This window comes from Caloenas nicobarica, chromosome 12 (assembly GCF_036013445.1).
Source record: "Caloenas nicobarica isolate bCalNic1 chromosome 12, bCalNic1.hap1, whole genome shotgun sequence".
Taxonomy (NCBI): domain Eukaryota; kingdom Metazoa; phylum Chordata; class Aves; order Columbiformes; family Columbidae; genus Caloenas; species Caloenas nicobarica.
In genome coordinates this window covers 21,624,866-21,907,137 of record NC_088256.1, presented here as the reverse complement: position 1 = coordinate 21,907,137, position 282,272 = coordinate 21,624,866, and the positions used below count along the sequence as shown (strand labels likewise).

Sequence of the window (282,272 nt, the reverse complement as noted above, 5' to 3'; positions counted from 1 at the left end):
TCCGAGTGCTTCGTCCAGCCCCATCCCGCGGGGAGCGCGCGGGGACGGGTCAGAGCGCTCCGCAGGGAGCCAGCCCGGCTGTCGCTGGGAGCTGCACCTCGCTCCCAGCTAATTGCTGGTGACGAAGCAGCGCGCAGGGCGACAGGATGGTGCTGCAAAAATCGACGGATTGCTCAGCTCCTCGGGAACACGGAGATGCAGAGTCAACCCGCGCCCCTGGGCACCTGCCCGGGACAGTCCTGAAGCAGGAGGAGAAGCCAGATTCGCTGGTGACGGATGCACTCGGATGATTTTGCTCGTTCTGCCTCACACTCTGCAGCCCTCCGGGTCTCATCTGTTAGCTCTCCTACCATCCATCCGCATGCTCTGTGTCCTCCCTGTGCCTGTTAACCTTGTGCATATTTTTAAATGATGCCATTTCCTTTGGCTTGCACAGCATTTTATTTGTTCTTTATAGCATCGGTCTCACACAGGGTTGGATGTTTCTTGGAGAGAAATAGCTGCTGCTGGCGGCAGGGCGGAGAGGACGGGCTGGCTCCAGAGGCGATAACCCTCCTCGCTTTGACATTGAGCCACCACAGGCCAAGTGCCCCCTCTCTGCCTGGAAAATGGGGACGATAAAATTCACCTGGCTGCTGGAGGAGGTGAGAGGGTGCATTAGCCGTTTGAGACAAAAAGCGCTTTTTTACAAGGTGGCACTGCAAGTGCAGCGGCTGGGGAAAGAGGTGCATTGTACAGCGTTTTTCAAAAAGATGGACCCTATTTCAAAGCAAAATTATTTCAAATTTGGTCCAGTTTTTTGAAACACCCTGTAAATGCTCATATTATGAGCACGTCTGGGGTGGGCAATGTTCCCATGCCTTCGGACCACCTCCAGTCGGTGTTACAGACACCAGCTGTGATGCCCAAGGCAGAAGGGAGACTTTTCCACTTTCAGGGGCCTTGGGCATTTATTTGGCTAAATTCAGCCTAAATTCAATTTACACATCTGTTCCCTGCACCCTGCAGGAGTCACAGCACTGCTCCCATGCCAGCGAGGACAAGGAGGTGACAAAATACCCCGGCACTCACTCTTTTCCCTTCAAAGAAGGTTGCAAGAGGTGATGGACGCTGCTTTTTCATGCTCGGTGATAAAGAGGTGAGGAGAGCTGGGTTCAGCTCCTTCCCACCTCCCACAGCAAAGGAGGGAGCGTGCAGCACACCGAGGTGTTTCCAGCAGAGATTGCTCTACTTGAGATTTCTTTTTCTCCCATGCAACATGCCATCCCATCTGCAGAGAACCGCTGGGCAGCCGCGTTTCTGCTTGGTGACCTGCCCGGGATGAACTTTCTCCAAGCCATGGGGCTGGCGAGGGATGGGGGAGCTCCCCTGCATCCGTCCAGCACCCCCGAGCCCCCAGAAGAGCTGCTGTGGTTAATTAAGAAGCGATCGCCAGCCAGACAGCTCTTTGCTGTCCAGGACAAGCTGTGAGCTCAGCCCCAACTCTTGTAAAGCCTCTTGCCCCTTGAGCCTTGTTTTGCATTATGGCACTAGCTAGGAGGCAGCTTTTTACTAGATTATAGATGATATTTCTGTATAAAGCTTTACATCTCTGCCTGCAACTTGCTGTGTTGTGAAACACCATAAGGCTTTTGTGATTGTGTCCTGGCAGTTCCCTTTGTGCCTCCCTCTCCAGCAAAAAAACCCTGGGTTATGGATCGGTCAGGATGCAGCAAATGCAGCATAAGTCCCAAGCAAAATTTCTCCAGATTTCTCCACGGTGGCAGACCCCAAAATATGTACCTGGAGCTGGCCCGAGCCAGCTGGGCAGCCGGGGGAGGAAGAGCAGTTAATGGATCCCACCAGCTCTCACTCAGCAACAAACACCAGTGAAGTGCGAGAGACTAATTGGACATTTAACCTAACGCTGGCACAGGAGGCCTCGTGCTGTAGCTGGAGAGAGGGAAGAAAGATTCACTCCTCAGCTGCAGCTCCTCTAATAAGCCCTTTGCTGTAACCGGAGACGCCCCGTGTGCCCCGCGTCTTCCTACAGACAGTTCTCACCCAGGGGGACGCTCGCTGGGTGGAGGAAGAGGAGGAGAGAGGAGCTTTATGAGAGTTGACAGGAATAAAAACATTGCCCAGTCTGGTTCCGTTTGTCTTTTTTTGTTAGCTTTTCTCCCGATTTTTTTTTTTTTTTAATTCTCAGAGAAAAACAGGTTTTCAAAGATTTCAGCTTTCCCTGCAGCACTCAAAACGCAAATGTAGTAGCATCAACCGTCTCCATGCAAATGAGCAGAAAGCAAATGCCACCGCTATTTCTCACATGCCCACGGTGTGGCCGGGTGATGCACGGGTGTGCCCAGGAGCAAACCTTGCTCACCCTGAGCCCGGCATCGCGGCAGCACCCACAGCCTCAGCCACCCCACCGCCTCCACGGGAGCTTAGCCCAGGTAAATACTCGAGGTTGTAATTAGAAAGGCATCACAGTTGAAAATACTACGCTTACTCTCCCAAATATATATGTTTCGTTCAGCAGACAGTTCATCCTGTGAATATAGTGCTTTTGGCTGTGCCTAAATTATCTGCAAACTACTTGATTTTATGCCATTGCCCATTATTCAGAGTGAGTCAGCGGCTGCAAACACAGGAAATCCATAGAAGCTATAGGGCCAGGGCAGCTCTTCCCATGGTAATCGCACCAAATGCCATATGAGCAGTCGCATGAGCCCTTCGGTCTCGGGCTGGATCATTCCCAAATCCACAGTACTCTCTGGATAACCACTCCATCATTCCCATCGTAAATAAGCATTCGGGAGAGCAGCGTTTGTGTCCTTTACTGTCAATCAGTGCTGACTGATGAATTTCTATTATATTAGGGCAAATGTCCCCGAAGTTCATCTCCCCATGGGCTTTTCCCTCCCCGTTGGCCGCAAAGCATCCCTTTCCACATGCTGTCTCCACAGCCCTTCCCCTGCTCCTGTAAACGCGAGCTGGGCTCTGCCCGCTGCGGCCAAGCCCTTGCCCATGCCGGCGGCAGGACGGAGGGTCCTAGACAAGCTCCATCATACGCGGCGGTTTCCAGGGATTTTTTGGCAAAACCTCCCAGGAGCCGAAGGCAGCGGTGCCGGCACATCTCCCACCTGCCAGCCAGGTGTCAAACAGCCCTCCAGCCGCATCCATGGGCTACACAAGTCTCGGTCTCGACCTCCCTCGCAGAGCGAGACCTGGATTTTCTTCCAACTCAGTCTCAGCTCAAACCACAGGGTGAGAGCAGCCTGTACACGGGGCCAGGTACGTCAGGGGTTGGTAGCATTTGCTGTTTCAGGCTTCCAGATGAGCAGACAGGACTGAAAGCCAGAGCCAACCCTCAGCTCCAGCACTGGGAATTGCTCTCCCGACAGGTTACTCCAGTGCCTTGGGCTCCTAGGGGCGATATCTGCTCAGGCTTCCTCACTTTGAGAGCCTCCACTCCAGGTGGGTTCCCCTTTGCTTCTGCTGATCATCTCAGTAGCCAGCTCCAACTACAGCCTGGGACTGATTAAATAAAAAATACCAAGTGGTTCAGGGCAGCGCTAAAAACTTGCAGACAACAAACAGAAGGGCCAGAAGGAGAATCCAGCCCGCCCTTGTCCAGATAAGGTGCTGGCACAGCAGGGAGCCTCAGCTGTCCCAGGTATGGAGTCAGGATTTCTTAATGCTTCGCAGACTTCGTGGGTCCATATATCAGCACGCCTTGCCAAGGGAGCTCGGCTAATGAGGGTGATTTATGCAGCGGTCACTAATGGCTGACCTGGGCTTCCATCAATCTCTCCCGGAGGTTTCTGAGGATCGAGGGAGATTACAGCTTTATTGCCATAAAGATGGGAAATGGTGCCGTGCCAGCATCCCCGCTCCGGGGAGGGGAGAGCAGAGGGAGAGGAGCCATGCGATGCCTCGGCAGGCAGCAGACGAGCTGCAGGCAGGAGCACCGAGCCCTGCACCCGTCTCAGCAGTAGCCGTGGTGCCTCCACACAGCGCCCGGCTCTGTGCTGCCAAAGCCAGGGCAGGAGAGCAGGACCCACCTCAAGCAGCATCAAAACCCACCCCCTGAAGAGGTCCCAGGGCACCTCTGGGGGTTGCTTTGACGTGGTGCCATGATGCACAGCAGGTATCTCACCCTGTTTCTGCGCTCAGACCCCTTCATCCTCTCTGCAGAGAGGTAAATCCCCAGGAGTGAAGAAGGAAGCGAAACTTCAGGGCCGGGATGTCCCATGTCACCCTCCCATGGGCACCCTGCAGCGGGGCTCCTGGCAGACTTGGCACTGTTTAAGCTGCCCAGCGTACAGGGGGGTTGCTTTTAAAATAAAACATACTGAGCCAGCTTTTTTTTTTTTTTTTTTACAAATGGCAAACAGCAAAGGAAGGGTTAACCCAACCACAGCTAAAAAAAAAAAAGAGGTGGAAATGGAGATACAGAAGGATAAAAGGGCTCTCAGGAGGGGTCAACTTGAGAGGAAGAGAAACAGAGGAGAGAAAAAGGAATGTGCTTCTACAGAAACCCCAAAGGGTTGAAAGAATTTGTGAACCAAAGGGCCAAAAGGAAGGGGCACAACCTGACCGAGGTGGCACGTCCCCAGGAGGTACAGTGCTTGTGCCACCCAGACACAGCCCAGGTGGGTGGGTGAGCCTGTTTGCTGGGGAAAGATGCTTAAACAGGAGGAGGAGGAGGAGGAGGAGGAGGCGGCCATCAGCCTCAGCGATGGGGCAGGGCAGGAGACGCAAGTCTCCAGTGACACGTGAGCGACAGCAGCAGCTTTCTCCTTGGCCTGTGATCATTACTCAGTGTATTGGCTCAAAAATGAAACTGGGGGGGGCATTTAGGATGCTCCCAACTCCTGCCTTTTCCTCCCCACTTAAGGCTGACTCCTCAGCTTGTTGCTGCGGGGAGGAAGCAAAGGGTGCCCTAGAAGGATGGGGAGGAGATGTGTCCTGCTCTGGGACCGCTGCTCCTCACAGCAAGGCTAAATTTGGCCTGATGGACTGGGGACAGATGGGACTCCAGGGACGCAGAGCGCTGCTTTCGAGGTGATGCCTCTACCCTTGAACACAACAGTTGCTAGAAATATCCTGCTAGGACAGAGGCTGCGGATGAGGGACCAGGTCCCGGCCCACCGCATCATTTAGGGCATGGGCGAGAAATAGTGAGAACAAACGGGAGCGGAACCCACCAGCAGCGTGGGCGGCTGCGGCTCCTCCGGCCAAGCATCTCTGCAGCTGAGCACCGCGGGCACGGGCCATGGGCTGTTCTGGCACCGCTCTCTCCTCTTGGCATCCTCACCCTCCCTATGAAACACATTAAACATTTAGCGGAGCGCTGAAGCTGTCCGCCTCCACGGCAGGCAGGAGTTTGAGCTGTTGGGAAGCGATCCCTTCCTGGCAGCGAGGAGGGTGAAATATGGATTGGGGAGGGGAACGGCTCCAAAAGGAAAGACAGAGAGAGACAACTTTGTTGTCCCAGCCAGATTCTAGCCTGCCAAATTCCACTTCTCTAAAATGCTGCCTGCATTTTCAATAAATAACAAAAAAAAAAAAAAATCAAAACAAACCCCAATCTCTCCCGTTCCTGCCTGAACTGCCTTTGCAGGGGCTGCAGACACCTGCCGCATCCACCCCGGCAGCGCCTGCCTGGCATTGTTGGGCGAATTGATCTTTGCGTATAGCTTGCACATTTGTCTGTAAAGCTCATTAAGATCCGGCAAGATGAAAGGCTGTACAGAAATGTAAGATCATTATCGTTATCAAAAGAAACACAGAAAACTGCTGCTGTAGAGGCAGTTTTGTTTCCATATAGAAAGCTGTTCAAAGTTCTCTGAGAAGCTCTTTAATAAGATGGCTGTTATATGAATAAACTTCAAGAGCTTCTCTCACGCTGGGGAAAACTTCCAAGGACTCCTTTGCCTTTCACGTCTGTCGCACAAATTTACCGTGCCATTTCTGACATATCAAAGATCATTTCGGTCCGGGGAAGGGAATCCTGTCTCCCAGCCCTCTCAACTTGTGTGCTGCTGAAGTTGTAACGCACAATGGTGATGCTCCAGCTAGGGATGGGATAAGATAAAATGAGATGGGATGGGATGGGATGCCCCAGTGTGCATCGCCATTATCCATGGGGGACAGGTTTAGCCCCAGACAGGCAACTCCACCATCTCACACCTCCCACCAGTGCATCCCAGTCATAATGCTGGAGACCTTCACGTGGGAGCCCTGCTTGCCATGGGTGCTCCAGGAGGGGCTTCACCGAGAATCGCAGCCCCCTGCGCCTGCAGCCTGCAAACACAAGCTCATTATTTTAAAATAGACTTCAGTTCCTGCACTGGGAGGTTGCCGGTGCCAAGGCTCAGGCTCAGAGCTGGCTGTCGGGAACTCGGATGTGGCAAATCTGCTCCTGCCTGGAGGAAGCAGAAGAGTTAAACTCGCTCAAGGCACCATATTTTTCCAAGAAGAATCAGTTCTTCCCACACAGGGTCATTTCTTTTTTGAAAACCAGCCTCCCTTTTATCCACAAGAAAATCTGCTCGTAATTACAAACCAAGGAAGGAGAGGTTTCTGGAAATATTCCTTTGCAGCTGAGCCATTCTCACCCTGGCACAGGCAGAGCCAGCCTTCCCCGCTCCCATCTGTCGCGTTCGCGCCGCACGATGCCAGCCCGGCTCTGCCACCCAGCGCGGCATGCTCAGCCGGGAGAACACGACACCGCGCCGGGATGGGGACGGGGGGGTCCGCTGCAAAACCGGGCAGGATTGGAGCTGTCGTCCTGCCCAAGATGTTCGCCTTACACATGAACAGCTTGGCACCACAAGGGGCAGGGGGGAGGAGGAGGAGGAGCAGCACAGGCTTCGGCTGAGCTCCGTTGGGGAAGAGATGAAGGGGAGAAGCCTCACAGTGCTGAGTTTGATGGGGTTTGCAGGGCCAGGGCACAGACCACCCCCACAGGCAATGTCTGCAGCCAAAACAGCAGCAAACTGGAGCACAAGGTGCCACTCGGGCCAAATGTGGGCAGCAAATGCTCCCCCTGCCCACTCGGTACCTCGTCCGGGCACCAAGCCTGGGCGATGGGTCCTGCTCCTGCTGCAGGGAAACGTCTGCAGCTTCTCCCCATCATGTCTCTGAGCCTCTTCCTTAGCTGCATCCCATTTACATTGCCACGAATAAATCAATCTGCTTCTTGGTGCCTACACCTTCAAATATTTATAGACTGTTATTATACTTTTCACTCCCTCCCTATACACACATGCCCTTTCCTTTAAACGTCTCTCCACCAAACTACATATATTTAGTTCTTTTAATCCCTCCCCATAAATCAACCCTGATCCACTCCCTGCCCCATATCCATTTATTTCTGTTAATGAGAGGAGCAGCAGAGTGCACCGCGGTGGACGGTGACAGCAGAGGTGTCCAGGAAGGGGCTGTTGTCACCTCCCTCCATGGCACGGTGCTTGGGGACCACAGCTCAGAAGTGCACAAGGCTGCTCAGAGCCTCTCCTGGGCACTCACTGCGATACACAGCTCTGAGCACCAGCCAGACTTCTGCTTTCTGCCCTCTTCAGATTTTGCGTTTTCTTCTTCTCTATTTTTTTTTTTCTCTCCCTTCCCTCAAATGCAAATGACAAAATTGTGAGCAGCTCCCAGACAACTTGCAAACCCAGAAATGAGCTATTTCTGGTGAGTGAATTTAAACTGCTTTCTTATTTGCAAATTGCCTATGAGCAGCTTGCAAGTATCAGGAAAGCAGAAGTTTGGGAAGGTTGCGAGTTCAGATTTGGATGCACGCACCACGTGGGATCCTTCCTCGCTCTGGCAAGCCCAGGAGCAGCAGCCTCGTTCCCCAGGCCTCTGTGCTCAACATCTCCTTTTGGCAACTGTTCACCATCTTCTCCTCGAGCCCCGCGGTTGCCGAGGACGTGCCAAGGTGGTGCAGAGCGAGCACCCGCAGTGTGGACACCCGGGTGGGGGGAGGACCGGCTGGCAGCTCCTGCTCTCCACCTCTCCCTGCAAAAAGGAAGAAACGAGCCTCCAGCCCCTTTGTTCCTGAGGCACCTTCTGCTCCCATCCAGCCTCCCAGGACTTGGCCCCTTCTCCAGTTCCCACCCAGCAGGTGCTGCTTTGTGTGGCTGAGCAAAACCTCACTCAGCTGGAAGTCCTTACGAGATTAAAGCAACTTCACTCCCAGGACGGTAGTTCCTGTGATCCTCTGCAAATCCTGAGGCTCACAGCCGCACAAGCAGAGCCCACGTCTGACACTCTTTGTTCCCCTTCGGGGCACTGGAGAACAAGTGCCACATATCTGACCTTGGCTGCTGAACGGGGATCTCTCGGAGCTGTGTCCCAGTCCGGGGCAGGTGAGACGCACTGGTGTCCTCAAGCAAGGGGTACATCTCCATCAGGACACGAGCTGCTCCCTGGGTTTCCAACCTCTGAACAACAGGGGCTGTAATTATCTTCTGGCCCTCGTGCAAACTGCTCATTTGACTTTGAGCACTGAGTGCTGACTTGCTGGCTCCGTTTGGAATTGGGGCTTAAATCAAAGAGTTTCCCTCAGGGGATCTGGGGGAGATGGAGACAATTAGATTTGAGCCCTGAAGTTTTACAAGTCTAATAAATTTCCTGGTAGCCTCCGGCTGCCAGGCTACCGTGCGAGAGCCAGGCGAGCGGCTCGGTGGCTGAAAATGAGCATTTCTCAAGGCAGGAAGGCACCGGCACAACAAGGGTCTGTCTGCAGGGGGACGGGCTGGTCTGATCCCCGTCCTGCTGCCACGGGCTGATCTGTGTCTGGGCTGGGCGGTGGAGATGGAGCCACTGCATCCCTCCTGCCACACCGTTGATAGGACAGTGCGCAGCCCTGCTTGTCCCGTGTCCTGTCCTGCCCATCTGCGGTGGCCTCAGGGCGGGTGGGTGGCAGAGGAGATGGGGAAGGTCAGAGTCAGCGGTGTGGCGGGGAGCAGCTGGCTGCTCGCTGCTGGAGACAGTGAGAAAAGAGCATCTTCTTAATTGTGCTTCATGCAGCGCTGCTAGAAAAAGGGTCACGGCAGAGAGGTTATGAAGGTGGTGGCACTTGGAGGGGGACAGGACAAAGCAGCCCAAGGAGGGGAAGTTTCCCCCCACCAGCAGGATCACCCCCAAGCTCCTACATGCCTTGGAAGGCACAGCCTCACCTGTGGCTGATCGCCGTCCTGCCAGAGCTGCTTCTCTCCTAACCAGGGACCCAAACACACCCCATGTCTGCTTTAGCACTGCTGATGGAGAAGAGGAAGGAGAAGGAAGTTCTCTTTCTCCAGGAAACCCAGCTCTGAGAGTCCCTGCAGCAAACCCACTGCTGCTGCCAAGCCTGGTCCCCAGCTGCAGGTTTGTATCTCCTCCCGTGGGTGGGTGGGATGGGATCAGCTGCGTGAGATGCTGTGGGCTGTCCCTGCAGGGAGCACGTACCCCGGCACTGCGACCTGCCCGTGCTTGCCAGGGATCTGCAAGAGGTCCCCTGGGGTGTTGTGTCCTTTGTACCCAGCTGTGACGGCGCAGGAGGGGCCAGGACAGAGACATGAGGTCCAGGTCCCCCAAGCTCTGGCTCCTTTGCTGGGCAAGAACGGCAAAGTCATGCAGGAAGGTAAAAATGAAGAAAAGCTTCTGGTTCCCTGGGAAATCTCCTCTGCTGCCTTGCCACAGGTGTGGTGGCACTGGCTGTCCCCTGTCCCTGCCCTGGCATGGTCCCAGTGCCAGCCCTCCCCCTCCATCCCTCTGCCAGCATCAGTGTGACCACTGGAGAAAAACCCTTTTGCTACTCAAAGAGAAGCTCCTCTGCTGCGTCCCCCACTTTTCAGGCTGCCTCTGGTGTTTGTTTAACATCATGTTGCTGTTAAGTTACATATCCCTCTGACATAATGTAAAATATGTTTTATGCTCCTATTTTCCCCCGTCTTCCCACTAAACCTTCTTTCTTTTCCAATTTGAGCTGGATACACTATGCCAGGGATCAGCAGAGACTTATATAAGCAGCCGGTCAGCTCTAAACCATCACTCGTAAAACCTGGAGGTCTCTGCGAGTCCTTTGCACTTGTCACTGGTGACCGTAAAGCCCCATTTCCCAGGGGCCTTTCTCTCCTGCTGGGGCTGCAGGTTTTGGGGGGCCTGGCACAGCCTGCAAGCACCACAGCATTGCAGAGGTGCTGCCGAGGGGGAGGGAGCACGCAGTGGGGGGGACACGCAGCAGGCCGGTCACCCCCTCTGTTCCCTGTGCCACGTGCCAGCAGCAGCATGCAGGCCACTGGGCACAGGCTGGTCATGGTGGTGGCAATGGGGAGGAGACAGCTGGGCTTTGGGGGTTTGATGTCCCCCTTTAAAACCAACATTTCCTTGCAGGGACTTTGCAAACCTCTCGCCCCAACAGGCTGCATTCCTGCATTTCTGATGTGCAAGGAAAGCTGCAAGCGGAGGTGTCACTCTGGAGGACCTGGTGGCACCGCCACCAGTGCCAGGCTGCGGGACAGTCTGCGCTGTCCCCCGGGTGTGCGCTTAGTCTTGTGTGTTTGGATGGAAACTGAAGTGTTTGGAGCATTGGCAAAGAACAGAATATCCTGAATACCCTGGGTCGTACCCCCCTGACTCAAGCTGGGGTGAAGCAGCACCCTGGGCTGCACCCTGTGAAGGTTCTGGGTGCTGCCCAGGCGTGGGGTGTCTGTGGGCAGGGGATGCATGTTCACCTCTAAGGACCACGGGCATTTTTGAGACGTGACTAAAATCTTTCCAGCGGAAAGCTGTCGTCTGGAAATGTTGTTCCACATACTAGAAGGACTTTGTGGAAATATATATATGTCATCATCGTGTTTTGTGAATTGTTATGCAGACATACTGCAAGGTCTCATTTCAATTTTAGCATTTTTCCTGTTATTTGAAACATCGAAATCAACCCAAAACATTCTGATTGCTAAAAAAAAAAAAAAAAAACAAAAACAAAAAAACAAAACACCACACTTCCAAACTTTGCAAGAGGAATTTTTTTTTAAGATAATGCCTTTATTCATTAGATGACAAATTTTTAAATTTTATGTTCAGGTGCAATTTCAAGATTTGAACTTTTTCTTCTCCCAGGGAGTGAATAAAGAGGCGTCAGGGCTCCCCGAATTCGACTTTGCTGTGAACCTGACCTTCAGCCCAGCTTGAGGTGGGGATGCGAGGGGGGACTTGTGGCCTGAGGTATGTCTGAGCAGCAGCTGTGCCGGGGTCTGGGGTGTCGCGTCCTGTGTTCGTTGTCCTGTCCCCGCCCCGGGACGGCCCTGGCCCTCTTGGCAGGGACATCCCGCCGTGCTGCCGACCGGGAAGGGGTTTTCCCGGGGGGACCGTGACCTGCTGTGGCAGCGGCAGTTTGGTGGCCTTTTCCCACCTGTCACAGCAATTAGACGCCTGCTCGTTTCCCAGCAAGCAGCTCGGGAGCAGCAGCGAGCGGGGCTGTAACTTTGGGCCCGTTCAATTAGCATTTTGCTCTCCTGCGCTAACGGGCTATTAGAGGTGTGCCTAACTGGCACTCAGGGGCCCTCCCAGCCCATCTGAAAAACCATTTCCATTTCTGACCGGAGTAATTGATGGCCTATTTTCCCTTCATTCACATGCAGGTGGCACGGGAAGACGGGAGGGGCTGGAGCAGGGGAATGCCCCCAACCCCTCGCTGGTGGCCACCAAGCTGAGCCCACTACACCAGCTTAACTGGAGTCAGACTTTGCCCCAATAAAACCCACAGACATGGGGGTCTGCGGTGCCGGGGGGGCAGGCCAGCAGCTCCCCAACCCCGGAGGAATGTCTGCTTTAAACGTTCAGCTCACACGCAGTGAGGAAAAGCTGTCTGCCATCCACCGTGCTCCCTGGATCGCTGAGGGGACAGAGGTGGTGGGGGCAGGATCTCCCGCAGCACGGCAACAGGGCTTGGCTGCCCGGGGGTCCCAGCCCCGCGCCGCAGCAGCCCTGCCAGGTGACCCGTCCCTCGCAGAGGTCCCCGGGGGTTTTCCGAGCCTTCCTCCCCCCGCCGCCCGTGGCAGGGAGCCCAGCCAGGCTGCGCGGAGCAGGGACGAGCCGCAGCGCTGCAGCATGGGAGGGCAGGGTCCGCAGAGCCCCCTCCGCTCCCAGGGGACCGTGGCTGATGGTTGTATGAGGTCTGAAAGAGAGACGGTGACAACGGGGAAGCCCCTAGACAGCTGCAGCTCAGTGGCACGAGATGGGAACACTGATTATTACACTGGTTAAGCCCCAAAGCAGACACATGGCACGGCAGCAATGGAGACGGGGAGGATGAGCAGCACCGATGGCGCAGGCTCCCGGTGCCATCGCCAATCTCCACGCGTGGGGGTGTATCACCATGAACTTTATTTCTCCTTGGTTCTTGTCTGCAGACGTGCACCGGGGCTGGCTCGGCAGCGGGCGTGTGTGTGCCTGCCCGGGTGCAGCAGGTCTGTCCAGCCCCTGGGCTCCTGCCGCCTCTTGCTGCACTGAGTCACAGGCAGCAGCGGAGCAGGAAGGGCAAGGCTTGGTGTTCTCCGCTTCCCCTCCAACAAAAAAAAGCTTTGCCAGTCGCTGGGGAATGGAGGCGTTTGCTTGGGAGGTGCCAGGGCAGGCGCGGGAAGTGTTGCAGTGTTTGCATGGCCTCGGACGAGCGTGCTCAGCGTCATGCATGTGCTGGCACATGGAGCAAAGCGTGTCTGCCGTGCCGCCTGGAAAACACCCCAAGAAGGCTGTCCTGTGTCGTTCTCCTTCCCTCATCTCTCAGGAGACAAAGGGTTTCCTTCACACTGACCTTCTCTGGCCAGCACCCCCTCCTCACCCCAGCACAAGGAACAGAGATGGGATGCTCAGGAGGTGCAGAAAATGGAAAAGAAATGCTGAGACTCCTGCTCACCTCCTGCCAAAGACCGCGGAGCATCTCAGAGTCATGGTCTGCATTCCTTCTGAATTTCCTGCAGCCACACAGCTTCTTGGGGCTCTCCTGGGAGCATGAATTTATTTGAGGTAATTTCATTTTGGGGTGGTTTTTAGGCAATTAAAAGAGATGAAGGAAGAAAAGGCAAAAAAATAAAGGAAGGATTACCAGGGCTACAAGGGAATTCCCCAGGAAGAACATAGCCTCAGTGCAAGAGGCTTAAAATCTGCTCTACACAGAAGTGGTTTTTACACTGGTCTGCATAACCAGAGGCTGAAACACAAGAATTTGTCCAAGATACCAGGCGCAAGGCATTGCCAGAGCTCCATGTGCACTGAGAGAGGCAGCAAATCCTGCCGGCAGGAAAGCAGCCAGGACTTGCTCCCTGTCCTCCCTCTGGAGCTGAGGAGCGGGGATGGGTGCTGAGCCAGCGACCCCGGTGGGCAGCAGACCCCCGTGCATGGTCAGGCTGGCTGCTTGGGTGGAATTCAGCAGGGCTGCCCGGGAACAGGGAATTTGCCCCACTTGGACAAGTGTCTGAGACGTGTCTTGATGAAAATCAGTGCCAGGATCGCTCAGACAAGTTGTGCTGCTGGGGTCATTGCACAGTCTATGGCCCATCTCTTGCCTGGGGACATCTGCTGAGGAAGCAGAAGTCTCTGGCTGCACTCCAGGAATAGATAAGCTGTTTGGTTATAGGATAACTAGATTAACCAGGCTGTGTGGGGACAACAGATCACAACTGCTAAGCCAGAGATGTGGGTCTGATATGCCCCTTGGCCTGTTATGATAAAGAAGCAGGTTCGACTTAGAGCAGAAAGAAAAGTGGAAAACCTGGTTGCAGTGGCAGGAGGAGCATGTGTACCCGGGGACCCAACTGACACCTTCTGTGACAGCTTGCAAAGACAGAGAGATACTGGCTACATAAGCTATGCCATGCCAAACCATGCCACCCCACCCCATCCCATTTCCTTGGCAAGCTGGTGGCTGTAGCGTGGATCTCCTGAAGGTCAGTGACAACAGCCATTTCTGTCCTTCAGACTATGAGATGGAGAAAAATGGACTTGTGGAGATGCAAGAGGTGTGAAGGGATGGGCAGAGACATGATGCTGGCTCGGCTGGTTCCTGGTCCACCATGTCCTACTCGGTTTTCTGGGCAGGTCCCCCCCTTGCAGCCACCCGGCGCTGTGGGTTGTTTTCTTTGCACCAAAGATGTCTCCACTTTCCCCACGACACGTAATAAGGCAACCACACGAACCAGAGGATGTGAGTCGGAGCGGCTCCGAGCACATTGGGCAAATTTGATCCTGCCAGATTAGGGAAGGCATTAAGGAGGCTTTGAGCCCTTGCCTGGGTCTCGGGTTTATATATGGCCACGGTCACTGCTCGGAGAGTGACATTGCAATACATCACGCCTGCCAGCCGCAGCCCGCGGCTCCCTGGCACCCGGCCAGGCAAAGGTAATTTTGTGCTGAGTGATATCAGAAGTCGAAACGAGCCCCACATACTTTGTGTAATTCCCAGAGGCTGTAAAACACCTCGGCCGTCTCCCATCCAACATTTATGTGTTTTGCATTAAACTTCCCCAAATTAGTGCTAAGTGCATTAAAGTTGTAAAAACAGCCTGCGTAAAACCCCCATTAAATGCTTAAATATACGGATGCGGTGTACGGGGATCTATAATTTAGGTTAAAATTCAGGAGCCCCATAAGCCCAGATCCTGTGCCGGGAGCAGCTTGGGGAGCACCGGAGCCCTCCGCTGCTGTGGGAGGGATGTGCCAGCCCCCGCCAGCCCCCGGAGCAGCTTTTATTTCCCAACAGGGGATTCCTTTGAGACGTCAGACATTGCAACTCTATTAATACTCGCTGGAGCATCGGATGCAGACAAGACAGGCCGGGGGGACGGGAGGAGGGAGGCAGGGAGGAAACATCCAGGCTGGGATTCATGTCCCAGCACCCCGGCGTGTCTGGGGGACAGCGGGTAGAAGAATGCTCCGGGCGATGCGGGCTGGCCCCGGTTTGGCTATTGTCGAGCAGCAGAAATCTCGGTCCTGCTCAGGACGAGGCTGCTGCCGCGTTTCTGAGGGAGCCCGGAGCGCTGTCAGCACGTCGGCAGGAAACTTTGCAGGGATCCCCCCCAAAGCATTCACCGCTCGGCTTGGAGGGGGTGATGGAGACCCCCTCAGCAAGGCAGTAGAAGCTGGGGGGTCTGGGTGACCCAGAGCACACTCCCCAGCTAGACCCGAACACCCTGTGCCACTGCGTACCTGGCCCCGAGCCTGCGCTTTTCATTTCATCCCATCTCCTCTGGCAACCCTGTGTGTGTTTGGTGTTTACATCCCGGGATGCCTGGAGACTGTCCCTCCTCGACCACACTCGTGGTGCTTCCCAGCGCCTCCCATCATCGGCTGATGTCTTTCTCATGATGCTGTTGCCACCGTGTCCTCTTCCCTGCAGCTCTCCCAGGAGACGCTTCTGCAGTCCATGCCCAGCCTCAGGGCCAGAGGAAGCTGTTGCTGGCCCCCTTGGCCACCGCTAGCCCCATTGCCAGCCTGGGCAAGCCCACGGGACTCCCCCATGCCAGGCACAAGCAGCTGGCACATGGCTCAGGGTGGGCACAGGGCTCGGGGCACATTTCCCTGCTCACCCTGGAGCGGCTTCCTGAGCTGCTGGGCTGGCTGCTGCAGTTTTGGGGCTGCAGGGAACTGTCTGTGTGAACCCAGTGATGGAAAAGACAAGCCTGGGCAGCGAAATGTCCAGCAAAATGCCTACAGATGGGTGGATGGGGATTGAAGGCAGGTGAACTTGCAGGCAGGAGCTGCCCATGGAGCAAGGAAAAAATTTCCTTGTGTTTGCTGTTGCCACGTGTTCCCGGGAAGCAAAAATATTTCTGCCTCCCTGGTGTCTTTTCATAAGGGAACAAGCTATCAGCTCAGCCTGCAGCTCCAGGAAAGCAGTCGGAGGGCCAGGGTTGGAGGTTTGGCCTCTTTGATCTGGCTGGTCAAACTTCAAAGGTTCCGTCCCGTTCCCTGCACCGTGATCCTGCCCCCACCACACATCCCACACCTCCCACCATTTCCACAGGCCCACCCAGAACTCAGCCTGCTGCAGAAGAGGCTTTCCATGCCATCCCACCCAGTTCCATCCCACCCCATCCCACCCAATTCCATCCCATCCCATGCTTATTATTGTTATTATTATTATCATCATCACCATTATTATTATCATCATTATTATTATTATTATTTCACCCTGTGGCATCTCCCCCTTGCTCTGCTCCTGGCACAAGAGGAGGAGCCCACCAGCGATGCTCAGGGTGGGCGCACGGTCAGGTCTAGGTGGGCTCGTGGCTGCTAGATCCTGCGCTCGCTCTCAAAGGTACCTGTCTGGTTCTATTACTGTCACTTCCCAGCCCTTTGGATACCTTCCCGAGATGTACTTATGGAATTACTGTTCCCACTCTGAAGAGAAAACAGCTAAAGCCTTGTTATAACTCCTTAATGTTAACATCTGAATGGAGGGATTAGCCGCCCTTACAAAAGGCTACATGTTTGTTTAACGCTGTTTTCACTTGTTTGAAAGTGAAGTTTTAGTCAGCTTCACTCCCTATGTCTCCTCCTGCCTCCGGCCCTTCGGGTTCCCACAAGGGACAGGACAAGCCCCGGTCACCTGTAGTTTTTCTTGCTGGAAACACTAGTCTCAAAATCACACTGAGATCAGGAATTTGGTTTGGTTTTGTGCAAGGTTCCCAGTTCCTCTGGATCCCCCCAGCCCTTTGCTGGTGGCACTGGAAGGTGCTGGGGTGAGCACGGTATGGAGGTGGCTGCCGCTGTCAGCGCTGCTGATCCAGCAGAAAAGAAATCCAGCATGGGCAAGAGAAGAATTTGTCGGATGTCCAGGTCAGGGTCAGAGGACTGATCCCTGCAGAAACATCTGGCGGTGCCCTCGCCATCTCCCGTGCCAAGCGCCGTGCCCGTCCCCGCGGTGCCGGCAGGATCCAGATTCCCCCACAGCCGGGAGCAGCTGCAACACAGTTTTCTCCACATTCAGCTCCAGAAAACAGAGAAATCAGGGAGAAACGCGAAAAAAAAAAAAACCCTCCTCCAGACCTGAAAACCCTCCAGTGAATCCGAGAGGTCGCTGTCATCTCCCCACCGATCGCTCCATCCTGCTGGACCACGGCTCAGCTCACACCGAGCACGAAGCCTCTGAAGCTTTTTGACCAACTGTGTTGTATTTTTTAGCAGCCACGATATTTATAAATGGTTGGTAAAATATTTATGCTACAAGCCAGTTTGCCTTGTTGGTTTAAAAAATTAATATAACATTAACTCGGCTCAGAACGTTTAGGTTTTTAAAAATTGAGCTGAAAATTAAACAATCGTTGAATTTGTGGCGGGAGTAACGTGGCAGCAGGAGTATTTATCACATGCAAAACAAATGGGACTGCTGCTTCTCTGCCAAAGACATCAGAATTTGGGGGAATTTTTATGCCCTGAGTAAATATTCTCATTTTTTTTGGAATAGTTTAAAAAAATAATGATAATAAAACCTGGGAGTTAAGGACAATCAAAACAAAGCCAAAGACATTGATGTCATATTTAAAAAATACAGGAGACTTAAAGATAAACTTTTATATTGGTCAAATATAGAAACTAATTATACCACCGGAGCCCCTACAAGGATTTATCTGTAAAGTCCCTCTGGTTTTGTCCTCTTTAAAGAACTGCTGATGCCTAGTGGAAAATACTGATAAACAATTGGTTCTCAAGCACAACCCGGCTCCTCTTTCTTTCTCTTTTGTTCCCCGTTACTGAGCTCTGTGAATAGCAACAGAGGCCAAACCCATTTTTGGTGTGGTGGCACACGAGGGGCTGGTGGTCCCACCACGGCCACCCCCAGGCAGCTCCTCCGTGCCCTCCTCTGCCACCATCCCCAGGCAGCACTCAGGCCAGGGACTCTATAAAACTTGAGGAAACGTTACTTTTTGCTTTCTTTTCTAGGACCTTTCCAAGCCACAGGAGTGTGGTGGTGCCCGAGGTCCACAGTCAGGTGGAGAAAGGGCAGAGTCAGAGGAGGAAGAGGAGGAGGTGGCTTTTGGATGGTTTCCTCCTGCCCTAGAGACAAAACTTTCTCTTCAAGATGGTACACGCTGGAACCTGAAATAAGCCCTGCAGTTTGCTTTGACAAAAGAGACAGAAAAGGGTGAGTGAGGAGGAAGAGCTCTTCTCATGAGGATAACTATCTAGTTGGGTAACTCTAGTTTGAGTAACCCTGCCTTAATAGCACTCTTCCATTAATGCTTAGTGTTAGTTGAGTCATGGGCAGAGTAATAGCCGACGTTTTCAAGAACAACCGGTGATTTTGTGAGCCCAACTTGATGGCACTTAGAAAGCAATCATTTCTGTACGCTTATCCTCCCGATGTCAGGCGGCTTCAAAAGGTCTTGAGATGGGCACCAAAAAAAATCCCCCCTGTTTTTCAACTGCCAGGCGAACACTCATTGCCAACCCAAGAAATGTTTTCATGGAGTAATTGTGCAAGAGCGGGCTTGTCCATTAAACTGTTAGCCCTACCCATGATTATAAAACCAGAGGTGAAATGGCTGAGATGGAGCAGCCGGTTTAGGAAGGGGGGGGATAATAAACCTTGCAGAACACCACAGAGGAGAAATGCTGCCCAAAGTATTAGATCAGGCTTGATAAGCTGAACTACCAAGGGAATAAACCAATTACTTGTAGAAAAAGGATATAATGTAGAAGGTGGGAGTGGATTGTCACACCAGGGGATGTGCTAAGGTCAAGGAGAAGGAGAAACAAGCCTAAGCAAGGCGTGGTGGCAGGGAAGGAGTCACCTGCCTCCACTGCTCCTCACATTCTTCAAATAGCTAAAACAATAGCAATAACAAAATCCACACTAAACTGAAGACACTGATGTCATCTTAGAAAATATTTTAAAGACCTGCATTTTTTATACTGGTAAAATAAAGGCAGCAATTCATTAAATCCCAGCATGCCTTGGAAGGCATTTCTCTCGATGACGTGTCTCCGTTCCATGAGGTGCTTTCTGTGCAATGGTGATGACACACCAGCGCGGGAACAGGCTATTCCTGAACGAGAAAGAAGGTCATGGAGCTGAGGAGGGACGAGCTCTGAGAAAGGGAGGTGAGAAACCCAGAGACGTGTGTCGCGGAGGAGGAAGGGTGATGGCAGGCGGGAGGGGAGCGGAGCATCAGCCGTGCATGACCCCACCAGCACAGGGAGACAACAATCCGCAGAGACCGAGACACCAAAGTAAACTGGGAAAAAATTGTAGAATCGCAGAATAGTCTGGGTTGAAGGGCCCTTCCCGGGTCCCCCCGTGCCCCCCCTGCCATGGGCAGGGACATCTGCACCAGCTCAGGTTGCTCAGAGCCCCGTCCAGCCTGGCCTGGGATGTCTCCAGGGATGGTTCAGCCACCACCTCTCTGGGCAGCCTGGGCCAGGCTCTCACCACCCTCAGTGTAAAAAATTAGCAAGGAAGGCCTCATACTCCAGGTCTGCAATGGACAGTGGCCACATTAGGCAGTGATGGTGGCTTTGGTAGTCCTTCCAACCATCCAGCACCAGTCATGGTCAGAGAGAAAAGCTGAGCCTAGGTAGGCCAGCTCTCTGCTAGCCCAGGCCACGCAAGGAAGCCGAGGAGGAGCATGCTGGGGCCACCAGCAGTGCAAGGACCTCTCCTGTCCCTGCAAAGGTGGCTCTCGACGTGGGCAGCACCGACGTCCCCCCGCGTCTGCTCTCCAGCCCGGCGGAGGAGCAGCCCCATGGGCCGGGCAACAGCAGAGAAGCCTCTGTCTAAATTGCTTCATTTAATCTATTGTTCAGCTGACTACATTGAAAATGGAGCATGTAATTGTTTCCCCGAATAGAGTCGAACACCATTAAACGTTGGTCTGAAGCTTTGCCATCCAGCAAATATTCCAGCTGGCTGGGGATCCTCTGGGATTGGCTCCGCGTCGCCATGGTTACGGACTGTCCACGGCTTTATTCCTACGGTTAATTAAAAAGCCTGTTTTACGAGGCGGCTCTGCCCGGGGGCACACTGGTGTGCCGGCCCTTCTGATGCCCGGCCAGGACCGGGCACCCGCGGCCAGCGGGAGATGCTGCCGGCAGCGGGCATCCCATGCACAAGGCTGTGGGCTTTCGGGAGGTATTTTGGGGTTGCAAAGAAAAGGGCCAACCCCAGGTGAGGGCTTGCACAGGGTCTGTCTTGCTCCCTGGTCACTCGTCCATCTCCCATGGACGTGCTGGAGGTGGTTCTCCAGCAGAGGTGGGTTCTCTCTCCCACCAGTGAGGGCTGCATGGTGGGATGCAGATGGCGGGAGCTGGATGTGGGACAGCATGGAACATCACCCATCCCATCCCACCTTCCCCAGCAGCCCTGGGGACCCCCCAGCAGACCCGGTGCTACCGGACGGGGAGCGGGAGCAAGGGGGAGGCAGCCAAGTTATGTGGGAAATTACCTAATTAGTGCACAAAATGAGTGAGCCGCAGGGAAATGCAAATAAACAAGGCTCCAAAATGGCCGGGCGCGAATTATTGGAATCAGCCCAATTAGGAGAGATAAGCCTGGTCCAAGCACTGCTCACAAACCACTCCGGCAGCAGGAGGCTCTGGCTTTCCTCATGGCCAGGACTCGCTGCCTTTTGTCTCCAAGAGCTGTGGCTGATTGCAGTGACACCAGGAGCCCCTCGGGGGGGACAGACCCCTGCACCCCGAGCCAGGGCCACCCCTGCACCAGCAGCACCCCCCGTCTTCTGCAAGGGCAGGATCCGTCCCTGCAGCCGCGTGTGGGGCAACCGTCATGCCCACCTCGCCCTGTGCCTGCCGCTGGGGGCAGGGTCCTGGGGGAGAACCGAGGAAAGGAAGAAAACCAGAAAGAAAAAAGGAAGAAAGGAAGAAAGAAAGGAGGAAGGGAAGAAAAAAAAATAAAGAAGAAGGAAATGAAAGGAAAGGAAAGGAAAGGAAAGGAAAGGAAAGGAAAGGAAAGGAAAGGAAAGGAAAGGAAAGGAAAGGAAAGGAAAGGAAAGGAAAGGAAAGGAAAGGAAAGGGGAAAGGAAAGGAAAGAGGAAAGGAAAGGAAAGAGGAAAGGAAAGGAAAGAGGAAAGGAAAGGAAACGAAAGGAAAGGAAACGAAAGGAAAGAGGAAAGGAAAGGAAAGGAAAGGAAAGGAAAGGAAAGGAAAGGAAAGGAAAGGAAAGGAAAGGAAAGGAAAGGAAAGGGGAAAGGAAAGGAAAGAGGAAAGGAAAGAGGAAAGGAAAGGAAACGAAAGGAAAGGAAACGAAAGGAAAGAGGAAAGGAAAGGAAAGGAAAGGAAAGGAAAGGAAAGGAAAGGAAAGGAAAGGGGAAAGGAAAGGGGAAAGGAAAGGGGAAAGGAAAGGCAAGGCTTAATTATAATAATGGTATGTAGCTGATTATCAAAGCTGACATTTAGGGCTGGGTACCAGATACCATCTGGTGCTTTGCAGCAGGGTGGGCAGGGCCAGGGCAGAACAAACTGGGGTTCAGCCACAGAGCACTGGGTGCCGGGGCGGTGCTGGGGGTTCAGCGTTCTCTGGGCCAGCGCAGCGTGTCCCCTGCCCCCTTGTCTTCAAAAACCAGCCCTCTGGGGCCGGACCCCTCCAGGGGTGAGCCCCCCCAGCTCCCCCCGAACCACCCACGGCTCTAGGGGCTGCGTTTCATACTCAGGTTGTTCCAGAAACAAAATCTGCGTTGCCTGAGAAATTCAGTGCTCGGGATTCATGCTGCTGAGAGAACCGGCTGCTTTATGAAAGAGAATTTTTGAATCCTTTTGTCAACAGCTAAATGTTTCAGTTGACAAAGTCAATGCATGATGCGATATTATAAATATTAGATTAATTGTATTGTATAGGAATTATATCACAGGAAGATCCAAGGAGTTATTTTTACCTCTGTGAAAAATAAAGCAAGAAAGTTAAAGTGATTTGTTCAGATGCATTTCCCTCAAAAACTTTGTCAAAATCCACTCATTCCCCGGGAACACTTTGATTTCGATAAAACTGCATTTCTCAGTAGAAAACCCAACCTGTCAACAATTTCAGCCAGCTCTGCTGAACATAACCTGAGCACTCATAAAGAAAGAAACTGGCTCCAGAGCGGCACCTCCCTAATTGCAGGGGCTGGTTGCCTTGTGAGGGGCCACAGGAGCCTGGCAGGTTGACCCTGTCCCCCCTGGGGGTCACACACCGTGTCCCTCGAACACCTGGGAGGGTTGATTGAGCGATGCCATGTCCATCCCATCCCTGTGCGGATGGAGCCCCAGGGATGCTCTCACCGCTGGGCACAGCTCCCACTGCGATGGGACCAGCGGCAGCTGGGGACTGGTCCAGCATCCCCAGGGCCATGTGAGCCCCAGCCCTGCTCGGTCACTGCCCCCCCGAGCCCCCCAGGACCCTGTGCACACACCATGGATGGCTGTAGGACGGCGGTGAGACAGTCTGTGAGTTCCTCCCTGCATTGAATGGGCAGAATCTGTCAGTGTGGCTCTATCTGGTTAGCTTTGCTTCCCTAGCAATAAAAACTAGTTAATCTGCCATCAGCCGCATTGGGGAATTAACTCCAGCCTGGAGATGCCCACGGCCGGGGATTCACAGCATCCCAGGATGCTCAGGAGGGTTGTGCCAGGCAGTGCCGAGCATCCAGCCCAGCAGCAGCACAGGCGGGATGTGACGTCCTGGGCAGGCAGCATCCCTGCCCGTGAGCTGCTCCTGTGACCTCCCGCGTGTCTCCAGCCTCCACTTCAACCCCCTTCCAAGTAATGGACCTCAACCGTTTCAGCCGCCTCCTTCTGTCCCTGGTGATCTCAACCAGCTTGTCACCTCTGGAGGAGCACATGTCCCTGCCTGTGTCCAGAGCATCTCCTGCTGCTGAAGGCTGCAGTTTGGAGCACAGATGATTGCGTGTTTGTTTGCTCTATATCTGAGCAACCACTTTGCTTCCCGTGCCGAGGCAGCGCTGCGGGACACGTGCCCGAGTGTGGGGCTGGCGTCACCAGCAGCAGAGGGGACACCAGCCCCACCACAAGCCCCAGATTTGCTCTGCTTCCCCCTTGTCCCTGTTTCCCGCAGCCACTCCCTGGGGCCACCTCTGCTGCTTCCCCCCTGGTCCCGGCTCCAGTGCCCGCTGCTAAAATTAGTGAGGAGCTTCTGTCCATTCTAATACTAATAGGCCCATTTTTAATAATGATGTTTTCGCAGCAATTTCAACCCATCATGGTGTCACAGGGGTACTGACGAAAAAAAGCATCTAATCCCTTTTAATAGATTCCATTTGACAGCGAACGTGTCTCAGTGTTCATTCCCAAAGGGCCCGGCGGTTTCAGTGTCACTTATGGCTGACCTTGGAGAGAAACAAGACCTTCGCCAGAAGAATGGCCCAGTGTCCATCTGGGACTGGGCTCCCAGCCCCCCTGCTCCTCTTCCCCACTTCTCAGATGGCGGAGATTTCTCCGGCCCAGGGAAGGTCTATTTTGGGAGGTCCCACGGGGCTAGTGCTTTATTTGCCCTTTCTTCCCTCCTGGACATAAGCTGGGTGCAAGGGTGGGTGCTCCTTCCTTCGCAGCTCGGGAGATTTGGATTTTCTCTCCAGTCCTGCTGCTGGGAAGAGGAAAATCCTCCTTCTCCGTGCCTGGGAGATGGGGAGAGAAGAGACGAGGGCGAGCAGCTGTTTGCAGAGTGGTGACTGCTCTGGGGAGCCAGGGGGAGCATCCAGCTGCCGGTCCCCACGGTCCCTCTCGGTGGGCACCAGGAGGACGGTGATGCCGAGCGGAGCAGCCCGAAGCCTCGCAGCCTCTCCAGAGCCAGCCTGCCCGATCCGTGTACATAAATATCCCAGCAAGCACCTGCTGAAAGGTGCCAGACAGCACGTAACGAAGCTGCAGGTCCAGAAATCATTAAACGGGGATGAATAATTGGCAGCTCTTCCCCAGCATCAGAATCCCCCACCAGTTGGAATCGCGTCCTGCCCACCGTCCCGCTGCAGGATCTGTCCCCGGCACCTTGTGGGATGGGACAAACCAGGGGTAAAATGTGCGATGGAAGTGCAGACACCTCCCTGCCCGGGCTCTGCTGAGCCACAACCAGCTGGGAAGGTGCAAGAGCCACCCCCACACCCCAGCTCTGCGCCCCCCAAGGCTCCCCAAGCCCAGAGATGCTCTGGAAATGGGCAGGTCACCCCGCCTGGCTGCCCCCCGTGACCCCCCAGCCCCTCACCCCTGGTCCCCCTCGCTCTCAGCTTCCCCCCCACGCCTGCCCCTCGCTCCCTCCTGTTTCTTCCCCTCCTGTCCCCTCCTTTCGTCTGCCCGGGTGGAGAAGGGAGCTCTGTGTGCGCAGGGGGATGGAGCAGAGAGTCGTGGCGGGGGGCCGGGTGGGGGGTCCCTGGCAGGGGGCTGGGGGGCAGGAAGAAGGGCAGAGCCCTGCTGTAGCTCACTGCTAAATGCTGCCTTTCACTCCAGCATTCCCAGGGAAAGTAATGAGAATAATTAAAGGTAATTTCGTTTATTTCAGCTTCAGCGTGTCAAGCAGACGGGGATGGGGGGTTTCCAGCTCCTGGGTGAAGGAGGGAAGGGGGAAGCAGAGCTCCGGAGCCGAGCTGCCCGCGGGCAGCAGGACCCGCCAGCAGCCCCTGTCACCTCCTGGGGCCACGTCCCGCTGTCCGGACCCGGCTGTTTGTGGGGCTCACCTGGGAGATGGGGTCCCACAGTGGCGTGGGGCCACTCGGGGAGTGGTTCTGGAGGGGAGAGGTGGTTCCTGGGGGAGACTTTCCCTTTGAGACCCCTGTGCTGGCAACGCCTGAGCATCCCGCACCAGAATTACCTTGTTTCGCAGGTGAAGAAAGGTGCAGAGCAGGGAGAGTATCCCAGAGCTGTGCTGTGCCCCCATCCCTTGCAAAAAGAACATAGAGTGAAGCTCTCGGAAACAGTGCCAGCTCGGACCAGCCCATCCATGGGGTGTCACGAGAGTGGGGACCATAGTCCTGGGGAGTGAGCCCCCCCAAAGCAACGACAAGAGCTCATCAGGCACAGCCCCCACCCTGCGCCACTGCCTGACTCCAAGGAAAGCAGCCCCGGGGAGCTGGGGCCTTAATCGGTGGTTAATTACACAAATACCCCGGACTGAAGGAACCTAATTGGATGGCGACGATGCCGAGCTGGGTAATTAGGATCCCATAAACCACACAGGTCACAGCTCCTCCAGCAGAACATTCAGTCACTGCTCCCGGAGCCCTCCTGCTTCAGTGTCACATGCAGAGGCTTCTTGGGGCTGAAGGAACTCCTCCTTCAGCCCGAGACTTCATCTCCATCCTCAGCATCACAACAGCAGCCCTGGGGGGCTGCCTGGTGATGGGGGAGCTGAGAAGATCCTGTTTTCCAAAATTTGGTCATTTTCTAACTCCTTTGAGTGCTGGGGACCGTGTCGCAGAGCGTCCCAGAGCACCTTGCAACAGGGGGACAGGTGGGGACAGGGTGGCAGTGCTGCTGGGAGGTGACTGAGCAGAGAAACCCGTGTCCCACGAGTGCTTGTTCTAACGTGGGGACCGCTTCGTTCCACCTGTGCTCCTGACCCCATTGTGTCTCCTCTGCATGAAAAATGCCAGCGCTCAAACTTTCCCAGCACACGCACTCATTAAATATAAATTTCGTACTCAAGTATTCAACAGCAGCATTTCGGATGGCGTGTCTGGGTACATTTGGGTGCATTTCTGCCAGTGAGCCATCCAGCTGTGGGAGAGCAGGATCTCGCAGTGCTGCCCGCAGCCAACACCAGCGGGACGTGCGGGATGAGCTGCTGAGCCTGTGGGCTACAGGCGCGTTCACCAACAGGAGTGAATGTCAGGGAGAAATTTGTAAATCGTTCCTCACAGTAAGGTATCTCAGAAGGAATGCTTTCACCACGTTTCTTCCCATCGCCAAAACCACCTCGGTGTTTTTCTGGCCTGAACGCATCTGAACGGTCATCCAACACAAAAAAAGGAGTCTTGCTGCTGCCCGATACCTGTCGGTGCTTGTCCCAGGGACTGTGAAGGTGCCCTGAAAGCTCAGAGCTGCATGTGTGAGGGCACCACCTCACCCGCCAGCCCTGGTCCCCATGGGGCTGCCCGCCCACCCTTCTCTCTGCTCCCAGCTCCCAACAAAGTTCTGTGGATGTGCTGCCCCTTCCCAGTGCCCCCAGCCCAAGGGGACGGTCAGCGGGGGACGAGGGCTGGCAGGGAGCCCGCGGGTCCCCTCTGTCCCCATCAGCTGTGATGGAACGCAGCCCCCGGCCCCTGGTTCCTCGGCACGTTTGACGACGAGCATCCGTGGAATCTGCAAGCCATTAGCTCTCTGTTATCTTTCTGGAGATGCTGAGGTGAGCCATATGGAAGCACTTACTCGTCAACAGCCTGGGACAGAGTTTGGTGGGGTGGCCAGGACTCAGCCCTTTGTGAACTGCAGAGAAGCTGGAACGCGTCCATTGACCCATTTAATGAGCTCCGGCAAGGGGAATTTCACACTGTGCCTGGAGCGGCAGTAACCTTATATGTAGAGAGAGGGGGAGATAATTTCTAATCTTGTCAATCACGCCGTTGTGAAACCCGCAGCAGGGTTCCTTATAGCGTGAGGGCCAAGGAGAAGGCGGAGGGCCTGATCCAGGTTCTTGCAGAGCAGGACTGCACAAGAAAGGCCTTTCATTATTTTTCTTTGCAGTCTCCTCATTTCCTCACTGTAAAAAAAACAACAATATATTTATTAACTAGGCAAATATTTGACTGGGACAACATGCTGAAATGACCTGCGAACGCCTCCTCGTTCCCACCAAGAGGGGCTCCTGCTCCCACCCGCAGCCACGTTCACACACCGCCTTAGAGATGGGCTCCCCAAACCCCGCTGGGCCTCCAGCAGCTCCGTCCACCCCCTCCTCCTCCTCCGAAGGAGAAGGAGGAGAGGAAAATATCTCTCCCAGGTACCCCACTGGCTCAGTTCTGCTTGCCTGCACGCCAGAGCTACTTGGATGGACTTGCAGACACTGCTGCAGGGCCACCGACAGCTCTGACCTGGAGGTACATCCTCGCCATGGGGAGCAGGGATGGTCCAGGCATCGTGGCACGAGGGAGAAGGAGGGGGGAAGCAAGGGCGGGCTGCATTTCTGTAAAAAGCCTATTTAAAACCTAAACACAGCCATGGGCTTTTTTGGCCCCGCGTCTCTGAAGACCCATGTCCCACCAGGCTGGGAAAGCTCTTTCTGCTGCGCTGTGTCCCTGCGAGGCTGGCCGCGTTCGGGGGACGGCAGGGTTACCCAAGCCAGCCCTCTGCACGTTGGCGGGACCCTCTGATGCCTCAGTGCTGCTCCGCCATGGGGAGCCACTCCGAGCTCCAGCTCCAAGCTAAAGAAACAAACACAGCCTTTTTTCCCTGTTGTTTTTCCTGTTTGCCTAAGAAACATAATCTTCCCCCGAAATGAAAAAAATAATAATAACTTACAGGAAGGCCCCAAGCATGAGCCGATTTATGTGTGATTTCAATCAAAACAGGCTTTAAATAACAAATTCCTTCGATATTCGTCACATGTGTAAAACACATTAAAGGGGGACAGGCGGTGGACGGGGCCGGAGGAGCAGAGCCCTCTGCTCCTGCCCGTGCTCAGCCTCAGCCAGAGCTTCTCCCTCCTGGGGAGAGCCCGTGTCCCCAGCGGGGACGGGAGAGGACAGGGCGCCCTCGCCGGGCAGGGACCCAGAGCAAGTGTTCCAAAAACTTGCCCCGGTTTGATAGCGAAGCCAATAGGAACGATGATCAACAGCATCTTTCTGATCGCCGCCTCTCACCCCATCAGACGCCGCAGCTGAGCAAGTTTCGCCTCTGCGGTGCAAAGCGGGACAAACTCCTCGCACCCTGCGTGTCCGCAGAGAGCAGGAGGGATCTGGGTTTTCCAGGTCTACCTCGAGCCTCTGAAATGGAAGATTTTGATTCTGCATGTTTGAGTTCGCGTTATGGAGTCAGTTTCCTAACCCTCACCTTATATTCTCCATTGAATCCCTGACATCCCACACCCTCGCAGTACCGAGGATTGCCATATTCCCGGGTTTGGCCCTGGCAGTGAGGGCAGAGGGGCCAGAAGCCGCGGTGATGGGCTCTCCTTGGTACAGAACCACCAGCAGCAAAGCCTTTGCAGAGCGCAGCCCTGCGGACACCGCGCCACAGCCCGCCCGTCAGCTCACACCTCTGTCGCGTGTCCCCCAGCCACCGGGGCATGTTTGCAAATCTGCTATTGCTTTTATTTTTCTCTTTCCCCTCTCTCATTATGGTGGATTACTACTCACTTTCTCATATGCCAGCGCAGAGTGACTGACACAGAAACAGGTCACACTTTCCCTGGCAGGGTCCCCGCTCTCTGCTGGAGCCGCAGCCCTCGCTGCACCGTGCCGTGATCATTATCTTCGGTGTAACACAGCCCGTTTTCTGTGGGTTCCTCCTTTTTATGAGGTGTGATGGGGAAGGAATGCTGTGTACAGTTTAATTAGGGACTAAGTGCCTTGGAGGGGAGTGGGAAGTGGCAGATACCCCGGGCACCAGCCCCCAACACTCAATCCCCCATTAAAGCCCCTTTGATGTCTGGCTGCTGCACAGCCCTGGTGTCTCACCGCGTACGGACAAGGCCAAGGGCAGGAATCAGCAGCCAGTGAGGACACGGGAGGCTGCACGGCCAGGGAGCATCTTGTCCTGGTGCCCGGGCACCCCCGGGGCAGCCCCGGCACGGCTGGAGACGGACACCTCTGTGCTTGGGGTTCTGGCAAACCCAGGGGTGCAGGTGGGTGATGGGAATGAAGTAGGAAAAATCATCAGCAAAGGGGAAGAAATCAGGGCTGTGGGTTTCTGAGGGCTGAGCTGAGCTTGGTCAAAGCTCCCGAGCAAACCCTCTGACAGGGGAGCCTTGGGGGACCTGCCCCTGCGCAGCCGTGGTGGGGACAGGACCATGGGGCTGCACTTTGGGTTTGGTCCGTTCCCTGGGGGATGAAGCTCCAGTTATCCCCAGCTCCTCTTTCTGCCTTCCCATTCTGTCCAAACACCTCTGGGAGTGGGAACCAAGGAGGAGAGTGGCCAAGCTGGGGGACAGTGAGGATAAAATGATGTCCCAGCCGGAGGCTTCACCTTCACGGCCAGGGCACAGGCATGGAGGCTGCTGGGCTCTGCTCTTCCCTGTCCGATGCTACACAGAAATGGGATTTAGCTTCACACGAAGTCTATGGCAGAAAGCGCAACTAAACCAAAGAATGTGCCTTTGCTTGGCAGCACCAGCATCTCTCCTCTTCCTCCTCCTCCGCAGGGCACAGCCTCCATAGCAGTCCCCATTTACAGATATCTCCAGGGTTGCAAAACATGGGGTTTTGATGGGATTTTAATTCCCAACACGTTCCACAGCAGCTGGCTGCTCCAGACAAGGAGGCCACAGGCTAAACCGTCCGGCCCGGGGGGTGCCCAGTAGCCCAGCACGGCTGCAGTGGGTGCCGGGTCCCCAGCTGGGATCGGAGCCCCGCACCCAAGCGCTGGGGCGGGTGCGAGCTCCTCGCCCCATGACTCACGGCACAGCCAGGCACACGGTCCTGGGAGGCTGAATCAGCCCCCCCAGGGCAGGAGGGGGCCCTTCCCTCCCCCTGCACCCAGGAAGCCATCGTGACCTGCCCTTGCTCCGGCTCCCGACTTGTTGCGGGCTGCAGGTACATGTTGTGGGATTTAGCAGTGTTGTGTCAGCATTTGCTCATCCTGCCCGTCGCACGACAACCGCAGGGGCTGGGTGCCCGGGTGACACAGGGGGCAGCACATCGCCGGCACCACGGAGCCCGTGCTGGCAGCACCCACTTACCTGCCCCATCAGAGCATAGATGCACAGACGCCCGTGGCAGCGCTTGGGGATCCGGGTGTTCCTGAGGCTGAGGACACATGTGGGGACAGGATGGAGGTGACCTTTGCTGCCCAGCAAGCTGAGACCCCCGCTCACCCCAGTGTGGCTTTGCCCTGGCAGATGGGCAGGATGCTCTGCAGAGCTGCTTCCCAGGCTGGGCACGGGTTCGGGGGCACAGAGCAGCCCCGGCAGCATCCTCCTCACCACCAGCCCTTTCCCTCTCAGGACTGGTTTGAATTACAGCAGCGAAGCCTCGTTTCTCTTTCTCCTGGGCTGGCGGGGCGCCGGGAGTGCACGGGGAAGGGACGGGGTGTTTCTGCTGGCAGCGTTGCCAACCATCGGAGTTACAGACACTTCATAAATATCCAGTGTTAAGAGCTCGCAGGCTGCAGATGGCCTCGGCAGAGGAGGGCAGGGAAATTCAGCTGCTCCCTGCCAGCGCTGCAAGGGGAGCCTGCAGGGTGCTGCGGGGTGCTGCGGGGTGCTGCGGGGTGCTGCGGCCAACCTGGGGACACTGACCTGGGACCTGTGACCATGCAGCAAGGTGAAGGTCCAGTGGGTTCTGCTATCGATGTCCCCGGGTGCATCAGCCCTACTGGGCGTTGCTCCTCGTGCAGCCCCAGCAGGACTGGGAGCCCCCGGTTATCGGTGGGAGCAGCACCCCTGTCATCCCACGTGAAATCTGTGGCACAAAAGGCAATTAAACCCGAGAACATGATTTGCCGGGCAGCACCAACATCCCTCCTCCTCCTCCTCTTCTGCAGCATGCAGCCTCCATCGCAGCACCCACTTACAGATGTCTCTGGTGTTGCAAAACTTGGGTCAGCAATAATTGGGGGCTGCTCTCAAGGCTGGATGAGACATCCTTCCCCATCCTTGTTGCTTCTTGTCCCCACGGGGCTGTCACCATGCAGGACAGGACGGCTCCTGCTTCCTTAGCTGCCGCAATATGACTCCTCTGTTCTGTAAATAATTTCCATTTTCATTTCTTAGCACCAGGGTGACACATGGAAGGGGAGACGTGAACTCAGCACACACACACACACACAGATGCCTCCCCTGATTAGGACAACTTTTAAGTAGGTCAGAGCCTGGATTTAAGCTGCTTGACAGTTCCCCTATAAAACATACCTAGTTTAATGCCCTGTATATTTTTTGCAATGTGAAACAGGAGCAGTTTATAGGGGCAATGTTGGGTAGCAGATGTTATTCCCATGCTGGGGGAGGGCAGCAGTGGGGAAAGTGACTGCTGTAAATGAACTGGTGATTAAGGTCATTAAAGAACCTTAACCCAGGGGCACTGGGGGGACGGGAAGGGGATGGTTGGACTCCACCAGCACCGCTGCCAGCCACCCCCCATGGTCACAGCTTCCCAAGAGTGCTGGACAAGTCTCTCCACACACCTCAGTTTAAGCAGCTTAATGATACCAGCGGGCACCTTCTCACTGTATTTACATACTACCTTAAATCTCCAGTTCCTCGAGTCCTGTGATTATAGCAAAAAGGTCACTTTTGGCATCACCTTTCCCTTTTTTCTTTTGTTTTTTGAGTAAAAATAGCTGGTCACCCATGTTAGTGACTGTGGGAGAAAAAAACGTTTCAAAACAAGATCCCTGCAGATCTGGACGCCACAAGGTGAGCGCAAGATAAAGCACAATCTCCTGGTGCTCCAAAACAAAGCTCTGCTATGGCACCGCCGACACTGCCCGTGACCAGGACACACCTGGATCCCCATCGGGACAGTTTGGGGACATCATGGCAAAGACCTTTGAATCTGCTGTGACCCCCTGCACCTCCTGGGCTCCCTCTGGCCACAGAGCACCCATGAGCTCCCATGGTTTGGGGTGTTCGTGGTGCTGTGCTGCCTGGAGAAGCTGCTGCCCTTTCCGGGGCTCCCCTTTAGCTGCTTGGGGGCTCATTCCCGACCCCCCTCCTCCCTCACACCTCCAGCCCCTCAGCGACACGCTTTCTGATGAGAAAGGAAAAAAGGCATGATTTAAACCTGACCTCTCACCCCAAGCTGTGTCTGTAATCAGACGAGCGAACGTTAATAGCCCGAGCCAGGCAGCGGAGCCCAAAGCCCAGATAAAACCCAGCCCCGACGACAATTCAATTTCCTTCCATGAGATCAACTTGCAGCTTTAGCAAAGCCACTTGTGCGGTCGCTGGGCTGAAACAATCCGGGCTGGCAGGCACGGCCGCGCTGCCTGCAGCTGGCATCGCCCGATCTGCTCCTGCGTGCCCCCCCCGACCAGCACCCTGCTGGGGGCTGCCCATCACCCCAGCACCCTCTCAGGGACTGCCCATTGACCCAGCACCCTCCTAGGGGGCTGAGCATCACCCCAGCACCCAGCACAGCCCAAGGACACTGATCTCCTGCATCCCCTTGGACCAGGGGTCGGGAGCATGTGGGACTTGGCGCTTTGCAGGGGGATATTTTATTTCTGGGGGGGCTCTTCCACGCACATATAACCCAGAGGGTCTTGAGGGCTGCCCCGGGGGACCAGCCTCACCCTTGTCCCCAGAGCATCCGTGGGCATCGTGAGCTGGGCTGGCCAAGCGTGGTCCCAGGGCTGGGACAGTCCTGCCTCCAGGCTGGCCATGCTGAGCCCTGCACTGGCACACAACCCTCCTCCTCCTCCTCCTCCTCCTGCTCAGACCCGGTGTGCACAGAGATGGGGAAGGCTGGAGGCGGAAGCACAAGCGGGATGTGTTTTCCATTGTGAACAGCAAATAATGTCCGCATGAAAGGCACGATGCTGGCTTTTGCTTGCTTTCTTTTTTTTCTTTTTTTTTTTTTTTTATTGCTCTTGCTAATCTTTGACCTAGATAGCAAGGGAACTGGATGGGAGAGGAGGGGCTGGGGCACAGGCCAGGGCTGCAGCGGCAGCTCCTGCCAGGGCACGGCACAGGGGTAGGAAAGGGACGGCTCCCAAAACAGAGCCCTTCATGGGAGCAGTAACAGCAGTTTTCAAGCAAAAGCAAATTAAAAAACAATCAACCCCCATTTTCTTGAAGAGCATTCAAATGGATGGAGTCCATGTTGTATTGTTGTGTTGTATCATTATAATGCCAAGTTTTCAGCGAGGTTTGGAGTTTCTTAATGTCTCTGTGTGTATACATTGATGTAAGCACACATATATGTTTACTTCTATTTCATATTTCCATGCAGGCAGGGAGGCAAACCCCTCTCCCAGGAGCCAAACCCCCACATCAGGTCAAGGGCAGGAGACGGGAGCATCGCCCACTGCTCCTTTCCCAGCCCATCCACTCCCAGTTCCCCCAGTGCCGAGCAGGAATTGCTTTTATTACTGGCATATGAGCCTTACTAGATGCCTCCAGTTTACAACCCGCTGCCACCGATTTCCAACCCACTGTCACCAATTTGTAACCTATTTCTCTCGGTTGAGCACATACAGGGTTCTTTTATTAAAAAAAGCAAATCTGCAGAAGGAGGCTTTTACTTTCAACACGCACCTCAGTAACCACAGAAAGACCAAATGTAAAAATAATCATCTGAAGTCTCAGCCCTGCATCTCCTGCATTGGCACTCGCTGGCTTTACTCGGGGATCACAAACTCCCTCGTGTGCTGCGTGCACGACTCCAGCAATCCCAGTCTCAGGGAAAAGATTAGCTCTTAATTCCCCAAAGCCAAATCAGGACACGACACAGCCCATGTTGTTCCAATTTACACCTCCTTATGAGTTTCCTCAGCTCCCTTTATAGTCTCAGTCTCTGCACTGTGAATCTTCCCCATTTCCAGTCGCTCCAGTCTGGGGGCCCTGGGGTCCCACGGCCCCGCACCCCGCAGTGGGTGATGGATCTGGAGCCTGAGAGATTCTTCTGCATGGACGGGACCCCCCAACAGCTCCCAGCCACCTCCCGCCTGTCCCAGGCTGCTCCTGTCCCCTCGCATGAGAATGTGAGCAGCGTTAACCACCGCGGCGGGGACGTGGGGGCGACAGTGGCTGTGCCACAGCCCCCACGGGGGACACGGCTGCACCGGTGTGGGACCCACTGCCCCTCGGGTGTCTCTCTGTGATTCAGCACCCAGGGCCATGCAGCTGAGCACCTCGGGTAAGAGCCAGGATTTCAGCCTTGCACAGGGGTTTTTTATAAGAAGTTACAGGCTGTTGTTATTTTGATCTGGAGGATATTTTTGTTTTCTTTTAATGAAACATGAGGATCTGATGAACAAGACAGCAGCCTCAAATAACCTCTAGCTTGGCGTGAAGGCAAGTCCCGGCTGTTTGGGATAAACATGAGCCATGATGAAGCTGCCCTTTCCCAAGCCCAAAGCAGGGATGCTCTGGGAGGGGATGCAGGGACGGTTGCAAGGGGATGCAGGGATGCTTGCAAGGGGATAAGGAGATGCTCTGGGTGGGGATGCAGGGATGCTTGCAAGGACACCCATCCTGCTGCAGGCTGGGGAGCCCTGAACACCCATGTTTGCCCTCACGCCACTTTCCTACCTCCATACCCATCAGGAGGTGAAGTCTCCTCTTCCTTGCACTTCCCTGGTCCCCAGACATGGTGCTGACGCTGCTGCGGGTGCTCTGTGCTCGGAGTGAGGTGCAGCTCCAGCACTAGCCCTCTGCGCTGGGGACTCTCCCAGTCAAACCAGCAAACCCCACCGGCGGAGAGCCACACGTGCAGGCGTGCCGAAACCCCCTCTTTGCGAGCAGCAATTTATTCTCAGACTCAATCCGCTGGCTTAAGGGATCTGATCCGGTATTTTCTGCTGTTAAACAATAGCTCTTGCCATGGGAAGAGAGCAGAGAAATGCAGAAAAGCTTCGGCGACTTTGGTGAACCCGGATTGGGGTGCCAAGGGCTGTTCTGGGGACAAAGCCTGGCACACACAGGGCACCGGTCCTGGGCAGAGCCCTGGGGGCCCCTCGCAGAGGAGAAGCTGGTGGTGTCTGGGGCAGCAGCAGCGGGTCCAAGACGGGTACGGGCTCCACTCCCGCAGCTGCTGGGATGATTTCCCCATGTCCTTTCTCTCCCTCAAGGAAAGGCTGGTTTTCTCCCCATCCCCCAAAAGCTGCTGCTTCCCATAGCAGCAACGCCCTGGCCAGGGCTCTCAGCAAAACCTGGGGCTTGATGTGGCCGTGGTGGGGTCTCACTCTCTCTGGTGCATGAAGGAGTTAAGGTGCTGAAAACCCCACATCCTCCTCCAAGGGGTTTCCAGGGACATGGACCAAATCTTATTACACCACCATTTACCTGGGGAGCAGTGGGGAGGGCAGCCATGCAGCAAACCTCAGCAGTTTGCTACTTGATTTGTTCCCCAGGAGCAGAGCTGATAGCCAAGCAGCCCAAGAGCAGCTGGAAGAAAACCCTTGCAGTCTGAGAGCTGCTTTTCTGCTCTAAATACCACAACAGGGGCCTTGGAGACAGCACCTCCAAAAATGCGTTACTGCCGTTGAGCCAGGATGCTGCAAGGAGCGAGGGCTATTCCTTGGCGTACTCATGACCATCCTTCTGCCTTAATTTTGGAGGGCTCTGGGCCATCAAGTTCACAGTTCTGGCTGGCACCCTGCACCACTGGCTTGGCCAAGGCACAGCTGGATTCATCAGGGAGCCACATCTCACCCCAGCCAAGCAGGGAGGAGAGGAAAAAAGAAAGAAAAAAAAATAAAGAAAAGAAAAATAAAATCTATTGCCTCACGCAGAGAAAGAGGAAGGCAAAAGAAGCCATTTGCCATATCCACAACCCAGAGAGAGTGTCCAGCAAGCGGGAAAGCGCCTCGGCAAGGACGCGCCTGCCGGGCTGTCGGAGCGCGGGACACGGAGGGTTTGTTGTGTGCAGGCTAACAGAGACCTGGCGGGGTAATTGGCATGAGCGGAGGAACGACACAGCCGCCTTCCGGAGAGCGGAGCCCTCCTAATGGGAGCCAGGTGGCAATGCCCCCCAGCCCTGACCCCGGGGCTCTGCGGAGCGAAGCTGCGAGCACGGCCCTGTCTGGGGGATGAAAGCAGCCGTCCCTCGCCCCCCCGGCACCCCACGAGTGCAAACAGGTGGGGGATGGCTCCATCCCACCCCGGCGCACGTTCCTTCGGGGCTGGGCTCTGGCACAAGGAGCAGTTGTGTCCCCAGGCTGTGGCATGTTTCCTAATGGACTGCAGGACGAGGGAAATTGCCAGCGGGTCACAGCCGGAGAGCGGCTGAACGGCTCTGCTGGAATGTCAAGGACGGAGGGGACAGATGGTCTGTGTCCATCAGGGAACAGAGCGGTCCTTGGCCCTGTCCCCCCACGCTGCTGCTGGGATTTCTGCTCAGGGGCAGCTGCTGGGGAGCGGCAGGCGATGGGATCCGGGGACAAGCCACCCGCCACGGCCATTGCCACCTCCCCCGTGCCGACCAGGCTGCAGCCAGCGGGGGGTTTGGCTGGGGACGGAGGGCGCTTTGGATCGGGCTCGCTGTGGGGAGAACAGGAACAACCCCCCCAGCGAGGCTGCTGGGGCTGCAGAGCTGCCGGAGCTCCCTCCTGGCACCAAACCAGACCCCGTTCTCCTCCCTGGCCCTGGGAACAGTGGGTGACTGGAAAGCTCTTTTTTTTTTTTTTTTTTTTTTTTAAAACCACTATTTCTGGAGGTACAGTGATCCAAGAATAGAGTTTATGCATAAAATTGGACTCCTCAGTCAGGGTACGTAACACCAGCACAGCAACCGGCCCCATAAATCATGCCTCATAAATCTCCGATAATGCATAACCTGCATGCTGGCTGCGGATCAGCTCCAGGTAAAGCAGCTCAGAGAGGAGCCAAACTTGGCAGCCACGTGGAAATCAGAGACAGGACAGACCCAGCCAGTCCCCCCTGCCCCAGCACACCCTGCCCGGCAGCATCTGAGCTACCCCGGCTTTCAGGGAGGGGGACAACGGGGGGGAAACTGACCCCAGACTGCGTGGTCTCAGGTTCCTGGGGCCAGCAAGCACCCAAAAGCACTATCACTTGCTCTTGATGCCCAAGAAATAACGGGGATTTTTACGATTGCATGTCGCTCCTCTTTCTTTCACCCCCACAGATTTTAATTCTAGCCTGGCTGCCTTGGGCAGAAACCCGCTTGGAGCCCATCCTCCTGAAGTCCTTCAGGGTCTCATCGGGAGGTGGACATCACCGTCCACCCTTGTTCCACACAAGACTTGGACCTTTTCCCCATGTGCTTCAAAACAGCAGATGTTCCTCGCTGACCGATAACCGACCAGCCGGGTACGTGAGATACAGGAGGAGTCTGATGGAGAATCACGGTTTATTATGTCCAGGCACTGCCTGGAAAAGCCAGGGAGGGCAGGAGGGCCTCCCCCAGGCAGGCAGCTCCTGGCTCCAGGAGGGTGCAGCGGAGCAGATATGGTGCCACAAGAAACGAGCAGTGGGAAGAGGCATGTTTGGGGCAGAAAAGGTGCATTTATAGTCCTCCATCCAGGACCACCATTCCGGCTGGTGAGCCACAGAGCTCTGTGTCAAGGGAGTCTTTGGATGTTTGGTTAGAGCATCCAAATGCAGCAGGTTTTGTCCAAAGCTTCTCCTAAGCCCATTTAAGCTTTCCAGCTTGTGAGATTCCCATTACACCAGATTCCCGTGAGTATTCTCTCCACCCTTGGCATTGCCAGTTCTGCTCGTGCTGCCACGCTGCCTACTGCCCAGAAAATAAAGGAGCCAGGTTATCCCTCCATTGGGAAAAAGCACCATTTCTCTCCCATCTGCTCTTCTTATGGCTATAAAAGAGCATCTCTGCTCTGAGACACCTTCCCCTGTGGTCGGGTGCCATGCACAGGCAGGATTCCTGCCGGGACCTGCCCGGAGCTGCTCTGACAGACACGCGAGGTGCAGGATGGGGAGGGTTTGCATAAGCACCGGTTGCTGTTTATGCTCAGTTTTCAGTAGCTCAGCAAAGCCCTTCCCAGTCCAAAGTGCCCTCCCTCGCACAGCAGCACGAGGGAGGGCACCACCATTTTCCAGCCCAAGCTGCTTAATATATGCCTCCAAAAAATAAATGCACCTCTCACTGCTTGAGAAAAAGAGGAGCTCGTTATCAGTTCCTCTCAGTGGAGTGCATCATGCCCAAATCAAGCCTAAATCCCTCCAGCTGTAAGGAGGAGGAGGAGGATTCCAGAGCTTTCCCTGGGCCGCCCCTCCACAACCATCTCCATCGGTAAGAAGAATCATCCCTAAAGAGCCACATAATGTCAGGCAAAAGCTGTCACCAGCCCACCCATCCTTGGTCATCCCACGAAAGCCCAGATGGAATTTCCTCGCCCTGCCACCTCACATGTATTTGTTGCTTTTTATAACATGAGGTTAGACTCTTTCCATCCTGGCTTCCAAAAAAAAATCACATTAGGATCAGTTCCGTTACAGCAAGGATGTGCGGAGCATCGCGGCCGGCGAGCGGCTCGACAGGAGCTTCCCGAAGCCGGAGTTGCCTGCGAGCAGGCAGTGCAGGCAGGGGAGCAGGCAGTGCGGGCAGGGGAGCAGGCAGTGCGGGCAGGGCAGCAGGCAGTGCGGGCAGGGCTGCAGGCAGTGCGGGCAGGGGAGCAGGCAGTGCGGGCAGGGCTGCAGGCAGTGCGGGCAGGGGAGCAAGCAGTGCAGGCAGGGCTGCAGGCAGTGCGGGCAGGGGAGCAGGCAGTGCGGGCAGGGGAGCAGGCAGTGCAGGCAGGGCTGCAGGCAGTGCAGGCAGGGGAGCAGGCAGTGCAGGCAGGGGAGCAGGCAGTGCAGGCAGGGCTGCAGGCAGTGCGGGCAGGGGAGCAGGCAGTGCGGGCAGGGGAGCAGGCAGTGCAGGCAGGGCTGCAGGCAGTGCGGGCAGGGCTGCAGGCAGTGCGGGCAGGGCTGCAGGCAGTGCGGGCAGGGGAGCAGGCAGTGCAGGCAGGGCTGCAGGCAGTGCAGGCAGGGGAGCAGGCAGTGCAGGCAGGGGAGCAGGCAGTGCAGGCAGGGCTGCAGGCAGTGCGGGCAGGGGAGCAGGCAGTGCGGGCAGGGGAGCAGGCAGTGCAGGCAGGGCTGCAGGCAGTGCGGGCAGGGGAGCAGGCAGTGCGGGCAGGGCTGCAGGCAGTGCGGGCAGGGGAGCAGGCAGTGCGGGCAGGGGAGCAGGCAGTGCAGGCAGGGCTGCAGGCAGTGCAGGCAGGGGAGCAGGCAGTGCGGGCAGGGGAGCAGGCAGTGCGGGCAGGGCTGCAGGCAGTGCGGGCAGGGGAGCAGGCAGTGCAGGCAGGGCTGCAGGCAGTGCGGGCAGGGGAGCAGGCAGTGCGGGCAGGGGAGCAGGCAGTGCAGGCAGGGCTGCAGGCAGTGCAGGCAGGGGAGCAGGCAGTGCGGGCAGGGCTGCAGGCAGTGCGGGCAGGGATCACTTCTCCTGGCCCCAGGGCAGCAGGATTGTGCCAGCTGGGCATCATTTTAAATGCAAGGTGGTGCAGCAAGCCCCCTGCGATGGGAACCTGCCACCCCGGGGTGCACCAGCAGCACTGGAGGTGTTTGTTATTCTTCCATCAAGCAAACAAATGGACACCGGGAGCGCAAAAAATCGTGGCTTTTTTGCCAGATGTGCCCCGTTGCTGTTATCACGGAATATTAATCAGAAAGGCCTGTGTGTAATTTTGGAGTTTTGATTAGAGAAATCTCCCTTACAATAATAATCACGCTGGGGCCTGTATAAATACCAACGGCTCCAGGTTTGTTGGCTGGATAAAGTGGCATGTTGATTGCTCGGCTCGCCTGTTCATCAATCATTCAGCGTTGCCCCCACGTTCGCCGTCCTCCTGGAAAGCTCCCTTCTTCCCGGTTCCCCCAGTGCCTGTCCTGTCATTAACAGCCGCCTTCCTCCTCCCCTTCCACCTCCGTCCCCGCCGCCATCCCCTGCGCTCGCTCTCGGCCCCTTCCTCCTCGCCTGCTCCCTGATCCCTGCATTCATCTCAGATTATATAAAGTTTGGCTGCCTTGAGTAAAATAAATTGCAGGCTTTTGAAGGGCTGGGGCTCTGTATATTTTTACGGTTAATGAATCTTCCTGTTTGAGTTTGGGAGATGGGAACTTTGCTTTCCAGCTGCCATGTGCGACTCCGGCCAATTAAATCAGCGGGGGCTGGAAGCATCACCCTGGTGTGGGAGAGCATCAGATGGGAGAACATCGGGTGGGAGGACATTGGGTGGGAGAACATCGGGTGGGAGGACATTGGGTGGGAGAACATTGGGTGGGAGAACATTGGGTGCATCCTCTGCCTCCCTCCCCACTGGCCCCTTAACAGACACCCCCCACCAGTACCGCCCAAGCCGGAGCCACCCCAACCCATCACCCCGAGGATCAAATGAGATCAGCCAAGAAAAGCAGGAGGGGAAGGGGCGAGAGCAGCATCGTCGGTGCTGCTCATGGCCACCGCAGCCACCCCGGGTGCTCTGCGTGGGGTGCAGCAGGTCCTACTGTGCAGCTGCTGACTCGGCGCCGCTTGAGCACAAAACGCCTTTTTTTCTCTCATCCAAAGCCCTGGCGAGGAAGCAGGCAGCCTGGCCCGGCCCGCGGGGCCACGAGGGAGAAGTTTTGCTAGGAGGAAAAGTGAGCTCTGGGCAAATAACTGGCAGCAAAGTCGTGTGTGTGCTGGATTTTCCCTCCTCGTCCTCTCCGAGCCGCCTCTGGGCGAACTGTTACAGCCCCTAATTTATTCATCGTTGCAACTGATTCATCATCTACTTTTTATGTCTGGTTTCTTGGCCTGTAGATTATCCGCCAGCAGTTTGTTGAGCATATTTGACATGTGAAACTCAAGCTGTGTTTACTTGTAGTTCATGTACCATGGCGTTTGGGTTGGCCGCCTGCCATCGGCCACGTGGTGCCTGCGCCCTGCCCGGCGCGGCGGAGCGCGGATGCTCGCACGCATCCCCGCTGCCGATCCATCCCGCCGGTGGTAGCACTCGCCTCCAGGGCAGGCAGGGAGCAAGGAAACCATATTTCTGTGAACATTCGAATGCATGAAATCCCATAAAAGCCGGGGGCAGCGCTGGAAGAGGAGCCGGGGAGCACTTGCCAACCCCGCGTGCTGGAACAACTTTCTTCCTCCAAACTTTCCGAGCTATACCGAGCACAGGGGAGTCTCCGAATGTGAGTTTCCACTCTCACTACATATCCGTGACCTCAAGTAAAAGAAAGGAAACCTTTCCCAGTGCTGGGTCCCAAGAAGAGCCAGAGGGGTGCCTTGCCCTGGTTGTGAACCCATAAAGGATTGGCGTTGGGGGGACTGGGGGGAGCCCAGCCCTCCAGCCCTCGCCGAGCAGCTGAGAGCTTGCTCAAGGCTGACCCAGACAGGGGAAGGCAGCTCGGGCTCCTGCGGACGCTGGTGTCACACCCTTACGACAATAACCCCATTAACGTGCACATACATCAGAGCCGTGCACACGCCGAGGGAGATGCAAAAAAAAAAAAAATAAAAAAGCCCTTTCTGTCTGATAGGCTTCAAAAATATGTATTTGATTTTCAGATGTTAAGCTAGAATTGCATCCAGATGGACTTGGGGTCACACTCCCTGACACTGGCTTCCCATTACACTGATATTGAATGCAGATATGTTTTATAGAGATAGCTTACAAATATAGCGCAGCGTTGTTTCGGGTGAGTTTTTTTAAGCCATTTCCCCTGCTGGTCCCCATGGTGCTGCGATTCCCATGTCTCTGGTTCCCCATTGCTGCCTGCTCGGGGTTCCCAGCTGGTCCTGGATCCGTCCTGCTTGGACAAGGACGTTCGCGATCAATTCCCTGCAGCTCCCAAGGCCACGGTAGCTCTCGTGGTCCCGTTGTTTTCAGCTCCAGATCTATCTCTCTCCATCACCACCGGAGATGGGATGCAATTTTTGGAGGCAAAGCATACTTCTCCAGCCACCAGCATCATCCACCCATCATCCTGAACAACAAACAAAACTGAAGCAGGATAAAAAGCAGCATTTAATAATATGGTAAGATTTGTGGGGCTTAATGTATAGTATTAAATGTGGCAATAAAAATATACAGCTATTAATTGTGTCATTCTGGTGCTGAGGGCCTCAAGCGATTTCAAGCCTCACTCTTCCGTTTTATGGTGTCACCGCGATTTGTTGATGGAATTACTGCCACGTTATAATAGGAATAGGAATAGTAATAATAACAGCAATAACAATAATAATATATTTTGTTGCCATACAATTCCTCCTGCCTCTCCCAGGGTACTTTGCAATTAGATAGCTGGAGAAGCCACAACAAATAAATGTCTCTTCAGCCTGATTTACTCGGGAAGGGACGAGCTCTGTGTGGGGGGAGCAGCAAGCACTCAGGATTTGACTTTATCCTATTTATTTCTATCACCTGCCTTTCTCAGGAGCTGCATGGGACCGTGTGGAAGGGGCTGCCTGGGGCCAGGCTGGTGTTGTCCCCGTGGGAGATGTCCCATGCTGGTCCCCATCCCCGTGAGAGCCGGGAAAGGGATGCTGAGCATCCTACAGCGCCCGGCACATCTCCCACAGCCGGGGCAGAGCAGATGCAGCTGGGGCGAGAGATGGTTATTTACAGCCTGTAACTTTGCTCGGTGAAGTTTGCTGCTTTTTTTTTTTTATTATTTCTGGTTGTTGAGTTATCTGGGAAAGGATCACTGTTTTCTCAAATGTATTCATTATCCAAAATTATTTGGGGCCTAACATAGGGGGGGATCTTTCCACTGACTTAGCTGGGTTTTGGATTAGGCCCTTAATGAATAATTTCTGCAAATAATTCTTGGCCTGTGTCTTGTTCACAGGCAGTTTACTGCAAGAATTCAAAAGTCAAGCTGCTTTATTGGCCGTATAGGTCATATGGGATTATTTCCGTTCCCTGAGTAGATGACTCTTAGCACTGGGTCTTCAGAGCACACATTTTGTATTAATTCAAAATTTGCTTTCTATGAATATTTTACAAGAGTGCCTTAAAATTCACTGTTTCCATGGACATTCCTCCTCGTAACTCATTCTGTTTGCTTGAATATTAACTGAAGGCAAACAGAGCAGGGGGGTGCGGGGAGCCTGGCTGAGTGTGCTGGAGCAATGGGCACGGAGACTGGGAGGAAATTCCACTGAGGAGCTTCAGAAATGTCAGTGCAGATGAAATAAATAACCGTGCCCCCTCCAGCCCCTCGTCTCCACTCCCCCCACCTCTGAGACCCACCGGCTGCAGGCGTTCGCTCCAAAAGAAAGGAAAGCAATCTGTGTTCACCTGGAAATCCAGGCTGTTCTTCCTCACCAGAATGGAAGGAGTTGTGGTTTGAGACGCTAATAAAGCGTGGAAAATGAGTTACGGGGGAGCTGTGGTCATATTTACCTTGCAAAGCATCTGTGAGCAATTCTGTCTGCCCGTGCACCCTGGAGGGTCCTCAGTCCTGGCAGGGGATGGCCAGGGCGACCTGCGGAGCATCTTCTGCTGGCAGCAGAGCCATGGGCAGGATGGCGATTCCCACCCGTCTCCGACTCCAACAGGCTGCCCAGAGAGGTGGTGGCTGAACCATCCCTGGAGACACCCCAGGCCAGGCTGGACGGGGCTCTGAGCAACCTGAGCTGGTGCAGATGTCCCTGCTCATGGCAGGAGGGCACTGGATGAGCTTGAAGGTCCCTTCAACCCAAACCATTCCATGATTCTATGGTTCTATGATACGTTACGGGGAGGCAGTGGGGAGAAGAACCCCTGCAAAAGCCACTGACACTCCTGCCTTGGGCTCACCTCTCCTTTGAGCTGTTTCTGCAATCCCCAAAGCATTATCCCAGGACCTGAGTCCCTACACCAAGCACTGACGGTGGCAGAGCAGTGGGAATGGACTCTGCTGGTGAAGACTTGGAGGGGACAGGTAGGACTTTATGCGAGCAGGTTGGTCTTGCTCCAAATCTGGAGAGGAGAAGAATCCCTAGGGCGTCACACTGTGGGACCAGGAGGTTTGCACTGTCCCTTCCCGTCCTCTGAAGCAGCCAGAGCTGGAGTCTTGGGTTCAGCTCCCAGTTAGAGCAAGGAAAAACCAGAATAACCTAGTTGACCCCAACCCCTTCAGTGCCTCTTTCCACCAGCAGACACCAAGGGGGAATCTGGCCCACAGCTTCCAGGCTGTCAAACCCATCACCTTCCCAAGAAGCCCAGAGAAAGCACATGTTTCCTGGCTGTCATGCAGCAAGGAGCTGAGGAACGGGGCGGTCTCTGCCTGGCGAAATGTGCATTGCATTTGGGCTGAGATTCTAATAGATTCTGATGCGATTTTTTTTTTCCTGATTTGTACCAGGCCATCTGGATTTGTTTCTGTGAGATGCTGGTTTAATACACTTAAAATTTCCCATTGAGTCTCATGCACCAAAGAGAGGGGGGAGGGGGGCGAATGAAAAGCAAATTTAATAACAGAAAGACCTGAAATCTATTAAATATACATTAAAATACATTTGGTTTCCCAGTGGGTGCAAAGTGCCATAACGTTTTACTGGGTTTATGACGCTGGCAGAGGCTCTGAATGAAAATGGAGGAGAGAGTCCAGGGTCCCTGCTCAGTAGTTCACGGTGGAGAGAAAGAGTCGTCTGCAGTTTGCTAACACAGCAAAAAACAGGAAAGGCTTCTTGGGTAGATCCACAGAGAGCGCATTTCACATGTGTTTCCGTTAAGGATGTTCACAAAACCTGAACGGCAAGAGCCATTCAGGTTCTCAAGTTATTTGGGACTCTCGTTTTCCCTCTTGTGCTGCAGCTTTGGCAGGAGCCCTGCACCCAGCCTCCCCCGGCTCCATCTCCCCTACTGCTCCCCTGCGGCCCCCCGATTCGGAGATCTATGGGGAGAGGCTCAGGGATGCTGCTTTGCCCCAGCGAAAGTCCCGTGGCTGGTGGCATCACCGGTTTATCCGGAGCTGCTGGTCTGGCTGCTCCGTGTCCCAGCCCACGCTGCAGTTCACCAGCCAGGACCAGCTCAGGGGCTTAATTCCTCACTTAACCGATCTGGGCCTTGGTACTTCCATCCAGAGAGCACTGGTCCCCACTAAGCAGGCTGCTGCCAAGGCTCTGAGATAAACCTCTGGGTCCTTCCAGACACGAGGCGGGGATGTCCCAGGCGAACCGCCTTCCCCTTGGCAAAGGCCACCCCGCTGCTTGTGTACAGACTCAACCCCTCTGCATTTCAGGCATCTGCATCAAGCAGAGAGGGCTTTTTTTGGCATAATTCCACCTTTCTCAGCCTGGTCCCAGTCCACACATGGTGGAGCAAGTCATGAGAAAGTAACAGAAGGAAATACATGTACCCGCAGCCACCAAGGGCTTCAAAAAAAGGTTTTGTCTGCACTTATCCAGGGCTCCAGCTGTTCCTGCTTTGATGGAGAATGGTTCGTGTGCCCAGAGACCAGTTTTGCTCTGCAGCAGCGTGCGACCAGCCTGGGAGGTGTGTGTGCAAGCATGTTCGCATGCACACGTGCGTGCATGTGTGCATGTATGTGTGCATGTATGTGTGCACCCGTGTGTGTGCATGAGCAGTGCCTGCAGCTGAGGGTGGACAGAGAGGGATGTGTGGTGGGAACGCACATGGGTCAGTGTGCGATCACGGAGCATGTGCTGGGGGCAGATTTCTCAGGAGCTGTGGGGAGCTGCAGCCCTGCAACCAGGGCTCTGGCGGGGCCAGCACAGCACGGTGCAGCATGGCACAGCATGGTGCAGTATGGCACAGTACGGGCAGCGTGGTACAGCACAGTGAAGCATGACACAGTACAGTGCAGCATGGCATGTCACAGCACAGCATGGTGCAGCATGGCACAGCACAGCACGGTGCAGCATGGCACAGCACGGCACGGTGCAGCATGGCACAGCACGGCACGGTGCAGCGTGGCACAGCACGGCACGGTGCAGCGTGGCACAGCACGGCACGGTGCAGCATGGCACAGCACGGCACGGTGCAGCGTGGCACAGCATGGCACGGCATGGCACAGCACGGCACAGGGGGACTGTGTGTGTTCCTGCACCCCCCCGTGTCAGCGCCAGCGTGCAGCCCCGCTCCCCGCCAAGCCGGCAGCAGATGTTTGGGGCAGAGCGAGCCAGCACCCGGCCAACTTTCCATGCTGGGAGGGAGACTCCTTCCTCTGCCAAAGGCAGGACGCAGCTTCCCCCAGTACAGGGTTAGCCAGCAATCCAGAGATAATGGGAAGATGTTAAGGCAACACAGCTGGCAACCATCAGCACGCTGCGATGTGCCGGCTGCTGCAGCCCAGCGCTCCATTGTTCTGCAGGGAAGAGAAATACGGACCTCTGGCCGGCGTCAGAGCCAAGCCTGCTCCATGGGTAGGGAGCAGGGACAGGATGGGCCTTGGAAAGGAGACCAAAACACAGCCCGGATGGGTCACAGATGATTAATCTCGCAGGGAGCTGCTCTCACAGCTCCAACAGCTACAAGAGTCCTGGTACTAATGAGCCGGTGGGTGAATCCCACCACGCTGACTTTTAACGATGAGCTGGCCGGCAGCCAGCCCTTCCTCTCCCCCTCTCCGTTCCCACAGCCACCCCTACCAAACCCCGCCAAGCTCCACTTGGCCTTTAGAAATCCCACCTCGTTTCAGCACCAGACTTGGGAAACTAGGGGAAAGAGGATGGGGTCAGGAGGGAGTTATGGGGGTGGACACGGGTGGGTTCCCCCACTTTTTGCCCTCTTGGGCAGCCCTCCACGCAGCCAAGCCTTGAGCAGAGCTAGTGGTGCATCTCAGCCTGTCCCCAGTATTCCTACCTCCGGCTCGGCAGACCCGAAATAGTCAGATCCTGCAGGTTTGGCAGGTGCAAGTGCATCTGTGGACAAGCTACCCTCTCCTGCTCATGCTACCCTGGCAGGTAATGCAGAGCATCGTGCGCGAGGGCTCAGGAGATGAGCGTCATCCTTGGCTGCGTACACAAAGGAGGAGGGAAAAACGCTGTTACTCAGCCACATGGCACGAGGAGCCCGCTGCAAGGATGCCGCTGCCTTCAGTGCTCTTGTCTGCGCTTCCAACCAGAGCAGGAGAACTTGGAAAGGGTTCAGAACAGAGCTGGGAGTGAGTCAAGGCAGTGGAAAATATGCATTACGGTGACAGAGCGAAGAAGCTCCGGCTGTTTAGTTTATTGAGGAGACCAAGAGGTGGCTTGCTCACGGTCTACGAGCATATGCACCGGGAAGAGATTTCTGATAGCAGACGGCTCTTTAATCTAGCAGGAAAAGGCATTACAACATCCCTAGTTGGAAGCCGAAACAAGACAAATCCAGATTAGAAATAAGAAGCACATTTTTAGCAGTCAGAGCAATTAAGCATTGGAACGAATCCCCAGGGACAGAGTGGGATCTTCATCACTCCAATTCTTTTAATGGAGACTGAGTATCTCTCTAAAAAATATGTTTCAGCTTGAGCATAAGAGATGAGTTTTCTGCCAAGGCAGCAGGCTGTGGAATGCAGGAGGTCAGTCTGGCTGGTCACAGTGGTCCCTTCTGGTCTGAAAATCCATCAGTCGTGCTATAATTTTCTGAAATGGGCAAAAAAATAAGCCAGGACTAGGCCGGCACATTTGTCGCCCTGTGCCCTGTTCACCGGGTTTTGCAGGCAGAGCCTCAGCGCTGGAGCTCAGTCCTGCTCCCCAGGGCAGAGCTGTCCCCGTTGGGAAGGCGAGAACAAGCCGGGGCTGCAGCAACTTGTGCTCCCAGCCGGGACGATGCTCCTGGGCCACCACGGCAGATGTCTTCTGCTCCGCTGTGTCCCCATGGCCAGCAGCCATTAGGAGTGCTGAGGAGCGGGGACAGCCACCGTCCCCCAGGCAGATGTGCCTACACACCGTGATGTGCCGGGGGCGGGCAGAGAAACCTCCTCCAGGCAGGTCTGAGAGATTGGGGTTCATGCCCAACCCACCTAAGGTGAGGCCAACCCAAATGGGAAACCTGTCAGGGCCAGAAGAAAGCCGGCTTTGAATGGCTCCCTTTTAAATTAACTTAATTCCATTTTTAATGATTATTTTCAGGCCACTTTTAGTCCATAACAAAAGGAGCTTTAAAGTCTCTGGGAGCAGTGACGGCTATGAAAGGGGCAAGGGAAGGTGGGAAGCCCACGGGACTTCGTTAGGAATGCTAACGCTGATCCTGAGCCTGACACTCAGCACGCCTCCTGCTCCAGCGTGCGCAAAACCTGGCAATTAGTACAAGCCCACCAAAACCCCCTCATTCCCGTCCTTGCCCCCTGGTGAGGCTCAAGGAGCAGATACAGGAGATGTGGCACGGGCAGACCCGGAGCCACTGTGCCCAAAGGCAGCTGGGGGTCCTTGGCTCTTCCAGCCCCTGCAGAAGTCAAGTGTGTTTGGCTCTTGGTACCACTGCCCACAGCCCTGGGGACCGATGGAGATGGGCTGTCCAAACCCCATCCAGCGCACTGCAGGAGCTTCCCAGTTGCAGGATGATGCCTGTGGCTGGTTACCAGGTACCCCATCACCAACTGGGACAAGGCTCAGCCTGGTAGTGAGACAGCACACACCGAAATGGGACACAGCTTGGTGCTAGAGTTGGATTATGGCTGGACTTGATGATCTTAAGGGTCTCTTCCAACCAAAATGATTCTGTGATTCCATGAAATACCCCTCCTCAACGGGGTGGGATGCTGGGGCAGTTGGTGTTACCTGGTCCTGTGCCTCTGTGCTCAGTGTAGATGTGCCACAAGGTCAGGATTAGCCAGCCTGCACTAGGGCAGGCAGCAGACGGGCTGACAGACAGGAGGACAGCCCTACGGGTGGAAGGCAGTCCAGCAACACCCGCCACCTGCCTACAGAAACCCAAGAGACGGTTATGACCCCATCAGCTAAGAATCTTCAAGCTTTTGATACTTTATTTAATTTAATGCTCCTCTCTCTCATCCTTAATTGCGTTTATCGTCATTAAAATATCAACAGAAGAACCTGGCTCCAGCCCAGGCTGGCTGGTGCTCGCAGGAAATTTCCCATTTATGTGATGGATTTAGCCGATGCTCTGCCACCTGCTCTTGGCTCTGCCCTGCTCTGTTTGCAGAGGGCAAAACTTAGTCAGGGATGAAGTAATAGCCAAAAAATAGAAGCAAATCCACGTGAGCACAGAAATTCAGCCATTCTGGACCAGCTGGAGCAGTGGTGGGGCAGGATGCAACCCGGCATTCACAAACCCCAGCCAAGGGATTTCTGGTGGCATCAGTCCATCTCTCCAAGCTGCTAATATTCAGTATTCGTGGGGCTGGTTTTCTCCTTCAAAAGGAGCAATAAATATGAATTAAGTCTTACGACCACTTTGGCATGACTCAGATTTTACAAATGGCAGAAATTAAGGGCAGAGCAGAAAGTGGCTGATCGCGGCAGGGGCTGAAGGAGATGCAGGTCAACACCAGCATCCCACCGCCACCACCACCACCCAACCATGGAGTAAAGGAGGAGGAACTGAGGGGAGTAGTAACTAATAGAAAATATTAAATCGTTATTCCATAGAATGTGGATGCATCTTAAGGATTCCATTACTCCTGTAGCACAAGCGTTGGGGAAGATGCAGGTGAGTCCCTGAGCATCGTCTGTGCCCCCTCACCCCTTGAGCAACATCGCAAGGGGACCTCAGGCAGGGCTCAGCCTCTGGAATGTGCTGCAAAAAGTGGGGTACCATGGCACGCTGCGTGAGATGGAGAAGAGCAGGGAGGGAGGGATCCCATGGATTCATGATAACGGGATATCAAAGGGCCTGGGAAGTCTGGAAAGGCTGATGGCAATGTCCCAGAGTGTCCATCGGCAGGAGGACACGCGGCGGCTCTGCCTGCCCCAGCACATGCTGCGTTACGCCACTGAAGTTGCACCAAAAGGCTCTTTCTCAAACTGGGGCACCAGATCTCCAAGGACATGGGGTATATAATCAGCTGGTCAATGTTTTCCTTGCTGTGGGGAGACTGGCAGCGATGGTGGAAAAGTCCCCTGTCTTGTTCAGGGTTGTCCACAGGGCCTCTGATCCAGGCGATAAGAGACACAGATACACAGCAGAGATTGATAGAAAGATGGCACAGCTCACCCCTTCCCTTCGGGTAGGGCTTTGATTTCCTCCAAATTACAAGTCAGCTGCTCCCTCCTGTTTTCTTCCCAGAAGAAAGCCAATATACCTCTTCACATTTCAAGCCTCTGCCCAGGGCGGCTCTGTTAACCAGAAAACACGAGGCACGAAGTTACTTTGGGCTCCAAAATGGAAGCAAAAACCAGATGCATTTGCATGTGAACATTTTTGCTGTCTCTGGAGCAGCAGAAATGTTTCTCCATGGACTCCTGTGGTTTCCTTCTGGCTTTGTGATGAAATACGTGGCATGGGGAGGGGTTTGTTAGCAAAGCCCCGGGAAGGTCTTGAGAAGCCCTCAAGTTCTCCAGCATGTTCTTACTGCAGGGAGAGCCAAGGAGAACTCCCTGGCCCCAATTCAGGACTGTTTATCGCAGCAGGACCTTGAAACTGGGCAGGGAGGCGCAGAGCTCCCCGGTGCTGCAGAAATGCCGGCTCTGACAGCATTGAGTCCTGCCCCACAGGTAAGGCACCCATGGAGGATGAGCTGCCCATAGCAAAACCTCCCTGACATCTAGCAAGGCCGGGGAAGGATGAGCTGATGCTCTCAGCTTCCAGCCTCTGGAAGACAGAGCTGGACAGACAGACAACAGCTTTCCCTGAGCGCTGCAGAGCACCTGTGGGTCCCATCTCCAGCCCCACTGCCGAAGGGTGGGATACGGGCTGCACCCCATAACTCATTGACCCTCTGGATGCTTGCAGATGGTATTTGTCTTCGTTGTGTCTTCAAAGCCCTTTTATTCCTCCTCCTAAAAGGAAAGCTTTCAGGTTTTTATCCTGGTGATGCTTGTCAGACAGATCCCCTCCAGAGAAGTCCCCCAAGGGCAGTCAGACTCCCGTTGCTGACTCACCTCCCCGCTCCCGTGCGAGCAATCGCTCCTGTGTGTGGAAACAACACAGCCCACATTGGAGGCAAACCCAGCCTCCCAGAGAGCTCCAGGGCCAGAGGTGGGACCCTCACCCCATGGTATTCCTGGAGCACAGGCGGGATAGAGAGCCAGCCACGCAGAAACGATCACATTTAAAACCCACGGCGTGCCAGCGGAGGAGCCGGCGCGGCTGCTCCTGGCACTGGCAGGGCTGAGCCCTGCAGTCGGCATCTTTTCTTTCCTCCCCAGCCACCCCACCTAATAAATAAACTTGCTGCTTCAAACAGAGGCAGCTGAAAATTTAAAACACTGTCTTCAGCACAGATGAACGATTCTTTGAGGAAGGGGCTGAGCATTGGCTGTTCCAGCTTCAAGCAGGAGATGCACACGTGCTCATTGATAACTCAGGCCACCCTGCACTGAGGACGGGTCTGTGGAACAGCTTTACCTTCACAGCCTGGCAGAATAAACCCAGAAAATAAGAGCTGAAGCAGCATGTAGGTGTCTCTGACTTCTCCTGCAACCAGGAAAGCGAGAAGTCCCCAAAGAGGAGATGCCAGAGGAGATGGGACACAGGGCAGGACAGCTGTGGGGACACCATGGACAGCCTGGGTGGCAGGAGAGCCCCAGCAGATCAGCCGCTTCCCTCACAAGCAGATTCAGCCCTCCAGATGGCAGAGAGATAACTAATTACGCACTAATTATTAATCAATTCTCTGTGATTTTATCTTAATTGGGCTTTTTCCTACCCAGCCTTCTACAGCATCTCTCTGGTTTTAAGCGAGTGGCACTGAACCACGGTCCCCTGGCTGCTGGGGTCACCCATGTCCCCTCTGTGTGCACCCCAATGTGGGGAAGCAATGGGAGATCTCGGAGTCATTTATAGGAGCACAGCGCCTCGAGGTATCACCCGCTGGCTTTGCCTATAAAAACTCTGAGCACTTACGGTGTAGTGTGAACAATAAGTATGTAAGAATAATTGATAAGAGGAGAGTAGCAAGGCTGGGATTGCTGGGGACATGCAGCAGCATCATACTTCTGCTCGTCTGCATTCCTTCCCCCTCCAAGCCAAGGCAGGACAAGTCCCTGGATGCTGCTCCATCACCCTGAAAGCTCAACCACATCCGCACCAACCACCAGGGGAGGAGACACAAACCCGGGACTATTGCTGTGATTTCCTCCCGGGAAAGGAGCTATTGCAGCAATTAGCACACGCAAGCTCTAATCATCCCTTGCAATAATTGCGGGTGGGGAAGAGGTGTGTGAAGGTGGGCACTGAGAGCAGCGGGGTGGGGGAAGAGAAGCAGCGGCTTCCAGCAAACACGGTTTGTGTTCAGTTCTGCCGCCGCCTCCGGGCACAACCAAGAAGCAGAGGAAGGTGAAGCATCACACCGCGGTGTTTCTGGACTGGTAAAGGGTGGCAAGTTTTCCCCCGAGTCATAGAATCACGGAACAGTTTGGGTTGAAGGGCCCTCCCCAGCTCCCCCAGTGCCCCCCCTGCCATGGGCAGGGACATCTGCACCAGCTCAGGTTGCTCAGAGCCCCGTCCAGCCTGGCCTGGGATGTCTCCAGGGATGGTTCAGCCACCACCTCTCTGGGCAGCCTGGGCCAGGCTCTCACCACCCAATACTGCATTTTTTAGGTCCTCCCTAACGGATGCAGCCCAGTATCACCGGTGCCCTGGGATCTGCCCAGCCTCAGCTCTTTTTTATGGGCAACATCTCCGCAGCAGCACCCAGAGGTGCAGGAACACCCAGCGCTGAGCCGGGTCTCTGCCGGGACCCCCGTGCGCAGCAGCAAGGTGAGGAGAGTTCGGGGACAGCGGGAATCCCTGGGAAAATCTTTAAGATGATTTATTCACATACTACAGGTATTTCAGTGCGTTGGCTGTAATTAAAGTTCAACATCTGAGGCAAAAATAAGAGCGAAAATCTTCCAACCACTTTAAAGAGAAACTTTGAGAGAGGAAAGTAATAAAAAATGCCGTGCTTAAACAAATCCTTTTTACCTTTCATCATTTCCCTTCACAGTCTTGGCTAATTATCAAAGCTATCTGTGTTTTCAGAATGAGCCCCACTCCTGGGCCCCTTTCCCTGCTCCACCCTGCCTTGAAGGGTCCTTCCTCCAGCATGTCCCAGTCCCTCCCAGTAAAGCACCAGCGATGCCAAGCCCTGGCTGCTGGGAGCTGCTGGGAAGCTGAGCGCTGGGTGCAGCGAGCGCTGCCGGGGTCCCAGCCCCGAGGGGACAACCTGGGGTCCCCTGGCAGCGCAGGGGAGGTGACGGCAGCCCCCAGGGAGGTGACAAGCCTGTCCCCATTGCCAGGGCAGGGCAGAGTGCTCAGCATCCCTGGGAGACACTTTGCCTGCGGCTGGCCTTGAACTGCGCTTGGTGTCTGCTGCAAATAACAGAGTCCTTATAGTCCCTGGCATTGTTCGCTGGCATGAAATTCACCCCCGAAATGATTTATTTTAAAAAATGTGAACAAAGGCGGGGTTCTGACTTGGCTGCGGGGCACGGCGAGGAGGGAAGGAGAAGGCATGGCTGAAAGGTCCCATTGAGTTGACTGCGGGAGAGCTGTGGGGACGCACTGGCACCTCCGGGGGCGTCAGGGGCATCCCTGCCCCGCGGGTCCCCAGCTGGAGGGGTCCCTGCCACCTGAACTGGCTGCATTTTCCCAGGAGAGCTCTCGGGGTGACAAAGGTGGCTGCTGGGCAGCAGGAAAGCCTGTCCCTCCGAGGGGCTGTGCGGGTGTCGCTGGATCCCATGGTCCGTGCTTCAAAGCATCCATCCCCCTCCCAGCAGCGCAGGAAAAACTGCCTCCCACACCTGCTCGCAGCACTGATTTATCTCCTTAGGTTTCCCCAAAAGCCTGGCAGGAAAACAAAGAGGGGGAAATATGAGCACGATCACTAAAATAACAATCACTTTAATGCATTATCAAGCAGAATGATTTCCTAGTGGCAAAAGCATGATGGAGTGAAGCCGTCGGAGCTTGCGGGAAGGCAGCACAGAGCATCCCCCGAGAGGCAGCAGTGAGGCCGGAGCAGCCGGAGCACCCCTGGAGTGCAGGGAGCTGCCTTGGGGAGACTCCTGGGGATGGGGACTGGGCTGACTTTTAGGAAAATAACACCATTTTCCACCTGGGAAGGGGGGACACAGGCAGAGAGGGAAACCTGCTCTCGTCATGGAAAGAAAATAACCTTTCTCTTAACACAGACACGTTCACAGAGCCAGCTGTGTCCTCTGGAGCAGCGGCTGCTCACCAGCAGACAAAGAAGAAAATTTGGAAAGAAGAGAAAAAATATATGAAAGCCCCGGAGTCTGGAGTTCAGAGCATTTCAGCAGCAGCAGCAGCCTGCCAGGGTCTGGGGATTTCCCTCCCCGTTCCAAAGCCAGCTCCTCAAATAGCTGCTCCCTGCCCAAACGCCAGCTCCCCGGGGAAAGCTGGATGTGCTCCACACAAGTGTTTGCTGGCAAGAGGGATGCGCGGCGAGGGCAGCGCACGTGGCGTGGGGGCACTGCCAGCTCTTGTCCCCATCGTCACCGGGACCAGCGGCACAAAGAGGAGGGAGCCGGGGATGCAGCCGTCGGCACCTGCATGTGCGCGGTGTCTGCTCCGATCCCGGTGGCTCATGCCTTGGACCTGCCAGCAGCCAGAACGGGAGCTGGAAGGTAAAACAAGCAGGAGGGAAGGGAGAGAGGGGGCAGCCCGGGAGAGGATCCCCAGAGCCAGGCTGGGAGCGGCTCCCGAGGGGGACATGCAGGAGCCCCCAGCTGCAGTGCAGAATGAGCTACTGGGGATGCTTGGGGTGGGCATGGAGGTGGTGGGGGTCCCTGGGCCCCCAGCTCTTTCTCCAAAGCCCTGCAGCCTCATCACCCGCCCTGCGACCCTCACACAGCACCCGTCACCTTCCCACCCCAAAATCCCCTCCCCAGCCAGCTCTGCACCCTTGTCACAGGGCCACACGTTGTCACCCCACCGTGGTGACACAGGGCTCCCAGCCCCACAGGCATGGAGCAGAAAGGAGAGGGATGTTGCTCTCCAAGTCAGCATGGGGTTTGGTCTGGGTTTCTTTTTATTTTTTACCCAGTACTGAGAGGTTTTTGGCAGGTCAGCTCTGCGGCCATGCCAGCACGGCCAGCCGCTTGCCAGCCGCCTGTTTGCCACTGGCTGCCTTCTGGTTTGAGTTACCCAGGCTGGTCACATTCCAGTGTAAAGTGCATTTTTCTCCGCTCTCTTCCCCTTTCCCCCTCCCTGCACCTCCCTTCCAGGAGCCCCCTTTGATTTAGTGCTTGTGAAAAGCTGCAGGACATGGCCCCGAGCTGCGGTTCAGGTACAGAGCAGTGGAGCACAAATCACTCCAGATTAACCTGCCTGTGGAAACAGAGCCGGAGCATCCCTGCGATGCCAAGTGCTGCTCATGCCCTGGTACCAATGGTGAGCTGGGCTGGAAGCAAGAGGACCCACTGCAAACCCCACCCAGAGCCTTTCTCCCCAGTTTCACATCTAATATTTTCAAGTTCATGAAGTTTTCTGGTTGTTGAAAACTTCAGAGAGCCCACGTGAATGCAGAAAGCCAGTAAAAATAAAATCAACTACACCTGCACAGAGGGAGGAGAGGACTGACTACTGTATAACACAGTTTCCTTTAGAACATATGCAAAATGGTATGAACAGGATCAGGTTTGGGATTTGTAACAAAACCCAGGAAAGATGAAGTGTCGGGCCCAGAAACGCTGCTCTGAGTGTGTCTCCCACTTCACTGGTGTCACTGGGATGGACAGGAGGCAGAACAGGGAAGGATGCAGAGCAGGAGCATCCCTGCTGCTCCTCCATCCCTCCTCCTCCATCCCTGCATCTCCTCCACCCCTGCAACTTCATCCCTGCTCCTCCATCCTTGTATCTCTACCCCTGCTGCTCCATCATCCCCGCCGCTCCCAAGCGAACCAGCTCCTGCGTGATTTCCAGCCCAGCTCTGCAGCTCAGAGGGGTCAGGATGCTCTGGAGATGCAGCCACACATTGAGATGATGCTTCGGAGCGTTTGAAATTTGACCACCACTAAGGAAAAGAAGAGAAAACTGAAAAAAAAAAAAAAAAAAGAAGAAAAGGGCTAATGTGAAAATAATAAATTGCAAACATTCCTGTGGTAGAAGTGGATTCTCTGCCTCCTTTTATCCCTGTGTATTGTCTTCGCAGCAGCCGTCTGTGAAATTGCACTGTTATTGAAGTAATTCTGGGGGTAATTAGAGTTAATAATTCAGTATTTTATTTCTATTCTCCAGTTACTGCAGGGGGAAAAACACACATATATATAATCCAGGGACCAAAGGCGTCGTTTTCCTTTTTCATGGCAAAAAATAGCTTTGTCTGGGTCCAATCCTTCCCTTTGCCCACCCACGTCCTGCTGCACCCACCTCCTGCTCCCCATCTCTCCTGGCACCTCGTCCCCAGGGGGACCCTTTGGAGCATCCCAGGGTGGGATTTGGGGTGCTGGGGGATTCACATCACCCCGAGCACCCACTCCCCCCGAGGCCACAGCCCCGGCTGTGCCATGGTCCCTGCGAGGGGACCCGAGCGGAGGGACAGGAATCCAGCCAACGGCAGCTGCAAAGTGCCACCCTCTCATGGCGTTTGCCCCTCTGAAACATTAAAGACCTTTTTCTGTTAAATTATTTGGAATTAAGTTTGGCAGCGGGGCCCTTTGGGAGAGATCAGATTGATTTCCTCAGTGAAATGAGTTTGGAGAGGGCTCAGTCTGGTTCCTTGCGCTAATTATCCCCTGCAATAATTAAGCCGTCAGCAGTTTGGGGGATGGAGGTTTATCTGGGGAGAGAAGGGGAAGGTGAACCCCCCCAGGGGCTCCGCTCCGGCCCAGGGCTGGGCTCAGCCCTTCGAAACAGGATTAGGGCAAGAAACAGCGTGAGCGCAGGAGTTATTAGAGCAGGAAATTTCAAATGATATGGAAATAATCTTCTGAGTGAGAGTTTATTTTGGAACTTTAGACTTAATAATTCAGCACTTCTGGGATTTGGCATGTGAAGTGACAAAGATTAAAGGCGCATTGTCAGGTTCACAATTCGGCATTTTCGAGCCGTGCGGCTCCTTACCTGGGTCACAAACACAGCAGGACTTTATCGGCTCCTCGGTAATTCCCGCGCTCGGGCTCCACATGCGTGGAAGGTCCTGGCTCCCGCTGAGCCGCCGGGATTTAACAGCCCGGACAGTGCTGGAGCGAGGTCTCAGATTACTGAGACTAAAATATTCTTCAGAACATGTGCTAGCACATTATGAAGTATAATCATAAATAATTAAAACTTAGCTACACTTGTCAAATAAATGAACAAAGTACATTTTGTGATGTATTATCCTCGCCTTCCCTTGACTGTGTTTGTCAGTCGCTCTTCGAACTGGGCAAACTATTTATAGCAAACAACTTATTCAAAGCATTTTGCCCTTTTTTCTTTCTTCCTGCTTGTGAATTGTTCATGAACAGACTCTGATTCTTTACTAATTTGTTCACTCTTCATAATTGCCCAAAATACGTTTCATGTGCATCGACTTGGGCGCATGGGCTGATTGCAAACAGCTTCCATCACATCCAGGCGCTATTTTTGTTGCTTCCAGCCTTGGGATTGCTGCTTCCAGCCCCATTTTGCCCGCCGATGCAACACGAAGGGACCAGAGCCCGGGATCACCGGCAGCCTGAGCTGCTGCATCTTCCCGCCAGCGGGATGGCCAAGGACCTGACTTTAGCTTTAAATCCCCGTTCCAGCTCCACGAGAAGCAGCGTTTTCACCAGCCTCCACGGACAGATCCTGCTCGGCGGGCACAGAGCGATGAGCCGCGGGGTCCGGCTCCTCCAGCCCCCTCCCCAGCGCTCCGGGCAGCTCTGGGCTCAGGAGAAACCGCGAGGCGGGTCCAGCCCGGGACGTGCGCCGGGACATCGGGGTGTCTGGGGTAACGGCCCTCAGGGGCATCTCTGACTTGGGCTCTGGCCAGTGGGGCAGGATTCTACATGACCCAACAGTTCTTCTCTGGGGCTGGGTTTATGGTAAAGATGCAGAACAAGCTACTTGGGGTGGGGGGAAAAGGAGTTCAGAGCGAGTTTTAGCATTCGGGTGGTTCCCCTTTTCTTGGTTAGGTTATTTTCATACAGAAATACATTGCTTTGTTTGTTGGTTTTTGTTTGGGTTTGCCGGGGTTTTTTTAATAAAAGAGAAATAATCTTCAAAGCAGCATTTCCGCTAGCCCCTCACTGTCTGTGAGTACCAGCATTTTGGATAATTCCAGCACGCAGCAAGGCAAGAGGCCAGTGGTGGTGGCTTTTGACGGGCAAAGATGAGGGAGGAGACCAGAAGGCCCCCATGTCCCCAGAATTCAAGGGAAGCCGCAGAGCTTCCACGCCGGCTGCTGCTGCCAGGGGATGCGATGATCCTTGTGGGTCCCTTCCAAATTGGGACTGTCTATGATTCTATGACTGCTGGAGCATCCCAGATGTGGACAAGGAGAGTCTTGGTCACACAAGGTGAGATGTGGACCACGAGTCTGCCTGTGGGGAACTGCTGCAGTTTGATCAGTAGTTTTAAGTTTCGCAAAAAAAAAATAAAAGTTAAAAAAAAAAAAAAATTTAAACTAATTCAACAAGGACGCTTCTGAGAAGCCAGAAGAGAAACGAAGAGAGCTGCTGGCCTGGGAGGAAACCTCTGCCATCACCTGGGCACAGGACAGCAGCCCTGGTTTCCAGGCTCCGGACCAGCCGGTGCCAGCGCGGTGCCGGTGCCAGCGCGGTGCCGGTGCCAGCCCTGGCAGTGCCTGGGCCAGCAGTGGGGTGATTTCGGGGTGACTCAGGCGATGCCAGACGGCCGGGCTCACCTCGGCCCGGGGGGAATGTCTGGCATCTCACCTCCTCCGAGGCGTTGAGCCCATCAACCCCCCACCCACCGGCCATGAGAGCGCGGCTGGGGGCGGAGGAGATGAAAGCGGGGCGGTGGAAGGCACCCGCAGACAGCGGGATGCCGGCAGGCCCGGTGGCTTGGTTTCCGACTCGAGTCCGCACCCAAATGAAGACAAAGAAGCCTGAGCAAGAATTTGACCGCAGGCTGGTGTCTAGTCAAGGGATCGTCATGCCGGCCTCGTCTGGGATGTGCACAACCCATGGGAAACCTCCAGCCAGATCACCAGAGGTACCCGGCGCCTTCCCAGCCGGGGGGCAGCTGCCCCACACCTCCCTCCCCCTGGGATGCTCCATGCCGGCTGCTGCGATCCCACCAGCAGCTTTCCCAACCTTTCCCCTCTCCCCCACCCCAGACAGGCAGCTCCCGATACAGCCGTAATACTCCAGGTATTTCTGATGTGTGTCTGCCCCGAGGGAGCTGGGGACCTTCCAGTTCTCCCGTTCCCCATGCGGTGAGTCAGGAAACGCGGCCCCGTCATCGCGGCCGCAAGCACAGTCACGAACCAGCTCCCCGGGGACCACCCTGCAGGACCATCGCCCGTCTCTGCTCAGGGCTGCGATAACGCTAACGGATTTGGGAGGATTTCAGGCCTTTCTGTGTCTTTCCCAAATGCAGAAAATGAAGAGGTACTTAAGAATCTGCTGTTTATATTGAAAGCTAAAATCCCTTTAGAATTTAATCTCCTGGTGACGGATTTAAAACTCTTACAGACAGTTGCGTTCTTTTTTTAATCGCGGAAGTCATGGTAACTTCTTGAAGGGGGATTTTATTGCGAACAGAGTATTTGTCCCCAAGGCTCCGTCACAGCCATGTCTGTATCTGGCTGTGGGTGACCAGCCTGGCTGGGGAGGTGTCGCTGGGGACATTCCTGTGCTGTGACATACCAAGGGCACATGGTGGCACGGGGGCATCTATGCCAGAGAGAACATTACTATGATAACTGGACCTTTGCTCCGCCTGGGGCCTCATATCTGATCCCCTGGGATATGGGTGATGCTCTGGTCTCAGTGGGATGGAGCATCAGCATGGGGAAATGCCCAGGGATGCGCTGGCTGCCACACCGGGCTTCGCACGCCCTCTCTGATGTAGAAGCAATCAGTTTGCCTTAAATGGGTACAATTACTGGGAGAAAAAAAAAAAAAAAAAAGCAGCTTTGTTTCCAAGGAAAAGGGAATGACCAAAAGCAGTGCAGCACCCCCAGCACCGCTGAATCAGCCCTGGCTCAGCGCAGCCACCACCACCCTCTGAATCACCTGCCCGGTGCCCGGCAGCACCGGCTCCACCGCCCCGGCTCCCACCGCCACACACTGACCCAGTTCCTGCTTCCCATGGAAAAGCCGGTGAGATTATCCACCACCACGCTGCCAACACCGCGCGTGCCCGCGGGGGAGGAAGGACGGAGCTCATGCTGATGTCCTGCAGGCGACGCAGAGGATGGGGACAGACCCGCGGGGGTGGGTCGCAGACCTGGTTGCACCCACCACCCCGCAGCCACCCGGAGGCAGGCGATGGATGTCACCTGCCTGTGCCATGTGTCTCACCCCAGGGCCCCGCTGTGGCAAGCGTGGCAGCAGTCTGTGTTAGGGAACAGGACCAGTGAGGATGGAGAAAAGCACAGAAGGATGGAGGGGAGTAAACACTTCTCCAGCCCTCCAGCCCACACCGGCCCCATCATTTTGCAGTGAAACCCTCCTCCCCCTTTTCCTCATCGTCTTGCAGGGAAACCCTGCTCCCTCTTTTCCTACCAGCACCCCACGAGCCAGGGAGGTGCAGCAGCACTTCTGCGGGAGCTCAGAGCATCCCCGGGAGCATCCCTGCCACCCCTGATAGCTAAACTCACCCCTCCTCGCAATAAACCTGCTGGCAGGAGTCACTGACCTTGTCCCCATCTTTCAGCTGCTGTTTCAGGAGACCAAGAGGGGAGACAAGGTCACTGTTTCTCGCCCGGCGGTGGCTGAGTGGCCGTTTCATCACCGAGAAATAGTCTGGTGCTGAAGAACGCCTTGGCCGGGGAGAGGAGCTGACAGACGGGCAGGGGGCTGGGAAAGCGGGGAGAAAGCTGAGACCCTTTGTCTTTATCCAAAAACCCCTTTTAAGTTCCTGCCCCGCGGGGGGCCCTGGCGCAGGTCCTGTGCCCCGTGTCCGTGTGCCAAACCCACCATCCCAACGCTAGGATGGGGACAACAAACACTGCCTGGGGGCTTTGACACTCAGCCCGGAGGCAGCATCTGCAGAAGAGCTTCAACATGGCACTGCTGCCCTTCCCCATCCCTCCACCAACCTGCTCAGGAGTCAGACAAAGCTGCACTTTTGTCCGTCAGCTCCTTGATTTCTCCCACGAAAGAGACTGGACACAGTGTCCCCCACACAATTAGAATAATAGAGTAGTATGGGTTGAAGGGACCTCCAAAACTCCTCTAGTCCAAGCCCCTGCCATGAGCAGGGACATCTTTAAATATTCAATTCTATCTGCTGTCGGGAAACTGCAGCAATTCCTCCTTTGGTGAAAATTCTGCTGCTCCGGTTATTCACCTGCCTTGAAAAAGCAGTTCCAGCCCCAAACCCTCATGGCGTTTCCCTGGACCCAGAAATCGGAGCTTTCTGTCAGGTAGCTGCCTTGCTATCACACATCTGTCTCATCGGAAACTGGCCGGAATGACGTGCTTGAGAGAACTGTCGGATTTGGTTAAAATTAGCCAGTGGACTCGAAATTATTACCGGGGGACAGATGGACGCTCGTGCACACGCAGAGCGGGCGGCACGTGCCCAGCAGCTCCGGGAAACCAGGATCCATCGACCGCAGCGAGTCTGGGCTTGGAGAGGACGCGGGACCGGGGGCTGCGCGGGGACTGTGAGACACGCTGGGGTGGGCTTGGCAGGTGGTGTCTGTGGCAGAGGGGCTGGAAATTGGGCTAAAACCTGTCCTGGGGGGGAGCTGGCCCCGAGCCGGCCCCATGGCACGTTGTGCTGCTGCTTTCCCTGGCCAGAGGAGTGGAGCATCAGCTCCAGCCACAGAAGATGCTCCTGAAATCCTTCATAAAGGAGCAGGAGAGGGCAAGCAGCCACCAGCCCTGCCTGGCAGACTTTTAGCAGCTGTCATCAAGGAGAGAAAGAAATGCTCCGCAGAAAAACCTGTCATTTGATAACAGCCACGAGATGATAACCTCCTCCCGTTACCTCATGGCTGGCTGCAGGACCTGCAAGGACAAAAGCCCGTGTCCAGGCAATGTCCTGGGCTGGGCATCCTGTCCCAATCTTGTTCTGGGGCTGAGAAAAGCTGCTTGGGAGGCACAAGGGAAGAACCAGGGCAGAGATGGGGCAGACAACCTACCCCAGGGCTGGGCCAGCTGGAAAAACCTCCTTTCTGCAAGGCTCTGTGCCGGGGCTGCTGAAAATCCTGGTTGTCCACCCAGCACGGGCTGCAAGCTTTCAGCATGGTGGCATACAGGGAATTTTCTCCTTTGCCAGCCCCTTGTGGTCTCGCTCTGCGCTGGGCTGTCACTCAGCCTGTATCCATCCCTGCGAGCATCCCTGGTACCCGCTCTGTGCTGCCTGGCTGTTTGCATCGCCAGAACCCATCGCCAGCACCGCTCTCCGGGCAGGTTCGACCCCCCCATTCCCTCGCAGGCAGATAATTACCTTCTCCTGGACTCAGTTGTAATGAGCCCAGGTGCTCATTTTCCATCCAAGCAATTTAGTCAGCAGATCCTCCAGCGAAAGCAGAGTCCCACCGAAGGGCCTGGGAGAATGGCTGTGCCTGTGATGGATGCGTAGGATGTCTGAGCAAAATTACCTTCTCAAGGGGGGGTGTGAAAGTACAGACAAGGAAAAAGGCTGGAGAACAAGTGGAAGGGGGAAGGAAGAGACAAAGAAAAGAAGGGGGAAAATGCAGCCTAGGCGGCAAAGACAAAACAGGAGAGGCTCTGACAGATGTTATTCTGTGCATTCCAAGTGCCCGAGCCCTCCAGCACCTCAGCAAATGTGGCCCAAAACAGCATCCCAGCAAACATGGGCTGTGTGCCTGTAGAAACACCAGCAGCCAGAGAGCTACAAACGGTATCAAGACACAAACAGGGGAAGTGAAACGAGAAGGAAAACATCCTGCCCTGCAGCAGCAGCGTGGGCTGGGCTCAGCCAGGACCCGGCTCAACCTTTGGCTTCTCAGCCACCCTCAGAACGGCCTTTTGAAGGGCAGGATGAGTTTATTGACACCTGTGAGCTCTGCAAGACGCTGCATGGTGTAGGCACCCCAGCAGAAACAGCGTGATGTCAAAGGCGAGTAGAGGGGAGATATTTAAAAATAACATCTGGCTTCACCTTGACACTCTCCCCTTGAGAATCTCAAAATACTCTTCACACGCTCCATCCTTCATGCGTTGCAGAATGTGGATCTTTCAGTCTAACAGATCAGATACTCAAATTCCCTTTGAATGTCCCTGTGTTGGGTGGGCTCAATGGCCAGCAGCACAAACCCGCTGAGATGCCTGCTGGACCAGCACGTCCCCGTCTGCAGAGACGGCTCCAGGCTTCCACCCCTCAGCTGGCCAGAAGCCTTTTCCTGATTTCCAGCCTAAATTAATTCTTCACTAATTTACAACCATTTGATGTTCTGCTGATACTATCACTTAAGGTAAACTGTTTGTCTCCCTCCTTGGCATTTGCTCCCCTAAATTTGTTTATGAAGAGTCATTATATCCTCTCTCAACCTCCGTTTGGCTGGGCTGAACAAACCACTCTCCATCTCTCATCTTATGGCAGATGCAAAGCTGGAAATCAGCTATTTCAGCCACAGGCAACCACCTTCAGCAGCCCAGTCTGCGCAAGGTCAAGTCTAAAGCTGCTCTGAGCATCACGCTGCCCTAGTTCTTCTCTTCACATCTTTCTCATTTGCAACAGGACATCCGATCCAAACGTGAATGTACCCAGAACGGCCTGTTTGGTGCCCCCGGTCGCCTGAAATCGGTCTTTTCCTTGTGACTGTGTTGCAGAATGAGGGTCTCGGGTTAACAGAGGAGCCAGCAGGAGCTGGGCAGGCCCAGGCGGAGCTAAAACACTATTGAAAAAAACCTAAATGATCTAAACGTTAAGGGAGGAAAAACTTAATAAATTAAATGTAAATCTATTTTTGTTACATCTGTTCAGATCCTGTAAGGAGCTTTAGGACAGCTGTTTCTATATCCCATTTAATCTTGATGTTCTTGTAATGAGCTAAGTCTTGGGGTCTGAGTTGATTGTCTCTCCAGGCAAATCTTTGAATAGCAGTGAAAACGCCGCTCTCAGCCAGGGGGGAGCCGGGGGGGTTCCCCCCCGCCTCGCTGTGCGGGGGGAGCAGGGGGTCCCCGGGCAGCGCTGGGTGCAGGACCGCTGAGCATCAGTGCTGAGCATCGGTGCTGAGCATCGCAGGGACCCCGGGCAAGCTGCTGGCAGGGGGCGAGGGTTGGGTTTGTGGGCCAGCAGCCCCCCCAAAGCCGGAGCGCAGAGGGCACACACCGTGCTCAGCCCATGGACGGGGGGAGCAGAAGTGGGGTTCCAAGCCGCAGGGTGCTGGCAGCCCCAAAAGCAGTGCCAAGCCCCCCAGGTCCTGGCAGGCAGGGAGGCGAGGGCTGCACCCCTCTGCCTGCCCCAGCCTGCGCAGCGGCACAACGCCGGGGGGACCAGCCGAGCCCCCAGCCCAGCTCTGCCTTCCCCCCCGCGCTGCCCCCATCACCCCCCGGGCTCTGAGCGGCGGCTGCTCCTCTGATTTCCTCACCCCAAGTCGTCACGTCCCCCCTTTGCTCTTCATCTCTTCCCCCTGTTTGTTGGCATGGTTATTATTCTGACATTAGAGGCTTTGTTTTTAATTTCCTAAATTACAGCATAATTTAGGCTAATTATTGCTTTGTCCCTCTGATCTTATTAAACCTTTAATCCCTCGGTGATTCCCCCACCCAGAGCAAAGTCTGCTTTTCTCACATTCATTCCTGCACTGGGTCTGCTCTTGCCTCTTGCCCTAGGCGGCCTCACCTCCAAAACAGGCTGCAGACACCCGGGATCTCCACTCCCAGCTCCCCTTCCCTTCACAGGAACTGCAGAGTCATGGAATCATGGAGCAGTTTGGGTTGGAAGGGACCTCCACACGAAGCCCTTCTGCAGGCAGAGAGGGGCTCAGCACCAATGCACAGGCACCTGGAGAAGGAGTTGCTATCCTGCTCAGCTGGCTGACATTTCCATCAGCCAAGTTACAAACCTTCCTGGCTTTTATTCTGCCTGCTGCCCAGTTTTTGGCCCTGCTCCTCCTGTGCCCAGCCAGGTCTCACAATGCTGGGCAGCCACTGGCAGAAGATCTGCCCCTCTCCCTCCTTGCCAAACCTACTGATGGTTTTAATTGATGGTTTTAATTGATGGTTTTAATTACACCTTCCTGCCCCCCACCCAACTCATAATGGGTTCCCCTGTGCAGCCCCAGGGCTCGGAAGGCTCCTGGAGGCACCAACTCCCCAAGGCTTCTCCTTGCTGTGATGTGCAGCCCGTGTCACCTGTCCCTTGTCACCCTGCATCCCTCGAGCCTCCGCTCCCTGCGTGGGAGCCCAGCACGAGGGTCAGGCCCTCACCTCAGCAGCCGCAGGAATCTTTGCTCCCCCAGCCCGGCTCATCTCCTTGGGCACCTCCAGCATCCCTGGGTCATTTAGCAGCAGGGATGTGCATGGAGTGAATCTCTGGGGAGCCAGCAGGGACTGGTACGGGGGAACCGTGTCGTCGGTGGGTGCTCAGCATGGTGCCCCCACCTCCCACCCTCTGCCCAGCTCCACTGAGCCCCCACTTCAGGTATTTTCTCATATCAGGACCCCTGCCCGGCAGAGCCCAGGGCACGGGGTTGTCCCCAGAGATGGGGACATAGGGACACCCTGGGAGCAAACGTGCTGCAGGATCAGGGCTGCATCACCCATGTGATCCGCAGATTAATACAGCCAAGGCGCCAGCCACGAAATGCTCACATTAATTTGCTCGGGCAAAACAGATTATAGACATTTACTTTTTATAGCTACAAAGTTGAAGGATTTTCTGACCACAGGCTGCAAAAATCCCCTTAATGAAGCCCCACAGCTCTCCAGGGCTTTAGGAAGAGCTCTGGCCCCCAGCCCCCCTTCTCCACTTGAAGTATTGTTTCTGTCTTCGGTCTCTTGCCAAGAATCTCTTCAGCTCTGCAGCTGGATTTGATACAGGGGTGGGGAGAGGAGCTTAATCACAGCAGTAAAGAGAGCGGGAGAGAAGCTGTTCTGGGGGAGTCCTTCAAGGAGTGGGGTTTAAAATGTCCCTGAGAGCAAAGGAGGCTCCCAGATGCACTGCGCAAGTCGGTGAAAAAAAGAAAAAAAAAATCCAGAAAGGCCAAACAAAACCTCTCCCAGGCCTTTTCTGTCTCTAATTTTTCCCGGTCCCTGGATTAAAAGTAGGTCATTAAAGCGGCTGCGGGGAAGGGGAGAGGGCAGCGCTGCTCGTGTGGATGCAGCGATGGTAAATCACAAATCACAGCCCCCAGCGCCAGCGGGGCCCGTGCTGCCAGGAACAAAGTCGGATCTGCAGCCAGGATGCGAGAGGCGTCGTGACAGCACCGAGCCCTGGGAGAAGGGGCAGACGGGAGCAGGGTGACACGGCCAGAGCCACCGCCGCTGCGGGGACAGCTGCCAGCACCCAGAGCCAGGACTCAGCTGGCTTTGAGTGATGGAAGCAGGACAAGGACACTGGGACCTGGTTTTGGAGACTGAATGGGTGGCCGGGCTCTGGGGAGGTCCAGGGTCACCGCTGGCTTCGCACCTCCTGCTGCAGCACTGCTCCTGCCCCGGGGCCATGGCGAGACCCCCCCACATCCACCTGTGGGCTTTGCTTCTTTTATTTCATTATTTTCCTGATTTGTGCACATGGAAAGTGGCATGAATAAAATCGCTCAGGTATAAATAAGCCCAGGGAAAGCAGCCGGGTCTGCAGGTTTGTGGTCCCGTGAATCGGAGCTTCCTCAGCGGCAAACCGGGAGCGGTGACGGATGTGCTGGAGCTCCCGGAGCACAGAGTGACCCGGCACCCTCCCTGCCATGGTCCCTGCAAGTGTTTCCAATTACCATCACCGGAGAGCCAGGGAGCGCGATACACCTGCAATTACCAGGCAAAGCAGCTCGGAGGACAGCAGAGCTCGTGTTGCTCCCGACTCAGCACAAAGAAGCCCTTACATCAACTCAGCAGCCGCCAGGCACTAGAGAGGGGAACAATTATATTTTTATTCTCTCGTTTCGACACTTATTAACATTCCTTCACACGGCAGCCGAGGGACGGGCCAGAACAGACGGGAGCCGCGGTGAGGCCGAGCATGGAGGCAGATGCTGAGCTTGGTCCAAGCAGATGCTGAGCTTGGTCCAAGCAGATGCTGAGCCTGGTCTAAGCATCTTCCGCAGCCCCTTGGCTGGGCACGGTCCTCATGGGGCGACTGTCAGCATCCCCTGGGCAAGGGGTGCCACTGCATCCCATCCCCCACATGCAGCTGGGGCAGAAACATCCCCACTGGGGCTGGGGGACATTTGAGGATGTCCCTCCCTGTTCCCCCCCACCTCTGCTCGGTGACAGCCTGCTGTTCCACGGCCCTGCCCCCGGGGAGGAAGAGCTGCCTGTGCTTCCTCTGCTCGTTTTTCAGTTCTCAGATCTTTCCCTGCTCTCTCCCTCCCTGTGTGCCATCATCCGTGATGGCCTTGGGGACAGGAAGGTCTCATTCACCCGCAGCACCAGGAGCCAGCACCACCTTGGGAAGCTCGGACAAAAGCCACGGTGCAGGATTGCAGGACGGGATGATCGCGGCGAGGAACACGCGGCTCTCCTCGGCAGGGTGCCTGGTGACGCCTCTTAATGATTTCCAGGTCAAATTAGCTCATCTGCAATGTTGTCCCTGTGACGGGCGGTGGCATCTTCCCCGCAGGTGGCTGTGTGAGACCGGGCTCAGCAGCCGCAGCTTCTCCGGAGACCAGCAACCACCGCACAGAGCCCCGAAGGGACAGGAGAGCATGGAGGGGGGGTCAGGCCCAGCTCTCTGCTATAAATAATAATAAAAGACCTGTTTGCCTCAACCCTAAAAGGACGAGCAAGTTGGAAGCCATCAGCTGCGGCTCACGGAGCCCAGACACGCTTTGCAGAGCAGCGGGGAGCGGAGGAGAGGTTGAAATCCTCGGGAACACTAATTACACCCAGCACAGGGCTGCGTGGGGTCGGGAGCTGCCACAGCTTCCAGGGGCTCCTCCAGCCTCCCTGCCACACACCGCAGGGTGCAGGAGGACAGACGGCCCCGCCACACAGACGGGGACCACGGCATGAGACATCCACGCAGGAGCATCCTGCTCATCACCTCCCACGAGGGATGCCGGAGGGGGCTGCATCCACATTCACAGGTCCCCTGAGGTCCCACGCTGCTGGGGACAAGGGACAGCAGTGTCCCCCCAGCTGCCAGAATCCTCTGCCAAGGGGAGAATCAGCAGGGCTGCAGGCAGGGCTGTGTCCTACCTCCCTCTCACCCACCTTGAGAGAGGGATTTGAGGCAAAGGTGATCCTGTCCTGGGGCGTGATTGCCCCCAAATCCCCAGCAGCAGTGGCAAGCAGGACCCAGCCCCCAATTTGCCCCACTCCCCATGCAAGAAGATGGATGGGGGGCAGAAGGGGTCCAGCCCACTCCAAACGAGGCTGATTCCTGTTGTCTTCCAGGTGGCTGAGCCACAGCCAAGGAGGATGCTGAGAGCTGCAGGACCCGTCTGCTCCTCCGGAAAGGAACCGCAGCGTCACACCGGGTGCGAGCATTTGGAGGCCGGGGAGGAGGAGACCTGCGGGGGCTCGCTGTGCCCCAGCACCCGCTGCCGTCCCCACGTCCCCGCAGCGAGGGATGCAGCCCCTTCCCGCTGCCATTTCTGTCCCTTGCCAGCTGATGACTCGTCCCGTGGCCAGCAGGACAGAGATGCGCGTCTGCCTCTATTTCATATTTTATATCTGCGGCTCAGCCAAGTCCAAGCAGGCATTGGAGAAAGAGATCTTCACTTGGCCACGGACATCTTCCCCACTGCGTCAGCCTGGGGCTGGATGAGAGCAGACATGGGGACAGGGAGGATGGAAAGGGCTGTAAATGCTCTCCTGCACCTGGAATGGCTCAGAGGCATCTCTCCCTGCCGTGCCCAGGCACCCCGACCCAGGGGTTGCTCTCTGGGGCCCCTCAGACTGTCCCGGGTGGAGGGGACCGTTCCTGGGCTCTCGGTCGGTGCTAACAATAGCGAGGAAGAGCTGGCTCCCGCTGGCGCCGCGGATCCTGGGCAGCCGGGCTCACCATCCACGGCACAAAAGCAATTAAAAGTTGCACACAGAGGCCACTGTGAAGAACGAGGGCACGTCGCCATGTCACTGCGGCGGCGTTCACGCCTGTCACACCAGCAGAGCCGGTCCCCGGGGATGCAGCCGGCTGGGAGGTGCTGGGGAGGTGCTGCCGCGGTGGGGCGGTCATCGGGAGAGGGTGCAAAGGGGCAGAGCTTCCTCCTCCACCGTCCTCCTCACCAGCCACGGCGCGGGTGCTCCCAGCCCGTAAGGCCAGTGACCATCACATCCTCCGCTGCCACAGCATCCTCACGGAAAAACCGCCCGGAGAGAGCGGAAAGCAAAGCAGCACGACGCACCCCGCTCTGCTGTGGGTGTCCCCCCGCCGTGCAGCGCGGGGGGACCCGCTCCCCGCGTCCCCCCCGCCTCCCCGCTGCAGCCCATTGTATAAGACGGCCGGGCCGTCAGGCCGCATCTCGTCAGCCCGCGCGGCCGCTGCTCCCCGGGGAGCCGGCGGCAGCAGCTGCCAGCACGCATTAGACAGCGCTGCCTGCGCCCGCCGGGGCGGGCAGGGGCACAGGGGGGAAGCTGCGGAGAAGGGCGTTGAGCCGGGCTCACACCGGAGCCCCCGCTTTGCTCCGCATGGAGCATCACCCACCCCATCGCCTCCCTCGACCCCTTCGCTGCTCCAGCATCTTCCCAGCCAGGAGGTTTCATCCCTCCCGAGCACCCAGGGGGAGGGCAGGACCCACACCGTCCCCTGCAGGGGACACGTATCCCCCCACCCTCCAAAAACCAGCCAACCCACCCAAAAGGAGCCATCTGCGGGAAGCGACGCTCCAACTCCCTTTTTTACTGGGGGTTGAACCAGGCAGGGATGAACCAGCGTGGGAGAAAAACCCACTGCAGCAGGAACTGTGAAAATTACCAACGCAGGGTTTGCTTCGGCAACCAAATAATAACAAAAACCAAACTGTTGTGAGTAACCCGGAGCAAATAAGAAACACCACAAAAGTAAACAAACAAATGTGCATTAAATACAGCCAAAGAAAAAGCAAAGTTTATTTAGGGAAGAGAGATCTATCTTTTAAAAAACATTCCATGTAGCTTAACCTGATCTCCTAGTTCTGACTGCAAAGCCAAAACATTTGATTTAAAAAATGTCAAAGTGAGCCATTTTTATATTTTTTAAAAATCCATTGTTTTGGCCACGAACCCAGAATGTATGAATAGTTTAGGCTGGTCCAAATACTGCATATTTTTTGTAGAGCGAAGCATTCATCGGAAATGTTTCGCCCCGCTCTGCTAGAAACAAAAGCGGCCGTGGCGAAGCCACTTCCATCATCTGTGTTCAGGGGGGCCTGGGGGGCAGCAATTGGCTGTTTACAGCCCCTCGCATGTCCCGGAATGAGGAGGTTACAGGGACATGGTGAAGGGTGGGAAATTTTAATAAATGTGATTTATACGGCAAAAGCATTTCTTTAAAAACCTGCCGGGGGGAAGGGAGGCGGGGGGCAGAGGGGTCGGGCCGCCCATGTTGGCCGCGCTGCTGGTGGGGAGGGGGAGAGGGGGTGAGACCTCCTGCCCCGTAGAGACCCCCACACTGCCCCAGCCCAGCACCCCCAGCCACTGGGGTGATGCCGGGAGCAGCCCCGGCACCGAGGATGCTGCAAAGTGCCCATCTTCCATTGCCCTGCAAATTTTTCCCTCCTCGGGGCTCACAAACACCCTGTGAATCCAGCCATGGTGCAGCGGGATGGGGGGGCACGGGCCAGCACCCCCTCCCTGCCCGCACGGCTGGGGCCTCCCCACCGGCCCCGGCGCGGCGTGCATGGCTGCACTCCCTGAAAGGCCCTTTCTCTCCCATTTTCTCCGGCCACGGTGGGACTCGCCCCGGTCACCGCCGCGCACCGGCCCCCCCGCCGCACACGCAGCCCGGCTGGCACGCAGGAGAGGAGCGGGGACAGCACCGGGCGGTGCTGGAGCACCTCACAGAGAACACTGAAAAACCCACTGCTGCTTGGGGGAAGCCTTTTTAGCCGCCCTTGAGCCTCCTGCCCCGTCCCCAGCCCAGTGATGGGGTCACCAACACCCCAACTGGGCTCAGCTGGGGAGCAAAGCCCAGCAGCCCCTCAGTCCTGCTCCCGCAAACCCCCTCCAGCAGCGGGGAATGCATGGGAAGCTGCAAAATCAACTCTGGCAACACATAAATATATATGTGGAATGAACCCCATCTTCCTGACCCCTAGGTTTCTCTGCCTTTCCTTGAGCTCCAAGTGAGATGCTCACTGCTTGGGCATTTCATCGGGGTGCAGGATGAGGAAGGATTTGTTGGCTCTGAGGGTGGTGAGAGCCTGGTCCAGGTTGGCCAGAGAGGTGGTGGCTGAACCATCCCTGGAGACATCCCAGGCCAGGCTGGACGGGGCTCTGAGAACCTGAGCTGGTGCAGACGTCCCTGCTCATGGCAGGGGGGCACTGGGGGCACTGGGGGAGCTGGGAAGGGCCTCCAACCCAAACCATTCTGTGATTCTCTGAGCCCCCCAGCCCTTGGCTGCCCCACAGCTCCCAGGTCCCATGCACACCACGGACCCCCGTCCCTTCACACCGCTCAACATCCCCGCCAAGGACAGCCGGGCTCATCTTTCCCTTTTATTAAGAGCTAATTATCCTTCTATTAGTTTGGCGAAGGATAGTGGCGATGTTTGTAAAAAATCAGCATTCATTAACCCTTTCACCCCAGCCTGGGATTAATTTCCTGCTGACCCCGTGCTGGGCACTGCGTGCCCGGGGGGAGCGCGCCCGCGCCGCAGACACTGGGGCTTTGTTCGGCCGCGGGCTGCGGCTGTTGACGGAGTATCGCCTTACGTGGCAAAACGCTCCAGCCCCACTCCCGGCGTCCAAAAGCAGCAAAACCCAGCAGGCACCGGGATTTATTATTGGAAGTCCGGGGAGGGCGAGGAGAGGCGTCAGGCTTTGGCGAGGCTGCGGCCACGGGGTCCTGGGAGGGACCTCGCCAAGGCGGGCAGGGGGACAGACAGGGCTGGGGGCAGCAGCAGGACACACACACACCCCTCTGCCTGCCCAGGAATGAAGCTCAGCCCTTCCCACCCATCCCCTGGGAAACCTCATCCCTGGGAGCACGGCTCCGGCTTCACAGCTCAGCCCTTTTCCAGCTCAGCCACTCGCTCCTCGAGGTTCCTCCCTGGGCTGGCCTGTTAAGCACATAATTAATGGCTGACACTTTATTCCATTAAGCAGCAGGATGCCAAAGTTCATCTTGCATCTTTCTTATGAGCTGCTATTTCATTTACACCCAGTGGAAAGCGATGCAGGGCTGGAAGCCGCCGTCCCTGCAAGGTCCTGCTGCTCTGGCACCATACCGGCACGTGGAGCGAGCTGGGCATCGGCCACAGGAACGGTGAAACACGTGACGGCTGAAAACCCCCGGCTGATGGCTCACACTGAGACGTCTCTCCTTGGGAGAGCATCCCACGGGGCTTCCTCCAGCGCCCTGCCCTGCGCCGTGCCCTCCGCTCCCCGCCCCTGCCCAGGGCCACGGCTGCTGCCGGGCACTTTCTGACATATATTCATCAATATTTCAGTGGTCCCGAGGCAGCGAGGGAGATTATCCAAGGAGAAGCTCTGGTGTCCGCGGGTGATGCGGCACTGGGCAGCTCTCAGGATCTGCGTCTGGGGATGCCACAGGAGCTGGGTACCACTGCCCGGGAGCTGCTGGGCTGGTGGCAGGAAAGTGCGGCCACCAGCAGCCAGCTCCGGTGGCCACAGCCGAGCACCGTCCCGGGGGCAGGCAGGGAAACCACACCTTCTTTCTCAGGAGGAAGCCTGCGCCCAGATTTTCCCAGCAACACCAGTCTCACCTTCCAGCCCAGAGGGAGTCTGGCTTTGCTCGTGGGGAAGCGCCACCTCTGCAGCCATCGAAACCCGGGGACAAGCCGAGGGAACAGCAGCCAGACCCTGGCTCTGAACGGCCCGTCCCAGGCAGGGCAGCGGGCAGAGATGGGCAGGAGCCACCTGCCCGCATCCTGGGCAGCAGCAGGAGCCCTCCTGGCTCTTTCCTCTCATTAATGCAAAGGAAAATAAACCCAACAGGCAGCTGCCTTTGTGCTCTGGCCGACACGCTGCCATTTTACCCACTGGTTCATCTCCCCATATTTTTCTTGTATCCCCGTCTCCATCCACACCACCACGGCTTTGCCTCTGGAAGGGGGGAAGAGAGCAAAGGCTCCCCAGCCCCTGCCCTTCTGAATCGCCGTCTCTCTTTTCATTCTGGCTCGGCTGCCTTACAAAGAGCCCGGAGCTGCAGCAAGAGCCAATTTCCAGCAGGAACCTGGCGCTGGGCTCGCTCGGGAGGATTACACCAGGCTGCAGGAATTAGGGGGGGAAGCCCTGCTGAAACCAAAGCCTCACTCGGCCTGTCCCAGCACTTCCCAGGGCCAAGGCTGGAGCGATGGCTGGGATGGGGCTGGGGGCTGCAGGAGACGTACTGCCCATCACGCCGACACACAGCTCTTGGTCACGGCTTCGTGTCCCCACGCTCCGGGTGCTGGCCTTGGGGACACAGGAGGTGGCTGGAAAGGTTCACTCGCATCTCTCCATGGGGTGGGATGAAGTGATGGGTGCACAGGTCATGTCACCCCACCCAGGACACGTCCACCCTGCGGTCACATTCCCCTGCACCCCCAGGGACAGGTCACTGCAATACAGGCACAGAGCAACCAAAGAAACGGGGTAACACCCCGCGCGGGGTCCCCAGGCTGGCGGAGAGGGGGGATCCCCCCGGCTCACAGGGTGGCCACAGCACCGACATTTCACATTCACCTCTCATCTTCCGCCAAGACAAGAAAAAGGAAAAGCTCTGTGTTTCCCTCGGCCCCCGTTCCAGCAGCCGGGGGACCCTCTCCAAGGCTTGTGTTTCAGTAACATTAAAACCTTGCACATAATTAATTTACGTTTGCTGTAGAGCAATACTTGCATTCATTCCTTTTTTAAGGAATGAAAAACTACTGGATTTGTCCCGAAGCTCCCTGGTTTGCTCCCTCCTTCCACGGCTTTCCAGCACCCTCTGCCCCCACAGCCCTTTCCTCCGCCCCAAGATGCTGCTGCAACCCGGGGGGGGCGCGCACGGAGCCCCTGCCCGGCTGCGTGTGTCCTGACAGCCTGGGCGTCCCCTCTGCTGGGACACGGCCAGGGCAGAGCCGTTTCGGGATGCTGGACGCCCTGCCACGGAAACAAGGCTGCGACCATCCCCCTGGCCTCGGGCTGGCCTGCGGAGGGAGAGAAAAAACCTCAGCAGCACACGATGCTTTTCTTCGAGCATTTGAGATCAGTTGGTTTCAGCTCCAGAAAACTGCCGGGCCTTTTTGTGGAGCCCGGGCTGGGCTTTTTCTCGCCCCAGATCCGCTCCGCGCCAGGGCACAGACGGCTGCGCTGCGGTGAAGGACGGTGCTGGTTGCTGCACACAAACACGGAGCAAGGGCTGGATCCCGACCTGCTGTCTTGGCATCCCGAGCCATGCTCTTCTCCCTCCTCCTCCTCCACCTCCTCCTCCTCTCCCATACAGACAGTCGCAAAATGAGACAGCAGCAGCAGCATCCATCCCCGGGGCAGGGACCGCTGTCCCACACGCCCCAGCACCGTCCCCACCGGTGACCAGCGGCCCCCCAGTGCATCGCCGTGATTGCTCTGGTGACGGAGCCCACGGGACTCATTGCATTCCAGGGCGGGCTGATGGATCTTCCAGGCTCCCCTCTCCGTGCGGGCGGGGAAACCAGGTGCAGGCGGTGGATGCCGCACAAAGCCTGGCTGTGGGAAAAGCCCGTCGCCTCGACCAGGGGAACCTGTGCGTTATTTTCGATATACTACAGGGAAAACAAGGATAAATTTCCCAATCCTCATTGAAGCAGCTGGCCCAGCCGGGGTTTATTAAAAGGGATTGCTGCTATATAGCTTCTTCTGGGCTGGGGGTTTTCAGGTGCTCCCCTTGGATGTGGAAACACCGGAGGAGGAGGAGAAGGGTGGGTGGGCTGGGAAGGGCGACTGTGTCCAGGAAAGGGCTGCAGTGAGTGGGGGCAGCGGGGTGTGATAACGGAGAGGGAAATGGGAGCAGGAACTGCTGCTCAGGGCCTCGCAGAGAGAGGGAAGTTCCAGGGGAGGTGACTCCTCGGCAGTGCTGGAAATTACAGGATGAGGAGCAGTGGGAAGGGCGGGTGCAGCTCGGAGAGCACCCTGCAAAGCACCAGTGCCACCAGCACCGCACCAGTACTACCAGCACAGCACCAGTGCCACCAGCACAGCACCAGCGCATGGAGCTGCCTCCCCTGCTCGCACCCCCCAGCACGCCAGGACAAACCATGCGATCCTCGGGAGGCACCTCCATAAACGGCAAGATCAGAATACACCAAAAACATCTGAAAAGCATCAAGTCTCTCTCTGCGGTCTGCTTTCCATTCGGGGAGGTTGCTGCCAGGTGACATGGACCCGCTGGTATGCAGGGCTGTGGCCACAGGGCCAGCAGTGGCCTGGGAGCCTCTGACAGCACAGGGATGCTGGAGGGTGCGGCGGGAGAGGTGATGCTGCACATCTGGCAGCACCTCTGGCAGCCTCAGCCAGAGCCTTGGGCACCCCGGGGTGCTCCTGCTCCGCGTCCCCCGTGCCGGGGCAGTTTGGGCTTCACATCATTTAATCAGGCTACAGGTGCTTCACATCTGGAGCATTCGTGGGGTGTCACCCCGGCCATGCCACCCGTGGGACGGCTCCTGCACCCCAGCACCCAGCTGCTGCAAACGCTCCAGCTCTGCCGCCCTGGCAGCTGCTTCAGACCAGAGTGGGATCCGGCCAAGGGCGAGTTAATAAACTTGACAGAAAGCTCCTTTATGTTAAATAATTAAAATAACTTAGCCAGCCCTGATGGGTGTCCAAAAACATCAGCAGCTTTGCAGCTTTAATGAACTTTCCAGATCTGGAGGCTCCTGAGCAAGATCCTGCCGATCTTTTTGCAGGACCTCGCGTCAGGGTGTCAGCAGGAGGGGAGCGTGGTGACCCCCCCAGCCCCGTGCAATGGGGACAACGCAGCTGTCACAGCTGTGCCCTATAGGACCCCCCTCCCCATGGTGATCCCATGGGTCTGACGGGGTCTGTCCCGCCAGGTCCTGCTGTGGGTGTCCCCAGGCCTGTGACAGGTCCCCAGCCAGGCCCCCCCAGATTGTCCCCAGAGCTGGGGGGAACCTGCTGCGCTCCCGCTCCCCGGCCGGGTGCTGGGTTACAGGAACCTGTTAAAGCACTTTTCTCCTTCTCTGGCAGGTCCCGGCAAGTTTGGCGCTTACAGTTTTCCCCTTTGGGCATCAGGGACCAGTGAAGCTGTTTAAAATTAAAAGCATTTATTTAATTCACACTGGGATCAAAGCATGCAGAGAAGAAGGATTTTCAAACCAGCAAACCACATATAAGCAGGTCTGTCACACCCAAGGGGCCACTCCAACCCCCGACCCCATCCCACCGGCCCCTGCTCGCTCCTGCAGATGTCTTGGCATGGTCCCCAGCACCTCGGAACCAGCCTCCTGCGTTTGATCTCGGCCCTCCTCGTATCTCACCCCTCACACGCTGGCCAAGAAGTTCATCCTCCATCCTCTCTCGGTGCCTCATTTTTCCTCTGAGACCCCACAAACCCGACCGTCCCTCCGTGCATCCCAGCAGTGACCGCGTGACCCAGCACCCACAGCCCCTGACAGGGTAGCCAGGATTGACGCGCAGTTTACGCCGGGCAGGCAGAGCTTTGGCTGCTCCATCCCCATCAGAGGGATGCTGGCCTTGCTCCCCTCCTCCAGGTGCCCTGCTGCACCCTGGCTTTCCCTTCGCCTGTTTCTGGAGGAGGCTCATTCCTCCCAGCAGGTCACCAAGAGCCCTCTTCATACTCTTCCCCATCATCCTGCTCCATCCCCAGCCTGCATCCCACCTCCCGCATCCCGTATTCCCAAACCTGCATCCCACATCCCACATCCTGCATCTCCCATCCTGCATCCCACATCCTGCATCTCCCATCCTGCATCCTACATCCCACATCCCACATCCCAGCTCCGCACCAGCACTAACGACCGTGTGTAGCCGCTCCAGCTCTGCCCTTCCCTAGAATCCTTTCTTCTCCAGCCATCCCAGACTCCCCGAGTTCCCTCCATGCCACCCCGTGCTGCTGGATTGTCGTCCCTGGGAGATGCCAGCCAGCACCGAAGCATCATCTGTAGCCAAGGGGCTGCAAAGAGGTGTCCAAAGCCCACTAAAACAAAAAAAAATACCAGCTCCAGGCTGAGCAACGCGGCTGAACACCCCACTTCTTGTTCACAACGCACGGTGCCGCGCGGTGCGTCACAGCCACGCACAGTGCCGGATGAGGCTGGTTATAAAAGAGCAATGACTGTGGTGGAGCCCATTTCGAAGCCAGCGAAAGCACCATCTGTTGAGGATTTATTACCATCCCATTTCCTGAAATGACTTTTTAATAACTTTATCAAATGAAGGCACATTGAGGAACGACTAAATAACTGTCAGGCACTGGATGGGATGAGCATCGGTGCCCTGCACCATGCATCGGCTCCCGCGAGGCTTCGTGTGCTCTGAGGGCAGGAGCAGCCCCTGAGCTCCCAGAGGACGGGGGTCACCGGGCACACCGGGAACTGGGGACTGTGCCAGCAAATATCAGACAAAAATCCCCAGATTTTTAAAGCTCACCGAAACCACCCCAACAGCTGCCTCCGAGAGCGGCAGGAAAAGCCGGCGAGGAACGGCGTGAGCTAACTTGTCCCAGATCTCTTCAGATCAGGCTGCAATTTCAAAAGACAACCTGGGGCAGCAAAAAAGCACACAGAAGACAGCCGGGTTTCCATAGGAAAAAAAAACCTTTTATTTAACAATATATCAGGTTCCATCATGGCTCCATGGAGTTCAGATGCCACAGAGCTGGTTACCGATGCCGATGATATGCTACTGGGCGGGAGAGCTGGGGCGAAGGTGAAAGGAATCCAAAAAAGAGGAACATGACACGAAGAAACAAAAAGTCTGCGGCGCCGGGGAGCGCGGCCAAGGGGACCCCGGCACCCCGAGCCCCACGGGGACCCCGGGACAATCAACCAGCGCGGGATTGCTGAGCCCCGAGGAGGTGCTGGCACGGAGGGCCCACGTCACAGCCAGAGCCCCGCTGTCCCCCGTGGTGCCCAAATCCTGGTGAGCAATTCCCACCCCCTGCGCCCCGCACCGGGACCAGCCGCATCCGCGCTCCACGTCCAAACCGCCTCTCGGCTACCGGCAGTGGAGGACGGACGGGGAAACCCGGCACTGCGGCGAAGGGCTGGGGGCAGCAGCCCCGCGGCTGGTTGATCGTGGGACGCGGGACCGCGGAGGTGTCACCGTGGGATGGAGACGTGGTCACAGCTCTGGAATGGGGGAGCGTGGGGCGGGCATGCTGGTGCGTGGGGCGGCCGGGGGGGCCAGCCCCGTGCCAGCACCCCCAGCCAGGGCAGCCCCCCCGCACCCTCTGCCCATGGAATGCAGAGCCACGGGCAACTGGGAGTACAAGGAGCTCCCAGTTGCCTCCTGGGGAAGCGCCAGGCAATGGGGGTGACACCGGAGATGGTGACACTGGAGAAGGTGACACCGGAGATGGTGATGCTTGGGTGGGCACGGCCATCTCCCCCAGGCCAGGGACCCCTTGCACGGCCCTGGACACAACAAGGAGGAGCGAGCAGCCCCGGGCACCGAGCAGAGACGGGGCTACCGTGTCCTTGGGGTGGGCAACTGGAAAATCAGGGTATTTGGGCAAAGGGACCTGCAACAGCAGCAGCTCCGCAGGTTGGAAAGGCGGGTCAGGATTTCAGGATGCTCTGTTGATTTACACACCCCAAGGTTCTTTTTTGTTGTTGTTAAAGATAAAAAAGGAGATGAATTTGATGCTCCTCCAGCTCACTTTGTGTCCCCAAGTGTCCCTGTCCCTGCTCGGGGCCCAGCGGATGCTGCATCATACGGAGGGCACAGCCCCCCGCCCCGGCCCCGCACACCAGCACGGCTGCAGGCTGAGCGCACTATGACAATGGTTTACACCCGTTCTTGCTTAAAATTTCTTTTTTCTTTTTTCTTTTTTCTTTTTTTTTTTTTTAAGTTCTCATTTGTTTTTCTAAGAAAAAGCAACCAGAAAATAATTCAGAGTTTATACAAAACATCTTTACATTATTTCTTCCAAAAAAGACTAGTATTTACACAAACAAAACGAAAAAAAAAAAAAAAAGAAAAAGAAAAAACAACCAAACTTCAACGCTTTCAATGAAAAGAACCGAAGGAACACACTCCGTTTCAGGACCCAGCAGACCGAGGTGCTCAGCAAAACCCAAAAGTTCAGATTTTACCCTTTCTTCACATATTTACAAGGTTTCTCAGCTCGCCCAGCAATAGGAGTGGAGCTGGGGGGGCTGGGGACAACCGCCGTGTTGGGGACATCCACCCTGGGAGGCCACCCAGCACCCTCAGTCTGCTTCGGGTACCACCCACATCCAGACTCCTTCCCCAGCCCTTTTCCTCCAAAAAATGAACCAAAACTAAGTCATCTCCCACCGCCTCCTCTGCGGGGACACCCCCCGTGAAAGCATCCTCCACCACCACCACCACCACCACCATCATCATCGCCACCGCCCAGCTGGGGCTCTGCTCACGTCAGGTTTGCAGATGGAGAGGGCACTGTCGAGGGAAATTAAGACACAATTTTCTGTGATTTCTGAGAGCAGAGCCCGTTCCCCCAGGGAATGGGGGTGTTCCGGCCAGGGCAGCCCCGGGTGGGCTGCGCTGGCACGGAGAACTGGGGGGAAAGGGGTCTGAAAGGTGCTACATGGGGGGCTGCGGTGGTGGGGAGGGGGGAGAAGGGCCGTACAGGGGGGAGCACCCACCTTGACTCTTCTCCCCCGAATATGGCCAGTTTGGGGCCCTGGAAGCCACCCCCGCCTCGGGATGCCTGAGCTGCTCCAGCCCCAACTCCTGCCTTCCAAAAACCAAAGCGTGCCACGCAGGGATGCTCCGTCCCGCAGCCAAACCCCCGCGCCGGTCCCACTCTGCCTGCTCCTCGACAAGGCACTTTTTCACAAAGCAGCTCCTCTCGCTCTTTGGGCACTTCCCGACGTGGGTTTGGGGGCTCTGGGGACAGGCGAGGACAAACCCGGCCAGGCAGCCCCTGTGCCAGCCCAAACCCACCGCCCCGCGCCTGCTCCCTGAGCAAAAGCAGCTACTTCTGAAAGGAAAAGAAAGCGAGGAAGTGGGGGTGGCACCTGGACCCCAGGTGGGGACGGGAGGACGGGGGGTGGCAGGACAGTGCCAGCCCCACCGTGCTCACGGGTCCTCCTGGGATGAGGAACCTGGGAACGATCCCATCGGGAGAGCCCCAGGCTCAACCCCTGCCAGATTTTGCGCAGGAGACGGGCACAAGGGGCTGTGGGACCCCCAGGAGGTGGCACTGGAAGCAGGGCCGGGGGCGGGGGGGCAAACGGCTGGGGATGGGTCCCCAAAAGGGGACTGGGTTGTCCCGGTAAACCAGGCGGGGGGAGAAGCCTTAGGCTCAGCTACCAGCCCAGCAAAGCCCAGTGCTACCCTCAAGGGCACCCAGCACTGGCCTCTCCCCGGCACCCCCAGCACGAGCTGCGGGTCAGGAACGCTTTTCTTCCAGTTTTCCTTTCCAAGGACAGCCGCCCCCTGCCCTCCCACCCCCTGCACCCCGCTTTGCTTCCAGCAGGCTCAGCCCAGCCCCACAGAAACCCCCAGTAAAGGCATTTCCTCATCCTCGGGGCGTCGGGAAGAGCTGCTGGCTGGGCTGCTGCTCCGCATGGGGCAGGAGAGCGCCCGGACTCCCCTGTGTTGAATGCTTGAGACATGGTATAGATAGATATATTTTTTCTTTCTTTCTTTTTATAAAGAGACTAAAACAAGAGTCAACAGCTACGAACACAAAAGTTTAAAAGGGCAGCGGCGGGAGCAGCAGGGTCTGTCCCGCGGGACGGCGTGCTGGAAGGAGGCAACGGTGTGTGCCCGAAGGCGGAGGGACGAAATCCCGCCCGGAATTCACGAAAAAAAAAATAAAAACGTTACAAAAAAATTAAAATAATTATTATAATAATAATAGTAGTAGTAGTAAATCGGGTTTGCCAGCTTCCTCCCTGCACAGTTGTCTGCATCTTGGCACCTGGGCAGAGCATCCTCCTCCTCCCCCGGCTCGGGGAGCGATGCGGCACCAGGCGCACGGGCACTTCACACAAGGACGTAGGGGTGAGGCAGGGAAATCCCAAAAAAACGAGAAGGGGAGGCGGGGTCCCCGAGTTCGGCGGTGTCCGAGCGGGCAGGGAAAGGCACGGCACCCACCCCCCGGGCCGGCCGCAGTCTGGCGAAGAAGAGGAGGACGCTGAAGGCTCAACCCTCGAGTCTCGGGATTACAAAAGCTCAGAACTACAAAACTAAATACAAAGGGGAGAGAATCGGCGCTCCAGCGAGCCATCCGCTCCCCGGCGCTCCCCTCGCCGTGCCGTGGGGTTCGTGTTGCTGCCTCCCCGCCCGTGGGGAGAGCTGGGGGCGGCTGCCCCCCGCGCCGGGGGCTCCCGGGTGCTCCTGCGTCGGCGGCGTGTCCCCGGCTGCTCCTCACACCTTGTAGTAGATGTTGGCTGGGCTCTGGGGGGGCATCTCCTGGACGATGTAGACGGGGTGCCCGTAGTCCCCGCTCACCTTCTCGTAGTGCGGGCAGTAGTTGTTCTCTGTAGTCCGTAAGGGGATGATGATGTCGCTGGGCTCCGAGCCCGCGTTCCCGCTGCATTTCGGGCTGGCCAAGGTGCTGAGGGACAAGGCTGCGGCTCGCTGCTGCGTGTGCTTCCGATGCCGCTTGCGGATCTTGATCAGGAGGACGACGAGGAAGATGATGATGAGGATGAAGATGACGCAGCCGGCGCCGATGGCCGCAAAAACGGCCACCTTGGAGCTCAAGAAGCCATCGCTGGGACCTTGGGTCTCCTGGCCGTCCTGGTTGACGGGACCTGCAATTGAGGGGAGGGGGGTCAGCCCGGGGCTCCCTGCTCCCCCCGTGCACGGAGCAGTCTGAACGAGCCATCTAGGTCCGTACTCAGGGCCCCTATACGGTCTTTACAGCTTGGACTTCTACTCTTTTGGCCCTTGGCTACCCAAACTGGCTGGCCTACTGACTGATCCAATCTCTTTTTTTCACTACTTGACTAAAATATAGGACTGATAATGATTAAAATATAGGACTAATAATGGGTTTAGGCTGTTTTCAAGCAACTAAGAGACACAAACCCTACTTACTTTCTAAAGAGAAGCCCAACTGCTTAGATTTCTTTCAATACCATTATCTCTAGGCACAGTTATCAACAGATACTTATGTTTTAGGATCAGTGTCGTTCACCATTAAAACGCTATAGACAAAAACTATATTCCTGCTTGGAAATGGGCTGTAGACTACGGTGGCAAATACCTGACAAATATGGATATTAGCATGGCATTATTTCTCATCATCATCTGTTAAGCCTACACCAAAAGCGTTAACTTATGATTTGCTTTCCATGGCCTTTCATGAGGGGCTCTCATTGATTCTTATGGCATTTCCTGTAGGTACCTCAAATATATTTGCAACACCAGCCTCATCAAAAGCCCAGATGTGTTCACAGTCCTGAGATTGAGTTGGTTGACGGGTATGTTAATTAACTCATTAGAAACTTTAGCTCTACATCCGTATATCCTGTTATATGCCGTCCTTTTCTATATTTTCACTACACAGCTGTAACCACTGGCATTTACATAGAATCGTTTTGGTTGGAAGAGACGCTCAAGATGATCAAGTCCAACCACGGTGTCCCGCGGGGCTCTGGGCACCCGCAGAGGAGGGACCACGGGTCCCGTCCCGCACCCCACATCCCTGCTTCCCCTTTTCTCCCGGCTGGTGCAGCGGAGTGCGGCTCCATCCCATCCGAGCCCCGGGACACTTCGCTCTTCCTCGACAGCCCTGGATGCTCCGGTGAAATCGGGCTCTGACACCCGGAGCCCTGTGATATCCGATTACCAACCCCCGGCCCCCCAGGGCAGAGCGCTGGGCTGGCCGTGCTGGGCGAGAAGAAAAGGGCGACTCTCCCCAACTTCATCTGATTTCACTTTTCTCTCAGCAGGGTCAGGAACTCAGGAAACCACCTTCAAAGGGCTTTTACACTGGCTCGGCTCAAAAACCCAAGGACCTCACCTCCTCCAAGGCCTCTCAGATGTACCGGGAGAACAGATGGGCAGCGAGGAGGAGGAGGAGGAGGGTGCTGAACCAGCACTTCCCTGTAAAGCTCCTGCCAGGATGTACCGGAGCTGGGCAAACAGCCCCGCAGCCTGGCTGGCTGCACCACGCTGCTGTGAGCAGCCAACGCTCACGGGAAACCCATCTGCATCCCTGCTCCGGAGGAACCAGCATCCCCGGACCCAGCGGCCAGCCCGGCCCGGAGCTGCTCCGGCCCCGGCCCCTCTCCCGGGGTGTCCCCAGAAAACCCACCGGGCTTGCCAGGCTCCTCCACCGTGGGGACCTTGCTGCGCGGGCTCTGCGTGACGATCTTCACGGTGTTGTCAGATTCCTTGCTCGGCCGACTCGTCGTCAGGTGCTCTGGGATCACCGCGTTGGGATCTGGGGAGGAGAGGGAAGGGGTGGATGAGAGACGCCTCGGTTCAGCTTGGATTGGCAATAACTCGCTCCCCTGCTCCCAAAATCCCAGCTGGCCACCCCCCGCGGGAGATGCGGGAGCGATGGGAGCTGCGAGAGCAACAGGGCAAGGCTGAGATGCTGCAGGGCTTGTGGGAAGCAGCTTCCCCACCCTAATTTCGATGCTTTCTGGGCCCCTGTGCGTGGGCTGGGGCAGGTTTCTCGCCTGGGCGGCAGGAGGGGACTGAGCCTGCCAAGGCTGCAGCACCGCTGCTTCTGCTTATTATAAATATTGGCCCCAAAGTGAAAAACACCATAATGAGAAGCAGCCATCAGGAGCTGTGCATCCGAGTCGGGGGCTGAAACAAGCCCAGGGCGTTGCTGGGGCTGGGAGGTACCCGGCGGGGTCCGGGGAGCCTGGCAAGTCCTGGCGGCGCCGTCCGTGCCAGCCCCCCCGGTGCACGTGCACTTGTCCCCCCAGGACACCGATCACCAGGTACCGCAGAACAATCGCTCCATTTTCATCCCAACATGTGCGAGCGTTGGCAACAGAAAAAAGGGCGAAAAAAAAGATCCTAAAATTAAAATTCTGCTGAAGTAACCCAGGAGGCATCCCGAGTGCCAGGGACCAGCTGGCCTGGCCTCCCTTTCCCCAGAACCCCCCAGCACGGCAGGACAGGGGTGCTGGTTTTGCTGGGCAAAGGCATTTTGGCGATGGGAGATCCCCGGGGCGCAGGAGGACTCACCCTGCCCCACTTTCATGACGATTTTCATGGAGCGCGTCTGGCAGACCCCTCCTTCCCGGTTCTCCAGCCCATCCAGCGTCCCGTTGGAAGTGGCTGCAAGAAAAGAGAAGGAGCGTTAGGTGGGGGTTCCTGGGCCGACTGATTCCTCGTTTTCCGCACCTTCCGAAGGCGTTTGCAGCGGTGAGGACGTGATCCCGCCAGCTTCCCTCGGCTGCCACATCCACACAAGCGAACCATTCTCTGCGCCTGCACCCTCCTCCCCCTTTAATTCCTGGATAATTTCCTTTGCTCCTTGGTGTATAATAGGAACACATGCATATGCACAGTTTAAATTATACATATATAATTACACACTGTGCCTCAGTAAAGAATGTAAACTCAGAGCCCCGATGGGGTTGAGCGGCTTTAATTGCAGGGCAGAAAGTCAGTTAAAATCACATTAAGTTTTTTGCTTTAGCCTTTCGGTCCCGCGGGAGCCGCACATCTCCTGCTGGACGGGACCAGGACCCCCGGCCGTGCCCGCAGCCCTGCGCCACGGCGGGGACCGAAAAACCAAACCACAGCATTACAGGATTAAGCACCTAAATGGCAGATCGTGCTAAACATACTCCAAAAAACTGGCTTCTGACCCCAAACGGGGGTCCATCCATCCACGGTGGCAGACGCAAAGCATCCCGGTGCTCCGGCACATCCAGGCACGGGGATTTATTCACCACGAAACCCGGGAGGAGCACAGTGACGGCATGAGGGGGCTTGGGAAAAGCAAAGCAACGGAGAACCACGAAGCGACGGGGGTAATTTCAGAGACAAGGCAGGGAGGCAAAGCGGGATTTGGCCGGCACGGTGCAGCCAACACCTCCCCCAAGCCCCAGCGCCAGAACTCGGGGTTTCAGGTTGCTCGTGCAGCCCAATTCCTGCCTCCGCCCTGCAAAAACCAGGGTGACCTTCGGTAAATCCATCCGACCTCAACGGCTGGGTTATGGAACAAGGTCTTTCTTTTCCTCCTGCATCTTCCCACAGCAGCAGGAGCCACGGGTGCCCCAACGAGGACTCGCTGCTGGAAAACGAGCCTGGACCACGCTGGGATACGGGCTCCACATTCATCAGCTCCCTCCAAACGCCGCCACGCAATCGGGGCTGTTGTGTGAAACACCAGCAAATGTTTTACTAATCAGGAAGTCACAGGGCGGTTGGACATATCCCCTGTCCCGCAGCCGGTCCCGCCTGCCAGCAGCTCCCCGGCCGGAGCCGCACATCCACGCATCGGGGACGGGCCGGCGGGCGTTGGGACCGGAGCACTGTCAGCACAAAGCCCCATGCGAATGCCTGGGAAAATGGAGAAACGGCCCCTTAAGACCTGCACGAGATCTTCCCATCGTGAACCGGCGTCAGGGGCCTGAGCAAAGCTCCCCATAAGAACATCTCAGGGAGCCAAGTCCAGCGGAAGGCACGGCAGCCGCAGCCCCCAGCCCAGGGGCGCTGGTTTGGGGACAAAATAAGCCGATGATGTCCCAGGTCCCAGCGCTGGTGCAGTTCCATGAAGAGCTTCCCAGCACCACACCAGGGGTTGCTCCATCTCAGACAGACTTCGCCCATTCACGCCACAACACGGGGAAACACGAGCCGTCTGTGAAAAACAGCCTCCGCGAGAGCTCCGAAGGCCTTACTTATAAGGTAATAAGCTAATTGTATCAAAACAAGAGTAAGCGCAGCTCCAGTGTGGGGAACTAGGAGATCCTGCAAAGGCGGAGCAGGCAGCAGTAACAGGAGACAGCGGTTCCTTCAAAATGACTGTGTACACGTTGCATTCAGAGATGACAAAAATATTAAATATCCAAACAGGCCAGCAGAATGCCAGCTGGAGCCGTGGCGAGGGGACGCAGATGAGCACCCTTGGTTCAAGACTTGGTTCAAGAAGCCTCTTCTTGTTCTGATCATCATAATGACGAGGGGAGAATGTCGCTTTGAAAGGGAACCGCACGAAACAAAAAAATGAAGCGGCTACTTGAGGGAACATAAAAAGGAGCAGCTAAAAGGGTAAAACGCTCGCAAAAACCATGGCGATGGTCTCCAGCGCAGGCTCTTGAGCCAAGGACACCGGCTGTCTGTACAGATCCACAACGCGCCAAAGCAGTGCAAGATGCTCCACAAAGCCAGCCAGGCTTCCAGGAGTCAAAATCCCATCCAAATGGCTGAAAGAGTATAAATCCTGCGGAGTTTGGTACCAACACTCAGGACAGAGTGAGGTGTAGGTCCAGAGACGGGCGGGGGTTGCGGCCAGGGGCTCCCCCGCCCCACGGCTGCAGGGTCGGCTCCAACGCCGCGTTTCACCGCAGAGCTCCGCGATGGAGAGCTGGTGCAGAGCCGCTCCTGCCGCTCCGCTCCGCGGCCTCCCGGGGGAAGATCTCCCAGCAGACAGGCGCAGGATCAGCCCCACGGTCTGCGTCGGTCCCAACGAGACGTCAGGTCCAGGAGGCACCGATGCCCGAAGCGTCTGCGACGCTGCGCTCATGGGAGAGCAGAGCATCGGTCCCCAACGGCAGGTGAAATTCAGCGTCGACAAACGCAGCGTAACATACGGGAGAAGGTGGTTAAATCCAGAGGCACCGCAGCGGGGCGCGGGGAAGGTACGAAACGATGAACAAGGACAGGCAGGGAGCGCGGGGTGCCCAGGGGAACGGGGAATACCAGGTCTCAAAACACGGCCCCCTCCCCACACGCCACATCGACAACGTGCAGCAAGGCTTGATCCAGCCAGTCCCAGCAACACGGAGCGTACGGGAGCGTTTTCCTGCCCCCCATCCATTTTGGAGGGACTCATGTGAGCACGTAGGACCAGGAGAGCAAAAGCAACCTCTGGACAGATAAACTCCTACTCAGGCTTAAAGCAAAGGCAGCTCCCAGCCCTGAGAGCCATTAGATGCCTTTGCCTTAATGAAGCATTAAGCCTCGGGCTGCTGAGTGATGAGGATTTAACATTGATACCATTAACCATGTAATTGCTTGTCAATTTAGAGGAGATGCTCAGCCGGCACGGAAGTGCGGGCAGGACCCTCCGCTTGCCAGCACGACTCACCCCGCTCCTTGGGCACGAGACCAGTGACATGCCAAGTCCCAGCCCGGTGACAAGGCCAGGCAGCGGGGACAGATGCCTCCGAAAGCCACAAAAACCCATCCGTTCATGTCCAGCAGCGAGCGGTGCCACGTGCCGCCCCCGGCACGTCACCCTCTGCCTCCCCACGGCCGGCACTCTGAGCGGCACCGGAGCTTCTCCTCCTCCCCCGAAAATATTTCAAATGAGAACTTGGGTTTTGGCAGACGGGAAGCTCTGGAAGCGATACCTGGCAGCAGATGAAGGCAAGGGTCTCTTAAATGGTCAGCTTTGGACAGCACGAGACGTTCGGTTTCTCTGCTGGATTCCCTCTAGCGGGGCTCCGTTACGATTCAGGCCCCAAAGCACAATTAATGTGCTGAGACTGTAGCGAATCCAAGTCTCTCTCATTTTTATTATTCTTAATTACTCTTCCATCTGTGCAGCACAGCCCTGCTCCAGACCCGGCCAGGCGCTGCCTGGACAGCCGCCCATCATCCCCCCGGACCTGCCCGAGGTTCACGTTTCCATCGCGCAGCTTCACATGGAGGCAACGGCACCCACCAGTACCCACCGCCAGGGTCCGGGGTGGCCCTGCAGCCTGACCCCATCCCCCCGGAGCAGGCAGGGGTGGGAAGGCACCGACTGACCCTGCTGAGGGGCAGCTGGTGCAGAACAGGCTCAGGACACCCACCCCAGGCTGAAAGCCCCTCCTGGCAAAGCTCAAGACCCTACGGGCAGCCTTGAAGATGCGCCTCATGCATCTCTGGTGTGCTCTGACGCTGCGCCAGCAAACCCTTGCACAGATCTGCAGGCGGGCCGTCCGAAATAAAAATCTAGTTTGCACCACCTTCCCTCTCCTCCAGGTCTTTCAGGGTGGTTTACCTGCCCCCTGTACCGAGGTGCGGGTGTTGCATTGGTAAACGTGTTGCACGGTACGGGTGTTGCACAGTACGGGTGTTGCACCGTCCGGGTGTCGCACCAGCCGAGGTGCTGTCCCTGTGCCGTCCCCGTCACGGGCACCGGGCTCCATCCTCCCCATCCCCGGCGCTCGCCCCAGGGGACCCGCGGAGCCCCTTCCAGGTCACCGGGCAGCAGCACCGCCCGCTGCGCTGCACACAAACACCGGAGAGCGCGGCCAGGCTGCAGCCGCTGGGCCGGGACACACACAGCTCACTGCACCGCCACCCTTGTTAATATTATCATTTCCGTGCTGAAGGGAGAACCCGCTGCGCCCTCCCCGCGCACATCACCCCAAAGCCCTTTTGGCCAGCCCGGCTCATGGATGGACGGACGCCAGAGCCGGGGCAGCGCTGTGCGGGGGACACCCCCCAGCCCCGGCCGGCACAGCCACCCAGCCCTGGCAGCTGCTCGGGAAGGGGCCCCGCAGCCCCCAAACGCCTGCGCGAGCCGGCCCGGCCGCGGGAGGTGCGAGGTGAGGGCTCACACAGCTCCTGGCAGTCCCAGAGCTGCTCCCGCCTCCCAGCAGCCTGTGCCCCCCAAACCGATAACCCCGAGGGTGTGCTGGGGTGCAGGGGGTGTCACCTCCCCACGCAGACACCCAGATCGGTGCCAACTGGGATTCCTCTGTCGCTTACACCATACTGGGTGTGCAAGACTGCTGTACTGGGCAGAGCTTTCAGCCGCAGCCTGAGCACAGGCAAGAGATTTGGTAACAGCAGGTGAACTAAGAGCATCAAATCTATCTCCTTTTTGTTCCTCCTCTATCCCTTCTCCACACCATCCCCGCTGGGCACCAGGAGACGAACACCACGGGCAGGGATCCCCAGCTGCCACCATCGCCTACTCCCCATTAACCAAAAAATTCCCTTCTGGCAGGAAAAAGGCGATGGCTGCGGGAAACACATGGAGTTGCTCAGAGCTGGGGACATCCCTCCACCACAACCTCCCCATCCATCCACCACGACCTTCCTGCTTCCAAAGCCCCAACTCTGACCTCCCCAAACAACACCCTGCCTGTTCGTTCTCTGCAGGGTTCACTGTCTCAGGGTCCCATAAACACAAAAACATGGGTGTTTTCTAGAAAACATCCTCCCCCAGGACTGCAGGAGCTGAGTTTTTGAAGCACTGCGTCTGGTTGGGATGGAGTTGTCCTCCTGGCCAGGGTCGGCCCCCAAAAAGATCAATAAAAATGTTCAATTAGCCTCATCCCTTATAAAGCCCACGAAGCACAGGGCCAGCAGCACCAGCCGGGTTAAGGGGGTGAGAAGGGAGGGCACCACGTACCCACACTCATCCTCATGTGCCACAGCACCGCTGGGACCCCCTAGGGACCTTTCCTGCAGCAAAGGGAGAGCAGTGGGCAAACACTGAAGTATTGCAGAGAAAAAGACACTTGAACACAAGTAACGCTCAAGTGAAAACCTAATTTCCCACTGAAACAGCTTTCTGACGGAAAAAATTATAACCAATCCTAATTAGCATCATAATGAAGAGTCACAGCTACATTGCAGGCAACCTCACCAAGGCCAGAAGGCACTTCTGGGTTGCAAGCCAACTCGCTTGCAAGCCCTTTTGCACCAGTGCTGCTGAGATGTCTGTGCAGAAAAGCCCGGCGAGCTCCCGTGTCCCCGTCCCGCTCGGGGAGCACACGCGGCATCACTTCTTGTGCAGCTCGGGGGGACCAAGCACTGAATAAAGCCTTTGTCTTCAGGTTTATCCACCCTCTTCCAGAAAACCAGCGCATCGGTGGAAGAGGAAGGTTATTTGCAGAGTCTCTGCGGTAGCCCCAAGCAGCTGGTTACAGGTCAGGAAAAAAGTGCCATGTAATTCTCCACCTGATGCTCTGCCAGAGTCATTTGTGGGCCCCGCTGGGAGCCGGAGAGGAGGAAAGCACTTATTGCATTTTAACAGGGTATAAATCTCTTCATTTAGGTAGCAAAACATCTGCGAAATCTGTTGTGAAGGGGATGAAGAGGGACTCGCAGGCGGACAGTGCCATCCCCCCGCCCGTAACAGCGATGCCAACGCCAGCTCTGGCACGGGGGGATGCGGGACACGGAGCCTGGGTGCCGGGCTGGAGGCAGCTCAGAGAAAAAAATCAAATTATCGGGGATGGGAGAGGCTGATTCATGTGCAAATCTTCTGGCTGGGAGAGCGTGGGGAGCGAGGAGGTGCAGGGCAGGAGCTCAGCGCGCGCTGTCAAGAGGAAACCCCGCTGCAATTAAAGGTAAACTTTGCATAAGCACCAGGAACCTGCTGGCAGCGGGAAGTTTACCCTGGTGCAACTCCTGAGCCCGGGGTTGCAAATAACCCCCCGGCGGGACGGGATCCTGGCAGGTCCCATGTCACCCACAGGACCCGGGGAGGGGGCTCAGCTCCAGGACGACGACAACACATGGACCTAAAAGTCTCCAGCAACACTGGATTTGGAGATTTGCAATAGAAGCTAAATAAGTCCCTGAGTATCCAGACGAGGACTTGCCCCCTTGCTGAGCAAAGGATGGAGGAAAAGGCCCCTCTGCCCCCCAAGTTAGGGCCGACCCCACTGCAGAGGGGCCAGCAGGTGCCCCCCCGCCCCACTGCTCCCAATTAGCTGTGTTAACACCCGGCAGGATCAAAGAGCACAGTCATTACACAGCAGCAGCAGAAAAACCATCATTCCTACGGCAAAGAAACTTCAAATGGCGAAGAAAACCAATTCTCCCCAGAAATGCGAGATTTTTAGAGGTGCCACGCACAACCCGGGCAGCCCTCCCCAGCACAGCCAGCTCGAGAGGCGTTCAAAACGTAGATCATCAGAAATTAGAGATGGAAAAGGGCTGCGCATCGCAATTCATTAATGCCAAACCTGCTCGCAGTCCACATGTCCCGTGGTCTAAGCGTGGCAGCACCTCACACCGGTCGGAGCTGCGGTGCAGCCCGTGAGCCTCTGCCCAGCACCCTGGCAGCAAAAAAGCAGCGTAGGAACAGAAGAGGATCCCAGGAGAAAAACCCAGGGACAGGCTCCCAGTAAAGAAGTGGATATTAAAAAAAATATGCCGAGGAAGTAGTTGACCGCACTTATCTACTGCACATCCTTCCAGCCGCTGCGGTGTGCTGGGATTTTTTTTCCAAGTCTTCCATCAAGCTGAAGGTTTCTTCTGCCTTTCAAGTCTCTGACTGGAAGTTTAGTCCAAAAGGAGCCAAGTTTCAGTCTGTTCCAGCGTCACGGAGGAAGCCCTCGGAGGTGAGCATCGCTGACGAGCAGGGTCCAGCAGGGTCTGGGCTCCCGCAGATCCAGGGGATCCCCAGGGGTCCCGACCCCCCGGTGCTGCGGACCTGCCGGGGGGAGCAGGGGCTGGACGGGGAGCATGAGGACGGGGGCAGACACGGCACCCCAAAACCAAAGGGACACAAAACCACCGCTGCAAGGGGAACAACATTTTTGGGGGGACAGGCAGAGTCACAGCACCCCAGCAGCATCGAGGGGTGCAGAGGGGGATTGGGCAGGCGACGCGCGGGTGCCAGCTGGATGTCACCTCGCTTTTCAGGGGCACCAAGGAGTTAAACGCATTTTATTTTCTACTAAAGGATCACGTCAGTGTTAGAGAGACGCTCTTGGAAATGGTTTCTCCTGGGCAAGAGCATCCTGGGATGCAGGGGGCTGCCCAGCACCCCCACTGCAGGCAGGGCCCCCCTGTCCCCCCTGTCCCCGGCCCAGGAGCAGATCAAAGTGCTGGGTATTTACCTCCTGGCTGGGTGCAGGACACTGGCCCTTTCTGATGGGGCTTTTCATCCCTATTAGGGCCGTGAAAGGCTGAGCTATGAGATCAGCTGCCAGGGGCTGTCCGGGGACAGCGCTGAGCCGAAAAGGTCAGGAGGGAGGAGGAGAAGAGAAAAGAGGCAGAGGCTTAAGGGACAGGGCTCAACAAAATCGCATTTACTCTGGTCACGGTCTTCAGACAAGCCTCCAAGACAAGGAACCGCGTGTTGTCTAAGGGCCATTATTTGGGTTTGACATGTCCAGCGCCCGGGCTTTGAAGTGGGGAGCGGGACACCGTTAGAGACCCGTCTGTCCCCACCGGCTCCCACGCAGCGTCTCCCCAGGGCTGACCCACCCCTGCTCCCCGTGGGACGGGGACGGAGGAGGAAAACCAGTCCCCAAAAACCAGGCGGTTGTGCCAGCTTGGCTTCGCCCCGGCTTTCTGCCTTGCCGCAGGTGTGTCGCAAGCCGGTGGGACGAGGACGCAGCGCATCCGCGGAGCGACCGGCCCATTTGGGTGAAGAATGAGGAAGCCGCCTAATTGGGTTTTTTTTTATCAGCACAAGTTCATAGGTCTCATCACGGCATCAAACAGCGCTTTGGCTTTCAACTCCATCTTCACCAAACAAGTCGTGGGACGGAAGATGAGGAGCACATGAAAGTGGCCACATTCAAATGCAATCAGCAGAGAAAAGCAGCAAAGAGCTGGCAGGGTGACAAAGCGCCCAGGGGGTGCACCCGCCCCCCCGGCACGGCACCCAAAGACGGGCAGAAGGAACCAGGGAGGAAATTATTAAATACCAAGGGCTTCAGAAAGGAACTTGAGCGGTCCCGCAGACACTCTCACATGCTGGAAGGGGCTGACGGGTTCCCAAACCGACGGCGGCTATTTCAGAAGCTGGAGGAGAACAGCCAGAAAAGCGAGTACGGCAACATGTCCCAAAATAAAAAAAAAAAAAGAGGAGGATGATTCTGGCAGTTGGCAGTACATAGGTGACCCCCTTCTCCACCCTGGAACACAAGCAATAGAAAAACGCTGATGTAGAAGAGCCCATGTCGCAGAGAAAAGCGATGGTTTACAACAAATAGTTCTTGCCAGGTTAAGTCTAATTGTATCTAAAAACAGAAATGCAAGACAAGGGGTTTAAAGAAAGACTCAGGGTAATATATCTGGTCTCGCTGAATCCTGCTGCCAAAAAGCGTTAGATTGGATTACGAACATTATTACATCAAAAATGGACTGAAGGGCTTAAAGACGAACAATAAACAGCAAACGCATTAGATTTGTGGGGCAAACATCTACCGGGGCTTCGATATTACTTGAGCGTTTTCATCCAACGAGGTCTCCTTGGCTTAAACGGGCTCACGGGAGACGTGGGACATTGGGACCGTGCACGGGGACTTGGCAGAGGGACAGGCAGGAGGTGCCACCAGGAAAAACAATCACAGCGCTGCCCGTCACATCTGGAAACAGCTGGGGGCTCCTCCTCACGCCGTCCCCCTGCCAGGACAGGGGGATTAATGCCTCTCTATCCAGGCACCTCATTACCAGAGATAGGAAAACTGGAGCGAGTTCAAAGAGCAGCAGCAAAGGCAATTACGAGCTGGAGCGAACGAGGGGAGGTGGAGGAAGCGGAACCTGCCGGGCGGGCTGGAGCTGCCCATGAGCATCTCCAGAGCGCAGACACCGGGCAGGGAGAGGCCCCATTTGCCAAGGCAGCAGGGAAAACCCTCAGAAATCGGTAAAAAACAAGGCTGAGGAGAAATGTTGGCATGGGCAGGTGACCCGAGGGCGCAAAGCAGGACCCTCATCCCACCTCCACGACAGCACCTTCACACACAGCCTTCAGTTTTCATCATCCTACAGGCTCCTGTGAGCCCAAAAAGCAATCGGATGGATGATTTAAGTACTCGGACATGTTCTTCCCTCCCATTTCAGCCATTCACAAGCAACCAGCTTCTCCACCAGCTTGGCAGGGACGACAGGAAGAGTAACCGCATCTGCTCAGGAGCCAGAAGCACCTTCTGCCTTGAGGAGGACGGTGTGGATGACCCAAACCTCGCCGCAGCACCCGCATCCACGCACACGGCTCTGCAGGTACGAGCTGCCCCACCGACCAGCCCGCCCACGGCTTTGCGCTTGGCCAAGGAATCCCCAAAAGGACTTTCTTTGGGGGGAAAAAAGCAAGAATTCATTCCTGTTGGACCTCGCCCCCATCTGTCCGTGGCGCGCGGTGGCTTTGCAGGGAGGGGACAGGACCTCGGGGACAAGACACTCCAACCCAGACACCAGGCAGGGCGGCAGCCGCGGGAGCCCAGGGACAGAAGAAACCACGGGCTGCCCTGACTCCAAGGTCTGCCGAGGAGCAAAACACCCAATTCCAGTGCCCCATGTCTTGCTGTAGCCCCGTGTCCTCCACCAAGCCCATTTCCAGCAGGGACCTGCGGGCAGGAGCTGCTGCATCTTGCTCATGACAAAGTTCAGGAAAAAGCATCACCTTCCCCTGCCCAGCCCCGGGAGAGACGGTGCTTTTATGGAATCATCAAATCATTTTGGTTGCAAGAGACCCTCAAGATCATTGAGTCCAAACATAACCCAACCCTGGCACTACCCCATGTAACCTCATCTCCGTCTGTCCAACCCCTCCAGGGATGGTGACTCCACCACTGCCCTGGGCAGCCTGTTCCAATGCCCCACAGCCCTTTCCGGGAAAAAAAATAATTCCTAATATCCAATCTAAACCTTTTTTACCAAAAGCCTGGGGCTGGCGCGGGGGAACTCAGTGCACGGCTTCGGCAAGGACAGGGAGAGGTGACATTCGCTTTCGAAAGCCTTTTCCACTGCTAAGCCGAGGGCTGGGGCCGTGTCCCTCCGTGATTAAAGTGTCCCTAAACAAGGCCTGGCATATCCAAGGTGAGGGCAAGGGGGGACAGCTCTGAATGGGAGGGACCCTGGGGAGCACCCTGGTTTCGGGGGGAGGTTTTCCAGCCAGGGGACAAATGGCACACGTCCCCCTGCCACCCCACTCCCCTCCGCCACAGCAGCGCTTCCCCCGGCTTAGGGCAGCCGGCAAATGAAAAGAGAGGAAAAAAAAGGAAAAAAAAAAATCCTTTTGTGTGTCAAGGCAAAGCTTGGGGAGAGGGGAGGAGAAAAAAAAAGAAAAAAAAAAGAAAAAAAAAAAGACAACATGTGGGTGGTCTGCTCAGGAGACTTTTGACTTTGTTTTTTTGGCTATTTTATTTCTTGGCAGAAAAGAGCTCCCGGGGCTGCTCGGCAGAGGGTCCGGCCAGATCACAGGAGCATCCCCGGCCCACCCAGGGGCCAAAGTTCAGCTGGCAGCGCCCGCCCGCTCCCAGCGCCGAGGGGAATCGCTTCAAAGCACGGAGGAGTCAAGAGAAATTAAAGTCAGAAACGGTCCGAGGAAGGGGCAGAGCCGGGGGGACCCCGCAGGGATGCTCTGAGCACCTCCGCTCGCTGCATCCCTGTAGAGATGCTGCAGCGGGAGGCTGGGAAATAAGAGGATAAAAATGATTTTATGGTAGTATGTAGGGAGGTTCATCGCGCCTGGGGATGAAAGCAGGATTGCATTACAATAAATACCCAGATATGGACTCAACCAAAATCCCGGCCGCGCATCCCGTCAGCGCGATGGTGACCCAGCTTTCTGTATGAAATACAAAGCAGCTCCTTAAAACTTGTGCAATTTAAGAGCCCGGTAAAGCCCCTCTTTGCAATGCCAGGGACCCCACGCTTCATCCCTGGCGCTTCATCAGGCTGCTGAGCTCATTCTGGGGAATATATTTGTCTTTTTGGGGGGCTGAGGGTCCCACGGGATGCAGCTCTCAGCCCCCGCGAGCCCCTTGGCCACCAAGCCCATGCTCAGCCGAGCAGTGGGAAGCGCTAAGCAAAATCTGACGCAAGGGTGGGCTCGGGGCTTTCTGTGCACCGACTTTACTCAAATTATTCTGCAGCAAAACTACAGGCAGCCCCGTAGGGGGGCACCAAATAAATCCAGCATCACCGTGGCACCGTGCTATAGCACAGCACCTCCTGCCCCAGCCGCACCCCCTCCAAGGGCAAAGATTTCAGGCTAAAAATACACTGTTTACCGACCGAAAAGCAGCAGCTCCCACGGCTCGGGTGACCTCTGCGCCGGACTGCTCGCCGGTGAGCCCATGGCATGTGACAAGCAGGGGACAGACGAGCCGCGTGGCCACCGTGCCCTTTGCACGGCCACCGTGCCCTTTGCTCGGCCGTGGGTTCGCACGCGATGTGCCAAGCCAGGAGGAAAGAGCGGGGATGAGGAGAAGCTGAGCTGGGGAAGAGCCCAGCGCTGCCAAACCGGCTGCCGAGGGACAGCTGAGCTCCCCGGAGTCCTCCCTCCACCCACGGAGCGGGCCGCGGCAGATCCAGCCTTGTGCAATGGTTTCCTGCACGCACCGACCACGGACTCCAAGAAAATTCAGCTCTCCTTCCCTCTCCCCTCCTTAAAGCCATGTTATAGAATCACAGAATCACTTTGGTTGGAAGACATCCTCAAGATCATTGAGTCCAACCATTAACCCAACACCGGCACTAACCCATGTCCCTGAGAACCTCATCTCTGTGTCTTTTAAAAAACCCCAGGGACGGAGGTGTTTAAAAGGTCTTCTTATCCCAAGAAACAAGAGGAACAGGCCAGTATGTGGAATTTTACAGCCATTTAGACCACAGCAAGGACTGGGCAGCACCAGCAGGGCTGCTCTTGGATGCAGCACCCCGGGAGGAGGACGAGCATCGCCTGGGTCGCCCTTCCTCCCCATCCCGACTGCCCGCGGCAAAGCCCTGCAAGAAATGCCCTGCAACGCCTCCAAAGACGGCAGCAAACAACAGCCTCCAGCCGTGACGGTGCTCCAGACACACGCTGTCCCTCCGTGCCACCTGGGCTGGGGGACATGCTCCTGCCCCCAGGGGACACAGCACAGCAGCCAGATACAGGTCGGTGACCCGCTCGGCCAGAGACACATTCCTCCCCCTTCTCCCATCCAGCGGGAAATATTTTCCGTACGTGTCAGCTCTTTGCACCAGCCAAGTCGTGAGCAAGCGCCTGGTGACACTGTCCAGGCCCCCGCGGCCGCCCAGAGCTGGGGCTGGTGACGAGGAAGAGGAGGGCGACTCACATGTGATGAAGTAATCCTGCTGCCGCTTGAACTCCAGGCCCATGTAGTTGGGGCTGAACTCCTGAAACTTGATGGTGAAGCGAATTTCCTGCTCCGGCCGGTTGCACGTCACCAGCACGTTGGGGTCCATGACAGTGCTGCAGGCATCCGCCTGGTCCTTCTTCACCAGGTACAGCTTGTAGTATTCGTAAGGCTTGGACGGCTCCGCCTTGGGGCAGATGATGTCCAGTTTATCCCCAATCTCCGGGTAGATGACCAGCCCCTTCCCGCTCATGAACCTGGAAGAGAGGAGGGCGAGAGTTCAGCCACACGCAGGCAGCGGGGCCACCACAGCACATCCCACCCCGTGCAGAACCCCACTTTGTGCTTAAAGCCTGCTGCTTTAGAATCATAGAATAGTTTGGGCTGAAGGGCCCTTCCCATCTCCCCCAGTGCCCCCCCTGCCATGAGCAGGGACATCTGCACCAGCTCAGGTTGCTCAGAGCCCCGTCCAGCCTGGCCCGGGATGTCTCCAGGGATGGTTCAGCCACCACCTCTCTGGGAACCTGGGCCAGGCTCTCACCACCCTCAGGGCCAACAATTTCATACGAGAGTTGTTCCAGCCCTCGGATCATTTCTGTGACCTAAATTTGCATCTTTCCCTCTGCAAGAAGTTTTTTGACGCCACGATAAAGTTCTCCTCTCTCTTCACCATCACCGCACGTGCAAGGAGCCGCTGCAGGGTCCCCCCGACAAAACCAGGGGCCCGTTTGGTGCAGTCCCGCTCTCCAGCCCTCCCGCCATGCCCAGGGCGAGCACCCTTCCCAAACCCATGCCCGCCACCCAACAGGGGACGGAGCCTTCCCACAAAGGGCTGCGGAGACGCCGCGGCTCTGCCCGACGGCCAGGCAAGGAGCTTCCTGCAGGGACAGGCGGTAATTAGGCACGGGGAGAAGTCCTGACAATGGGGCGCGGGGAGGGATCCCTTCCACGCCCCGGCTCCCTGAGGAATTCCTGCCCTTAAATGGAAGGGAGGGAAGCATCCTGCAGGACAACTTCTGCTAAGCCGGGCTCAACGGCGTGCCCAGGAGCGTGGGAGGACCGGATGGAGAGGAGCAAGGAGGGAGGAAAGCTATTTGGGGCTGGAAGGCAGGGCATTGCGAAGGGAAGGAAGGCACCATGCTGATAATTACCATCCAGACTTCATTATTGTGGAGCAATGCTCTGATTTTTTATTTTTTTTTCCAGCATGAAGTAGAGGATTAGGGCACCAAGGAGGGGAAGCAGCAGATCATCTACTTTGATGTAGGCTACGTAATGCATTCTTGATGGAAGATAAGGTGGGAATGGATGTTCCTACAAAGTTATCTCTGCTGCAACTCCCTCGTGCAGTTTGGGCACGGTGAAAACCGAAGGGTGCGCTTTGGTCAGCTGCACATCACGGCTTTCCCTTGTGCTCCTGGACACGACGGGTCCTGTCCCACCCCGGCAGGCGGGTGGGGGGACGGGACATCTCCCCCCAGCCAGCGCCCCGGCTGGGGCTGCGGGCGCCACGGCAGGGAGATCAAACGCACAAGCCCAACCTGCTCCGTGGCTCTGGTACAAGTCTTAGCAAGAAGCCAGGGAGCCGAACCCAGCACCTGAGCAGCCCAGGAGCCCCAGCAGATCCGAGCGGGCTGGGAGGAGGCAGGAGCAGCTCGAGCCCACGCACACCCAGATGCCCTTGGCAAGGGCTCCGGAGCTCGGTGCCAGCTGTAACAGCAAGGACAGACAGACAGACATCAGCTGCACCTCCGAGGGTGCAGCCCTGGCCCCAGGAGCAGAGGGAAGGCACAGGGACAGTCCCCTTCACCCTCGCTGCTCCCAGTTCAGGAGGGTTTATCTGTCCCACGCTCCCTGCCCAGCTGCGGCTCTGCCTCCACCACCCCGGCTCCGGCGATGCCCAGGGCAGCACCGTGGCCACGGGGGTACAGTCGGGATCACCCCAACCCCGGCACCGGTGGTACAGTGGCTGCACCTCCGCCACGCAAGATTGCAGGGCGCAATCAACTTTTACAAAAGGCACCACTTCTGGAAGAAAGCGATGCAGCAAACTCATGAAAGAACAGAAAAATTAACCCCTAAAGGTCCCATGCAGGTGGGATGCTGCACCGCGCCACCGCCGTGGCGGATCCCGGCTCCATCCCAAGTAGGTCACTGGTCCCCAGCCAGCACGTCGCTCCCAGCACCTTGGGAGCAATAACGCTTCCCCCCGCCCCGGGCCGGACCCTGACGCAACCCCAGGAGCCGCCGTCCCGGGAGCCGAGCAGCCGGGGATGCAAAGGAGCCCCCGTCCCCCGCCCCGCAGACACGGCACAAGTGAACACTTGCACGCTCGCTGGCGGGTCCCACCCCGAGAGGCGGCTGGATCCGACACTTGGGGCTGAGTCAGAGCCCTTTTGGCACAAGTCTCCCCCAACTGACTCAGATTGCCTCCTCCAGCCCCTGCCAGCTCCCTCCTGCCCAGAAGATGCTGAAGAGGAAGCCACAAACAAGTCGAGCAGATGCCTCGCAACGCCGCGGTGGGAGGAGAAGGCTCCTATCCGTCCCCCATCTCCAGACCAGCGCACCTCCTTGGCCAAAGCCTCGGCCGACATCTCCAAACCACCCGGCCCACGGACACCAGCCTGCGCCGACGGCACGGCCAGCATCAGGTCACGCTGATTTTTCGGCAGGGGAAAGGCCAAAAAGCAACCGAGGGAGCCGAGAACACCCCAGCACCACATCCTGCTGGCACCTCCTCATCCTGCAAAACTCAGCAAGACGGCCTGCGCTGGTTTTATTTGTTTGAAGGATAAAATGATGAGCCAAATTTCTTCTAGGAGCGCTTCGCCTCAGTTTCAGAAGCACAAAGCGTCCGCCTGGGAATTGGCCCAGGAACGTTTTCCAGATCCCCTACGCGAACACGGAGCAGGACGGAGCCACCAGCCCTTCATGGCACGGGGCTTCTGGGGGTGCCCCCCCCGGCGCTGCTCCCTGCCAGCGCCTTCCCACCCACACACACACGTTTTACCCTTTGTCCTCCAATTTCCCTGATTTTTTCTCCTCCATTTCCCTTTTAGTGTCCTCCCTCTCTTATTTAAAAGCAGGGCTGTTTTCCAGCCAAGAGGCCGGGCAGCACAAGCCATGAAGATAAACCCCTCTCACTGCTCTTCGAGCTCTTAACCACACATCAAGGTTGGTTTTTCTCCGAAAATTTTGCTTTGTCGCTTTGTCGTTTGACCATCCTAAGAAGAGAAACAGGGGTTCCCAACACGCAAGAGGCCAGTTCTCCAGGAAATTTTCCTTTAAAATACAGAAGGTGAAAAGTAACATTTGTCACAAGAAGAGCAGAGAAAAAAAGTGTCCAAAAACTGTCACAAGTCGCCTGTACAGAATATTACAGCGAAGAGTATGAGAAATCTTGCTTCAGAAGGCAAAAAAGAATTGCGCTCTTGACTTGTCGTTACAAGGACACATCTCCAAATTTATCGTAACTGGGAAGAATGAACAGATCTCCCTTTAAATTAACAGGGAAATTCACTGTGCCCTCAGAGCACACGCTGTAATTTGGGGGGGATGTGCTGCACCCTCCATGCATTACAGTTTATTTCCCTGTTTTAAAGAGAGGAGGGGAAAAAAGAAAAACCAAAATTCAGCTCAAGCTGAATGCTGAAACTAAGACTGACACCTGCACAGCAACACGCTCTGGGACACAGACTCCATCAGACAACTGAATTTGGGCCCGGCAGGGGGGCAGGACCCAAGGGCGGCTGCTGCTCAAAGCCGCAACCTCCCAAAATCCCCGTTTCCGACCCCGCACGCACCTTCCCCCCCACCCGCTCCCCTCCATCACCTGGGAGGACTGATTTATTCAGCATTGGTACTACCGCCACTTAGCAGCTCACAGATAACATCTCAGCATCCTTTCTCCTGGTGTTGAAGGTTGGGGGAAAGATTAACTACAGCCATTAAAGTTTAAAAATAAATTTTTTTTTGCCGGTGCTGCGAACTGCACCCGGCTGAGCAGAGCATGGTCTCCGTGCTGGCTATCACCAGCTCCATCGCTGAAGGGGATTTTGGGGTGGCACCTGCAGCTGCCCACCTGCAGAGCAGAGGAGCATCCCCGGCCGGCGTCCCCAGCCCCGGCCCCCGGCGTCCCCGGCCCCGCAGGTTCCTTGGGAGCGATCAGGTGGCAGCGTCCAATTTCCTCATTGTTTCGGGAGGTGTTTTCTGATGGGAAAGGTGAAAAGGGTATTTGTGAGCCTTGTAAACCGATTCCTCCGAGTTGGGTAAACAAGGGGAGCTCTGTTGGCAGCGGGATGCCGGGATGCCGGAGCAGAGAGACGGGATTAAAGAGCAGCCTCTCCCCTGCCCCGAGCCGGGGGGCCGCTGGCGGGGACCCCCACCCCCTGCAGCCCCCTCTCACCAGCACGGGGGGCTAATCCCCGCTCAGGGCTCCAAAAAGCCCCAGACGGAGTGAACTGGGGGGCTGCAAGTGGGACCTGCTGGAAGGGCCACAGGCAGGGGCTGCCACCCCGGCATCGCAGTTTGGGGACAGGCATTTCAGCAGGGTCTGTCGCGACAGGACAAGGGGTGATGGTTTTAAACTAAAGGAGGGGAGGTTCAGCCTGGACATGAGGAGGAAATTGTTTACAAGGAGGGTGGTGAGAGCCTGGCCCAGGCTGGCCAGAGAGGTGGTGGCTGAACCATCCCTGGAGACATCCCAGGCCAGGCTGGACGGGGCTCTGAGCAACCTGAGCTGGTGCAGATGTCCCTGCTCATGGCAGGGGGGGCACTGGGGGAGCTGGGGACGTCCCTCCAACCCAAACCCTTCTGTGATTCACAGACCCACAACATGCTGATGATGCCGGGAGCCCTGGTGCGGACACTGGCAGAGCGATGCTGCCCGTCCACCCAGGTGCTCACACCTCGGCGTCGGGGGGGACCAGCACCGGGGTGACCCCAACCAGCATCGCGTGGGGTGACCTGCTCCATCCCACCGCTGCCAGGGGCTCTGCAGGCCCAGGAGCACGGGGTGAGAAGGAAAACCACAAAGTTTGGCCAGAGCAAGCTCAGGACTCAAGCTGGACATGGCACCTTCATCCCTCCTTCTCCACGCAGGCACGCACGGGCTGGTCACGGTTCAACGTGGACAAGCAAACACGTTCACAGCAATAGCTGCAAACACAAGTGTCCAGCAGATACAGTACCTGGCAGCTTTACAAACAGCCTAGCAGTCCTTCAGCTCTTCCTGAAGGAGAACACCACCGGTAAATTGCTTGAAAATAGATTTTTTTTTAAAGAATGGGTTGATGGACTATCAAACAACGTCTCTCCTCCCCAGCCCAGGCGTTCTTTGCACCACGTGAACTACAAAATCTTTGGGGCAGCGTCACCTTTCTCCACATCCGAGAAACACGACGCACCTGACCTTATTCCAGGCTTTGCAGAAGACAGAACAACATTTACCAACAATCTCCTCCTTGGAGAAGATGTTCTAAAGCATTACCACTGACATACATAAAGATGACATATGCTAAATGCTGTTTTCTTCAAAGAAATCCCAAAATAACTGGATCTTACAAGCAGGACATCTACTTGTGGCAGTGAAGGCGGCTGATGCCTGGCAGAGTGAGGCCCTCCGAGAGGAGGGCAGCGATAACCGAGGTGTATGTGGCATTTTTTAGTATGGTTTTCCCTGGTGTCCCGTATTTTCACCAAGCAAGAGACATCAAGGGGTCGGTAGCAAACACTGGGACCTTACTTGGGTGGCACCTCCACAGCACCCTGGCTGAAGCCAAAGAGCATCGTCAGGCAGGGACAACCACACCGTCCCCTGTGAGCCTGGACAGAGAGCATCAGACACCCCGGCTCGTGGGGATGGGGACGGGTCTTCCCAGCATTAAGGAAGGACACCAGCTCCCACCCAACTCACTGCACCTCTCGAGAGCTGAGGACGATAAAAACAGAGGAATTACATACTGAACCCCACAGCCCAGCCCAGCCCAGTACACCAGCAGCATCCCCAGCCCACTCCCAGAGGCACAGGACCCTTTCTCCTTTTCAACTCCCATTAAATTCTTGAGAACAATGATATCCACAGAAGGAAGTTAATTACAACTCGGATAAAAAGGTCCCCTGCTCTCCTCAGCCTCCCATCTGTATCTGTCGCCTTCTCCCTTGTTCAGGCGAGTCATTCGTCATCGCAAGAGACGGTAAATAGGAGCACGTGAACCCCCACACTTTTAGATCCCACTTCTTTTATGTGCTCTTCTATAATTAGTCTCCTTTAAAAAGAGCCTTCGATCTTTTTTCCCCCCGCTAATCTATGTATAATTATTTTCACTGCCCTTCTGCAGACCTCTTCTATTTCTGCCGCATCCTTTGGAGCTGAGGTGGTCAGCACAGAACCGGCATTTTCAGGTGACTCTTTTCTCAAAACAGCCTCAGATCTCCTTCGCTCCTTCAGCCTCCACCACCCCAAGAGATATTTTTCAGCTATTCGTAACAGCACCTTCCAGCCCCCCCAGCTTCCACCCCCGGGCAGGAGGATCCGAGCCCCCCGCGGCCCCGCAGGGCCAGCCCATCCCGTCCCCCCCAGACACACTCTAAGGCCCTTTTTCCACATGGTGGGTTTAATGAGGCCCATTCAACCCTCCCAAAGACAAAAGGCCCTTCTCGTTTCCAAACGGATTTACACGACGCATCAGTGAGGCATAAACGGGTCGCCATGGCAACCCGCACCCCGACCCCCCCGACACGGGGATGCCATTTTCTAACTCCACTGCTCCCCAAAAACCCCTGTTGCTTTCCTATCAGCTGTAAGGCTCAGCACAGGCTGGTAAAAACACCTGCCCCACCCAAAAGTGCCCCCCCATTGCCAGGGATGACATTTTCTGAGATGAACTGAAAAGATGCTCCAGGCAGTGCCCCCCGGTAGCTCTGCACCGTCACCGACTGCAGGTCACGGGCGAGCTGCGGTTCAAATTAAGCAGAAGGCAAGAAAACACCAGCTGCAGGGGGGAACCGAAACCAAAATACCCTTTTCTGGCCAGAAATCGGTGTGATGCTCAAGACCACGCAGGCCAGTCTATGCTCAAGCCCCAGCTCCCCACATCTGTCCACGGGGAAGCCGGTGGCTTTGGCGATGCCAGGAGGCCACTCCAAGGCTTCACAGACAACGCTGAGTAACCATAAACCTCAAATTCGATGCTTGGTACCATAATTCTCCCCAACCGGCTTCAATTGCTGAAGGCCAAGACAGCATCTTGCTGACCCCGGGTGGGAAGCAGGGGAGATCCCACCACCGAAACATAAAAGGACATGGCCCAATTGTACCTCATTAGCAAATGGAGAAAGAGCAGAAAAAAACTACTTTATCATGAAAACACACACAACTGCGGTGCCATTCTGCACTGGGAGGCTCAGAGGACCAAGGTTCCCAAACCTGCAGCTTGGAGAAGGCTCTGGTCTCCAGCACAGATCCCTTCTCCTTGGGGGTGACTCAAAACTTCACCGGCTCCCACCACCCAGCACGTTTCCACTCCTGGAGGTGCCCTCCAGCCAAACAAGCCACCACCAAGCAGCAACGCGGCCCCTCGGTGCAGATTTTGCTCCCGCTGTCCCTGCTCCAGATGCCACAGCACGTCTAGGTGAGGGACAACTAGCAGAGGCTCACCAGGGAGAAAGGGACAGTCCCCACAGCTCAGCTCTCTGTCCCCTTGGAGGCTTGGCCAGATGGCTCCCAACGCTCACCCGCCACCCAAGGGGACGGTGCCGACCACCCCAATGCCCCAGGGAGGAGGAGGAGGGAGGCTCCCAGCCCTCGCAGGAGCCAAGCGCTGGTGCGAGCAGCCACGTGCTGCTCCATCTTCCCACCTCCATGCAGCGCCCGCGCGTCCAGATGCTGCACTCAAACCGCGCAAACAAACTGACATTAATTCAAACCCTGCAAGGGCAGGAGGGGGGTAAAAAAAAAAAAAAAAAAAAAAAAAAAGAAATAAAAAGCTGGTAATTGAGGGAGTTTGGAGAAGATTTAATTGGGGCCAGAGCCCTGGCGCAGGCTGCTGCTGCCACCTGCAGCGCTCTCGGCAGCCGGGGACGCGCAGCTCCGGGGTCCCGGGGATCCCACCGGCACCGGCCCGGGGTGCAGACACCGTTTGGGCAGAATCCGGAGCACTGGGGGTCTCCCAGGCTCAATCCCCGCCCTACGCTCACCCCTGCAAACTCAGCATTTTTCAGCATAATAAGCAGCTCCGCCAGCGATGAAACCGAAGGGTTGGCCAAAAAATAAAGGGAAAAAAAAAGTGCCATATTTTCTCCCTCAAGTAATATCGTCCTGCACATCGCCTCGGAGAAATAAAGACGAGCCGAGTTATCTAATTAATGCTGTCAAGAAGAGGGGCCCGGGGGGCTGCCGGCGGCCCACAAAGGCGGCGTGGGGAGCGGTGCCCCCCCAGCCGCCGGCATCGCCGTCAATGGGGCCCCACGCTGGGAGTGAGGTAAGAGGGGATTCAAAGCGGGGTTTGTCAGGGGTTTTGTTTTTGAAAACGGGGGAGGGGAAGGGGACAGGGCTTGACAAGAGCTGACAGACAACTGAACAAAACCATAAGGGCCATGAATGGCAACACGGCTCTTTAATTGGCGTAGGAATGGAGAGAGAAGTGAGACAATGAGGCGCGGGCAGCGGCGGGGGCCGGGGGCCGGGCGGCGCTCACCGCCTGCCCGCACACTGCCCGGCCAGCAGTTGGCAGCTGGATGCTGCAGCCATGACCAGCATCCCCCAAAAAACACCCCCAATAAACAAGCAAGCAGTAACGAGCAGAGCGCGGCACCCCGGGCAAAAGCCAGAACCCAAACGCCAAGCGCGGGATGCTGCAGGTATTAAATGATCCCACGGAAGCAGATCAGGTTCCCCGTGTGTGTTTTTCGGCTTTGCTTCGGTTTGGGACGTCCGTGCCCTGGCTGCAGCCCCGCTCATCCGGAGAGGGAAGAGAGGGAGAGGCGGGTTAAAAGGGAACACAGTTGGATCAGCGGGGTTCCCACTCCTTCCCTGACCCCTCCGAAAGAAGACGGAGGAGATTTTCGTCTCCCGGTTCCAAAGCAAAGAATTACTTTGGCAGGGGCTGCGGCGGCGGCTGGGCGCCCATTTGGAAGGGAAAGCAGCGGGAATGTGCCCAAGGAACCCAAGTGCAAGACCTCCCCGCCAAGCCCTGCTCGTTGTCATGCAGATGAATCCCCAGCCGGGACAGAGAGGAGGCGACTGCACAAAGCGGGGCTGGGGGCGCAGGGAAGGCGGGCTGGGGGAGCTCAGCCCACTAGACCTAATCCCAACCCCGGGTTTTCTGCAGACCCCCCCCTTTTCCCAACCTCTCACTTTTCCAGCTCGGTTGGAAAAATGAAGAACTGAAAGCAAACAGCCAAGAGATGAAGTTACAGCCTGTGGTTAGTCCTTGGGCGAGAAGATGCCCCCTCCTCCCTGCACCCCAGGACCCCACACCCCGCCTAACCCTGCACCCCACAAACCCGGTTTGCAGCTGGGAGCCCCAAAACCAGCCACCTCCCCATGGATGCGATCCTGCACCCCGACCCGGCCAACACCAAGTGCTGTACGTCGCTGCTGCTGCGTCCCCAGGGGTACAGGAGGGGTCCCCGAGCCCCTCAGCTCCCCCTCTGCACCAGCCGCCTCCAAAGCAAGGGAACAACCAGCCTCATCCCTTTTCCTGAGGAATTCCACAAAAATAAAACCCTGGGGAGCAGCAGGAGGGACCTCCTGGGCCAGGTCCCAGGGAAGCCCCTTCCCTGGCACCCACGGTGTGCCAGGGCTGGCGCCTCCCTCCTGGGCGGGTGACAGTCCCCATGCACCCACCCCGCTTGCGAGCGGGTCCCCAGGAGGGCTGGGGCTCCGGGAAACGATGCTGTGGTTTGAAGGATTAATCCCGACATGAGGAACTGGGCAGGGAGAAGCAGCAAACCCAGCGGCCAGTTCCCCAGAGCGCGGCTGCGGGTTGGGATGCCCAGCCCTGCCCCGACAGGTCCCCCGGGTTTCGGCAGCCCCTGCGTCCCCGGGGAGCGGCGTCGCCCCTGCCGTGACTCACCGCCCGGTCCCTTTGATCTCCCGGCTCCCAGATGTGGCCAGACGGGTCCTGTCGTCCCGGCTGTGCCACCTTCCCAGGCAGCTGCACACCAGCAGCCCTCGTGGCATCACCAGGAACTCGCTCGACCGCAGCTCGCCTCGTAACTCAGTAAGACGTTCTTAATCACCCCACTCTAATGGAGTGCATGTGTACAAGCACCCCAGCAGCCCTGCAACAGCTGCCCCAGCAACCAGGACGCACCGTGTTCCTCACCCCACCATCCCCACGCTGCACTCGACCTCCAGCCCACACCACAGGGGTGGACGGGTCTGGTTTGGGTCTGGGAGAAAAAGCTAAAGATGAGTCACAGGACCTCAAATGATTTTTTTGTCCCCCCCATTTTTCCCTCCTGCACACCAACCGTGAGCCATCACCAACGCCTGGTGAGCAAGCTCCGCAAGAATGTGTGAGTCCAGCCTCTGCCTCGCGCTGTGCTCCTGGATGCCACTCAGCGGGGAAGAAAACTGCCCCTTTCTCCCCAAAACCTCCTCCTACTGCTGCCCACATTCCCTCTTCACTGAGAGGTACAAATCAGGTGCAAAAGCCCCCATTTTCTGCATATCTACAGCCTGTGGCAAAGACAAACACCCTCCTAAAGGCTTCGCCACTGGAAGGGACTGGGACCCCGCTGTGGTCCCCCCGCCGCTGCTCCCAGTTTACCCAGTTAAGGGCTGGTTGGCACAGCAGCAGCGGAGAGAGGGGCCGGGAGAGAGGCCAGCACAACACAAGAGTGTCAGGTTTAAACCTCCCCTCCTGCCGAAAGAGATCTGGCTCGTACTCGCTTTTATTTTTAGGCCAGATACACGTACGGCTGAACTTTAATAAAATGTACAACCGCTTGCTGGAAACGGGAGAAGGAGAGGGACCAGAAAGGCCATCGCCGTCTCAGGTGTCACAGATGCTGCCAGATCTCGGGACTGATGCTCCTCTCCAGCCCCCGTCCCCAGGGATGTCCCCAGACCCCGCTGGGACACGCAGCCAGCCCCTGTTCCCAGCGGGAGCTTTAACGAGGAGTTAAAGCAAGCTCGGGATTTCAACCTAAAAATAAACCAGCCCTCAGGCCTGGGGAGGAGGAGGAGGAGGAGGAGGAGGAGGGCAGAGCACCCAGCCTGCCACCCGCTCCCTCGTCACCACTCCAGCCCAGCTCGCAGCCGTTTCCAATCGCCCGCGGACGGGGAGCGTTCCCAGCCCTCCCCTCCCCGCCAAAACCTCCGCCTCGCCACCCACGCGCAGCGAAGAACGCTGACGAGATGCAGGGAAGAACGCTGGCGAGATGCCGCAGGAGACACCAAAGTCCCCCCCACACACAACCGCTTTCTCCCCCCCATCATTCGCTGCCAGATGCGATCGCCCGGATCCCTGCCCCAAAACCCCGCCAGCTCCGGTCCTCATCCCGCCAGGCTGGGGACACGTCCCCACGATGCCACCGTGCCAGGAGCCACAGGGGGCTGATGCTGCCAACCCTTTTATTGCAGTGGGGCGGTTGCTGCACGCATGGGGATGCTGCCAGTACAGGGTCTCGGTCCCAGCAGTGACATCCCCCTGTCCCCACACCAAGCCCCAGAGCTCTCCAGCCTCCAACCATCCTGCCATACTCCAGCAAGCTAAAAGCGTTTTCATCTTGCTTTGCATTTCAGATGTTTTTTTCTCCCCCTCCCCTTTTTTTTTTTAATTTATTAAAGAGAAAGTTCAAAACGTTTGCCGTGACTGCAATGCACTAATTTGGAACTTACCGCGGTGTCGACATTGCATTAAGTATTTCTGTCAACCGTGAGGACACACCATGTCTATGTAAGAAATTACACTAGCAATTATAGCTAAAGAGGCATGTAAAATTTAAAAAAAAATTTAATGTATTCAGAAATGATAACTGACATTCTTATTAGGATTAATCTAATTTTAGTAGAGTCATTTATATCCTGCCTCTGGATAAAAAATGAATTTCAATTTTAAAACCTGGATAAAAACTGGCATTTAAAAAAAGTACTTTCAGAAGTCACCCTGCATGATTAAGCGCAATGATAATATGAGAAAGCTTAACGAAAAGCTTTGCTATTAAGGGGGATATTTGTTAAACAAAACGAAAACGAAGATATTTATCAACCTGAGCAGACTGTTCCGGGGTAACTCGGCGCTGTTGGGTGTTGCGGATGGTCGCGGGCCAGCGGAGAGCAAACCAGCAACTGCGGCTAACGGGGAAGGAGCAGGAGGGTGCTCAGGCCTGGGTCTGAGTTTTGCCTCTGGATTCTGGGAGCACGGGACGGATCCTGCATCCACGAGCAGGAAAAACCAGGCACCAACCAGTCCTCTTGCAGAAACACGCACCGTTGGCCTCATGCGCTGGTCCCAGCGTTGCTGTAACTCGATGGACACCGAGAGTTTGAGCGCTGAAGGTCCTGGCAGCCCCCAACGCCCAGAAAGGGACACAAGGAGCCTCTTTGCTCCCTTTCCCGACCCAAGGAGGACGCCTCTCCGCAGCGTAGGCTTCCTGGCACTTACGTCTTCAACAACAAAAAAATAACCCCAAAAAGCACGTATCCTTCATAGGACCCCACTACCCCAGGCGAGAAACCAGCCGAGATGCCTCCCCCAGGCACGCAGGTTGCTCCATGTCTCCCCCATGTCCACCTCCTCGTGCCCACGACCACCACACATCACGGCCACCAACTAGAGGATGCTCAGCCCGCCCAGGACAGGGATGCAGGAGAACGTGTGGGGACGGGACAGGACCGAGGAACCTGCTCCCAGTGCGGGATGGGGCACCAGCACCGAGCGGGGCTGGACGGCCCTTTTCTCACCCACAGCCCCCCAGTTATAACAGCACTGAGCATGTGGGAGAGACACTAAATGATTTAACAACACGTGGAAGGAGGCAAATGCCAAAGAGGAAGAAAAAAAATCCCAGGCTGATTATTTTATTTTCCACTGACGGTTTCAGGCACGATGGCCAATAAATCCCGATTATGGATTTTAAAAATGCTTCCTGCAGACACTTGGACCATCAAGGCAATTCGGGGCTCCCATAACTCCTGGTTTATGATGGTCATACATGTCAACTCTTCACAGAGCCCAGCTTTTCAATAAAGATGACCATAAACCCAGATTAGAGATTAAAGGACTGACTCAGAAGTTTGTCAGAGGAAGAAACAAGTTTCCCTGCAATTATCTTGCCATTTTTACCGACTAACAGTTCGGTTTCTTGATGGTTTTATACCAGCGGTAAATTTTCGGGCTGCTGACAGCTCCGCGCGCAACAAAAACAACCGGAGGAAGGGGAAGGCGGGGAGGACGCGAGCCCGGACAGGGGCTCAGCAAGAGCGGGCGATGAGAAGTGACAGGTCTCCTCCTGGGCTCCCATCGCCGGTGACAGCGCGGGGACAGCGACGCCAGCTCCGACCGACCTTCCCGTTCCCCGTCCCAGCCCCCGAGCTGGCAGAATTCTCTCCGGGGAGCAGCACTGGCCTCGTTCCTCCTCCTCTCGCCTCGGCAGGGTCGGCAGCTGCCGAACAGAAGCGCACGGGCACAAGGAAAGGTGACAGGACCAGTGGTGACCCCCCAGCGCCGGGCAGGACCAGCGACCCCGGGGGAACATCCCCGGCCCCCACCACCAGCCGCCACCTCTTGTCCCCAGCTTGTCACAGCAGCAGCGACGACCATGACAAAAAACGCCTTTTAAACTCTATAAACGCGCCGTGTGTTTATTGTGCTTGTGTTTCATGGATGAATACGCCGCTTCCTTTTAATAAGTGCTCTCTTAGGAGAAGGGAAAGGGAAAAAAAGATTTTAAAAAAGTAGCAGAAAGGAAGGAGGTTGACTCACGGCAAGGCCACATCTCCAGGCAGACGGGAGAGCTGCTGAGACGCTGCCAAGGACGAGGGCTGGGATCAAAAGGACGAGAGGGGATCAAACACGCAGGAGATGCCGGGGGGGGGGGAAGGTGGGATGCGGCTGGGGTTGGGTTGCAAGAAGAAAATTCCCTTTCCCGACACTCAGCCGCTGCTTTCACACTTTGAACAGGACTCTTTAATTGTTGGATTTCATTAAGATGTATCCACGGGGCTGCCCCACGCATGGTGATGAGGATGGGGAGGACCAGTGGGAACCATGGGTGCACCCAACAGGAGATGGAAAAAATAAAATAAAATAATGCCCTTTTCCCCAGCAAATGAAAGAACCGAGCCCGGAGCTCAGCACGCCGAAGGGGGCCGGTGCCCTTTCTGCCGGTGTCTCTCAAAGTCTATCAAAAAGTCCCATTTACATCAAAATGCACTTCCAGACATGCTTCAATTTTACTTTTCGCCTTTCATCTCCTTCCACCCTCCCGCCCCACCTCGCGGCCCCATTGTCCCCACGGCATCTTGCGCGGTGGAGGGGGCCGAGCGGGCTGCCAGGGTGAAAGGAACTGGAGAAAAAGAAAATAAAAAGCTTTAAACTACGGGAGAAGCCGGAATCGCTCCTGGTCCCGCTCCAGCAGGAGCTCTGACCCGTTCTCCTGCCGCCCGCGGCTTGGCGGCCACCCCGGGGGACGGTGCTGGCCGTGTCCCCACCGCGAGGACAAGGGACAGGGGCTGCCGCAGCCTCCGCTGCTGCCCGGGCTCTCTGGTCAGGCTCCGCTGACCACAGATGGTTTTAATGAGCTTTGACAAAAGCCTCGGGCAAGGATTGCAGAATTCGCCGTCCTGCGCCGCCCAGAACCCTGCGCACCAGTTCCCAGCAAGGCAGCTACTGGTGGCACTGGGACAGCCCGACAAAGCGCCCTGGGCACGGGCAGGACCGAGCACCCCAGCCGGTAATGAAGCGGATCGAGTTTAAATCCCTCCCTCTCCAGATCAGACCTAAAAAAAGGCCCGGGGAGCTGGACCGTTGCCACCCCGTGCCAGGCGCTCCGCTGCCAGCGCCGGGTCCCACCTGCCCTCCTCCAACAATCAGGATTTACTGAGCTTTTTTCCCCCCGGCCACAACACCACCACGTCCTCGCCAACAAACTTTTTCAAGACCCTTAAAAACAAAAGCACTTTCCACGGGTTGACCAATTGATGTCCAAGCCCAAGAGTGAAATCGGCTCTGGGTTATGACAAGCGCAAATGAGGTTTAATTCCAGTCTAACCCACCAAAGCTCAGCTCTAGCAGCGCGCAACCCCGATGCCTTTCACCGAGCTCTGTCCACCTCCCCTGACACGGAGATTTTCCAGTCCTCCCTTCCTATTGTCAGCGTCTATTTTTAACCCCAAGCATTATTTCTCCCTGTGTGACTTCAGACATTCCCTGGGGACGAGCTGGAATTGCTGAGCTGGTACCAAGCAAAGTGACTCAACTCTCACCTTCACAAGCACAACAGAAATCACAGCAGTAGTAAATTTTCCTCCATTCAACATTTTCCTTTCCCCAAGCTTTGTCCGGGGCTAAAAGCAGGAGGAATTGCGGGCAAGTAAAACCCACGCCCATCAGCAAGCAACAAGCCGTTTTGCTCCTTGTCCTTCCTCAGCACCTTCATCATTGGCTTCATTTAACTCTATTGCAGTTACCTTGATAAAAATCCGGCAGACACCCATTGCCAGTGTAAATCAAGGTCAGAACCGTAACCTGAAAACAGGTCTTATGAGTCAAGGCTCCGATCTACCAGGCAGGGGGAACCAGCTCAATAAATATGCAGAGAGAGGCACATATCCCAGTGCAGAAGGGAGGAGGCGTTTTCCTGGCGGGGCCCCGGATGACAAACGCTTCATTACTCCCTTTCAGCTGGTCCTCCCGGCGCTGCAGAGCAGTAATTAAGAAGAAGGTCAGCAGCGAAGCCCTTCAAGAATCTCTACCTTCAGGGGAGTTTATCAAAACAACCCACCATTTGCCTTCACCTAAATTCATAAAGTGAATAAACCCAACGCCAAACACTCCGGGACGTCACATTGCACGAGCAACACGTGCACGTTAGCTAGATGTTTACACTATTTGGCATTAAGAACTAATAAATAATCATTAATAGCATCACTAGCAATGACGCAACTATCAATAAATCTCTTTAATACGCTAGGAAAGGGATTCTCGCCACCATGCCCAACAAGAAGTCGGCAGCAAAGACGTTCCCAAGGGAGGGCACGGGACAGACAAGGTCCCTCTGCCAGGTCTCAGGCATGGGGTGAACTCGGTGCACAAGGGATGCGCACCTGCAGGTACCCTAAGGAGAAAGTGCTCTTGGACAAGAGACACAAGAATTTCTCCGCTCCGTTTGTGCACAGGTACGATGCTGCAGCACATTAATGCTTTACTTGCAAGTTTGATGTCCCACAAGTCTCCGGCTGCTTTACAGGCATGGTTGGACTCGATGATCCTGAGGGTCTCTACCAACCGAAATGATTCTATGATTTTAAGAGCTCCTGGGAGCTCTGCAGGATGGGCCATGTGCCTCCATCCCCATTCTGCGAGGCATCTCCATCCTGTGAGGCACCTCCATCACCATCGCGCCAGACATATCCATCCCCATCCTGCATGCCTCCATATTCAAAGAGATAAAAGGAGGAGGGAAAGGCTCTGTGTGGTAGAGCGGGAGCCAGGAGGATCCCCCAGCCCCAACCCACCCCAGACATCCCCCTCCCAGGCTGGGGACAGCACCGGGAGTCCCCGCAGTCTCCCTGTCACTGTCCCCATCCCACACCGTGCCTGGGCACAATGTGCAGCCCACACCCCCAAAAGGAGTAAAATTCATCCAGGAAGCGATACTGGGTGGGCACCGGTGCTTTCCCAGCCCAATGGCACAACCAATAAACCCCCAGCCCCACATTTGGGGTTTGAAGTGGGCACCCACACCTGCCTTCCCGAGCCCACGGGCTCCGCAGGCAGCCAAGGGAGGTGCTTCGGGAAGATTTTCGTGCCTCTCCTGGATGTGACGAAACCAGCTGAGGAGCACGAAACTGCCTGCGGTGGGTGGGAGCACCCAGGGCGATGCGCAGAGGATTCCTGGGCGCTGTGGGAACGCACGGGCGCTCCCCGCCCCGCGCACGCCCTGCCGGGGCAGCTCCCACCGCACGAGCACAACAGCCAGCACGGCCCCACGCCAAGGGGGTAATTAGGGGAGCAGCACCCAGCGCTCACCACGGCAGGGCAGACATCAAAAGCATCGTCGAGTGCTCGACCTCCCCGGGACTGGGAACCGCTCCTGGGAAGGGACGCGCACAGGACCCCCCTGCCCCGGCCATGCGGGATCGTCCCTGGTAGGGTGCTGTCCCCTCCCTGGCCCTTTTGGGAACAAAGTTTAATTTTACAAAGGAAAACAAGAGGGAAATTCCAAGACGTTTAGCCAGTGAGCCTGGGCCATCCCAAGCACTCTCAGCCCTCAAAGCCTGAGGTTTGTCCCTCTCCCTGCCTTCGTCACAGCTGCAGGGACAGGCTGGCCCTGCAGAGCCCCGGCACCACCACTCGATGGAGGGGACACCGAGCCAAGCCAGTGCCACTGTCCCCAGCATTCCGTGAGCAGGCTCTCCTCCGTCCCCTACCTCCACCAACAGGTTTTTCTGTAGTTCAGCTCTCCTCTTCCTCTGCTGCCCCAATTATCTCAGCAATCAGCCACAGCCGAGGCACAGCTGACAGGGTGCAGGGAGGGGAGCCGTGCAGGCAGGGGCAGGGAAACCAGGCTGCATCCTTGCAGAATTCACACCGAAGAAGAATAATACAAATTTTAAAGCAAACACAGCTGAAGGGGAAATTCCAGCCACCTCCAGCCCTTTGCACCGTCCTGAAACCCCAACCTAGCCGGGCCCCCCGAGTGATGGGACCATGGGGTTCTGCCCAGCATGAGAGAAGGGGCTCTGGACCCCGCCATGGCACTGGGACAGCCCTTCCCCACCTCCTGGGGAAGCATCTTCTCCTCCTCCTCCTCCCACTGCGGAGGAAGCTGGAACAATGGGATGCGCCAGCGCCAGCTCAGCAGGGGATGCTCATGGACCACCCGCCCAGCTGCCCAGGGACAAGGGACATGCTGGGGGGGACATGCAGGTGCGGGGGGGACAGACAGCGAGCCAGAGCACAGGCAGCTGCCCAGACCCCATCTCACACTTGGTGCAAAGGGCAGCAACCTGTCCTGCCAACATGGGGGGGACACACGGGAGCCCAGCACAGAGATCACCCCACGGGGGCTGCGGAGACCTCCCTGCAGCAGAGGGGCCGATGCGTTAACCAGACCTTCCCCTGCAACAAAATACAAGTTTGCTGGGGTTTTTGTCTGGTTTTTTTTTTTTTAATTTCTTCTAAAATAATTGACTAATTGGCCAAGCCCCAGTTCCGCGCTGGGAGTGGATCCCAGGTTCGCTCTTGCGTGAAGTATTTATTAAAGACACCGGAGAGGAGGGCAAGGCAGAGAAGGGGAGCGGGGCAGCACCCGCAGCCAGGTGGAAATTTCCCATCGCGCCCAGAGGGTGGGAACCCAAAAATTTAATCCCAGCTCTGCCCCGGGCAGGGACTGAGTCAGCTGGGACGAGCATCCCAGCTCCCGCACCCTTGGGAGCGAGTATGTGTGAGAGAGGGGGTCTGTTCCCCCCGGGGACACTGCCCCTGTCCCCACACCCAGGGCCACCCCCTCCTCTCCTCCCTTTAATCCCCAGCCCCAAAGCAAAGGCCTTTTAGGGGAAAGTGTAACGCAATACCTGGAAAATTTCTCCCACCCGCTCTCTGCTGCCAGCTGCCAAATTTAAAACATATTTGCTGCTCTGCCTCGAAGAAACGTAACCTGCTGCTTAATTCCGACACGTTTAGTCTTTAGGGGCAAGGAGAAAAAATAAAAACGCCAGGAAAGGGCAGGAATGTTCCTTTGGAGAAGGTGCCCTTGAGCACCAAGCATCAGTTTGGGGGTGTCACTGGTCCAAAAGCCCTTGGGACGGCAATTTCATTGCCGTCCCAAGGGCTTTTGGACCAGTGACACCCCAAGGTGATGCTCAAGATTCAAGGGAAGGGACATGGACCACCAGCCCCCATCCCTCGCCCCATCACCCCGGCTCCTCAGCAGGAAGAATTTTCCAGCAGGGATGGGTTTGGGAGGAATGGAAAAGGGGGAAAGGGGCACAATGCGTTTAACAGACTGAGCGATCCAACAGGGCCCATTAAAGGAAACAATTTGTAATACAATAATAATTATGTCGTTTCTCTGGACCCTTTCCTAAGCCTCTCTTTAAATAGTTAGAGGCTTGACGTTGCCTGTGGAAAGCAGACAAGATCTGTAAGGCTGAGGATGCTCGAGTGCCCACGTGGACCAAGAGGGATGGGACGTCACCCCGGTTTGCAGATATCCCGGGATGGCAAAGGGATCACCGGGAATGCACGGGCAGCCGATGCTCCCCAAGACACCCCCCCCAGCATCATCACATGAAGGGTGTCCCCCCTCTGCACAGCCCAGCGTCCAGAGCTGCATTTGCAGGGCCACGTCCTGGCAGCACAACCGGGACCCCACAGCTGCCCCCATCCCGCTTTGATGCTCCGAAGTTCTCGGCCGCACATCTGAAGAAAGCGGCGGTAGCGAACAACAGAGCCGAGAGCGAGCAACACAAATCCCCAGGATAATGAGCCCGGAGGAGGGAGACGGTGGGCTCTGTCTGAGGAGGGAGCCGTGCTTTTATTGGAGAGGCCTAAAAGGGCTATAAATCCTCAGATTCAAAGGCGAGCTCGAGCTCTTTCAAGTCGGAGGAAGGCCTGGGATGTGTCAGCCGGGAGGACTAACCGCACCGCGTCCCCTGCTGAAGTGGCCTCTTCAGCAAAGCCACGCTGCTGCCCGGGATATTACACCAGATCCGTTCCATATGCTGCCTGCTGCAGGCAGGGAACGCCGGCAGCCCTGCCTGCACGGGGGGAGCCTGCCCCGACAAGAAACAGCCACCCCCCGCTTTAACTGAGGAAAGCGCCTTTGCGCCCATTCCCCCTTTTCCAACGCACATGGACAATTTGCCCCCCAAAGCCCCGGGGGCAGCTGGGGAGGCCACGGACCTCCCCCTCGCGTCAGGCAGCGATACTACAGCGAGCCCAGACAAAGAACAGCGGAGCCCAGCACCATCCCACCGCCCGGCATCGCCGCATCCGTCCCCGGCACCGCTCCGCACCCCGCCGGCAAACCCGCACGCCAGGCTGTGCTCACGCCTTCCAGAAACCTACTGAAAACGTTCAAATCGGTAAAGAACAGAAAGCATCGAGCCTCGGCTTTGCCACTAATGCATGTGCAACCACAGACGTTTCCCAGCCTTAATGAGAAGGAAAACATGCAAACACTCAGTGATCAATATTAATGGTGTAAGGGTATTTATAGCTGATAAGCCATGAAAATGCATTTTGCTTGTTCTCAAATACCTGCTCAGAAGCTGAAAACGCCAAAAGCGAGGCAGGGTGGATGGTCCCTGAGGCCGAGCTCGTGCTGCTGGAGCCACCAGCTGCTGCCGGGTGCGAGGACAGGGACTGCCGGGACATGGGACGCTCGTGTCCCATCGTCACACATGGGGCAGCGATGCAGGCTCAGGTGCCACCGAAACCAGCCAGGACCCCCCACCCCAGGGCTGCGCAGGGCAGGGGGACCCAGCCACCACGAGGAAGGACTTCGAAACTCCAGCCTGACGGAGCAGGGACATGGACCTCGTGTAGCATCCCCTGGGCATCCCACTGCCAGCACCTCTGCATCGGCACCAGCAAGAGCCAACCCATGGCAAACCGGGTGAACACAAAGCCTCTCGCCGCAGCCCAGCTCCACCGACGGCCACAGCACACGTGGATGTACCCACCGGCACAGCATCACGGCAGGACGGAGCCCTCGGGAAACACCGAAGGAAGTTCACGGTCAGACAGCAACAAACCCACCGCTCCGGCTCTCCGTGCAGCCCCCATGGCCAAGCCCGGTCCCACGGCCTCGGAAATGGGGGGCAGCCCACCTGGGAAGGGCCGGCTGTGGGTAGGAAAAGGTTATTCCCAAGCAGCCGAGCCAGGGTTATAAATAGCTGGCATTTTTGAAGCGCAGCTGCTCGGCTCGGCCGGGGCGGCACTGCCACGCCGGCACCTGAGCCGGGTCAGATCCCAACCGGGGGCGCCGGCAGGGAGAGCTCAAGGAGAAACCGCCGCTCACCAAAACACAGCGAGTAACACCGCAAACCTGCCCCCCATCCTCCCTCCCTCCCCCAGGAGGGGGTGCTGGAGACCCCCGAGCCCCCCATCCTCTCTGGGCATCGCCCACAGCCCCAGTGCCCGAGGAACAGCCCTGCACCCCAAAGCACACACACCCCACCCTGCGCACAAATCCAGCCTAACCAAGCAGGACATCTAACCCCGGCTTGTCTGACTGGTCTGGGACCAAGCCCGGACAGGCTGGCAGAGCCGGGAGCGCCGGGATCCCGAGGATCTGCACGGTCACGAGCAGAACGTGGGCGCTCCAACCAAAGACAACACGCGAGGGGCACCAAAAGCCTCCCCAAAGGACGCACCGAGGGGTGCCGAACGTCACCGCAAGCAGGCAGAACACCACCAACCCCCTCCTGCTCCCCGAAGAAAGGTTCTCAGCCACGTCACCTGCCCCAAAGCAAGGGATGGGAACTGGGAAGGAGAAAAGCAGCAGAAAGGAGCCCGGGCACTTTGGAGGCGAGCACGACAAAAGCCCCGCAGCCGCATTCCTGCCCCGATGTGACGCCGCGATAGCGCCGAGCCCAGAGTCCTCCTCCTGCTCTCCCCATACAAGCAATCATTAATTAGACACAGAATGGATTTCAGCTTTGTTTCTCCCCACCCCGTTTCAGCTGCCAGACTCCAAGTAGCATGTGCTACTGATCGCTACAAGATGTTTTCCCACCGGACCCCGGCGCTCCTCGGGCAGAGCAGCTTCCCAGCAGCACCGCCACCGCTCCGCCGATGGCAGGGTGACCTGCCGGGGAGACAGGGACTGGGGAGCCACGGGGGAGCTGTGGGGCAGGCGGGACCCAGAAATCCCGCACAGAACAAGGAGCCACCTCTACTGCTAAATCCCTGGTTTCCAGGGCACAACCCAAACACCTCCCGATGTGCCGTGCGAGGGGCTGCACGTGCACCATGGCTCCTGGCAATCCCCGTCACCCGTGCGAACGTGTGCAGGGCTCGGGGGGACCCTGCCCACCCCATAAAGCTGCTCAGGGGGACCCTGCCCACCCGGCCGAGGTCACATCCCTTGCTGTTTGGGACCGACATCCAAGGAGCAGGTTCCAACCAAAGGCAATGGAGGGGCTCGGGTTGGCGCAGGAGGGGAGCAGCCCCCCCAGCTCCCTCCCAGCCCTCCCCGCTCAGAAATGGCACAAAAACCCCATCCCATCCCCACTGCCACACAGTTCCCGGGGGCTGCAGCAGCTGTTTTGCTCTGGAGAAACCTACGGCTCCTTTTACAATCAATCAGCCACCCCATCACGGCTCTTTTTTTTTTCTTTTAAAGGAAGCAGTTAAATCCATTTTATAGAATCCAGTGGTATTTACCCAGCTACTGCAATAGCCGCAGACCTGCCTTTGCTATTTTTTTTTTTTTTAATTTAAGTTAATGAAGCCATTCCCAAACGACACACAAGGCGCCCTGGATGCTCCTTTCCCCCAGGCACAGCATGAGGGGTAACCTCAGCATGGGGGTTTCTGCTTTGGAGAGAGCGAGAGCAAGAGCCTCCCATGCTGGGACGGCACCCACCAGCCTGGCACCCACCAAAGGGTCCCCCCAGCACCCTTGGAAAAGGCTCCTCCATTCCAGAGGGAAACCCCAACCAGGACACAAACCATCCAGGCTCCTTCGGAGACGGAGCAAAGCCCCGGGGAGCTGGAGGTGTACGAAGGCTCCGTGAGCCAAACGCGGCTTTTAATTAAAAATAAGCAACCTTGTTTTCACGATTTCCCAACTCCTTCTACTGCAAAGCGCCTCATGCGCCCACTGGTATGGTAATTAAATTACATCTGCTCCGACAAGTGCGAGCCCACCGCTGCAGAGCCCCCTCGGAAACTGCCTTCCCGCCAGCACTTTGTCCCTCGTAAAAGGCATTAAAAAAGGCAAAAGATACGCCAGGCTTCAAACTCGGCGCTTGCAGAATTCAATAGGACACCATAATGTCATTAAAAGACAGAATAAAAATACCACAAAGGATTAGAGTTTTGTCTGGGTTGGGTTTTTTCCCCTCCCTTTCCCCCTGCCTATTTTTTTTTTTCTTAAATAAATGCATTTATTTCGTTTTTCAGAAAGCTGCTGGGTTGTTCCACAGAGCGAGCAAAGCCGCATAAAACTTTTATACGAGAGAAAAGCAGAGCCGAAACGACCCGTTCTTCAGAGCCACGCGGATGATGTGTCCCATTTCCCCCACCTCCTTATTAAAATACTTTCTGGAGAGGCGAATTCCAGCCTGAAATGAATTTTCCAAACCATATTTTATTAGGAATGCTTCCTTTTAACGGCCGGCACAGGAGCCCACCAGGGTCAATATTTCTCCAAAATTACAACCAAGGGAGTTCAGGAAGGTTTTCGCCAGAATTTCTCCTGCAACTCCTGGCTGTCCAACAAGAGCACGATCCCACCGCTCCCCAGTGGAGCAGCAAAGAGGCCGATTAAATCCCAAAAGCACCTCCAGCCCCCCCCCAAACCCTCCCTCAGACACAATGGCACAAAATTGAAACCATATTGGCTCCCCAAGACCCTTTCCAAGGAGCTCTCAGGCATCCTGGGGAAAGCTCGCTCGAGCGGGACCTAATTCAGCCCGAGCTTGTCCCATGCGCAGGTTTGTGACAATTCTCTCCTTTTATCCAGCAAAAGCATTTCTAGGCCTATTTTCTTCCCTCCTTTGAAGGCATAGAATAATTCACCATAGGAAGACACTGAGGATTTCACTGCTAGCTTTTGGACACACACCTGGAAGCCAAAGGAAAACATTTCCCTAGTATGGCATAAAGTCTTGCAGCTTAAGCCGGTCTTAACTAGACTAGGAAATCATTCCTTCGATCAGATCGGGTATCAGCATCCCTCTGATAACCACCACGAGACCAGGAACCTACCCGTGACGCCCCGGTGAAGCTCTAAGGCCAGAGCTGCCCAGGGGAGAACAGGACAGAAAAATATGTTCATTATTTACAGTGACACCACCAAGGCCCAAACGGCCCAACACGCAACGCTTTCTCCTTCTATCTGTTGGAAAATTCCACTTAGCGACGTTATTTTTAAAGGCTTTAGCTCTCTTTACTCTAAAAACAAGAGTTAAAGCTCGGCGCAGGGCTGGCATGGCGGAGGAAAGGCCTCGAAAGCCCCAAATACGGCGGGGAACGTGTGTGGGGCATTTTAACACATCCATCCACGAGAGTTAAGCCCAGTCTAACAAAGAGCATGGCTTTTACTCCAACTGGAACCAGACTTTGTACAACACCAGGAAGCCAGGCTGGGGAACTGCAAGTCGGGCAGGAGCAGTGGGAAGAGCCTCTGCCCGACACCACAAAACCTGCAAGAATTAAGCGTTAAGGCGTAAAAGAAAGTGAGGGACCCCAAAAATTGACCCCAAAGACGAGGGTCTGGAGTCAGGCCCCACGGACACAAACCCACGGGGCACAAGTGGGACCCTGAATGGGCATTGAGAGCCCCCACCAAGGCGGAACCCAACCATGGCTGCTGGCCCAGGGCTGGGACCCCTCCCCAGCCACTTCTGGGTGGAAATACCCACATTTTGGGCACTTCCCACCTTGTCCCTCCACCCCACACCCCAGGCCTTGGCAATTTAGTTAAAGCCAACACTAACAAAGTGGGCTGGGGAGACATGGCGCATCCCCCCCCCTCCCCGAAAGGCATCACTTCCTCCAGCTGCTGCTTTTCAACTCAAAAAAGGGATTTTCTGGAAGTGATTTGCCGACATCGCAGACTCGCAAGCACGACGGATCAATTCCCGAGGGGAAAGGGATTTTTCCCCCCGCCCCCTCTTACTGGTCTCAACCAAGGGACACATCTCCAAAAAGAAGGAAAGAAAAAAAAACCACACCAAGCAGGAGAATTCACTTAGGGGAGCCCTCGTTCCAGCAAAGTTGCTTTTTCTCCAAAAAAAAAAAAAAATTTAAAAAAGACAGAAATGTTTGGTGGGAATAGAAGCGTTCAAGCAGGAAGGTTGTGCAAATTAATTCAGTTCTCCAGCCCTCAAAAACTCCTTTTTTTTTTTTTTTGAGAAATGTGGTGGGAGAAAAAAAAAAAAAAAAAATCAGGCTAAAAGCAGGATTTTTTTTTTTTTTTAAGGGAGAAATGGCCAAGATCAACAAACACTGTGATTTACAAGATAAATCCCAGCAAGAGGGCTACACCAACACCATCCCCGAGCACCTTTCACTCCTCCTCCTCCTCCTCGCCCTTCATCCCGGAGAGCTGCGAAAGCTCCTTCTCATTGTTCCTGCAGCTCAGCCGGGGCCCAGACACGAACATACAACACATATATATGTGTAATTTAAATGTATATATAGCCGGAGCAAGGCAGGGGAGCAGCCCCGTAGCCGGCCGACCCCACCGCGCCCTCCCGCCTTCCTTTCAGGGAAAAAAAAAAAAAAAGCCAGAAAAAAGGAAAAAAAAAAAAAGAAAAATCGATAATAAATCCACTTCTCGCGTCGGTGTGGGACTGGGGAGGGGCGGTCCGGCCCCCCCGGCACCCTCCGGAGCCTCCCCGAGCCCCGGGGGAAAAATAAAAGAACAAGAAAAAAGTGAAAAAATTCTTTAAAATGAAAGGTTTTTTAAAAAAATAAAACGCGTTTTAAAAAATCGAAAAAGAACACAGGGAGAAGAAAACGTTTAAAAGCCAAGAGGATTCTTAGAGGTTAAAAAATAAAAATTAAAGCACTTTTTTTTTTTTTTTTTAAGGGAAGGTAAAGGCGGAGCAGCCGCCGGCGCTCGGTCCGTTCTCCAGCCGGGGGTCGCTCCTCTCCGTCCGTCTCCCGCAGCCTCCAGCCGATCATTTTTCCTTAAAAATCCTGCGGTTTTCGTCATTTTGAATTTTTTCCTGGGTTTAGGGTTTGTTTTTTTTTTTTTTGCCGGGGGGGGGGGCGCTGCGAGGTGGGTTCCCCCCCCCACCCCACGCTTCCCCCCCGCGCACCCTCCTCCGTTCCGCCACGTACTTGGGGTTCGCGGCGCTCCACGACACCGGCTCCAGGCTCTTGGCGAACGGGGCGGCCAAGCGGCACAGGGCGAGCAGGACGCCCAGCAACCACCGCCCGCCGCGGGGCCGCGCCATCGTCCCTCGGCGGCGGGACGGGACGGGCGTCAGGCGCCCATTCCGCTCCCCCGCCGCCTTCCTCCGGCTCCCGTCCCGCCGCCGCCGCCGCCGCCTCCTCCTCCGCCGCCGTCCCCTCCCGTACAGCGGCACCGCCCGCCGCGACGGCCGCTCTACCCCTCCGCGCAGGCAAATGGAACGGGCAGCCCTAAGCGAGGCGGCCAATGGCTGAGGGCAGCGGGGGGGGGGCCTTGAGGCGCGGGGACACGCCCACTTTTTCTTAAAGGGCGCGCGTAGATTTTTTTTTTTTTTTTCCCCAACGATTTATCCGAGCTGTAACCGGGCAAAGCGGGGAGGGGGGGAGGACGGGGAGGGGGACGGGCCGTCGGGGCGCCCCGGCGCCCCGACGGCCCGTCCCCCTCCCCGTCCTCCCCCCCCCCCCCGTATTCAACCGCGATCCAACAGCGCCCCCTAGCGGACACCGGTGGCCCCGCCCCTGCCCGCACTTTGGAACCGCGATCGACCCGAAGTCGCGCTTGTCCCGGCTTTTCTTTTTTTTTTTAGGGGGGGCGGGTGGTGAGGAGAGAAACGCCTCCGGTTTGGTCCGATTTACGCTGAAATACTAAATAAAATCCCTTTTTGTTTTTTTTTTTTTCTGAAGTTTTTTGGAGTTTTGTTGATTTTTTTTTTTTTTTTGAATTGTGGGGAGGTGTTTTGTTTTTTTTTTTTTTACTTCGGGGAGGTTTTTTGAGTTTTGGGGGGTTTGGGGAAAAAAAAAAAAGAAAACGAACTCTGGAATCAGTTCACCTCCTATTAAGAACACGTTTTTTGAGAATTCCAGAACCTGTTCGCTTTCTATTAAAAAAAACCCAAAACACTTCTGAAGTCAGTATTAAGAAAATTCAAAAATAAACAGCTCAGGAGTCACTTCGCTTTCTATTACAAAAATAAATTCCAAAAAACTGCAAAGGTGGTTCTCTTTCTATTAAGAAAATTTCAAGATCCAGTCTGTTTTCTTCCTATTACAAACATTTAAAACACCTCTCCAGAGTCAGTTCAATTTCTTCTACAAAAAGATAATAATAATAATAGTAATAATAGTAATAATAGTAATAGTAATAGTAATAATAATAATAATAATAATAATAAACTCTGGTGTCAGTTCCATTTCTTGTAAGAAATATTTTTAAACCCCTCTCAGTTTCCTTTCTATTATGAAAACAAATAAATGTAAATAAATAAATAAGAAAAGCAACACACTCTGGCATCAGTTTGCTTTTTATTAAGAAAATAAAAATAAAAATACTTGAGTCAGTTCGCCTTCTATTACAAACATTGAAAAAATCTCTGGAGTCAGTTCACTTTCAACTTAGAAAATGTCAAACGCCCTCATTTTGCGACACCCTGAGACGCATTTCTCTCCGTTACATGTTTTTATGCCTCTATTTCCACATTTCTCCTCCGGCACCTCCACCGGCAAAACCCTTTTGTCAAACTGGGGTGGAGATTTATCACATTTCTGCATTTTAGGATAAAACCACCCCGTGGGGCACAGCGCCTGGCTGTCCTGGTGACACTCGAATTCAAAAGAGATGGAAATACTTGAGAAAAGAGCGAAAAATAGAATTAAAAATAAGAATCATAATAATAATTTGGATTATTTGGAGGGAGGATCGAGAGGGCGACCCGCTGGGCCCACGGCCCTGCCCGTCTCTCCCTGCCCCATCATCTCTGGCGCCGACATCCCACGGTTGCCATGGCGATGCCGGCTCAGGTGGGGATGCAGGAATCCCTGGGAAGGAGGATGCTCTGCCCAGACCACCCCCATGGGCAGGGGGAGAAGGAGGCGGGATCCCTTCAGGGTCGAACCCCCCTTGTCTCAAACCAGTGGAGACCAGTTTGGTACCGGGGACCGGGTGCGGGAGCCTTGCAGAGTCACCAACCGGCATCCAAAGGTCACCCTGCGCCGCGTTTTTGCGGGTGACAATGGCGCGGCTGCTCCTGGCTCGCTGGGACACCTGGGCGCTGGGTGACACCCGGGTTTATCCCCTCTGCCCGCGCAGGAATGTCTCAGGTGACACCAAACCAAATGCTTGTAGGGTGCGAAAGGCGCCGTGGCACAGGGAGAGGTGTCATCGGTGGCAGGGGACACCTCGGTGAGGTGGCACCGCTCCCGGAGAAGGGAAAAGCCCTTCCCAGTACTTCCCAGTGTCTCTCCCATGTCGAGGAACACCCACCCAGTGAAGTCATGCCAGGACAAAAATCCTGCTTTTCCCACCCAGCCCTGCTAAGGAAACGGTGGTGCTGAACCAGGGCGATTCCTCAGATGGTTCTGGGTAAAAAAAGAAAAAAAAAAAAATTAAAATGCAACCAACAAACTAATTGGAAAACGGGATGCACTGGGAGCAATGACACCCTGTTCTTCTCCAAAAATCCCAGGCCCTGTGAGCGACCCTCGAGCTGGATGTGGGACAGAAGCCACCAGCAGCTGCCGCCCTGCCCGTGCCCGCCTGTCAGCACCGCCAGCTACGGGGGTCACGTCCCCCCACCCTGTCCCTGCCCCTCTCCTTCCCGGGGCTGGCAGGGGTGTCCCCGCGCTGCACCCGGCCACGGGCATGGCCGCGGCCACAGCCAGCACCGTCCTGGAGAGACAGTGTGCAGGGACAGAGCCATGAGAGCAAGTGTGCAGCGCACCGGGAACAAGTGTGCAAGGAGAGTGCACAGGGAGCCAGTGTGCAGGGAGAGAGCAACAAGAGCAAGTGTGCAGGGAGAGAGCACGGGGAGTGAGTGTACAGTGCACCTGGAGCGAGTGTGCAAGGAGAGTGCACAGAGAGCGAGTGTGAGTAGAGGGTGCACAGAGCACGAGTGTGCAGGGCAAGTGCACAGAGAATGTGTGAGTGGAGAGTGCACAGAGAGCCAGCGTGCAGGGAGAATGTGCATGGAGTGTGCAGGGAGAGTGCACAGAGAGTGTGCAGGGAGAGTGCACAGAGCGCGAGTGTGCAGAGAGAGTGCACAGAGCGCGAGTGTGCAAAGAGAGTGCACAGAGAGCCGGTGTGTAGTGCACCCAGAGCAAGTGTGCAGGGAAAGTGCGCAGAGAATGAGCATGCGGGGAGAGGACAGAGGGAGCGTGCAAGGAGAGTGCACCAAGAGCAAGTGTGCAGTGCACCCAGAGCAAGTGTGCAAAGAGAGTGCAGAGAGCCAGTGTACAGGGAGAGTGCACAGAGAGCAATTGTGCATGGAGAATGTGCAAGGAGTGTGCACAGACAGCAAGTGTGCATGGAGTGTGCACAGAGAGTGACCATGCAAAAGAATACACACAGAGAGTGTGCACGAAGAGTGAGCATGCATGGAGAGGGCACACACAGAGGGTGTGCAGGGAGTGAGCGTGCACGCAGAGATCACACACAGAAAGTGTTCACAGAGCGAGTGTGCACAGAGAGAGCACACAGAGGCTGTGCACGGAGCGAGTGTGCATGGACGGAACACACATGGCGAGAACACACACAGAGCATGCATGGAGCAAGTGTGCACCGAGAGAACACACCTGGCGAGCCTGCACAGTAAGAGCACACATAGAGACTGTGCACAGAGCGTGCACGGAGAGAGCACACCCAGCGAGCGTGCCCGCAGTGAGCACACACACGTGCTCACAGCGCTGGCTGAAGTTCAGAGGCCGCCCCAGCTGCGGGGCTCCCGCTGTGCTGCCCCAGCCCTCCCACCTGTCCGGAGGATTCGCGTGCCGTACGTCACGGGAAGCAGCGCTTATATGATCCCGTGCCAAGGACACGTATGCGCACACAGGCGCGGGGGCGAACAGCGGGACACACGCAGCGTGACCCTGCACCAGCTGCGCGAGCCGCTCCCGGGTGCCCCGGCCACCCAGAGCTGCAGGCGCGGTGGATGCAGCTCTGGATGCAGGATTGACGATGCGGGACTTGGCTCCGGGTGGTTCTGGCTGCCTTTGATGTCCGGAGCAGGGGACAGCTGGCCGACGGATTAAATGACAGCGGGTGTCACGAGTTCCAAAGGACTCAGCTCCTGCACAGGCTCCCCGGAGGGGAACGCTGCAGCGGGCTCCCTTCCTGGGAGGGTGCAGGGGTTTCCAGCAGCCCCAAAACCTGGAGCTCTCCAAGAATCTTTGCTTACAACCTGGGGGGGCTGTGGGAGAAGAAAGGGCATCACTTAATTCCCACATTCTTCGTATTTTTGGGGCCCAGGAGTTGTGCCACACGCACCTCAGCACATCCCCTGCCCGCGCATCACGCCGTCCCCTCCCCACACCGCGTGGCCTCTGGTCTCCTGGCTTCCATCTCCTCCCTCTTCCACCTCCCTCGAAACCTACTTTAAAATGATAATGCGATTTTGGGGGGGTGAGCTGGGGGATTCACTCCCACCTGCTTCGTTCTAAAGGGACAAGGCAAGAAAGCAGTTTTTGCACCCCCTTAGGTATCACCCCCAATCTGCTCAGCTCCACATCACCCCCTCCTCCCCAGCAGCCTCTTGCCGTGCACAATCACACCCTCATCAAGTGATGATCTCCATCCCAAAATGTATTCCACAGCCACTTCATATTTAAATTACCTGAAAAATTTCATAGCAAAAGAGTAATGGGATAAAACAGAGCAAAAGAAAATTTAGGCTGAACACCAGGAAAAACTGCTTAGTGCTGAAATCTGCTCGGCTGTGGGATGGTTCCCTCAGGGAAGCGTTGGAGTTATTTAAAACTCACCTAAATAAAAATCGGTGGGGAATAAACTTCGCTCATCCCAAAGGCATGGGCACCGTGGGGCCTGGTAGATCTTCCGCTGAACTATTTTTGGGATGAAAGGGATGAGATCTCAGCGGGCTGGACCCACGCGGCACGTGGATCCCAAACGGCTTTGCAGGGAAACAGCCCCGTGCGGATCGGGGCCAAAACTCAGGATTAATCCAACCCGCTTTAAAAAAGAAACCCACGGATGTTGGATGCGGGGTGATGTCAGACAAGCCCTGCACCTATTAAATAGCAAACAGCCCAGCAAAACGGGTGCCAGAAAACCAGCGTCGTGCTGCGAAATCGGGGGATCGCGCTCAGAAATGAAGGTGATGTCAAGGATTTGCTTTCGCTGTGATTTATACTGTCATTCCTGTGCTCAGGCTCCTGGAAACTTGCACCTTCTGCAGATGTGCTGGCTGATTAAAGTGATGCAATGTATTTGCAAGCTGTGTAATATGATTTTAATTAAAAAGCCCATATTCTAACCGAAAATCTGCTCTGGCTGCTGCAGCCCCACCACCGCCTCTGGCGCTTCCCGGGGTGCTGGGGGCACTTGAACCCAGCAGGGAAATGCAGCAGCAGAAGGTGGTCGAGTTCCAGAAGACCCGTTTTATGGGGCTGAGAAGTCTCCTGCATAATGATCCAGGGAAAGGAAGTATTAAAATCTTTAACCAGTTTTCAGAGATGCAATAATTAAGGTGTTGTAAGCTACAATTGCCTGGAAAAAAAAAAAAAAAATAAAAAAAGAAGGAAAGGCAAGGAATAAGTTTTTGATCATTTCAGATGTGGCCACACATGGATTTGAGGTTAAAAAAATAATAATTAAAAAAAAATGGATTTGAGGTTAAAAAAATAATAATTTAAAAAAAAAAAAAAAAAAAGAGGAAAAGAAAATTCCTAAAAGAAAAAGAAAACGTAAAAGGTGACTGAACAAGGGCCTGCAAGGAAGAAGAGCGGCAGAAAGCGGGAGGCGGGTGTGCGGCCGCGGGCACCGGGAAGTCAGGGAACCTGACTGAGGAAAACACTCAGCGTTGTCCGGCCATCCACCGCTCTCATCGGGCGCTTTGATGGAACTTGAGCACAGGCATAATGCTTAAGCATCTCCAATGGAGTTGCTCCCTCTCATCAGGACCTCTGGGGAGGAAAGAATATTGGCTTAAATTAATGAGGCCTCAGAAATGGGTGAGAGAGATTGAATTTACCACTTTGCTTTGTGCTTTCTGCGAGGGACGAGCGGCGGCAGCTGCTGGTCCAGGGCGTCCCGCGCTCCTCCTGAGGGCAGGACGAGGTGACACCAAAACCCGCATCCCCGGCAGGGCTGGCATCACCCTAAAACACAACGGGAGTGCAAACGGGGCGGGGGGAAAAGTCCTGAGCATCCAGAAGTTCCCAAAACCCAAGCTACGCACACTAAAAGTCCCTGCCAGGAGGAGATTGTCTTGCTCTTCTAAAGAGCAAATGCAATGAGTGGTAGGGAGCTATTTTTAGAATATTGTAGGGAACATAACGAAAATTACTCAAATTGGCCCTAAACTGCAGGGTAATATATCCCAACAGCAACGTGGTGGGGATCTATCTATATCTATCTATATCTATATCTATATCTATATCTATATCTATATCTATATATGTAAGGTAGGAATCTACCTGCTCGTGCAGGGCATGCTGGAGGAGGAGTATCTAACGGGGTACGGCAGAGGTCATTCATTAACATCGTCCTTAATGACCTGGCAGAAGGCGTAAGCAGCATGTTAATGACCTGGCAGAGAAGATAAGCAGCTTGTCAACGAAATTCCCACGGACACCCCGATGCGCGGGGCTGCGCGCGCTGCCCCGGTCAGGGAAACATGAAAGGGGCCTGAAACACACACGGGAAACTTAATGATTTTGTTAAGGGGCCAAAAAAAAAAAATCTACTCGGATCTATCTGATTAAAAACTTGTCGGAGGGGGGAGAGCGGCAGCTCAGCAAAGGCTGCTGGGGACGGCAGCGGCAGGTCGCGTTTAATATGCAGCTATGCCGGAGATCTTCTCATCTACCTCTCCTAGGGAAAACAAAGTGCATTTTCAGGTCACTGATCCACTGAAAGAAGGAAAAGCCCCAAAAAGGAGCAGAAGCTGGAGGAATGGTATGTAAGCCGAGATTTTAAAACACATGGATCTGTTTTCTTTGGACCGGTAGTGGCTAGGGGAAGTCAAAACTGCATGCAAATATCCCACAAGGTTTTAACACCAAAGGAAAAATGATTGAGGATGCCAGAGGAGCAGAAGGTGAGCTCAGGCCATATCCTGCCCCAGGGGAAAGCGCCGGGAGCCGGAGGCCGCGATTCGTGCCGCCGGTGCCGTGAGGGCACGCGGCTGCGGCAAAGGAGCCCGCGGCACCAAACCTCGGGGCTCCCGGGCTGCTTGTCCTCTTGCCGCAGCCTCTGCGCCTTGGTCGGGGCAGCCAAGAAGTGGCTGCCGACCCCATGGTCAGATTTGCTGTCCCCAGTGTCAGATCTGTTGTCCCCAGTGTCAGATCTTCCATCCCTAATGTCAGATCTGTTGTCCCCAGTGTCAGATCTGCTGTCCCCAGAGTCAGATCTGTTGTCCCCATGGTCAGATCTGCCATCCCCAGTGTCAGATCTGTTGTCCCCAGTGTCAGATCTTCCATCCCTAATGTCAGATCTGTTGTCCCCAGTGTCAGATCTGCTGTCCCTAGTGTCAGATCTTCCATCCCCAGAGTCAGATCTGTTGTCCCCAGTGTCAGATCTGCTGTCCCCAGAGTCAGATCTGTTGTCCCCAGTGTCAGATCTTCCATCCCTAATGTCAGATCTGCCATCCCCAGTGTCAGATCTGCCATCCCCAGTGTCAGATCTGTTGTCCCCAGTGTCAGATCTGCCATCCCCAGTGTCAGATCTGTTGTCCCCAGTGTCAGATCTGCCATCCCCAGTGTCAGATCTGTTGTCCCCAGTGTCAGATCTGCCATCCCCAGTGTCAGATCTGTTGTCCCCAGTGTCAGATCTGCTGTCCCCAGTGTCAGACCTGTTGTCCCCAGTGTCAGATCTGCTGTCCCCAGGGTCAGACCTGTTGTCCCCAGTGTCAGATCTGCTGTCCCCAGTGTCAGACCTGTTGTCCCCAGTGTTAGATCTGCTGTCCCCAGTGTCAGACCTGTTGTCCCCAGTGTCAGATCTGCTGTCCCCAGGGTCAGAACCCATGGCTCAGCGGGACAGTGGGTCTCTGCTGACTGGAAGATGCTGGGGACAGCTGTGCAGGGCCACAGTCACCATGCTGCTGCAGGAGGGACCTGGAGGGAGAGGAGCTGGACTGGATGTGCTGAACTCTTATTTCAGCTCCCAACTCATGGGCAGCCCCCCAGGGCAGGGTCCCCGCAGAAATCCCAGCACGTCCCCACCCGCGCAAGTGCCCCAACCCAGCCGGTGATCTCACGTGAATGAGCTCAGAGCTGGCTGGGTCCTGCCAGGATTTACATGGGAGGCTCCAGAGAGTCTGTGTGTACTCAGAGCCCTCCCGAGGGGAGGGGAGCGGGGCTCCCTTTCCTGCTCCCCCACCCTGCCCTGCCAGCTCCCGCTCCCTGGCAGCCGGCCTGTGCCGGGCGGCCCACGCTGCCTCCCCGGGCAGCTGCGCCACGCTGCCAGCACTGGCTCTGCTGCCCCAGGGTAGCCAGGTCCAGCACCCCTGCACACCTGCACCCTGCATCCCTGCACTTCTGCATCCTGCACATCTGCACCCTGCACATCTGCATCCTGCGCACCTGCATCCTTGCACCCCTGCATCCCTGCATTCCTGCATCCCTGTGTTCCTGCATCCCTGCACATCTCCACCCGACACCCCTGCATTCCTGCATCCCTTCACCTTGCACACCTGCACCCTGCACACCTGCACCCTGCATTCCTGCATCCCTGTATCCCCACATCCCTGCACCCTGCACACCTGCATCCCTGCACCCTGCATCCTTGCACACCTGCCTTCCTGCACCCCTGTATCCCCACATTCCAGCACCCCTGTGTCCCTCCACCTCTGCATCCCTTCATCCCCATATCCCTGCACCCCTGCATCCCTACCTCCTGTGCATCCTTGCGTCCCCACATTCCTGCGCTCCTGCACCCTTGCATCCCTACACCCCTGCACACCCCTGCATTCCCTGCATCCCCACGCCCCAGCACCCCTCCATCCCCACGCCCCAGCACCCCTGCACCGCACAGGCCATCCCCACCCACCCCAGACATGAGGAGGGGACCCCATTTTCCCCCAGGCAGGACACCAAGGCTGTGAAACCCTCCCGTTTAGGCAGAACATGCTGCCGTGCTGCCCGCTTGGGCTGTGGGTTCTGCCATGCAGCCCAGGGTGCCTGTGGCAGCAGTTTTGCTTTCCCAGCTGCGCTGAGACGCTGATTCCCAGCGCGGAGCAGGACGGGGCCAAAGGCAGCAGAGGAAAGCAGAGAAATGATGCTTTATCTCAGCAATCGCAAAAGGGATAAACTGACATCATGAGTAGTTGCACAGCAGCGTTTCTTTTGTGGGGCTGGTAATTTGTGACAGTGAACATCACTGAAAATATCTTAATTAATGTTTATTTTGATGGCTGTGTAGGTTTGGGGTGACGTGTCCCTGAGTCTGGAACAGGGAAGGGGGCAGGGTAGCAGGAAAAAAAAGGCAGATTTTTTTGACTTGCTGCCCAGAACCACAAAAATATCTTTAAAAGACTCCCTCCCTCGCCCTAACAGGCTCATCAGGAGCAGAGAAGAGCTCATGGAAAGAAGAGAGATAGAAAGATAGAAATTCAGAGGAAAGGGGTGAGGGGCAAAGACATGGGAAGGAGACAGACAAACACACACAGAGCAATTTGCATGTTTTATGAGTCTTTGATTTCGGTGTATTTACAACCTCAATGCTAACACCCTGGTGGGAAGTTCTGGAGATTACTGTATTTACCCTCGATTTCGCTTTACATCTTTATCAAGCGATCTGGCTGTCTCGCCTCCAGCCAGCCGGTTAACGAGCTGCCTCTACGGCAGGTACGGACGGGCTGCAGAGGAGCTCGGCTCCCCCCGAGCTGCTGGGGTGCCATGGGGTGCCATGGGGTGCTATAGGGTGCTATGGGGTGCTATAGGGTGCCATGGGGTGCTGCATCTGCCCCACCAGCCACTGCATCAGGCCTGGGGATAAAGGAGATTTTGCTGGGATGCTGCTGGAAACGCAAAGAGAATCTTAAGAAACAGCAGAGCTGTTGATGTCTTTTTTTTTTTTCCTGGAGGGATCTCATCACTTTGTTGCTGTTGTTGTTTTTTTCCCCGGCTTCAAAGAGAGGTGACGGCATCCCTGGGGTCAGGCTGGGTGGTTCCTGGTTCAGCGATGGGTTTATTCTGCACAGGGGAAAAGGAGCCCGAGCCCAGAGCATTTGGTTCTTCAGTGGGAGAGGTGCCAAGGCTGAGGCAGCTCCTGCCCTGCCAGCATCCTATTCTTCTCCCATTTCTTTCCCATTTCCATCCTCTTTGAGCCATTTTCTTGCTGTGTTTCCACCAAAAGAACTGAGCCACACGTGCCACAGCAATGGGGTGGCAGCTGGACGGGCGGCTGCAGAAACGCGCAGCCACGTGCTTTGTGTTCAGTTGCTACTGGAAATGTTGCATGCAGCTCCAGAGCAACGTCCAGAAACCTTGCTGTAGGAAATGTCTTTTCTACCAAGGGCCTTTCTGTTGGGAGAGACAATTTTTGGCAGGAATTTCAAGCCCCGGGTGAATCTTTCATCTCATCGGAGAGCCCCTGTCACCCAGACACAACTGTTCGCCATCCAAGTAGCAATTTCCCGGCGCTGGGTTTTGCCACCAAAAATCACACCGTGACCCCAATTAGCACCCTGGAGAAGCAGATAATGAGTGCTTTTTCCAACGCCCTTTGCAGCATGTTTACTTAACATCAATCTCATGATCTGCCTCCATCCCTCGAGGCGCACCCCTGATTCATCCCTTATTCTCTGACCCTCTGAGCGCGACAACTTGTGACCAAGGGAACGTTTTCTGGAGGATTTTGGATTCTTCTTGCCCTTGGATTTCCCCCAGACAATCACGATTGTTATTTATTTTTCTTTTTTTTTCCTCAGATTCGGACGCCCACATGCACGCAAGAAGAAAGGCTGTGCCCGGAGCAGCCCCGCGCCCAGCAGCGCTCTCTCTCTCCCTGCCTGCCTGGGTGTTCGCTACCCGATTTCTGCCGTTTGAACCCCGGGACTTGGCTGCGAACCCCCAGTATCTTTTCCATTCCATAATTGGGCAAACGCTGCTCTTCCTATCAGATCTTCAGCACAAGCACTAACTAGTGTCTACAAGCCTTCCGTGAATAATAAGCAATATTCAAGGAAAAACTTGGACTTTTTCTCATCTCCTTTCTGCCAGGAAACTCATTTTTTGGGGGATACCTGTGGGAAGCGAAGGCAGCTGAAGCGCAGGCAGCTCGCAAGCACGGGCAGTACTCGCATGACTATTCATGGGCAATCTTCGGAGTATTTGCCTAAACGCCAAGCAGATTTGGAGGAAAAACAGGAAAGCTGCAACCCCCTGAAAGGCAGCAACCGGCCTCTGCTGACGACTCCTCACCGTAATTCTGTGGCTGCAAAGGCTCTGCTTCTGCAAAGAAGCTTCCGCGCCACCTCCTTCAGCTCATTTATATTGCCTTTGTTTTTTTTTTCCCTGACATTATTTAAATCTTGTTCCTTAATAACTCGACAACTAAAAGCAATTAAGGAGTTCAGTGAGCAGCAGTGATTTCAGCAGTGCCTCTAAAGCGTGCCCAGCCCAGATAAACCCAGCCTGGGAGGCCGGGGGGTGCCTGGCTGTGCCTGGGGGGCACAGGGGTCCCTGCTGTCCCCAGCCCGAGCCCCCCCACACTGCCAGGTGCCCCCAAAGCTCTTGCTCAGAGGCAGGATGGCTGGTGGGGGGCACAGCCCCGGCACCCTGCCGTGCACCCCTTCTCCAGGAGGTGTTTCTCCTCCGATAAAGGACGTTTAAAACAAAATACAGAGGGGGAGAGGGAAAAAAATAAAGAGAGAGAGAGAGGGGGTTTTCTCTCCCAATGAAGCAGAAGTATTCACAAGGCAGGCAACAATTATTGGCAATAACCTGCCCGCAGCACCTGCCGGGCGAGCAGTGCCGAGCGAGATTATTGGGGGGCGAAGGGGTCCTTGGATAACTTGGCTCAGAAACACGAGTGACAGACAAAAGAAGGGGTTCATCCATAAAAATAGATGTTTGGCTTTGCATATGGGGCAGCTTACATAAAAACCAGACTGTCCAAAAGCTGGACCTGCAGAAAGGGCAAAGCTCTGCCCCTGGGGGTGGGCAGGGTGGGGGCTGGAGGGGTCCCCGTCCCACTCCTGCTGAATTGGGAAACCTTTGTGTGCAGCCGGTATGGACAGGGCTGGATGCGCGAGTGCCCCCGCCAGCACCCGTGCAGCCAAAACCCCTTTCCACCCTCTCTGACAAAGGGCTTCTGCCTCCATCCCCGCAGTAACGAACACTGAGGCAGGAGAGGTAACCTCTTCCCACAGCATTTTAATGAAGAAAACACCCACTGAGATGGAAGCGGCAGCCGCAGCTCGCTGCCTGCCCATCTGCCTTCCCGCTCGCCTCACACGGGGACGCGGCTTCACCGCGGGGCTGCGGATGCAACAGGCGCCGGGTGTGCAGAAATGTCCCTGCAAATCCCGTGTCTGACACCCACGGGTGACACCGGCAAGCTGGGGACCCCCGAAACAGGGCGCTGGATGGGGCACGGCCGGGTGATAGCACCCACGAAGAGGGGAGGAAATCTGCATCAATTAGCACGAGGCAATTTTCCCACTTGTCTTCTAATCGTCCGCTGCACACACTGCTCTGCAAAGCTAATAACAAAGCGAGGTGGTGGTTTTAGTCCGTGAGCGTGCTTAAACAAAATAGAGATACCAGGCTTTTAATGTCAACACATCCTTAATTACCAGGGAGAGCAGGTACTTGATCCGGATAAGCCAACGCTGGATTTCTAGCAACAGGGCTGCGTGCACCCCGGGCAGGACCAGCCCCGTAACGTGGGCTGTAAATTGGAGATGGGGAAGGTGTCTGATGCTGACGTAACCCCCGGTCCCAAGGAACCGCTGGCATCTCCAAAGCCAGGCAGCAGCCCTGATGCCATTTTGAGTACTGCCCTCAAAACGAATCAAATGAAAATGAGAATGATTTATTGAAATGTTCCAATTTTCACTGAAAACACAAAGGATTCTTTCCTCCCAGAAAACGGTTTGCAGCTGGAGGCTTCTTTAACTGAAAATAAAATTAAATTAAATTAAATGTGAGCAAACAAAAGGCGATTGGGGGAGGGGGGTGGAATAGCCCAAAAAACCAACCTGAAAGCCCAAATAGCTGTTGGAAAATAATTTCTGGGAAGTTCAGAAAGCCCCGGTGACAACAAGCACCACGAAGACAAAGGCAGGCAAACGCACTTCTGGAAAAATGCAGCTCCTGGGCAGTGGGGCCGGGGGAGCAGCAGCCTGTCCCTTCCCTGTTCCTGTCCCTGTCCCTTCCCTGTCCCTGTCCCATCCCTGTCCCATCCCTGTCCCATCCCTGTCCCTGTCCCTGTCCCTTCCCTGTCCCTGTCCCTGTCCCTGTCCCGTCCCTGTCCCTGTCCCTTCCCTGTCCTTGTCCCTGTCCCATCCCTGTCCCTGTCCCTGTCCCTTCCCTGTCCCTTCCCTGTCCCTTCCCTGTCCCTGTCCCATCCCTGTCCCTGTCCCTTCCCTGTCCCTGTCCCTGTCCCTGTCCCTTCCCTGTCCCTGTCCCATCCCTGTCCCTGTCCCTTCCCTGTCCCTGTCCCTTCCCTGTCCTTGTCCCTGTCCCATCCCTGTCCCTGTCCCTGTCCCTTCCCTGTCCCTGTCCCTGTCCCATCCCTGTCCCATCCCTGTCCCTGTCCCGTCCCTGTCTCTGCCCCGGGGTCCCCAGCACCCAAGGCGGGTTCCTCCCAACATGGAGCTGCTGCACCCAGGTCACCCAAGTCCCTTTGGTGCTGTCCCCATGTCACTCAATCCCATTAACTGTAGTCACCCCATCACCTGTGCAAATGCCAAGAAAAGCTAAATTGACCTAAACACAGACATTTGGCACCAGCCTGATGAGCCCTCGGCTCTTCGGCACAAGTGCCACGGGCACATTGCGTCCCCCCAGGCAAAGCCAGACCTGAGCTGCAGCATCACCATGGCCGGCACCATCCACCCCATGGCCTCCTCTGCGTTTTGCCTTTTTTTAGGGAAGAACGTGGCCCCGAGCATCCCCGCGGCGGGGAGATGCGGCTCCCGCGGAGGAGCCCAGACGGGTGAGGCTCGCTCCTGTCAAAACATTTCAGAATAATAGTCATAAAGCACAGCCAGATCAAAACAAGTTAAAACAGAGCCGCCAAGGTCTGGTCACCTCATAAACCACAGATAAAGCCACAAAGGCCTCGCTAAAGCAGGTTTGATCTTCCTCCCTTCCTGTATCTCTTTCATAAACATCTTTGGGAGCTGTGGGAGAAGAGCCTTATTGATGAAGTCTGAAAACTAACATCCTCTGGATGCCGGGAGAGCCCAGCTCACTATCCCACGCTTCGCCCAGCCCATCCAGGGCAGCGCCAACCTTGGCCATTCTGCCAGCTCTGCAGAACCGCCGGCCATCCCGCCCCAGAAGCTCCTCTGCTTACTCTAAGCCAATACCTTGTCAAGCTCCTCACTTGAGAAGAGAGGAAAATGGGATACAAAAGAGGCCCTTGGGCCACCCCAGCTGTCGGACCTCGGTGGGGTGTTGGCCGGAGGAGCGGGTCCCATTGACGGAGGGGGAAGCATCTCAAGAGCTTTTGGAGAGCGGAGTCCCACCAAAGAGGAGAGGGGTGTTCCTTCTGTAGCAGCTCCCAGGGGCAGCAGAAGGCAGAGGGGGCTTTGGAAAAGCTTCTCGGGCTTGACACCCGTGCTGTGACACCGGTGCAATTAGAGTAATTGAGCTCAGCTCTTGGGAGAGGTTTTGAGCAGAGAGGTTGCTGTGCGGTGGTTGGGCTTGCTAAAAGCTTTTCTGCAAGGTCGCTCGGCAGAGGCGGGCGAGGAAAGGGAGCTGCCCCGGGTTAAATGAGAAGGTCTTGCAGATTAATCACTGGTTATTGACAGCGGGTGAGGATTTGGAGTGAACAGGGTGTTTGTGCAGCGGAGGGGACTTGCAGCAAGTCTGGCCAGGGACGTCCCCATGTCCCCTTCCAAAAATGATCCAGGAGCACAACAAAGCAGGGAACTCGTACCAAATTATTCAGGCAGCCAGATCTAATGCTGACACTGAAGAATTGCAGGGAAATGTAATGATCTCGCGGAACAGGGCAATAAAATGGCAGATGAACTTCACTATTCGTAATTGCAAAGTAATGAACATGAAAAGCATCACCCCCACCACACAGGCTCTGGATCAGCAATTACTGGTCTTTAAAGAGATCTCGGAGACATCGCAGAGAGCTCTTTGAAGAACATCCTTTCAAAGATTAGCGAGAGGCAAAAAAGGCAAGTGGAATATTAAGAACTCTTAGAGCCAGAAGAGAGAACAAAAGAGAAAATATCTTTCTTTCCTCCATCTGGAGCCGTGGAGCTCCTGCAGCTCGGCTCCAACTGCCCCACGCCATAAAGAGGTGCAGAAGAGCATCACAGCGTTGATGGGAGGTTTGGGATAGCACCTGGACGGAGAGACTTAGGAGCAGGACCAGAGGATGGAGAGGCAAATAACTGAAAATTATCAAGGTTTACGAAACAGCGAATGGGAAAAGTGACAAGCCAACAGCTTTAACGGAAAGGATGAAAAGTATTTTTCCCACGAAGTGGCTTCACCGAATTGTGAGACTTGTCACCAAAGGGGACTCCTCACCACCAGCTCAAGAATGTGCAGAAGCAAAAATCAGATAATCTGCAGTTAAATCCTGCCGGGGCTCATCATCCGTGCTGGCTTTGCCGCCGCGCATCCCCCGGCACAGGCTTTGATGTGCCACGGCTGTTTGACCATGGCAATCAAACAACACCTCCAGGGCCGGGAGACAGGAGAGCCGTGTCCCACGGGTTCCGCACGGCTTTCCGTGAAAGGGAGAGCTTGGGGATGGGGAAAAGCAAAGTGACCAGGATCAAGTGTTTGAGTCCTTCACCTGGAACTTCCTGGGAAATTTGTGGAACTTTCTGGGGATCCACGTGTCAACAATTTCTGGAGTTGTGGTTTTGTTGTTTTCCTAGAGCTATGAATTTGGGGAGCTGGTTTTCTTCTTAAATCCTTCATCTACATCCTTTACTGCAATACCCCACTTTTCAAGGAATTTTCCACATCTTCCTAGGAAATCCTCAGTCTAAAGTCTTACTATATTTTTCCCAGGTCCTCCTATGACTTGTGTCTAGAACATTTCCAGGAATATTTAAGGGCTTCATGGGACTTCCCTGCTATGGAACATTTCAAGGAATGCCCTAGAGCTTCACTGACCTTCCTCCTTCTAGAAACTTCCCAGGAATTTTCCAGTTTCCCTAGGAGTTTTCCGTCTTTCAGGAGTTTTCTGGTATTTTTGTACCTACTAACCTCTCTAGGAGCATCCCAATGCATGTCAAGAATACCACAAGGGCTCTCAAGAAATTCTTCAGTCTAGAATCTTTTCAGAAACTTCCCCGTCTTGGAAACCCTCAGTCTAGGACTTTTCCACCGCTTTCTAGAAATCCCTCAGGTGAGGACTCTTCCAGCAATTTCCCTGGTGATTTCTAAAAAATTTTCTTTCTGCTTTCCAGGAATTTTTCACCTGCGCTTCAGGAACACCCCTACTATTCCAAGGAATTTTCTAAGCGCCTCTCTGCCCCGAGTGGGGCTGTGGGGCAGGTGGGTGCTCTCCTGGGATGTCCTTTGCCAGTCCCCGGGGGCTGAGCCCAGCCCGAGCTCCCGTTGGGTCTGGGGAGGCCGATCCATCACTGTCATGCCCAGAGCCCCATTCCACTCCTGCCCTCATCCATCACCGCCAATTAGCGGGGCGCACCTGGTCGGCAGGCACATGTGGCCACATGTGGCCCGATGCGAGGGGAGGAGGGAAAAAAAGCCAAGGCAAGATAAATCACAGCGCTAAGCACCCAGATTGCTGCAGAACATCTCCTGGCCAGGCCAGTTGCTCTGGTTGGTCCCACCATGGTCAAACCCCACCGAGATCCCTGGAGATGCTCAGGGCTCTTCACAAGCCCCTGAGGACACCCTGTGAGCTGGACTCGGGGTTCCTGGTTCAACCAGCTCAGCACCCACTGAACCAAGGATCCCTTTGCTTTGCAGCTTTGCACTGGGGGCCACAGAGCGAGCGTTTCCCCAGGACACCTCAGGTGCTGGGGGGTCACCCAAGAGCCCTGGCACCACCCTGGTGTGGGGTGACCCACAGGGAGGAGGAGCAGGGGCTGCAGGAGCACCCATGGGTGCTCACCACCCACCCCTGGCCCAGGACTTTGGTGCAAATGGGTGGCAGAAAGCACCAGGTGCCCTTTTCCAGGCACAGAGGAGAAATGCTGGGGAGCAGCGGGTGCTGCCCCCCCAGCACCGGCTTTGGGGACCCCCGGGTGCAGGCAGGGTCCTGCCACCGTCCCCCCGCCAGCTGCACCCGCTGACTCACGCGGGAGGGACGGGCGCGCCTCTTCTGCAAATATTTTCTGAAATGAAATAGCCGAGGCCGTATTTGCTCTGTTTATCTTTCTGACATTATTTATTTCCTACCTGACGATGGGAGGCGGGGGACTGTCAGCACCGGGGCGGGCTGAGCGCCTCGCCAGGGCCGTGTTGACTTTGGCAGAGGGAAGGAGAACCCGGGGCCAACCTGGGCATGGTGGGATGTGGCGAGGAAGAGGAGGCGAGGAAGAAGAAGAATAGGGGGCACGGAGAGCTGGCTCTGAGGCTGCTGGGCTGTGGGGACAGCACACAGGCAGGAGCAAGGGGCAAGGTGCGGAAATTGCTCCCACAGCCCAATTTTGCAGGAATTGGGGTTGCGATGCCCCCAGGAGCAAGGGCTGGGGGAGCAGAGAGCGTCTCTCCTCCTACCCTGGGGCTGATTCTGTGGCCAAGTGCTTTGCAGCGAACCCCAAAGGGTGGCAGGGATGGGGGGAACAGGGGGAAAAGAGGTGCTTTCTCTGTCCAGAGCAGCACCCACCTTCCTCTTCCTATTCCTCCTCCTCTCCCACCACTGGACCTGCAGTCTGGACTTTCTGCTGACAACAATCCCCTCATTGCAAAACAGCCCAAAGGACCCCAAAAGCAGCACCAGCTCCCTGACCCCGGAGAAGAGCCTCTTTGCACGAGCTGCCAGCTCACGTGGGGACATGGGCAAGGGGGGACACCCGTGTCTGGGGACAGGCCGGCTCAGGGGGCTGCACCCATGGGACCGACCCGGAGGCACCCGCTCGTGCAAGAGGTGGCTTAGAGAGGAAATGGAGGATTTGGATCCTGTTTCTTGCTTAGTTCCCCTGATATCTGATCCCTGGGGAGGAAGAGAGGATTCCTCTGCCCCCGTCAGAGGGGAATTAAGACCCGCAACTAAGCAAGGCTGAAGCGTAATGAGCTCTGAGTCCTCCCCAGAGTCCTGACACCGGGGTGGTGCCTGGGGCTGGGGTGCAGGATTAGGGGGCTCCAGGGTGGTGCTGGCCTCCATGCTGCCTGTGGGAGCGGGGATGGGGGGGACAGTCGCTGGTGACCACCCAGCCTTGCTGCTGCGAGGAGGCGCTCAGCCGTTTAGGAAAGCGCTTTTCTAACAAAGCTGAGATCACGTTGCTGTTTAACTTAATCTGAGGCCATTTTGTCTCCAAATCCTTCCTAATTCCTCACAGATATTAATTACAGCGGATTGTACCCAGGCCTGGGGAGCAGTAGCTCTTCTCATGCCGAGTGCCTGCCCCGAGATCCTCTTTGCACCCAAATAAACCCCTGGCCTGATGCACCAACTTAAATTAGATGTGGACCCACCATCCCTTCTCCGGCACTTTCTTCTCATTTCCCTAAACATGTATCACCAAGAAAACAGGAGGGATTTGGAAGGACAGAGCTGGGGGCCCTTGTCCAGCTCACTCAGACAGTGGGACACGGGCTTTGCCGGTCCCTCTCCCGGGACCAGCCCCTTGCTGCCCGCAGGTGGATGCAGCTCTGGTGTCACCATTGTCACCCTGATGGCTCCGATGGGCTTTTTGCTCCTTGCTGCAGGGCTGGGGGTGCTGCAGCCGAGACACAGCGTGAAGTTCAGCTGGGGCACTGCGGGGCTGTCAGGCCCTGAACGGCCTCACCTGGGGCTCCCCACGCCACTTAAGCCCCATTTAAGCCCATCTTAGGGCCATTAGCACCTAACTCGCCTGAGGGAGGACGTGCCCATCTCTGACCTGCCCCCAGCACGGACCCCAGCATGCAGGTAACTGGTCCGGGGGGGCTGTGGGTGCTCGGCGATGCTCTGCGGGGGGGGTGGCTGAGCCGTGAGCTCAGCCGAGGGTTTTGCGCTGACCTTTTAGCTCAATACCGCTTTAATGAAATCGTAGTTTCAAGGGAAAGGCAGGAGCGTTGGCTCAGCCCCTCTACAAACAAATCGCTCCTGGGGGGCAGGGGAGCATCTGTGCGGGCAGGAGCGCAACCCGCGCGGGCAGGAGCTCTCCCCTGCCCGCAGCACCGCACCCGCGGGGCTGGAAACGCTTCACAGCGCTGGTGCAGCCACCGTGCACGGGATGGGGGATTCAGGGCTGTCATTGCTGGGGGTGCAAAGGCGCAAGGCTGAGGGCTGAGCAGGAGCTGTTGCTGCAGAGCTGCATCCCAGAGCAAACACGGAGCCCCCAGCCCGTGCCCTTTGCCCGGAGCCGCTGACCTGTGAGCCGCACGTCGCACCAGCCCGCGCCTTGCAGACCTTTTTTGCGCTTTTTTTTTTCCGGCTTTTTTTTTTTTTTTTTTTTTTTTTTTGCTTGCAAATCCCTCTTCAGGCAGGGATTTCTGGTGGTGTCTGCCTCAAGCAGGCGGAGCCCCATGTGCCTGCACAGCCCAGCCCCACCTCAGCACCCTGCTGGGATGGGGGGCAGGCTGTGGGGCACGAATCCAAGTTCCAGAGGTGCCCTTAGAGACACCCACGGGGGTGGGGGGAGCCCCAGTGCTGCTGGGGGGCTGGTGGGGGCTGCTGGTCCCTCTCCTGCCCCAAGATGGGCAGGTTTTGGGGTGCCCTCAATGTGGGGGGCAGCAGGGAAGTACAGCCATGCCCTGCGCTCCCTGCAAGGAATTGCCAAGGGTCCAGCCTTGTTCACCTTTGCTCCCCGCTCCCTCCCCCGGGAATGCTCTGATGTCAGCAGGGGTTTAGTTATATATTTTTTTTAATATCTGTTAATGTTTATGCCACTCTGTGCCAGAACCAGGAAGGGCTGGTCAGAGGCAATTCCCGGCAGGCGAGCCCCAAGGCTGGGGGGTGCGGGGACTCCCCTTGCCCCATCCTACCCCCTCCAGCACCCAGGTTTGGGCTGAGACCTCTCTGTGGGCAGAAATTGCTGAGTGGTTGGAAACAAGCAGAGCTGGTTCCCCTTCACCCAGCTTTTACTGTGTCCTGGCGGGTTTTGGCTGAGTTTGGGGAGGGGGGGATATCCTGCCCACCCCACTGCTCTGCTCGTGCCCTGTCACCAGGCTGAGGGTGGCAGCTGGGGTGGCCTTACCCCTGTGGCTGCTGGGGTTTGGCGGGGGGACAAGCCCTTTCCCCTCCAGGTGTACCCAACCCGCCCCCTCCTCTTGCCCCCGCAGCCTGCCCAGCCCCTCATTGCTCATTAACCAGCCCTTGCACCAAAAGAATAATGAGTCGTAAATCACACCAGCAATCTGCCTGGACTTTAAACACCAGCCCTTGGCGTGGGTGCCCAGCAATCCGCGCTGGGAAGGGGGAGAGTCCCCCGATCATCCTGACCCGGTTTGGTTTTCCTTGGACTTTTGCATCTTGCAGGCCCTGACTTAATCTTGGAGCAAACAGTTGGGGGAGATAAGGAGGTGGGTGACCTGCCGAGCCCCTTTCCCTCCAGCCCACACCTCGCCTTTGTTTTCCCTGTGCCGAGCCCTGCAGGTGTTCACTCCCGGATCAACTCCATCACCTCGGGATGCCGGAGCAGCCAAAGTCTCCACCAGCTGAGCTGGACCAGGACCAGCCAGCAACACCCCATCTCCATCCTCACTATCCATGTCATGACCTCGATGGTGCTGGGTGTCCCTTGCCGTGGACTCTTTCCATGTGTTTAGCCCAGCAGCATCCAAGCATCTGCAGCCAAACATGGGGCAGAACATGTTCACTTCCATCCCGGGCAATGAAATCTTTCATCTTCTCCTTTAGCTCATGCTCGCCGCGGGCTCTGCCGGCTCCTGGCCCTGCTGACGTGGGGTAACTTGTTAAGCGATGATAAGGCTGTTGCAGCGTTTCCGCCTGGCAGAGCTGCCAGGGGCACCCGTGACTCAGGCAAATAAAAGGGGTGAGGTAAACCGGGGGGGCGCGATGGTCGTAAAATGGCCAACACCTCCCTCACATGCAAGAAAGATGGAAAACAGCGTGGTTGTTGGTCTTTCATAGAAATTGAGGGAAGTGGAAAAGAAAATATTTGTTTCTCGGAGTAAAATATGGAAAAGTAAAAACTCCTCCCAAAAATTGTTATTTTTCAGACTTTCACCACCCAAACTCTTCCATGTCAGGACTGACAAAAAGGAGGGTTCGCAGTCAGCATCTATCTGGCCCAAGGTGGGGAGGGCTGTGTGTGGCGGTCCCAGGGAGGATGGACTCATTTAACATCCAGATGCTGCAAAGTCCCTGTGTGTCCCCCAGCACCCCCTGCACATGGAGACCCCCCCCCCACTTTGAACTTCCCCCGTTCTGGGCCACCTGAAAGACATTACCCAGCAGCTGCTCTGTGGGACGGGGAGAGGTGGGGCTGCTTCAGATGTGTTTACAAGGGTCGACCTATCTTTGATCGAGACCTTTCCCTGCTCCTCTTGGCCTCCCTGGGTCGGTGCACAAGGACTGTCCTGCACCCGGAGCCTCTTAAATGTGGGGACATCCTACCCCCTTCAATGAGGGGACACGCCATGGGGACCTTGTCCTGCTGTCCCCTTGCACAAAGGGTTCTCACACAGCCTGTTCCTGCAAAGGCTGCAGCTCTGGGCATTTGGCTGTAGACATCAGCCACATGAAATGAGCTGTTTTTCCAAATTATGACAGCTGAGAAAATGGCTGGGACCCCTGAGCAGGCAGAGAAAGCGGCTGGTGCCTCATGCCCGTGGTTATGGACTGCAGGACATGTGTCATGTCCCCCCTCCATTTACCCAGGTCATGGATGGGGTTTCTGGTGCTCCCCCCATGGCAGGTGCTGCCGGGGCCGCCGTTCCCACCTTGCTCATCACCAGGCAATGACATCGGGCTTGCGTGGGACAATGTGAACCCACAAAGCTCGTCAGCTGCCCCGGGGGGGCCCAATCCTGGCTTCACGTGGCGGGTGGTAGGAGGACAGCTGCAGCATCGCTGGCACGGGGGCAGCACAAGCGCCTGAGCAAGGGACAAGTTCTCAGGGCACTGGTGTCCCAGGAGCTGCAGGACAGGAGGAGCTGCATCCTCCCCAGCTCCATCCACTCCATCCAGGAGCAAAGTCTGGTTGTGCGAAAGTCCACACCAAAATAAACCCAGTCCTGCGTGAGCCCTGCACGGTTCCTGGGGCCAGGGCACTTCTCCACTCACATATTTGTGCAGGGTGGTTTAATCAGCTTTGCAGCCCTATGAATCTCCCTGACATCGAGTCTCCCCGCAGGTGGGGGCCCTGTCAGCAGCAGCAAAGCAAGGACATTTGTGCTAAATCGTGCATCTCCACCACACATGCTGCTCCGCTCATCGCCCTTTCCCTCCCCAGCCCCGCGCATCCTCCTGGACACCCCCCCTCCCCGGCCAGGGCTGTGCAAGTGCTTCCAGACACGGGTCAGGGCACCGGGGGCTTCCCTGGGCCCCCTGTCAGCAGAAAGATGGGAAAACAAGACCCAGCCTGGTTTGCGAGTGCTGCCCAGCACCCACCGCTGCACCGTCAGCTCCCCAGAGAGGCTGGGATCCCAGCAAAAGGGCAGGGGTGCTGCACAGGCTGGGGGGTCGCAGCTGGAACACCGCGCCCCCCACCCCGGGGACGGGGTGAAGCTGTTCCCTGTGCTCTGCACCCCCTTTCCTGGGACTTGGGGCTGAGTTGGGGAGCGGATGCTAAAATTACATGGATGGTTCTGCCCCGAGCCCGCCGATGGTGCTGCTGCGGGGCACAGCACAGTGCTCCCGGGTCACGCTTCTGCTGGGGACCCTGCGCAGCCTGTGCTGGGAAACCAGCGGGAAACAGGGTGGAAATCGACCTGGAAATAGGGGGGAAACCTAGTGGGAAATGGGGGAAATCAGCCTGGAAATAGGGGGAAAACTAGCTGGGAAATAGGGGGCAAACCAACTGGGAAACGGGGGAAATCAACCTGGAAATAGGGGGGAAACCAGCTGGGAAATAGGGGGCTGCAGAGGGAGCACCTCATTTTGAGGAGGAGGGAACCACTGGAACCCACCACCTGCCCATGGGAACTGCAGCTTCTTGCCGGTCACTGCCACCTCAACAGAAATGTCCCTCGGTGCTGTGCGGGGCTCGTGTCCCTGTCCCCTGGCAGGTTCCCCACCGGGGTTTCCCCATTCCTCTCCCCCCTGCCCTGGTGTCTAGGGGTGGCGGTGGGTGCTGCACCCACCCAAGGTGTGCATGGGTGACACGCTGCCACCCCAGCAAAGGACGTGCCCTCCCTTGCATGGGGCAGCAGAGACAAGGGACTTTCCTCTTGTGGCGAGAGGTGTTTTGCAGCCCTGCGGTCACCCCGAGTCCTGGGCGCTGCTCCCTGCCCCGAGCCCCCGGGATGGGGACCTGCAGTGTTCCCAGGCTGTGACAGCGATGCCACCGCCGCCTGTCCCTCAGACCAGCCCCGCGCAGCCACCAGCATCATCACCCAGGAGCAATCGCTGCTCCCAGCTGCTCAAATGCCTCTTTCAGCTCCTGCTTTTCCACTAAAAATCCCTTTTCCAGAGGAGCTTTGCAAAGCACCTCAAGTCTTTGGGTTCACCTCTGTGTTTATAATGAATTTGTCCCATGATTAATCTTTCAGAGAATCCTCTGCAGGTCCGCTTCATGCTGGGGAGGGGACATTTCTGCGATTGCTCCGAATTTCTCTGGATTAGCAATTAAGACATCTTTTCTCACTTTCTATCCAGCAGAGAGAACTTCTGCTAGACCCATTACTGGTTTCACACAGCCTCGCTCTTTGTGCGGGAGATATTTCCTCTGCAATATTTTCTCCAATCTTTCACTGACATATTTTTTTTTTAGGGACCACAAGCTTAATTAAAACGTTATTCATTATAACTTTAGCACCTAGTAATGCCTCGAAGACTTTGTAAGCCCTGTCTGAAAAGTCACGGGGACAGAATACCAAACAGCTTCAATGTTGGCTTGAAAGTCAAGAGGTGCAGCTGAAATTCCCAGCTCCATCCACCCAACGGGACGTGCCAGCATCTGTCCCCAGCCCCATCCTCACCAGCCATGGGGTCTCAGCTGCTTCCCCAGGGCCAGGGCTCCATCCAAATATCCAAATCCAGCTGCAGATCTCGGCAGCGAGAGCATCACATCCCCCCAAAAAAGGGAAAACTATCGCAAAGATGAGCTCAGGACAATCAAAACATGCTCTCCCCTTATTTTTATAAGCTTTTGTTTCAACCATTTATTTTTAATTATGTTTGCCTATCATTAATTTCAGGATTTTTTAAACAGAAAATAACTAAGCATTGAATAATTTGGAGGGCTTTGTCTTTTTTGCAGCGAAAAAAAAAACCAGTGCTGATCTGTTCATGACAAAGTTGATGAATCGGCATTTTTAGCAGAGAATTCTTTTTTCCTTGGCCAGTTCCCAGCTCGGTCTATGTAGCCTGGCAGCTGAGCTGCCTCGTCCTTCTGGAGTCTCGGAGGAGCCCGGCAGGTTCTGGTGCTCTCGGGTGGGATTTCGGGAGCCCCGGCCGGGCCAGCATCACCGCCACACAAACCTTGGCTCAGAGAAATCCTCTCTCTCTTCTGCCGTGTCCTTCCCTCCTTCGTTTTCCTTTGATCACCTGTGGGTTTCTCGTGGATGCACCAATTCCCTCGCAGCCCTTCTGATGTGCGAGAGGACTTTGTTCCCCACCATATCCCCCCTAAGCCACATCTTACAGCCGCCCTAGCGCATTTTCTGCTCTTTTCTCCTGCCTTCGGGCAAGCTGGGCTCCTGGATGCTGAAAAGAGCCTTTTTAGCCCCGCAGGCTCCTGCCCTCTGCCTCGCTGTTCTCTGTGCTGCTTCATCCCTTCTCCGCCGGGCTGGGCCTTCCCGTGTCCTCCCGCTGCTGCTCAAGGACTCTGCCTGTCCCAAATTGTCGTGGCTTTCGGCATCCCTGCCCAAACCCTGCCCGAGCGCTGCCACCGCCACCAAAATCCGCTGCTGAGGTCCCACCTGCAGCATTTCTGCGCGCCGAGATGGTGACTGATCATCCCAGTTTGAGCGTGGGGCCATGCTGGGAGGTACTGGGGAGTGGGAGAGGGATGCTGCTGAGGAGCAGGGATGGGGAAGGGCATCATCCTCCAGCGCCGCAGCAAAGGGTGTGGAAAACAAGGTCAGTGGCGAGCACAAGAGGTGCGGGGACACGGCAGGGATGTGGCTCGTTAGGAGATGCACTGCCTTAATGAGGGGGGTGCCGGGTGGGGGACATCTTCACTGTCCCCTCAGCCGCAGCCGGGGTGATGCTCTGCAGAGCTCCTGGAAGGTGCCCCCATCCCTTTCCCCGGGCCAGGGGGCTGACACTGGGCAGCAGATGAATGCGCAGCCTCCATCTATCAGGAGAAGCCAAGAGATCCCTGGGGATCCACGGACCTTTCAACAGCCAGATGCAAAATACCCGCTCCTGTTACCCAGGTACTTACTCATTTCCAGTTGATTGAAACACAAATACAGGTCCTCAGCCTGATGAATCGCTTCTGCTCTGCACAGCATTTACCTTTGAGGGGGAGTGAAAAGGAGAGGAAATGGTTTCCGATGTGCTTTCCACCCAGAGAGAGCACAAAGCACATGGAAAACATCATTGCTCTGCGGATAAGATACCGATTCGCCCTCTAGACCTGCTGCTATAGTCTTAGGAAAGTCATTTATTTCTACCTCAGCTTTTCTTTTCACCATTTGCCCTTTCTATTTAGATTTTAAACACTTGTAGCTGGGTTTAACCATTTGTTGCTAGTTGCAGCATCATGAAATAGCCCTTGTGCCAAAGAGGCAGTGAAGACACCACAGAAAAGCCCAGCTGGGACACAAAATCACCAGGACCCTCGCCCAGCCCTGGTGCTGTCGGGATCCGTTCCCTCCCCATGTCCCCATGCAGAAGCACGAACTCCTGCCCCCAAAAGCTGTTCCCCTTAACAGCCAGTGACCCTGGGAGGGAGGTGACAATCCTGGGGTGAGGAGACGGACCCTGGCAGGAGGGGGCACGGCCGTCACGACACTCAGCCCTTTATAAGGTCACGATAACGGGGCTGAATTCCGAGATAACCCCTGGCAGATATACAGCCAGGCTGAAGGGACCTGCCCTTCCTCCTCCAGTGAATTAAAGCAGCCCTGGGACATAAATTAGCGATGGAGCTCAGAGATAGGAGCCCCTCGGCTGGGAGCTGGGGGTGCCCGTCCCGCTGCGGCAGCACCAGGATGCTCTTTGCCTCCCCAAAGGCAGCAAATTCTTCTGCGGGCTGGGGCACAGGCATGCGGGGATGGATAATACCTGCTGACACCCGGGTCACGGGTCAGGCACCAAACCGTCCCAGCGGGCTGGGGGAAGTGGCCTTTGCAGTGACACGCGGCCGCCCGCGGGGACGCGGGGTGGGGGGACAGCCTGGGTGGGGACACGGGGCCCCACAGCCCTGGGCTTGGGGGGTCCCTGGGCGCCAGGGAAGGGATGAAACCTGTGGGAACGGGAGAAAAGGAAACTCCTGTCTGCCTTTTTTTTAGAGGCCAGGCAGGCAGGAGGTAAGGCTTAGGTTGGATCTGGGGAACAATTTCTTCCCCAAAGGGCTGTGGGGCATTGGAACAGGCTGCCCAGGGCAGTGCTGGAGTCACCATCCCTGGAGGGGCTGGACAGACGGAGATGAGGTTCTCAGGACATGGGGCAGTGCCAGGGGTGGGGTAATGGTTGGACCTGATGATCTTAAAGGTCTTTTCCAACTAAAATGGCTCTGTGATTCTGTACCCTCTTTTCCTTGTCCCTTCCTTGCTGGCACACGCCCCTCCTTTGCTAAAACCTTCAACTTTCTAGCCAAAACTTTCCTAACACAAGAAACTGTGAAAGAAAAGAAAAAAAAGCAAAGCAAAGCATTAGCAGGCTGTGCCCAGCTGTGCTGGCGGCTCCCAGGGGGTGAGCAGGGCCCCCAGCCTGTGCTCCCCGGAGCTGTGGGGACACATCTGCCGCGGGAGAAGCCCCGAGGTCCGGGGGCAAAGTGGCCCCAGGACTTTGGAGAAGGCAAGTGGGCAAAGCTCCCAGTGAGCCGCTCTGTAACCCCCCCTGCCAGCCAGGGCCTCCCCCGCACCCCCCGGCTGGCAGCGCGTTAATAATCCCTGGCGCCGGGCGCGTGGGTCACTAATGAGCCCAGCGCTCATTAGCCCCAGCTGCGGGGCCGGGGCCACGCTCCCGGCCATGTCAGTGGACACGGGGGCGGGGGTTCCATTAGAGACCCCTCTGATCCCCCCATTCCTGCCCGCTGCCCCCAGTAGATGAGATGTGAAATAAAAGTGCATCCTGCGGGTGCTCCCGGCTTCTTCAGCATCACCCCGTTATCATTTATCTGCCAACATCCCCTGGGCAACAGCGAGGACCGGAGTTATTTACCTGGCCGGAGCGATGAATGTCGCAATAATGAACCCAAAACGGCCCAGGCTAAAGATTAAAACCAGTCCCCACCTCCCCCAGCCACAGCCGCTCTCCCCAGCCTTAACATTTTCTTGAGTGCACAGAGCCCAGATAAGAGCAAGTTAAATTTATCTTCAAAGAACCCCCAAAAGTGACTCGCTCTTAACCCCCTGCTCACCGCCTCCCTCCTCGCCCATATAAATCTTCCCCTTATCTGAACTTCCAAGGATCGGGGCTGGGCGGGGGAAGGAGCGGGAACACAGCAGACTTTTTTAAAAGCCAAAAAAAATCTCTGGTTCGTATTAAAGAGGCAGGATAAAAGAGCGCGAAGGGTCCCGCTGCGAGCATAAATAATGCAGGATGGGCCCTTTGCAGAGATTTACCGCGGACAAAGCCCAAAACAACAACAAGGGGGGTTTGTCCCCTGCGAAGGGGCGCTGGGGGCTGCGGAGAGGGCAGGTGGTGTGGGGAAGGGGAAAGGGAAGGAGAAGAGGAAAGGAAAAGGGAAAGGGAAGGGAAATGAAAAAGGGGAAGGGACAAGGGGAAGGGGATGTACTGCAGCACCCGCTGCAATGGCCCGGGTCTCTCAGGCCAGCACATCCACACCCCTGCGGATCGGCCAAAGGAAGCTGGGCAGACACAGCCAAATTCCAGAAAATTATTTTTTCATTTTCTCCTTTATTAGTTTTTTATTAGAGGCAAAAATAAATGTAAGCTGACTCCGCTCGGGTGCAATCTTCACCAGCAAAGCTCCCGGCTGCACAGAGGTTCCCCTTGGGCTCCGAGTGCTGCGGTGACCCCCAGCCCACGTCCCCCCCATCACCCCCGAACCGCAGCGGGGGGGCCCGTCTCAGCCTGCAGCCCGGGGAGGACACGTGGGTGCACATTGTCTCGCATGAGGATGCAGAGTGGGTGCTAATAGTGAATAGGGGCAGCTGGAGGGCACCCAGATGTTGGCCCCAGGAGAACACCCAGATGTTGGCCCCAGGAGAACACCCAGATGTTGGCCCCAGGCTCCAGCACTGCAAAACGCAGGTCCCTGCTGCCGGGTGGCACGGGGAGAAGGTCCAGGAGAGATGCCGTGGTGTCACCAGCCATCCAGGAGCTGCGGGGCTGCCAGGGTGGATTTGGCCACACGGTTGTCTCCTCCACCCTTTTCTCAGCCATGCCTTTCATCCCTCCACCCCTGTACGGGTGACAGGACGTCCCTGGGGACGTGCAGGGGACGAGCCGCAGCGGATGCTGCCTGTGCATCCCCTGGCTCCGCATCCCAGCCCCGTGGGGGGGCAGAGCTGCGTTTGAGGGGCAGTTGAGACCCCCCAGCACTGATGCTGGAGGTGAGGGAGTTCCCCACACACACACTGCAGGTGCTCTGGCCGGGGCGTCCAGGAGGACAGATCCAAAGGCATCTTCCCCCGGGATCCGTGTGCTGCGGGGGGATAAACCCGGGAACATCCCGGCCAAGGAATGAGCCAACCGTGGGGTGAGATGAGGCAGATAATGCAGAGCCTCTAGCCTTGCTGCAATCTGGGGAGGACACAGCCTGAAAGGAACCTCCGGAAAAAGTCTTTGACCTTCCTGAACTCTCGGAAAGATGGAAGCCGCACCTCCGGCCTGGAGAGAAAAGCACGAGCAGATGTCCCCCGCGGCGGGGACACGTGCGGCAGCCAGGGAAGGGGGCAGGACCCGCGCTGGGGTGCACCCATGGGCAGATCGAGCGGTGTGACATCCACGGCCAGCCCGGCTCTGCGGGACGGAGCGGTGCGGTGACACGGGGGTGATGCCACCCCTGCTGATGTCCCCGCAGCAGGAGCCGTGACCTGGTCCCACCGCAGCTGCAGGTTCCCCGCGCGGGAGGTGGGAAGGGCTGCCAAGATCCACCGCCCTCCTGCAAAAATGCTCGAGGATCTGGAATCAATTACACTCCGGGCCCAGGAATTAGCACATTACAAAAAGCAAAATGACTTCAAGATCCTGGAATGGGATCAGGTTTTGCTCAAATTGTCACCTGCTGACCCTGCCCCTGCCCTCGGTGCAGGGAGGGGAGGCTGCGGGGCAGCGCCACGCGACGCGGGTCCCTTTTCGGGGCAGGAAAAGCCTCACCTGCCATCGGCAGCTCAGCCCACGGCTGCAGGGAGGTGTCGGTGCTCGCTCCCCACGTCAGATGGATTTTTCTCATTCCTGGTTGAAGCTCTCCAGAGCTCAGGCCGAGGCGAGCAGTGACCCCGGGGCTGCCACGTGTGTCCTCCTCAGCCTGGCCTGGCAGGGTGCTCGGTCGCACCTAGCCACCTCCCATCCAAAAGCATCTCTGATTTCTCAGTGGTGCATCCCTGGGGTAGATAAGTCAGAGCTGGTTTGGGTGGGAGGTGGCTGGGTGCCGAGCTGCCAGTGGCATCAGCTCCACTCAGCTCTGCAGAGCGATTAGAGGAGAGGAGCTCAAGCGACCCGAGGAGATGTCACCCGGGAGGCTTGCCGGCAGGAGAATTAATCAACAGGCGACTGAGCCGGGGGTTGCTTTTGGAAAACAGGATTCTGCCTCAAATGGCCACGAGTGCTCGTGGCAAGCTGCCCGCGTTCCTTCTCAGCGCTCCTCTCCAGGAGTCATCGACCGTCCCGAATTGCTGCTTAACGCCGTGAGACAGAAGTTCCTCTGAGGGCAATAAATAAAGCAGAACGCTCTGAAGGGAGCGATTCCCACTGGGTAGGGTGTATGTCATCACCTGTCCTGGGGTGCAGCCCGCAGCTCAGACCAACCCCTCTCCTTCTCGGGGCACAGGGCGAGTATTTATCCCCTGGACGTTTGGGAGTAAGGTCTCCTGAGCCCAGCAAATACAGCAGAGGGATGTCTGGGGGGCACGAGGAGACCCTGGCGCCTGGGGTAGCATGTGGGTGAAGCCATGGACTCTGATGCCCTCGCGCCCTCCTCCTCTTCTTCCTCCCCCTCCTCAGCCCTGGCTGTGGCTCCAGCTGGGTTGCAATCCGGCTTTTTTTGCCTTGCGACCCAGCTAAGTGAGCTGGAGAAAATCAACACGGGATTTGCATTAACAGCGGTCGCTACAACAAGATCGCGGCCAAACACAATATGAGAAACTCAGTTTCCCCTCTGTCCTTAGTGCTTCCAGATGGAGCCCCTCGCGCAGACCAAAGGATGGGGCTGAACCCCCCTTTCTGCTCCCAGCACGGACCTGTTCCTCAGCCCCGGGCTCCGGGGGGGCAGGAGGGACAGATCTGCCCTTTGTCCAGCTCTGAGCCTGATGCCGAAGCAGCGAGGGGACCGACAGCTTCCCCCGCTTCCAAAGCAGCAGATTTATTTCCGCTTACATCAGAGAAAGTGTTATAAAAAAAAGTAAAAAAATAGAGAGAAAGAGATCAGGATATTCTGTAGGTCCCTTGGGATCTGTATAGGGGACGACATCCTTGGAATAACATACGCAGCCCCAGCACCGCCTTCTGAAGCCGGCCAGGAACCGGCCTCTCCGGGCACTAAAATTGCTATAGCAGAGTGCTAAAAATATTCATTACCCAGGAGGGAGTCGTCAGAATTGAACAGGCCCCAGGTATTAAGTAGGTAGCAAGACCTGGCACAGGCTCCTTGGCTTACACCTCCTCGCACACATTTGCGTTTGCCATTAAAGCCGTCAGGCAAAGATGTTCCCCAGGAGCAGCCAAAACCTGGCTTGTCCCCCCCAGTGCCCTCTGCCAGGAGACCCCGGCTCACGGAGCTGTCAGCTCCTTCATTTGAGCTGAAACAGTTCGCTGGGGCTCGGCCAGGTCGTTTCTGATAAGAAAATAAGTTGCTTTGTGCAGATACGGGGTGTGCGGGGTGCAGCCCTGCCTGCTCGCTGCCCCACCAGCTCCCAGACATCCTGCACCCGTCCCTACTGGGGACAAAAAGTCCTGTAGAACCGCTACAGGATTCTCCTGGAATCTCAGGAGCTGCCATTAGTGTTTGCACAGGATCACCAGCTCCAAGTCTGTACAAAGCACCTTCAGACCTGTATAAAAATCAAATTTAAGTCCCAGATTTCTTGTGGGTTTGGTTTTTTTTTCAGCGGCAGCTTTTGCAGATGCTGCTTTCCAGCCTTTCTTCTGGAGAAAAGGGAGGCAAAACCATGCCGGCTGCATGTGCAGCAAACACGGAGCATCTGTACATCCTCCCATCCGGGGCAGCTCGGGGGGTGTGGGATGGGGGGAGCAGGAGCTGGACACTCCGCACCCCCAGCACCGCTGGCCCCCCGCCCGGCTCCCCCCGGCCCGGGGACGGATGCGATCGCTCACGTCCCGTTTCGCCTGTTTACGGACCGCCAGCAGTGTTTACCGGCCCACCTCTGCGAGGCGGAGGCAGCTGCAGCTGGAGGGGGGATGCGGGAAGGGGGTTCTGCGATGCTCTCGGAGCCCGGGGAGCCCAGATTTGTTTATCCTGCTGTGGCTTCCCTGGCCAAATCCCCGCGGCTGGACCCTGCACGGGGACACACGGAGCGCTCCGGCTTAAGCTGCCCCGATTTCTGTGCACGTGGAGGTCTCAAGCCCCTTCTGTGGGATATGGATGCGAGGGCTGCTAAACCTTCAGCCAGCAAACCCAGGCGTGTTCTAATCTGGCAGCTATTCCCAATGCCATGCTGCATGCTGGTGGCATCGTGGAGAGGACCCTGGACCTGTGCCACCAGCCAGGGCTGGCGCCTGCAGCACCCGCCGTACCTGCCGCGCTCCAGCCTCCTCATCAGCAACAGATTTGCTCTGTGTCTTAAAGAAAAGCCCCTCGTAAAATCTGCCAGCCCTGCAGAGAGATAAGCGGTGTCTCGGGGAGCCCTTGGCTCACAAAGGTGCTGCAGAAAGAGCCTCTGATGGAGAGCCAAGTGTGGGGGCGACCGAAGGAGGGGGATGCAGAACCACCACCAGCCCTGTCCCCATCTCCTCTGCCAGGGACAGGGGACATACACACACCCCCCCCCGTCGCACGTGGGGAAGCTGCAAACTTCTTCTGTCAAATTGAAGCCTTTGCGAGGCAGAATTGCAAAGCAGGACCAGGACACCGGCCACTCGCTGCTGCTGGCAAGACATTGAGCGATGCTGCGAGAGCCCGTGTGGGGCCAGGCTGCGGGAAACGGGGTGCGGGGGGTGCGCAGGACGGGGGGTGCAGCTGCTCAGCCTCTGCACGGCTCCAGCCTCGAGCAGGTGGAGCTTCATGTGTTTAAATAGTCATAAAACCCGGGGTGGGGTAAATTCCTTTAAGGGCAGAGGGCGGCTGGTGCAGCCGTGGGCCAAGGACGGGGTGATGGCAACAGGGAAACAGCCACAACGCTCAGGTCAGAAACTGCTCCGAGCAAAACCCCGTGCTCAGGATGGATTTTAGGGATGCTCTGGACCTTTCTGACTCACTGCTGTGCAGCCAGCTGGGACAAGAGAGGTGGGAGTGCAAGGGGGTGCAGAGAGGAGGCTCCCCGCAGATGAGGGAGGATATAATCACTAGTTCTACGTGCATGGAGATACAAAAAAAAAAAGCCAAAACGTGGAGGATAATTGCTCAAAAAAAAACCCCAAAAAAACAAAGGGGCACTTCATATTTCTTGGCTCCCTGACAGAATTAGCACAGCGAGCATTCCCCGACTTTCCTTTCATTCTTCTCCAAAAACATCACTTTCCTCAGGGGGAGAATAAAGGGGAGGGAGTGGGAAAGAAGGGAGCATCACCCGGCCCCGGCAGCACATTGCGGCCAGCTGCCCCTCGCCCCGTTACCCCATCCCAGACCCCGTGCATGGGGGGATCCCCATCCCAGCCCGACCTGCCCCTCAGCAGTGCCCAGGTTTGTTCGGTGTCCGCCGCGGAGCCGGGTCGGAGCGCGGTGGGGAGGCAGCGTGCCAGCGGCGTGATCTGATCCCGGAGTCTTGGGGAGGCGAACAGCTGGGGAAGAGCCTGGGAGGCTTTTTCCCAAGCTGGGAGAGCGCTCTGAAGCCGCGTCCTGCTCGCCCCCGTAGCCAGGTGTCCTTTGAAAAGGAGCAAGCCGCGGCACGGGCAGGGCGAGCGGGCTGCATGCACGGGCGGCCAAAGAAAGGTGATTTATTGCAGGACTTTGCCACCGTCTGATGCCCTGAGCTGTGGAAACTCACCTGCTACAAAAGCTTCAGCCTCAAAAAGCAATATTTATAAGCATGCAGGATGGTGTTTTTATTGATTTGGTTGAAGGAAGGGCACAAAAGGAGGGTGGTGGGTGAGGCGGGGAGAGAGGATAGGCACAGAAAAGGTGAAGGTGAAGAGAGCGGCTGTTCTGGAGACCAACACACAGCTCCGGCAAGTGCTTGGCCGCAGGGTGACAGCGCCGGTGCCACCACCCCAGCTCAGCACCCCGGGCACCAGGGCTGATGGAGCATCCTTGGGACCAAGGCGCTCCTTGGTTCACCCCAATAAAAACGCACATGTGAAACCCTCTTGTTTGTCAGTCCCAGGTCTAGCTTAAGGCCACCCAGTGCCACCCTTCCCACACCCCCACCACCTGCCAGCCCCACGGGCACCTGCCCAACGCAGCCCCATGGCACCTCCAGGTCCCCAGGCCACAGGGCTGGTGGCAGGAAGGTCCCCACGGGTGCCAGGAGCAGGGACGCCAGACGGGGCTCGTCCTGCGCCCCTCGCAGTCCCTGCCACCCCTGCACCAGCTGCAGCTTTTCAGGCCTCCCCATAAAGAGTGTTATTCAGGGCTGGAATTAAAAAGCTTAAGTGTAAAAGAACGTTAAAGGGAGCAGTGGAAGAACCGGATTTTCTTTTATTTGATTTTTTTTTTTCTTTTCTGAAGGATGCTGTATTGAGCCGAACATGACAAATATGCCAGGAATGTTTGTCCTCAGGGCCTGGGAGAGCAGGGAAAGGCCCAGAGAAAGGCACCGCTGGCACCTTATCAACACACCAGCCCGGCTCTTTGTGCAAAACCAAGTGCCAGCAGCAGGGCGCCGGGGCGGCAGCTGCCAGCAGGATGCCAGCGGGTGCAGCGATGCCAGCGGGGACGGGGGCACCCGCTGTGCCATGGGGGACACGTCACCCCAGCAGCGATGGGGACCTGCCCTCCAGACACCCACCACCTCCTGCTCGTTGCTGCGGTTTGTACCAGCGCTGACTGGAGCAGTGATGGGTTTTGGTGGGTTTGGCAAGCCCATCCATCACAACAGCATCACCTCCACTCAGCTCGGAGCCGCTGCCGGAGCTGCAGAACCGGCAATGGCTTCACCTCGGAGAGGAGCAGCAGGACAGGACCCAGGGCTGGGGCAGTACATGGGCACGGGGCTGGCACCTGCCAGGTCACGGCTATCCTGGATTAAATGTGCAGTGGTGGAGAGGAGAGCACCAAGTGCCCAGGGGTGAGCCAGCATGATGCCCGGGTCCTCCTCATCCCTCCTGGGCTCTACCATCTGATTCCAGCAAGACCCTTCCCAGAGGAGCATCCTCCAGGGAGGAGCTTAGAGCCACTTGCTTGGTGCTCATCAAGACATGAGGAAGGAATTGTTGGCCCTGAGGGTGGTGAGAGCCTGGCCCAGGTTGGCCAGAGAGGTGGTGGCTGAACCATCCCTGGAGACATCCCAGGCCAGGCTGGACGGGGCTCTGAGCAACCTGAGCTGGTGCAGATGTCCCTGCTCATGGCAGGGGGGCACTGGGGGAGCTGGGAAGGTCCTTTCCCACCCAAACCATTCTGTGATTCTAAGATTCTCAGATCTTGGTGTCTGCACCAAGGAAAGACGCTCCGTTGAGCAGCTCCGGAGAGCCCCGGCTTCGAGGAAGCCGCGCGCAGCAGGCTGGGGCCAGGGCTAATTAACAGTCCTCGTTAAAAATATATTGTGGTTCATTTAAACAAGATTCCCCAAAGCCAGAGGAAGCTGGTGAGGGACTGCGGAGAGATAGCGAGTGAGCGAGGTGGCTGGGCAGGGGGAGGCGATGCCTGAGTGCATTTAATTCTTTACTTACCTCCATTTCTAAAATAAAATAGAGTGCCTCTCTGTAGCTGTAGGCGCCCTAACGTCTATTAAAGTACCACATAGGAAATTGTAAAGTACAGGAAAACAACCCAATCAGCCTGACCCCTTAACAAACTCCAGCCAGAGCCGAAGTTGCAGTGTAAACAAAGCCAAAGCCGCCGCCGTCACCGAACCTGGTCCGGGAGCAGGGGCTGCTCGCCCAGCCCCGGCCCCCCTACGGGGTGCGAGGAGCAAAGGCAGCTGGGCTACAGCCATCGCCTGAGCACACTCATCCGAATTCCCTTGGCCAAGAAGGAGATGATGTTAAATGAGTCAAGAGTTGGCCCGAGCGCAGGGGTCGGGAGGGTGATGTTGCCTTTCAAGTCAGATGCTTCCTCTCCTCCTCGCTGGAGACGATGATGCTCTGGGCCAGCAGTGGGACTCGTCTCTCCTGGCAGGACCAATGTGCCTCCAAGCCTCGGGGTTTGTCCCAGGCCCCCTGAGCCCTTCTGACACCCACAGAGGAGCATCAGCACCACCGCAAGCCATTAGCATCGGTCCCACTGAGGTATTGCTCCGTTTCCCAGGACATCAATAATTCAGCCAGAACCTGAACAATTTTATGTGCATAATAGCCAGAAATTTGCTCTCAGCAGCAGGCTCTGAAATCAGCATCCCAGCAGAGACAGCCTGGATTAATCAGGCTGGCCACAACTTGGAACAAACCTGCTGATTAAGCCTTGGCAGAGACGGTGGTGTGTGCCGAGGACCTTCCCTTCGCCTCCCGCACAGGCACAGCGGGAGGGCTCACAAATCTTTAGGAAGCGATTGACCGCATTCTTCTGGAGCTGTCTGCCACCAGCACTGCAGCTCCCTGCCCCGCGTCCCCCGTGTCCCCTGTGTCCCCCATGTCCCCCATGTCCCTCGCCCTGGGAATGACATGATGCGGAGCCGCTGCCCTGGCTCTGACATGGAGGGAGGTGACGGGGTGTCGAGAGCACAGCAAGGAGGTGGCGCCCGAGGTGTTTCCAATGGATGGAGGGAGATCGAGCTGTGCAATGAGGTTGTGGGGGGGTTATGTTCCCGCCGACCTCCAAACCCCCCCTCAGACCCGCTGCCACCTCCTCTGTGCACAGATACAGCAGGTGCCACACAGGCTGGGGGCTTCCCCTGGGGACCCCGACCCCCTGCCCCCAGGACACCCCCTCTTGCTTTCCCCCTGCCCAAAACCACCCCAACACCCTCCTCACCCCCCAGCCAGCCTGGACAGCCCCTGGCAGCCCCTACCCCATTTTTGGCAGGGTGTTCGGCTGTCGGATGCTGTGCTCAGGGCTGGCACCAACAGCAAGCTGCAGCCCCGGTGTCTCCTGCTTTCTCAGGGACCCATGGGGCTCCCTGTGCACCCACCCAGGGCACGTCAGCACCCTCCTGTGCCCCCTGTCTCTATGGTGGGGGGCGCGGGGGTGCAGCCCTGCTGAGAGGGAGGCAGGAGCATGACACCTCCTCCAGCACCACGCTCTCTCCTCCTGGTGAAACGGCAGGATGTTTACATGAGGGTTTCTGGCTGGTGAAGGACACACAAAGCCTCAAGAAAAATAAAATGAAATAACAGCAGCAGCAACAAAAAAAAATCCCCTGTTTTTTCCCCTCCAGCAGATGGAAAGTAAACACAGCTGCTCTGCTCACCCCAAGCAGCGTCCGTGCACCCTGCCCCCCCCCGCCCTGCCCACCCCACGGTGGCCACCACGCAAGGGGACCCATCCCCTGCACGGCCTGGGGACGAGAGCAGCAGAGGAGGGAAGATGCGATGGGTGTGCGGGAAGAGGACGGGCTAGTGCCAGCGCAGGGGGACATGGTTGCCCATGTCCATATGGAGGACCGGATGACGTGGAGGTTAAGCATCAAGAAACACTTTCCGGCTGCAGCCGGGCTCTGCTGCTCCTGGGACAGGCTGGGAGCCACCTCTGCGGGGACAGACCATGCATGGTTGGGATTTCCCAGATCCTGCTCTTCTTCCTTGATTTTAAGGCAGCAGCAGCTGCTGGCAGCAGGGCTTGCTGCAGATCCCCAGCCCGCAGAGGCCCCCACCCCATCCAACCTGAAGCCGAGGAGAAAGGGAACATTTCCCATATTTACTATGCAACCGCAGCAGCTCCAGGGCAGAGCTGTGAGTGGGAACCTTCACAACTGCTTCCTCCAAAGTAACACTCCCAGTTCTGGATTTAAATAAAGTGCAAGGCTCTCTAAACCCCCCACACAAGCAGAACTACCAAATTCCCCCCGGTTTCACCTTTGCCATGACTTGCTCAGCAGGGTTTTAGCAAGTGGCCCCAGGACCGTCAGCCTCCAGGTCCGGGAGATCTGGGAGCCCTGCGAGAGGCTGGGCTGTGTGCAGGGCTGGAGGATGCTGCCAGGGATCATAGGTCATAGAATCATAGATTAGTTTGGGTTGAAGGGACCTTCCCAGCTCCCCCAGTGCCACCCCTGCCATGAGCAGGGACATCTTCACCAGCTCAGGTTGCTCAGAGCCCCGTCCAGCCTGGCCTGGGATGTCTCCAGGGATGGGGCATCCACCACCCAGGGATGCTGCCAGGGAAGCTTGGGGCTGCAGGGGCTTCTCTGGCCTGCAGGGATGCTCAGGGCTGGAAGAGAGCTTGAGACTGGCAGGGATGCCGAGGGCTGGCAGGGGTGCTCGAGGCTGTAAGCATGCTCGAGGCTGGGGGGATGCTCGGGGCTGTAAGGATGCTCCGGGCTGTAAGGATGCTCTGGGCTGTGGGGATGCTCGGGGCTGTGGGGATGCTCGGGGCTGCAGAGTGCTCGTGGGCAGGGTGTTCGCGGGCTGGGGGTGCCGGCTGGCGGGCAGGGTGCTGGCGGGCAGGGTGCTGGCGGGCAGGGTGCTGGCGGGCAGGGCAGGGTTTGCTGCGGCTCCTGCCCAAACCTCTTGCGTGGAGCTCGGCTGTCCTCTAGTGCACGCCCGGCTCCATGACACGGGGCAGTGGGGCCGGGGCCGGGCGGGCAGGGCTGGGTAGGGCAATGCCAGGCAGGGCAGGCAAGGAGGGAGCTCTGCCCCACCAAGACACATTTCCCACTTTTCAGCCTCCCACATTTTTGGGAGTTCCGCTATTTATTCAGCATCCCACTCTTTGCCCTTTGCGTTTTTTTTTTCCCACCGTCCCCTCTCTCATGGTCTTCTACCCCCCTTTGGCCTCAGCTTTTCATTAGCCTCTACTCTTTGTAATGGTCTCCACTTTTTCTTTAGACTCCTGCTCCTTCTCAGCCTCCTGTTCCTCAGTGATCTCCACTATTCATCAGACTCTTTCAGCCCCAGACTCCCCTACTATTTCCTCAGCCTCCAACTTTTTTGCCCACCACTTTTATTTTGATCACCACTTTTTTGTTGTCCACCACTTTTTTTCAGCCTCCAACTTCTTCTTTGCCTCTTACTCTTTTTCAGCCTGCAATCTTTTTCGACCTCCAACTTACCTCTGTCTCTACACTTTTTTGGGGGAGGTTTTTATTCTGGCACAGGTGATGGCGGGGGCAGGGGGATGCAGCAGCTACCTGCACAGTGCGTGGGGAGCCGGCACAGGCACATGGATGGGGAAATGAGAAGAAGAGTGAGGGGGCAGTGGAGAGGGTGGGGGCGGAGGGACAGGGCTGTCAGAGCCCCTGGGGCACTGCAGGGCTGTCAGGCCCTGAGCAGCCTCACCTGGGGCTCCCCACACCTGCCTGCACCTCTATTTAAGCTCAGCTTGGGGCCATTACCCTCTTCCTCACATGGGTGAGGACTCCCCCATCTCTGACCTGCCTCCAGTATAGACCTCAGTGTGCAGGTAACTGATCCCTGGGGTGGCTGCGGGTGCCCGTCCTGGCTCATCTCCAGCTCTGGCTTTGTCCCTGGCTCCTGGAGGCTTTGGTTTCCTATCTGGATGGACCCTGGCCCTGGCTGGGTGCTGCTGAATTCCTCCTGTGCTGCAACAAAACCTTGTTTCTACCTTTCCTCCCGGGACCTTTTCCCCAGCACCCCTTGTCTTTTATTTAATAAGAGCCAAAAAAGACGCTGCGGAGTGGGGTGAGCGCTCTGGCCCTTTGCAGAGCAGCCAGGGCAGGGGACGGACAGCGCAGGAGCACAACGGGGTGCGGGGGGACCGGACCCCCCGAAAAGCTCCGCGCAGGGCTGGGGGGCGCAGAGGCGGCGGCGGCCCGCGCGGGGGCAGCAGAGCGCTGGGGACGGCTCGTGCTGCCCGCGGCGGGCGGGGATGCGACCTGTCCCCCCCCGGCCCGGCCCCGTCCCGTTCCCTCCCCGGCCCCCTCCCGTTCCTCACCGGCCGGACCCACCCCCTCCGCCCCGGTAACCCCGAGGTGCTCCGGGCTGCTTTTGCAGAGGCCACCTTGGAAAATGCAGACAAAGGGCTGTGCTGGTGTTGGACCCACTGGAGAAAAGGTGCCCAGAGTGAGTGGGGAGATGCTATGGTGAGATTTTCTTATTGGCGAATGCCTGGTGATATCTGCTGTTGCAATGAGACTGTATGCACCCGGGTCACCGCATAGAACCATTTTGGTTGCCAGAGACCCTCGAGATCATCAAGTCCAACCATAACCCACCCCGGCACTGCCCCCTGTCCCTGAGAACCTCATGTCCGTCTGTCCAGCCCCTCCAGGGATGGTGACTCCAGCACTGCCCTGGGCAGCCTGTTCCAATGCCCCACAGCCCTTTGGGGAAGAAATTGTTCCCCAGATCCAACCTCAACCCCCCCTGGCGCAACTTGAGGCCGTTTCCTCTGGTCCTGGCGCTTGTTCCTGGGGAGCAGAGCCCGACCCCCCTGGCTCCAAGCTCCTTTCAGGCAGGTCAGAGATCAGAAGGTCTCCCCTCAGCTCCTGTTCTCCAGCTGAACCCCCAGCTCCCTCAGCCGCTCCCATCACCCTTGTGCTCCAGCCCCTCACCAGCTCCGTTCCCTTCTCTCAACTCGCTCCAGCACCTCAAGGGCTTTCTTTTTGTGAGAATGGCTCATGCTCAGCTCGCCTTGCTGGAACAGACAGCGACTGCTGCCAGCAGGGACCGAAAGCACCAACACAGCCAGTTCCCTGGCCAGAATTGAGCACTGGTGAGATAAACTGGGGCTCTAACCGAGTGTGTCCAGAAAGGTGAGCAAAGGTACATGGGAGGGGGTGGGGAGCAGGGGGTGGCCATGTTCTTATCGGCTGTGGGTTCCGGCCAGCATCCAGGCTGCCGGGGAGGATGCTCTGATCAAGTCAGGTGTTCAGATCCTCTCTCCTTCCTAGGCAGCTCCAGGACCTGCCATTGCTACCAAGGGCTTCTTCATCCTTAACAATCGAAGAAAATAGAAGCGAAAAGAGTAGCCACCAGTGCCTGCAGGTACCACCTTCCCTCCTACACTGAGGCATTGCCCTGCCCTGGCCCAGCCGTGGCTGCAGTGCAGGTGCCAGGACCCTCACTCCAGAGCTCTTTGCTCCAGCAGGATGAGCCCCCCGGCCCCAGAAGAGTCCCAGGTGTCCCAGCCTGGCTGTGGGCTGCCTGCCGGATCCGATACGTATGCGGGGCCACCCCCTTTCCCACCCCCACCATCTTCAAAGCCAGCGGACCTGGCAGTCGTTCTGAAACCCCGGGCAGAGCCTCCATGCCACGGCTTGGCATGCAGCTCAAAGGCTCAATTAGCAACATCTGCTTTTGCGGGCTGTAAAAACCCTCTCCCTGCTCCCCTCCCTTGCTCGGAGTGCTCACAGCTGGGAGCAACATGGGGCTGCAAGAGGCTGGAGCCACATGGCGTGGCATGCTATGCCACCTTTGTCACCGCACTCCTCACCCCTTGAACCCAGGATCATCTGATGGTGGGGGACAGCAGGTGGGGAGGATGGTGTGATAGAGCCTGAAACAGCATGAGACTTGGAGATCTCTCCTACCAGGTAAGTGTAGGGACCCTGGTGAAGCATGTGCATCCCTGTCTCTTCTAGGAGGTGGTAAGAAACATCAGGGAAGCAATGGGAAAGGCACTGGTGGGAGGTCTGCAGGGAGAGCAGTGTGCTGCATCCCACCCCAGCCCTGCTCCCTTCTGATGTGGGGATCTCTGGCCCGTACTGGGGTACAGGGTGGCAGGACCCAGTGTGGGATGGACACAGATTGGGGTTCACACAGGGAGCACCCACAGGAGGCGCCTACTCTGTCTTCCCAGTGCTACTGCCCTCAATTAAGTTCATGGTCTCTGTCCATCCCCACTCCATCCTATTGAAGAGACCTGTCTGGGGCCAGGCTGGCTGCTTCACCCCTTGACGCCCAGGCTGCAGACTGAGCAACTGGGAGAGACTGGGCAGAGAGGACTGTCCTGTGCAGCTGGCAATGCTGGGTCCGAGGGGTTCCCAACTGCTGGGCCAAAAGTCTCCCAGCAAAGCTGTGGGGCAGGCAGAAGGGAGAGGCACTGGGGGGGGTCCGAATGGCCTTTCTCCTGCAAATGTAGGACCAAACCCAAAATTAAATCCTCCCTCATGAATAATGCAAGAAAAGGTCCCAGCAAGAGGGCAGCAAATGAGGCAGGTAACAGCGAGATGGGGAGCTCAGCCATACCCTCCTCCCCAGCCTGGTGCAGCACTGCGCTGGCTCAACACAAGTGTGTGAGGTCTCAGGCAGCTGGTGAACTCCTTTCATCAGTGGCACAGGCTCTAGTTAAGGTGCCACCATTGCATCCACCCTTCTGGGAGCACCGGTGGTCCTGGGAGCCCAGTCCCATGGGTTCCCTCATGCTCGCTGCACCCAGCAGCTCCCCTCTTCCCTGAGAGGAGCGAGATGTGGACACGGCCATTCCCAGCAAGAGGTGCAAGGCAGCCTCCTCCTGGCCTGTGTATCGCAGGTCCCCGGGCACAGGGCTGTGCTGAGAGGTGACATGGTGACACCAGCTGTGGGGCCTGATGGGAAAACCAACCCTGGAGGCCAGCTGAGAGCTCCCGCCAGCACCCATTGTTTGGGAGCTGAAGCAATAGGAGCCCTTGCCCAAGGAGCCTGGCAGGTTTGGCCAGCACCTCGGCTGTGTGGTCCGCAGGCTTTCCCAGGAGGGCCGTATAGAAGCAGGGCTGGATGCTGTTGACATCATCCTGGGTATGTCTAGAAATGCAGCCAAGTGGCACTGAGCAAGGGCCACCGAGGTCGAGAGGGCATGGAGCCAGCCCGGGGATGATGAGGATTTGTCAATGAGAGCGGTTTGTGCAGTGCTGGTGGGGTGAGGTCGGGGAGTGTCCCCAGAGAAGGGGCTCCCTGAGCCTCCCTCCCTGCCCCGGCCGTCCCCCAGGCAAGAGCAAACGGGTCCCATGGGCAACGTTGGGCAGGGGACTCCCGAGGTCTGAAACCGAAGTGGCAAACCCTGGGCACAAGGCACGGCTCACCAGCCTTCCCCAGCCTCCATGGAGGAAGGGCCAGGATGTTCATCCACTTCTTCCCCACCTTCTGGCTGTTACATCTGGTTGCACTTGATTTACTTGCTATCAGAGCAAGGGCTGCTGTGGCTGAGGAGCTCTGAGGGCCTCTGTCTGCAACCTCAGCTGCATTCTGGCTGCAGCAAAGCATCCTGCACTGGGGGAATCCCTTAGGAGATCCCTGAGACCTCAGCAGTGTCAGCCTCTGGGATCTCTTCAAGGTGCTTTGGCTTTGCCTGAGGATGTCTGTGCCCCAGCGCTTATGAAAGCTGTTTGGAGTTTGGGTTCTCCTCCTCATCCCTTCTTCTGGCATCTGGGCCACGTCCTCTTGTGGTTAATAATTTGCCTTCCCCAGTAAAGCATCAAGATCCCACAAAAGTGCACTGTGAGGAGCCCTTTGCAAAGACCAGGACAAGTGTTGTCAGCTGCTGCACGTGGTAAGAAAACACTGGCCTGATGCTGGTGGCAACTTTCTTCCCCATCTGAGGGTCTGCCTCATTAGTCAGATAGCTGATTAGCATCAGGCAATGATGGGAACTCTACAAATCCCCAAAGGGTGCTGGTGCTCCCCAGGGAAGACTTCTGAGGCCATGCATCTCTGCTTGGTGTAAGAAAAACATAAACCACATTGCCCTTTGAATACCAGCAGCAGCAGCAGTAAATGGAGAGAAAGCCGAGGAAGGCTGAGCAAAGGAACCCGTTCTCTCCTGAACAGTCATGTGTAGACGGCTGTTTTTACAATGCGAGAGCAGTGAGTGGGAGGAGCAGTTAATGTTTTCCCAGCAAGGGGAAACTCCCAGGTGGAAATAGCGCTGTGCCCTGGAAACAGAGCCTGTCACCAAACAGGGCAGCGCTGGCGCAGCCTCCTCTCAGCTGGGTGATGCTGAGCAGGATATAGGTGGAGAACTGCTCCCAAAGGGGATGGGAGTGATGAGCTCCCGTCACAGCCCTGCATGAGCACACAGGGAAGCTGGGGCTGAGCTCAGCCTCATGGCGAGTGCAGGGGCAGAAAGAGAGCAGAGTCCTCTGGCTGGGGAAAAAGCTGAAACAGGATAGGAACAGTGGGGATTTGGGGAGAAATGCAGGAAAAGGCATGGAAGAGGTTTGAAGAGCAGCTCCCCGCTGGAGACGGGAGGAAGAGAACACCCCCTCTGCTGACAGAAATAGCACCTAAAGCACTGGGCTTAGCTGGGAGCCAGCTAGCCTTTGGTTTGCCTAGCCACCAAACCCAGCTCCAGGAATGTGGGATGTCACATCCCCTCCTGTGCTGAGCTTCCCAGCACCAGCACACAGAGCACTGGAAGGGAAGGACCTGCCTCCAGCAGCCAGGACTGAAGGACATTGGCACTCCGTGTCAGCCATAACGGGGCATGCAAGGCTTTGAGGGCTCTGTTATTGTCCCTGGTAGCAATTTTTAGCCCTGACAACACACTCTGCTGCTGCGCTCCTGCGTGTAGCGCTCTCCCTGAGCCACTTTGGGTTTGCACAGCATGAAACATAAACCTCTCTGGGCTGAAACAGCATCACCTCACCATGGGGAGGTGAAAGCCCCTGGGTAATGCAGCTTGTCAGGAGTATGAAAGACTAAACTGGAGGCCAGAGACTGCTGTGCCTTGGCCAGGCAGCCCAGCTTAGGGAGCTGAGGTCCCTGCTGGTGTGTCCAGAGCCTGCACCAAGTATGCTCAGGCTACTTGAGTTTGTCTCCATGTGCCCGGTGCCTCAGTTTCCCATCATAAAGCACGACATGGCCCTGCCAGGCAGGCTGGAGCTCCATTCCCAGCTGCCAGAAGTTGCTGTGGTCACAGCTTTGTGCTTCCCACCCGTTGCTCACACCCCAGAGAGCTCTGCCTGCGGAGCATGGTCACTGGAGCTGCTCCCACACTGCTCACGTGGCAGCGAGGCATTTGTGCCTGGGGTATCAGAGCTGGTTTATTGCACATGCAGAGGGAGCACAGTCAGTATTTCTTTCCAGAATAACGGCTCCAGTGACCCGACCCTTGGTAGTATCCTGTGGGTACAAGGCAGGCCCAGGAAAGGAACTCCACCAGAGAAACCCCAGACCTGCAGGAACAGCGCTCTCAGCTATTCCAGCATCTCCTCCATTCCAGCTGGGCAAGGAGCAGGAAGGGACGGGGTGGGAGAGTCAGAGGGAACCTGCCCCCGAGCTCTGCCCTGCGCTCCAGTGTTGCAGCACGGTTCAGAGGAGCCCAGTCTCCAGCCCGGGTTGTGGTTTTCCTTATATCACTCTCAGTGATGTTCAACATTTGTTCGTTCCAGCTGTAAAGCCTCTCCTGGCTCTACACCAGATATTTTCTCACCTCAGTGCCTCAGCTAGAGCAGAGCTAACTGTTGAGTACAAACTTCCCTTTCCCGCTGGGCTCGCTCTTCTCACAGGTCGGGCTGACAAACGGGAGAAGGACGAAGCCTCCAGTGACTTTCCCTGTGCCTGTGGGACCCTACCCGGGTCAGCCTGGGGGAGCCCGGACGACCAGCTCCAGCATTAAAGAGTTGGTTCACTTTGGGACAGAGCTTGATGAAAACCCCAGAAACAGGAACACTTGAACCAGTTCCCACAGCCGGGTTAGTGTCCGAGGGTGAGGATGGCTTCATGGACGGAGAAGGAAGCTCAGAGCAGGCTCTGCCTGCTACTCTGCTCTGGGCAGGGTTTCATGTTGCAGAGCTCTGTTTTTTGCCTCCAGTAAGCTAATAGTCTCTCGTTTAGCTAGCCCAAGAAGTCTCTATTAGGGTGCAAACAGAGTTTGGGACACAAATAAGTGATGCTCCCTGGAAGCTGGCTTCCTCTTAGTAACTGTACCTGTTCAGGCGTCACTCCTGGTGACCCAGAAATGAATTGTTTAAGGCTCTTTTGGGGTCTGTCGGGGCAGAGGGTGAGCAGGCGGCAAGCACCCAGGGGACATCCAGCGTGTGTTTGCCACGGGAGAGCTGTACGACCACGCGGTGTGAATTTTGGGGCTGTCCTGTGCAGGGACGGGAGTTGGACTCGGTGACCCTTGTGGGTCCCTTGCGACCCGGGACGTTTTGTGATCCCACGACCCCGCGGGCAGCGCGTCCCCCGCCGCTGGCTGAGCGCCCCACGACCCCTCCCGGCGCAGGATCCGTCCCGTACCGGCACAACGGGGCTCTGCCCGGGGCCCGAGGCCGGGACAACCGCGGCGCTGCCGGGGGCGGCGGGGGCACCCGCAGGCGCCGCCGCTCCCCGGGGCGCGCTGCCCGCGGCGCGGCCGGCAGCGGCGGGCGGAGCTGTCCTTCAGCACCACGGCACCTGCCGGTGCCCGAGCGGCCGGCGGGGCCGCGGGGCCGGGCCGCGCGCGGGCGGCGGGCGGCGGGGGGGGCGCGGGCGGGCGCGCAGGCGCAGGGCGCCGCGGCTCCTCAAGGTGTTGGCGGCGCGGCCGAAGATGGCGACAGACTGAGGGCAATGGGGCCCGGCGGGCGCGGCGGGGCCCGGCAGCTGGCGCAGCCGACGGGGAAGCGGAAAGCCGAGTGAGCGGGCCCGGGGCATGCCCCCGAGCGGCGGCCGGCGCTCCGCGGCCGGGGCGGGCAGCGGGAGCGGGGCCGGGGCGGCGCGGCGGCCGGCGGCGGCGGCGGCCTGTAGGCGGGGGCGCGGGCATGGCGGCGGCGGCGGCGCGGCGCGGCGGCCGCAGGTGACAGCGGCGGCAGCGCGGCGCTCCCCCCCGGCGCCGCCGCCGCCGCCGCCTCCCCCCCGCGCCGCCCCCGCAGCATGATCCGCGGCGCCTGGATGTACCCCCGCGGGGGCGCCGGCGGCGGGGCGGTGTGCTGCGCGCCGCGCCGCAGCGACAAGCCGGTGGCCGACCCCGAGCGGGCGCAGAAATGGCGCCTCTCGTTGGCCTCGCTCCTCTTCTTCACCGTCCTCCTCTCCGACCATCTGTGGCTCTGCGCCGGGGCCAAGCTGCGGGCGCGGGAGCGGAGCGGCGCCGGGCGGGCGCGGAGCCGCGGGCCGCGGGCCCTGCTGGCGGCCGAGCCGGCGGGCGGCAGCTGCGAGGCCTTGCTGGGGAACCTCAGCCGGGCCCCCGGCCCCGCCGGCCCCTGCCCCGCCGCCCGCGGCGACCTGGACTCGGCCTGTGCCCGGCTGCACGCCCTGCAGCGGCCGCGGGGCTCCCTGGCCGGGGCTCCCCTCCGCTCGCCCCCCGCCGCCGCCGCCGTCGTCGCCCCCTTCTTCGCCTCTCCCTCCTCCAAGAGGACCTTCCTGCAGGCTTACTTTAGGAACTTCAACCTCTCCTTTTGTGATACTTACACGATCTGGGACCTGCTGCGGGAGATGGCCGGCCCGGACGGCCTGGACTGCAGCGTGGACAACCTCATGGTGGACTTGATGGTGGCCGCGGCCGGGGCGCTGGGCGGGGAGGCCTGTAGCAGCTGCGTCCAGGCGTACCAGCGGCTGGACCAACACGCTCAGGAAAAATACGAGGAGTTCGACCTCTTGCTGGAGAAGTACTTGCAATCGGAAGAGTACTCGGTCAGATCCTGCCTGACGGACTGCAAGGTAGGAAGGGGTGCTGTGCGTGCCGCCGGGTGAGCTGCGTGCCGTCCGGCAGCCCCACCGAGCCCCGGGGGTCCCGGCTGCAGGGGGGTGCTGCGACCCTCCCGCCCGCACGCCTGCCCGCGGGCTGGGGGTCTCCCGCTGCCCCCCGAGCCGCAGCCCGGCCGTGCCGGTGCGATGGGTCCCGAGCCCCTGGGGCAGCCGGGACGGGGCGGTGGGAGCGAGAGGGCAGAGCGGGGCTTGGCCGGGGCGTGCGTGCGCTCACGCACCTCCTGACACCGTGCTCCCTGCCAGCCTCGCCTGCACCGCCTTAGGTGTGTGCAGGAACGTACATCCATGCGCACGCATGCACATACATCCGTGCACACGCTGGGTGAGCCAGGGAGGTGCAGGGCCCCTCACCGCTGCCTCTGGCCTGCTGCTGCTGCCAAGGGTGCTGCGTGGGGCTGCGGCAGCCCAGGGCTCTGCCTGGCCATCACCAAGCTGAGGTGTGGAGGCAAGCGGTGACCTGAGATGAATCGCGGTGCTGGAGCCCCTTCCCGCACACAGCAGCTGCTTTGCAGCCCTTCCACCCCTTCTCCACAGGGAGACAGGCTGGGGGTGCTGGGATGTGCCTCCCCCTTGGCGTTCCCCGCAGTATCGCTGACCATCCCCAGTCCATGTTCCGAAAGCAAATGGGTTGCCTCCTCAAGCATCAGTCAGATCAAGCCTCAGCGCGGTGCTGTTCCTTTCCAAAGCGAGAGCTGCGGTCGCATCTCGGTCCAGAGCGGTTCTGCTGGGCGCTCCCCTGCCTTCTCACCAGCCTCCCCCTGCTCCGGGCTGCCTGGCTCACCTATGCGCACTCCCTCCGGACATCACCTTGGGGGAGTGTGATGGTCTCAGGAATTAAACCTGCCTTCCCTTTCTCGGAGCCGTGTCTTGCGGGAGAGGCAGCGGGGTGTGTTACAGCATCATCCCAGAGGGACGGTGGCAGGGTGGTGCTTGGCCACTGCTCTTCTGGGACAGTTTTGAGGGACACTTGGAGCCGCAGTGGCAGTATGGGTGGCTCTTGGTGTGGTGCTTGTCCCCTGGGAAAGCGCCGGGGTGCGGCGCTGGGGACACCGAGGTGGTGCCTTTCATCAAGGACACGTTGGCGAGATCTTGGCCACCACTCTCAGGCCCACGCTTCTGCATTGCTTTTGTAAGGAGCTGGTTTTGGAAAGGAGCTAGGGCCGGTGTTCTGGGCCAGTGCCAGGCCAGGTAACTGCAATCTGCTTGCCCAAATTCCCCCCGCGGTTTCAGAGGTACGTAGTATTCAGCCGGCACCGAGTGGTTTGGCCCTGCTGCTCCCCTTCCACGGCAAATGAAGGTATTGTGCTTATGTTTCCAGGGGTGCAGCAGAAGCGGGGGCTTCCCGAACCGTCTCCTGTAGCCTGTACAGATGCCCTCGCTTCAGGCTTAGCACTGAGTCTGGCTTGTGCTCACTGGTGTAAAAACCTAGAGAGAGTAGCAAAGAAAGACAAGAAACTAATCATTACCTTTGTGTCTTGGGCAAGGACGTTGCCATGGGCTGTAAAGCATCTAGAAATGGCGCCATGCTCAGATGAGTCTTCATTAAGTGTCCCTGGTCTTAACATCCTTGATGAGAATGCAGGAAACGAGCTTAGAAGATGCAGAGCTGCAGGTAGCAGCAGCAAGGCACTGACCTCCCAGCTCACTCTGTGTCACGGTGACGGTTGCATCCTTAGAGTATTTGTGAGTACCAGCTTTTCCATTTCACAGGCGGCGTTTGGGAAGCAACAGGAGGGCACAAGCAGCAGAGCCGGCCTGTCCGCGCTCACCTAGGACATTCCCAGTGTGTGCCCGAGTCTGCACAAACCGGCCTGAGCCCTTGCGGCTCCCGCTCGTTTCGGTCTGTCGTGAAAATCGCGCCACTTATTTAAGGTGATTTGATATGCATTTAGGTGCCTTTAGACTTCCACGGCTGCGAGGTTCACCCTCGCCTTCTTAGTGGCTGTTCCTCATTTGTGAAATGAGGCTAACGCAAAACTCATCCGGCGTGGTGGTGACGAGCAAGTTTTGGCCCGATTTCGAGTCCTTTGGACTTCAACAGGGGCTGTAATTACTCGTTGCATTGGAAAATCCAGCTGGCGGGATTTTTAAAGCAGCCTGAATTTGTAATTCCTATCCAGATGCTGAATAATACTGCATTTTCTGAGGTGACTTGCGGCTACGCGCTGCCCATGTGAATACCTGCTTGTAAGCGACAGCAGAGAGCTATCGCTCAATGGTAACAACGTAGGAGAGCAAATGACAGCAAAATAGGAGAGGAGTGGAGGAAAACAGAATAGACAGCTCAGCCAGCGTGAGCGGCTCCTGCAAAATCCTCATAGCAGGACTCTGGCTGCAGAGAGCCCTGGAGCTGGGTAAATGGGATTTAAATACAATTTCTGGGGCTGGATGTGTGTGTGTGCGGCAGGGGACTGTGCGTGGTCCTGCACCGCGCGGCTGCCTCCCATTCACAGCCTGCCTGCTCTGTTGGAGCGGCTGGAAAAACGGAGGCGGGGAAGCAAAGCAGCTCCAGCTCACCTGCACGCAGCCTCCCTCTGCAGAGCCACGCAGCCCCCCCCAGCCCCCTCCCCGAGGAGCCGTGCGGCTCGATAAGCAGCACACGCGGAGCTCTGTGGCAGCCGGATCGCCCCGCTGATTTTGGCTCTTTGTGGCTTCTGCTTTAAAACAACAACAAAAGCCCCGCCGGAGCAGCTGGTTCCTTTTTACGGCAGCAGGTTAAAAACTTGGAAGCGGCTGAACGTTCAGGAGACCTGTGAGTCCCATCACTCCCTCTTCATAAAACCCCAGTTTCAGGGGAAAGGCGGGTGCTGTTGGGGGTGAGCAGCACATCCCGAGTGTCCAAACCTCGGATCTGTCCGTGCCCGGAGCTTGGGGAATGCTGGGGGAAGGCTGTGCCAACGTCTCCCTGGGAGCTGCAGGAAACAGAGATGCTGTGAAATGATGGGGTCTCTGTAACTCAGCTGCTTAGATTACTCATTGCTGTAATACTCTCCCAGGCCTTTTTATTTTCTGCTTGGAAATAATCCCCAGACAGATCCCACTCTTCTGCGTACGTTGTTGTTATTCCCGTGCAGCGCTGACAGCTTCCAAATCATACTATAGAAGTGTTTTACTTATTACTCCTACAACTAACACCAAAAATCCCTATGGCTGAGTGACAGTGAAACATGAAAATACATTTCTCGGGTTTGTTGTTTGTTTGCATTTCACGTGGGATGGGGTTTTGTGCAGGCTGGATCTCACAGCCCCCGCAGGCAGGTCCCCCGGCACCGTGCGGACAGGGGAGGGAGGGGACAAAGCGGGTCCGCATGGTCCAGCCAGCTTCCGAAATACGTTTTGCCTTGTGCAGTGAAGACGACCCAAGTGCCGGCTTCTGTCCTGGTGCTGGTTAGTGCTGATGAACATAAAAAGGTGGAAAATACTTGTCTGTCTGGAAATACTTCTGTCTGTAAGAGGGAAAAATTCATTAAATGAGTTGGGGGCAGCTGCAGGCTACCTCCATCTCCCCTCTTCTTGCGTGACTTGTACCTTTTGTGGCTACAAGACATGACAAACTTGTTGCACTGAGCGGTTGTGGTGACACGTTGGTAACATCCTTCCAAAGGGACCTTTGAGGAGGTCACGGCCCGGGGACGGGGACGGGGATGCTGCAGCTGAATGTCCCTCGGGATCTGTGGGGAACTGTCGGCTCAGGCTTTGCACGACTTAGCACAGGAAGAAATCCCCGTCCCTCCAAAGTGAAGCCCTGTGTGATGCTTATGGCTGTTTTCTGCCGTTCTTCCCTTTTTCTGAACGGCAAAGAGCAGCGTTGCTCCAGCTCAGCCGCCGCTAGATGAGGGGTTTGCTTCTGTAAAGGCAGAGTGGTTTGTACTATTTCCCTCTCCAACAGCCGCTACTGAGAGCTCTTCTAAAAGTACACGCTCCCGCCGGTACTGGGGCAAATCAAGATCTATGGGACAAAGCCAGCTGAATTAAGGACTCATTAGGTTGCAAGAAACAAAGCTGTGGAGAAAGAAGGGCTGACAGCTGGGAGCTGCAGGGCCGGGGCTGGGAACAGAGGCTGGACAGGACCTGTAGCATCTCAAATTATATTAGATTACCCAGGTTTCTCTGCATGCGTGGGCCAGTGGCTGTTGAATCCTGCTGCAGCCCTGGCCAGATCCGTTTCTCCACCTCTGGTTTCCCCATTATCCTGTCTGGGAGAGCCTGGCAGGGCAGGATTTCGGTCCTGAGGCTTTCGTGCCGTGCCGGTGTTTTCCCCGCTGTGGGTGCGCAGGTGATGCGGTGAGAGATGGAGGCCGGTCCCTGCTGCAAGGTGCCGCAGCATCGCGCCTGGCACAGCCCACGCCGAGTGCCTGGAGAGCAAATGTGTTTCTCTTGCTCCTGTTTAGCCGAAAACAGCATCAGCAATCTGCGTCTCTGCTCAGCATCCCTCCCCACGAAGCATCTTCCTGGAAATTCAAGCACCGCAGGGCTGGAAGCTTTGGGAGGGCAACGTCCTGGGGGCACCTCGGGGCTGGGGAAGCCTCTGGGAAGAACCAAAGCAGCGTTTCACCTCCACAGCAGCAGCTCGAGTTGAGTTTGGCTGGGCTTATCCAAGACGCTGCTCAACCTGGTGCACTCTGGCTCGAAGCCTGGATTGCAAAACTTGCTCTTTTTTTTTTTTTAAATGTCAAGTCCAGAGCGAGGCTCCCACCTTACAGTTTACATGAATATTGAGGCTTGTAGCAAATCTGCTAGTGGTTGACGGCAAAGCCGCCTCCCCAGCACCCCAGGTGGGGGCCAGATCCCTCTTGCAGCATCACTGACCCGGTGGGTGCTGCAGGGACCCAGGGGGCAAAGGCTGCTCCCCAGCACCCAGGCAGCTCTGCGGGCTGCACCTGCAGCTTCTGCTCAGGAACAAGCCTGGCCCGTGAGCTGGAGCTTTACCGGCACTTCATGAGGTGAAAAAACATTCCAGAGTAAATTCCAGAGTGATTCTAGCAGATCAGCGCAGTCCGTAATGTGGCAGTTTTGGCAAGGCCACCTGCACGAGCTCAGCCAAGTGCATTACAAACCAATTCCCTATAAGCAAAGGTAGGTTTTTTCAGGCGTGCACAGAGATGTGGGTAAATTGTATAAAGAATTTGAACAAATGGGCTGTGTGAGTTTTGGCGTGCGGTTACGGCAGCCGCAGCTCCCAGCTGATTCCTGCACCTTGTCTCGGGTGCCACCAAGGTGTTTGAAAAGAGACATCAAAGACTGAAGAACAAAAGAACCAAAAACTCGTTTATGAAAAGAGTTTGCTCTGTAATTTAAAAAAAAAGCGTCAAGGTGTCAGAAATGCGCCAGCGGTGCCTGGGACGTGTGGGAAGGGGGATGCTGAGCTGGTGCTTGGACAGTGCTGAGCTTTGCTTGGGGTCGGGACATCTGGGGTGCCTGGTGTCTGGACCCCCAGGGCTGCTGCGGGGCCAAGCAGCCTGGGGTGGGGGCATCGGCTGGGGGGTGCTCCCCCAGTGAATGGGGGGGTTTACCGCTGCTTTCAGAGGTGTTTGTCTGCCTGCTTTGGGCTGGTTGTCTGTTAACGTCTGCCAGTGGTACTTAAGGGGAAAAAATAGAAGTTTATAAAGGCAGCGAGTCTGTGTGCAGCAACAGGCAGGCTGGCAAACGGTGCAGGGAAGAGTGTGAGGGAGGGCGAGAGATCTGTCTCCATCAAACTGTCACCGAGTAGCTACAAGTGACGCAGGCGCCAGCGCCTGTTGCTGTCCCCGCTGGGCTGGATGTGTGCGAGTCCGGGTTCTTCTCTGCCTGCGCCCGTCCCGGGGAGCACGAAGTCCACGGGGGCGTAACCGTGAGCACAAAGTCCACGGGGGCTTCACCAGTGAGGTGGACTGAGCTCCTCGGAGCAGCAGGCTCAGCTCCAGCCGTGACAACGCAGCGTGATGCTTCAGCAGCTAACGGTGCTTCTTTGGAAAGCGTCCGACGTGCCGTGGTCCTGCTGGGAGTCTGTGGGCTCAGCAGCGTGTGTGACGGTATCGGCCAAATGTGTGACCTGGTAAAACGACACAACCCCCCGCCGTGGTCCCCACTTGCTGTACACATCCATGGCCGCCAGCTGCCTGGGGCGGGCCGAATGGGGACAGCTTGCGATGCTACTTTTCATAACAGGCAGTGATACGCGCTGTCCCCACGGACAGAGGGACCTGCTAGCGTCACACGGACTGCCAGCCGTGCGAGCATCCTTGTGTGCCGCGGGAGACAAGGCTGCGCCTCCCCTGTAGCTGAGCACCAAGAGGGGGAAGAGGATGCATGTGGTGTCCGCCTGAACCCAGGACATGCTGGACCTGCCCACGCAAAGGGCTTCACATGTTCCCTGTGCAGGGATGGGCAGGTTTGCGTCAGGAAAGGAGCCCTTTGTGCAGGGGAGGGGTCGCGCACCGCCCGGCCTCCCCTGGGTACCGCGCAGCAGCCCCAGCGGAGTCTCCTCGGAACAGCCCCAGCCCAGATGCCCCACGAGGCTTTTCCTGTGCTGCCCAGCTCCAGAGCTGCCTGCAGCAGAGGCAGGAGCGCAGGACACCCCTGGCTGCCGGTGGCCGTCCCCGCTGTCCCCGCGATGCCATTAGGATGCGGCTCATGCCCAGCTCTGCTCAGAGGAAGCTCGGCTCTGCTGGCGTTTGAAGGGCAGTGACTCAGGGACAGCGAAATCTGTGAATGAGCCGCTGAGGCTGCTTGGGCAAGGAGTGGCCATTTGTCCCTGCTGCCTGCAGCCCCAGCTGCCTGCCCTGGGGACGCTCCACCCGTTTGGCCTCGCTCCTCGGCCCTGCTGGCTTTTGCTCTTGGTTTCTCTGTGGGCCCTCTCTCACAGCCACGATCTCGGGGTGTTGGGGGGAGAAGCGATGCTGTATGTGTGCAGTGGGCTCCCCGAAACTCTGCCGATGTGGCCATTGTGTTAAAAACGGCATCACCTGGCAAGGGTTTGGCTCTCCAGAGCCCTGCCTGCAGGAGCATCCCGCTGCTGCTTGGCCTGGCTGGAGAAGGAAACGCTGCCTGCCCTGTGTGTCCCCGTACGAGTTAAAAATACATGTATTTGGCATCTCAGCTGACATCTGACCTCTGCACAGCAGCTTCTGCAGCGTTTCTGTTGGATGGAGGGGTGGGAGGGCTGGCAGCAGGTCCCTGGCCTGGGGAGACTGGAGAGTGACCCCGTAACCAAGCAGTGAGCAGTGAAAGGAGGTAAGTCCTCATGCTTGACACGAAACAGCTACTGCCAGCCCGAGGCTGGCTGGAAGCTCTGGATGGTTTATTCCTCACAGCAGGGGCTCCAACAGCATCCCCAAAGTTCTGGTGTCTGCTGGGGATGGTGACGGCAGGTCTCATCCCACCTTGGGACCCCCTTCAGCCTCTCTCATGCAGGTCCTGGTTTCAGTAGAATTTTCGGTTCTAGTCCAGGGAAGCATCTCTGAGCTACCATCTTCCCTGGAGATGCTGCGGTTTCCAAGAACTGGCATTTTCACAAAGGGGAAAAAAAACCTTGAGCCAGAACATTCCCCAGCAGCCACGTTACCAACCGCTGCTTCAGCCTCGGCAAACCGGGGCAGGAGATGCTCGTGGAGATGATGTCCTCACCCCTTCCTGGGCTGGTCCTGGCTGGGCAGGAGGTGCCGGCAGGGTCTGGTGATGATTATTTCACAAGGGGCAGCTGCTCTCCCCCCACCATGTGTGGGCTGTTGCTAACGGGTCTGCAGCTGCCAGTGCAGGGAGAGGGGGTATTTGTGGGGTGTGGATGCTCCTTGGTCTGCAGAGCTCTCCAGGGGTATGTCTGAGATGTTTCTTGCAGTCCTTGCTCCTGCCCCAAAGCTCTCTGAGATGTCAGGTATCTATGTCTGGGGATGCATCTGCCTGCATGTCAAGCTGAGATGCTTGTGCAAGGCACGTGCAATGCCGAAGTCCTGTGATTTTGCTGCTTAGTTGGTGAATTCTAGGTGTGTGCTTTGGAGCTGTGCATCTGTTAGTTATTTGGACCTTAGTAATGGCCTCATGAGGCTGTTTCTCTTAAACAGGCTGCAGAGCTTCCCTGTCCCGTGTCCACAAAGCAAACCTGCTCGGTGGAGTTCCTGGGGCTGGAAGCTCTTGGAGCATTGCAACCTCATACTGAGCTGGCTGGGCACGTAGAAAACATATCCGAAGAGATGCTTGTGAGCATCGAGGAATTTGACTCGGTATTTCTGAACTTTGCCCAGCGTTCCCCTGTTAGCTCCGCAGCACGGCTGGGAATGGCACCATCCCTTGAGGAGCGATGCTGGCCGGGAGCACCTCCGTCCTGCTCGAAATAGAGACCCAGAGTCCTCCTGGGTTTTTCTCCACCTTCCCAGGTGCATTAAGGCCCCACCTGGAAAGGAGGGGGAGATTTCCCCAAGCGGTGTTCAGCCAGTGATTTAAAAAAGAGGTTCCAACTCTCAGGTCTGGTATGAGCTGTGTCCAGTCCTGTTGTGTCCATCAGAAGTTGCCAGGAGTGGTGATAAGCATCTAGGAAATATCTTTGGCTCATTTGCCTTTAGTTTAAGGGACTTGCGCACACATGTTATCCTGGCAACATGCAAGATTGGGCCCTTCTGCGTGCATTGGTTGCGAAGGCAGCCCCGTTGTGACATCCCTCCCCAAAATGATGCTCCGGGCTCACTGCTTCCATGGAAGGTGGATGCACCCGCTCTGCTGGAGAAACTTCTTCCTTGCCCCCATCAGCTGGTGGGTAATGAATGACTCGTGGCACTGGAGTGTCTAGCCTTTATTTTTTTATGTCTTATCTAATGTAACAGGATGTTCTCATTATCTGTATGAATGTTTAATCTACTTTTGAACCCTGCTAAGCTCCTGGCTGCAGCAGTATCTAATGGGAGCAAACTCCTCAAGCGATGCTAATAGATTGCAGGGACCTGACTCTCCCTCTGTCCCAACTCGATTGTATTCATCTTCAGTTTCATAGCAATCTTTAATTACTTTTTAACTAATTGGGGTAATGGCAGACTAGGCTGCTGACTAACGCACTGGTTACCTGCTGTGTTAGGGTTCGGTTTGGCCCCTGTGCAGGGCAGCCAGGCAGGACCGTGCGCTGGGGGCCCTTCTGGGGTGTTACAGCATCCGTGTCACTGGGGCTGTCGCTTGGTGGAAATTTCGTTCCTTATCGTCTTGTTGTGACACCTGACCAGTCTGCCCATGAGTAGATGGAGTCGTTCCTCCTTTATTACTGGGTTATTTGGGTTTTGTCGCTGTGTTGACCCCCACTCAGCATCTCACACATCTCCCAGTGTCCACCCCGTTCCCACACATCCCTTCACACTCGTGTCCTGGCCTCACCATCCCAGCGAGCTGGTCTTCTCCTCTCTAAACCTCAGCCAAAACCCTTCTGGAAAGGAGAGCACACAGCAGTGGTCTGGATTTGCTGGCTTGGCATGGGAATACCAGTCCTTTCTGCCTTTGCTCGTCTCTCAGGCTTGCGTCCATCGGACATTTCTCAGGACACAGCTGGTGTCCCAGTCCAAGGCGCTTCCAGGAGGAACAGGCTCCACGGACACTTTGTTTGGGTTTAATACATTTATTTTACAGCAGTGCCTGCAGGCAGCCCACCAAGACCGGGGCCGCGTTGTACCAGACACTGTCCACAGGCGGGTGGTCGCTGCCAGGAGAAGTCGGAGGGTGAGCAGAGGGGACAGACCCGGGGTGCGGGGGGAACCAACACGGACGCTGGAGCGAGAGCTGGGGTCTGCGGGCGGCAGTGAGCAGAGCCCTTCCGCCCCATCATCATCCTCTCTTGGAGGAAGGACGCATCGATACTAAGGTGGAGCTTGCTAATTAAACGAGAACATTATTTTGTGGGAATTGTGATGTTTTTGAGCAGTGATACGGTCTCAAAAGCCTGTTGCAGGAGTGGTCGTGCAGGGCTGGTGGCTGGACCACAGGGAAAGCCCCGTCCGGGTCCTGATGGCCATGGGGACACCGTGGCAAACCTGCACTGGGCAAACTGGGACCTGTGGTGGGAGCGAAGGGGCTGTGGGCAGCACTGGGCAGGGACTGGGCAGCACTGGGCAGGGACTGGGCAGGCAGAGGGAGCCAGGGGGTGCAGGGAAATGAGGGGACCTGTGACATGTGGGGACACAGGTGCCGGCTGTGGAAAGCGCGAGGGCTTGGCAGTGGGCGCTGCCTTTCCATTTGTGCAGCTGTGACGTTAATTAGTGTGATTATTATTATTTTTTTCTTTGCTGCGCAAGGATGCCAAGCGCCGTGTCTCAGCGCTGCTGAGGGCTGCCCGGTGTTCTCCGCCGTTCCAGGGGATGCTTCTCATTTTGGGACAAACCGCAATTCCGGGCGATTCCTCCTGGGTTTGTTCCCAGGCGAGAGCTGCATCTGCTGGGTTCAGACCGGGCTTTTTGCTGCTCTCTGCATGCAGCAGCCCGCGGCTGCAATGTGCAGATTAGCAAAGAAATAAACCCATAAACGTGGTGCTCATCCCCTCATAGCGTGAACTTTGTTGCTATAAGATTTTTACCTGGTATTTGAGTGTATAAGGTGCATGCAGGTCATGCTTTAAAGCTGTTTTCTCTGAGTTTTCAAAGATCAGTGCTTAGGGAGTTGTGTGGATCTTGGATTTGTTTCAACTAGCTTGGAAGGGGGTTTATTTTGGGGAAGCTTTATTTTTTTTCATTCTACAAAAGAAGGGGGATTCAGATAATTTATTTAATGAAAGAACTAGGAATGAAAACTAAAATGCTAAAAACTACGAGCTTCTTCATGAAGTCACTGAGGTGTTGTGAGTAGGTGGCTCCTACTTGTGTTGCTTTGAGGTAATTCGGGAGTGATTTAACCAGCGAGCTGAAGGGATGCGGGTGGGAAGCTGGGGCTGGGGGTTCCCTGTTGGTGCCATTCCCGGCGCCGTGTCCCTGCCCTTGTCCCCGTCCCTCGCTGTTCCTGCCGGCACCTCCACCGCGGTGCCCGGAGCCGCGGACAGTGCCGGGGTACAATGGGCAGCGGAGCCCCCGCTTGTGAAACGGAGGATCCACGGCTCCAGCGCTGTCATCGCCAGGCAAAACTCAACATTATATTTAAAAAAAAAAAAAAAAAAGTAAAAACAATACAAAAAAAACAATAGTCACACACAATTGTGGGGGTTTGGGGTTGGGTTGGATTTTTTTTTTTTCATCCCCCAAACCAGAGCATGTGAACGTGGCACGGCAGGGACAGTGCAGCTGCAGAACTATCAAAAAAGTTACAGCTGTTACAGATATGGCGTTAGAACAGCCTATAGCAAAGCTATTTCTTGGTTGGTTTGTTTGTGGGTTGGTTGGGTTTTTTTGTTTTTTGGTTTTTTTTTTTTAAGCTGTTTAAAAAGCTCAGCACTGTTAATGTCAGGATGGCAGGCGGCAGTAATTGAATACAATAGTAATTGGGCATTGCAGCCTGTGTTTGTGACTCCTGGCCGTGACCGTGAGTGTTCCCTTCATCCTCTGCCATCCGAGGGGGCTCTTCTGTGCCCCCCCGGCGTGTCCTGCTTCCCACGCTGCATCCTGATGCGCCAGAGCCTGGAGAGATGCCCGAGCGGCTCGTTAGCAGCGCTCATTTCCCTGTGTCCGAGATTAATGAGGCGCAGCCGCTCCAGATGCTCAGCTCGGGCCGCGATGGAGCCGTGAGTGCGGGAGGGAGGGGAGGGGGCAGGTTTGGTCTGGCAGGGATTGCTGGGTGTACATGGTGTCCCGATGAGTTCCTTGGGGTGCAGGTGAGTGCGGGGGTCTGGGGAGGAGGATTTTGGGCAGGGGGTCTGGTCCGAGGGAGCGGTGGAGCTTGTGGGATGCTCATGGACCATCCAGCCCCACGCGGCTTCCTCGGGTCGGTCAGCAGAGCCAAATATTGCAATTAAACGCAGCAAGTCTTTCCTTTTTCTATACAAAATGAGATTATTTTGTAAGGGAAGGTTTCCCGCTTCCCCGCCGGTCTGCAAATCCCCCTGCCAGAAAAGCGAATGCTGGGCTGGGGATGCTGCCCCTGCCTCTAATTAAGGAGAAGGGTTCGTTAGGGCGGGGCTGGGCCCCCCACGCCATCCTGAGGGAAACTTCCCAAGCATTGCTTCCTGCTCTCATGGGAAAAGAGGATTTAATTACAGCTGGTGGTCCCAGTGGGCATCCACATTATCCCGAGCACCGTCCCCTCTGCAAAGGTGCCGCATCCCAAGGATGCTGCTGCATCCCGGCCCCTTGGTCCTACCAAATCTTGGCTGGGGTGGTTCAACAGGCACTGGCAGTGTTGGCAGAGTACTGGCAGCAACCGGATTGGTAACAGCCAAATTACTTTAAAAAATGAGTACACTGGTTTGTGCAAAAATAGGAAGAACGCAGACAGGCTCTGGAAAAGCTGTTTGGTGGGGGATGCTCTCCTGGTGTGGGCAGCGCGGAGCTCGATTTGGCACCAAAGCGACTGCAAAAAGCCTGTCCCTCTGACTGCTGCTTCCAGGTGTCGGTGGCAGTGTGAGTAGACAGACAGCTGTTGGAAGTCCAGTTCATTTGGGATTTTTTTAGTGTCTTTTATGATGCAGATGGAGACCCTATCCTCCTCCTTGCGTGTAAATCGGGTGGCTGAACTTGGCCCCTTTCCTGGGCAGCAGAACTCCTTGTGCTTTCTTGGAGTCGTCTCACCAGTCCTCCGAGCTAAAACACGCAGGAAGAAGGCACCAAAATAGAGCTTTTTGGAGTTCAGGTCACTTATATTTACTTGGCAAGGCTGGAGATCAGCCAAAAGTGAAAACAGAATGGAAGAAACGCTGATTGCAACCAAGCTCCCTTCCTGAAGAAACCATAAAGGGCAAGAATGGAAAACAATGAGCTTTCCCCATTGATTTAAGCCGAGAATAAATTTCTTCCTGTCCTAAATTCTCATGCGTCCTTCATAGCGGCAGGAGAAGGCAGATCGCATGGGGTAAGCTCAGACATATCGAAAGCTTTTGAAAAAGCAAAGCGTAGAGGCTGCTGCTTGAGCATCCCGGGGAGTTTGGTTGTTGCCTGGAACGCTGATTTTTGCAGATGTGTGACGGGAGAATGCTGTTGGCTCCCGGAGATCTGCCCACGTCCCGTGCCAGCCCTGCTGCACCAGCAGCTCTGCACCGTGGTTTCCAACAGGTCTGGGTGGTTTCCATCACGCACAGCCCGAGGACCCCCACCGCAGCACCCAGAGCACCCCCACGTCAGCACCCCACAGCCCTCGGGGCAGGTGGGTGTCCTGGGAAGCAAAGGGAAAAGGGAAAAAGGCACCTGGAAAATCCTGGTGCCTGGTCGCGGTTTCTGGGTCTCGCATCTCCTCTGCGGTGGCAGTGATACCACCAGCTCTCTGCAGCCTTTTGCTCAGTATTTTCATTAAATTCACGGGAATGTTGTTGTCTGAGACCCCAGCCCTCCGCCAAACTTCTTGCTCTGAGTCAACAGAAACATTTTAGGGGGAAAACATGCAGATGCACGGGGAGTCTGCTCGTTCAAGCTGTGTTTCCAGAGGAGAGCGGGATGAGCCCGAGCTCCTTCCCACCGAGCTCTCGGGAGTCTCCTGTGCCGGCTGTGGGACCAAAGCATGGGGCCCTGCAGCCCCAAGCCAGCGCTGGGACAGCAGGTGACAGCAGGTGACAGCAGGTGACAGCCACCACCCTCTGCCAGGGGACAGGGCATGTCCCCGCTTGGAGTCATGAATGTGACCAGGGACGGGGAAGCAGCGCGGGGGAGAGAGGGAGATGATTCAGGGCTGGGAGGGAGACTCGGCGGAGATGGGAGAGAGTAAATCAGTCGAGCCTGGCAAAGTTATGACTAAACGGGGAGCGTGATACATCTGCAAATATTAGAAATGTGTAAACAGAGAGGAGGGAGAGGGATGGTTTGCGGAGTGATTGAAGGGAATGAACTTTTGGATAGAGAAATGTAGGTCAAGTATGAAGGAAAACTGGTAGGCAGCGAAATAAGTGTTTTCAGTGGTAAAACAAGCTCCTCGGGAAACACGAGACAGTCCCGCTGGTGGAGATGTGTAATGCCAAGGGCCTGGACAATGGGGTGAGCGGGGGGGACGGACTCGTGTGTCCCATCTGCTCCTTCCACCCGCACACTGGGACCAGTCACACCAGTGGCACCGCTCTGGGTCCCTGCGGCTGTGCTGGGTGACCTTGTTACCCCGCAGACGTGGCTCGTGGGGCTTCCCATCCAGCACGGCTGTGTCCCGTGGCACCCCCGCAGCCTTCAGTCCCAGGACGTGGGGAGCAGCGCCCTCGCCGGCCCCAGATCCCATTGCAGATTTGATCCCTTTCCCATTCCTGACCCGTTTGCGGGTGGGTGCTGGGCTCAGATACAACCCTGTGAGCTGTATATCCGTTTGCCATTTATTATTTATAACCGCGGAGCACTGACGAGCCAGTGCAAGAGAGAGATGTAAGCAGTGGGACATTGCTGGTGCTGCAGAACTTGTTGCGTAGAAAAAGCCCAAATGACTAATCACAAAAAGCAAGTGGCAAGTTATCTTTTTTTTTTTTTCTGGTGCATCTCTTAGTTCTTGTTTAAATTCGCAGGCTGTTTGCGGTGTAGTTAATGCATCTGGGTTTTAATCTTGAAAACGTTATGACTTGAGGGGGTAAGTCACAGCATTGTGTAGAAACCGGGACTGGCCGAGTCCTGGGAGCGGAGTGGGGACGTGTCCCACCTGCCCGGGTCCTGCACAGTCCTGGATGGTTTGGGGCCTGGGTAATTAATGTCCAAGGGGCCGGGGAGCCAGAACAGGGCTGAATTTCCCACATCCCGGCTGAATTTCCCACATCCCAGCTGAATTTCCCACATCCCAGCTGAATTTCCTACATCCCGGCTGAAAGCTCTGACCCCAGGGCTGGTGGCTGCTCTGAAAGGCTCGTGTCCTGCTCCCCATTAAATTTCTTGTGATGAAAGCACCACCAAAACTAACACGCTTCCATGAAAATTCTGGCTTTCATGATTTGGCATTTTCCAGGAAAAAAAAAAAAAAAGAAACTAACTTGCCAAGAATTTCCCAACCAGCTTTAATTCTGAGACACCAACGTGGTCCAAACAAGCGATGATAAGGATCTATGGAAACATGGGGAAACAAAGAAGCGATGTTATAAAGCCTCCAGAAAATAAAAATGCAGCTGGAAGGAGGAGCACGGGTTTTTCTCCAAGCACGCCGAGGAGGGAAAATTCATTCCCTTTGAATCACGGGGAGTCCTTTCGACTCGGTTTCAAAGGAAGTTGGCTGTGGTCGTTAACGTGACCTTCACTGCGTCCCCAGTGCCCAGATGTGTCCAGAGATGAGCTGGAAGTGCCACCGAGGGTGCTGCTGTTTCTTGCAGCCCGAGGAATGATTTCTCCCCATGAGAAACCAGAGATCTCCGTCCCTTTTACAGCAAAGACAAACAATTTCCCCCCGTGCCTGATGCTCAGGAGATAAGGAGGGATGCGGGAGATACGGTCTTAACCGAAGCCATCTGGGCCGTGCCCGGCCGGCCGCGATGGGCACGAACGCACGGCGGGTGGAGGGGAGAGCCGGGTTTTGCTGAGGAAGGGGGACAGCATGGGCTGGGGGGGCAGGAATCTCCCCCAAACCAGGTGGGTGGGTGAGGAAGGTGACATTTGGTGGCAGAGGGAGCAGCCCGTGGCGGTGGCTGCCCCGGGTGCTGCGTCCCGCGGTGCCCGTCTGCTCCGGCCGGCAGCTCTTCCAGCGGGCAGAGACCTTTGGAAACGGCCAAAGAGGATCAGCCCACGCTCCATTTTGCTGTCCCTCGTCCCGTGGTCAGAGCTGATGGGGACCAAAGCGCTTCAGAGGAGATGTAAATCCCTGCCCTGCCCCGGGGGTGCCTGGCGGGGAGGGAGATGCTCTGGGACGGGATAAGTGGTGCTTGGATTTTTCACGCAATGGACCGAGCTCTTGGGCCACCAGTCTTGGCAGGATCACTGTGATCTCTTGCAGTGCCCGTCTGTAGGGGACGTTAGTCCGTGTGGTTACTTTGCTTTACTTCTGTGGTGGTTTTAGCTTGTAAGATGAGTCCCACAGCCCCAGCAGTTCAGCAGTTTATTTTAATTGACTGGTGAGTTCAGTAGGCAACCCCTATGTACTGACATACTCGTCACCGTGCTCAGGATTGAAAGGGTGGCTACAAAGCAGATGGAGATGCCCTTTTTTCAAGGAGTCCTGTGGAAAAGACGAGGGGCAATGGGTACAAGTTACTCCTGGGGAGATTCTGATTTGACGCAAGACGAAGATTTTTCCTGATGAGAACAATCAGCCATTGGGATAATCTCCCCAGCGACGTGGCGGATTCTCTAAGATTGGACACCTTTAAGATTCAGCTGGACAGGGTGCTGGGCCAGCTTGTCTAGACCGGGCTTGTGCCAAGAAAGGTTGGACCAGATGATCCCTGTGGTCCCTTCCAAGTGGGATTTGATGATTCCGTGATTTCTCGCGTGAGCTGAGAGCTCTCCCTTCCCCTTCCCCCCCGCGTCTCTGCGATGCTTCGGCTACCTCGGCCATTGGGGAGGTGACACATCCTTCTCGGTGGCTTCTCCTAGGCTGTCTACAAGGCCTGGCTGTGCTCTGAGTACTTCAACGTGACCCAACAGCAGTGCCGGCAGCGGATCCCATGCAAGCAATACTGCCTGGAGGTGCAGACCAGGTGCCCGTTCGTGTTACCGGACAATGACGAGCTGATCTATGGAGGTTTGCCTGGCTTCATCTGTACGGGTAAGGAGGTCCGGGGAGCGGGGACGGGGTTCCGCATACCCCGGGGGGCACCAGGGGACGGGGCAGAGGTGGGTGCTCATGACCCCCGTCGTGCTTTGCAAGCCACGTGCCAGGTTTTGAAGGCTTTTTGGGGTGCAAGGGGAGGAGGCGCAGCGTGGAAATGCTGCCTCACCGCGGAGACGCAGCCATCTGCGCCTGAGGTGTAAGCGGTTAGTGGGGACACAGCAATTAAAGCCCTTCCACTAATTGAAAGCTAATCAAGCATGCGAGGGGCTGGAGGTGATGGGTTTAAAGCAAGGCTGGGACATTTAACCACTACAAGCAGCCTTTGGGGTGTCCTGAACATGTCCCAGGGCTGCGCTCTCTGCACACGGGTCCAGGGTCGCAGCCCCACTGGGGACCAGTCCCGGGGGGTGTCTGGGTGTCCTGGTTCTCAGGCTCTGCCCCGGGGCTCGTCCCCTCCCGCTCACCCCCTCCTCTTCCTCCGCTTCCTTCCCACAGGGCTGCTGGAGAACCCGCTGCCCGACGAGGAGGCCAAGTGCTGCGAGGTGCAATGGGACTCCTGCGACCACCCCCCAGACAGCAGCGACAACACATCCCCCCAGTCCACGGCCTCCGAGTCCCTCCATTTCCACCGCCACGACCCCCACCTCCATCACCAGCGGCACAACCACTACCACCTCTACCACCACCACCACCACCACCAGTACCACCAGCCCCGCTCCCCGTCCTTGCTGCCGGTCTCCGCAGGGTCTCGCCTCGGCAGCAGCAGGATCAGGCTCTGCGTGCTGGTCCTGATGCTTCTCCACACCATGGTGTCCTTCTCCAGCGTGCACGGCGGGGCGGCCGGCGGGGGGCTCAGCCTGGAGAGCCTCCCCGCCCTGGAAGAGAGCGTGGCAAGGGACGAGTGACACACAGGGGACAGCCGACCTCCAAGAAGAACGCCAGATCTTTTTTCCACGAAGGGGGGGCACATGCTATTCCTCCAATGGGAGGCACGGGATTGGGGGTGACGCACACACACACACCCCCGCACATACCCCCAAGAGCTGCTCGCCGCGGGGCATCCCCGTGATGAAGAGTCTCTAATGCGCACAGGGCTGCGGGACTCGGCTTTGAGAAGGGTTCGGTCAGTGGCAGCCGGGCAGCGTGGCGAGATGCCGGTGCGGGAAGGTACGGCACGGGGAGAGCCAAGGGAGGGGGTCCCTGCAGAAAAGGGGTCCCCACGGAAAAGGGGTCCCCGTGGGATGGCCACGCCGCGAGTGCCTTGGGCGCCCGCCAGCGACGCCAAGGGTTTGATGGTCGGTCTTACCCCCGGTTCTTTTCCTCCTCGGTCCGTAAATCCCGGCAGGGCGGAGGGCAGCAGCCCTCTGCATAGCCTGGCCCCCCGCTCCTGTCCCAGGGGAAAAACCCACCAGTTCAAGGCAGAGCATCCTCATGGGGTGCAGTGTCCTCAGCCTGCGTTCCCCTCGCTGGTGGGATTTGGGAGGCAGGAGTGGGACGGAATTACGTTACACTGTGGTACTACTTGGGGTTTGTCTCGTGATGTCCCCGAGCTGCTCCCCCAGCCTTGCCTCTCCTGCTCCTCCGTGCAAGGAGGGAGGGAGGGAGGAGACGCGGAGCAGGAGGGACATCCCCAGCGTTCCCATCTCCCCCTTTACCAAGCATCCTCATGATTTGGTTTAACCTTTTTTTTACTTTCTTTCCTGACTGGAGCGGCTGGTCTCCAAGGGGAGTTGGGGAGACGTGAGCCCGGCAGCGCACAGGGTAAGCCAGGGAGCGCGTGTCCAAGACGTCTGTCCTTCCGTCCTTCCCAGCTACAAATCATGGGCTGGATGGCAGAAGGACTGGGCAGAAGGGCTGGAGAAATCTGGCTTATAGGGAGAGTCTCCCACACAAAGAAAAGGCGCTAATGAAGCCCAGCTGGGGAAGAGAGGCTTGGTGAATACTTTTTATCCATGGGTGCCCCCCCCAAATCAGAACATTTCCAGGAGCCCAGCTGGGAGAGCTGGACTCGGCCGGGCAAGGTGCTGGCTGGTGCAGCCTCGTTTGCCTCCCTTGTTTGTTCTTTTTAACCTGAGCTCAGCAAATCCAGGGATCCAGCCCTAAACAGGCAGCAGATCCCGCTTTCCTAGGAAACTCCCAAATTCCGTGTCCACCCACCAGGACCTGTTCGCAGTAGGGATGCTGTGAGGTCCTACATGGGGGGGACAGCTCTGCGCCTCCGGGCCAAGCACCAGAGACAAGAAAGTTCGTTCAGGGTGTGGGTGAGGGGTGCGTTTTAGCACGAGTCAGCTGCGAAATGTCCCGGTCACGCTGTGGATATGAACCTGCTCGTTGCCTACAGAGGATGTGTGTGACGGTCCCTCTGTTTCTGGGCTGGCGCTTCCCGGGGGGGATCACGGGATGGATGGAGCAGGAGGAACGTCCTGCTGCATCTCAAACCCATCCCAGATCCCTGTGAGGCTCCAAGGAGTTGAGGATTGTAAGAGTTTTGTGGTTTCTGGTCTGTTGAGGTGAAGCAAACCCAAGCAGACCCCCGTGAGCAAAGCTACTTCCTACCTAGCGGGAGGGAGGAAGGCAGAAGTACCAGCATCTCAGGGGAAGAACACGTTTCCTGGTCATTTCCAGCCCATTTCCAGCCCAAAGAGGCTCTGGGAAGCAGCTGGATGTTTGATTTCTGCTTTGACTTGAATCTCAGAGCTTCGGGGTGATGTTTACATGTTCTCAGTTACCTGTTACCAAAGTCCCGCAGATACAGAGCCTGTGAACCCGCTGTCCCTCGGTTGCTGGGCCGGGAGAGGTGGTGCTTATGGAAGATGCAGATTTCCTGGGCAGATTTCCTTGCTGTTGCTACCCAGAAAAGGTAGGATGATTCTTGTTTAACTATTCTTCATTTTCAGCCTAGTTTACACTCCTGTGAGAACCTGGACATGCAACAGTTCAGGAAATAGGGATCTGACGACTCCGTTTGCCGCTGAGCAGCGAGCGGTGTAGCTGCTGGGATGACTCGCAAAAGCACCCAGGGAGCCCTGCGCCTGCCTCCAGATCCAGCTCCTTCTGAGGGAAATTAGATTTTTCATGTACTGCCAAGAGTTAAGCTAATTCCAGGCGCCTCTCTCGGAGATAGGCTGCGGCCAATCTTGGAGCGACTCATCGAGAGAGAGAAGAATAGCCCAGTGTGGTGCGTCAGCCGGTGGCCCTGAGTCACCGGCCCTATTCATTGTGTGCCAGGGTGACACTGAGCAGCGCCCGAGCCTGCGCAGACGCCGCGGTGTTCATGGTCTTCATGATGTTCCTGATGTTCCGGGCTCGGCTTTTCTGCACCACGTGCATTTGGAGCCCGTTCTGGAGGGGTCCGTGCCCTCGTGCCAGCCCCGAGGCAGAGCCGAGCGATGGACCGGTCAGCCCAGGCTCAGGTGGTCTCTGGTGGCACCGAGCGCAGAGGTTTTGTGATGGGGCGATTTCGGCTGAGGTCCAACATCCCCGGTTTATCTTCAGGGATCGGGGGAGGCTGGCAGGGGTTTGCTGGAGTCACCCAGGAGCTGTGACTAAAGTCTTCACCCTCCGTAACACCGGCCGACGAGCTGCACCTCGAGGGTCAGGGAGCCCACGCTGCGACCATGGGTCTGCAGGCTGAGCCGGTTCAAAATTGGGGTCTTTAGCGTGGTTATTAAGGAGGTGTAATTGCATCAGGGGAGCGAGGAGGCTCGGCGGGGCTGTCCCCGTAAGAGATGTACAGGTTTTCCAGGCTGCAGCATCCCGGGAGGTGTTCCCGTGAGGATAACGTGCCGGGGGCAGGCACAGGGCTGGGATTTTTACCTAGTGTGGCTGGGAGGAAAGTGCTGAGTCTTCACAGAGCGAGGCTTTTTGGAAGGAGTTCTTTTATTTAGTGAGTCTGGGCTGCCGTCAATAAGTTCTGTGGTTTTAGGGCACCATATGCTCTATTCAACACTTTGCCAATCTCGTTAAATGGATCCAGACGCGGCTGTTCACAGAGCGGGCCGGAGCAGCTGGAAGCGGCGCATGTCGCAGTCCATCATTATAAGGCCGTCGGATAAAAATCTTCTCTTTGGTCTGACATTACAACTTCAATAATTCTCCATCCATATTAGATTTCTCCTTGCTGTACAAGAGAAGCATCCAGAAAGGAGACGTTAACATTGTCTCAGTTAATGCCACTGACATTATTTTTATTAAAACATGGAGTGAATGTGCCTGGGATGAGGAGAAAAAGGGGTTTTTTGCTCCACGTGTGCAGGTACTGCAGCCGGAGCCTCTCCTGTGCCACCCTGGAAAACACCTGCATTTATCCTACCGGGAATTGAAAACGGAGGTGCTTTTTATTCCATAATCTTATTTCTTCTCCCTGAAAAAAAGGTGCCATGCATTGGGATTAATATGTAAAACTCAACAGTGGATAAACTTCTCTCTGCTCAGAGGAAAATGCCCCTGGGACAGGGGGGATTCTGCGGCAGGACGAGGCTTTTTCTGCCCCGGGGGGGCCGAGGGTGATGCTGTCCCCGGTTGGGATGCAGGAGAAAAGGTACCTGGGTCCTGCCCTTCTGCAGCGTTAGTCCTGGGTCCTGCACTTTAATGTAGCTGCCAGTTGTACAAATTAATTAAAAATAACTGAAGAAAAATCCCAAAGAAAGGCCCTGCTTCCTCTGGTGAAGATTAATCATTAGTTGAGCCTTTTTCTTATGAAAATACAGATCCATGGTAGCCCCAGGCGAAAGATTCCCAGGGAGAGCCCTCACCATTCGTGCTCTGAGTTAGGGAAATCGCTTTGAAAGCATCTGACAACTAAAGCAGAACATGTTGAGTAACTTGGCAACACTCGGAAAACATCTTGAAATGGTTTTTGTTCAACACATTTTGCTTTGCTTCAATAGGAGATGTCAGGGCAGTTCATTCACTGCCAGTCGGGGCTGCGGGCGATGCTGGGAGACGGTTCCTCTGCCCGCATTGCAAAAAGAAAAAAAGAAAATCCCTGATATCTGCAGCTCTGGGGCAGGAGCATCCCCAGCGGTGCGATGCAGGGTCCCGTTGCTGAACCCCGAAGGTCCCTGTGGATATAAATTATCCTTCAAAGGTTGGAAGGGCAGCGTCTGATGTTTAGGCAGGACGTTAATAACCGTCTACTTCTGCCCATCAAACCGAGTCGGTTCTTGGGCATCCCAGCGCGGTTCCTACGTGACAAACCCCCCCAAATCGGCCTGTTTTTCCCCAGAAGGAGCCTGATCCGGGCAGCTCTGCGGGGCCCGCACAGGTCCCAGCATCCCAGCATCTGTATTTCAGAAATTAAGCATTTCAGCAGCAGTTTTTCGGGTGTTCTTGGTCCATGGAGCAATTTGGGTGACGGCTCCTGGTCCCATGTGTCACCACATTGTCCCCTAAGCACCAGCCCCCCCCAAAAATCCTGAAAATCCCGACACTTTACACCCACGGCTGAGCGGAGAAGAGCATCCTCCCCAAGGTAATTCCTTTTACAAGCGGTTGGGATTTCTTTAAGCCCGCTGCCCGTTTAGTGCTTTTGTTGGAAACAGGGTCAGGAGGGGTTTCCAGCCTCGATAGCGTTTTATGATGAGCCTTTTTCAGCCCAGGAAGTCGACAAATTTTCTTGTTGGAAACTGAAACTCAAAAAGAAAATCAGTTTTGGCTTACGAAATTTGGGGTTGGTTTTACCATTCTTAAATGTATTTATTTGGGAACTGTACGTGCTCGAGTTGCAAAACAAAAAGACACTTCAAGCCAGAATTTTTATTTTGAAACTTGTCGAAACAAGCCATATTGATAATTATGACTGATTTATTTTTTTTCAAATTGAGAAATGCATCAAGAACAGCCTTTTCCCACAAAACCTCTCATTTTCAAAAAAAAAAAAGAAAAAGAAAAACTTAAAAATCAATCACACTTTTTCTGCTTGCACAGTTGGAACCGGTGGCAGTGGATTCGGAGAGAATAGCAATTTGTAAGGAATTCCAACCAGTTCTACTTAAAATAGCATCCAGCCAGTTTCTTGAGGGCTGAGCAGCTAAAAAAAAAGGGCAAATTGGAGAAATTGGAGAGTGGCCGTTGTTACCGGGAGGACTCCTGTCCAGGGTCACCCACCTTGGGGACGGTCCCCTGGGGAATTCGCTGCTCCAGGTCCCCAACCATCCCTCTGACCAAGCTCTGTTTTCTTTTCCGACCCCAAAATCCGGTTTCTTTGAGCCTTTCCGTTCGAGATGTGACTCTTGCGGGATGCCTTCAAAGCCAGAGGTGCTTCCCTGGGGGTTCTAAAATTGGGAGGAAATTCAAACGCGCCGCCGCGGCGGGGATGGCACAAGGTGAGAAAAGCGGATTTTTTAAGGGAAATTGCTGGAGAGATCCCCGAGGAAAACATCTCACCCTCTTGCCCGTCTCCGTTTGGGACACGGGAGATGCTGTTTCGGGTCCGTCTGTCCCTCGGGTGCTGGGGGGACACAGAGGGGACACGTGCAGGGACCGGGGTGTCCCCGCTGGTTGGGCGTTGGGACCGTGACCAGGCTGCTTGTGACCGAACCCTTCTCAAGTGCTTGTGAAACGTCGGTGGTTACAGAGCTCAGACCTACGAAAAAAAATAAAATTTAAAAAAAAAAAGGTCCTTTTACAGTACATGGTGGCGAGGTGAAAAAAAAAAAAGAAAGAAGAAAATAAAGAAACCTACTGCTGAAGTCAAAATATTCTTTCTAATCCCCCTGCCCGGTTTCTCTTTCTTTCCAGCTTTCGGCCTCTGCCTCCCGGACCCTCCCTCTCTGTTCCCACCCCCCTTCTGTTTCTCTTTCTCCCCCCGTCATAAGAAGTGACTGTGTCCTCGAGGGGACCGTTTTCTTATGCCATTTTATACACTGTGCTTCATGTTTAGAACTTTTTTGCACTAGTTCCTACTACATTTATTTTCCAAAATGGTTTGACAAAAAAAAAAGAAACAAACAAACAAAAAAAAACCCCAACAAAAACACAAACCCATGCTATAATTCAGTTGTATTAAAAATATTATCCTACTACTCTCTGTGTTCAATAGTCTCTGTACCTGTAATGCTTTCAGTTCTGTTGTATTTTGGGGCAGAGGTTTTCTCCGCTCCTTGTTTAACCCAGTAAAGAAATAAAATGTTAAGAATTGATGATAATTTCCTCCTCCCTTTCTCTGCGGTTTAACTGGGGCTGCTCCCCCCAGAACCTGCCCTGCACACTCCGTCTGTCTGTCTGTCCGTCTGTCCTACGGCTGCTTTTCTCTTTTTTTCCTGCAAAATCCCATCTCAAATGGAGGACAGAAGAGGCAGAATGGAGGGACAATAACCCTGCCTTACTGAATTTGATTTCGTAACCTTTCTTTATATTCTTTTGTTTCTTGCCTTCACATTTCTTGCCATGGGGGCTCACCTCAGAACAATAGGGGCAGAGACTGTCACCAAGAGATTCATCAGAGAATAATGACTAAGCCAGGGTAGCCAAATTTTGCCCAGCTGAAGTCCACACCCACATTATAATCTGGAATTAATTCATCTGGACAACAGATCTCGGCATGCAACAGAGCGAGGACGCCCCGCTCCAAATTGAACGCTGCATGCCAGGCTGCGAAAGGCCACGGAATAAAAACCGAATTTACACTTGGGCCGTTCCTACCCCGAGCTGAACGTTCACAGTTTGGAAAGAGGGAGAAAAAATTGGAGCGAGACGATAGAAATATTTTTTTAAAAATCAGATTGGGGTCATCCTCTCTGAACCAAATTGTCTACAAGAGATGGGTTTTCATTGTGGCTCAGAGAGTCAAAAAAATATATCTGTATGTACATGTTGGCCATTAATGTTGGCAGATGGAGGGTCACAGTGCTGCTCCCAATTTGGACAACTGGAGATCACCCTTATCCCAGCCCATTTTTAACTGGAAACATGCTGTTCACTTGTTTACTAAGTCACGTTAAGTCACCTGCAGCCTCTGGCAAGGTGTCCAGCAGCGATAACTGAATTCCCACCCAGTTTCCCAGGGAACGTTCCCGGCTTTGGGCGCGGAGCGAGGCGACAGCCTGGATGCGAATCGGGGGTGGTGGGTTCTTTCTTCTAAAATCCATTTATCCTCATTTGTTCCAGCTGATTGTGTTGATTTTCAGAGAATTTTTCTCGTGCCACCAAAGTGTAGAAATAAGGCAAAGTCAAGATGTTTTCCAGGATGAAGCATGAACACGAACTTCTAATGCAGAAGCGTGAAACGGGGGGCTTCTTGTGCCAAGCCCCCCAGCCAAACCAGTTTCCAGAGCAGCACCCAGGTGTCCCAGGTTTGCATTTAACCTGCTGAAAGCATTAAATCCAACTCACCTGCCTTGGCTGTTGTTTCAACTGTGGCTCCTCGTGGGTGTCTCCTGACCTGCTCCAGTCTGAGCTCTCTGGGCTCTAGAAACTACACAGAAGAGCCTTGCGAAGGGCTCGAGCTGTTTGATAGTCCCAGGACACACCAGCAGCTGCTCGGGAGATGCGTTTGGGATCGTTTTCCTCACGGGATGCTGCCGGTGGGATGAGTGACAGCAAGTCACGCACCATCACTCGTTCCTCCCAACCTGCAGCCGTGAGAAAGCCCCGGCCGGCGGCACCGCGACGCGGTGACAGTGACCCGGGGAGGGTCCGAACGGACCTGGAGGTGAACGGGTTGGCTCCGTGGTCTGGGAGGGTGGGAGATGGAGCTGGAGCCGCTTGCTGGAAACGGCCCCGTGAGGCGGTTCTGGGTTTGGGGGGCGCTGGGGCGGCGGGTGCCTGGGGACACTGCGAGCAGGGCGGGCGCTCCCCAAGCGCCGTCATCAGCGCGCGATTAGCGGCGCTTCTGAGCCCAAACCAAGGCATTTCCTGGGGTCTCCTTGTGTAACGGCTCCGGCTTGATAATCTTCTACCCGTATCTTCTCATCCGCGGCAGCATCCCTCTCCTGGGATCTCTAGGCCTCTCCTGGTTTAACAGACCCCGTTATCTTACATAGATTAATTTCATATATTTATATATAATTACATATATATAATTACATATATTAATTTCAGCTCTGTAAACACGTAATCTCAGATATTTGAGCAGTCAGTGGTAGAAAATTATTAAGAAACTGGAGACCCTTTCTGAATTGTGAACACCATTCGTTTCAAAATTACTTGCTCTTAAAGTGCCGTTAAAAGCAAAAAGGAATTGTTAGTATCTATGGAAAGCAGATGACGTTTTAGCAATATTCAAACTGTATTTGTTTTGGCAAATAGGTAAAAGCTTAGAACCTGTTTGTTCAGCCATCTCCCATCTCTCCACGGTCGTGCCCTGTCTCCAGGATGCTCTGAAAGGTGGTGGCGCCTCTTTGGGCTTGGGCATTGTATAAAAACAACCCCGGATTTATGGGGCTGGATAGAAATTTTCATGCCTATAAGCCTGCGAACATGAGAGCTGGAAGGTGGTGTGGGGCGAGAGAGAAATTTCTCAGCTGTAAATTTGCCTTGTGGCTCCATAAGAACTGAAACGGGCAGAGTAAAAAAAAAAAATATATATATATTTTTGCTGGAAAGAGCGTGGAAAATGCTGCACCCCTGAGAAAATAATACGAAGTGCTGCAGACCCAAGTGAAACTCCAGGCTTGGAAATGGTTTGAGATGCAGGATGGGACTCCCCAGAGACTCAAACCATGGGTAGGGTCTGGATTTCTAGCATCATCTCTTCTGGATGTGAATTGTTGAATTGTGAGTTCCCTTTGTTTCTATATCTATTTATTTATATGTTGTAGTAGGTGACACACAAGGTTCTGCATTCTGGTTTATCCTGCTACCGGGGAGCTCAGGGATGTTTCCAGGCCTTGCAAAGTCTGTGTTGTCTGGATCCATTCACGTCGGAGCACCCTGATGTTGCTGAGGCATTCTTCATTTATGTGACCAAACAGGTGGGTGGTTGGGTGTTTTTTGTGGGTTTACGGATTTTTGTGCTACCTCAGAAAACTGATGAAACCCTTGTGTAATAGTTAAGAGTTGAAGAAATTACTCATGATCATAATTTTCCACATTTTTTTGCCTGGAGGACTTCTTTGTTCTCTTCTTTTTGTCTAAAATTTGCAGTAAGTAAGAGCTTACAGCTTATTTTTCATTCAAAACCCCCTTGCCGTAGCAGAGCAGGAGTTGGGCTGTCGAAGGTGGGTTTATATGGTTTATATGTTTAGATACCATGAGCCAGATGGATTTTACTGGTGCAACTTCTTTCTCTCTTGCTCCATTTCTGATGGTTTCTCCACTTTAGTTCATGGCCTTGGTCCTCGTCATTCTCTAAGGTCTGTTTTGGTAATTGAGGAAGATCAAGGTCATGCCAACACGTTTTCTCCGTGGAAAACATTAGTGTCTTTATTAATTCAGCTTTAATTGTGTTGAACTGAAGCCCCTTGATGGGAAAGGGCTGGGTTTTTTCTGCCTTCAAGTGAAACCAATAGAAGTGCCTTTCTTTTATTCCATCTATAATTGGAGGTGTGTGTTTCAAGCAGAGGGTCAGGCACAGAAGGAGAAGGTGTTGCTGGTGCCACATGGCACTGGGATGTTAATCCGCTCTTATTGACTTGCCCTGAGCCAGGATTTACCCAAAACCCCTGTTAATAAGACCAAATCAGGTGAGACTGTAGAAGAGCAGACCCCTTGCTGCAGGGATGATGTGGTGGTGGTCAGCAGGAATGTGCTGGTCCCACCCTGGGCACTTTTTAAAATAACACCTAAATAATCGGTGAGGTTAGGCTGGATGTTGTAGGCTGGGTTTGGGAAGGACTGGACATAATCCTCCTCCTCCTGTTGTGCTCATGAACAGATGGATCTGGAAGGTGGGACCTGCTTAGTTACGAGTTATTTCCAGTCCAATGGTATGATCCGGACCAAAGTCCACTGGTTTTTATTCCCTGTAAAGCTCCTGCTCTTCGTGGCCCACGGAGTCTTCCCTCTTGCAGCCCCGTTCCAGATCAGTGTCCTGTTTCTGTCCCACTCCACAAACATCTCATCCCTGGCGTTAAATCACTTGTACATTGAAAAAAGTCCCTCCTGGTGACAGCAGCCAAGAGTATCCGGCTTCGCTCCCTTTTCCCTGCCTGTCCCCCTCATGGTTCCAGTAGGAAATGAGTCCCATGTATGTGATAAATCAGATTATAGCCTCTCTCTCACGCTTCCTACCCACCCTTCACACTTCATCTGCCACCGCTCCCAAGGCTTGTTCTCGCGCCGTCTCACGCTCCTGTTCCTCCAGCCTTCCTCAGCCTCTTCCCACCACCCTCCTTTCCATCACTTGCCCATCTTGCCTGTGGCGTCATCTTCGCTCCAAAACTAATCGGGGTTGCCCCACGCCTTCCCTAAGCAGGGATAATTCAGTCATTTATACCCCAGCATTTGTTCCTCGCAACACCAGTTAGTACTTTTTTTTTTTCTTTCTTTTCTTTCTCCCCCCCAAAAAAAATGTTTCTTCTATCACTCACCGTTAAGCCCAGCCTACAGTAAAGCCACAGGTAAGCCTGCGACCATCTCAGAGGAAAGTCTTGCTGTCGGAAGATCCCATGACATGTTTGTATTCACAAGCTTGTCAGCATTTGGTGGTTTTGTTTAATTTTTTTTGGCTCTTGGGGAAAATCACTACTGTTTCTAACACCACTTGAGATGCTTGGAGCCCAAGTCGTGAACAAGTCTCGCATCAGTCCTAAAACACCAGCTGCTGTGGGGACCCGTTTTGGGTGAGTCCGCGCTAGAAACTGTCACTATGTTGGCATTGGGGACGGTGGAGTCAGGAAGCCAAAGGGAGAACCTCTTTTATATAAACTGTAAGCTTTTCATAAAAGCCTTTCTAATTTGTAGGAAAGAGACTCTAGCACACCCTTGGGACTGGTAAAAATAATAATAGCTTTAGTGGTAGAAGACTGTGAATTTGAAACAGAAGGTTATGAGATTTAGAAGTATTACAAAAACGTCAACATTGTATATCAATAAATGTAATTTAGATATACAAAGGAGATAGCAAAGACTTCAACAAAGAACTGTCAAGTCTTACCTCTTCAGATCTCTTTAAAATAAAGCAGATGTCTCCATCCAATCGATCCAGAGAAACTGGCCTCCACGTCCAAAAGTAGGTTATTTCAAATCACGAGTGAATTACTCCTTTCAGAAATTACACGGTTTGCTATTTTTCAATCAATTCTTCTGTTCGGAGATGAAACACACATGTTTGCGTTGGCCGGCGTGGCCCAGGAGCGCGGCGTTCCCCAAAGCTCGCGGCGCAGAGCTGGTGCAGACCTGGAACAGGAGACGAAGGTGAACGGCACTCGCTAGAGCTGGGCCTGAAGTACGCTTTTGTAATAAGCAATTTAATCTTTACTATTCCATGCTGTAACAAATGGCTACTGCCCCTCTCCAAACCCTCTAAGCCGCGCTCAAAGGGCGGGTTTGATCCAGCCTTGACCCGAGGTGGGATGCGTGGAGGAAATTGCAGGTTTAAGGCTGTTGCTGGAGGATATTAAGTCTGAGCTTTGTGATCCTTCTCCTCTCTTAAATCCACAACTGCTGCAATGCATCTGAGAACAAACACTCGGGTTTTCCTTCCCCTGGTTATCGCCGTCATGTAACGTTAATGGTCTCTGTCGCAAATCACTGAAATCCCAGGTCACTTGGGCACTAAGCCCCGTATGTGGAGGTCCCATAGCCGGGTCAGGACCTTGGGTGTGCAGTTTCTAATAACATCAAAAGTGAGCAGAAAACGACAATTCCATATGTCCTCCTAATAACTGCTCCCGCTTTGATATAAATTCCTAGGATTTACCTTTTTCAAACCCAGGGCTTCAGTTCTTTACCCTGGGCTCACCCTACCTTACCTGAGATGTTTAAAAATTCAAGTTTAGCGCAAAACTACGTGGGAAGACTCTGGTCCCTGGCTCCCAGTAGCTCCTGACTTCCAAAAAGACACTGCAATCTGGCTAATTTTTCATTCTTCTTAAAGTTTTTCACTTCAATTACTTTTTTTTTCTGCTTAGCCCAGAAGAGCCGCTTACAGCAGGAAAAGACCTTTAAGATCATCAAGTCCAACCGTTAACCCAGCATGGCCAAGTCCACCTCTAACCCGTGTCCCTGAGAACCTCATCTCAGGTCTGTTCAACCCCTCCAGGGGGGTCGGGCTCTGCTCCCCAGGAACAAGCGCCAGGACCAGAGGAAACGGCCTCAAGTTGCACCGGGGGAGGTTGAGGTTGGATCTGGGGAACAATTTCTTCCCCAAAGGGCTGTGGGGCATTGGAACAGGCTGCCCAGGGCAGTGCTGGAGTCACCATCCCTGGAGGGGTTGGACAGACGGACATGAGGTTCTCAGGACATGGGGTAGCGCCAGGAGTGGGTTAACATTTGGGCTCTAAGATCTTGAGGGTCTCTTCCAACCCAAGTGATTCTGTGATTCCTCTTGGTCCTCTGGCCAGGCTGAAGGCTGCAGCTCCCTCCTCCTCCTCCTCCCTGTTTTCACAGGGGCTGTTGGTGAGCGAGTGTCACCGACACCGGAGGCTCTGGGCTTTCTGCAAGGGTGTCTTCCGTACATCACGCGTGCTCCTCGAGGCAAAGCTCATCTCCTCTCTCACTGGCAACAGCAAATCCCGAGAGCAGCGCTCCAGGACAATCACTTGGGCGATTCCTGTGTCGCCCCAGCGACCTGGGCCGTGGGGAGCGGAGGGGTCGGCGTGGTGGGACGATGAGGAGCGGGGGTGTTGTATAACGCGGTGTGGAATATCATTGTCCCAGCCAGGATGAGTAAGAGCCCAGCTGAGCCTGGTCACTGACTGCACTTCCCTGTGGCCGAGGGAGGGGGAGGCTGAGAGACGGTTGCACAGTTGAAAATACAAGACAATAAGTCTATAAAAGTTGTAAGAACTGAATAGATTCCTAACATTTGTTTTTCATTATCGCCAAATAACATATAAATAAACATACAACAGAACCAAGAGCAACATCCTAGTTCCCCCCTGTAGGAGCTGTGTTTTAGGCTTAGCTTAGCTGCCTTTGGCCAAACCTCCTCCTTATATACTCTGTAATGCAATGAAATAGCAAAGCTGGTGAAGAAATTAGGCCTCCATCTTCCTTTAAAACAGCAAAGGCTTGTCTATACAGGAAAGCCAGATATCAATGTGCTGCTAATTCTTAGAAGTCAGTACTGCAGAGGGAAGAACATGTGAAAATAAGCACAGCAGGAGTCAAAATACCCTTTTTTTTTTTTTCTCTCTCTCTCTCTCTAAAAAGGACACAAGCATATGTAAGTTTTGGTTATTTATTGCTTGTTGATAATCAGTAGTGCATCTCAGAGAAAAAGGAAGTCTATCAATACGCAGTGCAAGGTTTTGCTTTTCCTTTTTTTCATGTTTAGTGATGTAAAATGGACCCTTGAGTGCTGTGTGCACGTAAACGCTGCCTAGTGCTTGTGAGGAGAAAAAATAATTCAGGCTTAAAATGCTGCAGCTGCCGGTCAAGTGAGGGGAACGGGATGGTCCTGGTGCAGCCCATAAATGCAGTTGCTTAGTGCATGTTGTTCTTATAACATGAATATATTGTTCAGTCCGTGCCCCTGTAGAAGCAGTCAGACACAAATAACAACCTTTACTGCACAGGTAGAGCTCGTACTTACTGAAAAGGTAATCTTAAGTGAACCAGATTGTATGAAACATCTCGGCTCTCACTGAGGAAAAATGATTGCAAATGCAGTGATGTATGGCAGCTTTGTAAAGTCAGCATCCTTGTCCTAATGCCCTGTGCGCTGTCGGTATGCTATGACTTCAGGTTGCGGGACGCTTTATTGTATTGATGTTGTTGCTAACATCACCGAGAGACTGAGAGATGGCTTTCCTGCAATTTAGCGGAGCTTTCCTCAAAGGAAAGTCATGAATTCCAAAGCTTTTAGGTCACATATGTTAAAATCTCCTCTGTTGCTGCTGCAGATATTACAGCTGTTGCCAAAATGTAAATAGAAAATGGGCTAAAATCTTCTTTACAGCTTCCTTCTAAGAGATTCACTGCTGTGAATTTGCATTGCAACCGGCACTTGGACCGGCCATAAAGTGCCCTGTGTTATGCTGAGAGAGTTTTACCCATTCCAAAAGAAAGGGAAATCTTCCAGGGTCTTCCCACCTTTGGTCAAATCCTGCTTGGATGGGAAGGATCCCTTGCACTGTGATACTGGAAAACAAACAAACAAAACCCCCAAAAACCAGCCAAACCAACCCAGCAAGTTTAGCAATCAAGATAAAAAGTCCCCCGGCACTGGAGACGTTCCCTCCGAGCATCCTTCTCCTCTTCAGCCCCTGCCCACCCTCCAGAGGACTCTGTCCTGCTACGTGGTCCACAGGGAACAATGCCTTTATTTTTGGAATGCTTCCTTTTTTCCTAGATTTCTCTCCATTGTTCATGAGGATTAAGAAAAAGAAGGAAAAAAGAAAGCAGAGGCAGCTGGACCCAATAAAGTCTAGCAGATATAAAGAGGCAACATTTGGGTGGGGGGACCTCTTCCTTGTGAAAGCAGCAATGCTGTTTTCTGATTAAAAAGAACCGTTCTTTATTTTCCTACTGTGGAACCTGCCTTTGATCAGCCCATCCCAAGCGCTGCGAATCCGTGTTGTTCCCGTTACGAGCAAGAAGTTTTTCTGCCTCTTCTGGACCGGGATGAGGTTCTTGAACCATATAACGAAGTTTCTCTGGGATGGCATAGTAAAAAGGGCCAAAATTTGGTAAAGGAAGGGCAGAGAAATAGAACTCATGGTTCAGAAAAGAAACTTGTGGGGCAGGGGAGGGTTCTCCACCGCCAAAGCCTGAAGCAGCGCCTGGAACAAGAGAAATTAAAATAAAATACTGGAGAAACAGCGCAACACCTCGTTTGTGAGGCTTATGTGTTAATTATGGGATCGGATGGGATTTCTTTTTAATTGGTGGGATGCTACATGGTGAGCTGCTCTAGGAGGCACAAATACCTCAATTTCGTAAATGTGCCTAATGAGATTTGAGCAGAAATGGTGAAGTCCCTTCTTATGAACGGTTAATATTAATAACTGATTGACCCAGCTTGAGACATTTGCAATATGGACCTGTCTTTAACACCCTAAGAACACACACGGTACAAAATATTTCAGGGACTTCTGGGTTTAACTGTCCAGTAAAATTCATCATAAGTTACTCCTGGAAATGGAATTAGGCTATTGCAAGTCTGAGTAGGTTGATATATGATTGTTTTAAAATAATTTGGGTCTCTATCTTTAACAGTAACAACCCTAAGCATTCAAATATTATAAATTGTCCTAAAAGAATTACACAATTCTGTACAGAGGGTTCATTTGCTTTTATTTGCTTTTTGCTCTTGAGTTTTTAGGGTTGCCAGTGGTTAATGCATCCAGTTTTTTCTTCACAAATATTAGGGAAACATTTCTTAAACGAAAACAGAGCCTCCCATTTAATTTCATGCAGCAGCAGGAATGCCAAAGCCTCGTGGAAACCAAGGTAAAGCAGTTGCCGTACCTGGCCACCAAGGAGGTGACATTGGCCTGACGAGGTCACCCTCAACAAATCCCCGTTAGCCACCTCGCCGCGAGGGTGCTAACGAACATCTTGATTATTTGCAATGCTTTGGGGATGTTTAGCCAAGCCGTGTGGCCTCTTATAATAATGTCCTAATGTTTTAGGCCCTCCCTGACCCTGCAAATTCCCGATGGTAACCCCTAATGATTTGGCTAAAACATCACCTTCATCAGGCCCAGCTATTTGCAAAAATCCTAATCTTTCCATCTCTGTTCCACCTTCCCTTCCCCAGCGTTACCTGTTGCTGCTGTTAGCAGTTGCCTGACTGAAGCCTGATTTTTTTTTTTTTTTTAAATATAATTTCTCTCCAGTGTTCCTTATTGTGTTCAAGGTGACCAAGCTGATCTCATGCTCCTCCTTCTATCTTGCTTCTCCGTCAGGATGGTCTGCAGATGTGCCATTCCTCTAATTCCAATAAGGAACCAGCAATCCCCTGGACGTCTTCCCCCACCCCTTGTTTTCTGAGGGGTACGTACCCAAACTCATAGTTTACTCAAGCCTGCTTTCTTGAAGTTCACAGTCTTCCTTCTCAAAACCTGCACTTCTTTCTGGTTAACTTTTGCTCAAGCTGCTTTCCACATTCAATTTGTTTCTGGCAGTCAGAACGAAACCTCAGAAAAGCTGGAGAAGACAACTATTGACACCCCGAAACACCAATAAACCTGCTGAGTGCCCAGTGCTTGGCTGTGTTCACCTTCCAAGCGGTGCTGACAGAATTAAATCAGCCTGCTGAGCCCTGGGCTTTGGGTGTCTTTGTTATCTGCTCTGAAATCCTCCTCTGATTTCTCATTGCAGAGGACCCCCCACATGTGCAGCTGCCTGGCAATGAAACTCATTTCGAGAGCCTATTTGCCTAACGTGACCATGCTCTCAGGTGTTCGCAGTCCCACGAGGGCTGCAGCAAAACTGCCCTTTGTACGAGACGAGCTCTCGGTTTCCACCCTTGTCTCACTTGCTTCCAACACTAGTGATGTCTATAACCTGTGCTGAGCAACCGATTCTCAGCTTCAGTCTGTAACTCTTTGCTCTGTTTGCTTAAAGAGAAGAACAAAGGGCTGGAGGACACTGGGTGCTTGCCGCAGGCTGGCAGAGGATGCCCGTGAGCGGGAGATGTGGCACAGGGTGTGCAGCGTGGGTACACACCCGGGTATTTTCTGTCCTTGACAGGCTCCGCTCCTGCACACGCGTCCCAGCCTCTGCGAACTCAGCATCCACAGCACCTCGTGCCAGGACGCTGCACCTTCACCCGGCAACGTGTCATGCAATTATAAAATAAAGGCTGCCCAGAGGAGCGGCGGTGGCTTTGGACATCCCATCCCTCTGCCTCATCATAGAATCACAGAATAGTTTGGGTTGCAGGGCCCTCCCCAGCTCCCCCAGTGCCCCCCCTGCCCTGAGCAGGGACATCTGCACCAGCTCAGGTTGCTCAGAGCCCCGTCCAGCCTGGCCTGGGATGTCTCCAGGGATGGTTCAGCCACCACCTCTCTGGGCAGCCTGGGCCAGGCTCTCACCACCCTCAGGGGCAGCAATTTCTCCCTCATGTCCAGCCTGAATCTCCCCTCCTTTAGTTTAAAACAATTACCTCTTGCCCTGTTGCAAGAAGCCCTGCTAAAAAGTCTGTCCCCATCTTTCTTTTCAGCTCCTTTTAAGTCCAGAAAGGCCGCACTAAGGCCTCCCCGGAGCTTCTCTTCTCCAGCTGAACCCCCCAGCTCTCCCAGCCTGTCCTCCCAGCAGAGCTGCTCCAGCCTCGGATTATCTTGGTGGCCCTAACAATCATCTGAAGGCACTGATTGCTCTGCCCCATCCATGGACATCCCACCCCTCTGCCCCATCACCTGTGGACATCCCACCCCTCTGCCCCATCACCTGTGGACATCCCATCTCTTTGCCCCATCACCCATGGACATCCCACCCCTCTGCCCCATCCAAGGACATCCCACCCCTCTGCCCCATCACTCGTGGACATCTCATCTCTTTGCCCCATCACCCAAGGACACCCCACTCCTCTGCCCCATCACCCATGGACATCCCATCCTTCTGCCCCATCCAAGCACATCCCACCCCTCTGCCCCATCACCTGTGGACATCCCACCCCTCTGCCCCATCACCCATGGACATCCCATCCTTCTGCTCCATCCAAGCACACCCCACCCCTCTGCCCCATCACCCATGGACATCCCACCCCTCTGCCCCATCCAAGCACACCCCACCCCTCTGCCCCATCCAAGCACACCCCACCCCTCTGCCCCATCACCCATGGACATCCCACCCCTCTGCCCCATCCAAGCACACTCCACCCCTCTGCCCCATCCAAGCACACCCCACCCCTCTGCCCCATCACCCATGGACATCCCATCCTTCTGCCCCATCCAAGCACACCCCACCCCTCTGCCCCCCCAGACCCCCCGGCCCGTTCCCCCGGCGGCTCCGCGGCCGGACCTGCCCGCAGGGGGCGTGGCTCCCGCTGGTTGCCCCCGCCCCTCCCGCCGGCCCCGCCCCCGCGGAGCCCCGCCCCCTGGCGGGGCGCTGGGGCGGCCCGGGCGCGCAGCCCCGCGGCGGCGCGGCGCTCCCGGCCGGGCATGGAGCAGTAGCGGCTCCGGCGCTCGCCGCTCCGTCCCGCCGGCCATGGGTGCGGAGCGCAGGGGGGAGGCGGCGGCGCCCCGCGGTGCGTGCGCCTGCGGCGGCAGCTGGCGGCTGTTCCTCGGCTTCTTCGCGCTGTCGCTGGCGCTGCACGTCCTGACGCTGGGCTGTTACCTGGAGCTGCGCTCCGAGCTCCGCCGCGACCGCGGCCCGCAGCCCGCTGCCCCGCCGCGCCGGGACGGGACGGCGGCAGCGCCGGGCTCCCCGGGCGCCGGGCGGCCGCAGCGGCCCGCCGAGGGAGCGGAGCGGCGCCAGCAGGTGGGTGCCGGGCGGGGGGCGGCGGGGGTCCGGCCGGCCCGGAGCGCACTTGTCGCGGAGCCCGCGCAGCCCCGGCGGTGGCGGCTCCGCCCGCCCCTGGGGTTCGGGCCGTCCCGCTCCCGTCGCCACAAACAAACCTCACTTCTGTTTATTTAGGAAGCCCCAAAGTGCCGCTGGCGGGACTTGAATTTGGAGAGAACTTGGGTTTCCCTTGCCTTGGCTGGGAATGTAGAGGGGGAGCCGGGGCTCCGAGGGGCTCCACCTGCTGCACGCCGCTTTCCTGTGTGTCGTGACAGCCCCATCTGTCGCTTCTCTCTGTCGTGACTGCCCCGCGGTGTCGGCTCGGCTCCCCGCAGCCCGGCCGCCCGGTACCCGGCGGCGGGGTCTGCCCCCGGGCGGGGCTGCATGCAGCTGCAGAGCTCTGCAAAGCTCAGCTTTAAACCCGGGCGGGCAGCAGTGCAGCTGCAGAGCTCTGCAAAGCTCAGCTTTAAACCCGGGCGGGCAACAGTGCAGCTGCAGAGCTCTGCAAAGCTCAGCTTTAAACCCGGGCGGGCAGCAGTGCAGCTGCAGAGCTCTGCAAAGCTCAGCTCTAAACTCGAGCGGGCAGCAGTGCAGCTGCAGAGCTCTGCAAAGCTCAGCTCTAAACCCGCTCCTCCTGCCCACCGTGTTTTATGGTGGAAATCCTGTTCACTGCACACTCCGTGCTTGGTTTTGGTGGGTTTGGTTATTTGAATTTTTTTTTCCGCCTCTGCCCCACAACCAAGATGCTTCAGCCTTTGGGGTGATGGCTCAGCGTCCCCCCCAGGACCTTGTAAGTGTGAACCGTGCAGGACAGGTTGGTTTCTGCCTCTGCTTTCCCTCGCTGGTGCAAGGAGCCCCGGGGAGCAGCGGTGCCCGGAGGGGCTCCCCTGTCCCGGGAGCCTCTGGGAGAGCAGGAGCGGAGCTGGGGCCTCCGCTCGCAAACTTAGCTCATTTTTTCCAGGCACGAAACCTCACTGCAAGCAGGATAAGCCGGAGGAAGGAGTTTCCTCCCCTTCGAGCCTCGCGAGCGGATGGCCTTGCTCCCCAAAAGTGCTGGGTGGCTTTGTCAGGGGGTCCTGGGGGGAGTGGAGGTGTAAAGCCCAGCCTAAGCACCCCGGCAGTCCTTGCCTTGCTGGTTATCAATGCATGGGCGGCGGGGGGAGGAGGGAACGGACAAAAATAGCTTTGATAAAGCTGCGAGTTTGGAAACTCTTCCCCGTACTTGGCAGGGGTGGCCGTTCCGCGGCCTCGGCTGCTCCGGGAACGCCGGGCTCACGCCTTCCAGCGAGTATTTGTGTTCTGCAGCTCCCCGTAATAAAATCTAAGTAAATGTTGAACCGGAGAGAACCTATCTAGACATCACTTTTTTTTTTTCCCTCGGTACTTAAGCGGTGTCAACATAGAGTCGGAGCAGCTTGATGTTGTGTTGGAATTTAGGTTGCCTTGTGATAGCATGCTGCTGAAGTTCCTTTTGTGTTGTCGTGCTGGATCTGTTTAGTCTTCAGAGCTCTTCTTTCTAGCAAATGTAAAACGAAATACCAGGGTAAATAGTTCAGGCATTCATAAATTACAGCGTTAGATAATTCGTCTCTGGATGCATACAAAGATCCGAGCGTCGCTCGCTACAGCTGACATACTCCAGATAAGGTAATGCTAATTATTTATTTCTTTATTTTACATCTGGCCTGTCGGACGTCAGATGGAAAGTCCTTTTGGACGTATTGAAGCAGTTGGTTGTGAGAGAAAGTTTCCTTGTAGTGAGGGCACGCGGAACGCTGAGCTGCATGGGCAGCATCCAGCTGCTGGCACCGCCAGCGCGCTGTTTGGAAACCGCTGCTGTGACAACGTGTAATTAGTATTATTTGTAGTAGCGCCGCTCCCCTGTTCCTCGCTGCCTTTTCTGCCTCGCCATTTGCTCAGCTGAAAACAACCCCCTTCTGTGTCCCTGGGTGCTGTGAATATATCCCTTCTGTGATTAAAGCGATGAAACGAGGTGTTTGCAAACAGCCGTGTTTAAAAAGTTAATATCAGCCACGTTAAAGCCTTCAGGGGGTGTGGGGGGGGTTCCGAGCTGCTTTCCAACCCCTGGCAGCCTGTGCTGCTGGTAAATCCGAAGTGCACTTCCATGCACGTGTATCGGCAGACAGATGTTTACAGAAATTAAGCAGAAATTACAAAATAATTATTTCAAGAGCTGCAATCAGTGGCATTTCCCTCCCAGAGACCTGAGGGTGAGCAGAGTCGGGGTGCACTGGGGGGACCCAGCATCCCAATGAACAGATGAGCCCTCAAACAGCCTTTGCACAGTGTTTTGCTATAAAAAGTATTTTCAGTAAAGAGGCTGAGCAATGACTGCATGTATTGCAATTGTACAAACAAAAAATATTCCCCACCCTGACCCTTTTTTCTCTTTTTTCTCCTTTTTTTTTTTTTTTTTCCTGACCTGAGGCAGGAGGGAAGGAGCTGGCGGGGAGCAATGGTCAAGCACTGAGATTTTGGCAGAAACCCCGCCTGGCCGCCTGCCAGAAATGACCTCATGACAGGAGTGAGATTTGGCAGCCCGATAACGCCCCGCTTCCCCGTCTTCCAGGGTATTCAAATATGCAACTCATTTAAGCTACGAGGGCGATTTTTCATGGCAGAGGTTGAGGCGCTGTAGCTCACATCTTCGTCCCAGCAGCCGCGGGGTGTTGCATCACCGCTTTGGCGCGGGGATGAAAAGTTGGTTAACGCAGCTTTAACGCGGCTTTAACGCGGCAACTCTTCCCTCGCCGTCCCCGGGATGCACCGCTGGCTTTGGGGAGTGATGGGCCGTGGTACCGTGGTTATAAAATCGAAACCCTTCGGCTGGACGTGCCGTGGAACACAAAAGCGATGCTGTCGATGGGCTCGTTAGCGTTTGGCAGGCGCTCTGCTGGTGGCTCAGCTCACAGAGAACGGGCAGCAGGGCGCTACGGACCGCGCGTTAAAATATTTTATGCCTAAACCAGATGATGGTTTGTTGTCAAAAAAAATCAGCCCTGTAATATTAGAGTCTCGTGGAGCAGTGTTTCTGTGCTTTTTCTCTGAGCCACGTTTCTGCAGAAACTTGGGTTTTTTCGCAAACATTGGGCGAAGCGCGTGCCCTTGTGAGTGTCCTGAGACGGGCTTAGGAATTGCCAAAGTCTGTCTCTTGGAATAAGATCAAATACCCATCAGATATGTCAGACAAACCTCCTGGCTGGCTGGGGGGGCCGAAAAAATGTGCTGAGGAGGAGCTCAGTCACGGGCACATCAGCACCCAAGGGCCCGTTCCTGGGGCTGCACCTCTCGCCTTTATAACCAGGGATGTACCTGCTTTCGAACATCGGTGTTCCTGACAATATCAACATCTATAAACCCCCTAATTGTTCATTTTCTTGGTTTTCATCCCTTTCCCACCCGTATCCCTGACGGAGCAGTCAGATTCTTGTTCCAGCAGTCATTAGGCGCTGCACAACCTCGTTAATTTATATGTCTCCTAAAAGCCTGCTCGCTCATTGGTAAGGAAACTATAGGAATAAAGCTTTAGAGGCAAAGCAGTATTTTGCTTGTAGTCATAGATAAAGAAATACATGCTGCTTTTTGTTGTTTTTGCTAAAAATGAATAGCCGGCTTTACTTGAGGGGGAGATAGGGAAGGATTTAGGAAGTACTATATAGGTTTTTCTCTGTTTCTGGTCAGGATGCTGTGGCGGGGTAATTCTTAGTGAATTATTCGGGCAGTGTCACCGTGAGAAGGGTTTTGCTGCCTGTAACTGGCTGTGGGCTGTAGCGGACAGACGGACATCGCGTTGTCTCGCGCTTGTCCACCCTCTGCCCCCAAAGGGTCGCAACCGAAAACAGGGATTTGTGGCCAGGTGTTTGCTGCCATCTTTTCTCCAAATAATTACACAGTGTTTCTGGAAATATTTGAGTGTTTCTCAAAATATTTCTCTTGAGTGTTCCTGAAAATATTTATGTTGTCAGTGTAGTGTAAGTAGCTGGATGGAGTTCTGAAGGTTACTCTGAATGCCCAGGCAAGGCTTCTTTAAAGGCACAAGGGTGTTAGCGCTCAGCCGTGAGGGCACCTGGGTACCTTTTGCCTCACTAGTGTGAAATTGCAATTATTTTGCTCTCTCTTCTCAATTCCAGCTCCAGAGCAAAAGGCAGCGTTTAGGTGGGATTTGCACGATGTGCTGTTGAAGGATCTAAGAGGCGTTAGAGCTGCCCCAGACAATGGTGTTTAGGGATGCGTTTCGGGGTAGGTTTTCCCTTGAATTGCACTTGCAGGTCTTGGTTGCAGCTGAAGGAAGCTCTTGCAGGGCAATGAAAGGAGACTGTAAGTGCAATAAAAGGCTAATAACACGTGAGGGCTCTGGTGACCTCCATCCGTGTCCCTCGCCGGAGAGGGTGACGTTGCTGGGGTGAGGGGGCTGCGGCGGGATCGCCTGATATCGAATAGAAAACATATCCCTGCTACCATGTCTGTGAATATCTTGTGCAAAACCTGGCACGAATGCATCAGCTCCTCCTTTTCAAAAGAAAATGGTGCAGCACGTCAGGAGATCGTCAGCGACCGCCGGGGATGGGGCATTAATTGGAGAATGAAGCGCGGCGTGCGCTTTGCCCGGGGGTTTGGGGCGCACCCGTGTGCTGTCAGTTTAACTCCTGTCTCCTCTGGCTGCCCGGGGTCTGCACTGCTGGGACCACGCTGCTTTGGGCACGTTCTGCTTATTTACAGAGATTTACGATGCCGCTTGGGCACATTTGGTTTTGCACCGAGCAGGCGACACGGGCGCTGTGTTGTATGCGGTGGGATGTCACCGCTCCCGAGCTGTTCACCCGCCAGGGCTGAGCTTAGGAATTCTGCTTTGGAAAGGGGGAAATGGTCAAAAAGGGGTAAAAAAAAAAAAAAAAAATAGCTGCGGCTCTGGAGTCTCCCAGCACAGGCACATCTCACCGGGGAAACCCCCAAAGCGCTGGGGATGCTGGTGAGAATAGTGAACAGGTTAAAAAAAAAAAATCTCACGTGTAGGGGGGAAGAAGCAGTTGGAAAATATTAAATATATTTTGCAACTTGAAGCTTGTATTGGCATCAGGTGGATTATCTACCCGGGGAGGGAGCAGGTGGGAAATAAGTAAGAAATAAATCCAGCGATGCGTGGGGAGGAGAGGGGGACAGGCTGCAACGTGGGGATGCTCGTGGCGTGTCGGAAATGGAAAAATGCGAATAACAGCAGCAGGAATAACATATCAGGGCAGGGTCGGCCCCAGCAGCCGGCATGTGCTATAGAAATAATGAAGCGAGCAAGCGGCTTTGCCCTCTCTTCCCCTTCCTGAGCTGAGCTTGCTGGTATATTTTATTTTCTGGTCATTCCATGGAGGACAAATACTACAACTTTGTGCAAGGACCAGGACTTTTTATCAGCATTTATTGAATTCCTTAATGGAGAAGGTGGTTGTTGCCAAAGTGAGCGTTTGAGTGACTCGTGACCCAAGTTGCAGGGTTTTTCAGCAGTTTCCAGACGAGTTAACTGGCGAACACTCAGACCTGGGTTTTTAAGAGCACTCAGTGGCATTCCAAAGTTATCTTCAGCCTAACCTCAGACTACACAGGGCTTTATCAAACTGATATTATTCTAACCTTTTAACATTATTTTTCTTACTACATAATACTATAAATCTTCTCTGCTCTTCCATACACATGTAGTGTCTTGTAATGCTAATTAAACTGCACACTACCCTAATTTTACTCTCATACTAATCCAATATATTTTTCTTGACTGGGAGCCAAACCTTGAGAGCTCCAGAGCATGCAAAGCTCTCATTCCAGTCTTATTCTATGTTAATGACTTTATATTTTAGTGTCTTTCAACACTTTGAGAGGATGTTATTCTTGGAGGTGTCTGGCTGCGGAAGGTGAGCTGAGGGGTTTTTGTGAATGCAAAGCACTGAGTAAAAGCCGGGCAATGAGTAAGTGGTGAGTGGGTCTCTGAAGAGGTGTCATCTGTCACGATTCATTGTGCACAAGTGCAAAATGACAGGGAGATTTGGACGCAATTTTAAAATAGTTAACGGCCTTTATAGGGGAGCAAAATAAAGCTCTTGCCTACACTGTTGCATGTCGCCTTTGTAAGCGCTCCCTTGTTAAACTCTGGGGGAAACGCACTGTTTTTGTATGTGGATGGTGCTGATGCCAGTTGGGCCTGGATGCTACTATAACCAAAATAATTACTCGCAGATGGGTGGATATTAAAATGAACTCTTTCCATAAGCCTGAGTAAAATTCTGTTGTAAGTGCGAAGTACTAAATATGCAGGGTTGTACTGATGGAATGCCAGCGCTGTAACGCGTTCCACATGGCCAGTGCCAGCCTCCTCCTGCTGGAGCTGCTCCCCGTCCCTGCCCATCCGCGCTTCTTGGTTGGGTCCGCTCGGGAGATGTAAATGTGTTGAGAAGAGTGTGGGATGTTGGGCAGCCATTGCATTGCATGGTTTTGCAGCAGTAGATGTTGCATGGTATGGGGTTGCATTGCATGGCTTTGCAGTAGCGGCATTGCGTGGCTGCTTGTTGTGTTGCATGGTTTTGCAGCAGCAGGTGTTGCATGGCGTGGGATTGCCTTGCATGGCTTTGCAGCGGTGGATGTTGCGTGGCGTGTTGTGGCTTTGCAGCTGCATTGCATTATGTTGCGTGGCTTTGCCATTGTGGGCATTGCATCGCGTGGCATGGGACTGTGAGCGTTGCATGTTGTTCCATTGCGTGGCTTTGCAGCAGCGAGCACTGCGTGGCGTGATGCTGTGGTGGGCATTGCATTGCCTGGCGTTGTGTTCTATGGCTTTGCAGCAGCGGCATTGCGTTCTATGGCTTTGCATTGCATGGCCTGGGATTGTGTTGCACAGCTTTGCAGCAGTGCACATTAAGCAGCATGGCATGGCATTGCATGGCGTTGCAGCGGCATGGCATGGCAAGGTGCTGTGTTGCCGGGGGTTGTGAGTGTTGCATGTTGTTGCATTGCGCGGCTTTGCAGCAGCGGGCGTTGCACGGCATGGTGTTGCAGTGGCCGGCAAAGCAATCTCTGGAACCTGCTGGCCGGTTGCTGGTGCAATGAGGAGGAGCAGCGGCCTGACGAAGGCTCTGGCTCCCCCTCCCTGCCCGTCCTGCCTGTACCGTGGGGAAAACTTGGGCCAGCACAGAGCTGCCAGCCACAGAAATGGTGGCAAACATCGCTTTGCAAGATCAGCCCCTCCTTGTCTCGCTGTTTGTACCTTCTTCACAATAGCCCAGTGTCCCAGGAGCCCCCAGCCCTGGCAGCCCAGGGGACAAAGCAGGGCCAGTGTCCCTCCCTGGGCAGCCTTTGTCTGGCGGCTTTAATCCCTCTTTGCAATTCATTCCACTGCTGTGTCTTAAATCCCTCTGAGGCACAAAACAAGGTGGAAAGGGGAAAACAGTGAAATGTTTTTTTTTTCAAGCCATCGCTGGAAGTAAAATCCACCTCGGAGCAAGTAACGGGTCTGTAATTGTAGTTTATATGGGTGGAAGGGAGCAGGGGCTGGTGAATCGGGGTTGGGGTCTCCAGGGGACACTGTGGTGACCCATCTCCACGGTGGCCAAGGCTGAGCCACGTCGTGGTCACTCCATCTCCGCACTCGGCCCATCGCTGATGCTCCTGGCCCTGCTCTGGGATGTCTCGTGGCTTTTCTGGTTTCCCCACCATGGTTAAGCTGGGTGCTCGCTGGACAAACCTCATCACACTTTGTACTCAACTGTCCCCTTCTCTCGTCCCTCCTCCGTTTTCTGTTTCTTATTTTAAACGATTTAACGCTGGCATTGCTCCGGGGCTGGGGAGCAGGGGCTGGCCGGTGGTCCCCTAGCAGGAGACCCTCTGTCACCAGTGCCACCCCCAGCAATGAGCCTTGTGTGTCTCAAAGAAATGCCGAGGGGCAGGTGCTAATAATCTAAACAGGCTTTGCGTGGTCCTTCCAGTCTCCTCCATGTGCCGGGCTCAGTGAAGTTAATCCAGGAAATAATTTTGGAGCAATTATTTCCTTCAATCTTGCAAGTCGCTGAGCTACTGCTAACCTTAACCAGCGCTGCTTTTTTTTTTTTTTTTTTTTTTTTTAGTTTTTTTTTTTTTTAGTTTTCCCATGGGGCAGGAAAAATAGGAGAAATCATTTAAAGCCAATAGCTACAACCGTTGCTGGCCTGCTGTGACACTGGGAGGGCTAAACGGTTCAGACTCAAAAATGAGATTTTAATTTTATTTTTCTTTTTTACTGCTGCCGTTCTGCCCGCCGGTGCATTTCACCCCGAGTCTCATCAGGATTTAAGAAACTCGGGGCTGGTGGAGAGAGGAGAGGTGGCGTTTCTGCCTGGAAAGCTTCAATCCTTGTGCTCCCCCATAAAACATCCCCTATGGCGGAAAAAATCCAATAGGAGCTGCTGCTGAGGTGTATCTAGAGAGCAGGGTGAAAACCACAGAGCAAATAGTTGTTTTTTCGCTGCAGCTGTTACCATCTTTTTAGTGATAATGAGGTAAAGGAGCAGGTTGGCTGCCTTGGAGCTGTGGGCTGGCGTGCTGGCGCTTGCCGGCTTTGCAGCGTTAACCCTGCTCACACCGAGCCCCGTTACTGCCAGTAAATTGCAGGAGTTTTTCTCCTTTGAAAATGGAAAGGAGAGCTTTTCTGTGTGCTGGGAAATGCAAAGTTTAAAGATGTTAATTGTCATTTTTAAAGGGTTATTATATCTTCTTTTCAGCGATGCCTTTATTGCCGATTTGGAGTTCTCTTTTATTTCTCCTGTTGTTGAAAGGGAATTGTTTTGACTTGGAATGTGGCTCGTGCGTGGATTCCTGGGCTGCGCAGAGCTTGGTGATATTCAGCAGAATAAGTTTCTGAGGGAAGTGCAGCTGTTCCGCGGGTGATGCTGAGCTTTGAGTCCAGCTCCGTGGGGTCGTTGTGCCGCAGGTGCTGCAAACCCACCCGCGGCCCTTCCCAAAGCCCCTTGTGTTCCGCGGGTCGCGGAGCTTCATTTTGAAAGCCCAAACATGAATAAACCGCACATGGAAGGTTTAAACTCAGATCTAGGGATCTGTGATTTTTGCACTGTCCTGGGATTGCTGGGGGCTTTGGAGGGTTTCGTAGTTTGGTCTTTTTGGTCTTTTGTTTCTGCTTATCTCTGCTTTACTCTAAATGTGGGAAATGCTGCTAGCAAGCAAGGCGTTCAGGTAGCAAGCTTGGGGGGGGATGGAGACATTCTCTTGTTGAAATAAAACACACACAAACCTCTTTCCTTCTGCAAGCTTCTCTTCTAGACTATGCGCGCTTTCATGAATGAGTTTTCTCTCATTTTTTCTTAAGCACAAGGTGCGGCGAGCCACAGCTGGACTTTGCAGCAGGTCTTTGCTCCTGCTGGATCGGCGAGAAATCCCAAAACCTTTTGCTCGTGGGGTGGATTTTCCTTAGGAGATGGAGGGCGCCTTGATGCTGAGCACTCACACGGGTGCTCGTGTTTTTAGTCTTTGGTGACCTGGTGTTGAACCTCTCCCTTGGCTTCACCCCTTGTTCCGTGCGTGCCCCTCGGTGTGCGGGGTGGTGGGACGAGCCCTCCGAAATTGAGGTCTCCAAGTGTTAAACGCAAAGCGTGGCTCTGCTCTGCCGGTCCAGGCGCCTGGCGCACCTTTCTAACAACAGGCTGGATTTGCCAAGGAAAACTGCGCTCGGTGCAGCGAAGAGCTGTCAACTCTTTCCTCCCTAGGCTGCTTTTTCTCTTGCTTTTCGGAATAACCGGGTGGTCTGGAGATGATGTGGAAGTTGGGGTGTCTTGGTGCTTAGTGATGCTGGTTCTCGCTCAGCAAAGCCCCATCCCCTTTCCTCAGTCCCTGTGGTCCCCAAAGCCACCAGCACCCCATGGGGACCCTCTGCAAACCCAGAGGTGGGGGCTGAGGGTCACATCAAGCTGAGAATAACTCGAGTTCTTCACCTCTGGTACCTAAAAATTGTACCAAAGAATTCAACAGGACATTTTTGGCTCAAATATGAACTAGCTCGTTCCCATTTAATGAGGACTTGTGGGCTTCCAAGCCCAGTTGGGCTCAGAAAACGTCCAGAGACCCCCGGGCTGGTGTCCCCCCACCTTGTGGACCGTGAGCTTCTATGCTGTTGATCTCTCCTGCCTCAAAACCGTTTCTTCTTCCCATGCCAAACCAATTTGATAAATGGTAATTCTGTTAACGACAGTCGATGGGGGCAACGGGGGAAGTTAAACTTTGGGTCAGGTCCCAGCGAAGGTCCCGTGTGGCTTCGCGCGGCTCCTCCGGCTCAGGTACTCAAGCAGTTAAATGTTCCTGCTCCCCGGGTGCAAGAGCAACGCCAGGTACCTTCCAGGGGATCCAGGTTTGCTATCTGAAATCTGGCAAATAGCACGAATTTTTTTGTGTCGTGAACAGAAATCACTCCCCGAGGCGACGGCTGACAGGGAAGGTCTCGCTGACATATTTACCTAGCAATTTTGTTATCATTAAGTACACTTTCTCAAACAGCCCAAACCTCGAGAACAATAGCAACAAAAAACCACTGTAGGTTTTGTGAGCAGATGCAGCTTCAAGATAACAAATGATTTTTTTGCTCTTTGTTTGACGACTTGGCATTTAGTGGTTAATTAGAGTGAGGCAGAGTATTGTTAAATCATAAACCAAAGTTTTAAAAGCCCTGGAACTGAAAGTTTTTGCATTCTGCTTTTTAATGTTAGCCTGTCAGGCTGTTAAAGGCAGGCAAGGCAGGGGTTTAGAAACATCTAAAAGCAAACATTTGTTTTGGACAGTAAAAGACTGAGTTTGGAAAGGGTGGGAGGACGGAGGGGAACAGCTTGTGCAGCCCGTCCTGTGCGGACGGGTGCTGCAGAAATGTCACCCAAAAAGCCACTTTTTCCCTGTGCTGGGACCGGAGCTGGCCTGAAATGTCCCTGGGAGGAGGTGGGATGCCATGGCACACGTCCTTCTGCCACCCTGAAGTCCTCAAACATCTGCTTGTTTGGAGAATGAAGCAAAATTGCATTTGTAACAAACAAACAAACAAAAATCAATAATAATAATTCCGGTTATAAAGTATTAACGTTAGTTCTGATCCAGCTGTTCTGCTCTATTTCAATATTATTTTATATCATACAGAAAAGCACTGGCATGAAGTTGGTCCAAACGACATCTAGGATGCTCCGTTAACGCTGGTGTGTGTAATACCCAGTAATAAACCCTTGTCTCTAAGCCTGGACTTGGAGGGTTATTGTACAAAGAAGGGCATAAGAAACATGACACTCAAATTGTGATTCCTGGCAGAAACGCTTTGCAATGGGGAAATTTCGGTTTAGTTAGGCTTGCTTACATGCCTTTCTTGTAGCTGAAGGGCAAATGACACTGTTAGCATTAAATGTGAGCAAATGACATCTTGAAATATGCCTTACATCCCCAGAAATGAGTTGGAGTTCTTGCACTTCCAAGGAATTCTTCTCCTCTGGTCTTTATTTTCGGTCGTGCCCCAAAACGGGCCCAAATTAAAAGTTCATGCTGGTAAAGAGCTTGATCGTGAAGGAGAAGCGCAGATCAGTTGTGCTTTGGGGAGAGTCTGACGGAGAGCCAGCGGAGCCGCGGGCTGAGAACCACCCGTGGTTCGTGGGGTTGGGTCGCCCGTGGGCTCTCGTGTCGCTGCGTGTCAGGCTGACGGGTGCCTGCGATGTGACAGCAGTGGCAAAACCCAGGACAATTTCTTTTCTTTTTTCTTTTTTTTTTTTTTTTTTTTTTAAGGCCGGCACTCTGCGTTTGAATATCAAGGACTTTTGTGGGGAAGTTTTATGGTGGTTACCAGCGGTTTAGAGATCGAAGAGATTGTCCACGTGGTGAGCGATGCCCTGTTGGTCCCGCGTCCCAGGCAGCTGCTGTTGTGGTGGCTTTTGGGTTGGTTGATAGAACCACGCTTGGGGGACTAATGGCTTTCAGAGCTGGTGTAGGAACCTGCATTGACGTGGGTTGACTGAAAGCTGGTGAAGATGTGTGTTTCACAGCTCGAGTTGCGGGAAGGATGGACAGTCTTGAGTGTGGTTCATTCATAGCTGTAGGTACAATGAATTACGCCACTCATTTCTGAGAATTCTTGGTTGGTTTGGGCTGAGTCTGGGCTCTTCATCCACAGAAGTTCTTTTCCAAGATGACCTGCCAGGGTTGTAGTCCATGGGGAAGAGAGAGGTGTCGGTCTGTTCACAAGTGCCGATTGCTGCACTTCCAGAAGATCAGCAAAGTTGGGCTTTGCTGCTAAGGGGGCTTCAATGACGTGCTGGATTTCAGTTGATCTTGCCACCTCTTGTTTCAGAAAGCCAGGGAGCAATGGGTTGAGTATTGGGTGGGAATGATGACAGTGGTGCAGGTTGGGTTGTCAGCTCCACCTCCAAGACTGGAGAGAGGTCCAGCAGTGTCATCATGGGGGGGATCACCCTTGGTGGTGGCCTGAGGGATGATTCTGAGCAGTACTGAGCCTTTTAGATAAAATTGGTTTGAGACCTGTAGGCTGGTGGCTCTTAACCAATTGAGTGAACCTCTGAGCAAAATAAACGTTTAAAAGATGAAAGGAAGATGTTGTCTTCTTGGTGGAGCTGTTAAGTCTTGTGGACATTGTCTACGTTTTCAAGCCTTGCCTACTTTTGTGGGTACACTTCTCTCTTTACCACCAACATAGTACTACCTGCTGCTCTTCTGGCCAGCCTGGATCTGTTCTCCAGCCACTAATATTGTGAAAGTTCTCGAACGTTGTTGTGTTTCAGAGCTGGTTTTGTTCAGTCGGAGGCAGTGGAGCAGGTCAGACTGGCGAGGTGGATATTTTTTCCAGGCAGCTCGACACATTTTTGGTTCATTCTATCAGCGGAGCATGTTGACAGCTCTGGGTACCATTCGCCGTTCGGGGCTCGTGTCTGGACGGCGCGGGCTGTGTTGCGCCCTTGATTCCATACACAAAAAATAGCTTTCAGGCCTGTAAAGCTGTCACTCAGTCGGGTCTTCTGCTTTAATTGTTGGATAAAAGCAAGTGAGTGCATGTGCAAATTGTATGTCTGCGGCAGGATTTCCCTTCTGCTGTTCTTCTCTGCTTTCTCCGAGACCCCGACGAAATGACTTTCAGCGGGAGTTGGTATTTACCGCAGTCAGCTTCTGGTTCGCCCTCGGGCTACATCCACGCTCTGAAAAAAATCAGACTTTTTCTGTTAGAGCAGCAGGGCTTTATAGGGTTTTTTCCCCTTTCTTTTGGGCGTCAAATCCAAAGCCCTTTTGGTGAGGACCAGAAGATCCGTACCTGAGATGTGGTGCAGCCGCAGGTTTGCAGGGCCCTGGCTTTGGTTTTTGGAGTGCTTGTCTGTGTTGTGAACAGCTGCAAGGGGAATGAAACTTTTTCCTTGCAAATTTATTTGGAGGGAGGCTGGGCCGTGACTCTTTGAGGAGCGGGGAGGCAAGCCTTGGTTCAGTCTCGGGCCTCTCGAGTATTACTTTGATAATACCAAGGCTCAGATACTCTTAAAAATTTGCTTTAGGTTAAAATCGGATTAAGTTTTAAATTTTCGTGCTACCCAGTTGGAAACATGTCACTATGTATATTTTCCACTTCAAGGATCCCTTTGGTGAATAAAAATATTTTGCTTTTTCCCAGTCTCATGCTAAGAATGAAGATTATTCTCAGGTTTCTGCTATCATTGCACAATGCTGACATTTTCAGACTGAAAAGACTCGGGTTATTTCTTACAGGAGCTTAGTTTTCTTTTTTTCCCTGTGATATCTCCATAACACAACTGTTTGCACATAAATTAGAATTCTTTGGCCGACTCTTGTGCACACCTGTGCACTCGCGTGTTCTGCCAATAAATTGCTGCAGTTAAGTGTTGCTTCTGAAATATTTGCTGAGGAATGATTTTTGAAATCCGAAAATGATTTTGCTAAGACGTTGGCTTGGGCTTCTTGTATGGTCGTTTGTGAATCGAGGCTACATGAAAATAGGTTCTTGTTTAAGCAAATGAACTGTTCTGTTGGGTCTTTTGGAGCAGCAGCCAAGTTTCGTTTCTTCAATTCAAGTGTAAATTTGTCAGTGCCCTGGTGTCCTCGGCACCCATCTCCCTTCTGCTCCTACCAGGGTGGACTCCCTCCCTCTGGACCTTCAGCCATCAGGAGGGACTCTTGGTTCATTAGTGGTTAAAACCATCCTGATGTTGGTGAGCATCTTGTCTTGAAGACTCCTCCACAGGCTCTTCCCACCAGCACCACCGTAAGGCATCATGCTGGTTCTGATCCCAACCAGGGTGGTGGGTGCTCGGTACGGGTTTCATCCTCAATACTTGCTTTTGGGTGGTGGCTTTTTTCGGCACGGCTGGTGCAGGAGAAGACCCACCAGCAGGTCTTCTCTGAGCACATCATTGCTGGCATCATCACCTGCTTGAGGACCCACCAGCAGGACACGCAGGCAAGGTGCTGCTCGACGGGCCTGGGGGGAAAAATGTCATAAGGCAAACGGGGAATACCTCAATGAAGCTCGGAGTTCTTGGTGAAGAAGCGCGTGGTCCAGGCTGGTGTTGGGTGACACGTTGGAGATGTGGGGCTGGTGTGATGGAGCTGGCACCAGCGGGTCTGTGGAGAGCTGTGAAGAGAATTGGCCCGTTATTAAATATTTTGGCTTTTGGTAAACTGCTTTTTTCCGTTCACAGCTGGGATGTCTCTTGAATGTTGAAGAACGAGTGTTTCTATCGCTTTCTAATTTCGTGCCATCTTTTGTTGCTTTGTGCGTTCTTGCTATCCGAATGGCTGAGTATTTCCTGTCATTATGTAGGGCTCTTGACTGTAGTGATACCTGATAGCAAAGAATTCCCTAGATAGGACTTTTAAAATAAATAAAATCCCAAGGTATTTAATTTTATGGTTAACGATTATCAGGATGGGCTTTTGGTCTTACGTGAAAGGCTGAATACGTTGGATTTTTCCTGTCATTCACTGCTTTTTTTTTCGAGTTATTTCAGAATTGGCAACTATCTGGACTGGCCATAGAGGTTTGAGAAAGCCAATTATTGTCCTAGTTACCAGGAGTTACCATAAGGGTGATTTCTGGCTGGTAAGGTGACCCTCCATCTGCAGTTATTAACATTAACCCATAAAGTTCCTCGGTGAGCCGCATGTGCAAGAAAGCTGCTTGTCATTACGCTAATGAAATACCGCAGAACCGAGCTTTTCTTTCAAGCCCCAGGATCCCAACCCTGCACCTCGGAGTAAAACGGGGTGCTAATGGCTCTGTACCCATCACCTCCAGACCAAGAGATCTCCCGTTGCCTTTCCCAAGGCTCCTTGTCCCGCTGTCTGACCCACGTGAAAAAGCCGTGAAAAACACTGGGCTGGAGGGACTCTGATGAATATGTAGAGAGAATTATTTAATGATTTTTTTAATAGCGCTCTATTTGTGGCTGAGGTTAGCTGGGGTGATGGGAGGAAGATGCTGAGGAGGATGCAGCGAACCCAGGATTTACAGTAGGCGAATGCCCTCCGAAGAGCGTGTGTTTGTGCCCGCAGCCATTAAGCTTAATAATCTTGCTGTCTGTATCGACTTACAAATGAAAGCTTGCAGTAATTTGGAGCAGCATTTGAATTGTGAGTGGTGGTGATGATGCTGAGCTTGTCTTTTAATGCTGAGCTTGGAGTCTTTGAGGTTTGGATTAAAAAAAACTTCAATGAAACCACAAAAAAGACATTGGAAGCATAACTGAACAGGTGGAACAAATTTGTTAAATCTGTTATTGGGAAAACAGCAACTTGCTTTTAAGAAATAAATCAATCTGCAGCTCAGTGTTTCATAATGAGGAGTGGGATAGGAAAATCTAAAAATATCTACAAATGAGAGCTAATGCTCTGAAGGAACAGATCCAAACTAGAATATAATATTGCCCATTGTGGTGACAATAAGTATTTTAAAGTTCATTGAGATCCTTGCTGTGATGCAGATGGGACTTTAAGAGCCAGCATATTTCCCTTGGCCGAGTCCAGTTTTTATTTGCATAATAACTTATTATATGTATTGCCAGTAGCTCGCAGAGCCCCTGGTCAGGATTGGGAAACCACGATGAGTTCATCCTCCTGTGCCTGGTGAGACAATATATTCAGTGAGGAACTGGGAGGGAAGCGTCTCTAGCAACTAATGCAAGTGATTATGTGCTTGAAATGGCAGGAAAAAACCCACAGTTTTTAACCCCTGCTTTGGGATGGGGATGACCTGTGCAGGGTCCATCTCTGCGCTTCTCACCATTGCAAGGGTCCTTGTCCTTCAGCAGAGTTTGTCCCCTGCCCCCCAGCCCGCGGCACCATCTCTAGGACCTTATTTTAAAAAAAGGAGCTTGTCTGGGTGGTGGAGAACATGTCCCTCAGCACCCGGCTTGTCAGAAGGGCATCACCGCTGTGCTCTGTGTTCTGCTGTTTTCCTTAATTTCCCCTTCGCTCATCGGGCAGCAGAGCCAACTCTACTTCCATTTTTATTGGAAAGCATTTCCATAGCCTCGTCCCTCTCAGCCAGGTCTTCTGAGCATTATTCCTGAGTTTTCCTGGCTCAGCTGAGCCCGAGAGCCCCGCTGCGCCTGGCGAGGCGAGTCCTGGGCATCACTTTCGTGATCTGCCGTATCTGTCTTTGATATTTGCCAAGGGCTTCTCTGCGCAGGGGGCTTCTCGCGAGCGCTATTTCGGAGTAGCTGCTCCGAAATAACTGAATCCACATGGACAGCTGTTGCTCGGAGGGGAGGAGGTAAACGCAAACATAAAGCTTCGCTTTGCGGCCGGTGCAGCTGGTGTGCGGCGCTGGCCCTTCTGCAGAGCCCTGTGTGCTTGGGGGGCGCTTAAAACGAGGGGAAAAACCCCTCTCCACCTTGCAAATTGTGGTTGGTGGGGAGAATCGGGGGGGTTCTGGGGTTGTGAATGATGCTGGGATGACAGAGATTGCTTGGGGACAGAGACCCTTGTTTGTGCCGCGAGCTGACCTGGGGATGCAGCAGCATCCGACAGCGCCGTGTACGGCAGCACGGCTTTCACAGCCTGGTTTTGGGGGTTAGACAAGGTTTAGCTGAACCTAGTTCTGGCACAGCAATGGCAGGGGAGTTTCTGGGTGGCAGACGTCGCTGTCGTGTTCTGCAGCAGGTCGAGATGTGCTGGGGGTGCTGGCGCACGGGGCGATGCTGCCGGCGTGTTTGCCGCCGCGTTCCACGTTGGCGTTTGGCCGGGTGCAAGGAAACCATTTTGCTTTGCAGTTGGTGCCGAGCGCTGTCGCCGAGTCCGAGAGCATGGAGGATGCTTTTGCATGGCTTGGGATTCCCTAAGCGTATTGCAACACAGCTTTTTGCCCCAAACCCCGCTGCAAACTCAAAGGACTTTTTTTTTTTTTTTTTTTTCTTCTCTCTACTAGCTGGGCTTTGGAAAGCCAACTCATAACCGTCATCAACCTGATTATTGATGTGCTGGGCTCTGGAAGGATCCGTGGTTTTTAGAAACTCCGCCTGTTGCTTTAATGAAGAGCGGGGCTCTGCTTTCGGGGCTCGTGTGGCAATTTTGTGCTGACTCCTCCCGATGCGATGCCGCTGGAAGCCCTGCTCGCCTTCTGTCGCCGTGGTTTTGCGAGCGCTTTTATGTGATGCTGGGGCCGTGAGGGAGCATCCCCGCTCCAGCACGATGGTGATGGGCAGCCCGGGGCAGGGGTGGGGGGGACGGGGATGGGGACCCCGGCAGCCACCGTGGGTTTAGAGCCGCCGGTAGCAGCCGAGTGGCGCAGAGCTGGCACCCATGGGTGCTGATGGGCGTGCAGAGGCTTTCGGGAGAGTCCCCGGCCACGCCGTCGGCGATTTCTGAGGCCGAGGAGGCTTTGTGTTCCCGCTTTGAAGCTCGGGTCTGAAAGTGTTGTAATGAGATTTTATTATGTATTCTGGCAGGGTCTTGTTATTTTGTGTGTGGATTTATTGTATAATGAATTGAGTGATTTTGAAATGTTTTGTGCAATGGTTTTTTGGAAGGGACATTGTATTTTGTTTATGGGTTGTGCGAGTTTTTTATGAAACTTTATTTAGCTTTTAGCAAGAATAATCTTTATTCAACAAATAGTGCAAATAAATCTTTAATTGAACAAATATGTGCCAACTTTCAAACACAGTAACAAACAATGACATGAAACAAGGAAACTTTGGAACAATATACAACTTTAAACATAGTATAAAAAGAAAAAAAAAAAGAAAAAGACCCTAATAAAGCAGAATTTGTGCTGTATAGCAGGGCAGCAGCAAAGTGCATGTATATGGAATACGCCAAGCTGGAAGGAGCGGAGGAGGGAGGTGGTTGGTTTTCGGGGGTGCCCGGCGGGTCGGGGGGCAGCGGGTGCCCCCCCAGGCCGGGGTTTCAGGGGGGACAGTGTCCCTGCCAGCTCTTGCCGGGCTGCCAGACGTGACTGGGCTGCACAAGCCCTCGTAGCCGTGGGGCGATGTGGAAAGCTGGTCCCCAGCAAAGCCGCCTGGCTCCACGGCCGCTCTGGGGAACGTTTCATATACGTTCCTGTCCTTTCTCAGCTGCATTCCCGGAGCGGGTGACGCTCCCCCCGTCACGGGGACATCTCCGAGGAGGGGTGGCAGGGGCCAGGGCTGCCTCCGTGAGGTTTTGCATCGTCCAACCCTGCGTTATTTTGGGGCCAAGCGCATTCAGTCTCTGTGCGTTGTTGCGTCCTGTGGTCACTGGTCTTGTGGTAGCTGCAAACTCGTGCAGGCCGTGGCTCAACCTGGGGGATGGTGTTAGCATCCCCTTACTCCTCTCTATTTCATCTTTTATGCTATTAAAGTTTATTTTTTGCTCCTGTCCGAGCCTACTGCAGGGAGCGGAGCTCTGGGAAGGGCAGCAAGGCCGGGCAGGGCCGAGGAGCATGGGGAAGATGGGCAGATGCATGCCCGGGCTGTCATTAAGGTTTTCAGTAAAACGTTCTCCTAAGTGCTTCACTTAGAACCACAGAATGGTTTGGGCTGAAGGGCCCTCCCCAGCCCCCCCAGTGCCCCCCCTGCCACGGGCAGGGACATCTGCACCAGCTCCGGTTGCTCAGAGCCCCGTCCAGCCTGGCCTGGGATGTCTCCAGGGATGGTTCAGCCACCACCTCTCTGGCCAACCTGGGCCAGGCTCTCACCACCCTCAGGGCCAACAATTCCTTCCCCACGTCCAGCCTGAATCTCCCTCTTTCAGTTTAAAACCATCACCCCTTGTCCTGTCACAACAGGCCCTGCTCAAAAGTCTGTCCCCGTCTTTCTTATCGGCCCCTTTTGAGTATGGAAGGGCTGCAATAAGGTCTCCCCGGAGCTTTTCTTCTCCAGGCTGAACACCCCAGCTCTCTCAGTTTGTACTAACTCATCTGGAAATTCCTGCAAAACTCTCATATCCACCATGAAAGGGCTTTAAAGGGGTTTAGGAAGCCAAAGGGAAGGAGGTCATGATACCTCGAAACAGGCAGGCTCGTCGTATTTTGTGTGTGGTTTACTAGAGCTTTATTAAGCCACATCTTCCAGCTCTGCTGGATTTTACTCCTCTGCGAAATCGTCTTTCACTTGTTTAAATTTCTTTATCAGGAGTAAATATTTACAAGTGATTCTGGATTTCCCAGAGTTTTGCATCAACTCTGTAGAAAGAGATTACAATATTAGTTTCTCATCTGTAAAACATACACTAGTTTCCAAAAAAACCTTATTTTGGAACCTGCTAAGTGACTTTCGTTCCTGTTTTTACCTACAGCGCTGTCTCAGCATTTGTTTCACTTCACTTTTTTTAGTGTTAGTCTTTACGGAAGAAGGGCAGAGTCACGTTTCCGTTTATTTTGATTTTAATCTGATTCTACTGGATTTCATTCCTTGTTCCATCCCCTTATGGGGTTCTCTTTACATGCCGATAATTATCCTAAAGTGTGGAAGTAGCTTATTAATGAAGATGCTCATATCCCTGTATGGCTGCTGCTTTCCCGGGGGTTCCTGGGATTCCTATATTGTAGAGAAAATAACTCAGCTGTTTATGGCACGAGGAGACCAAACTCTGCTTTTAAGGGGCTTTCTTACACTTTATAACCTCAGAAGTATCAGGAATATGAAGCTTGATGTTGCTTATTTCTGTGGACAGTCTCATGTAGTGAATCCGTTGTTATGGGGAGGAGCATTTTCAGCCCTTCATTGGCCTTTTCAGCCCCTAGAAATTTTAACAAACAAGCTTTTCTTCTAATAGCCAGCAATGGAATTGGGTGTTAATGAAAACAAATTAATTCTGAATGGAAAATTCCTTCACGTCTGTGTTGTGCCATTCTCTTTTTACAGTGTAAACTTACCAGCTATCTTTCTAGCTGCCCGTACTTTTCCAGGAAGAATAAATGAGGCTTATGTTTCCAGAACTGGGAGCTAGAGGCATCTCGCCTCTCCACGCACCCTGGGGCTGAACCAGCCAGACCTTCTCCAGACCTTTTGTGTGACCCCCAAAAGGGCACGATGCTGTGCACCTCGCTTTTTAACATCGCTTTTTCTTCCGTTTTAGCCTCATTGTCTTTCCAAGCCTCAGCTCCTTTCTCTTTTTGCACATTGTGATTATTTTATGTACCTAGAGAATCTGGTCAAGGCTCTTCCTTTTTGGTTGCAAATACAGACTTTGCTTTTGGTTTCCAGCCGTGTTTGCGATGTGGGTGGACTTTGTCCTTGCAAGAGCTCTGCAGAGCAGAAGGACACCGGTTGGGTTGGGGACAGTGTCACCCCGGGTCATAAATGGAAGATGTTGGTGCAGAGGAGCCTCGTTGGCTAAAGGTTGCCCCAGAGGCTTGTGGTTGAGCCAACGTTTTCAAACCAGATCTCCTGAAACGCAGCCTGGTGTGCTGGGACACCATGTCACCACCTCCAACCAGACCTATTGGATGTTCCTACAGTTCTCTTTAGCTGTTCTTGCATCTGAAACAGAGACAAAAGGCCAACTGCAGAGAAAAACACCTGCCTGTGTGTTTTATTTTGCAGCGCGTATTAACTCGTGAGATCAATGAGTTGATGTCATTTGCACCATGCAGAAGGAATCAAGGAAAAGCCATTGATGTGCCAGATGTGTGGTCATAAAATCCGCCTCCTTCGCGGCCGCCTGGGAGCAGAGCGTTTGGTGGTTGTTTGCCCGGGATCTCTTGTCTTTGGCAAGGCAAGTAGGTAGGGAGGTGGTGGCTGAAAAGCCTGCAAGCGGTGGTCGTCTCTCTGTGGTAAATCCTCCTTTCAACCAATGCTTGAGCCACAGCAGGCGGGAAAATGGAGATCTGATAGCAGCACTCGCTGGCAAAGCATTGGCATTTCAGCAAAAGCTACAGCTTTAATATAGATTATAGGTTTGTTCTCTAAACATCTCTTTTCCTTGGGTAGGACATGGCCTGAATCCACAGAACAGCCAGTGATGGTATCAGGGATAGACTTTCTTGGTTCACAATATATGTTTTTTTTAACTACTTACCCTCCTCACTAAATGCAAAATTATAATTCCTGTTAGGACCAAACTGTAAGGATCAAAGCTATTTGTTCGTGTGGAGCTGGTGCTCCAAGCCTACAGCTGTCATTTCTCCATCCAGCAGAAAGCAAGATGGTGGTCCTGGTGTCCAGCCTGTTGTGAGCCATCAGTAAGGAGAAGATCCGCATCCTCCTCTTCTGGATGACCCACCCCGCGCACTGGGCGGAGGAAAGGGACATTCCTTGGGCTGAGGCTGGGTCACCTGTGGTCCTGTGAGAGGCACCGTGAGGACCAGGGGGTGATTGCATCTGTCCCTCCAAAAGGCAGGAGAGGAGGAGCACCAGCAGGGTCTCCAGTGTCGCTTGGTCAGCCCTGGCCACTTTGGAGACAGGTGAAGGTTAAGGATGGTGAGGTCCGGAGAATGGGGCCAGTGTCCTGCTGACCAGCAAGGTGCTTGTGTCTATATCTGTCTTCTTTCTTACCTGTGAGAGGGAGGTTTTCCTCCTAGATTTACATGCGTGGCTTCTCGGGTGTCCCCACGTCTCCGTCCCGATGCGGAGCTGCAGCAGCTCCTCAGCATGTTGAGGGCTCAGGTCCATCTCCTGGGATGTGGTGGCCCTGGCTGGGAGGACATCCGTGTGTCCCTGCGGAATGTCTGTGTGTCCCAGCGTGGGGCTACCGGCTGGTTTTCCCTCGGGTAGAGCAGGATCCCGTGCAAGGTTTGGCTGGCAGCAGCACCGCTGTATTTCGTATCAGCAAATCGCAGCTGCCATCACCTGCTCCTTGTTGGAAGTGGTAAGTCTGTGCTGGCTTCGTGTCAACAGTATATCAGGCATGTAAGTGTGTTGGCAGGCAACCCTCGTCTTGCTCAGGCTTTTGGATCACAAGAGGAGAATCAACCAGATGTCCTCAAAATCCCGCGGATCCTGCAGTCAGCCTGGGGTCCAGCAAGAAAAACTCCCTGCTTGGCTCCGTGTCCGGGTCTGCCGAATCTCTGCAAGGTCTCAGGAAGACAGAACATTTCGGGGTCTCTGCTGCTGCCCTGTGCCCGGGTGCCTCAGCTGGGGAATGTGCACAGTGGGGTTTTGATAAGGGGTTCCGGGCCAGGAGCTGGAATCCTGAGCTGTCACCTGCAATCTTGCACCTCTGTCCATCCCTCCTGCCGCTCCTGGGTCTGTGGTTCTCCCTTGGGCTGCAGGTTGAGGTGGGACCTTATTGCATCCCCATAGAAGAGCAGAAAGGGGCTGAGCTTGTCCTGCAGTCACCGTGAGGAGTTAACTTATTTGGCACTTTTTGCAGACCTAAGAAAGGGGATCAGGGCTTGGAGGATGTCAGTCATTCAAATAAATAAATCGTTTATTTGCATCAAACTTGGCATTTAAATGGTCACAAATAGGAAGAAATAGTGAGTAGCGCTTCATGGTACCTGTCTAAACCAGCTTAGTGGGAGTCCTGAGTTGAGGTTTTTGGTTTCCGTGTCTTTGGTTTCAGACCATCCGCTGGCTCCAGGATCTTCCTTTGGAAAGAATGTGACGTTCTGCGTCAGCGCTCGCGGCTTGTAGGAGCCGCAAACATCCTCATCCCGATTTTGGGATGAAGATTTTGATCTTAACCTGTGAGTCAGAGCACGCACTTCAGCAGCATCTTAATGAGCTTATGGTTCAAAGCTATTTATTATCTGTTATAACAGGCCTTTTATTACACTGGAAGATTAATTTGCATTGCTTGTTGTAATTAACACTGTAAAATGCTTAAACAAAAGTACAGATAGAAATTAAATTTACAGGCATTGAATTCAATAGCATTAAAATAAACCTTTGATTCATTTTTCTCCTTTGGCAAGAAAGTGATTAGCTCAAATTAAATTTACGGAAAGCTCTCGACTTGGAACGAGTGATTTAATGAAAAAAAGGCATCCCCAACTGCCAGCGCAGCTTGAGGAACAGCCCAGCTTTCACTTACAGAAGAACGTCAACGTGAAACTTAACCATTTCGGGTGGGACAAATGCATTCCCCGAAAAACATCATATCAGGTTGGATGGAAAAGGGTTGTGGGTTATTCTGGGGCTGTGTCCCCTCTGTCCCCAGGGTGCTGGGGGCGGTGGCACAGGGACCCCTGCGATCCATAAATCTGCTGCACAGCGTGTAAGGTGATTCTGGAAAAGGTGCTTTTTTCCACTAGAAAAAGCTTTGACGTGTTCGTCTTCAAATGAAGGGGAGCGCTCTGCAAAGTGAGGGTGTTTGTTCAAAACCTGGTCAGCGGGTCTTGCCGGAGAGGATGTTCAGCAACACGTTTGGGTTGGAAGAAGCTGCAAGGAGTTAAAGCCAAAAGTCTGTCCCAGAGGTTTGTAGGGTGAAAATGTGGGTCCTGGTGAAGCGGATTGGAAGTTTCGGGTCTTTGCCTCCTCCTGGGCAGTTTGGAAGCCTTAAAATGGGATTTGCTCCTGAAATCCCTCCTGTATCAGCTTGAAAAGCACCGGCAAGACCTGTTGGTAGAGAGGACATGAAAAACTTGGAGGAACTGAACTAAAAGCGAGTAGAACTCTGCAGAAATATGTTGGATCCTTTCCAATGAGCTGGTGGCCTCTGAGGCAAGGGGAGGTGCAGTCTCAGCCACTTTAGCGGCAGTTTCATTCATTCAACACTGTTAAATTATTCTTTTTTTTAATGGCCGCTGTTTGGTTGGGTTTCTTTTCTTTGATTCAGTGCTTTTATCCTTACAAAAACCTGGCGATGCGATGTGCTGTGACCCGTCCCGCGGTGCCACCCGGGCTGGAGCTGGCTTTGAAGGGACATTGACTTCTTTATTTTGCACAAATCTACATCCATTTTTAGACTGAGCTCATATTGCTCCTCCATCCAACGGCTGCTTCTCGCTATTTGCAAAATAAGTCTTTAAAAGTTCAAGTATCGCTGCGTTATCTGTGTTAATCTGGAAAGACTGTCAGCTGATATGGAATCCCTTTCAAACCCTGCCAGAGTATTCTGTAACCTTTCTTCTTTTATTTATTTTTTTTTTTCCGAGGCTCTTTGCTTATGTAGGCACTGTGTTTATGTGCTGTTCTTTCTCCAGATTATATTGTAAAGCCTCTCAGGCAACATATGACTTCAAGCTGGCGAAACGCATTTCGAACCCATGTGCATATTTGCATTACAATGGTTTGAAATGATTCTTGCAATCGCCTCACTCCCTCAGCCCTGCTGAAAAAGGAGCGATAAGCCCGTAAATCTGCCGATGGGTGGGTGTCAGTTAAAATTATTTAATTGCAATAGGTCATTCCTTCTCACCCCAAAAGTGTCTGGACTGACTTGGGAGAAGTGTCCTGTGCTTACATTTGCATGAGCTTATTTTTTTTCCCCCTAATTCTAATTTTTTTAATTTTTATGCTCATTATAATAAAGGGTCCCCTTGCCCCTCCAGTTTATTCTGTGTGCCCCAGACACCCAGTGCACTTGGGATGAGTGTTGTCCCTCTACCAGGAAAAAGACAAAGATGACCTCAAGCTATATAAAACCTCAGGTTTTGTGCCTTAGGTCCTTTTTTTGGTTGATTTGCATGGAGAAATCCAGCCCTTCAGAGGCTGGGTAACGGAGCATCCAAGTGCTTGCTCCACAGAAAATAAGAATTAATTTTGCACGAGTTGTTTGAGGATAAACTGGAAAGGAGGAGCGTCTTGCTGACTGCAACAGTGTCTGCTAACAGAGCACTTTTCTGATTTGAAAGGGACTTGTCGTGCCCAAACTACTGATTGTAAAGCATGAATAAAGCCTTTTTTCCTCTCGTTTTGCTTTTTAATGTAATAGGCCACACAAGGCCCTGTGAGGTTTGAAGTTTAAGTCTCTTAATCATTTATTAAGAAAAGTTGTGCGGTTAGTGGAAGACATGGGATTTACCACCTAGAGTTTGATAAGTGTGTTTTGGTTTGTTTGTTTTTTCAACTTAAAATTAGAGGGTTTGGTAACATGACAAGCTGGCACTATGCATCAGAGGCACAGGAGTTTAATTTTAAATTTGTTGTTAGTTTGTTTGTTTTCGGTTGTGTTTTGGTGTTGGTTTTTCTTGTCTGATTGGGTTTTGGGTCGGTTTGTGTTTCCTGATAGTTTCTCTAGGGTTTGGTGGTGGTGCCCCCGGCCCCGTGCTGGGATGGGTCCATGGGAAATTGGAGCCTGGACTTTTGGGGACAATGGGCACCGTCTGTCCTCGGCCCAGGGGCAGCAGGCGAGGTGACATGACCAGGGGCATTATCTCCATGGGACGTGGATCTTGTGCCCTGGGCTTCTAGTGCCTGTGACCCAGGGTTTTGCTGGAACGCTTTTCTTTTCCCCGGATCGGAGGTTTCACAATGTGGTTGCAGGAGGTGTTGCCTACCCCGACCTGGCGATGGAAAGACTCCAGTACTGTGTAACGATGCGTCTCAGAATCTTCTTGCCGGTAAATAACTGAATGTCAAAGACACAGTTTGACACTGGCATCAAGAAAGGATGTTGGAAGCTGATTCGGAGATGCTGAACTAGACACAAAGTGGAAGAACAGCTTCCACCATCACCTGCTCGCACATTCCCCTACCTCAATTTACTTGCTGCCCTTCCCACAGTGGTGGTTGCTTGATTTTTCACTGGAGAGGTGGTGGATAAACCATCCCTGGAGACATCCCAGGCCAGGCTGGACGGGGCTCTGAGCAACCTGAGCTGGTGCAGATGTCCCTGCTCATGGCAGGGGGGCACTGGGGGAGCTGGGGAGGGCCCTTCAGCCCAAACCATCCTGTGATTCTAAAATAAGCACATAAGAGAAGGTCTTAACGAAAACTTCTGCATCTCACTGGGTAGCACAAGAGCATCAACTGTTTGTTTTGGTGCTTTAAACTGTTGCTGACTTTGACTTGGTGTTCTGCTTAATGCATGTGTAAGGGAATTATCTTGATAAATACCCAGTACAAGTACTGCTCCTGGCTAGAAGGATGATAGCAGCTAATCCACAGAAACATGCGCAGCCCAACCTTTTGTTGCTTTCCATTTTGCATAATTCTGCAGGACAGGATATGTCAACACTCGGGTGTCTGACAAAGAGCCACTTAAGGGGTGTGGGCGAGACGATAAAGCAGGACCGGAGGGGTAGGTGTTGGGACATGCTGCTGGATATCGTGTCTGCACAGAAACAGCTGTTTTAGAAATCCGTCTTCTCTTTTGCTAATGGAAAACTGACAGCGCCCCAGAAGAAAGCAGGTTGGGGAGGTGCAGGGTGGTTTGCACGTTCAGTCAAAGCATAATCGGTTCCTTAGCAAAGTTAGCTGACGTTATCTTGGGGTTAACATTTGTGCTTCTGGGGTGCTGTATGTATTTCTTCCCTTTCAGATGCTCTTTCTCCTTTTTTCTTCAACTCTAAAAGTTGAAAGAGGGTTTGGGTTGCTTCTCCTTTTGAATGGTGACCTTACTGCATAAAGTTGTCTGACTGTCTGCTCTCCCTGCCGAGTGATATATGTGAGCATCTGGTAACTGGGGAGGGGGCGCTGATCATTCATTTTTCTGAATTTCTGTAACTGAGATCACACATACACTTCAGGGTCTCTTCCCAGTATGGCTGTACTGCTGACGTGCTCCCACGTTGGAGACAGCCCTGTGTGTAGGGCCATGGGCAAAGCAGAGGGGTAAACATGCCGTTTTGGGAGGCTAGAATATTCTGGTATTGCTGAGTATATCAGAATTAGTCCCATGTGTGCATCTGATACCTGAGTTCACGTCAGATCTGGGTCAATATGGTCCCCTCGTGCCTTCCTGGGCATGTCTGGGTGTTTGGGTGGGCTGCTGCGCATCATGGGTGTTGGTCATGACGTGAGTCTTGGTGCTAGGATGGGTTTAGTGTTCCCTTTTCGCGGAGCTGTGGGGTTGCTGTGGGAAGGGAGGGGTGAAGGCTTCAGCCCCCACCGTACCCGTTCCAGATGTATGTGGTAAATGGCTTCAGTGGGGACCTACACCGCAAACCCCCCGAAGATGGAGACCCCACAGGCCTTTCCCGTGCTCATCTCTTAACAACTCGCCCTCAGCCGCTCTTGGGCAGCCGTTAAAGCAGAAGGAAGCATCTCCTTTCCTCCTCTGCTTTCCCCCTTTGCTGTCCTGTGGTCAGAGCTTGGCTGAGCAAACCTGCAAGAACGTGTATCCAGCAGCCCATGGATGTCACCCATTGTCACCCGAGGTGCCCGTCCACCTGTCCCCAACACCTCGGGGCAGAGGCAGCTCTGATCCAGCCTGTGTTTCCCTTTGGGGCATCACAGCATCTCAGCATCCTGCTCGTATCTCCATGTTGGAGCTGCCATAGCTTCTCCAGCAGGAACGTCCAGCCTGGAGACCAGATCAGCTTGGGTTTGGCATGGCGTGTGGACACACCAGACCAGATTTTATGTCCCAGTGTGTAGACAGACCCGCTTTTTCTGTCTTGCCTTCTTTTGGGATTGCTCCGACACCTGAGCATCATGACATTGCCTTGCACATTCAAGCCCTCATCTTAACTCCTTTGTGGGTTTGTTCTTCCATAGGACACTTGTAGGTCGCTCCTTCTGGGAGATGGGACTCAAATCAAATATGAGCTGAGCTGGGCAATCGGTCGTTGACATATTGAGTGTCAACAAAGCGCAATGAGCTGAGTTCATGGTAAGAAGCAGGGTTACGCTTTAGAAAGGTTAACCCCAGTCTAGCTAAATATTGACCTTGCCTGGTGCTGCTTCTGGACGTTTGGCAGATGGATTTCATGAATCCTGGAGAGGAAGCTGGGAGCGAGGGACCAGACGGCGCCCCAAGCCTCATCAATTATACAGCAGTTTTAATTTTTTAATTTAAAAAAATTCAGCTACTGAGCTGTGGGTGAAGGTGCCGCCGGGGGAGCGGGAGCAACTCTTGAGGGACATGAATCCCATGGATGGCGGCTACCAAAATACCGTCATCTAAATGATGGTGTCATTCCAAAATAATCCATTTCATGAGGCTGTTTTATTGGCAGTTTCTATTCTTTGCTACTTTGTGTGTATGGGGATTTTCTTTTTTAAGGACGGACAATAAGATCTCACACAAGAGGCTGGTTCCTCGCCCTGGCTCTGTTCTCTCTGCTTTCCATCACAACCTCGCGCTTCTCCAGTCTGCTAATAGAAACCCAAATTGTGTTGCCCATGCGTGAAAAGCTAAAGAGGGCCAGAACTGAGTCTGAATGTGATCCAGACCGAGCGCGTCCGTCTCCTTTTCGGTGCTGGGTGTCAAAAAAAAGATCCCTCACCTTGGGAGATCTTAAGATTAGGATTAGCATTAGGATTTACAGCATCATTGTCTCCATGTGGGATCCTCAATCATTTGGTTTTTTCTCACAGCATTATTACTAATTTCTACTGTCGCGGCTTTTAGTTGTGGGCTTTTTCAGAGTCAGCAGGTGATGTTTATAAATGGAAATTTGTCTGTATAACATGGTTTCTGGCTGCAGTGAATTCGTTCCCCGCGGGCGTGGGGACACATCCCATGTGTTTTTTCTCCGGTGCAAACGATTGTTTAAAACATCCATCTGCTTTATCTGCCCTTGTGTTTACAATCGCCCCTTGTAGTTCCTGGCAGCATCTTGCCTCCTTTGCTTTTTGTTTATTTAGGGTGATGGTAAAATAACCCTTTCCTTTGGGGGTGTGTGGGAGCCTTTCCCAGTTTGGCTGATCCTGAGGGTCAGGGGAATAAAACATTGTGACACTGAGATCATCCCGATGTGACCTGGACAGTGGTGGTTCCAGCTGGTCGCTCATACTGGCGCTCCTCAGAAATGGGATTTTAGCCCGATCCTGCCCTCGACCTTCACAGGCAATGGGGCTGGTTGGATCGATGGCAGATTTAGTGTGTGCCCTGGGAAAAATAAAGCCTTTGGTACACTTAACTTCTAGCAAAACGTGGCCAGTGGAATAATTTTTATTTGGATTTTGAATCAGTGTGATGTTCCAGTTTGTTTGGCTGTCTAGGATGATTTAGAAAGCCTGGTTAGCTTTAGAAAAAAAAAAAAGTAATAATACAACAAACAAAACCAAACCAAACTGTCTGAACAACCCAGTGAGGATATATTTGATACTTTTTCCTGGCAAAAGTTAAATAGTTTCCATCCTCCTTCGGTTTCAGGCCTTCAGAAGGTTTATGGGTCCTTCTGCCTGTGCGTGTCCGGGATGCACAGACTCCGGAGTCTTGCTCAGGTTTTGTGTCCTCATCACGGGCAAAACGTGACCTGGAGTGACATCTGGAGAAGTTGCAAAATTCCATCTGTAAACATTTTTTTTTTTCTTTTCTTATGCTGAGCCCCAAGCCACATAGCTGTTCGTCTCATGTAGCTGTCCCAGCCTCACCGCCAGCAGGACGTGTCGTGGGGCAGGACTTGCCTCTTCCGTATCTGGTACCCAGCAGTTTTCTGGGTAAAACGAAGAGGATAATGGTAAATTGATTGATTAGTTTTTTCCTGGGGATGATTCAGCGGGGTCCACTTCAGAGGAGCAGGTCGGGGATACCCCCGTGCACTACGTGTACACTTAGAACTGAATATTGAACTTCAAATGATGGGGAGTAAGCTGAGAGGAGTGGTATTTCAGAAAGACTTGAGAGCCAGCTTGAAAATCTTACAAGCCAGCTTATTTTAGGAATTGGGCAGGGACAGAACTGTTTATGAATTTTTTTTCAACCTTCAGAAAGCCACTTAAATCTTTCAGCGCCTTGGTTTGTGCTGTCTGTATGATGGAGAAAGCAGCTAGTGCACAAGCACTTCAATAACACTTAAATACTTTAACTCATCTTGACAAACTATAGGAGGACCATACAAAAGCATTTTGTTTCTGCATCGGAAAGTAAGAACCTGTACACGAGCCACGAGCGAGCGCTTCCCAGCGCACAAAGCCCGGCTCGAGGCAGCTGTGCAGCAGCTGGCCTGACGTGCTGGGTGGAAACATCTGGATGGGCTGACAGCGTACGGAGCCTCGCGGCGTGAGACGCTGTGCCGGCTGCTGCTGTGTGCAGCATCTCGCCGTCGCTGGGGGAAAGACGTGCTCGCCGGTTCGTCACATCAAAGTCTGGAGCAGAAAGGCTTGGCTTGCAAAAAACTTAACACCTCTCCTTTCTTGGGCTGCTGCGGCTCTGCTCACAGCCGGAGGCCGAGTGGTGTAATTGAGGTTCGTGTGCTAAAAGATAACGTAATTCTTTTGCTCGGCTTCAAAATGCACTTGCTAGTGCTGTGCCAGCTGCACCTCCTACTCGATGGACGGCTGCTCAGACGGTGGGGTGGTTGGTTACAGTTTTATTTCGATTAAAAGCAGTCCTTCTGTTTCCATGTAGAGAGTAAACGGCAAATGTTTTTCTAATTATGAAGCCGTCTGGTCCTTACAGCAGCAAGTGGAGCTGGGTTATTTGGCAGCCCCAAAGCTCAGCCTAGAATGCGGCTGGGGTTGTGCGCATTGCCGGTGTTGGGGACCAACTGCGCAAGATAGCGTCGTGTGGAAAATTCAAATTCCTGAATTCCTTCCCAGCTCTTTTCCCGTAGTTTCCACTTCTCCAGCACGTCCTGGTGTTCCTCGTTCCGATCAGCCACCATTAGCTCCCTCGGAGCTCAGTTTTCTGCTGTGAAATGGTGGTTTATGAAGTCCCTGGGTAGACCCAGCGCTATTCGCTTGGTCCGGTTCTGCGGCACGTTGCCGAGCGGTGCCATCCCCGACCCATCCGAGTTCCTACGTGCTGCCTCCTGCTCCCTCGGCTGCCCAAATGACACCGAGCGAGTTGGGAAGGGCCAGGAGATGGCACAGCTGGGTCAGGCTGCCGCAGGCTTTCAGAAGGAGCCGTACACAAGGGGCTGCGGGCGGGCTTTTTCCCTTGGTGCCGATGCTTTCGGTGAGTGCGGGGGCCGTGGGAACGTGCTCCGGGTGTCTCCGCTTCCAGAGGAGACAGCTCCTGCAGCTGAAATAATGCAGCCAGGGGAAACCGAGCCAGGAGGGGACCGAACAGCAGCGTAATTTCAGTTTTTGGCAAGAAAGACGTTGAGCCGGAGCCAGCTCGCTTCCCAGGTGCCATGTGCCGACCAGGACCTCGGTGCTCCCGGCGTTCTGGAGAGGACGTTCCCTCCTTCCCCCATTCCCGTGCTGGGTCCCAGTTGCTCCCGAGTCCCAGTTTGCACAGTGCCAGCGGGACACGGCGTTTTGCAACACCCGGGGGGCCGGGGCCGCGGCACCGCACCCGGCTCTGCCTTGCGGTGACTTGTTTGCGTCGCCGTGCCCTGCAACAAAACGAGCCCTTTCCGAGCTCCCAAATCCTGTTTGTATGAGATCACAGTCTCTTTTTGACGCTAATTTTGGTGGATCTGATTAATTAGGCAGCAAAGCATAATTGATGCGAGCAGATTAATTTTATAGAATTAAACTGACAGCCGCCGTCTCCCATCACGATATCGTGCGTTCCTGCAGGTACGGGAGTCAGCGTTAAAACCGTCACTGTCTAAGCAGATATCTTTATAAAACAAGTCAAGTTCAAGGTTGTGAACCAGCTGATGTGCCATCGGCAGGTCTGGACACACCGCGGTGCTGCTGCCCAACCCCTGCAATTAGGGGAGCTCCGTTTGCACCACGAGAATTAGCAACTGAAAAATGGGCAATCAGCTTATTCTTGGTTTTTCTGGCTTTTTCATTGAGGGTTTGAGCATGGAAATGCATTTTAAATGCATGTGTAATGATTGAGATTATTTCCCAGTTGCTGCAGTGGACTTTTTATCTTTGTATTGGATGCATTATTTCATGGATGTTACATTTACAGTGGACTTGTTTTTCTTTTAATGGTAATGCTATTTGATCCGGACTACTTGATTCCCTCCTCCTGTTTCCTTCCCTTCTGTTCTTCTCCTTCCAATAAAATGTCATAAAAATTAATCATAGCTGAAGGCCAATTTTAACATCCAGATTTAGAAAATAGGATTTTAAAACCGTTGTGCTGGAAGGAAAAATACACTCTAACAGGAAGCTTTTGTGTTTTTTTTATGGAGCAAGGAAAGATGTTTTTAGAACTTTATCTATCTGAACAGTTTATAGCAAAAAGATTTCAAAATTACGAAGATTTTTTTAAAGACTTTTTTTTTAAAAAAGGGATAGGAGTAGATCTCTGATAGCAAGGGCAGAATTAAGTTTGCTGAGATATATTAGTTCCAATGTCTGACATATTCTCCTGTGGGATCATCTCAAAGAGTGAATCCAAACCTATTCTTTGCTGTCACTAGTCCCGTCTCAAGCAATAGGTTTATGTAGAATTTCACAAGATAAAAAGGCAAATATCAGAGAACTGGAAAGTGGAATAAATTCAGGTCCTGCAGCTGTATTCTTGATGGAAAGCTCCAGAGGAGGAGCTGGTTGTTCATTTATTGCAAGAAGAGGTGGCTTCATCCCCTTGAGTGTGCGTCTGCTTTGGAGACAGGACTCAAAAAGATGCCGACTATTAATTCACGAAGCCGTTCTTCTCAGCTGTTGGGACTCAGTGCTCCTGTCTTACAAGAAATGTCTGAAATTGGTGCAAGTCGGAGGCGCTGGGTGCAAGAGAACCACACCATGGAGAGCGGCCCAACGGCACCTTCTGGGAACGGCCTCTCAGTCTCGTTATGGTTCGTGTTATATCGGTTGTGGGAGCCAGATGAGATCAGTGTTTCTGTCGTCGCTAACAGAACATGCCAGGTGTCCTTAAAAACGTTTTCAAACACAGCAAAAGGAAACTTTCTCCGAAGGAGGAGACCCAAGGGTGTTTGAAGGCTGGAGAGACGCCAGTTCTTTATTTCGTTGGGCAGAGGTGCTCCGAGGAGAGCAGCAGGGCCTGGTTTTGGGAGGTGGGGTGTTTTTTAAGGGGTATTACGGCTTTGCGGAAGGTCGTGCTATTATTGGCCTCATGCTGTCCTGGATGTACTGGAGAAGACCCAGGTGGTGAGAAAGCACGAGCAAAGGCACAGATGGAGACACAGGCAAAAGGAGGAAATACAGCTAAGACTGAGCCACTTAAACTTACAGGGTTTCCCCCCAGAGCGAGTGCGCATGGTGCTTTTTAGAAGTGCACGAACGCTTTGATAATATAAATGCTAAAATAAGGAAAGAATTGCTGTTGGTATGCAGGAGAAGAAACCGTGACCTCCATATGGAGGGGGACGTGGTCCAGCTGGCTGAAAATGGGGCTGAAAAAGACTACGAAGGCTAATTAAAATGTGAAAAACTGAGAATTCCTGCTAATAGACAGCAGATCTCTGTCTGGCGCTGGTTCACAGCTAAATTTGATTTCCTTTGGAGATGAAAGGAACTGATTTAGGTTCCTTACCTTGCACTGACATTGATACTTTTCGGCGTTTTAAGCAGCGTGTTCCCAGCGAAGGGCCGGGGAAGCCTGCAGCAGGAACCTCTTACTCTCGCCACCATTAAACAATTTACTACAGGTGTCTTCATATAGGGTGTTAAACTCAGCTTTGACCTTCTTCTTCCTAACATCTGGCTCATGTTTTTAGCTTTCCCTTTCAGTGCCAACAGGTGGAATAAATTGGAAACGTCGGCCCTTGCTCTGTGCCGTACGGAGCATACGCGGTGCTGGGGTCACGTCCACCAGCAGCATCGCAGCTCCATCCAACGTCCTCACGAGAGGCACCAGCTCCACAGGAGGGTGTCCCGAGATGAGCCTTCGGGCAAGCAACCTTGTAAACCAAGCCACAGTCTCCTAGGCTCAAGGCGATGCTGGTTTTGGTATCAAACTTAGCTGTTTAAGTGCTCTTACAAAGTTGGTTTAAGCTGTGGTGCACCTGTAACCCAGGGATTTGGACTGCGTACCTGGTTCCATTTTATGCTAGAAATAGATTTCGTATGGAGATCTGTGGCAGAAGCTGTGTTCCGCAGGGCTGAAGGGCTTATTCTGCCTGTGCTGAAGGAATGACAGAACCCTTCCTTCTCCGATGTTATATTCTTCCCTTCTTCCATTAAGAGGAAACCCATCTGCCTGCCGCTTCTGCCGTGTTCTTACTTGTCAGGGTTTAAGTGCATTTGCTTCAGGTTGCCTGAGTTGATAGAAAGTAGAAAGCAAGTGGTATGTTCAGCTGGATCAGGTTTTTGTTTCACTTGCACTTTTATTTCCTATTTTTTCTTTAATGTGCAGAAGACACCGCTGTTCATAGAGTTATTCGTTGAAGTTTGTTCTCCCGTGGTTGACTTTTCATAGAGTTATTCATCGAAGTCTGTTCTCCTGTGGTTGGCTTCTGGTTTAGACATGCTGGGTGAAATCCTTGGGCAGTGATCCATGTATGTGGTGAAGACCCCCACCTGTGGCCAGCCCTCCCTGCTGCCAGGTGGCCGTGGGGGATGTTGTACGTGGACGTTGGCACCTCTCATTCCCTTGACCCACAGCCCAGATGTGGCTGCTAAGAGAAGTCATGAAAATAATACCAGGAGTTGTTCTCCAAACTCATTATATTGATGTTGTCCCAGAACTGCTTTCATCTTGCTCTTAGCCTGCAGCTCTGGCTTGAGCCTCAAGTTTTGTCTCCTTGGGAGTGTCTATGGAGCTCCTGCTTCAATTACCGTGGGTGAGGTTTTTGCATGGGTGAAACTCTCCCTCTGGGCTAAAGTCACCTACCAGCACCTGAAAATATGGAAGAGCAGCCATAGCCTGGATAATAAACCTTGTATACCCCTAGGCCGAGACAGAGTGGTCACAGGAGAAGATCTGGACTTGTTTCCCAAGCCAGCAGAAAGCCGGAGTCCCATTCTGTTTTGGTACGGGGGGAAATGCTTTTGTTTTAAAGATAGGGTTGTTTCTGGAAAACGGTGTGGCATTTGGTGGGTTACTTTGATTAGCTTACTTCCGAAGTTCTAATGAAATTTTAAAATATTTAACCTGTGTTCTGGTTGCCCTCTGTTGGGATGGGTTATCAATTTTGGCAGTGAAAGTTTGGTAGCTGTACCTGGGAGTTTGCAGTGTGCAAAAAGAAGAGCGCTGTCATGTATCTAGGACTACTGCTTAAACCTCTGTAACAGGAGGAGGAGGAGGAATGGGGAGGAAGGTTTCTGGAAAGGGTTCAGATCTGCAGGAACATTTAAGAGTTGCATTATACCCTCCCAATGGCAACTAATTCACTGTGTTCGTCCATTTGTAACGAGGCTTGAACTGATAACTGGCTGTCGGATTTAATGTTCTGTGCTGAAGAATACAGTGGCTTTCCTGGGTAATGAAGTTAGAATACCAATAAAAACATAGGAGAATATGCTCCCTCCTCTTGTATTGTTGTCTAATAGTTTTCTGTTACTGCAGTGCCTAGAAGACCCAGGAGCGTGACTCACTGGCCTTCTGAAAACGGGGATTGCGCAGTCTGCTTTGGAAAGCCCTTTCAACCCGAGGACAGAAACGCTCAGCAGATCAAAAGCATCTCAGATCTGCTGCATAAAAAAGCAGTGGTGGCATGTTAAGGGCTGTAGATTTACCGAGGCGGGCGGGCAGGAGCTGGTGCAGTGCCACTGGTCCATATTACCTGGTGCACCTCCATCTATGAGACCAAGGTAACTTCTGTTGTCTAATGGCCAAATACTTGCTTGGCTGCTTGCTCATCACTCGTTATGAGTTTTGGGATGGAGGTGGCTCTGCTGATACAGCTCCTGCCCGGAGGCATCGCTCCGTTGCCCCATCAACCCAAAATTCCCTCCTGGCTTTGGATAAACTCCTCGGCATCTCTGGTGCTTTTATTTCCTAAGCAGGAACTGGAGAGTATAGAATTGTTTTGCCTCATAACTTTGGGAGGAAAAAGCTTTTAAAGCTCACCCTTGGGTCTAAAAAGCTCAGTGAGGATGCTTAGGTGAAGATCAGAACGTGGAGGAATTGCGGTGGGGTCCCCTGGGACCTTGGGCTTCATTGTGAGTAGGTGATGAGAACAAAGGGGTGATGGAGCGACGAGTCTCATGAAGCAATAGGGACGGGAAGAGTTTGGAAGGACAGGACCGTACTTGAGCTTTCATGCAGAAAAAAAGCCGGTGGAGGAGTTTGCAGAGGACGTTGTGTAACCTGCTCCAGACCCCTGCAAAGGACGCAGGCAGGCAGGCTGGGCTGAAAACACCAGATTTAGGGGAGGAAGATGGGTTGTGAGAGTTATGGCTTGGAGAAAATATGATCTCTGCTCTCTCCATCACTATCTCTGACTGTGTTCTGGCTGTTGGCATTTTATCATTTTACAGGAGTTTTGCATTCAGGGCCATGGCTTGTCTAGCAGACAAGACATTGTGTATAAATTCTTATGTTGAAATGGGAATTGTTTATGCTTTTGCTTCTTTCATTTTTATAGGAAAAAAGTAATAATGACAAAACCAAGGTTTATAACATGTTGAATTTTTTTTTCAATAAAGCAAAGCTGGTCCCGAAACTTCTTTCTAGTCTCTTTGAAAATAAATAATCTACTTAGTTTCTTTTTTGCACCACGTGTTACCAGAGGCAAATTTCTGATGGAAGACAATGGGGCTGATATTCAAGTAGCTGCTACTCTGAACCGCAGCCTCCGACAGCTGAACTCCAGAAAAACAATATTGCTGGCAAAGAATGTCTCTAAAGAGCTTAGTCTTGTTATTAGCCTTCTCACACTAATGATCTCCAAAATTGCAAATGATGAGGGAATTTGACTTTAACAATACCATTAACGATAATGCAGGAGGATGATTTCATGCTTTTTTTTTTTTTTCTCTGGTGCTTTAAGATGATGTGCTGTAGGAGCGCGTGGGTTTTATTGATTAGCTCTAAAGCTGGCTGCTCTCGTTTTCTCCTGGCTAATTGGAATCCAGCTTTGTTACGGAGCATGCGGGGAAGTCTTTAGGGGTTTTGTTAGTGATAAATATGCTCTGGAAGACTTTGCAGGAATCGTGCACCTGAACGCCTGCGTGGTTTTCCCAATTCTGCTGTTAATCAGGAAGAAGATACTAGTTCTTCCTACCAAAAAAAAGTGCCATTTGCACATAATTGCATAGGTCAGGTTGTATTTTTCCACTTCTCTCACTTGGATGCTATTTTACCGTTGGAAATACATTCCCTTGGTGTCCAGCGGGTCTTCATTCCTGTAAAGTGTTTGTGAGGGATGTGTGGTATTTGGGGCATTTGCAGAGGGATGCAATTAATTATGCAAACCTTAACAGTTATTTCAGCATCCCAGCACTGGTTTTCTTATTGCACATGGTTTGTATATCCAGCCATAACTCCATGATGTGTTTGGGTTTCATAGCTTGAAGACAGCTTCCTATTGCATGGTACCTTTAAAAAAAAAAAAAAAGTCTCTTTATTCTTCTGCAGTGAATGAAATATCTGTCCTTGCAAACCAGCTGAGTTTCGGAGAGACTGCAGGCTGCGTTATTTGGGTGCAGCATTTCCAGAGCGGGTTCTACTTGTGGCTGCAGAGAAAATCAACACTTTTGTGTGCGTGCCTTTGTTTTTCTCTATTTTGCTGAGAGAAACCAAGGCAGAGCGGGTTCGTTCTGGTGAGCCATGTCTTTACTATTGTTTCCCAGGTTATTTTGAGGTATGGTTTCCCCTGGGATTTTTCCTCTCTTGGCTTTTTGACCTTTTTTGCATCCTATGGTGATTTTCTTGATTAGAAGTTTGGAGTCATAATGGGTTTACACGGTGTTTCTAAAATAAAAGTAATTTGAGGGCTTTAGGTTGGGGGAGGAGGGAAATGGTGATTGTTCCAAACTTTTCTGTCGCTGTTGTGTAACTATACAGAGAAAATACGACTTCTTTTTTGGGAGCAGGTATGTGCTTGCTGGGCTCCTCAAAAATACCCTTGCTCTACAAGCACAGAGGCCGAGAGGATAAGTTCTCCATGACCTTGAGGATGAGGAATTTTGGTGAAATGCTGGACCAGGACAGTAATTTCTTTTAGACCTCCCCAGAAGGGAGCAAGCGCAGGGGGCTCGGCTCTTGCAGGTGTGTTTGCATCTCACCCACCTCATTCCAACCCCCCAAACTCCTGGTCCTGCTCCACCAGTTCCAGCATCTCATCTCCTGGAGACCCAGCAAAGGTCCAGGTCTTGCACCTCCAAATCACAAACTACAGTTAGGGGATGAGCGTGGAACACCCAGGTTTAGCAGGCAAGTTTTCAAGCCCTGCAAATGTGTTTGCTCCACATTTTTGTAAGAGGATTCAACTGATATTTGTGCAAAATGTTTCTGGGTGGTTTTAAAATGCTAGTGTCCAGCCAGCAGCATTTCACTGAAGGTTATTTCTCCTTTCGCATCTGTGGCTGCATCATAATTTGCAAGATGGGTGGCAAACATCTGCTCGTTCGGCTCTGGAAACCCTCTCCCTTGTTGCGGCCACACCAAATTACAGGGAGTAGATGAGTTGAACTTAAGGCACGACAACATTCAGCCTTAGGTCCAGACCAAAAGCTGCAGAGTCCAAGATCTGCGAGTGAATGTGTTAATCATATCTCGGGGGGTGGTGAATGGAAGAAGCATCGCTTGCTCCGCTGGCCGGTGCAGCCGTGCCCGCGGCTGGTCCCCAGTGTGGCCCTTCACGGGGTGACCCGGTGGCCGAGCAGCCCCCGACCTCCGCAGCTGCGGTCCCTGGAACAACGGAGCCCGTGAGCCGTCCGAGAGGAGCTTTGCCTTTGTCGGTGTGGGAGTTCGCAGCCGACCGGGGCTCGGTGATGTCCACCACCAGCAAGGAGCTTGGTCATTCCTTGCCCTGCCCCGGGGCTCTGGAGAGCAACCCCGAGCAGCTCCTTCCATGCAGACGAGGAGCTCTTGAGCAGCTCTGCCGAGAAGGGCTTGGGGGTGCCGATGGGCGATTGTCCGTGTGCCCTTGCAGCCCAGAAGGCCAGTTGTATCTTGGGCTGCATCCAAAGCAGCGTGGCCAGCAGGTCTGTGCTCTGGTGAGCCCCCCCTGCAGTGCTGGGCCAGCTCTGGGTCCCCAGCACAGGACACACATGGAGCTGCTGGAGAGGGGCCAAGGAGCCCCAGAAATGACCCGAGGCTGGAGCAGCTCTGCTGGGAGGACAGGCTGAGAGAGCTGGGGGGTTCAGCTGGAGGAGAGAAGCTCCGGGGAGGCCTTAGTGCGGCCTTTCTGGACTTAAAAGGGGCCGATAAGAAAGATGGGGACAGACTTTTGAGCAGGGCTTGTTGCGATACGTCAAGGGGTGATGGTTTTAAACTAAAGGAGAGGAGATTCAGGCTGGACATGAGGGAGAAATTTTTGACGCTGAGAGTGGTGAGAGCCTGGCCCAGGTTGGCCAGAGAGGTGGTGGCTGAACCATCCCTGGAGACATCCCAGGCCAGGCTGGACGGGGCTCTGAGCAACCTGAGCTGGTGCCGATGTCCCTGCTCGTGGCAGGGGGGGCACTGGGGGAGCTTTGAATGTCCCTTCCAACCTGAATTATCCTCCTATGGTTCTCTTGGAACCCCTGTACGCTGCTCACCACAGGCGAGACGCCATCCCTTGCATAAGGAAGCCTGCAGCGGCAGCCGTCCCCAGGACAAACTCCTCTCTCTGTCCTCGTGCTCGCACCAGTTGTGCCCATTACTGGGCTGAGCTGGAAGCACCGCTGTTACATCTTCAGGAGAGCTTGGCCTCATTACATTCGGTTTCAAAGCACCACGTGCCCGTAGCTGGTGTGGTCACAATGACTGTCACAAGATACAGAGTTTTTTTCTAAGTAAAAAGTAGATTTCAGTCATTTACCCTCACTGTCATTTCTCTTTCTGACTTGGTCTTATTAGAAAGACAAAGTTTAACTGGTAGATTACTTTTAGCCAATATTTAGTGTTTTTCTGACTGATTAGTTTGTCCCTAAATAATAAATATAGTAAAACCTCGGTGAGAACAGGCGGTGGATGAAGTAGGAGTTGGGGTTGTTCAGCCTGGAGGAGCTGAGAGAATCAATTCTCTGTGACTTTGGGGATGAGGAGTTTCAGTGAAATGATGGACGAGGACAGTGATGTCTTTTAGACCCCCCTTTTAGACCTTTTAATCTAAGGTTTTACATTACTATTAATGCTGACCAAAGCATGATTAGAGCCCTGGTACTGGAGTTTTGTGGGTAGAAGGGTTATTTTCATTAACTCTTCAGGAAAATAAACATATTGTGTCAATCTCTTGTATTTCCCCTTCTGAGACTAAACATAAATGGTTTCATTTAGATTGCGAAAAGCTCTCAAGTCTCTTAAGAAATGTTGATTGTTTCACTGAAAACAGCAAAACTCATCAATCAAAATGAGAAATCAGGGCGTCTCATCCTTTCCGAATCCTTGGGGTTTTCCAGGTGAAACTCTTCTCTGAATTATTTCAAGCCCACCATAGTTCTGGCTTTTTTACACCATGGGTGTGGGGTCACATGCGAGGATCCAGCCTGTATTTGGCTGGAAAAGAATTCAGTGTATTTGTCACTAGACTCTGTGTCAATGCCCAGATGTGGAGAAGGAGGCGACACGGCGTGAGCTTAATATTATGCTGCAGCTTTTCAAAATTGTGGATGTCATGTTAGAATTGCATTCGTAATAGCAGGGAAAAGAGGAAATCTGTTTGTTTCGACACAATTAGGGTTGTGCTGTTACAAAATCTGAGTTCTCAAGATGAAAAATGTCAGTTTTAGCCTCGGTGATGTGGGGCAGGAACCTGCACATCTGAGCAGGCTGGTTCCCCACAGCTTCATTTGCAGGGCTTTTATTTAATCTTTTTTTTTTTTTAAAGCTCAAATAAGAGAGCCAAGTAATAACAGCACTCAAAAGCAGTGCTGGTGATTTCGTTGAAGTTTTAACCTGAATTACAATGCAATTTGTTTCTTCAATTAGTTCTGCAATGTTTCAGCTTGATTTAAGTAAGTGCTTTGTCGTGTAGGGGCAGGTACCAGCATCCTCATCCCGTGGTCCATGTCGGGTCACCGTGGTGGGATGCGGGAGGCGGGGAGGATGGGCAGAGGGGAGCTCTGCCCCTTGTTCTCTACATTTATTAAATGTAAATTGTAAATTAAGAGCCTTTGGTTCTCTATCCAACACTGTGCCTGGTCCTTCCTTAGGTACATAAGTGCTGGCTTTTACTTGTTGTTGCTTTTTAGGCATGTTTAAAAGAATAACTGTGCATGTGGTGAGCTGGTCCCGGGCCATCCCGCAGCGTTTCAAGGTCCTTTTGGACACGGCGTCATTGCAGACACAAAATATTAGGAGTTGCGGTAAATGCAGACCTGCCTGCTCACGAGTGGAAATAAATAGCGACAGTTTGGGAATCTGGGAAACACTCTGGGGTTTATATGGAGGGAGACCCTTTGGATTCCCAAATCCCGTTCATGAAGCTGCATTAGGGCTTGTTGGAGCAAAGCAAGATGCAAATGGAAAATCCAGTGGCCGCTCATGGGGAAGCAGAAATGGGATGTTCTAGCACTGGAATAAGTGTGTTTTTGGGGGAAATAACTGGAGAATCAGCATTTGTGAGCAGAAGGGTGCACCCCCCGCACCCCAGAGGTGGGAGAGGGACCAGAGACCCCCAGGGATGTGTCAAAAGCAAAGAGACCTTTAATGATAGTTACTTTTGATAAGGAATTTTACGGCCTGTGGCTTAAACTCCTTCCCTGAATGGCTCGTTATTCTTCTCTGCTATCTCAGAGATGCTTTTGATGCCACACGTTTTGTTCTCAGAACAATAATGCACTTTGATAACCTTTGGTGCTGCTTTTTTGAAGCCTCTTAGTTCTTTTCTTGGACTGTATTTGGCTTGCGTATTTATGGCTTAAATAAGTGTGATCAGGTTGCTTCAGCATAAAGAAAACCCATCCTGGTAAGAGGCAGGGAGTGGGTCTGTAAGATGCAGAACGAGGTGTTTGGCTCCTAATTCATCTTTTGGGAAATTCCTTAATTTAGGAGGTGGGAATCCCTGGGGAAATGCCGCTGGTGATGAGCCAGCGCACCCTGGGGCAGCTGGCAGGACTGGCCACGTTTCTAAACGAAATTCCAGTTTCCGAGTAGGGATGTTGATTTAATAACTGTCAAATAGTTTTTAATGCAGTAACTATTTTTTCATGAATAAGGGGTCGCTACATAAAATTTTTGCCTCTTGGCAAAAAAATCTTGTTATAAAGATGAACTTGCTCTAGGTTTAAAGTGTTAATTTATGTGGTATACTGAATTGGATTTAAAGGTCCCTGAAGGCTTTTGAATCTCAGTGGCTAATGAAGCTCACAGAAGTGAGCTTGAGAGGGGGAAAACTTACTGGCAGTGAGTAATGCTGGTGAAAGAGCTACAGGATTGAGCAAGTTTTGCGGTGGATAATTAGAAATGGTCGCATCGGTGTTTGGGGCATTTGATTATTTCCAGCAATATGTCTCCCCCGATGCCGCCCGCACCCCTGTCCGTGCAGCCCCCCGTGCCCCGAGGGGACGCTCCTCCCTGCCAAAACCCTTCGGGTTACGTTTTTCCAAGTCCTCGGTGGCTTCCAAGGGGACGCAGCTCCTTGGGATGAGCTGGATGTCCACGAGCATCCATCCCGCATCTCCCCCTCGGCTCAGACGGAAAGGATTTGGTGTTGAGGCTCCAATCGCCCCGCTTCGCTCAGCCATCCTTTGCCAAAGATGCTAAACCTTGTCCTTCTTGTTCCAGCTGGCCTTGCTGAACTTCTTTCACCCCGAAGAAAAGCTGCACGTCGGAGAAGAAGGTAGACGCGTCCGTCGAAATAAAAGGAGTAAAGGCAGCGAAGGGCCAGACGGTGAGTCCCACTTCGCTCCACGCTGCTGCGCTTCTCGGCTTCGTGCAGAGAAGCAAAAGATTGATGGGCTTTTTCAGGTCATGGTTGCATACAGAATTCTGTATGTGGAAAGAAAAACTGGCATCTGTGGCTTATAATAGTTTCTGATTTTGATTGCCTTCCAGATGGGGAATTCCAGTAGTTTTGGTTTCTGCAACTCTAGGTCTAGAGATTTTGTGCAGATTAATGCAGATTAGTAATCTTGTCCTAGGCTCTTCTTCTCTAATAGCGAGGCTCTGTGCTCATTTAAGGTCATAATTTTTGCTTATATACCTGTATTTGTTGTTCTGTACACTCGTCTTTGCTTAAAACCATCAAGTAGCTATTCATAGTCTAATTAACAGCTGGAACATCTGTGTCACAAAACAGTAACTGGTTTCTAATGGAGTTTCTCCGGGCAGTGGAGTCTCAGATGGGTTCAAAACCTGTGTGAAGAAGTCAGAGTTATACGGAGCTTGTATTAAAAGAGCAGAAAGGGACCAGAATACCAATATATGGATATTAGGAAAAAATTCTTCGTGGAAAGGGTTGTCAAGCATTGGAACAGGCTGCCCAGGGCAGTGGTGGAGTCACCATTCCTGGAGGGGTTTAAAAGGCATTTAGATGAGGTTCTTAGGGACATGATTTAGTGCTAGAGTTAGGTTAGGTTATGGTTGGACTCGATCCTGAGGGTCTCTTCCAACCGAAATGATTCTGTGATTCTAAGTATTTATCTGTGATTTGATAAATGTGAAAATGAGGATGTGAGATACGGAGGCCATTCCTGATGGCTGTGAAGGCACTGAGCTGGCCCCTGGATGTCTAAAGCATGCTTTAAAGTGGAAAATGAACCCTCCCAAAATTAAATTTCATGCTTGAGGTTGTGTATTGTCACCTTCTTTGTTCTTCTAAGAACAGCACTAAAGTCCTTAGGTAGAGCATAACTTAGGGGGTAAGTACGGCGACACCTTTATTGCACGAAAACCACTCTCAACACTTGTTCAGAACTTAATTATTTTGGCCCTTATTACTTAAAACTAACTTCACCTTCAGTCCTATCCTCCTGCCTGATTTCAGGATAAGCAGTTTTATTTCCAGCGCTGGCTTTTCATAATTGTCCATCTCCACTGAGACACAAGGACTGCCTCCCGTGCCAAGCTCCCTAAGAGCTCCAGCTCTTTCCTACTGCAGAAAAGCACAGCTTAGGTTTTATACAGAGAGGAGACTGGATTCCAGGGAAAACAGGGAAAAAAGAAAGGAGTAGTGGTCTGTGGGCGGCTTGATGCCCACTAAGCACAAGTCCTGGCTGCGGTATAAACCCCTTGGCTATCAGTACTTTGCCTCTCCAGCTCCCTGAGTTTCCCGTCTCCCCTGAAACCTTCCCAGTTTAAGAGTGGAACAGCGTTTTCTGGTGGCTCCGTTCCAAGAAAGAGCTTCGTGAAACTCCCCGGATTCCCCCTCCCCAAAACGCTGACAAGTTTGAAGCATTTGGTACAGCCTCCCTGAGCGATTCCAGCCCGACGCGGTCCATCGTCTCCCGAGCCGGTGTCGCTCCGATGCTCAGATCCAAGTCCTTCTGCACCGACTCCTCGAAATCACTTCCAGCATCTTCACAAGTCGCCGTTTAAGCAGCAGGTTTCCCCTGCATGCGAGCGGCGTCAATGAAGTGCCGCAGGCAGACGTTCGCTGGAATCAGCCTCGTCCGTTCGGCTGCCGAAACGCCGCCTTTCTCCTGCCAGATGTGCAGAGAATTGCTGTTCGGCGAGAAACAGACGCTGAAAGTCGGTGGAGTCGTGAGGGCATTTCTCATCATCCTTGCGCCTGGGTGAAAACCTGTCGTATAATACTTTTCTAGCTCGCACTCCCTTCTTGGATTTACTTTATGTTCCCTGAGTCGCCCCAGAAACGAAGCACTTTTCCACCAATTATATAAGTCTTTTTGTAAATTAGGAGCTTTGACCCTATAGGGTGGTGGGGATGGGGAAAATTGCCAGAGTGACGGGTCATTTTCCTAGTGGCATTGTGTTGGAGAGCAGCTATTGTACTTCATATTTGGCCATCTCGGTTTTATTGGGTAGGACAGTATTTAACAAGTGTAAGCTGCCGGGGTAGGGATTGGCCTTGCAACAACCATAAAATCAATAAATAAACAGAACAGCTTTCTTGTGTCTTTTAGACCTACATGAAGGAATCTTCATTTTTTTTAGAAAAGGACAACGAATCATTTAGAAAAAGATAAAATAAAATCATGTCACGGTATTGCTAACACCGTTTTCTTCATGAGTTTTGCAAAGGGAAAGTCGATCAAATCTTTGATCTCCAAAGAGCCTCCAGAAGATAAAAGTGGATGAACTATAAATTCCCAGAAGGAAGGAGATGTGCTTTCCACTTGAGGCCTCACTAATATTTGTCTGGAATTAATTTTATGAACTTTCAAGTCCTTTCACACATGCCGTGAAAGACCAAAGTGATCCAGGCGTGGAAGCCGTGGTTGGAGGCGGCTGCTCCGTCCCCTTCCCCGCCTGCTTGCGTCCTGCTCCTCTCGGCACCCGCGATGGGATGGCTTTGATGATTTACAAGTGTCAAAGATAACACGGTTCCTTTCCTAAAAGGTTTGGGTTTTTTTTTTTTTTCTTCTAGGAAAATTTGCTGTCAAGTGTTTTGCTGTGAAAAAGGTGGTTTTGGTCTCGTGGGGACATGGGGAGGGTGGTGGCCACAGGGATGGGTCACGGGAGGCCACGAACAGCGAAGCTGCTTCGGTGCCTCTTTGGTTTTTTTGCTGAAAAACCCCAAGAAAAATTGTGTGCAAAAGTGCAAAGCCATCGGTTGGATCCTGGCGCTTCTGAAAATGATTCCAGTATTTCAAGAGCTCCTCCTCTGAGGACTCCAGCTTCAGTCCTCCTGCTCGTTTGTCATGTTTTATGATCGTGTTTGCTTAATTTTTGTTTGTGTCCCTCCACACACAGCACCCTGGAACCAATTAAAGCAGCCGAGGTCGTGTCCTGGACGAGGTTCCTGCCGGGCTCCCCTCTCAGCTGTCTGTCTGTCTGTCTGTCTGTCCAGCCGGGATTAACGGGAGGCTGGTGCCTGTCCCAGTCCTGAGGAGCACAGACCATCTTCCATCCTCTCCATGCCACCAAAACCAACATTTGCACAGCTTAAAAATTGCCACTATTTTTTTTCTCAAGGACCAGGATTATCCCCTTTACAGCTCCATTTTACGATGTTCTTTCTGCTCTGTGTTACCGACTCCACCTGCCGCTTAATTTGCCTTAGTTCGCTAAAACTTGACCCTCTCCATTGTCAATTTTTTATTTTTCTTTCTCCCCTCCTTCCTTTTTGTCTTGGTGTACTTATGCTGCTGTGGAACCGCTGCTTCTCCCAGATGAACAAATCATTCTGGAGCTGGTAATTAGCAACAGTTGTGCTAAAAGGAACCATCAAGAATGTTAAATTAGTCCACTTTTAAATAAACTGTGTATGAAATGTTAGATCTCTATTCCCAGAGCACCAGTAAAAATGCTGCTGGCTCTTTGCTAACAAAGCCAAAATATGGGAGTAGCATGGTTGTAACTACAGAGACAATTCCGTGCTCTGGAGGTTATAAATAATGACAGAGCGTTTACAAAGCAGATGTCAATAGGACTCTTCAGAAACATTGGTTTTTTAAAAAAAAATAGTTTCTTTTTCTCCTACTTTCATCTCTGTTCCCAGTTAGATCCCTGCTGTGCTGCTTTCCTGGTTTGTTTGGTTTTTGCTTCTTGGTTTGGGGTTTCTTTTTTTTTTTAATTTTTTTTTTTTATTTCCTTCCGAGATTTTTTTCATATCGAGCTTGGTGAGAAACATAAGCGATTGTTACCCGTTCTTTGATTGCGAGCATGGCAGCTGGGAAGAGGCTGAGCAGATGGCTGTCCTTAAGCTGACAACAATTTGGTTCCTACTACTTTGGCAGCGCTCGCTGCCGAGGAAAGTCCTTGATGAGAACTCGTGGGCTCCGGTGCTGCAAACGGCTTTTGTTGAACTGCAAATCAAAACTGGGCGAGAGCAGAAGCTCGTCTCCATCCCTCCTTCTACCTGGAGCTCTGGAAGTGATGTGCCAGCTACGTGGGTTCAGTATTTCACCTTGTTAGTGTTCATCATTGGGTTTAGGCTGGGTTTAGGATGGTTTTAGGCTGGTTTAGCAGGTAGCTGATGCCAGAACCTGGCTGGGGGTCTCTGGCTCCCTCCGTCCCCCTCCCGACCTGGCAGCACTGACGATGCAATAGGGCTTTTAATTTTTTTTTAATATCCAGATCACAATAGTGACTTTTCCTGCCGGCTTCCTCTCCTTTGGAAAGGGCAGGTTCGTCCCTCGGCCTCCAGAACAATCGGTGCCTTTGTCTCGGCCCCGCGCAATTCCCCAAAGCCCCGGCATTCCCAGAAACGCAGATGTATGAAGGGCGATAGAGCCTTATTGTGCTCCGAAACCATGGTGATGAGCACGCAGTAAATACAGAACATTTCCTGGATACTGGAGGGCAGGAGACCGTCCCAAAAAAAGAAAAAAAAAAACGCTCACCATAAAATATTTGCACTTAACTGATTTCCCCCAGAATTTCTCTGTGGTTTTCCCCCAGAATGGGAGAAGGGAGGAATTCAGGTGATGTTTGAACCTTCGTGCACAATCTCCATCCCTTTCCTGTGACGTTGCTGTCAGTACTTGTTATTGTTACCATAAAATTAAGACCACAGCTCATTTACAGATCCTTACCCGTATGTTACACCTCTGCTTATGATAATAAGGCAGATATCTGTGTAAGGTCTTATACCTGGGGCACTTTTCAGCCATGAGGATACAGTGATAAATACATAGGTAACTTACTTCAGACCACGGTCTTTTGTCTGTGCTCATTTCTAGCACTGAGACGGATCCAGGGAAGCTTCACAACTGGCTAAATCCCAGAATGATGTTTAGGTCCTGGTCTCAGCTCTGTTACCACAGTGGTGGATTTAATACCACGTCCTTTCCCAAAACAAGTGAAAGCAAAGGTGAAAATGATATCGAAGGGGAGGATCTTGGCAGTTGTTTGTCATCCAGCAGCACGATGTGGTAGATACCCAAGCAAAGCAGAGGTGTTAGCATCTGGATTTGAGCCAATATGCTATTTCAGTTTAAAGACTTCTGGAGTCGCTTTCTGTACCTAGCAAACGTGTGATGCTGAAGAGCCCGGGCAGTGACGTTCATTCCTGCGGTATGCATTGAGGGGGATATTTCCATGAGGTTTTGCTGCATCAAGCCAGCAAGGCGGCACCGGGGTCTGAAAACTGATGGAGTCCAGAATTCTTCTGGCATGTTGCTGTCCCAATTGCTTGTTAAATATTAAAAGCAATTAACCTGCTGGGAGAGGTACAAGCCTAATTGTGTGGTGGCTGGGAGGAGGAATCATTCCAGCTCATGGGGTTCACAGTATAATTTTCGACGTGTCCTGATCCATACGCAACCTCCGTTTGCCTCCTGTCGTCTTCACCAGCCTTTCTAGTCATGATCTGGATTGTTCCAAAAAAAAAAAAAAAAAAGACCAGCCCTGCTTCATTACTCTTAATATTTATAAAGCCGTGATGAGGTGCTGTTGATTTGTTCCATCCGCAGGGCTGCTTTGGTGTGTTTGTCCTTCCCTGGTTTCTCCCGCCAGGTCCGGATAAGGTGGTGGGAGACAGCTGGAAGGTTTGGAGATGCAGAGAACATTCAGAAGGAATTCTCCACTCAGATCTCACCTCAGTTGCATTTTCAGATACTTTGCCCTGGTTCTACTTCGGGGTGGATTTCAGAGTTGTCCTAATGCATCCTCAGAGGGCAGCCTACAGCGTGTGCCTCCGCAGGCTTTGCTGGAACTCAGACTAAACTTCTAAGCTTTTTTTTACAGCTGCATGTTAAGCAGGGCCCAACATTATTAGAAGTGACTGGTGGTTCTGTATGAATTTCACTTCTGAAAACTGGGGCTTTCATGACGCCCTGGGGTCAAATACTGAAGTTGAGGAATCTCGGTTTCTTCTGTTACAAAACATGGCCAGGGCTAATGAGAGGAGAACAGATGTCCCAGCCAGGCAGGAATGCGATTGCATCTGAACTATGTGAACATCTGAACTACGGATGCCGTGCACCGAGTGCTGGAAATGCTGAACTCAACTGGTAGCTGGTGATTTCTTTCCCACAGTATGAGAGACTCTATTGTCTGTCTTGCTGAAGCATTTGCAGCTGAGCTTTGATTTCTGTGGATAAACCGGCTCTCTGGCCGCATCCACGGGTCTAGCACAGAATCAGGTCTAGCACAGAAGCTGAAGGCCAGGGCGCTGAGCTGGAGCACATAAACCTTCAAAAACGGGCAGGGAGGGCAGGCCAGGCCCAGGGTCCTGCTACAGCTACTGTGGGCATCCGCCTTCTGCACATCTTGGGCTGAATAAGCTGATTTTTCTGTCTGCAGAGGCTGGGGCAGGACTGAATAGCCAAACGCAGAGCTGCGGCGCTGGTGGTGGGAATTGGGAGGTTGTCTGCAGTTGCAGCCTGTCTGGGCACTCATTAAAAAGCCATTTGGTTATAGTAGGCCAGATACATCAGCCATAAGAAAAGCGCTGTTGCACAAGGCTGGAGAAGACCACCAGCGGGAAGGTCTTGGGGGAAAAAGTTGTGAATGAGCTGTGGCAGTGGCAAGTTTTCATTAGGGCTTTGTTGGCCGTGATGTATAGCGACATTGTTGGGTTCATAATGGATCTCGTTAATGCGAGCAGGATTTGGTGGAGTCTGTTAATCTGTTTGAAATGCTGTGAATGGATAAACTGGAGAGCTGGCTGAGCCAGACAACGCTCTGCTGTGTCATGACCTGGCTTTGGCTTCCCAAAGAGTGGTGGGGTCTCTTCTGGGTTTCCTTCAAACCCCTTTTCAGATTCATATAAGTACAAGTGCATGTATATGCACACAGATACATCTTTAGATATAGATCCCGTGCTATTCCCTGGAATTAAACCACCAGTTTACAGACAGTTGTTCAATGCTACAGAGGCTTTCGATCCAATGAGGCAGAATTACTTTAAACATGTAAAGTTCTGCAGGGATGCAATAGTCAATTTTTTCCTCCCACCTGCCCTCGATTCCTTATGGAAAGCTGTGGTGGGGAGCAGTGCATTTAAAACATCCAGCAAACAATTTAAGAGAGCCTTTCGTACACTTGGTTAAAACCTTGCTGCTCCACCACTTGGGAATCATTTCTGCTGGAATTCATGACATATGTTCGTTGTTTATCTTAGTGGGATATGACTTAAAATGTCAGAATGTTTTGTGTTAAGCAACAACTGAATAAAACAAACAAAATAAAAACACAGCTGTAATACTACGCTTTAAATTGTTGAACTCAAGTATGTGGTATTGATAAAGTAAGCAATAGGGTGCAGTGGTGTATAGAAAATAAGCCTTGTGAGTCCAGCCAGCAAGCCAAAAAAAGCCTTGAGGTACTTGAATTAGAAATAGTAATGTTGTTTGTCAGCTCTGCTATAAAGATCCAGCGTTTGGAATCCAACCTAAATGCCCGAAGGAAAACAAAAAGCACTTCATATTCTTCTTCCATAGCCAGTGAGAGTGTGGAAAATGAAATATGATGGTCACAGGTTCTGGGGTGAACCCCAGGAACTTGGCTGGGACTGATTATGTGGGAGCAGAGTTAAGAAGTGTGGAGATTTATGTTTGACTGGTTTTCTGTGTTTTCGAGGAGGCAGTGCAATATGATTTTGCCAGCAGCAGTGGCTCTGTAGTTAATTGGGAGCAGGATTTTGTCTTTGCTCATGAACACATTTGCACTGTGGTGTGCTTGCACCTACTAGCTGGAGACAGGATTGGTGTTAAAAGCCTTCGTGGTACCAGCAGGTTGTCCTGGTCCCTTGACACCGAGTCCAAAGTGGATGTGAGTGGGATGGAGGAAATAAATCAGCTGGTTGTTCTTTGTCATGTAGAGTGGTGGAAATTCCTGTTGCAGTACGGACACCTTGGCTGCGCTCGAGCAAGCGGTGAGTTGTGATTTTCAGCAAAGCTGACGTCCTGGAGTAACGCAGGATGGAGGGGACCTCAAAAGGTGACCGGATCCAGCCCTGTCCCCCAAAGCATGACCAACACCATGACAGAGGTGACAGACTGGCCGTTCCAGCCTGATTCTTCCGTGACCCCACACCTGTGTTGTTCCTTCTGCCAAAAAGCCATTCACAGGTATACAGGGCTGGTGGGTCTCTATGTGCTCCAGCACAGGTCCCTTCAGACAGCAGCTGATGACCTACAAGTCACGCTGTCCTTTTTAAGGTGGAAAAACCTGGTAAAAGCATGAGAGCAATTCCCTTCATCCTACCCCTGCCCTGCTCGACAAGGTACCTTCACCTGGACCAGTGAAACTGGTTGTTGACTGGTGGTCACTTAGCCCACACTTCAATTCTGGTCATCTAGAGCTGCAGTAACTAAATATTTTTTTTGCCCTTTAATATGATTAAAGATCAGTATAAAGTACATCACAACCTGCTGTCGCTGTTGGCCAGTATCTCTGTATATTTGCATTTAACTGCCCTCCTGTTCTTTGTGAGGCAAAAATCTCTCTGAGTATTGGCAGGAGAAAATAAAAAACTTTGGCAACAACAAAAAACCTGTGTTATGTGATGAGATCTTACATCATCTGAAGCTGCCTGAGGAAGAGAGATTGTGGCTCTCTGACCTCATGTCACTCTGGGGACACGCGAGATGGGGCAGGGATGAGCTGTGACTTCTCTCCATTTGTTTTCAGACTGATAGGCTTGAGCTGGGGTCTGGTGTTACGGGATCAGAGGGATAGGGAGGGAGCAGGCTACCGAGCCATAGAGCTCCTGGAGCAGCATCCCATCATCTGGATGACACATGGGTGTAGGCTTGTCCTTTGTTGGGTTGCTCGGAGAAGAGCGGCGAGGCAGCAGAAGGCCCCTTTCATACCTCACTCACCACAAGATAAATGATTCTCAGCCTTTGGTGTTGATGCACAAGCTCTTCTCAGACCCTCCGACCAAGAGGCACAGTGTCCCAGAATTGTTGGGGGAGACCTCAATGCGAGATGCTTCCCCTAGAGACCTGTGGTGAATAGCCTCAAAAAGTGGTTGGAGCCAAGGGAGTGCCTCAAAAGAGTCCGAGATGAGCTGCAAACTCTCCTTGATCTCTCGGGCTGGAGGAGACTGGCTTTGAGCATTGGGCAGTTGAGTTCAGCCCAGGGTGGGGTATCAGAATTGTCCACTGTAAATGGGCTCCAGGCCGGTCTTGGGGACTTAGCAGCCTATAACTCCAGAATATGACAGGGTTACCACTAAGCAAAGATTCCTGAAATTCAGGGCTTTTATTTTTCCTGTGCACAGAGTTTGAAGTGCAGGGATGGTAGAGCAGCCGGCCGGCGTGTCCTCCAGAACTGACTCTTGGTGTTGCCATGGAAGGAAGATGCCGTTAGATGCAGGACAAGGAGGGAACGCTGTTTACGGGATGCTGTCATCGAGCATCTCAATTAAAGATGTAATCAGAAAAAGACAATTAAGGGTGACTGTGTTCACACATGAATTTTGAAGAGTTCAAAACAAAATTGAAACTAAAGTAGAGAGAAGCAACGATGGTGGTTGAGGAAAAACTGAATGGCCTTGGGTTCTGCCTTACGTACTGATAACACTAAGCAGCACCGTTTCGTCCTTCCCACACTTTCTACAATGAGCTCCCTATTCTGTTATGTCATATATTCGCTATATTCTGATATATTCTATTACTAGAGTAATAATGCTAAAGCTGCTCTTCAAGTTCTGGAATTGGTGAAGCAGCACTTTCTTTTTCAGGGAAGGGAAAAGATTCATCTTGTTTCAGTATTTGTGTCACTGACTGGTATTTCAGTAGGGTCCAAGAAGCTTTCATCTGGATAGACCAAATTTCCTGAAAATGTTGAAAACATATTGGTTCCAAACCTCCCCCAAAACCACATGTTCTAGATTAAGCATGTGTTTGGGAGCTAACATCCTCCTTTCCCCAACTCCACCGTAGTCTGGCATTAATAACGCCGCACTTAAAAATATTTGAAAAGCCTGACATATCTCATACCCATGTGAGTGAAGTAAATATCATTACACCGGTTCTGTAAATGAAACAACTGGGTTTCGGAAGTTTGACTGAAATGGAAGGGTTGGCCCAATTTACATCAAAGGAGGTAGAAGATTCTTCATCGCTTGAAGCTGTTGAGCTTTTCTTTCTGCCCCTCCACCTTTAGTATTGGTCAAATAGAGACAGAGGGATCAATGAGAGGCTTAATGGGTAGGAATTCTTTAATTCTTGATCATCGTAATGGTTCCTGCAGGTCTTGATGTCTGCGAAAGTTGACGGGACTGGTTAATTCCCAGGCGTGGGTCAGGAACGGTAACATTTGAATAGCTGCTTTGCCCCTGGTTTGTTTGGGAGGCTCCAGGTGGCAGAGAATGTCCTTCCTGGAGAGGTGGAAAATTCTACGGCTGGAGGGCACTTGGTGGTCAGAGCTTTCTGTGGAGATGGAAACACCTTGTTGGGTTGGGTGGTCGGCAGGACTTAACAGCTGAACCTCAGAGCCTGGTTTTGTGCTCGGCTTCTGTTTCTTCTCCATGAATAATGGTGTCCCAACTTATGTCCAGGAACTCCTTTCAAATTCTGTTAGTTGGTGGATTTGGGCAGTATTCAGAGCTTTGTCTGAGGTTTAGCAAGTGGCCTCTTTGTTAAATGAGATGGCCAGCAGGGTTTGGAAAAATACACACATTTCCATAGCTGTTGAGAACAGTGATCATTTAAACCTAATATTCTTCTTCCAACTACAGCCAGAAGCTGATACTTTGAAGAAAAAGCTGCTATTTTTTTTTTTAGTACTCAAAGACAATATAGTTCTGAAAATATGCATGTTAGATAAGTCACATAGAGCTCCCCACTTCTGTTTTTGTCTTCAAAACTAGATGTTCATCTTGAATGTAGCTGTGGACTTAATGATTTCAGGTCAACTTATGCTTATTTTATGAATGAGTGAGAAGTGATGTGGCATTTGGGGAAGATGCTAACATCTCATTATTCAGCACAATTTTGTCTCTGATTCTGTTTGTAACCTGGGATAACTTCTCAGCACCTCCATCTTCTCAGTTGAGCTTGGAGGCAAAGCGGTGAGAATTTGAGAAAGTTCAGCAGCCTTCCTAGGTACTCATCCTTTGTTTGAATGATTTCTATACTGGTCAACCTTTTATAGGTTTTGTATAAAATAAGCGTAATTACAAAGATCTGTTCCCATCAGTAAACCCAGTTTGAACTGTTTTGCAGGAATTTAAACTATTTCTTGTTAATGCACACACACAACTAATAAGTGAACGCAAGGCTTTTTTAATATACTATTTATATCAGCATATGTCCTAAAGAAGTTTTTGATATTTTTGTATTTATAGTAAATCATAGCAGCGTGTAGCATGCAGAAAGAAAAATAGGGGGGGAGTGGGGAGTAAACTCCATTAATCTTTATAAGAGAAAACATGTCATATGTAATATCCTTGAGTTGCATCACCATCTGTTGTTTGTGGGTTTGGGGTTTTTTTCTGAAGCCCTTGGAAAGGATCCAGCAGATGCTGGGGCTGCAGGGGCTGGGGGCAAGAACCTGCTCCCTGAAGCACGCTTAGATGTCTTCTGCTGCTTGCTGGGCCACAGCTGTGGTTTTACACAACAAAAGCTCATCGGTTGCAAATATTTTCTTCATCCGCAGTGAGAAGTTTGCAGCTGAAGGGGCTCATCGCTCGAACCCGTGGCCATGGTGCTTCTGCTAGAGGTGGCGACTTGGCATTGCCGTTGCAGGTGCCTAGCTGGGTGGCTCTGGGGCTTTTATTATTATCTAGAGCTGTCTTTTCCTACCTGTACCTGTCCCTCAAATTTTACCATTATTGCTGGTTTTATGTTCCCTCCTTTTCTGTTACCATTCCCTTTTATTTTCGCATTAGCCGTGGAAAATCAGCTTTTGGAGAAGTCTAGGTCCAGAAGCCCAGTGTGCAGCATTGCTGCTCCGACGCCTTTCCTGGGGAAATCCCGTCCCGTGATGAAGAACTCGGCTGGCAGACGATGGAGCTGCCCTGAGTTATTACAGCAGGAGCCGGTGGGTTTTTCCTACAGGAAATCCAGTGGAAGAGATGATAAATTCTAGTGGAGGATCAGGTAGCTGGCTTAAACGTTTCAAGTCAGCCTTAGAGCTCAGTAGCTATGGCTTTAGTAGCTCGGCAAAAAATAACCTCACCACTTTCCAAAGGGGCCGATGAGCTTTTGAGGGACTTTCCAGCAGCGACCCTGAGCCAGAAGACCCTTCCAGCCCGTGCTGCTCCTTCTGGAGGTTAGAAGAAGCCTTCTCATTCCCAGCATCACGGTCCTGAGGAGCAGTTTGCACCCGTGAGGACACGCCAGAGCTGTTCTTCAAGCCCTAACGGGTCTTCTCCCGCCGTGCCCATCACCGTAGCCCTTCCAAGGGGTGTTCTTATCCCTTTCCAAGCACTGATGGCCAACCAGGCAAGCTCCGTTTGACCACTTCTTGACCTTCTGTGAAATTGTTCATATGTAAACTCATATTTCTGTATGTAGAGGATCAGGGTTTGAGTTTTTCACCCCCACCTTCTGAGTGGCATCAGTATTTTCCCATGTCTGCCAGGGCTGTTTCCACCGACCTGTTTCAGAATTGCGTTTCTGCCTTTCCTGGCCGTGTGACAGCAGCTCAGCATGTGCAGATGTTGTCCTCCATCTGAGGAGCTCCACCATCCAGCACAACAGTTTATTATTCGCTCTGTAGAAGTAATTTGTAGGACTGTGCATTTTATATGACTGAATCTCATTCCGTGCGTGTTGTTGTATCCTTCAAAGCCATCCAGCCTGTCCTCTCTGATAGCCCGGTCCTCTTCTGCATTAACAGTTCTTGTCACCTTGCCTCCCTCTGCAAAGCAAAGTTAAAATGAAGGGTTGAGTGGAGCTGACAGCTCCTTCGAGGACGGATTAGAGCCTAAGCATAAATTTAATTTCAGATGAAAGACAGGAAATGTAGAAGGGGATGGACCTCCGTAGGTCTGGGGTCTGGTTTGACCTCAAACACGAGCAGACAGCGTGTGGAAAGGAGGTGGGAGATAGGTTGGGTGGGTAGGGAGAAGTACAAAAGTTGAGTACAAGCAGATTTGGATGTAAAGAGCTACGCTTGGGTCGCTGTCGTGTTGAATACCAGTAGCCCAGACCACGAGCTTGATCTCTGGCAAGTTCCTAACAGATACTTTAAGGAGTTCATGAGGAAGACACACGATGTCAGGAAAGTGCAGAAGAACAAACCCGAGGTTGTTTTTATTGAGAAGGGAAAAGGGGCGTTGGGGAACAGCTGACGGTCAGGCTGCTCTCAGATAAATCCTCAAACGCCCTGAAAGCAGAGACGAGAGCAGTGTAGCAAACAGTGTTGATCAGTGGAGAATTCTTCAAGTCAAACCAATTGCCTTCTACGAGAACACGGCAGCTCCCGTGGACTCCGGAGCAGCGGTAGGTATCCTGTAACTTGCGGTTTTTTCCGAGGCTTTTGATGCTGTAGAGGAACACAGAGTGTGTGCCTGTAGTCTGCATCTTGGAGAAAAAAAATAAAAGTATATTCTCATAGATCTTCCTTGAAATCAAGTCATCTAATGTCTTCCATGAAACTAGACTAAAGAAAAGTGGGTGGTGTGAAAGGCTTTGAGACCAGCAGGAGGAGTGGGATGGCGAGATGGGATTAATGGAGTAGGAGAAGACTCTGGAAAGATTTAGGCTTGCCTAACTTGTAGGTATTTAACAACTAACAGCTAACCAGTGGGTCGTATGCATTCAACCGCCACAGCGTTTAACAGGCTTTATTGCTTAAATATTGGGCTGTGGCCTCAGAAAAGCATGTCAGAAAGGATCTTTTTTTTTTTTTTTTTCATTCTCTGCACATATGTGTTGGGACAACAGATATCAAGTGAAGTTTTCAAGCCTTGTGCCTCAGCACGTTTCGTGCCGAAGGAAATACAGACCTGATGTTTTGGTGGAGCTCTGCTTTCCAAACTCCATAAGAGGCTTTGTTACCGCTTTAGACTGAATTTAGGAAGGTCCAATGAGCTTACCATTTTGAGCAAAAATGAGGAAAATCCTGTTTTCTGGTGTGCGGGATGAACCTTCTGGCTCCCTGCTACAATTAAATTATCCACCCCTTCCTACTGGGAGACGAACAGATGCAAACCCCAGAGACTCAGAAGCTCCCAAGGCTAATAATATTGTGTTTTTTTCATGTCAGAAGTATTTTTTGTGTTTGTCGAAAGATTCACTTGCACAGCCGTAACATCTCTCTCTGCCGTGCCTGGAACAGATGCGTGTGTTGTAATATAGACTGTGAACATTGACATCCCATGTGGTTCTCATTCCTCCCATTCATCTTTGAAGCTAATTGGTTCCATCCATTTCAAATGTGTTTGGCTCGCCGCAGCTATTTGTACTTTCACTCTGGTTATGGCGCTAATGGTGTGATATATATAACATGAAATAAACTCTCGTGACTCCGGGGTCTGCAGAGACACATACACAGCACTTGCATTTTGCTTGCTGTGGTGTTTTGTTTGGTTTTGGGTTTTTTGGTTTTTTCGTGGGTTTTTTTTGTTTTTTTTTTTTTTTAATTATGTCCCCCAGACATTTTTTTTTCTCTTCACTGAAAATGTGATTAACTGGCTGGTGCCTAAGGTGAGAGTCAATGGAAATTGCCGGTGTGATCGTGGCTCATTCTGTGTCTTGGGAGCTCAGAAAATGCAAAAATAGGAGCCGGTCAATGTTTTCCAAAGATAAAAGGTTTCGCAGTTCATCTGCTGGTGTTTGGCTTCAGTGATGCTCCCTGTTGAGTTACTGGGACTGGTGTTGTTAGAAATCTGTGTCTGTCGTATCTGCATGTTTTAATACTGTGAATATATGGATTAGTAAAAAACCCCAGTAAATTAGCAGAAATAACAAATTAGGTAATACCATAATTTTCCCATGACTCAACAGCATAATGTAGATAAATTAATATTCCTGTTGAAAAGGCGTCAATAGGGTTATGGGGTATTTCTCTGGTCTTTCTCTCATCTGTCCATCCAGCCATGGGAACATGGCTCTTCTGTACTAATTGGTAATTTGACTTTCTCTTCCAGTGCTGACGCAAAGCAACCTCGTTACCTTTCATTCATTATAAGCTTGTCTTAGCTAACAGTGATTTCAATCTTCAATGTGTGTTTCAATGCAGATTTTAGAGGGATTTCACTGATGAACAGCAAGGGAATATTTGGGAATTTTTGCAGTTCATTCCCATCCCTCGTTAATTTTTGAGGAGGCAATGGAACATGTTTCACACTTCAGCTTCTGCTCAAAAAGTCATGTAGTTTCTCAGCTTCAGTCTACATATCGTCACTTCTTGCTAGGGAGGTGTGTATTCTCATCATTTAAACAAGCCAGTTCATACTAATTCTTCGCTTTGGGGTTTTTTTTTAGTATTTTGTTATTTTTGAACAATGTGGCTCACAAGTATTTGGGTTGCTGCTCTCAGCTGAGTCACATTAACTTTCTTCTAACCTGCACTCATCAGGAGGTCAAATGCGTCAGCTTTAAATGTTAAGCTGGGCAATTTCAAGCAAACAGAGAAAATTCCCGTACAGCTGCACAGACCACAAATGCATCCATTGAGAAATAATTTGCTGTGCAGGGATAGCATTTTTAAATGGTTTCTGTTGAGTCTCAGGATTTCTGCCGTCTGAAGGTTTGACAATGTCGTACTTCCATCAGCGACCTATGGCAAAACGCTGAGCCGTGCTCAGCAGAGCTGGAACTAAACTGGTACCTGAGATTAAAGCTCTGGCTTAAGGGGGAAGAGCATCTGTCACCTGAGCTTTGCCGTTGGTTTAACTCATCTTTGCAATGAGGAGGGGAGGTGCCCACCAAAACTCGCTGACTTTCATTAGACCAGCCGTGGGTTGCTTGTTTGAGAGGAGGTAAAACAGATATAGGTCCTGGTAAAATTGTTATACAGCAATTGTTTGTAGAAAACGGAAAATTCTACCTTTTTTGGCTTAGTGGCTTTGTTGCCACTTTTGTTCCAGCTCCGGAGAGGCACCCTCAGGGTTGGTGGGTGCTGGTGGCAGCGGGGATTTCCTAAGGTTAAACGATCGCTGAATTTCACTGATTTTCTATTTTTTCCTTTGTAGGTCCAAGTTCAGTTAAAAACAAGAAAAAGGGTAAGTTTGAGTTTGAATTCAATTTCCTTTCCCATGCCTGTGTTACCCGGCTGCGAATTCTCTTTAGCCAACGTGAAGGAGACCCAAAGAGAAGGTTCTGTCTCTGAGACGGGCAGGGATTGCAGCAGAGCAGCATCGGCGCTTGTTAAAGCCTTCCCTAAAAGCTCCAACAAGTTAATTACATTGCACGGACATAATTCTGAAGATGCTATAATTAAATAGTTCAGTGGAGTTGAGTCACATACCAGCTCTTGGGAGCCATTTGCCCAAACAGCTTCAGGTTTCCTCCCGGTCCCACTGAGTGGGTTGGGGTCTCCTTCAGACCCACCAAAGTCAACGTTGATACGCTCAGCATCTCACTTACGGTTGCGTATTAACCTCAGAAGGATTATTTTGTGTGTTGGTATTTTGTCTGACTTTCTTATGTTCCTCAAGCTGTTTGCAGTGGGTAGTTGGGTATTTTTTAAGATGCGTGTCGATGAGTTGTTGTGATTTAGGTTATTCGGGGGGCAGCCCTGTGTTTCCGTGGGCTGTCTGATGGTGCAGGAGTCCTGGGGAATGCTCGCGCTCATGCACTTACTTGCCACCAGGAACTAAAATGAGTGAAAGGATCCAAATTGCTTGTACGTGTGAGTATAAACATATACTCACATGTACACACACACATGGATATTATACACTGGCATAAGTTACTGTCAGCGTATGCATGGCATCTGTATACAACCTTTACAGCACGGTGACGTTACACACGTGGCCGTCGTCTTTCTCTATTCAAGCATGGACAGCTTAGGACACAAATCAATCAGATTCTCTCATTCTATGACTCTATAAAATTCTCCTCAAAAATACGCTGCAGCATTGATTTCAGGGAAGCACAGTCGCGTTACCCATTTTCGCTCCTTGGAGCCATCAAAGCGCTACTTCAGTAGCACATCCCATCCCTTTTAATCCTTGGATACAGACTCTAAATTTACGGCTGAGACGTTGAGACAGGCCGCAGTCAGAAACTTAGTTTATATTTACCCTCGAAAGCAGCATGAAATTTTATGTTTGAGAAGTTTGTCCTAGCAAAACTCTGAAACCCTAAACCCGTGTTGAATCAGCTGAACTAATAACAAATGATGGCTGCGGTCTTTGCAGCAATTCTGGAGTAGCAGGGGGATCTCACAGCGCTGTATTATATACAGCTGTAGCGCCGTATAAAATAGTTTAATTTTATGGTATTGTCACGTTTAATTTTTTTCAGAATTAGAGCATATTGTTTGGCAAATGATGATTAAGGAAAACTTACTGGTTCTGCCTGCTTTGAGTTTTGGAGCCTGCCTGGTGCATGTGGCTAAAGACGGAGACTTGGCAAGCTGGGCCTTGGGTGCTGCTGGGCCTGGGGTCTCCTCCGTTAGCAGATGAATCGAAAGCTTTGTATTTACTGAATATCTTATTTTTTTGCCTTGTGACTTCAATAAGTGAGGTCCCATCAATGCCAAAAAGTAGACGAAATTACTTGAAGGAGCGGGAATGCACAGAAAATACGCATCCCTGTGCGGCATCCGAATGATGTGCGATTGTTTTACTGCTAAACGAGCAGCTCGTTTAGTAGCAGCCCAGATTTCTGAGACAGATTAGTTAAACCAGCTGTAATGTGGATCCCCCTTGGGAAGGAAAGCAAGGAGTGACAGCAGCAGGATTCGACTGGCTGCGTGCGACCCTGCTTTCGGATGGCCCAGACCGGAGGGGATGCGAATGAGAAGAATTCAGCAAGTGTGCTGTGGGAGAAATGGGTCAATAATTTCCAAAGCGTGTCATTAACCCGAGGACGAGCAGAACTGCTGGATCCGAGGAGGGGCTGGCTTGTTGCCAGCGCAGATTTGAAGACACGGCTGCTAATTTGGGTGGAAATTCTGCTGTGAATGATTTGTCCCCTTAAGTTTGTAGGATGCCAGGATTGCTTTAATCACTTTAACTTAGTTTTCTGCATGTCGAAACTCAACCGCACAATTGTCCTATGCTGATTTCCATGTGCCCTCGCTCATAGCCGTCGAGAGATTTCCACTTCTGCGCTGACTAAAATAGATGGGTTTTTCTTACAGCGTTGTTCCATGACAAAGATGGATAGTCAGTAGAGAAACAAGTACATAAATGTACTCAGAAACCATTCCAATAACCATTATTTCATATCCTGTCTGCTGCTGTCGTCTAAAAAAGTGTTTAATTCTGTCCTACAGTGGACTTTGTTTCAGCAATTGAAGCAATTTTGTGCCGTTAATAAAGCTCTTTGACATAAAAGCTGTGACAAATCTGCATTTTAAAAACTGCACCAAAAGGACATCATTTCTATCGGGGATCTGGAAAACTGGGAGAGCACAGGTCAGGCCTTCCCTGCAGGAAGTCCGCTCTGGATATGTCTGATAAGAGCCTTTAATTACATTGGTTGTGCTGTTTCTCATTCTGGGACCGCGTGGTGAGCTGCATTTGAGGAATATGGCAATTCCTCCTGAGTGGGTTAGTCCATCCAGAGCCCAAAATGCACAATTAATTATTCAGAGGAGCCGTAGCATCGGAGCCCTTGGTGCACATTGAGCGCATCCTGCTGGCCCCATAGCGACGTGGGATCCCTCCCATTGCTGGAAGGAGCCGCAGTTCAGCTCGGAACTGCCCTCTGGAGGCATCTCCTCCTCAGACAGGAGATCAGGCCATGGCCCTTATATCCTAATGTATACGTACATCCCAGACGGTTGGATGCTCGTCCTTGCCTCTGCCCTCCAGCCAGCAAACAGGCATCCCAAATTTTCTGCTTTCCTCGTCCCCAGGGCTTTCCTGTAGGTCAAAGACCTCCGCAGGCTGAGCGTGGGGTGAAACTAACGTTTGACCTTCTGTTTTTCAGGTAAGAAGGCTGGTCCTCCAGGGCCCAATGGTCCCCAAGGGCCGCCAGGTCCTCCTGGGCCGCAGGGCCCCCCCGGCATTCCCGGCATCCCCGGGATTCCCGGCACAACCGTGATGGGACCACCCGGCCCCCCTGGCCCGCCAGGCCCTCAGGGGCCTCCTGGACTGCAGGGCCCCTCAGGTAACCGCTGTCCCTCTCAGCTCAGAGCCCTGGCGCGTCACGGGGACGCGGGAGATGCCGCGGCGGCACAATGATGCGCAAATAAATAAAAAAGCTCCGGTTTTCCATGTGAGGACAGCGGAGGGTCCGAACGTGGTGGTGCAACATCCTTGTGGAGGACTCGGGTGTTACTGGGCTGGTCCTTGTGCCCACGGGGTCACGAGAGGAGCCGAAGTTGTGCAGCTCTGTGGGCTGCATGGTGGGGTTTAGGGTGCTGGTTTAGGGCGCGATGCTGTGGGCGAGGTGGTACCTGTCAGCAGAGGATGCGGAGAAAGGAGCAGCAAAGACCTGCAGAGCCTCGGTTCCTCTTAAGCATCCCACCGAAATCTGACCGATTTCTGGGTGTGCAAAGTGGCTCTTCCCGGCTCTTCCCTTCCTCTTAAGCTGACGCAAAGCCTAGCTTTGCAGCGGGTCCAGGAAGGGTGACGCTTAGCACAGCTGCTAAGCCAGCCCAGGAACCGCACGACTTGCCTCCCGTACCAGCCAGATGAAAAGAGGGTTTTCTCCTGCAATTCTTAGTTTCATTTTTCATTGTTTCTTTGTGTCTGCACCATATTGTTTCTCCATGGAGTCATGTGCCAATTATTTTGTTAAAGTCCCTGAAGTTAATAACTCTTTAAAATGCAGAAGTTCACATCAGTGTTGTTTGTTATATATACATGTATGAACAGTCCAGTATAAAAAAATGTATTTTCACAGAAATCAGGACTATTACCCTATAGCTCACATGGCTCTCAGAGGAAAACTTGGTTGACTTCTGAGTTTTATATCTCAGAAATTGCCAACGCAGAGGCCAGGAGCAGCATGAGGTCCTCAGCACTCCGGAGTGCTGCCCACAGGCATCTCCTCTTAATAGAGATTTGGCTCTCGGAGAAAAGAGATTTCAGCGTGCAGCTTGAATGCAATGAATGACCTGAGCTACTGCGGAGCGAAACTTGTAGTCTTTGCAGCCAAGAGGCTTTATTGGCACTGCCGATCAGGAAAAGGGTTGTGCAATTTGTCCTTCTAGTGGAAACTGGTCAAATAGCTTTGGGAATTTTGATGTTAGACAGAAATGTAGGAATAAAACAGGAAAAAGTAAGATGAATCTTCTTCTTGCTTGTGTACTTTTTAACATTAAGCTGCACCTTATACCACCGGTGCTGTCCTCCTTCTATTAAAAATGGGGATTTAATGGTTATTATGGGGTAAAAGTTTTATTTATGGGAGTGTTTACTGCAGCTCTTTCAAGCTTCCCCTTCAATGATGTGAAATTGCATTTTACAGGTGCCACAGACAAGGCCGGCTCCAGAGACGTCCAGGTTGGTTGATCATCTTTCAAGGGAAAAAAAACCCAGCTTTGGCTGGATTTTTGTAAACATCACCAGCTATGTTTGCTAATGTTGTGTTCGATGGTATAGCTCTGAAACAAAAAGACCTCCTTTCTGCATGTGCTAAATCAGAGTGACTACCTGAGCTCACCCTTTTTATTGCTCAAAAGAAAGCTCTGGATATCTGGTTTGGGCTTCTCACCTCTTTTCCAGCACTTAACCATGTTGTTGTCAGCTGCTGTGATATTTTTTTTCGTTTATGAAAAGCATTAATAATCTCGGGGTGCTGTTGTGCCTCTGTACTGGTCACAGGGCTGTGGGGTGTGTGGAGTGACCGTCCCATGGCACAGCGTTTCCCATTAATTTGTAATCCCTCCGGTCTCGTTTGCAGCCAGCTGTGGTCCACCTCCAAGGCCAAGGCTCAGCCATCCAAGTGAAAAATGGTAAGGATCCCATGATTTTGGCAGTTCCTTTTCAGTAAGCCCATCCTGCACCCCTAGCCTTGTCTCTGGGTCTAAGTCCGTCCTAAAACATGTCCCTGTTGTCCCTGCTGTTGGCCTCCCCCGTCACAGGCTGGTTCTCCTGCCCAGAGCCCCTCAGAGGAGTCTCCTCTTGAGTCTCCGTCCCCATTTCTCCTGTGTTTCTATTTATCTCCTGGATTATCCTGTGCATCCCAGTAATTCTGTCCTGCTGAATCTCCCTTCTTGACCCCCAGATACACGGTGTGCCTCTCCCAACCTGCCATTGTATCACAGTTTCCCTCGCTGGCCAGGCTTCTTTCCCACTCGATTCTATTTTAAGCCCTCGGTGTATCCTTTTCCTGTCTCAGCCCTGTTAGCCTGTGTTTTTCTCCAGTTTTCCCAGTAATTTATGGCAGGGGAAGGCACAGCTGTAGTGGGAGGGCACAGAGGTGCATGGCCACCAGTTCCTCCCTCATTACACTGAAATTTCGTGCACACGCATCCTCTGTGGTCCCTTGTGCATCTCTGCCCCCACCAACCTCCTTCAAGCCTCTAAGCTCAAGTCGTGCCGAGCCGTTTCACATCCACAGGCAGCTCTTTGCTCTCCTCCTTCCTCCCCGCATCCCTCTCCAATTTCTGCTCGAGTTTCTGCTCTTCTTGCCAACAGCTGGGTCTCATTCATTAGCTGCTGCTCACGATGTCTGGGCTGTGTTGTCCCCTGCATCATTGCAGGGGGGTTGGACTAGATGATCTTTAAAGGTCCCTTCCAACCCCAAATATTCTATTATTCTGTAATTCACACCGTGCAGCTCCCCGGGGAGCGTGGGCAGCAGCTTTCATGTGCGTCCCCCCAGGGGCTGGGGCAGCAGGGACAGGGCTGTGGGACCCCTGCCCACATTCTGCTGCCCACCGCTTCTGTTCGAAAGGCAATTTTCTCTCTTTCAGCAGACGTGAGCTGTGATTTTGCACGGTCAGCAACTGTGCTTCCAGCAGGGTGGGGGAAAGCTCCCCAAAACAAAAAAGGAACAAAATGAGGGGAAAGATGCTGCTTTGCTCAACATTCAGAAAGTAATTATCCCTTTATTAATGGGAAGCCTGGATGTTGACAGAGCGTACGCTGCTCCCTGAGAGTGGGAATTGCCCTGTGAGGGTCCTTCCCTGCTGCTCGGGAACAATCTGACGCCGTGAGCCATTAATTCTGTCCAGCTGGCTGGTGTGCAACTGGGGCAGGGAGCTGGGGAGCAGAGGAAGGCTGGGAGGAGAAGAATTGGATTTGCTAAAACAAGGCACCTACAGAGAACGGCTTTGTCCTCAGCTCGTAGCAAAGCATGTCCTCTGGATCGGCTCGTTGGCCCATCCAGAGAGTAGAAGTCCGCTCATGTTGTCAGTTATTCCTCTGTCCCCAGTGCCAGAGGACTGGTGGTGGATCTATAAACCCCTGACTGTGCTGAGGACCCCAGTTAGGGGTTAATGGGGTGCCACGTGGTGCAATTTCATACTTGCTTGCTATTTTGGCTTTTAAACCCCTAGGAAATGTAATGACAAAGCATGTGTTAAAACAATGCTAGGTACAAAGTCAAGAATGCTGAAGTCAAGGAATACCAGAATTAAAATCCATTGTGTAACACCAACCTCCATGCACATACGTGTTCTGAGAGATGGTCTAGTCCCATAGTTGAACATGATTTTTTCCATAATACTGTCAGCTCTTTTCCCTCAAGGACTAGTGTTTTTCTAGGGATGATTCCAAGGCTTAAAGTAAGGGTGAAGCACATCATGAGCACATCCTCCTGCCCAGCAGCACTGGGAGGGGTCGGACACATTGGCCACGGGTGGTCCCGTTCCCATAAGGACAGGAATCACCCTTCTCATCCTAGTCTTGTCGTGGTCTTCAAGGATGTTCCTGTTGATGTAGTCTACAGCACACCATCTGTTGAAGCTCCACTTTGTTCAGTGTGGAAATGAGGTGTGGGGAGGCGAATGAACGAGATGAGAAGTAGAGGAAGAGATTTAATGGTCTCAAGGCTGGGGGATGTCAGCTGAGGATCTTTCTGGGAGAACTGGATCCTGGTCCTGCTTCTGCTGCAGAGTTTTTTCCGTGATACCAGGGAAGCTGCCAGGAACAAAGCTTTTGCAAGGGCCATGAACAGATGCTCTTCAGGAGGCACCTGAAGAAGTGCTGTTAAAATTACAGTTGCGATAACTCATTTGTGATCTGTGGCTGAACACAGGAAAATAGTGCGAAAAATCAGCCCCCGGCCTCTCAGGTGAACTAAGAAAGCTTTGCAAGTACCTTATAGTACTGGCGTTGATTTGCATGTGCTGGGGTGTCTTTGCTCTGGAGTGGGGATGATACCACTTACTTTTGATGGGAACCCATTTTCAGGCCTTGTAAAACACTCAAATATGATAATAAGCTCAGTTTAGTGTCAGGAGGAGGCAAGCCAGTCGGTACCAGCGCTGGGGATGAACATAGTGTAGTACAAAAGGCCGTACGCCTATTTTTCAAGGATGAGAACTCTTGACGAGGACAAGTAGAGATGCAAATCAGTTGTGCTGCACACTGAACAAAACGGGTGTCCACCCGCAAGACGTGGTGTCATTGGAGCTATAGAGAGGCATCCAAACTAATGCACCGTAGCCTTTAATTCTGGGATTTTCTTACCAAGTCACTTGACTTTTCAACTTGAGTCTGTGCCAGCCGTTGTGTATGAAACCTTGACAATGTGACTGTATTTGTGTGCTCCTGCGCTATTCCTTCTGACGGGTACTGAGTGACTGCCGTTTTCTCATACTGAGATCTTTCAGGTGGAGTCCTCAATGACTGGTCTCGCATCACTATGAACCCCAAGGTGTTTAAGCTGCATGCCCGCAGTGGGGAGCTGGAGGTACTGGTGGACGGCACATACTTCATCTATAGTCAGGTAGAAGTGAGTACGGTCCTAGGCCTAACTCCTATTCTTGTGTTCCAATGGAAGCCTTGCATGAAACCACGAGAGGGCTCCAGACCACTAGCAAATGCCAAGAAACTTGTATGTACTTTTAACCGCTTCGTGCTCTAGGAGATGTGTGTCGGAGGAGGACGTTAGAGTCGCGAAGGGCAAGGTCTCACGTTTCGCCGTGACACCAGCTGCGAGAGATTAGTTACCGAAACACAGGCACCCAGCCACATCCCACATGCTACCGATGCTTTTTTTTTTTTTCCCAGTCCTCCGTATTTTCTGTGCCCATCTAAACCTCCTTGCAGAACAAGGGTCCCAGCAGGACGCTAGGCTCCGTGCTTTAAAAGAGATGTAAGAACCAAAACCCTGCCAACTGGCGATCCTTGCGAAGCCATGTCACTCTTTGTAAGCGTAGGACACTCGGCCCTGGGTGGCTTGGCCAAACTCCAGCCCAGGTAACTCCGTTTTGCCTCCACCTTCATGTAGCTTCAGCCCGACACGATGAGCCAGCAGCCACATCGTGCAGTGGGATGGCCCAGCTGCTGCTTTAGCTGGTATCAATGACGGATGTACAGACCTGCTTCTGTAAAATGGGCTAAACAAAGTAATAAATTATTATGATGTAGTATACAGCTAATTAAGACGTCATTTCCTCTCCCCGTTCAAGTAAAATGCAGGAGATGGGCACTGTTCCCAGTGTCTTGCACATCTCTGAGCAGAATTGCTGAGCCCCGTGGATTATGAGCCGTGGAGCTCTCCCCGTCCAGGGCAGGCAGGGCGTCCACCCACCCATGGACTGAAAAACTGTCCGGGTTCTGGGGCAGATTTTAGTCATACGAGAGAGTTTCTTTGTGGCAACCACAATTAAGCAACTTCCACCTTGTTTCAGGCCTCTGATATCGTCTCCTGCTCATGATTTGCCTCTGTTCAGTCGCCAGCCCCACTGGGACTGTTCCGGGTCGGATCAAGTGTGGAGGGAGCTGCTCTTCCATGGAACTGCTTACCTGCCTGGTTTGGATGGGGACAGGAAAAATAACTCCGCGTGGGCCGAAGTATAATTATTTCCCCAAGTGCTTAATGCTAATTGCTGGCCACAACATTGTACCTCTGAAGCTTTTGTCACTTGTAGTCCCTCAAGCAAAAAGGGGACTCAGTTTTGCGCAGCTTCTGTGGTCGCGGGGTGTAGACTAAGAAGAATTAGCAGGTGCACCCAAAACGGCTGGTTTTCTTCTAGCGGGAAGACACAGCTCCCGGGGGGTGACTCCTCGTTGGGCGGGTGTTTCTCAGGCATCTCGCAGTTCTTCAGAATCAGTGTGTGGGAGATGGTGAAGTAACGAGTGATGGAGTTGTGCACTGAGGCGCTAGATCGCAGAGTTAAATCAGCGCGAACGCTCCAAGGTCATTTCCTTCCGAGCTCTGGAGGTTGGGAAAGTGTTTTCCCTGTAATAGTTTATGCCTTTGAAAGCACCTCGAGTCCCATTGCAAAGAAGGCACCTCCCAGTACATCTTAGGGCATTTTTGATGGCAACACTAAAGGAGGCTCATGGGACCCAGGAAGCAGGACTGGACAGGTAAGTGAAAGAGGACTTCAGTTAAAATATTTCTGTTTGTTTGTTGGATGAAAAGCTGTTCATAGCAGATAGGGTTGTCTGCGCATTTTTGTAACTGGGCCTGTGCAGGTTTGTAATTTTTTTTCCTGCAATAAGCAGGGTCTAAAGCGAGGATTTGTAGCTCAGCCTTAGATACATGGATTTGCGGACACTTGCATGCTTGTGTGAGTATGAAGCAGAAGACAGAGTTTCCTCGTGTTTGGTTGGCTTGGGGTTCTTCTGCCTCGAACAAGTCAACCTCCCGTGGTATAGGTGTCCAGGGCCAAGGAAGGGATTGTTAGCAGAGGGAAATGTCAGTGTACACACTGAAAGGAACGCAGACTTGTTCCATGTGCACAAAACCACTCCCTAATACCTTTCCTCTTCCTGCTTCACATCAGGTATACTACATAAACTTCACAGATTTTGCCAGCTACGAGGTAGTGGTGGATGAAAAGCCCTTTCTGCAATGCACTCGGAGTATCGAGACCGGCAAGACCAACTTCAACACCTGCTACACGGCCGGGGTCTGCCTCCTCAAAGCCAGGCAGAAGATCGCTGTGAAAATGGTCCATGCTGACATCTCCATCAACATGAGCAAGCACACAACCTTCTTTGGGGCCATACGCCTAGGAGATGCGCCAGCATCCTAAGATGAACTCGGGCATGTCCAAGGAGACTCGCAGAACTGCACCGTGCTGCTGTTCATAAGCGTTATCAGTATTTCAGGGGGTTCTGTAATCCGGCCATAAAGAAAACTGATCCAGAGCTATTTATTCCTATATGTGAATGCAGGAAGCACAATTGTCTTCCGTGACTTGCATGGAGACTTGGATCAAAAAAAAAAAAAAAAGCGTTGTGAGGAAGAAAGGCTGTTGTGTCTGCCTTGTCTCAGTATTTCAAGTATTACTGCACTGATGTTCTGCTCTGTGATCTTCACCGAGGCTTGTTGGGAGCGGTGTGGGTCTCTGCTTTCATGTTGCACTAGCAAGAGCATCCCAGGCAGTCGCGGGAGAAGCCAGACTCGTGTCCACCGTGTCCTACCCAGGTGTTCCTCCTTCTGCACACTAACAAAAGGCAAGAAAAAGGGAGAAAGTGGGGGGATTTCTGGTTTTCTGCCTTCCCAGTCCGAACTGGGGTGCGGAGGGAGGGGAACAGGACGGGGCCGGGGGTGTTTATGTCCATCCTTGGAGCGCGAGCGCAGGCGGCGAAGCGCCCGGACCGAGAGCGTGGGATGGGGCTGCGAAAGCCGCCGGTGCGAGGGGAAGGGGAATGTTTCGGGCTTAGCATGTGGGAAGCTGCCCCCACGCCCCAGAAATCACAGCGTCCCAAAGAAAATGCCGGTTACCGGTTCCAGAGCCTCCACTATTTTCAGCTCCTGCCATTGCCCCAGAGGTGTGCCTTGCCCCAACGGGGGCTGCCTTAAAGTACTGCTGCTGTTAATGCCGGGTTGTGTTTTGTTGTTGGGTTGGTTTTTTTTTTTTATGTCTTTCTAATTAATGTTTTGCAAACCAGATCACATTTCTACAGGCTTTACCAAGCCGCTTAGAGCAGGCACAAGTACTTGTGGAAACACTCTGAAGAAGTTTGTCATGTTTAAGAATAAAATTATTCAAACAGGATTTTTTTTTTCTGTTTTAATAGCAACTGTCCTGCTTTTAGATGTGGTTTTTGTCCTTCCTCTCCCCACCCCTTTCCTTTTGGCACCCTTCTACCTAAAACACTCTAATAAGTGGTGATGGAGTCTTTAGCAAAAAAAAAAAAAAAAGTATTTTAAAAGCCTGGTCCAGCATGAACTCACCACTTTTTCTTTTCTCTGAGCCCTGCTGAGTCTGGTCATAACCCGATTTCTGGTGACTAATAGAAGAGCTGGGACGCTATTGTTTCTTTTGGCTTCTTGAGCAACTCTCTCCCGTTACCTCCCTTCAGCTGGGGAGACCTGAAGCTATAAGATGTGCTGGAGCTGAGGAAGAGGCTGAAGCGATAATTGCTCTTTTGTGTCGTGCCTTGGGTTGTGCTTGGTCGCATTGTTGTTTGTTTTGGTTTGGTTTTTTTTAACCAGATTTCTTTTCAGAGCATTTTTTTTTTCTTTAAAAAGTAAGGGGGGTAGTGAAATTCCAGCCTATGTAGCGAACGGGACAAAGTCCCAAACCGATGCCTTGGTGATGATGAGCTCCATCTCCAAGCAGAGGTGGCTCAGGATTGTCACCTGCGGGGACGAGGGACGTGTCCCAGCCCTGTGCTGGAGTGACAGAAGGGTCCAGCCTGGCCGGAGCGTTCTTGGCTCCATCACTTTTCTCTGTCCGTAGCGAGTGATCTCGCTTGCCAAGTATTGCAGTTATTGAGAGATAAATATTTCTTGGGGGCACCCAGCTTTGGCTACGGCCTCGCTATTCACAGGAGGCGTGCAGTTTGTAAAATAACTGCATGAAAAATTGCCTGCTATTCCTTTTTTCAATATGTTCTCCTCCTTTCTAGCCTTAACACGTTGGACTAGCAAGAGCCTTAGGGGCACTTACCCGGTCTTTGTGGTTTCTTTCCTTTAAAATGGATTAAGAAGGACATGTTCCTCTGACAAGAATGAGTCGGGACAACTGTGTATAGTTGAGAACATGAAGCAAATCATTAACAGAATTGCTTTAGAATACAGCCTGAGCAGCGAGACCTAGGGGTAAGCATAAATAAGGCGGTGAGTCGGGAGAGCGCGGTGGATGGAGTTTGCATTCCTTGTCCCCCGCTGCCGGGATGTGGGACGTGCTCCCGGCTCCGGCTGCGGGCAGGGGGAGGCAGGGGGAGAACCTCGTTTCTGTAGAAGCCCCACACGTCGCTGTCGAGTTCCCTCGCTGGGTCTGCCCGGGATGCGGGAGGAGAGCAGGAGGGATCGGGTCCTGCCTCCCCCGTCGCCGAGGTGCTGACGGGCTCGTTGTGATGTTTGCATTGCGCCAAAGCTGGGTGGAGCTGAGCTGGAGACGTGGAGTTGGACATGGAGTTGGAGGGCAGAGAATACCTGATGACAGCTGGTGGCCTTCGTACGAGAGCGTGTTCATCCCTGGGATGAGCAGATCACCAGTCCTTTAGCAGCCGTGGAGAGTCTTTATACTTGAAACCCTTCGGCCTCTCTAGCAACGAGTCCTCATTAGTGAAGTATTCCAGCACAGGTTACCCAGGCTGTAGCGTAGCTTCTTCTGGATGATGCTTCTGCAGATGGTGTCCCACCACCTTTGGTGCCTCTTGCCCTTAATAGGAGCCGAAAAGGCCTGGAAGCAGCTCCGAGGGGTGGGAGGGGGATGCATACGGGAGGCTTTAACACACCCCAGCAGGAACAGGGCCTTGCTCTGGTCTTCCCCTCTGATGTCTGTGAATTCTGATGTATCTCGGTTCCTGCTCTGGTTGGGGAGCTGCTTCATTTCCAGACAAAGGTCTGCGTATCTGACACGGTGGACACAAAACCAGCTTTCCCGTGTGCCAGCCGTCCTCTCCAGCGGTGCTTTGGCCTCTGCTCCTACCTACATGCCTTGGCTCTGCTGCCCAACCTTCGGCTGGGCTCCAGCTGCAGAAGTGTTGCAGGCAGCTCGTGGGTAGATAACGCATTGTCAAACCCTTCTCCCTCCCCAGCTCCTCTGTACAGAGACAGTTTCTAGGGAAGCCAGCTCGGCTGTGGTGTTCCGGGCCCTTTTTGAGGGAAGGATTCCCTTCAGTAAAGGCTTTAAGTCATGGCTTCCTACCCAAAACTACCTGGCCCTTGCTTCCCTCCAGCGCCTTTCCCACCCAGGTCAGCAGTTGTGGTCTCCCTGCCACCCCCTGTCCCCATCTGGGGACTTGGCATCATCCTTCCACTGACTCAGGAAAGGGCACCTGAGCAGCCTGGGAACGGAGATGACCAAAATGCGTTGGCTTGTTCATGGTCCTTCCCCTCTTCCCAGTAAGAAGCAGAGCACGGGGTGTCCTTCCCCGTCCCTGCGGGCTGGTGGCACCTGCCCTGGCTCCTGTCCTGGCACAGGCTTTGGGGGACAGGGAAGGGACCACCCACCCCCCAGCCATCCCTCCCAGGCTGGGGTGAAGCCTCTGGGTCCCCAACAAAAGCAGAATGGGAGAGGAGCCGTGGGAAGAGACACGACTCCTCCGTTCCCCGTTAAAGCTGCACGGTGATAGACTCATGATGCTGTTTTGTGCTTCAACATCTTTATTCCAGACACTATCTGTATATAAAATATACATAATGTATATAAATTAGGATGTAAGTTTATGTAAATTGTCAATATTTTCTTTGCAAATAAAGCTCTTTTTCCTGATCTTGGTGTTCTGGGTGGGACTTCCCCAGCCAAACCAGGAGTTTCTGTGGCAGGTCTTTTGATGGTGCTTGTGTGGTGGGACGTGGCTGAAAGGCAAAGCGTCCCCATCCTTCGGGGACTATTTGAGACACAGCCACTGTGGCCGCTGATGCAAGAGGCCCCGGTCCCCTGGTCGGGCTCAGAGCTGCTCAGCGTCTGCCCTTCCCAATCCACTACAGTCGGGGGAAAGCACAGAAAACAGCATTGCTGTCACCATATATATTGGGAAGGAAATATGGATTTGATGCACGGAGATAACCAGGTACGCTTCTGCCTCCTTAATGCCCAGACTGGGAGTGAGGGTCTGTCACCCCCCAGTACTGCTGTGACATTGCGCAGGTGCCTGTATCCTGCCTTCGCCCTGCTGTTATTCGTCCCATGTTTTGGAGATGTGAAAGCTTTTGGGGGAACAGAGGCATCTCTCCTTGATGAACCCCTCTGGAATGTGGGAGCCAGCTTGGAGGCCAGGAGAGGCAAGAAGGACGGGATGCTCCAGGATGCGCAGGAGCCAGTCTCCCTGTTCATGCTGTGTGACTCATTCCGCCTGCGGCACCGTCTGTGAAAAGCCTCTGGGTATTTATGTGCAGGGTCCTTGGATGGCTCTCAGTCCGTGAAAAGCCTCTGGGTGTTTATGTGCAGGGTCCTTGGACGGCTCTCAGCCTGCACCGGGCTTGCGCCACTGGCCGCTCCTGCAAAGGGAGTTCACAGCCTTGGGATGCAAATGCCCAGGGATTCTCTGCAGAAGTCCCTGAGCAAAATCAGGGACTTTCAGCTGATTTCATCAGCCGTGCCCGCTGTGCAGATCCATGCCCAGCAGTTTGGGGTGCAGGGAGGAGAGGGCCGGGGTTCCCCCTGGGCGAGGCGGTGCTGTGTGCGCCAGGGGCTGGAGCACTCGGTGCGGTTCCTCCCCGCATCACCTTCCACTTTCGGGGCTCCGCTGGTAGGAGATGAGGGACCGCGAAAGTTCATCCAGAGGTCAGTGTTTCCCTGGCTGGAGCCCTGCAGGATTTCACATCTGCGCAGATGTGCTCACCCCACACCTCTGAAAACGACGGCGGGATGTTCGCTGCTACCGGAGCCCCGTCCAGCACGGTGGGCATCAGCCGAAAGCACCGGCCCTGGCCTCCGGGCTGGCTGTCACCATGGTGCATACCCCGGCTGGCTGGTGACATTGGCTCAAGGCTGAACCACATCCCAGAGGTGACAAATGTCCCCACCGTGCCAGCTGTCAGGTGAGCAACAGCAGCAGAAGCCAAGCTGCTGCATCTCCCAGATGTGTATGTAGGTGTGTGTATATGTCTACTTATATATATTTTTTTCTATATATATTTTTGGGGTTTTTTTCTGCCAGACCCATCTAGGA

General features: G+C 53.9%; 3 protein-coding genes across 6 annotated transcripts; 2 read left to right on the top strand and 1 right to left on the bottom strand.

The window, feature by feature from the left end:
• Positions 1 to 77,936: 77,936 nt before the first annotated feature.
• Positions 77,937 to 123,915, bottom strand: EFNB1 (ephrin B1). Its single transcript, XM_065643461.1, has 5 exons — positions 123,655 to 123,915; positions 97,439 to 97,716; positions 84,483 to 84,575; positions 83,593 to 83,721; positions 77,937 to 82,084 (listed from the first exon to the last, which is right to left on the bottom strand). Exons 1-5 carry the CDS (start codon positions 123,768 to 123,770, stop codon positions 81,696 to 81,698), a joined length of 1,005 nt encoding a protein of 334 aa, XP_065499533.1. The 5' UTR covers positions 123,771 to 123,915; the 3' UTR covers positions 77,937 to 81,695.
• Positions 123,916 to 170,562: 46,647 nt separating this feature from the next.
• Positions 170,563 to 195,265, top strand: NALF2 (NALCN channel auxiliary factor 2). 3 transcript variants are annotated; one of them, XR_010606879.1, is made up of 4 exons: positions 170,563 to 171,358; positions 187,972 to 188,143; positions 188,645 to 189,910; positions 190,891 to 195,265. XR_010606879.1 is itself a non-coding variant. In XM_065643397.1 (3 exons), the coding sequence occupies exons 1-3, from the start codon at positions 170,576 to 170,578 to the stop codon at positions 189,052 to 189,054; spliced, it is 1,341 nt and encodes a 446-aa protein (XP_065499469.1). In that variant the 5' UTR covers positions 170,563 to 170,575; the 3' UTR covers positions 189,055 to 195,265. The 3 variants fall into 3 exon arrangements, 2 of the variants coding, with proteins under 2 accessions (XP_065499469.1, XP_065499468.1); XM_065643397.1 differs by having other exon boundaries at positions 187,972 to 188,119; positions 188,645 to 195,265; XM_065643396.1 differs by having other exon boundaries at positions 188,645 to 195,265.
• A 12,081-nt stretch (positions 195,266 to 207,346) lies between these two features.
• On the top strand, positions 207,347 to 280,830 carry EDA (ectodysplasin A). 2 transcript variants are annotated; one of them, XM_065643561.1, is made up of 8 exons: positions 207,347 to 207,622; positions 250,769 to 250,874; positions 267,147 to 267,176; positions 270,058 to 270,237; positions 271,543 to 271,577; positions 271,978 to 272,029; positions 274,847 to 274,971; positions 276,980 to 280,830. In XM_065643561.1, exons 1-8 carry the CDS (start codon positions 207,350 to 207,352, stop codon positions 277,229 to 277,231), a joined length of 1,053 nt encoding a protein of 350 aa, XP_065499633.1. In that variant the 5' UTR covers positions 207,347 to 207,349; the 3' UTR covers positions 277,232 to 280,830. The 2 variants fall into 2 exon arrangements, with proteins under 2 accessions (XP_065499633.1, XP_065499632.1); XM_065643560.1 differs by having other exon boundaries at positions 274,847 to 274,977.
• Positions 280,831 to 282,272: the final 1,442 nt, after the last annotated feature.

Coding starts and splice junctions, on each gene's coding strand:
- EFNB1 (XM_065643461.1), bottom strand. CDS start 123,770: ATGGCGCGGCCCCGCGGCGGGCGGTGGTTGCTGGGCGTCCTGCTCGCC. Junction 83,722..84,482: donor CGTCATGAAAGTGGGGCAGG/GTGAGTCCTCCT, acceptor TCTCCTCCCCAG/ATCCCAACGCGGTGATCCCA. Junction 82,085..83,592: donor GGAGGAGCCTGGCAAGCCCG/GTGGGTTTTCTG, acceptor CCTCAATTGCAG/GTCCCGTCAACCAGGACGGC.
- NALF2 (XM_065643396.1), top strand. CDS start 170,576: ATGATCCGCGGCGCCTGGATGTACCCCCGCGGGGGCGCCGGCGGCGGG. Junction 171,359..187,971: donor CCTGCCTGACGGACTGCAAG/GTAGGAAGGGGT, acceptor GGCTTCTCCTAG/GCTGTCTACAAGGCCTGGCT. Junction 188,144..188,644: donor GCCTGGCTTCATCTGTACGG/GTAAGGAGGTCC, acceptor TCCTTCCCACAG/GGCTGCTGGAGAACCCGCTG.
- EDA (XM_065643560.1), top strand. CDS start 207,350: ATGGGTGCGGAGCGCAGGGGGGAGGCGGCGGCGCCCCGCGGTGCGTGC. Junction 272,030..274,846: donor AGCCATCCAAGTGAAAAATG/GTAAGGATCCCA, acceptor TCTCATACTGAG/ATCTTTCAGGTGGAGTCCTC. Junction 274,978..276,979: donor TCATCTATAGTCAGGTAGAA/GTGAGTACGGTC, acceptor GCTTCACATCAG/GTATACTACATAAACTTCAC.